The 288,358-nt window shown below is 45.3% G+C and overlaps 2 protein-coding genes across 4 annotated transcripts; both read left to right on the top strand.

Moving 5' to 3' along the window:
* The first annotated feature begins 18,146 nt into the window (after positions 1 to 18,146).
* Positions 18,147 to 25,437, top strand: LOC147706073 (uncharacterized). The gene is made up of 2 exons (XM_086932517.1): positions 18,147 to 18,365; positions 18,549 to 25,437. The coding sequence occupies exons 1-2, from the start codon at positions 18,152 to 18,154 to the stop codon at positions 23,495 to 23,497; spliced, it is 5,163 nt and encodes a 1,720-aa protein (XP_086788643.1). The 5' UTR covers positions 18,147 to 18,151; the 3' UTR covers positions 23,498 to 25,437.
* A 22,090-nt stretch (positions 25,438 to 47,527) lies between these two features.
* ZBP1 (Z-DNA binding protein 1) lies at positions 47,528 to 284,357 on the top strand. 3 transcript variants are annotated; one of them, XM_086932514.1, is made up of 8 exons: positions 47,528 to 47,605; positions 127,863 to 128,084; positions 151,834 to 151,926; positions 203,864 to 204,049; positions 245,025 to 245,213; positions 256,886 to 257,122; positions 280,625 to 280,843; positions 284,036 to 284,357. In XM_086932514.1, the coding sequence occupies exons 1-8, from the start codon at positions 47,584 to 47,586 to the stop codon at positions 284,233 to 284,235; spliced, it is 1,368 nt and encodes a 455-aa protein (XP_086788640.1). In that variant the 5' UTR covers positions 47,528 to 47,583; the 3' UTR covers positions 284,236 to 284,357. The 3 variants fall into 3 exon arrangements, with proteins under 3 accessions (XP_086788640.1, XP_086788642.1, XP_086788641.1); XM_086932516.1 differs by lacking the exon at positions 256,886 to 257,122; XM_086932515.1 differs by lacking the exons at positions 245,025 to 245,213; positions 256,886 to 257,122; positions 280,625 to 280,843; positions 284,036 to 284,357 and adding an exon at positions 226,790 to 227,806.
* Positions 284,358 to 288,358: the final 4,001 nt, after the last annotated feature.

Genomic DNA, 288,358 nt, shown 5'->3' with positions numbered 1-288,358 from the left:
CCCTTACCTCCACTTCGTCCTCTGGTTCTGCGCGTCCGTCATTTTGAGGGTCTTGGCGAGCGCCGCCCTCTCGGCCGAGGCCAGGTACTTCTGTCGGTGGAAGCGCTTCTCCAGCTCGCAGATCTGGAGCCGGGTGAAGGCTTCTTCTTCGGTGGGGTCCTGTTCTGATAGGGGTGACCTATACAGCGTGTTACAGTGAAAGGGGAGACAGACGGCAAAAGCAAGCAGGCGAGAGATCAGCAGGGTTCACAGAGCGGGCCAGAGACAGACAGTGCTCGGGGGCTGAGCTCAGGGGGCGAACAGCACAAAAGCAGCAGGCATTAGCAGACTGAACAGTCCGATAGGGTCTTTTGGGGGTACCCTGGCTGAACGTGATCTACTGGGGAGGCTGGTGTCGGCTAGAGTCGTTCACATGTCAGTCGCTACCCATGGGAAGAGCCTGACGTTCATGACGTGACCGGCTCTATTCCATCCTACCGGCCTTTCTACCTGCAGTCACCCCAATTTATGTAAGAGGGACCCCACCTCTCTCCCTAAAACGTACGCACACAAGTACATACACACACACAGAAGGTTCATGTCCTCCAGGTCTATTAAACCATGGTGCTGTCTCTCTTGTTGTGTACCCGGGAGTGCACCTCTCTCGCCGCCATTGCCGCCCCTCTCTGCCGTGAATGTGCTCTCTGTTTGGGGGATGTCTTTCTCTGTGCATTGCCCCTGTGCGAACGGTGTGATAACGTGTCGCCCTGCCTCGTGCTGGTGTGTGTCCAGCCTGTTCCCGGGTGTAAGTAGTCCCAGTGCTTGAAAACACATATTTTGATGAGTGATTCGTTTGGAAGTTTGTGGCCTGCCTGAGGTATGTATGCAGAGCGAGTGAGCACAATACCACGCTCAATGCAGAGAAGCGTCACTAACCATGAGACACTGCTGGTACCTGTAGCGGGGCTCTGTGTGCTGAGTGCGAGAGTGACAGTGAGTGCGAGAGTGACAGTGAGTGCAGAGTGAGTGCGAGAGTGACTGTGAGTGCAGAGTGAATGCAAGAGTGACTGTGAGTGCAGAGTGAGTGCAGAGTGACTGTGAGTGCAGAGTGAGTGCCAGAATGACTGAGTGCAGAGTAAGTTCAGAGTGAGTGCAGAGTGAGCACGAGAGTGACTGAGTGCAGAGTGAGTGCAGAATGAGTGTGAGAGTGACTGTGAGTGCAGAGTGAGTGCAGAGTGAGTGCGAGAGTGACTGTGAGTGCAGTGTGAGTGCAGAGTGAGTGCGAGAGTGACTGTGAGTGCAGAGTGAGTGCGAGAGTGACTGTGAGTGCGAGAGTGACTGTGAGTGCAGAGTGAGTGCAAGAGTGACTGTGAGTGCAGAGTGAGTGCAGAGTGAGTGCGAGAGTGACTGTGAGTGTAGTGTGAGTGCAGAGTGAGTGCGAGAGTGACTGTGAGTGCAGAGTGAGTGCGAGAGTGACTGTGAGTGCGAGAGTGACTGTGAGTGCAGAGTGAGTGCGAGAGTGACTGTGAGTGCAGAGTGAGTGCAGAGTGAGTGCCAGAGTGACTGTGAGTGCAGAGTGAGTGCAGAGTGAGAGTGAGTGCAGAGTGAGAGTGAGTGCGGAGAGCAGTGTATGCTTGTACGCTTACACGGTGCACTGACACACAGGAGCTAAAACAAAGAACAGCTGAACACATGTCTTGGGAGCTTCATGGAGGCAGCCGGCCCTCTGTGAGGGGAGCAGCAAGGAGGGGACGCCCCAACCAATCAAGCGCAACTACTCACAACCTACTGTACGATTACAACACAGGCCAAAAGGCAGAGCTAGGTCTTTTCGCATTACGTAGGGTGAGCAGTGTGTGAGCATGCAGGGTGAACAGTGTGTGAGTATGCAGGGTGAGCAGTGTGTGAGCGTGCAGGGTTAACAGCGTGTGAGTGTGTAGGGTGAGCATTGTGAGTGTGTAGGGTGAGCATTGTGAGTGTGTAGGGTGAGCAGTGTGTGAGTGTGTAGAGTGAGCAGTGTGTGAGTATGCAGGGTGAGCAGTGTTTGAGTGTGCATGGTGAGCAGTGTGTGCAGGGTGAGCAGTGTGAGAGTGTGCGGTGAACAGTGTGTGTGTGTGTAGGGTGAGCAGTGTGTGTGTGTGTGTAGGGTGAGCAGTGTGTGTGTGTAGGGTGAGCAGTGTGAGTGTGAGCGGTGAACAGTGTGTGTGTGTAGGGTGAGCAGCGTGTGTGTGTAGGGTGAGCAGTGTGTGTGTGTAGGGTGAGCAGTGTGTGTGTGTGTAGGGTGAGCAGTGTGTGTGTAGGGTGAGCAGTGTGTGTGTAGGGTGAGCAGTGTTTGTGTGTAGGGTGAACAGTGTGTGAGTGTGTAGGGTGAGCAGTGTGTGAGTGTGTAGAGTGAACAGTGTGTGAGTGTGCAGGGTGAACAGTGTGTGAGTGTGCAGGGTGAACATTGGGTGAGCGTGTAGGGTGAACAGTGTGTGAGTGTGCAGGGTATGAAAACTCGAACTAAGTCCACCACACACACACACACACACACACACACACATAAGACCCCACACATAAGACCCCACACACTCACCACCACACACTCAGTGCAAACTTACACACACTCACCACCACACACTCACCACCACACACAACCACACATGCAACCACACACGCAAGCACACACACACACACACAACCACACCGTCAGTTCAAACTTTCACCAGACACAGACACCATAAGTTGTCTGTGCAGGCTTCCACCAGGCACAGACCACCAGACGTCAGTGCACGCTTTCACCAGGCACACACACCACCAGCCGTCAGTGCACGCTTTCACCAGGCACACACTCCACCAGCAGTCAGTGCACGCTTCCACCAGGCACACACACCTCCAGCCGGCAGTGCACGCTTCCACCAGGCACACACACCACCAGCGATCAGTGCACACATCAATTGTTAACGCATCCACAATTAACTATTGTAGCAATCGCAGTATGGTGCACTTTACTTTTAAACATATTCATCTAAAGCGCAGCATGCAACTATTGCTACAATTCCAATCCAACCCACATAATTCCACTACACACCACATGCATACACTCAATAACACACGGCTAAAAGACATTGCCATTTACAATGCCATTAACTCTAACTCAAATAAATCCGAGACCTATTGCATTCCCAATGCTTGTTTTTCTTTATTCCCCTGCTGTATATGTATTGCATGCTGGTATGATTCGGATGCTTTGTGATTATTGTGCTTACTCTTCCCAAAAAAAAAAAAAAAAAAGAAATGCACATGTGCTTGTACTACAATGGCAAAGCTTTCATATCAATGCATTGTGTTTTCCTAATATGGCCAATCGTGAGCAGCATGACTCGTGGGTCGGGGGTGGGCGGCCTTAATTTTAAATAAAATTTAAAAATGTAACTTACGTTCGCAGCCTTGTCCGGTCCCGCGTACTCTTCTCCACACAGGAAGCAGGCAGCTTTCCTCCCGTCTCCTAAACCAATCAACACGCGGCAATGGCAGCGTTGTGATTGGCTGGGAAGCCGATGGTACAGGCGTCTATGGGTAGGCCATTTTCTCCATTTAGGCTGCATGCAGCCTACATGGAAAAAAGAGCGGACTGATTATGACTGGTTTGGTCGGCCCTGGGGCTGACCAAACAGTCAGCGCCCACAATAGTGGGCAAGCCACTTCTCCTCTGCCCTGGAGCAGTACCGCCCCCAACCAAACCCTTTTGCTTTAACAACCGAGAGCAAGCGTCCATCGTGGGTTTAAATAAATGTGACAAAATACTAGCTGCAGCGTCTTCTTTTGCTTGTAACAAAAATAAATGTGGATAAATACAGATAAAATAAGCATAAAATAGATATGGTAAATACAGAAATGATAAAAAAAAATACTATAAAACCGGGAGCTCTAGACATAATCTTACAGAATGAATTGTCCTCTTATACAGCCTGGGAGACCTTCGAGGGACGCTGCCACTTACTTTCCTGTTTCCCAAAACGACTGGCCGCACCCGCTTCGCGGGTGCCGCTGCGCGGTCAGAGACACCGCCTGGACAAAGTGCCCTGGGTCTTGGAGTGTGCGTGGGACGAGAGGAACTTTTACCAGCACGGGAGAGTAGCGCTGCAGGGACTCGCTTCCCCAGGAGTCCCTGCCTGACCTTTGACAGCAGGTCAGCGCCCCCTGTTAGCCCCGCCCCCCGGACGCCGTGATCTCAATATAATAAAGACAGACACTCGCTGCGCGAGAGCGCCGGGCTAAGCCCGGACAAAGGGCGGGCCCTCTGTGGCCCTCAGAGGCCAGAGGAGGACGGGACGGGCCGCCCCCCCTTGGCCCTTAAGGAGGAGGTAAAGCCATTGATTGTCTATTCCATCTGACTTCTACTTTCACCTAGAAACTGTTACATCCCTCTGGTTTGAACTTATGCTAAGACATAAGACGGGCACGCAATCGACATTTCGTCAATAACGAACGTATAGTCCAGTTGTTACAGCTCAGCTCATATAGACCCTTATTAGCATGGAACCCCCCTCAAAAACACCCAATACAGCGTCTAATCTCGCCTGGCTAGACGAATCAAATAGTATGTGAAACATTAGGTATACCCCTGTTACATCACCCCATTTGGCATCAAACACCAGTCCGCAAGCCTGCAGCGTTAGCATACAGGGGTGTCTACCTACACCCATAAAAGCTAATGCCCAAAGTATAACACCTGTTAAGGCTAAATCTGCTAAAAGGAAACATCACAGGATTGGGGAAAGTGGGCCACAAACCAAAATATCAAAATTACAGAATGCGTCCCAGGTATAAATCTGCCTGTTATTTCAGCTGTGTTAACTCCAGAGGTGGGTAAAAAACTAGATGATTCAGCATCCTCTTCCCAATTGGCTTTATTGGCCATGATCGAACAACTGATCCAAACTATTATCCATCCACTGATCGAAAAAATTAACACCCTGGGGGATAGACTGACGGGGGTTGAGGAGACCGTTAAACTCAACCTGGCACAATCTTCTTACACTGTAACATCTAATTGTCCGCCCCATGCTGGTCTTCTTAATCCGCCCAACCAAACTATCCAAAATATAGCTCCCCCAACACAAGTAACAGCCCCTACTACTGTGTGTCCGCTTGTTCCTAAGGCACCACCCACACGTGTTATGGATCGCAATGTCAAGTCCAGATTAAAATGTACTAAGACTCCTCGTATTAATCTTCCCCCAGAGGCCGCTCCATTTGTGTCCATCCTCTCGGGGGTCCCTCCACTGAAACATGGAAAACCTGAGAGAACCACCGACCTGCTAAACAAAGTCAAGTTTTGGCTATCGAAAAATAGACCCTTACCCCATAACCTTGATGGCAGGATAGTCAGTGTGAGGAGAGTGGGTTGGTTGAGTCCCCTTCGAAAAGATATCAGCTGTGATTTGGTCCTAATTAGATTTAGGTGCAGACAAGTTGTTCCCTTCCTCCAGTCTTGGCAGCCTCAAGAAGGTGATGGTCCCTAACAACTTGTGACCTACATGATTTTTATCCAAGTGAATCATATACCCCCTCTCGGAAACAAACTGTTGATAACAACACCGAGCTGGGTCATAGATTTTGCCCACCAAATGAGTACAGTATTGTTCCCTTTAATCAATATGTTTTACCGCAAAGCAGTTTTAACTATAGCAACTTTTCCCAATTCAACCCTTTCACGTTAGATCAGAACTGTCATTATTAGGCTGATGCATATTATGTAACCCATTTAGAAAATTATCATTTTAGGGTTAGCAAATCCTGCTTAATATATACATAATATGTTGCTTTTTAAAATGTATGTTGCTTGTACCAGGGCCTTCGTAAAAATGCTGTTTTCACTTTTATTATAACTTTGTATAACATTTGTTATTTACGAAAAGTTTGGTTCCCTTGATTTCTTTTGTAAAATCATAACATTTTTTATCCTATTTTAATCTATCTTAATGCATTCATTATATGTATTGTTGTATATTTTTATTTTTACTATGAATGCTTGTATGATATTCTTCGAAATATCGAATAAAGCTTATTTGACTATATAAAATTGAGAGATTAAAATTTAAAAATTTAAAATTTCATATACATAAAATACACATTTGTATAACTATTTTAACGTCCAGATTCATTAAGGAGTGTGTACGATGCGCCATTAAGTGAGTAGTTTTCTTCCATAAGGAAAACTCTGATTATCATATCATCGCAAGAGAGTTGCCAGGCCAGTTTTCTTAGCTTCCACTGAAATTTGTAACAAGTCTTTGTATACTTCTGTTCCAAAAATGTTACATAAGTCAATAAGGATCATTTGACACTCCTTGGCAGCAAGTAGCGGGCGCCCTCTAGCGGCCTTTCCAAGCTCTGCTATTGACGGGTCAAGAGCCTTTCGCCTCACATGCCCTTCATAGTAGATTTCATTTCAGAGGAAGTTTCTCTTATTTTTGACAGATGGTGTTCCTCTAACCTGACCTCAGGGTGCCTGTTCGTTCCACAAACTCATGTCAAATGATGTCCACAATATTTCTTGTACACGGCGTTGTCAGGTCTTCGGTCTTCACCATTTTTTGGTTGATTTAGTTAGATTGAAGACCTCATTTTCTGTTTTTTTTACAAGGTAACTATCTCCCTAATTGTTTCTGGAAACTGAAATATTTCCAGGCTTGGCCTTTCACCCTCATCCTGGATTATTCTGAGACAAATATAGTTCACCTTTTCTTGTTTTGTTTGATATCATCTGCATCTACGGAGCCATCCTCCTCGTGGGTAATCTAATCGTACAGAGTTTTTTTTTTTGTTTTTTTAAAAGTAGAAGCCCTGACAGGCGCAAATAGGCACGAATTACTCTTATACCAGCGTCTTGGCTGAACATCGTGTTAGTGGCTTGGTGCCCCCTGAATGCAGGGGCCCCAGGGCCGAGTCTGGTCACGTTAGGGCCTATCTTAGGTGCCCCTGAATGCTGGGGCCCCAAGATCGAGCCTGGTAACACTAGGGCCTACCTGTGAATGCTGAGGCCCCAGTGCCGAGTCTGGTCGCGTAAGGCCCTACGTTTGGTGCCCTTTGAATGCTGGGGCCCCAGGCCTATTAGGAACATTATTTTAGAACTTGCAGTTTTTTAAGGGGATATGTGGTATTGTTGCTTTCACTAATTGATGGATCTGCGTTACTATCGTGAAAGTGAAATGTTGGAATGTTTCCAAAATAATGAAAGGGGTCCAGGTGTGTCAAAGGAGGAACCACATTTCCCAAAATGCCTTTCACCATTTATAAGGCATGGCAGTAAGAATATGAAAAAAAGACTGAACCCACCTGGATGAAGATGGAGGCCGAAACGTGTCGTAGGATCTTTTTGAAATGCTGTATGCCTATTAAAGAATGTTGCTAAATTAAGCTTCTGGAGGTGCAGCGTTATCTCAAAATGTTGAATAATATATATATATATATATATATATATATATATATATATATATATATATATACTAGCAGCCCGTCCCGACGTTGTCCAGGTATGAATTGCTGCAGGCCAGTAGTATATTATTTTGTAGGATTTCGTTTTGATAGCATTTCATATCTGTGACAGGCCTATGAAACGCTCCAATTCACAGTGCACTGCTGATGCACTTAAGAGTGCGCGTTCAGTAGTGTGTGAACTCGAGTATCCCTACTTTATTTTTCCTTTCAATATTATATAGCGCAAACTCGACAACATGGCATGAGCACAATTTACATTACAGAGGAACACATTCATTTGTGGTAGGCACGGGGAGACAAAACGATTTGCCTGGAATCACAGGATGTTGAGCTGATACCGAGATTAGAACGTAGCTCCCCAGCTCTAAAGTTCGCAATTCTAGAACTTGTGGTGGGAGGTGTGTCTAAAAGTGTATGTCGGGGCTGGCCGTCAATGAGAGAGTCCTGTGCATTTTTCAAATGGGTGGTGAAAAAATATGACTATGTTGCTGGAGATGTGGGCCGCCGTGTCACCAATGTACTTACCGGGGGGGGGGGGGGGGGTAAACACCCATTATTCCGCAACTTTCTTTCCACATACCATCACTCCGCATACTTTCATTACGAAAGTACCATGACTCTGCAATGCCATTATAACGCATGGCATTACATTTTATGTGCTTTTACCACGCATACATTCACAATGAAATTTGTTGTAAATGCATGAATGGTAAAAGCATGTTTTTTTATGTTTGGATAAGGTAAGTATGGGTTTAGGTGTATATGTTTTGGGGTACTGAGGAATATGTTTTGGGGTGTTTGGGTATTTTAAGGGTTCAGATATAGTTTTGAGTTATAGGGTACAGGGGTAGTTTTAGGGTTTAGGAATAGGTATGGGTTTTGGGGTACAGGGGTATTTTTAGGGTTCAGGGCTAGGTTTGGGTTTTGGGGTATAGGGGTATTTTTAGGGTTCAGGGGTAGGTTTGGGTTTTGGGGTATATGGGTATTTTTAGGGTTTAGGGATAGGTTTGGGTTTTGGGGTACAGGGTATATTTATAGGGTTAAGATGGGTTAGTGTTTAAGGGTGTTTGGGTATTTTAAGGAGTAAGGGTGGGTTATGATTATGGGCTGCAGGGGTATTTAAAGGTAGCAGGGTGGGATTAGCACACGATATGAGACATGGCATGAAGGGCGGAACGTACCACACGCCCCCAGCGTTTGTCACGCTCCCAGCACACGCCCACAGCACAATGCAGACACACCCACAAGGGACTACTTTGCTGGCACAGTTCTTTTACCTTTAAAATGTATATGGTGGGCGTCTGCATAGCCTATGTCCTTCTGCTGCAACTGCCCTTTGCAACGCTGTATTGGGTGTTGTGATTGGTGCTGTGGTTCCTGAGATTACCTGCCTCAAAGGTTTGAGCTCTCTCTTTATTATATTAGTATGGATATATATATATATATATATATACACACACACACACGCACACATATCTATACTACTATTATAAAGAAAGAACTGGGAACCTTTGAGGCGGGTAAACTCGGCAACCACAACGCCAATCCAAACACCCAATACATCATTGGAATTGTCAGGGTCTGCAGAGTGACATAGGCTATATACGTTAAAAAAATATACGTTCTTTAAAAAATATATGTTAAAAAAAAAAGTAGTCCTTTGGAAGTAGCGCCGGCCGTGTGCGCTAACGATGTGCGTGCTGACATCATCACAATCGCAGGGAGGAGCGGCAGACAGGAGCGGTGAACTTTGGCAGACTGGAGCGGGCTGAGGTAGGTCAAGCGCGGGGAACTTTGGCGGACTGGAAACATGGCGACACGGAGCATTAGAGCCTTGCATGCATAAAACAAAATATTCGGGGTTAGCAATTAACTCCCAAAATGCTATGTGCAAAAGCGGCTGTGGACTTTAGCCATTTCGCAATAGCCCGCTGGGAGACTCCACGTGTCGAAAAGCCTCTGCACAAAGCTTTAAAATTATCGTGCGCAGGTCGGTTTCAGTTTTTCATCTTCTGGAGTAGGTTGGCAGCACAATTGGAAATAAGGAAAGTTGTAATGTGCTGCCAGACTGACCGAAGAAACCGGAAGTCGTACACTGACTTAACCTCCAATAAATGACATGCTCTCGCCATCGCCGACACTCATCACTATACCACTGCCCTGCTAGAAAGAAGCCTTGCCCGTAAAACAGAGACAGCGTGGGGGTATGTTTCAGTTCTGGGCCGTATCAAAACGGATTTTCGCAGCACAGCACCGACGTCTGTTTTATCAGCCTGCAGTTTGTAATCAGAATTCATTTAACCCGATATTTCTTCATGTTAGTGCTTTATTTTCAGACAGTACTAACAGCTCAGCCACAGAACGAGGGAAACCTTGCTCATTGCTTCCGAACTGCACAATCTGAAAATAGGCCACTAACTCAAAGTAATAGCAGACTAAATTAATTCACTTAATGCCCAGCAGACGCACGAGACAGGAGCTCCTATGTGCGCTGGGTGAGGAGGGGGCAGCAGCACCTGTGCAGCATCAGGGAAAGGGCTATCCTGGGCTGAAGGTTAAACACATGCTGTAAAGAGCTCCAGCAGGTAAAATGCGGAGCAGCTTGACTAGGCTGGGTTAGGGGGCAGCAGCAGCACCTGTGCAGCATTAGGGAAGGGGCTGCCACTGAGCTGAAGGTTACAAATTGCAGTACAGGTCTACAATAGCTAAAACGAGGAGCAGCATGACGAGACTGGGTGAGGGGGCGGATACATGCAGGGTGCAAAAGTTTCTAGGTCAGCCCTTTTATTTTGTCTAGCCCAGATTACTGCTTCCAAAAGCTGATGACAACCGGACGCCGAAACCTTACACTTAATTATGCCTGTGTTATAGATGTTTTTGCTTGGAGACAGATCAGTGCTATCTGCTACAAGAAAAGAGGAGAGTTTGCTGTGCCTTTACTAGAAAGGGAGGAGCGGTGTACACGAGCGCGAGGAGGAGCGGCGGACATCAGCGCAGGGAGGAGCGGTGAGGAGCAGCGGAGGACAGGCGGTGAGGAGCAGCGGACAGGCGGTGAGGAGCAGCGGACAGGCGGTGACGAGCGGCGGACAGGCGGTGAGGAGCGGCGGACAGGAGCGGTGAGGAGCGGCGGCCAGGAGCGGTGAGGAGCGGCGGACAGGAACGGTGAGGAGCGGCGGAGAAGAGGCGTTGTGGAGCGGAGGACAGGCAGTGAGGAGCAGCGGACAGGCGGTGAGGACAGGCGGGGAGAAGCGGTGAGAAGCAGCGGACAGGCGGAGAGGAGCAGCGGACAGGCGGAGAGGAGCGGCGGACAGGCGGAGAGGAGCGGCGGACAGGCGGGGAGGAGCGGCGGCAGAGGTAGGTGAAGCAGCGCGGTGGCGCTCACGGGGCGGGCGGGGGCCCTGAAGCCTGATTGCTCCCGGACAAGGTCGGGACGGGCTGCTAGTATATATATAATCATAAAAGTCACATACAATAGATAAAAACATAACACATAAAAAGTACGTACAATAGTTAGAATTGTCCTGCCACATCACAGAGTTGCGCTGAAGCACAATAGATTTTAAAAAGTAGCCTAAACAGATGATACAATTATTTGGAGAAGGTGAAACTGATATTGTTACTATCAGGTAGAACATGATATCTGAGAAGAAGAACATCAGAACATTCTGGTTTTGTTTCCCTGAGGTTATGAATGGCCTCATGCCTCATAATTCAAAAAGGCTAGATTAATTCTTGCGATTACAAAATCATATTGAATCAGGCATGTTGACCAGGCACATAGGTAATAATTAATTCATAAAAATCAAGAATAGCTCACTTCCATGTGGACTTCCCATTCCCAGCAACAGGCTGGTTAGTACCCATTCTCCCTGTGCACTTTTCCTCCCTTTGATTGTTGGCCCAGTAGGAGCACAGAGGGTCACTACTACCAAAGACACCTTTTATTTCCAGCTGTTCCTAAGTTTCTGCTGTCTAGTAGACCAGCTGCTACCACTGTCCTTCCTTGTGGACTAGGAGGACATTTAATAACGCAGACCGCAAGGCAGACCTTCACTTGAGGTCTTAGTGCACAGCATATATTTCAGAATATGTAATTGAAAGAACTTTCGGCCTACATCACATTTAATTTCAATATTTTCACACTGAAGCGCTTAGTTACGAAGGCTTTGAGTGCACTGCATGCCTTACAAAGTGCCAGGTCCTGTAAGCATGATGTATGGACCAGAAACAGGCAAGCACTGGCATTGGTCGAAAAGATCTGGACTTATCAATGAGTAAAATTGTGATTCTGGTTTGTGCAGAAGCACAAATATCCACAGCTTCCTTCGTTTTTTTTATTTGCGCTCTTGTGGTTTCTGCGATCTCTGGTACTAAAAAAAGGTACTAATGCCAATTGGTTATTATTTTTTATTTTTTCACATTGGCTACCAAAGTAAACCTTTTCCAGTTACTTTGGGTCTGATGTGTCATTATGCAGGCTGCAAACAGTGGCTCCATGTTGCACACCATCTTTTTGAGACCTGTGCAGAATTTTTCATTATGGCTGATGTATTAATCATATATAACAACAAAATGGTGGGGTGGGGTCCTAGGGAATTTAGTTTAAAGACCAACGAGCAGAACTTCCCATATACGTAAACCATAACACCATACTACCTCGGGTCTATATGTTAGCACGGGAGTTGTGTGTGAGGAATGTGCAAGTTCTCTCAAAAAGAATTGTGAAAGTGATATAACCAATAAGGGGGAATTATCACTTAAGGACTAGAACCCTCACTCACCCGCAGGTGACATGCTTCATCATATGGGTTCCTCCTTCCAGCAGGAAATCCTATTTCTGCTGAGGGCTACAACTCCCTCACTGTGAGGAAGGAGCTCAGGGATGTTTTTCAAATGATGTTACCTAGTGTAACTAGGATGCTAAAATCCCATATGTGAAGGTATGGTGTAGTGTAGGTGCAGCACAAAAAAGGACTACTAGTGATCTAAAACTGCCTAGGAAGATGCAAAAAATCTTGCTATTATTGGGTTGCTCCCACTGGCAGGATTAAAATGCAGTGTGATGTACAGTATAGATTTAAAACTGCTCACTAACTTAGGTCGACATGTTTCAGCCGAGGGATCTATGATTTGTATCAGTGGCTTTCTTCAGGACCAGAGAGATATTGATACCAACTGCTGCTAATGATTGTATTGGTGAAAAAAGTAAGAAAAATAATACAACACAAGTAATCCTGCGAAGCTGTATCAGGATTTACTGGGAATATCTGTGAAGGAAAGAGAGAGAAAACAAAACAAAGAACACAGACTGTAAGTTTATTGTGTTTTGCTTGTGACATATTGTAGTTAATCCTATTGTCAATAGCCATCCAGTGGATATTATCTGTAGTTGAACTTACCCTCAAATGTAGAATAAAACACCTCACCTCTACCTGGCTACAGCTCAGGGGAGGAGGCCCCGCTCTGTGGAAAAATAAAGTACTGAATCACACCTGTCCAACATTCTAGGTGGGATTTATTTTAAAAGCAATGCTCAAAATATGTTCCAAAATACAGTGGTGTGGCATCACTACTGGTGATCTCAGAACAAAAAAGTAAATGTATTCAAAATTGGGGGGTCAATAAGATTCAACAAGGTACTGATGTCAATATGCTCTATAGTACCTCTTGTTTAGTTGTGCTTATTTGCTAAGCTGGTGTTAATTATGTATTAATCAGTCATACCAGAAAATGTGAGTTTGCAGAATATCTGAAAACCCCTAAGCTAAAGAATATTCATTCAGCAAGACACATTTCTAAACCCTATGAGAATGTCTATAAATGCAGGGGACAGCAGACTTCAGACTTTTATCCCTGTATCCATGTTCCTGACAGCAATAACTTTTCCCCCCAAAAAGCGGCACTTGTCCCATCAAAATAAATGTGCTGCTATTAAAAGTTTTCCTTCCAGGAATGAACTCGGTGGCTGTGGGGCGGGGAATGTGAGGGGGGAATGACCACGGGCTAGCTCCACCAACCTTGGCAGTTGTCATTTGTAAAGTGGAAGCTATCCTTTTGCAAATCAGGTACCACCCTATGTTCTCCATCAGTATCTGATCAATGGTTACAGACTGCAACTGCATAGCATTGATACTTCTAACTGCAATTGAGACAAAACTGAAGTATTGTTCTTCGGGAAGAAAACTTCTGCATAGGACTACAGCTGGTGGCCTGCAGAACTCAGACCCAAACAGGCCGACCACGCACGCAACCTCGGCATCATCTTCGACAGCCAACTGACCAGGAAATGACAAGTCAACGCAGTCCCATTCTGCTTCCACACACTTCACATGCTCTGCAGAATCTTCAGGTAGATCCCAACTGACACCCGAAAGACCATCACTCAGGTCGTCATCAGCACCTGCCTCGACTATGGCAATGCCCTCTATGCCAGCATTTTCACCCTGCTCCTTAGAAGACTCCATACAATACAGAACTCTGCAGCCAGACTCATCCTCATCCTGAAACTCCCTAAACGAATCGACATCGCCCCCACCTGAGAGACCTCCACTGTCTCCCTATCCAGAAGAGATGCCAGGTCAAGATCCTCGCACATGCCTACAAAGTCCTCACATTTTGAAATGCCGTAACCGCATGCGATGCAGCTGGATAGGGATTCTGTATTCTCAATTCAAATTTTTTTAATTAATTAGTATTTATTTATAGTTGGGTGATAGGGCTTCTAGTTGGCCACAGCAAAAGTTCCATTGTGCCTCAGTGATAGGGGTCTCAAGCTACAAGTTCCAGCCCTCCATCGAGTTAACCTTCACTACTGGAGCTGATTTTTGCATGGAGTTGTATAAAAGAGTGATGAGTTTGCACGGAGACTCCTTTAGCAACATTTGTTCTAGTGGCTTCAAAGTGGGTGGGGGGGCTGGAAATGTGTTGTGGAGATTACAACATGTACTCCTTAGACTATAATAGAATAATAAGTCGGACCGTCTGGAGGTCCCATCAGTGCTGGGAGGTGGAGGTTCAAGGAAAGAGTCTCCTGGGTAGAGATCTGCAAACTTGGTTAATCCTAGATTAATAGCTCCTCCGATATTGGCTCTGACTTCAAACAAGGGTAACTGTAGATTTTGTGCAAGGGGAATGGAGGGGGCGTATAGAATTGAGAGTCTCGCTCTGATGCGCAATCTGTCCCATGCCCAGCGCACTGTTTCGTTTGTATTTATCTCTGTGTTGTTACGCCTGGGCGTTTAATAAACGGCCATCTTTAAGGGTCTCGGAGCGTCCCTGTCAGCTTCAAATATGCAAAATGATTTTTTATAAAAAGTGGCAAGGCTGTTTTCTTTGAATTAGCAGCCCCATCCGTTTGTGATGCCCACTGAAGACCTTGGCACAATCGCTTCACCCATTCCTCCCGCCCGTGCCAATATAAATTAAGGGGTTGCAATTCACACCCACCCGCTCTACTACTAAGAAGTGTCTGGGAAACAGACAGCTGCCATGTTCCCCTGGCACTGTGTGCCAAATTTCAAAGGTGGACCCAAAATGAGCTAGCACCTCGAGGCACTTCCAATGCTTTCAAGCTGGAGGGTGAACCAAAACACCAAGGACCCCGCGTTCTCACTTTCTTTCCACAAGCACCACCTGCTACTTGTGGAATAATGCAACAGCCCATATGTACCTGCTATAAATTAAAAGGGTGCAACTCACGATACCCTTGTGCCTTGCTTCCTTAGCATGCCACATACAAACTGAAACCCATACGTAAAAGGGGTGGAAAGCCAAGAGAAGTACAAGAAATGTGCATTGTCGCTTTATTTCCAGAGGTTCAGCCGCCAATTTCAATGCACTTTAAAATCCCAGGTCCCAAGCTGCCCCCTTTTGTGTCGCTCTAACCCAGCTCTAATGCTGGAGTTAATAATCATTTGGCAAAATTAAGGGGTGCAGATCACTGATCCAGTATGATTGGCAAACATTGAACAGGTTTTCAGCTCTCTTAATTTCATTAACAAACTAGAAGGAGCCTCAATGTCCTCAAAGGCTGTTGAAATGCACATGTGCTTGCACTACAATGGCAACGTTTTCATATCAATGTATTATGTTTACTTAATTTGGCCAGTCGCGGCAAGCATGACTCGTGACTGGGGGAGGCCTTAATTTTAAATAAAATTTAAAAATGTAACTTACCTTCGCGGCCTGGTCCGGTCCCGCGCCCTCTCCTCCACACAGGAAGCAGGCAGCTTCTTTCCCCTCTCCTAAGCCAGTCACAACGCTGCAATGGCAGCATTGTGATTGGCTGGGAAGCCAATCGTACAGGCGTCTCTGGGGAGGCCATTTTCTCCATGTAGGCCGCAAATTTGACAGGTCTGGCCGCAAACTCTGGCCTTAAATTTGACAGGTCTAGTCTTAAATTTGACAAGTCTGGCAGCAAACTCTGGCCTTAAATTTGACAGGTCTGGCAGCAACTTGCTGGCCGCAAACACTCTGGTTTTAAAATGGGTGACATGTATGGTTAGTCCCAAAACTGATAGGTTTGGCTGCAAAACATGGGGTAATTGTGTATGTGTTTAAAAGGTGCATAGAAAAAAAGTGTGTACATGTAGTAGGGAAATGCCTGGGCATGTTTAAAACTGGGGGTTGCAGACAGCTGTTGGCTGAACAGCTGCAGAGCAGTCCTGAGTCTCCCAGCCCAGGGCCTGGGAGGAAGACTGTGGCATGTAGGTGTCAAAGTGGTAAAGGGTCCTCACAAACCTGCCTGTGATAATTCTCTAAAAAAAAAAATAGGTTAATACAAACCCCTTATAAAATAATAAACCCCAGCAACCCCTGAGCTTTGAGATGCGAAAAAAAAGACAGGTGGCATGTTGAGCCAAAGCTTCCCATGAGACCCTGAAACAGGGTGCCAGCTGTTAGGATGTAATATACACATCGCAAAATCCCTGGTCCCAAATTTGACAGGCCTGGCAGGCCTTTGAAGAAAAATGCCCCCGAGCCCGCTTGCACAAGGTGCTGTTCAGGGATGCGGGGGTCCTGGTGTTCGTGGGGCTCCGGGCCCCGAGTGCCGAGTTTTGCCGCTTTTTTTTTTAAATGCCCCGAGCCCACTTGCACAAGGTGGTGCTTGGGGGTGCGAGGGTCCTGGTGTCCGTGGGGCTCCGGGCCCCGAGTGCCGAGTTTTGCAGTTTTTTTTTCTTTCTCTAAAATGCCCCCGAGCCCGCTTGCAGCTGGCGCTGCTCGGGGGTGTCTGGGGATGGGCTCCGGAGGTCGTTCCATGGCATTGCAGGGTCCTGGGGCATTTCCAAGCAGCCCACGTGGATCCCTTGGGCAGCGGAGGCATGGCGGCTGGGAAACTTCTTCAAAGCCCGCCCCTTCAGTGATGTCACCAGCTCATCACTGAAGGGGCGGGTTTTGCATAGCAGTCGTGTGTTTGTGTGAATAGTAATGATATATTAGGAGAAAATTACAGGTGAAAAAATTACAAAAGCAAACATTAAGTTACAGGAGGCAAAAATTACAAGGGGGGGCAAATTACAAAAGCAAACGTTAAGTTACATGAGGCAAAAGTGACAAATGTGAGCATGTAAAATACATGAGGTAGCAAACGGTGCATTATGGGAGGAAAAAAGGGGCAGATGCACAAATTACAAAAGCAAAGGTGGCAGGACCTGAGGCAAAAGTGACAATTGTGAGCAAACAAAATACATGCGGTAGCAAGCCTGTCAGTACATGAGGAAAAAGTGACATGTGTGCATGTTACAAAAGCAAACGTTAAGTTACTTGCAGAAAAAAGTGACGTGTGCAGGTTACAAGAGAAAACAAAGTACGGGTATAATACAACAATAAATGGCTGACACTCAAGCACAAGAACAGACGTTATTTAGGCAATGGTGACCCTTTGTGCAGGTATCAAAAGCATGCAAAAAGTGAGAGGTAGCAAGCAGTGTGTTACAAGAGATAAGTGACGTGTACCTGTTACAAAAGAATACCAGGTACATAGGGGCAGTGGTTACAGGCCAGAAGGGACATGTGTACCTAAAGTGATTTACCCAGAAGCATAGGATATGGCGCAGGTTATTTCTATGGATTTTTAAAATGTTTGCTAAGTCTAACGGGTTGTTGCACCCTCTTATCAGCCTTTAAATGTATACCTGAATTGTTTGAAGTTGTAATACTTTTGTTTAAGAAAGGCGTTTTAAAACCTTTGTTTTTTATTTAATACAGATGCAAGACCCTGTAAAAGCAGCCGTTACCAGTATACCCCCGGCGCTGGACACCACTGTAATAACTAGCAACGCCGGACAATTGTCAGCCCAGCAGCCAGGTATATATATATATATATATATATATATATATATAGAGTTGTGTAGTTCCGCTTAGTTTTGTACACCAAGCTCTCAGAAGTTTTGTTTTTTCTAATGGGGTTCTCATCTATGTATGCTTTTATAGCTCATGATCCCGACCTACAACAAGTCTTTGAAGATCCTGTGGTGTACATCGAGGCTCAAGGAGCTCTGAACAGTGTGCAAATCACTCCAGGTCCGACATGTAAATAAAAAAGGCCGCTATTATTAAAACTATCTAAGACGCTGGGTGTTGGGGGGTAGGCCAAACTCCTGACCCTGAGGGTGTATAGGGGGACCCCTCAGAAAAGATGGCTAATGTTGAGTATTATTTTTTCTTCACAGGGGCCCCTACATTATGCATGGCCGGCGTCAAGGTACAAGAGGCTGCGCAATGTTCAAAAGAAAGACCCTTGAAGGGGAAAGCTTTAACGTGCAAAGAGGGACCCGCGACAAAGAAAGGATCTGCGAAAAGTACTTCTAAAGAGGGACTGGCGCCAAAGAAAGGAGCGGGGAAAAGTACTTCTCTAGATGGGCCACCGTCAAAGAAAGGAGCTGCAAAAAGACCTCTATCAGGTGTGTTTTTTACAAAAGGATGTGAGAAGTACTAGAGGTGTTACAGACTCTCAAACAGAGGGGTCCAGTGGCTTGGAGGAATGCCTATATAAAAAGGTGGCAGTGTAGAGCTTAGGATGGTGGTGATTGTACCTGTTGTTCTATACTTTCTCTAATATATATATTTCTCTGTTTATATTCTAGAAGCGTCTCAGAAACATGATGCTGAAGAGAGGTCTGCGCAGCGATTAGGGGACATAACAGCAAACGCCCAGAATGACCGAAACGGCGCAAAAGTCGTGAGTAGGCGTGTACGCCAGGAGAAACTCTCTACGTACTACACACCAACCAACATGATGAACAATCCTCTAGAACATTCTTTTCTGCACAGGGGTGGGGTCAGCATTGGCGGAGTGTTTACAAACACAGATAACATAAGGCAGGGTCTGTGTAAAACCGGTACATCGGGTCTGAGCCCTCTCAGGGTATCAAAAGGGAAATGTGTTTCAAGCATTGCAACCTTCAAGAAGAAACATAGGGACTCAGAGAACCTACCATACCCTTTAAAACATACGAAGTCCAACAAGGTATTCACAGAACCCCAAACAGAACCCTTAAGCCTCAAGAAGACGGCTCCGGTGCTCCCTGAGGTCCAGGCACAGCCCTTAAGCCCTGAGAAGAAGAGCCAGAGGCCCCCTGAGCCCCAAGCTAACCCCTTAGACTTATCTGTAAAATGGGATGCCAAACCCTTTAATGAGGCCTATACACCCATGAGCCCCAATGAGGTGGTAGTTGTACCTCAGGGTGTAGAAGAGATGGTGCCCCCGCAACCCCCTAAAACAACGTGCCTCTCAAGAAAATATCTGAAGCTAAAACCGGGGGTCCCTAAGCTACAGATAGTAGAGCCCCTCAGCAGCCCTATTACAACACAGGATCCATTCTTACAACTGCTCAAACATCGTCCAGCTGTTTCCCTCCAACCCCTCAAACAAAACAACCCTGTTTCCCTACAACCCCTCAAACAAGACACCCCTGTTTCCCTAAACCCCTTCAAACACGGTACCATAGCTTCAAGACCAACGCCTGAAACATATAAACTATCACTACACCAACAACAATACATAGGGGCAGGAGCTAACATACCGAGGGTCGGCCATTTGAAGGGTGTTAGGCGTCATGCTTTAAAACTCCAAACCCCTGAACATTCAGAAGGACCTATGGGTGGTTCTGTCGCGATGGCCTCCATGAACAAGACGTACACCGACACAAACCCACCAGTTCAGATAGGCTGGGGCTTGGTGCCTAGAAAAACCTGGGCCCGTAATAAAAAACAAAAGTGGGGTCATAGTGCAAAACAGCGCCGGCTTTTAATACGCAAGCTGAAGAAGGCCAGGATATGCGCTACCCGAAGGTTTACAAGAGCCCCAGAGACAGTTCCCGAACAGAACCCTCAAAATACCAACCTAAAGAACACCGCAGCAAGTCACACTCCTGATGATGAGGGTCCAGAGCCCTTGTTTTTAGAGAGTGTTAGAAGTTACAGTCGTAATGTAGAGAGGTTTAGGGCCGTAGAACACTATGAGGAGTTTAGATTTGTTAACCTACACCATATAACATCATCCGATCATGGGATTCTAGCTATACATCAGGCTGTGCAGGAGCTCATAGATAGGTTGTTTCGTGCTGTGGGCCCTAATGACTTTTTCCAACTCCGCTTCCAGGGGCAGGGTTTTGACAGTCCATTGTTCACCAGGCGGAAGGCCCGTGATGTGTTTGACGCTGTGCAATTTTTAGAAAACCTCAGAAGTCTTTTACAGAGTAAGGCTGAACTAGTTGCCTATGGCACTTTTAGAGTCGTAGCCCTCATTGTACGGGGGCGTGAGGGGGGTGTTTCCAGACCTTTAAAGAGCATACTATACAGTCAATTAATTGGGAAGAAACAACGGTGGCTGCTCAACTTTAACAATGGAGCAGCCAATACATGTCTGGCGGCCAGCATCGTGGGGCTGTTGATGGATCGCAAGACCCCTGACGCTGTCATCATGTCTAGAGCGGCTGAAGCCCACGAGGTTCTTGAAATACCTCCTGACCGCATGGTCGGCTTTGGTGACATAGGTCTTTTTGAGAACTATTTCGCAGTGACGGTGAAAGTTCTTTATCACAATGGCTCCTGGCAGTACTTTACAACCGGGGAACGTGTGAGAAACAAGACCGTATATGTCCTTCACAACGAAAATCATTTTTACGGAATCTTGAACCTTAAAGGTTTTCCGGGGGTCAAGTATGTGTGCGCCCACTGTGACCATATATACAGCAATAAAACAAACCACCAGTGTGAAATGCATTGTCAGAGGTGTCAGAGGGACGGGTGCATAGAAGACGCTACCCTGAAGGTGCAGTGCGGCACGTGTAGGATGTTTTGTCGCTCGCAAGAGTGCTTGAACATACACGAGAAATCTTTTAACTGCATTCCTAAAAAGGATTGCAGCGAGTGTGGTCGGTATGTGGCAACGGATCACAACTGTAAAGGCATGATATGTCCCCGTTGCCATGTGTCTTTCACGGCCGGCACCAGCCACCAGTGTTATATGGTTAAAGGTCTCCCCCAGACCAAGACCGAAGACTATATTGTGTTTGATATAGAGTGCACACAAGAGACAGGGGTACATCAGCCTAACTATATTTACGCACACCATCTAACTTCCGACGATAGTTGGGAGTTTGAAGGACAAACGTGTGTTGGTGATTTCCTCAGCACTTTCATTCAAACCAAATTCCAAGGGTATACAATGCTTGCCCACAACTCGAAAGCCTACGACTCCTTCTTTATTCTGCAAAACATGATTTGTGAAAAGATACAGGTGGAACTCATAACCCAGGGTTCTAAACTGATGCTGATGATGGTACGCCCTTTGCAAATACGTTTCATAGACACCCTGAATTTCCTACCCATGAAATTGAGCAAGCTGCCAAAGGCCTTTGGGTTCCCAGGGTGTAAAGGTTATTTTCCACACTTTTTTAACACCTGGGCTAACCAGAATTATGTGGGACCCATGCCGCCTCCTGACAGCTACGGGGTTGAATACATGATGCCTGATGAGAAAGTGAGCTTTCTACAATGGTACTCTGAAAACCATGAAAAGGAGTTTCACTTTCAAACAGAGTTGAAAGCTTATTGTCAGGCTGATATAATGATCCTGCGGCAGGCTTGTAACCTCTTCAGAGATGTTGTAGGGTCTATGACTAAAGAAGTCACAGCCTTGAAATCCAAAACCCCTGAAATGCTAAAAGCGGTCGAATACATAGACCCTTTTCAAAGCGTCACTCTGGCCTCCATGTGTATGTCCATCTACAAGCACATGTTTTTGAGGCCAGAAACTATCGCTCTAGTACCGCCAGACCTCTATAACGGTAAGCAGAAACGTTATTCGACCCCATCTATCCAATGGCTCATGCACGTCTCTGAGAAGGAAGACGTACAGATTCAACATGCCTTACAGGGTGGTGAATACCGCCTTGGCCCCTACTACCTGGACGGGTACTCTGTAATTAAGGGCGTGCCGACGGCCTTTGAATTCAACGGCTGTTTTTACCATGGCTGTCCCAAGTGTTACAAACCCCACGAGTATAACAAAATGCTGGGGACCACATTTGAACACTTATACAGACGTACTCTGACAAAGACACAGTATGTTGAAAAGCAGGGCTTTGCTATGAGAGTTCTTTGGGAGCATGAGTGGCTAGACATGTTAAAAACCGACACCGGCCTCTGCTCTTTTCTTAAGACTCGTGATTTACCCACACCTCTGGAGCCCCGAGATGCCTTATTTGGGGGTCGTACAAATGCCATACAATTGTACAAGGCCGCTGCTGAGGGTGAGAAAATACACTACTATGATTTCACCAGTCTGTACCCTTATGTGAACAAAATGAAGTTGTACCCATTGGGTCACCCCACCATCATCTATAGAGATTTTAAGCCCCTATCCGAATACTTTGGGCTTGTCAAATGTGAAATCTATCCTCCTAAGCAGCTTTACTTTCCGGTGTTACCATGCAGAGTCGATGGTAAGCTGATGTTCCCCCTCTGTCGAACATGTGCAATGTTTAAAGAGGTTGACATTTGCAGACACACCGAAGACCAGAGGATGCTCACAGGGACCTGGTGTAGCATCGAGGTACAAGCTGCCTTAGAGAAAGGGTACAGGCTCGGTAGAGTACACGAAGTGTGGCATTTTAAGAACACTACAACACAACTCTTTGCCCCCTACATTAATTTGTTTCTCAGAGACAAACAGGAGGCCTCAGGGTATCCAGAATGGTGTACTAGTCAGGATGCAAAACAGAAATACATCGCTGACTACTACGCTCACGAGGGTATCCGTTTACGCCCCCATCTGATAGAGGTCAACCCTGCACGCCGCCAGTTAGCCAAACTCTGTCTCAACTCCTTATGGGGAAAATTTGCACAGCGCACAAACCTTCCAAATACTACCTTAATAACAGATCCTGATGAACTGTTCAGGTACCTGTTTGCCCCTTGCTACGAGGTGTCCAGCTGCGAGTTTATCGATGACGATACAGCGGCTTTGTGTTGGAAATACACCCAAGAGTACCCCACCACGAGTAACAACATAAACATTTTCATAGCTTGCTTCACGACAGCCCACGCTCGTCTAGAGCTTTACGGGGTTATGGATAAGCTCCAGGATCGTTGCTTGTATCATGATACAGATTCTGTGATTTTTCTGAGCAAACCAGGTGATGAATGCCCTCCTCTAGGGGATTATCTGGGTAATCTGACCAGCGAGCTAGATAAGGATGAGTATATATTAGAATATACCGCCTCAGGGCCTAAAACATACAGTTACCGTACAAACAAGAACAAGGTGTGTATGAAGGTCAAAGGGATAACATTAAATGTCAGCAACGCCCTAAAAATCAATTTTGACAGTTTGAAGAATCTGGTGCATGAATACGCTACAACAGACGATTTTGAGAATGCTAAAACCATAGTCGTGAACCAGCCCTGCATGGTCAGATCCAAAAAGAAGTGGGAAATCACAACTCAGCCCCTACATAAAACATTGCGAGTTGTTTTTGATAAAAGGGTCCTGACCGCTGACTATAAAACCCTGCCTTATGGTTATTAGGCCCATTAGGGAGACAGCCGCCCCATCATGGACACTAGGTTACAACATCTGTTCTCCTGCGTGCTAGCAGGTCCCTCAAACTGCGGTAAAAGCTACTTCATAAAAAAGCTCTTAGAAAATGCCGACTCTGCTTTATCAAAAACCCCTAACAACATTGAGTGACTTTATTCATGCTGACAGCCTCTTTATACAGACTTGGCCCGCAGGTTCCCCCATATCAATTTTATATAGGGTATACCGGATAACCTCAACGATGATGAGCTACTGCCCCCGACCCTTGTAAATATGATAATTGTTGATGACCTGATGCGTGAAGGTGGTGATCATCCTGAGTTAGCGAGAGCTTTTAAGCAATATTCCCATCATCGCAATCTAAGCATCTGCTACATTATGCAGAACTTGTTTTACAAGGGCAAGAACAGTCGGTCTATAGCTCTCAACGCTTCATACCTTGTTTTATTTAAAAACCTTCGTGACAAACAACAAATAGCTGTCATAGCTAAACAGATGTACCCCGGAAACACACACTTCTTCATGGAGGCCTTTAGCGACGCTACATCAAAACCCCATGGGTACCTGTTGGTAGACTTAAAAAATGAAACTCTAGAAGACTATAGACTGAGGGCTGATATTTTTCCACCAGAACTACCTGTAGTTTACACCCCAAAACTCAAGACCAGGACCTATAAAAAGCAGCGCTGATGTCTTTTAGAACCATTTACAGCACCACCCTTATAACTCACACTGGTGACCATGTCTGCCCCCCTACGCCGCAATTTAGCACTCCTGAAAATGCTTGTTACCGCCAGCTCCCAACACATAAAGGCCATCCTGGGCACAGCTTCTGACGATTTAGTGTCTGCCATTTCAGAAATAGCCCTAAACACCCTAAAAGGTAACGTCCCTATATCAAAGCGTCAGTTGCAGGTTCTGAAGAAGAAGAGGGGGCTTATCAAGAAGCTCAGTAATAAAAGGGCCACACTCATCACCAAGAAGAAACTGGTGAAACAGTCTGGGGGCTTTATAGGTAACTTGCTGCGGATAGCTATACCTGTAATTACAAGCCTCCTCGCGGGCCAGTGATAGATCATGCCACAAAAATGTATCTGGTTCCTAGGCAGCAAATGGAGCAGCTGGGGTCTTCCTCGGACAACGCCTGGGATATCCGTAGATATGAGACTCTACGTCTGGATACTGAAATGAAAGACATTTTGAGCAGGACTGATCTAAACCCCTACGACAAGGCTAACCTTTACACCAGCACTCTCAAAAAATTCTCAAGTTACTACACCCAGTGGAATACCGAGAAAAACAAGCTGACTCTTTATACCTCAGACTCTGAACAACCAGCAGCTCCGGCCAACGACCTTCAGCCCCTACAACCGCCTCCCGATCTTGCAACATCCTCAGATACCTTTATTGGAGATCTCATAAAAAATATAAGTCAAAGACATAGAGGGGCTGCACAGATGATAATGAGTAAACTCGCCGCTTCTAAAGACTTAGCCTCGTGGAATGAGCGAGGCAAATTTCTCTACAAGGGACAACCGGTTGCAGGGTCGCACATGTACGATCTAGTCAAAGGTCTCACACATCCCAAAATCCTAACGCCTCAAAATGGGGTTGGGAGCAGTTTCTGCGGTTGGGAGCAGTTTCTGCGAGCCGCTGCTGAACTAAATATACCATCCATGCTCGTTGGTAATAATGAACACATGCGATTGTTAGACAATTTGAAGGACCCCGTACTGCCATCGCCCACAGGTTCTGAGGGGCGTAGGCTATCCCCTAAATGGGCTACTCCTGCCCCGGCTGTGCCAGCTCGAAAAAAGACAGTGTCTAAATCACCCCTCGTGTGATTACTCCTTGATGTTTCTAAAGACTTTTTGAATAATTGTGTGTGGTTTTTATTCTAAGGTTTCTGCAATAAAGTTTTCTCAACTATTGACCACCCTACCTACCTGTTTGTAATAAACACCTGTTATAACTTTTCAAACCGTCTCAGTCATCTTTTAAAAAAAACATTTTATGGTGCATGTATATTGAAATACTGAGTCTGAATGAATGTTTTAAAAAAAATATAATGTCTTTATTTTACAAGTTCAACATTAAGCACACATCTGTTATAAACCCTTACAGTTTTGACAAGGTACATATTCTGTTTTTACAGGTCTGACCGATGCCCTTGTGTTTTCCTTTACATATTTCGCAACTATGCGGTCATTGTTAACAAGATCCCCCGAATATAGATTTAAGAAATTTCTTAACGAAACACCCTGTGACATTTTACTGATAAAATAAATACAATGTTCCCCGCATGTAATGGCCATGGAATCCTGCACCCTTAGCTTGTTATACTCCACCACAGCTGCAGCTTTTTTCACAAACTTGAATATAGGAGGTGTATAGAGTCTGTGCTCATGGAACTCTGCAGTGCTGTCAAACACTGTAACCTTGTCCCCAGCTATAAACAAGGCAGCCCAGTGTGTCCCACCCTGGTGGTGAGGGTCATTGTTAAAGACTAGGGTGCGAGGTCTATCCACCCCTATTTCGGTTGGTAACCCATCACTAGGGAAAACCCCCAAAAAGTATTTCCTAGCGTATTTATGTCTGCTTAAGAAGTCACGTATCTGCACAGTATCCATTTCACAAAATTTTTTAAAGATAGTCAAACAAAATCTGTCGTGCGTGGTTGATCTGAATGATGCTGCCGAATACAGAGAATACGACCATGTTCACATTAGCTACCAGTGGATCTGCGAATCATATTTCAGCTTTTAGATTCCCGTTTTTGACCAGGTTGTAGTGATCGCCATCTTCCATGTCTGGTGTCAGGTCGAATGCGATCAGCGTGTATCTGCGTCCATAGCCTTCTCTTGACACTGCTACCCCACAGTCCCTTTGATGCTTCCCTGTTATCGAAACCAGTCCCTGATATTCTCTGATGTAATGACCGGCTGTAAAACTAGGTGTGTAGGGTTTTGCAGGAATCACTTTGCCCTCGTGGACCAACGCTGCGTAGTTGATGTTGTAGTGCTTAAAATTGAAGGGGTTTGAGGCATAGGTGCTGCTGAAAGCTGTATTGTCCACAAAACCGATGATGATGAGCTTTGGTAGTTGCCCCAGAAATAAATTCTGCTGCTGTGTTAAGCGGGTCCCTGCAGGGATGCTGAATACCTTCAGAGCTACTCTTTCCACAGCGTACTTGGAGTTGGATATTTGCAAAGCTTCGGCGTGCACTAACCTGACGCTCGGGGACACTTTCACTCTCTTTACAAACAGGCTCGTGGACAGTATGTTCAGCTTGTACTGTTCCGCATCCCCGTTGATGAGGCAGAATGAGTCCTTGTTGCGATTGAGCTTGATCTTAAGATCAATTCCGTTGATGAGCAGTTTATCTTGGAAGAAGAGGTGCGAATGTATGCGCCCAGGGAGGTCAAAGGTTCGGCTGGCTGCAGCATGCCTCGCTCTTTTTATAAAACCCTTATTGTCGCCATCCAGAGCGGTGATTTCAAAATGCCCGTGTGTATCCCTGTGAAAGAGACCTGCTGAAAGTTGTGTGTCAAGGGCGTCACTACTGTAATTTAGAATACTCTCGATGTAGGCTCTGTAGGCGTACATGGTATCGTTCTGTGTGATGAGTCGGTCGCTCCAGGGTGATGTCCACTTGATTAACCATAGTAGCTAGAGGGTAAGCGATCGTTGCCACTTTAGCATCATCTTCAATGTCTGACCCATCCGCTTTTACGATTTTACACATAAGATGCAACAGAGTATTGTTGAGATCCAAATACATATCCGTGGAGCCTGACACAAAAAACTCTATAGGGGCCAACTGTGTCAATGCTGCTAAAGGGGACACCTCCATGAAGAAGCTCTTTTCAATGCTTGCCTGCGTGGGTTTTAGAGTAAACAAGTCCAACTCTGATTCGGCACACTCTCCAGATCCACAATGTACGAAGGCCATGGCGCTGTTTATGAGGCTTTTAAAAAATATTTACTTTAGAACTGCTTCGCTTCTTCGTAGCTCTCTTCCGTCTTAGAGCTCTTCTTTTCTGAGGGCGTTTTGAAGCAGTCCTCCTTTTTTTATCGGGGGCTGGGGGACCCCGGCGTCTAGAAACACGCCGTTTCCTTTTGACACTGGCGCGTGGCTTATACATCAAACCAGCTCCTTCTTGAGGCTGCTTGTCCATGCGCTCTGCAACTGCCGATGTAAAAGACCCCACCACCTCCTGGGCAATGTTCGTGGCAGCCGCCTTAACATGAGGTTTTGCAATTTCATAGCCTCTTCTCAGGAATTGCATTGCTCTTCTAAACAGACTCCTAAAGAATCCTCCTAAGCTAGCCCCGTACATAACAGGTGAACCTTGGAAGTATGATGGGCCTCCATAACCAGCTTGGCTTCTATAATAGTCCCTGTACATAGAAGGGTCTCCGTAGGTTTTCATAACCACCATGATGGCTGCTTAATACCCTCTGTCGTGTCTAGGCCTTAAATGAAGCTTAACAATAACTTTCCCGTATTTAAAGGCCACCGGCTCAGACTGATCATCGTAGATCATAATTGAAATAGTGTCAAAATGGTTTTTAGAAACTGCGACGTAGTCAGGTTTGTTAAATTGTATGTTGACCATCGCATTATTATCTCCCTGTACATGGACCCATCTTAACAACGGCGAATAACTATCACCGTTCCTCTGAGACTCTACAATATCACTATACACATAGAGTGTGTAGAACCTCTCATTAATATCGGGGCACGTGTGATCTTGTTCCCCAGGGCTTTTCACATGTTGTACTGTCCCTGAAACCCTTCTTAATTTACCGGAGCAGTTAAACAAGGTGTTGCGATTTATGGATTTAAGAAACACCTTCTTTCTTACGTTATCTAGCACCAGATGAATATTCGGATGTGGTTCTATGCCAGCTATGGATTTGTTGATGGCTTCGACAACTTTTGAAACGTTTGGGTAGTAGCCGTGAGGAAAGGATGCGTGTATGCCCATGGGGTCCTGTTCCCTCTTGATGTGAAACTTGGTTTCGGCCGGTGTAATGGTATTCCATGTTCTAGGGTATTGGATTTCTGTTAGGGCAACCTCCCAGTCTCCTTTCAGGTCCACAGGCTTAGCCAGTTTGACGGTGTAATTGGAAATCTGATTGCTGGGGAGCATGTCCTTAGAAGCGTTTGATGGTAAGGTTATATAAAAGGGCGTTGTCTTCATCTTATCAACTGTTTTAGCTCACACACCCTTCAGGGAGCTGTCCAACACCCAACTGTTAAATTTATCCGGCCATCCGCGCCATTTGACATAGGCCTGTCTCTTAGCACCGCTACCTTTCCTTTTCAGAACCTTTTCAACCCTATACACACGGTTCGGATCATTGGGCACCTTTTGTAACTCTTCCTTGTAAAAGGGCCCCGACACCGTTTCCCCATCGTAGTCCTTTAACCTGTAAATATACAGCCCTTCCTTAAGCTCCACACTTTCTACTATAAATATTTCATTACTGAAAGTCTGTTGATAACCCTTTGTGAAGACTCCTTTCAATTTTGAAATCCTTACGTGATCACCTTTTTTAAAAACTGGCTTCTTCACCTTTGTACCGAAATTACGGCCGTACACATTTCTCCAAACAGTTAACGAATTATTAGGTGTTACCTCTTCGGGTGCCATTTTGAGGGTCCTATGATAACTGGCATTATATACAGCTAAGAAAGCCTGTAGAACATCTATGTATATGTATGTGTTGTTGGCCGTAAAATACTGCCACATCTTAGACTTTAAAGTTCTGTTAAACCGTTCTACAACCGCTGCTTTTACCTCCGTGTGTGTTACAAAATGGTGAACATTGTGCTGCTTTAATAATTTCTGAAAAGACTTGTTTAAGAATTATTTTTCGGCATCTGTTTGTAGTTTTTGAGGAATACGCCCCTTAGCGAAGATGGCTTTAAAAGCGATCGTGACGCTAGCCCCACTTTTATCCCGTAGCGCCTCTGTGTAGGCGTACTTGGATAACACATCTATGACTGTTAATATATGACAGGCCCCGTCGTTATGTTTTGCTATATCTTGAAGGCTGATGATGTCCGCTTGCCACTGATAATCTATACAAGCATTAACGATTGTAGGACACCTCTTAAAGTGTCTTCTGGCAGGTTTATGTAGTGAAAGCGCCTCCTCTCCTGATAACCACGTCTTCACAGCTTCTCTGCTTACCGACTCGTTTTCATCCACAGCCCTTCTATACAGAGAGGCGACGCTTCCAAAGCTACCAACCCCTCTTGTATCATAATAAAGTTTTCTTAACAGGCCCACCGACATGTTAGCAGTCGTTACAGTACAGGAAATGAAAGATGCTTGTTTTGTGTAAGAACATTTTATTAAAAAATAATGAATATTACCAAATCACAGACAAAAGGGGTTTCATATCTTTTCACAGTATGCATAGTAAGTACGGTTTAACACATATACGGCTTTTAGGTTGTAACATTCTACTACTTTACTTTAAATACACGCTATCCCGTAACAATACATCAGGACTTATCTATGATAAAACAACCTTTGTGGTGCCATGGCCACTACTTTTCTGTTTTTTATCTACAGATTACACATGCGTCTTTCTATGAGTCTTTCTGCCATCTTTCTGTCACAACACCCACAGGAGCATGGTATACTTCTTAGTTTTGCGCAGGGATCGTCGGCATAGCGTATCTCCTTGAGTGTTGCCACCAAGATCTTCAGCATGTTCGGGTGGACAAAATTATTTTTAGCGCTCAGGCCGTGCACCACCCTTAGCAGCTTATACATCTTGTACGGATCAAGCAAACTACATATGTACCTGATTACTCGTTCTGTGTATGAGTTGCTCAGGCACTCGTGCGCCCCCTGTTGAGGGTCCCTAATACGATGGCCGAAACACAGGCTGTAATAGTCCCGTTTGACACATGTTCGTACAACCACCGCTGCAAAACCTTTAACACACATTATGACGCCTCTGGTGAACAAATGTGCATCTTTTTCAAAGTCGTTGTTCTTAGAACCATCTTCACATTCCATTGGAGCAGGTGCACTCGGACTTCTGGAACTTCCCGTCTGGTTTGCACAGCATATACAAGACAGATTCAAGCTGCGCCCTTTTGCAGTCTGGTTCTGAGTATCGGTTCTTTTTGGTGTTGCATCCTAAATTCAAAAGATAAATATTGACACCCCGTTAGCGGTAGAAAACAAAACAAACTTTCATGTAAAGGGCCTACTCCTAACATTTTTTTTATTATTATTTTTTTTAAAATAATTTTTTACTATCCCCGACATCTTCACCGCCCTCTGCGGCTGCTCTGAAATCTTGTGAGTAAGTTATATCCATCGCTTCCCCATCATCTTCAACGCTTGTATCAGGCTGCTGCACAACTACCTTCGTAGGACTCATAGCCATCTGAACATCCATGGTTTCATAGATGTGTGTATTAGGAGGGGGCATAGTTTGATTTTCTTTGTGCATTATGAAGTAAGTGCACCCCGCTGGGGCTGCTCTCTAGAGGGGTAAAAAAAAAGAAATATTAACGTTCGCTATTTGAAGAAATAAAATACATCCTTATGTAAATGGCTGCTCATAACATTTTTACTAACCTTCACATCTTCACAGCCCTCAGCTGAGGCTCTGACATCCTGAGAGTCGCTAATACCCAACGACGCCCCATCAGCGGCGGTTCTGACATCGTGAGAGTCGGTAATAACAGCCAAGGCCCCATCAGCTTTGATGCTTCCATCAGACTGTTGCACATGGGCCTTCTCAGGAACAGCCACCTTGTGAAAACCCAAGTCTTCATAGACGGGGGTATTAGGTGGAACAATGGTTTCTTCATCAGTCTCCAACTCCAAGAGCATGCTTTGCACAGACGCCCCACCATCACTCAAACCCTCGCTAGAGCTGCTGTCACGCTTAATCGGGGATACACGGCGCGGCCAATCCTTGGGACCGAGGGCATCCATGCGCTTACAAAGGCCCCCGCCAAAAGCAGTAACGTCACAGCCCGTATCCTTAGGTTCCTCTGGTTGAGCATTCTCGTCCATTACCAAGGGGCTTATGGTTCTGTAAAAGCTACTGGTGGGGGGCTGTGAACCACCAAACCAAGGTTTTCTGGCGAATGGGTTGTAGCTTTTCCTTTCTGCCATGGCGACCCTTCACGTAGTCCAGCGGCTGCTTGTTGCACCAGGCTCCTGACAAAGGCTTATATGTATTCTAAGAAACCACAACCCCTAGAAGAGGCGTATACCTCTACACCACAACAGGGACACAAGGCCTCAGGGCGGTTCCACCTCGCCTCTATCTCCAAAAAACAACTCACCCCCTGTGACTCATCCGCCCCTTCCAGGACAGCTGCTTTTAAACACTCTTGGCAGTACAAGTGTTGCATGTCACTTTGGGAACCCGGGGCAGCACACATTGACAGGTGTCACTTTTGAGGCCAGAGTTCTTTTAAAACCAGAGTGTTTGCGGCCAGCAAGTTCCTGCCAGACCTGTCAAATTTAAGACCAGCAAGTTGCTGCCAGACCAGTCAAATTTAAGTCCAGAGTTTGCTGCCAGATCTGTCAAATTTAAGACTAGACCTGTCAAATTTAAGTCCAGAGTTTGCAGCCAGACCTGTCAAATTTGCGGCCAGAGTTGATGAGAGGCATCCCACCCTTCTACTCTTCTCCCCCTCTGCACTGTGTCAGGCGCACACCTTCACACCGAGGAAGCTCGGCGAGGACACGTCTACATGGGTCTTCGTTGTGGCCATGCCTCCTTATAAATCTTTTTCTACTGCACTCATTCTCTGCCTCATTGAGGCCCTTAATACGCTTACACACAGTAGCCTGATGACCCCAGCAATGACCAAGGCCCAGATTTCATTGATCTTAAAACAAGGAAAAAACTCAAACCAATGTGCCTTACATGTCCATTGCTTTAATTAATCTAGATACAAAATCATACTTCAAAATTCTGACAACAAGATTGCAAACGCTCCTTCTGGGGTTAATTCATCCTGACCTATCAGGTTTTTTGAAGGGAGATAAATCCATGATAATACAAGTATCGATGTCCACCTGGTCGAAAAGGTGAACAAGAAGGCTACTCCAGTGATACTGATATCTCTTGATGCAGAGAATTCCATGGAGTGGAGAACTGGGGCTTCTTGGTTTTCACCATTGAGAAATTTGGCCGCCCACTCCCCATTCCTTTTTAGCTTAAGCATCAAAGTCTTTGCGGCTATATTAAGGATCAGATGAGGAGATACAGGACATTCCTTTCTCTAACTACAAACATAAGACTACATTATCTATGGATGACATTCTCCTGTCCAATACAAACCCCTCTGTTTCTGTGCCATAACTACTCTGACAACTTCAAGAATATGAAACAGTATCTGTATTCAAAATAATTACTTGTAAATCTGAACTCCTAAACCTCACTCTGCCCCAAACTGAACTGACCTTACCTTCAGCTAAGACCCTACTTTGCGAGGTCTGAACTGAAAGTTTTGTCAGTTCATTGCAGAGAACTTGCTGTGCTGTGTTGTGTGAAAGGTAGCGACCAGAAACGTGCCATATTTATTATGATATGGTGCATTGCTACTCTTGCTTTGCCATGGTGCACTTGTGGCAGCCTAACACGAAAGCAGGCACCCTTGCGCCATTAGTGAAAGGGTGCCTGCGTTGTGGTCAAGATTGTTTTTGTGCAAAACTAATCCTTAGAGGCTTTTCCTCTTTGTATGTGTGATGCAAAATGCAGCAACAGTGCACAGAGAAAGTAATGAAGAGAAATAAAGATATGTCTACTTGTTAAGCCAGCCTCGGGTAGGTGCACAATTTTGGTGCAGAACCAGGTTTTCTGACCTTAGTAAATCTGTGTTTGCATCAAAATGCATGGGAGGATTTATGGGATCAGTCATATTTCACCCATGTAATGCCTTCCCGAAGCAAGTTACATGCTGAGTGTCCAGCACACCAGCATTCTGTCTAATTGATGATTCAATGGCCAGCGTGAAAAATAATGGCGAGAGAGGGGGCAGCCATGCTGGGTGCTACGGGTCAGCTTAAAAGCACAGCAGAAGCGCCTATTGATTTTAAATCTAGCAGTAAGTGCGGAGTAATTAGCCAAGACAAATTTATAACCATCTGGGCAAAGCCACATTTTCAAAGGACTGAACAGAAATGCAACCCTTTGACATGATAAATGATTTTTCAGCATCCAGCAAGGGAAGGGAAGTTTGGCAAAAGGTTCCAGGCTCTTGTGATAAGTTGACAATCTCTATAGGCCCCCAGAGCAGTTCAGCATGCTGCCTGGAAGTTTGACAATATCACACTGATGCTGATCTCCCTAATGGGACTCCTGATCAAAGACGAACCCTGAAATTGTCTTGCATTGTTCAACAGCTGTGGCCCGTGCAGGTAAGACCAGTGGGCGGTGGGGCCGGGCGGGGTGGGATTTTGCCGGACGATGTCGAGGGAAAATGAAATAAATAATTCATTTTACGTTGTCATCATCTGTCGAAATACCCCTCCACCCGGCCCCATCGCCCCACCGCTCTTACCTGCACAGGCTGCTGCTGTTGTCCATAAAGCACTATTCACAGAGGCTTCTATTTCCCTAGTGATTAAATTGTTATGTTATGTTATGTTAATTTCGATTTATATAGCGCCAAATCACCAACAGGTCTCTTAGCGCTTGCTTTGGGAACCCGTCCTGGCTTTCCCTGCGAGATAACCCCTACTGGGCATCCCCAAGGTGAAGACCAGGCATCCCATCGCGGTGGGGCCGTAGTGGAGATTAAGCATGCTATTGCCCAGAGTTGCAGAGTGTGAACCCATGATTCGAGTAGGCACCGAGGCGAGAATTATCAAGTCCGTGGACATTTTGAGCTCAAGACCCTGCCGCGTCGGGAATTGAACCCTGGTCCAGGGTCTGACCTCTGCATCAGGGTCTGCCTCCTCTAACCAGTGAGCCACACTTCTCCAAATTGATCATATCAAGGCAAATATGTCAATGTATGAGCTCACACTCCCTTTTTCTTAAAGCCCAGTCTGAAGAAAGAAAAGGATCCTCGAACAATCCATCTCAGTAAATGTTGCTAAGCTGTGAAACTCCTTCCTGCTATCAGAAAGATTCCCCTCTCATGAAAGATTCAAGAGCAAAATGAAAAGCTACTTTCCCCTGACACTTGCAGACTGGATTGACAGTCTAGTTCTATGTCTGAACTCCCCTAGAAGAGTTCCCACGCACAATGATGGCCGCTCCTTTAGATGGTTCATGTCTCTCCCTTTAATTCCAGTACAGTTGGTATAGAGCTAGGATTGCATTGGAATGTGTGTATATTAGATATGTCACCAATATATGCTCTCTGTCCCCTCACTTTTCTCGTCCATAATTGCTCTACATTGTTCTGACACAGCAGTATCTGAATGTCATATCCTTGGAAATTTGGGGAGATATTTACAAAAAAATGATGAAGCGCGGTGTTACTCCAAAATTGCTAGCACCGCGCTCGGACATTTCTTAAACGCTGGAATGTGCTGTATTTACAAAAATACAGCACACCCCTGCATTCCCCCTAGCACTGGCACTAAAGGAGCTGCCTAGCGCCAGCATAGGCACCCTTGAGCCATGTTGCAGGGGTGCCTGCGCTGCATGGGTGATTGTTTATGTGCAGGAAGGGACACCTTCCTGCACATAAACAATCTTTACTGTTGATTTGCTGTTTCTATGTGTGCTGCACAATGCAGCACACATGGAAAGAGCAAAATACGAGGAAAAATAAAACATTTCTCCTCATATTGCCTGTTTAAGACCAGATATTTCCTGGTCTTATTTTGGGCGCTGCTTCATACCCTGTAAATATGGGGCAGCGTCACAAAGCAACGGGTGTTGCGGTAGACCTCCCACAGCAACACCCATTGCCAGCCCCTTTGCCGCAGCGGACATATTTACAAAGTGGCAGTAAGCAATGTTAAGTGGCTTAACGTCACCTTGTAAATATTGGGTTGAGAGCAATGCCACCGGAGCGTCAGAAAAAGTGACGCTTCTGTGGCATTAGGGGCTTGTAAATATGCCCCTAAGTTCTACCGCATTATACTGTAGGGCAGAAAGTCATCATTGTTTGCTATATTTGTTAAAACAATATTAATCAATGAAGAAGCAGGCGCTGGAGACTGGAAGGCGGGAAACGAGGATTTTATTCTCTCCGGAGGAGAACACATCAATTCAGACAGCAAGTATCGTCACGAGGTGCTCTAACCACATCTCTGAGGCCTGGCCTCTTATACTGGAGTTTACGACCTTTATTACACATAACACATTCTCGCAATACTTTAGTACTAGAAAGAACATCCTCGGAATCTCCTCTTCAGACCCGTTCCCACATACATTTACAGTCGGATTCCCCACCCCGGTCACAACAGGTGATAGTTGTCACACAGCAGGGCATTCCGCCGATTCACGGAATGCATGGGGTTGATCGGATCTCATGGGGTGGGGGCTTTGATCGGTTCGGGGGTCTTTTGATGGGGAGGGGAGGCTTCCTACTGTACGGGGTAATAAACAGTATCCGCAGAGCCAGGTGGCGGCCTGGGAACAGGGAAGACAAACGGGGATACAGGAAAAGGGGGTTTGCATCAAAAGGGTTTGAGGCCATGAAAGGAATGAGGGGAGGTGTCGCGCTGGGAACAGGATGAGATTCAGTGGTGAAACTGCGCTGGAGAGGGGTTTATGACCCAAGACATGAGAGAGCGGGGGTTGTCAGTGTGCGGGGGAATGCTTGTGAGGTTAAGAGAGAGAGAGAGACGCGCTGGCTATCAGCGAGGGGCAGGGAGGCCATGGCATTCAAAATGGCTGCCGCTTACGCGCACGACTGGGCTCGAAAAGGGGGCAAGATGGCGCAGATAATGTTCACCAAGATTGTATTCATTTTTCACAGTCCTCCCTTTAACATTTCCAAGACATCTTGCTGGCCTATTTCCTATCTACACCTATATGCGGCAATCACAAGTAAGGGAGAGGGGACTTAGGCAAAGGAACTGCGCATATACATCATTTTATAAACATCACATTGAAAAATCTCATCATCTAGTAAGCGGGTTCATTGTTAAGTTGGTTGCAGGAAAAATCATCATAATGCAATATCAGACTAGAATTACACAGTGAGGGCGTCGGATACAGATCATAGAATAAGAACTGGTGAGTTATCATATAAGTAAGTCCTTTGTATACGGCGGGTGCATAGTCAGTCCAATGGCGATTGGGAGAGAAAGGATATACAGTAAAAAGGTCAGAGTTCTCGTTGTCCTTTGTCGTCTTCTGTCAGCACTGTTGAGCATCTGGATTACCTATCAACAGAAATGTTCATGTGGATTGAGTCGTTGGAGGTCTGCGGGCAGGGGTACTTTTTGTTTTGTTTCGCCAGACCCCATAGGAGCAATGCGTTACGGTTTTGGAACAGGTGCACTTTCTTTTGTAGCGCAGAGCATTGATTTGCAATAAAAATGCGATTGTTCCAGAATTGTGAGATCTGTTCGTGTCTTGAGTCTCTGTGATGGGCATTTCCTGTTGCTTCCATCATCTTCAGGGTGTTTGGTAGCGGGCAGAACCACAGACTTTGTTTATCTTTTCTTCGGGGGCGACCCTTGGTGGAGTTCTAGGTCACCGTTCTGGGGTTTAACATAGTTCGTGGTCTATTTAGTCGGAGCTCCCTCCCTTCTGACGCAGGGAGTACTCTTCTCTGGGTAGCTCAGTAGGATTTGAAGGAACTTGGGAGTTCGGATGGAAGGGCGCGGGTGTGAACAGTCCTTATGGTAGGTCGGAGGAGGAGGGGATGGAGCAAGGCCAAGTCGGGAACAGATCAGGGGGAGGCGGAGAGTTTTCGACAGGCGAGTCCGTAACCATGTTCAGAGAGCGGGGGCTTTTGGCACACGTTGATCATACAGCAGGGGCTTCAGGTCAGCCCTTTCCTTAGCTTTGTCTGAAACCATGCCCCGTCCGGCGTCTCCTTACTGCTGTGGTCTCGCCTCGGCCTCCGTCGCTGATGTTCCACAATCCGCTGTCGGGCCGCGTGCTCCCACATCCGGTCTCTTTCTCCTCCGACAGTGATACCCTTAAATGAGTTTTGAAAAGACAGTCTTTAGAGATATTGCAGAAGAAGGTAATTACATAAGTCTAATTCTCTCCCAACACCAAGCAACTGGGGTAAGCACTCGCTACATTGGAGATTCTTGCGGCTAGCGTATAAGCAATTGATGATGGGTTTGCTGGATTCCTTACAACTTCCTTTTGTGGCTAATTCTTTGGCGCTATGATGGTTATTACGTTCATTTGTAATAGGTACGAGGTCTGGTACTCATTTATTGCATAAGTCTATTATAGTTGATGTCAGTTCTTCTGGTAGAGACCTATTTCCCTAGTACGAGTCTTGCAAGGCTAGGCTGGTCTTCAGGGCTTTGTATTTTACGAAAAAGTGTAACGTGCTAGTCACCGTAGTCTGATAGGCACCCTTCTGGGGGGTGAACATAGGCTAAACAAATCTGCATTTCCAAAAAAACATTTTATTATCAACCAGGCTTACTGCAACAAGTTCTTTCGATTTTTAATCTAATTTTCAACTTTGCACACATCCTTCTAACTTTCTATATAAATCCTCGCAACCTGGTCACTACAAAAAACTCGGGAGGAGTGGTTTGAAACAATAATTATTAAACTTATCCTCCGGGAAGGAGGGATCTTATGGAAAACGATGAGGAACACAGCGAATCGGAGCAAGGGGCATTCTTCAAGTCCTCGTTCAGGGTGGCTGATACCAAACTGGGGGCATTTTGGGTAGATGGGGGTGTCTCGGTCATTTCTTATAGCTTGGGGTACGGGGACAATTTGCAATGGGGATGGTCGCATTACTACAGACACATTTTATCATAGAAACCACTGACAAATAGGTCCCTGAGAGTGGGTCAAATTTAGAGAACCTTTGTCGTCTTACCTGTCCCTTTCCTATCGGCCAATTTAAATTTCATCCATATTTTAGTAGAAAAGGAGAGGTAGTAACGTGGTACCGATACAATTTTATTTAGGACAAATTTGTGCAAATACTTGTGGTATTTGGGGCCAATTAGGAGGTGCACCAGGTTCGCCAATTAGGTGCCAGTTGCTAGGAAGAGGGAAAGCGTGGAGGGGTGGAAGAGTGAGCGAGAGAGAGAGAGAGAGAGAGAGAGAGAGAGAGAGAGAGAGAGAGAGAGAGAGAGAGACAATAGGCCAAGCAGTACACGTGTGGCATGGGGAATGACCGTGTATTGTTTGGGCTATTTAGTGCGTTACCTAACGTTTTAGACGTTTCGGGTCTGAGTTAGGAGGTAGAAGGCATGCAGTTTTGGGACAGAAGAGAGTTAGGTCAGGTAAAAAGGCCGTGAAAGCGTCCTTGTTGCGCCATTTCGCAGCGCTAGTCCGTCTTCATGCATCGGGCGTGACGTGGTTCCAGGTCCCTTATGATACTCTGATCGGGATTCTAACATAATCTGCAGAGGGAAAAAGGGGAAAAAGGGAAGGTAGGGGGACAACATTCGAACACATCAAATGTATGGGCACGAAAGTCCTTTACTTACCACATACTCGTACTTATCTCTTCGGGATATAATCCCTTAGGGTTCTGGTTTCCTAAGGTCCTGGGGGCAGGCAATGTGATAGGTTGTTCATGGGAAGGTTCGAGGGTGGCATTAAGGATCGTGTGTAGGGAAACGTTTTAAAAAAGAATCAGAGGTGCCTAGCGTGAGGTACCCGGGTTTGTAGATGTATCCGGCCTTCGGGATCCCTAAATCATTCCCAAAGCTGTGATGTTCTAAGGCATATCAGTTCGTCGTTCAACCCTGTACCTTAGTACCTTCGATCACCATATCTTTATAACAATTTATCAATCACCCCGCTTTACTTTACCCATTCTCAGAAGTCGAGGTCCTTCTTCATACGTTAGTTCCTGGGCTTAGTCGCATATTTTGGAGGCAACGTATCACACCTTTGAGTCGATCATTAATCCAGGGCCGAACAACCATTTCTTCAGATAACCTTAAAAAGAGGAGCAGAACGGTTGCGCACAGAAAAACCCTCCCACCGATACCCACATTTACAAAAGTATGCGATGCTTATTCATAGTTGTTAAAACCTTTATTTGCAGAATTATTCAGTACGTGAAATGCGAGAGCGCAATTCATATTTTGGCCTGATATGTCGTCGATGGAAGCACATACAGTAGGGGGTTATTTTGTAGCACAAGAACATGTAAAAACCTTAATTTAATTATTTGCAAGTAACCAAAAATTATTTCATTGCGTGACGAGGGAATCAGGGGCATTTCAGTTCATAAATGGAAACACAGTCGAGCTCATCGTAATCACATTTCCTAGATATATATATATACCGTGGGTATGTATCATAAGCGACGTTATGTATCAGTTACAACAAATATCAAAAAAAATAGATTGTTCATTGAAATCAACATTTTACGGAACCCTTCTTAAATGTTCGCCAAGTGAACCCTCCTCCCTTTAACATCGAGTGCGCGATGGTTCGTACATATATATATATATATATATATCTTAGTACATCAAGTTTCATTAGCTAAGGAACACCACGAGGCATTCGTTAGTTTCCATTGATACCAGCGCCATTTTGGGCGAGGCCGGTTTAGTCCGGAAGTAGCATCAGGGGCAAAATATCCCCGACAATTGGCGGTTGGACCAGAGTCCCTTTCGGCAGTTCAAAAGAAAGCTGTGCTAACAGAGGGGCTGGTGGTGTGGACTGTCAATCAAGAGAGGGAGGGAGTAGAGTCTTTCTTACCGGGTCATGTTGATGTTCAGCCGGAACTTACTCAAGTTCGTTAGCCCATAATGTTCCTGGGTGGTTCAGACGGAAGCTGATGCAGACACGAGAGCACCGCCATCTTGTTGCTGTGCCGTGGTTATTTCATTTGAGATCAATGCAACTGTTCCTCACCGGAAGCCTGAAGGGGTCGAGGGCCCTTGGGACTTTGGTAGAATCTTCAAAGTCGAGGGGATGTTTGTCGATGGTGGGGGCTTGCGCCCAGGTGGGCAAGTGCCCGAGTTGCAACTTTGGACAAAAGTTATTCCAGCGGCCTAGACCCGCCTTTTCGAGGGCCCAGACGCCATTTTGAGATCCTTGTGGCAGCCACCTTTGCCGTATCCATCAGGAGTGGAAGGAACTTCTTGTGATGGCGGAGGACAGAGCATCATGCTGCTGGAGCTGGACATTTTTGGTTCGGGGCGTCAGGGTGCAGCAGTGGAGCCTTCATCTGGGGAGGTGAGGGAGGCTCACTCGTGCCGTCTCCTTCTCCCGGCGCATCCTACACCGTCCCTTGGAATCAGGGGCGCACATGATGACCACCCTACACCCCTGATTCCGACTCTTGGGGGACCACTGTACATCCGGTGCTCCGTAATTGTGCCCGTCGGACATTGTATGTCCTGTACTATGCAAGTATACCAGCCGGGTCTTGTATGTCCTGTGCTGAGAAAATATACCAGGCGGGCATTATATGTCCTGTGTTACGGAAATATACCAGCCGGCCATTGTATGTCCTGTGCAGCGCAGGTATATGGCTGTCGTCCGGCTGGAGGACATCGGCGCCGGACCAGGGCAGGGAAGCCTCCTACCTGTGGAGGTGGAAGAGGCTCGTCCGCGTCGCCTCTTCCTCCCTGCCCACCCTGCATCCGTTCGGTGGAGGAATTCGTGATGGCCGGACCAGAAGATACGAGGGAGGGGGTCATTTGCAGCCGCCCCCTCCCTACCTGCGGCCCGGGGGACGCCATCCCTGGAAGGGCAGTATGGGAAGACCATTTCATTGCCTGCTTTGTGGAGTCTCCGGTACCTCCTCGCCGGCAATCTCTTTTTGGCCCCTGGTTGCTGGCAGGCCCCGCCCCACACGTGCTAGGTGTTCCGGATGGGCGGGACCATCGAACTGTTACATTGGAGGACTTCCGGAGTGAGCATAACACGTTTTGTATTTTTCCTATCAGTAAAGTTTGTTTTAGTGAGAGTTCTACTAGTTATTCTATTTACCGTTGGTTGTGTGTTTTCTTTACCGTAATTAAATCCTAAGTTTATATAATAGACGCTTGGCTTCCTTGAGTCTTTTCTTTAACGGGGGGTTGTTTACACTGACCTGCAGTTGTGTTTGTTTTTCAGAGTGGGGGAGCAACAGAGAGCAATCAGTCCCAGAATTCTAACATGTCGTTAAAATTGGCCTGACGAAATCTGTGCCACCGGGCATAGTCAAACGGGGTGGTCCTGTCTATTCTGTCTGCACTAGTCTGATTGGTTTTTATCTCACGTCTTTTTCCTTTCTGTCGGTCCGTCCTTTCTGTCAACCCTCCATTCTTACCTATGCTTTGCAGAGTCGGGCATTGGGCTTTCCAGTGTCCAAGACATTTACAGAAAGCACATTGGTTTTGTTTTAAATCTGTCCGTCCTGTGCGTAATGTCGGGGGATTACCTTCGGGTCGTTGTGTTCCGGGGTTGGCTTGTCGGCACATCCCTTTACACCATTCGCTTTTCATGTTTACTCCTCGGGACTGTGCCATCGCTGGCCCTTCCCTTTGCCTACTAGACGTTTGGAGGGTTGTCCGTCGTGTCCCTTCATCCTGTCTTAATTCGTCACCTTCCCTTCGTCGTGTGGCTTCTTTGCGCCACATACCGAGACTATCGAGCATAATAGGTGTTGTTTCATTCCTACGAAGGGCTATTTCTACTGTTTCTATTTTGTCGAGATCAAAGGATCCTCTCAGTGGCCACTGTCTTTCTCGATCCCTTTTTGTATATTTATGCCACAGCTCACTATAGGCTATAGCAATTAATCCATGCTTCATGAACATGTCCTTATTAGGGGTGCCTTCCAGCGGAGCCGGATGGTTCATCTCTAATAAGCGGTCCGGGTTAAACAGGCTACTAACCAGTGGGGAGAAGACAGGCATGACGGATCACAATGGGATAATAGTCAGCACTACCTATCTTATCACTGCGCGCAAAGACTAGACAGAATATTTCTATTCTACGTTGTTTGCACGTAGTGAATACCTCATGAACCAATTCTGAGCAATCAATCAACGTTAGGTCAAAAATAAAAAATCAATATGGTCAATGGGGAGAATAAGTAGGCTCGCAAAAGTTCGCGTCACCTACCCTTTCACTATCTGCAAAGAGGGGACCTAATCTTCCCTGTTTTCAGACAGAGAATCTCCAGAAAACAATCTATAACAGTTAATCAGTGGGGGGGAAGGGGCAATTGTTCAGTGGGGGAGAAAGATAGGTCCGACGGGTGCGTACCTATCCTTCGCTGTTTATAAAGGGAGAGCCTGTTGTTTCTCCGTTTGTAGACAGAGAATCTCCAATAAATTAACAAAGAGTAATACTAGTATTTTCACAACAATTATCAATTTCTTTCAATTATCTATCACTTTCGCAATTCGTCGTGTTTACACGACCTTACCCGGACCGCATGGACAGTTTCTCGTCTTCCGAATCCAGCGCCCGATCGTCCTCTTCTCTCCGTACTTCTCGTGGCACTCCTGATGGTTCCCAGTCAGGACCGCAGATCACTCGAGAGAGGTCTGTTCGGAACCAGTGAAGTTCGGATGATCGGCTGTCAGACGAGGGTCTATCGGACAGGGTACCTTCCGATCGTTGCAGTCGTTCACTCTGTCGTCGGGACCTCTCCCACTGGATCCACGAGTCGCTGATGGGCCCCACGTTTGGGACGCCAATTGTTAAAAAGGGTTCCAAAGACAACCGGTAACCAAAGACCCTTTTATGTTGCCCGGCGGTATCGCCTCTATGACCCACCAATATTAATCAATGAAGAAGCAGGCGCTGGAGACTGGAAGGCGGGAAACGAGGATTTTATTCTCTCCGGAGGAGAACACATCAATTCAGACAGCAAGTATCGTCACGAGGTGCTCTAACCACATCTCTGAGGCCTGGCCTCTTATACTGGAGTTTACGACCTTTATTACACATAACACATTCTCGCAATACTTTAGTACTAGAAAGAACATCCTCGGAATCTCCCCTTCAGACCCGTTCCCACATACATTTACAGTCGGATTCCCCACCCCGGTCACAACAGGTGATAGTTGTCACACAGCAGGGCATTCCGCCGATTCACGGAATGCATGGGGTTGATCGGATCTCATGGGGTGGGGGCTTTGATCGGTTCGGGGGTCTTTTGATGGGGAGGGGAGGCTTCCTACTGTACGGGGTAATAAACAGTATCCGCAGAGCCAGGTGGCGGCCTGGGAACAGGGAAGACAAACGGGGATACAGGAAAAGGGGGTTTGCATCAAAAGGGTTTGAGGCCATGAAAGGAATGAGGGGAGGTGTCGCGCTGGGAACAGGATGAGATTCAGTGGTGAAACTGCGCTGGAGAGGGGTTTATGACCCAAGACATGAGAGAGCGGGGGTTGTCAGTGTGCGGGGGAATGCTTGTGAGGTTAAGAGAGAGAGAGAGACGCGCTGGCTATCAGCGAGGGGCAGGGAGGCCATGGCATTCAAAATGGCTGCCGCTTACGCGCACGACTGGGCTCGAAAAGGGGGCAAGATGGCGCAGATAATGTTCACCAAGATTGTATTCATTTTTCACATATTGTTCATGTTTAACATATGCAAAGCACTGCATCAGCATTTGCATCCAGCCTTCAGTCTACTAAATCACTTGTAAATAAATAAATAGCTCCAAAGGTTTGTCAATGTCTCTTGAACCTTATCAGCTCAATGCTCATTATATATGAACAATATACTCTATTCAGAGTTGTAACCCCCTTCTATTAAAAATGTTTTCAGCATGATTTAACAAGGCTATGAGCCTGTGGGATAAGTACTCCCATGGATCCAGGATGGGATCTGATTGATTTGATAAGAATTTGTAGAGCGCACAAAGGCCCATGGGCGTCAAGGCGCTGTAGTGTACCACAAAATGCAGAAGGCTAATAGGATCCAGAGGATATAGTGCCTATTATAAGGTAAACAACCAGGTTTTTAGTGCTTTCCAGAAATGAAGGTGCATGTTCAAGGATGTGAGATAGAGGGGGAGAGTAGTCCAGAGCCTTACCACTGGAGCTGAAAAGGCTCTGTCTCCCCATTTCTTCCTCCAAATTCAGGGCACAGTCACCTGATTTTGGCGTGCTGATCGGAGTGTTCTAGGGGGCACATACCATTTAAACATGACTTTAATATCAACTGGACTTACAGTGTAGAGAGCTTTATGTACTGTACATATAGCCTTAAACCATATGTTTCTCAACAGACTGACGCTTAGGGATGCTCAGCGTAAAATGAGTCTGTGCATTTTGTATAATTTGCAAATGCAAAAAGAACAATTGATGGACAGAATGCAGAACAATGTCATACATTCACCCCAGTACAGAAATCTGGCCTAAATCCATTGTTTTTTTGCTCACCATGCCATTCCAGTTTGGACCCAGCCATATGCAAAGCAGTCTTGACCCTGCACCCAATGGGAACAGTCCAGCCCGAACTGCCAGGCCAGGTCCTCCCTGGACTGGAAACAAGCATCCTAGGACCGGTTTCGGGGTTTCACCCCTCTTCAGCCAGGATAGCTTGACTCCAGTGGCCAGGAGAGCACAGGACCCACGTCTGGGCATACCCATGCCATTCTAGTTTGGACCCAGCCATATGCAAATCAGGCTTGACCATGCACACAATTTGCAGCTTTGCTAAGGTTAACTTGTTAGTAGTGCTGGTTGGAGCTGGCGGAGTTGCACTCTGTGCAATTCCGCTGAGTTACAGAAGAACTACGTCAAATTCAAAGGAGTTCAGCTGGCACTTACCAGGGCCCTGGGGTTCATTTGCTTGTGAAAGGCTGGGCCGCGGGCACGTTGCTGATAAAGCACTCTGGCGGGCTGCAGCAGCCTTCACCTGATCAGCCCTCACTCACCTGGTACTTCAACACTGCCCGATCCCCCCCCCCCCCCCCAAACATCGAGGGCACGAACCAATCGTGCAGCTGCTTCCCCGTACACTGCCTGTGCCCTGGTTGATGCCAAACGGACCCCCTTCCTGGACTTCCTGGCAGAGAGCCCCTCCCCCTGATCGCAGCACTGCTGGAAAGAGCTGCAATGGCTCCCGATGTTTTTTTCTACACTCATTGCGTGCAGCTCTGGAGGAACTGTAGAATTAATGATTCTAGTGGTTATTTTTTTTTCTCTTTGCAACTGCAGTATTGCATCTGAGTCTCTGTAATTCTGGGTGGTACACCTGGGGGGTAATCCTCACAGAGAGCCTATTTGGAGGCATCCCAGCTTAATTCATTACTATATTAGACTTTCTAAAATACCCACGAATATTCTCATATTGATCCTTCATAAGTGTCCTGTACCCTTTGCTCTTCCTTCTAAGACTTCCATGGTCAAGATGAGCGCAGCTATTTAATCCATTATGTAGACAAATAATTTTCGGTCTCAGGGACGGGATCTGCTAACCTCCGCAAGGGCAATTCCTACAAGGATTAAGTGACCATGGACGGTACTAATTTTGGTCTCAAAGAAGATTCTCCATTTGTTATATCCTGCTAGAACATCTGTGATCTTCACAGTTGAGGGCCTACCCATTGGCTTCATAGCTCCGGCAATTCATTTCTTTACTCCAGACCACATCTGTGTATTAGGTGGGCTGATTGCAAATAGCCTGTTTTCCTTTGTCGTGCATATTAATTTGTCTCGTCCTTTGTCATTATGATCCACTGTTTTATCGCGGGTATATGCCTGCTTTGCCCTTGCACGATTGATGCTTCAGCAGTTGTTCCGTTTGCTTTACGCAAGCTGCCTGTCACGCAGTCCTCAAAAAGTCCTCATTCTATGCTGATCCACTCTGGTACCAGTCACTGAGGTCAGATGAGCCTTACTTCTTCCTTTCTGTTTGTGTCAGGTCTGGAGCTAGCTGTCAATGGTCCAGCGGATGCCGCAGCCATGGTCCCAGGCTCGTGTATGGACCACTGCACTCAGTTATGGCTGACTTTTTCTAACCAATAAAGATGTATCCGGCCCACGTCCCCTGCTTGCATCAGAGGCCACCACAACCTTGGTATATCCCTTTGTCGGATACACTTTCATCCATCAAGCCCTGGGGGCACCTGGGAAGGCAGACTGCCGGCAGAAGGCAGTTGGTCACCTGATTAATAGGGTAGCCCTTCAGCTCAAGGGTCTAATTAATGACTGTCGCGCTGGCATTTTATAAGTTCAGGTTAGTTTCTATATGTATCCCAATTTGTTCATCAGCACATGAATGCATCCTTTTGTTAGTTTTGTCTGAAAGCACACTTTTTTTTTAGGAAGTAAAGGTTCAGGATGATAAAAAGTTGGTAAGAAGTTGGTACTCAGGGGTTAAAGGGACTCCACATACATTCTTTACTTATTTTTTATTTATTTTATTTAATGCGATTTTATATAGCGCAAACTTTACCCGAAGGTGTCAGAGCGCTTTACATAAGAACCAGTTGCAAAACATAAGGACTAAGGATTACATGCGTTACATAAAAGATACAAACAGAAAAAATTGCAAATGTACAAGATGTAAAGTCACACAAAGAAGAGACTAGTAATTAGAGTTCTCTAAATACATAGGGAAGGGATACGAATGGATATACTCTAAGAGTCACATAGGAATGGTAGATGGTACAAAGGTCTACTGCATATGCTAGTGATTAGAGTTATCTCTATATACATAGATATATATACAAATAGATTTTCTCAGGTCAAGACTTATGTATTTACATAAAATGAGAACTGTAAATAAAAGGGTGACTCAGCTCCTTTTTGCCAGCAAACCTCTTCCCACACTAGATACTAATTTGCTCACTCCTTTTCTGACGTATTGTGTGCAGCTCTGGACTCGTGTCACGTTTCAGGATCTCTGACAGAGGGAGTCTCCATTAGTCGAAAACAATTTTAGAGTTTCGGTTTCTATTACCGCGAGTGACGACTGCCCTGCATGTTCTCGCGCGCAGCGTCACTGGTGGAGACGGGCTGCGCTGCAGGGCGCTGATTAACATGGCAGCCGCCGCCGATACAGGTAAAATACTATTTCCTAGATAGTGCTTCATGATCGCCTGGCAGGGAGGGGGCTCACCATTCCCCCCGAACCCAGGCAGCTAAAAAATGTATCATTTTAAGGCGTCACAATTTTTGTTTCTCATATAAAAATATTTTCTGCCTGAAGTGTTTCAATGGGGAGCCGGAACATGGCACGAACTTGAGTGATTGTGCATTCAGGAAGCGTTTCTAGTTCAAGAGCCTTCTAGGCGCCTTTGCACCATTCGGCTTTTGTTCACTCTGGGTTTCCCATTCATGGATATTCATTTAGAGGTAGCTAGGGGTAGAACTGGCAATCCAAGTCCTGATGAACAAATGAGTTTTCTACACTCTAGGCTGTCTTAAGTCTTTCTTAAACTAGAAAACTTGTTTAAGTCTGTCTGAAGTCAGGAATGGCACTCGGAAGACGGTCTTGATCCAAAGCAAAAGCCTGCATAAATCAGACCCTCTTACATGGCTTAAGGAAGATTTGAGGTGGTTTTAAGACGTGCAACCTCTCTTGGGGTCTTACGTAGAATGCTTGCCATCCCTTGTTTCAGTTAACCTGAACACTTTTTTTTTTAGGTCTGGCTGTTTTGAGGCTGCTTTAGCCGTCTAGCCAGACTATTGTGTTCCCCAAAAATCATATATTATATGCAATAATGGAGGGACATTTGGTGAACAGGTTTCATCATTGGTTTGTTGAAATGCTATTCACATTTTGCTTCTGCCCACCTCAGCATAAAGCATAGGGCACCGGGTCAGCCCACTTTATATATTGGTTCCCTTGACTTGGAGTGACTGCGCAATGCTGGTGCACTTTGTTCATATCCACTTAAAGATAGATTTTTTAAATTCAGTGACAATGTCCTTTTCAACGTATTTTCTTTTACTTTTATTTTTGTATATTATCATATCATTAAGAAACTGTACTTTGAGTACCTAATTATTTGGTGATTTATGTCCCGCTTCGTTTTTAAAGTTGCTGGTATGGCTCTATTGCTGCCTGCAGTTTGAGTGCATGGTTGGAGGATGATTTCTACTTTCACTAAAAATAATTGTAAAATGCATGGCACAATTGAAAGTGTTGTTTCTTTAGTTTTTTATACTTGTAATTCATCCCATTAAGGAACTTTTTTAACTTCTTTTTTTCAATTCAAGTATGTAGTGCTCAGGGAGTACCTGGCTTGGCAGTTCAGGCTGGACTGTTCCCATGAGATGTAGGGTAAAGACTGATTTGCATATGGCTGGGTCCAAACTGGGCTGGCGTAGTAGGCAAAATAATGATGGATTGAACCCAGATCGCTTGACTAGGGCAGAATGTTTGAATCATTCAGCATTCCGTCCATCAGTTGTTGCAGTTTTACACTTTTTGCCCTAAGTGGGATGGGTATGCTCAGACCTGGATCCCTTGCTCACTCTGCCACTGGATTCAAGCTAGCCTGGCTGATGATGAGAGTGGCATACCCCAAAACTGGTCCCAGGATGCTTGTTTCCGGTCCAGGGAGGACCTGGCTTGGCAGTTCGGGCTGGACTGTTCTCATGAGGAATAGGGTCAAGATTGATTTGCCTCTTTGTCAACGGGGTAATCGCCCATCTCAATGCCACTGACTATACTGACGCCCCCAAACTAAATGGCAGCAGGGTGCCCGCAATTATGTTTGCAGACGACACCCTGTTGCTATCTAAAACCCCTATGGGTATACAAAGGATACTTGATTCCTTCGTGGCTTTCTGCCTTGATAGAGGGCTAGAAATCAATGCTGCAAAAACCAAATTCATGGTTTTGAACCCGAGCCAGAAACTGCGCCCGAATCCGCAATTGGGAGCCGTGCGGCTCAAGCGAGTAGCCACCTTCGAATATCTTGGTGTGACCCTCAACGAAACCATGACTTGGGGACCCCATCAGAGTAGGGCAAACCTCAAACTTATACAAACTACTGGGGGCATCTCCCGGATGATGACCGGCTCGTCATACCGCCCATTGGGAGCATTAATCCAGATATATAAGGCCCAGGCTAGGGGAGCGATTATGTACGGGGCTGAACTGTGGGGTCATACGCCCTGTCGGAGCCTGTCACTAACAGAAAATAAGTTCATAAGACAGATAGCCGCACTCCCCCCTAGTACCCCGCTCCTCCCCTTGAGGCTTGATTTAGGGCTACGCCCATTAGCTGACGAGATAAGCTTGAGACCCATAGCCTTCTGGCGTAGGCTATGGAGTAGCAATGATCTCGCAGACTATAGGGCGGAACTGGTCGAATTACTGAATCACCCCAAGGCGCTCAGTATCCCCTGGGTCAAAAACATTCAAGTTACCTGTATGGAATTAGGGCTCCCTGATTTATGGACTGAGCCGGCGATTGTAGCATCAAACATCTCCAAGAGGTCCCTGGCTAATTTGTACCACGAACACAAATGGGCAAGGGCCCAAGCTACCCAGCCAGACGGGTCCTTATCATCTGTGTTCTTGCAAAGCAAGGATCTTTACAGGTTTGAGAAGGCCCTGGATCCTATCTATCCTATACTTGCTAGAAAGCTGTTCCTCCAATGGAGATACGGCACATTGCCCTTTCGGTCCCTTACAAGCTCCTGGTCATCGGCTTCCTCCACAAAGCACTGTCCTGTCTGTGTTGATAAGGAGGAAAACGACTTGCACGTGGTTTTCTTCTGTCCAGCCTACAAGGCAGCAAGAAAATACTGGCTCCTCCCTTTGATAAGGAATATGGGTGGCAGGGAATATGCACCAATGTACAGGATTTTAAAATCTGATGTCTCCGGCCCAACTGTTTTCGCACTTTCAAAATTCCTTACTAATGTCTGGTATACGCGTAATCGCTTCCTAAAGATGTTGGGTTGTACTTAAAATTCTTCTCTTTTTTAAGATGTTTTAAGTCTGTACAGGATCCTTTTAACATATGTATTCAATGTTTTATCTGTTTATGAGAAAGTCACATGTGATTTTTTATCTGTACTGTGTATCTTTTATGGCCGAATGGTCGAAATAAAGATTGGAAATGAATGATTTGCATATGTGGCAACAATAGATTTAACCCAGATCTCTTGACTGGGGGGAGAATGTTTGAATCATTCAGCATTGCGTCGATCATTTTGTGCAGTTACACTTTTCACCCTAAGTGGGATCAGAATGCCCAGACGTGGGCCCCTTGCTCACTGTACTACTGGATTCAAGCTAGCCTGGCTGATGAGGGGTGACATACCCCGAAACCAGTCCCAGGATGCTTGGTTCCGGTCCATGGAGGACCTGGCTTGACAGTTCGGGCTGGACTGTTCCCATGAGAAATAGGGGCAAGACTGATTTGCATATGTCTGGGTTGAAACCGGGCTGGCGTAGTGGGCAAAAGAATGATGGATTTAACCCAGATCTCTTGACTGGGGGAGAATGTTTAAATCATTGAGCATTCCATCCATCATTTGTTGCAGTTACACATTTGTATAACACCAGGCTTTTTAAAAAATTTTTGGGCACATACTGGAATTTGTTTTTCTTAATTCAACCATTGCACCTACATGCCATTGCCAGGCGCCTTGGCTTTGCCACAGCTTGTTTTTTTAATAGGCTTACATTCAACTGTGCTTGATCTAGTTTTAGTGGCAAGTTGGTTATGTATTTTTTAAATCTCTCTTTATTAACCAGATTGCTGCAGCCTTTGGTTGTTCCAAAAATATCTAATGGGTTGGCAGCTGAGCAGAGAGGGATAACAGATAGGTACCCTTACCTCCTCATCACATTTTGTTTTCTTTTATCTGGTTTCAGCCAGAAATGATACACAGAATATTGTTGAAACCTGTATACATCAGGTTACACATTGATCACTGAAGAAGGTACTCAACCACTTGAGCCATCTCATTGAGTCTTTAACTGGTCACACTTTCGATGGCACGTCATCTCACCATTGTAATTATTGCCTGTTTCTTAGTCACTTTTTTCACAATACACAGATAACTCAATGCTTAGATATATTGAAAAGGCTTAAATCCTATAAATAAAACATAACACAGTCGACACCTGATGCTGCCTAGTAGGAAATGTGCCTAAATGAAGCCTTAGTCTACATGGGCAATCATAGTCTGCCCCCCAATAACCATAATGTTTGTGATTGTCATCTCTAAGCTTCAAACTGGAGGGCGGGCCACCCCGGGAGTCCTAATTCATCATAGGGGGGATTCCAGGCACTGATCAAGAAAATCATCAAGTTAATAACAGTGCCTTGTTTCCGCAGAAAAAAACAGAGGCGACAGAAGGCTACTTTGTAATGGGCCATTACTAACATCCTCAAACCCCACGACACAAGCACATGACCCAGCACCTACGAGACCTCCACTGGCTCCCCATCGAGAAGAGAGTGACATTCAAGCTTCTCACCCATGCCTACAAATCCCTCCACAACATCAGACCCAAAAACCTCCATGAAAGAGTCTCCTTCCATGTACCCAAGAGAAACCTCCGCTCCGCCGACCTCGCCCTGGCAGAGACCCCCTGGATCCGCAGAACCAGAGCAGGCGGAAGAGCTTTCTCCTACGTTACGGCAAAAACCTGGAACGAGCTCCCAGTCAACACCAGACGCTTCACCACCCTGCACACCTTCAGGTAGAGGCCTAAGACCTGGCTCTTCGACTGATCCATGCTGCACCCCACCCCACACCCCCAGCACCTTCAAACCCTCACGGGTGAGTAGAGTGCTTTATAAACCCCTGATTGACTGATTGATTGATTGATTGATTGATATCATCTTTTGTCATTCTAATGGTGGCTGGGAGTAGGTGTTAAAGGGGCAGGGCCACTGAATGATACTTTTTACCTTTAGTAAGACCAGAATCATGTATTTTATTGTATTTATAAAATGGATAACTGTAATGTTTAAGAGTGTTTATACATATATAAAGATTGCCAATGTTATAGACTAATTTGAAAAAAATCAATTTTCATTTGAGGGGGACAATGATTTCTTTTTTACACCAGAGGGGGCGCAGCATTAAAAAGTTTGAAGAGCACTGCCCTGCAGAGATGCTGTCCGTCTGCCTCTTGTCTCTCTAACTGACTCGCAAATGTCCCCTTGACATCAGGTTTCCTTCTTGGTTGCTGCTTTTCTCACTTTAGCTTAAGATGGATATCTGATTGGAGACCCTGCACACAACCACTTCATTGGGTGGATGAAGTGGATCAGTCCTATGGAATTACTACATTAAAAAATACCCTCAAACAAGCATTCAGCAGTCAGTGTAAGAAGTAGCACATTTCCGTAAGCCAACAACCCACGCCCTCTCCTCTAGCTGGAGACAGGGTATTTCGAGAGGCTGAGTGGAGATGACGGCACTTTGATACCTCCCGTGAGCAATCAGGATCTGTGGTTAAGATAAAAGTTGTTTGTGGTGCAGCATATTTAATCCCTTCATAGGATAAGAAGTTAGAAGAAGATTTGGTGTTATTATCTTGCAGCCTCCAATTTATTTGAATGTTTTATATAGCACTAGCGAAATCCCGGAGATATCAGAGCACTTTACAGGACAGAGAATAGTTAAGGATTAAAGGTTGAAAAATTATAATCAGTAGAAGAAAAAAACTGTGTAACATAACAAGTGTATCACGAAGAGTAACAAATAGTCCAACACTGTCCATCCGAGCCAAAAGTGATAGATTAAATGCAGAATTGGGTTTGGCTACCCTGTCGAGGGATCCTGTTGGTGTAGCAAACTCGGGGGTGTGAGTTGAAGTATTTGTTCAGTAGTAGACTTTTGAGATTCTGTTTGAAAGAAGTATAGGAAGGGATGCAGCGGAGGTGTTTGGGAAGTGAGTTCCTAAACGATGGAGCATTAACCGAGAAAGAGCATTTCTGGGATGCTTTTTTTATTCATTTTGGGAGAAATGAGCAGGTGCGAATCAGAGCTTCTTAGAGGCTGTGTTCTGTCTGCTCTCAGTAGTTTTTCTAAATAACTAGGATTTGCAGTGTGGTGGGCTTTGTGGGCGACACAAGCTGTCTTGAAAATGCATCATCCTTATATCGGGAGCCAGTTGAGACTCTTGAGAGCAGGTGAGTTGAATCTTTTGGTACCTGTGAGGAGTCTAGCAGCTGCATTAACGGTTGTTCTAAGAGGGGCAAGGTGATGTTTTGGGGTTCAGGTGATTATAGCATTGCCGTAGTCAATTTTGGAGAGGACAAGTGATTGCACTACAGTCATTAGGTCATCAAGTGAGGTAAAGAGTTTAATTGTCTTGAGATGTTTTAGGGTGTAGAATGGGCCTGTGGCTGAATTGTTGATGTTTTCTTTCATTGACATGTTTTTTCCTAAGGTAATTCCCAGGGACTTCATGGAGTTAGAGAGTGTAAGGGGACAGTTACGCGTGTCCATGCTCTTGAACCATTTTTGGCTTGGCAGTTGTTTGCCATTTAGGGAAAAGAGTAAAAGGTCAGTTTTATTTGAATTCAGTTTTAGATGAATGTCGCTAAGCCAGGTGTATATCTTGTTTAGATGGCAGATGTAACTGTGAGATGATAATCTGTAGTAAAGTTGTGTGTCATCGGCATATAAGTGGTATTTCACCCCTACTTGTTTCAGGATAATAGTGAGGGGGTCCTTGTAAATGTAAATGTAGTGTATTTTGTAAAGCAACACAGCTGCCCCAACGGGGCATCCCGGCGCTGTATAACGCTGTGGAACCCTTCCTGGCTCTCCCTGTGAGATGCCCATCCTGGGCACCCCCAAGGTGAAGCCAGGCATCCCAGTGTTGTAGGGGCCGTTGTGGAGATTAAGCAAGCTATTGTCCAGAGTTGCAGTGTAGGACCCATGATTAGATTAGGCGCCGAGGCGAGAATTATCGAGTCCGCAGACATTGAGCCCAAGACCCTGCCGCGTCCGGACTTGAACCCTGGTCCCGGGCCCGATCTCTGCTTCAGAGTCAGCCGCTCTAACCAGTGAGCCACACTGGGCTGGGGCAAGGACAGAGCCTTGTGGAACTCCTTGTGGAACTGATGGAGGTTGTGAGAGGCAGATGCTGATTTTTATTTGTTGCAAGCAATTTGCAGATAGGATGAAAACTATTTTAGGACCGATCCATTGATGCAAGTGCGATTTTTGAGGATTTCAAGTAGAGCTTGGAGGTTGACTGTGTCAAATGTCGCCGGTAGATCGAGTAGGATTAAGAGGCAAGAGTCGCCTTCATTTAAAGTTCTGAGAATGTAATTTGATGTATTGAGCATAGCAGTTTCAGTGCTGCAGCCTTTCTGAATCCTGATTGAAAGGTGTCTTGGAGGTTGAATTTCGATAAATGACATTGATCAACCTGTCCTCAGAGGAGGTTTCTTTTGGGGGGATGGGCGTGGGGATGGGTGTTGGTCAACATTGTTATTGTAGGGGAGGAGCCAAGCCGGCGTCCACGATGGCCGCCCAGTCCCTCGGCTCCGAGTACCATCTCCTCCCGAGGGTACCTTCTGCTTAATATCCTGACCCGTAATGGTACACACGGGTACATGAACAGTCCCGGCGATTGATGTCGCAATCCTGAGGTTCGTCCCTGCTTCCCACGGGGAGAAACAGCCAACGGCGTTTGCGGCCCGCAGCAGCCCAAAGACCGGGGACTCGACTGGATTGAAGGGCCGGTCACCGAGTGAACAACAGCGGCCACCAGTGGCAGGGAGGGGCCGGTCGGCTCCGGGTCGAAAAGAAACGGCAGATTCTTACAAAACTCACTCGGGTCGATTGGGGGCACGAGTCGGGGACGAGCCTGTCGCTGTGTCCCTGAGTGGATTCATTATTTGCTGGAACTTTGCTCGCTTGCCGCCGGGGAGTGTTCTGAGACCCGTCCCGCTAACGGCGGGAGAATCCCGAATTTGTGCCGAGCCGCGACCCAACAGTGTTGTCTCCATCGGTGGCTGCGATTTGGCTGCACTTTAACTGTTTCAGTGGCCCTGATGTTGGTACCATGACGCCTGATGCCCCACTGAGTGTGCCTCGGCCCCAATCCAGGATGGTGCTTACCCGGAACATAGCGAGGGGAGCAGAGTGCAGCTTCTGGGAGACCGAGTCCCGACCTAAGGTACACCATACGGAGAAAGGGAGCATGACAAAAGGGGGGCACGGAGCAGAACTACACCTTGGCGATCTTCTGGCTGCCTTAGCTGACCTTCGCGACACCCTGGAGCAGGATGCCCGATCACTGGGGGGTAAAATGGATGATGTGGTTTTTGTGGCGGAGCGAATGAGACCGGGTGGTCCGTGGACGCACAGCGAGAAGCCTTACTTTCTACCCAGATGCAACAATATGGCGTCGGTCACTGATACCGAAGAGTCCGAGACACAAACTCTCGAACCATCTCCAGTTAGTGATGTCGGTGACCTTGGACTATCTGTGGGCCTTAGCCTGGGACCGAGCGATGGAATTTCTCTCCACGCGATGCTGTTAGTATCTCTGTTTCTGCTCCAGCCGTGCTTGGACATTGTGACAATCTTCCCCTGCTCTGTTTTGCTGATCGAAGTGTGGCAGTCATGTTATTGCGCCAGGTTGGGTCCATCATACTGGCGGGAAACGGGCTTGGCTGAGGTCCGGTTGCATCGAAACACTGCAGACTTGCTGCTGTTTGGGTTTGCTTTGGTATTCCGATTCCCTATGATTATGGACTTGGAGTGCGATAATTTGGGGCGCCATCGCGGTGTGAGCAGGACTGGACAAGGATAAATGCTGTTTCCTCCGTGTTGATATTTTCTGATTATGGGTTCTTGAGGGATGTGCGACGTATTGTTTTACTTATTGACATATTGGGCTGATTCTGTGCCTAGTGACTTGTTCTACTGTGCTGACTTTAGCAGATGTGTTTTACATCCTGTGCAAACAAAATACTTGCATGAGGGAGAGGCCGGGGGACTGTTAGGGGGCTCCTCTCCGTTTCTCACTTCTTTCTTCGTAGTTGTAGACTTGAACCCCCCGTTCTTCCTTTTCTCTTCTTCTCTCCTTCATAGACTTCGGAGTTCATCCTTTCTTTCTTCCCTTTCTTGGGTTCTTCTTTTAGTATAGGTGGGTGGTAGTTCTCTTTCTCTCTCTTCTAAATTTCGGGTTCCATACAATGGGCGACAGGCACGCTGCTGAGGGGGAGGCCGTAGCCGGAGGCAGGGGTGCAGGGTGGGGGGTTAGGGGAGGGGTACTTTCTGTTTTCTTTCCCCTTTTTCCGTTTCTAGGGCCCCTTTCTCTTTCTTGTTCTGCCTGGCTTTCTCTTTCTCTTCTCTCTTTTTCTTATCTTCGGGATTCCGAGTGGTAGGTGGCTTGCTGTATGTTCTTATGTCTCAAACTGCAAAGGTGGATGTTATAACAAAGTTCTCAGCTACAGCGGGCATGTGCTGCATTGGGGGGCGTAATGTGCTAATTATTGTCTGTCCTGTTTAATGTACGTCAGTGCCAACGCCCTGCCCCCAGTGGTCCCGACTGTGAATATCCTGTTTAAAGATATCCCCTTGTTTTGGTATTATTGGATTGTATGACATCGGATCCTGTTCTTCCTTAAAAACTCTTAAAAGAAACCTCTCTTATCCTGGTACCGTTACGGTGCGGACAGTATCCTGGACTTCGATAGGGCATTGAAGAGGCGGAATGTTGCATATGTTTGGCTTTATTGATTTGCATTGACCGTCCCTGAAATAATGGCCGGCTGTGATTATTCTAGGCCTGATATTGTATTTGCCTTATGTGACAATAAAGGTTTACCAAAAACTTTAAAAAAAAAACAAAACATTGTTATTGTAGGCCCACATCAGGTGAGAGAAGCTCACCCTGTCCTTTGTGTTTGCATTCTAATATTTGCAATTTTGTTTTTTCTACGTAAATGAAGGTCTACTTGCTATGTGTGAAGTGGTTAATTGCAACCTTTATCTCTGAGGCCTATTCGGGAGCCTTCTCATGGGGTGTACTAGAATTTTTAAACCCCTCTTAAACCTATCCACACCTTATTCTGAAAAAACTATAAAAGCAACGCTCTCTAATTTCTTTCAAAATTGGGGAAAGATTGAGGACAAAGAGGTGGTACCTTAAAACAAAGTAATTGTACTTTTTGCTCTACAAAAGTAAACTCAGTTTGGCTCCCTGTTAACACAGAATGAAGCACTATACAAGCAACTCTATTGTGCATCATCCAGAGTTCCCTTGATCACAATCAATTTGCATATTTTTGTGATGCAGGTGGATTTGTTAAGGTTATCAAATGAAATTTCTTTAATTGAATGATCCAGAGTTTCTTTGGACTTCCCAGCCCTGGGTTCTGGCAGGGATCCCCCTCATCTAGGAAGTGGAGAGTTCATCTCTTGTATTTTCTTTTTTTCCGAAAAGTCCTTCCTCGTATTGGCATACCTTCTACCAAAGCCTTCACAGATAATTTCCACCACAACCGATCCGCAGAACAAACACCTGCCACTTCCCTCCTTCTGCTCTTCCGCTTGATGTAGTGTTATATTCTCCCACCTTTGTTGTATATACACCTAAGTGGTTTTTAGGTCTCGCTGATCCAGCACGCGGTGCGGAGCCGATCACTGACGCTGACGAGGAGCTGGTGCCTTCCTGAGCCCTCCACGTGGCGAGCCTCCCTCCGTGGTGCTGATTGCTGCCTGGGCGCACCCTCGAGGCCGCTGGCGCCGGGCTCCCCCCGGCTGAAGACGCTGCGACCACCCGGGCGCTGCGATTACGAGAGGCCCCGGCTTGGGCGGGAAAGAGAGGCCGGACCCGGAGAGGACGCCGGAGGCTCTCCCCACACGAGCCCCAGCTCCAGATCACACATCCTCCGCGGGACCCTCACGGTGAGCTGCAGCCTCCGCGCCGCCCCCTCCCCCTGTCTGTCCCTGGCGGGGTCTGGCGCTAGGAGGGCCCTGCTTCAGCCCTGACCGCCATCTTCACCCCCTGATCGGGTGCTAGTGGGGCTGCATCTGGAGGCGGGTGGCCGACTCGCACGCCCACGCGATCCCCTGCTACCGAACACCCTGCTGCCCTAGCGAGTCTTGACGGAGGACTGTGGGGCTGCCGGGGCGCTGCACTTGGGGAAGGCCCTGACTTAAACGGGAACGGGAGGCCGAGTCTTGCCACAGCCATCGGAGGTTCCCAGCCCGTGGGACCCGGACTCTGGCCACCACGGGGGGACTGATGATAAAGGACCTCCACCACTCCCCCTGCCTGCACGCCGCCTTGCCTCCCCGGCAGAGTCATCTCACTCGCCCACATAGCCCCCCTGCGCACCGGACCCCTGCTGCCCTGGCGCACCTTGCAGACTGACATCAGGCCAGCCCTGCCTCAGGTTTGCGGAGGCCCTATCGCACCCCGCCATCTCCTGCCTTGCGGTCTAGAGCCCCTGATCGTGGACCCTGGGTTGCTGGAACACCGGGGCACCTGTGAGACCTCCCTTGGACTCTTCTCCACCGCGGACCGGGGGCTACACGCAACAGCTTACCCTCCCCCCGCTATCCTTGGACGCCCTGAGCGGACCATGACCCGTGGCAAAGGGAACAAGCCGGACCCCCCAACGGCGGTGACCAGAGGTACGTCAGTGGCTTCCATGTGGGGCAAGGCGGGCTCGCCGCCATCTTCCGGGGGCCCCTCAACATCGGGGGGAAGCCTCTGCCGCCTGCTGACTCCCCCCCCAGTGACTCAGGCCTTCATGTCCTCCTTCATGGCTGACTTAAAGTCCGAAATCGGATCCCTCAGGACGGAGGTTCACTCGTGCGTCAAAGAGCTGCGTAAGGAAGTCACCGACCTCGGCGACCGGGTTGACGGCCTGGAGAAGACGGTTGACTCCCGTACCGAAGACCTGGAGCAGATCTGGCAGAGGGTGGCGACCCTAGAAGAGCAACATATCCAGCTCCAGATCAAGCAGGAGGACCTGGAAAACAGGGGGCGACGCAACAACCTTCGCATACGGGGTGTGCCACTCGGAGAAGAGGGGACTGATACCATGGCCTACGTAGCCCTACTCCTGCACGCGGTGTGGGGCGAGGAAGACGCCCCCCCACCGCGCCTCGATCGCGCACATCGAGTCTTTGGAGCGGGGGGCAAGGCGGGCCTCCTGCCCGACATTGTCACCAGGCTCCACTACTTCACGGAGAAGGAGGCCATACTAAAAGCGGCTAGAGACAACCCGGACCTGCGGTATGAAGGCCACAAGATCCAGATCTTCCAAGACTTGGCTCCCACCACGCTCCACAGGAGGAAGGTCTTCCGCCCGATCACGGAGAGACTCCGGGCCCTCAACGTTTCCTATCAGTGGGGACACCCTTTTGCCCCCATCTTTCGGTGGGAGGGCAAACGAAGGGCCCTCCGATCCTACCGAGAAGCGGCGCAATTGCTTGATATGCCGGGGTCCCCGGACCACAGCCCATCCCGCTCTCATCACCCGGAGAGGGCCCCTCCGCGCCCAGACTGGTCCACTGTGCGCAAACGTCACCAGTCCCCCCCAGTGGATAGCCTCTCCGCCTCACAGACCAAGCAAGACATTATCGCTCACATTCGCTCCCTCGAGGGCGACCGTGAGGAGCAGGCCTCCCAGCTTCTCGCCTCCGGCACTGAAGGAGGGGACCGCCCCTCAACTCCGGACGACCACTGAACTTGATTAAAGAGACCCATGCTGCCCTGGCCTGCACTCGCCCCCCTGGGCACCTGGACCTGTCCTACCAAGCCTCGGCGATCTGACCCTGCTGTTCTTGGGGTTGGGGTTCCCCTCCTCTCTAGAGGGCCGCCTCCGCGGCTTTCCCCCCCCTGTGGGGGTCAGGAGGAGCAGACAATGGGCCTCGCCCCTATCGGGCCCTGCATCACATCGTCGAGCTTCAGTGCCCTCTTGGCGCCTGGCCCGAATCTGAGGGCTCCCCGGCTCGAATCACCCCTGGACTTCCTTGCGACAGCGGGGTGGACGGGCTGCGAGACGACCGGACTTCATTTCACTCACCCAGATCTCCGATCCCTCCCTTTGTCCCGTAGGAAGTGACATTCCTGTGTTCATCCGAACCCTCGGGTAGAGGATGTCCGGTACCTGGGACAATGTACAATGGCCCTGTTGGCCTGTTCTGGTTGTATTTCTTCTCTATGCCCTTTATCTTCTTTCTCTCTCTTTTCTTCCTACTTTTCTCTCGCGCAGCTCTTTCTTCCTATTCTCTCCCCGCGCTTGCAGAGGGGTGGCACGGTGGGACCCACGGGGGTTGGCACGCTGGGGGCGAGGTGAGGCTGACACTGCCCTGTCTGCGGGAGGGGATGCTTCATTGGTACTTGCGCAGCTCCGCCCCCCCTTAATGCGATGACAGCGAGCATCCCCGCGCCCTTGAAGGTCCTATCACTCAATGTCAAAGGGCTCAACTCCCCCAACAAACGGAACCAGATATGGCGCTATCTCCTGCTTCACTCCCCTGACATTATCCTCCTCCAGGAGACGCACCTTCTCAAGGGGGACACTAAGCGCATGGCGCACCCTAGATACCCCACACAGTTCTGGGCCTCGTCTGACACTAAGACGGCGGGGGTGGCAATTCTCTGCAGGGCTGGCTTCAGACGGGGACCCACGAAACCCTTCAAGAGTGCTGACGGGCGCTTCCTCCGAGCCACGGTGCAGATGGGTTGTGCAAAGTTCACTCTGGGATGTGTATATAAGCCCAACCAGTCGCAGGACAAATACCTCCAGGCGCTCCTACGAGACCAGTTCCCACCAGGCGATCCTAGCGTGATCTTGGGCGGAGACTTCAATCTAGTGTGGGACCCTGAGTTGGATCGGGCGGGGGCCTCTTTTAATGGCACGGGGGCAATGTCCTCTACCCTTAGAACACAGCTTACAGACCTGGGGCTCGTGGATGTGTGGCGCTACCACAACCCGGGAACCCGGGACTACTCCTTTTATTCACATTCCCATAGGACATACTCCCGTATTGACTATCTTTTCACCTCCCTTGAATTGGCCCGAGACTCCTTGACTGCTGCTATATCCGACATCTCCCTATCGGACCACGCACACGTGGAACTTTTGCTACAAGATCCCCTGGCCCATGCCGCTCGTGAGCAGAGGTGGGTACTCCCGCCGAGTGTCCTACGGGACCCGGAGGATGTTGCCAGCATCCGTGACGCCATAGACTCGTACTTCGCTATTAATGATACCCCTGACTTGTCCTTCCATACGATCTGGGATGCCTTCAAGGCCACCATTAGGGGCCACATTACCTCCCTGGCGGTGGCGCGGAGGAAGGAGGCGTTTAAGCTAGAAACCGACCAGGCTAGTGAGATCAAACTAGCGGAGGCTCGGGACAGGGACTCCCCCTCTCAGGCGTCTAAGAGAACGCTCGCCAACCTCAGGGGGCAACTCCGCACGCTGCGCACCAACAAGGCAGAGCACTCCCTGCTGGCGCTCAAACAACGCTACTATGAGGGCGGGGACAAAGTTGGACGCCTGCTGGCAGGCAGGCTGCGTGCGCGTGCAGCCAGGGCCCACATCGCCAATGTCAAGCGGCAGGATGGCACCTGCGCCACCTCTGAAAAAGCCAAGCAGGAAGCCTTCGCCACCTACTACTCCTCCCTGTATGCTGAGGAGCCTACCTCTGCGGAGGCGCGGGAAGCCGTTCTTGCGGATTTTGAGGGGTCTCCGCTGTCCCCGGCATGTGCAGCTACACTAGAAGGTCCCCTGCAGGAGGAGGAAGTAACGGAGGCCGTCAAGGACCTCCCCATTGGGAAAACCCCGGGACCAGACGGTCTGCCATTGGCCTTCTACCGCCTATTTCTGACCCAGCTCCGCCCGCACCTGCTGCGGCTGTACGGTTCCTTCTCTGACACCACTGGCCCGTCCCCCGATATGGGCCTGGCGGAGATCGCCCTGATCCCCAAGCCTGGGAAAGACCCTGCTCTGTGCGCCTCCTACCGCCCCATCGCCCTCCTGAATACCGATCTTAAGATCTACACCAAGATCCTGGCCAAACGGTTAGACCCGTACATGCCGGGACTGGTCAACCCGGACCAGGTGGGGTTTATTCGGGATAGACAGGGGGCCGACAATGTGCGCAGGCTGGCACACTTAGTGGGGAAGGTACGGCATTGGGATATACCGGCCTGCCTCCTCTCGCTAGACGCAGAAAAGGCCTTCGACCGGGTCGACTGGACCTTCTTGCGAGCGGTCCTCCGGAAACTTGGTCTTGGCCCTAAAATGATCTCTAGGTGCATGGCCCCCTATCTCGGACCACAGGCCAGGATTCGGGTCAACGGCCAACTAACACCGCCGCTCTCGATTCACAGGGGCACGAGGCAGGGATGTCCGCTCTCGCCTCTCCTGTTCGCCCTAGCGGTGGAGCCGCTGGCGGAGCTGATTAGGCGCACTCCTGACATCCGCGGGGGACGTGCCAACAAAGTGGCGCTGTTCACAGATGATCTGATCCTTACTCTTACGCGCCCTCGAGACTCCCTCCCGGCGGTGCATGACGCCCTCTCCCTGTTTGAACGAGCCTCTGGCCTTAAGATTAACCACACCAAATCCTGGGCGCTTAATCTCACCATCCCTGAGGAGGAGGTCAACTTCCTGAAAGGGGTTACACCCTACCGTTGGGCGGAGAACCACATCAAATACTTGGGTCTGGACCTAACACCCCACTTGGACTCATGGTCCGCGCGGAACTGGGCATCTTGCCGCAAAGAAGTCCTGGCGGACCTGCGGAAATGGAAGCCCTTGATGATTTCCTGGCTAGGGCGGCTCAACGCGGTCAAGATGTCGGTCCTCCCCCGTATTCTATATGTTTTCCAGTGCTTACCCACCCCAATCCCGCTACACTGCATTAAGAGTCTCCAACGCGACCTCACGTCCTTCATCTGGGGTGGCAAGCGACCCCGGTTCTCACAGAAGGTCCTCATGGAACCGAGGGACAGGGGCGGCCTGGCCTGTCCAAATCTTCTCCACTACTACTGGGCGGCGCACCTTCGGTTCGTCATAGAATGGGGTGCACGCGAGAGCGACAAGCACTGGTTCCACATGGACCGGGTGGTCACGGGGCGCACCATATGGGACCTGCCTTGGCTACCGCACGTGGCGCGATCCAGGAGTGCATACATGGCGGTCCCGACAAAAACAGTTCTTGACGTCTGGGACAGGGTGGCGGTGTCCAAGGGCCTGACCACGTTCCCCTCTCCACACACCCCCATCGCTGGTAACCCGCACTTTCCCCCTGCAGCCCGGACCCGCGCTTTTGAGACTTGGACGCAAGGGGACTGCAGGGTTAAAGGAGACCTCTTTCTTGGAGGGGCACCGAAATCATGGCCCGACTGCAGGGAAGAATTCGGTCTCCCCTCGACCGCCGGCCTACAGTATGCACAACTGCGCCATTGGACTATGGGAGATGACATGTATCGGGCCGCCACCAGGGCCTACACGCCATTTGAGAAACTGGCACGCTCCCTCGGGGGGCTGAAAAGACTTATCTCCCAGATCTATAGCATCCTGCAGCACCCCACCGCTACACCTGCGCACCCCTACCAGAGGCAATGGCAGTCGGTGGCCGGCGCTGATATCACGCCTTCTCAGTGGGCCCGGCTGTGGACTGACATCCCTAAAACCTTTCGCAGCATTCCGCAGAGGGAAAACGCATACAAGATGCTAACGCAATGGTACTATACCCCCCTGAGACTCAGCAAAATGTTCCCTACTTCCTCGCCGCTATGCTGGAGGTGTGGCACTGCGACTGGCGACTTCGTACACATCTGGTGGTCATGCCCTACTCTAGCTGTCTTCTGGAAAGAGGTCCTCAGTCACATCAAGAGGGTGTTGGGTTTCCCCCTACCTGAAGAGGTTTGCACGCTCCTGCTGGGCATTCGACCCCCTGCACTTAGGGCCCTCACGCGCAGCGACTGGATCCTCACACTCCACATGTTAGGCGCTGCCAAGCAACTCATTGCTCTGTACTGGAAGCGGGCTGAGGCGCCGCCGATAGCCTCCTGGTTTGTACGCCTCTGGCAGGTCCTGACTATGGAGCTGCTCACGGCGCGGATACAATCGAGGGGCGTGCGTTTTAAGGCAGTGTGGGAACCCCTCGTGCGCCATCTGTGCTCCATCAGCTACGCCCGCCACATGCCCCCCAGGCTTCGTGCTCTGCAGTTATTTGAGGACGCCCTCATCCCTGCTGACCCGAGCAGACTAGGTCCTTAACTGCTCCCCCCAGCGTAGGCGCTGTTGCGCTCTAACACGCCGCGCACCCGCTAGCGTTTTTGCCCCCCATCCGGCGACTGATATCTTCCCCCTTGACCCCTCTCCCCCTCGCCACTGCTCAATCTTCTTCCGACTTTCTCTTCCTTCCTACTTGCCACTCTGGCTTCCGCCCCCCTATGGGGCAGTTTGGGCCCCGTTGGGCCTTTGAAAAACGTGACACTACAGCTCGCACTTCCATATGCGCCTCCCCCGCACAACGGTGCAACATCCGCACATGACCACCTCTTGCTATCACTACCCCTAAGCCACGCGGCCGGCCCCTTCTGGGGGTTGTAGGCAGGGCGCTGTGTTAACGCTCCAACCCCCCCCTGGTTGCTCACGCCTTCAAGTTCTTCTATGCGCGGCCGGACCCGATACGGGGTTGTAGGCTTATCGCTGTGTTCACAATAAAAACAGATTTGAACAAAAAAAAAAATAAATCCTGGTCCCATCTTAGAAGCTGTATTAAGAGCTGAGTGCAGTGCTTAATTTGAGCCGGTGGTTTCCGGTGCTTGGCACGGGCACTTAATTGTCAACACTGTTGTTTATGACTTCTGCCACATGGTGGCGCTGTCTGTCTGATTTACAGATGAGCACAACAGTTGTATATTAATTCAAAATACATTGGAGTAGGCTAATACCTGCCGCCCAACCATTCTTATAGCTTTGCTTTAGGGCTTGGAATTGTCTGAATTGTCGCACTTGTAGGAGTGTGATGTTTTGTAATTGTGCCAGTACTGCCATTGGCAGCGTTGACAGGGGCAAGGGGTAGTGTAAGGTGCAGGGGGCTGAGTTGATACCCATTATGGCACATCGACAGCTTGTTAGTATCAGTGGCGTAGCAAGACCTACTGCCACCCGGGGCGGCCCCGAAGTATGCTGCCCATTGCAGGTAAGAGCAGGATGGTGGCCAACAGGCTACTTGTTCTTGGGAGGCGGGGAATGGCGGTAGTCAACAGACACAACTTGCTCACCTATGCCATCTCAAAAAGAGTGCCGCCCAGGGCTGAACTCTTACCCTCGTCCCTCCCCCGTCAACCGCTAGCTACACCACTGGTTAGTATGGAGAGCTTAGGGCGTGTTTAGATCTGAGGCACTGTACGTAATAAGAGTTTCTCGGTTGACGTCAACGACACCCAAAGTCATTAAGACTGGAGTTTGGTTTAGCCAGGCAAAGACTGGAGGTTAAAATACGGTACCAAAGCTGTACAGACTATAGTACGACTTGGAACTCTTGATGTTTTGAAACTTTGTTCATTCTGGCGCCCAGGCTCCTCCTGTACTGCGAATGTCTGACATAATATCGACAGACAGAATATCGACATGCAAAAATATCGGAGCAAAAATATCGACAGCAAAAATATCGGAATCCTATCTTCATTAAGGTAAGTACAAAAATATCGAAAAAATAATATTGTAGTACAAAAATATCGGAATCAAAAATATCGTTTTTTTAAATGTATTAATAATAATGTAAAAATAATTTTAAAATACATATAATTTTACAACTATTAAATAAAAATATTAAAACAAAATTAAAACTAATACATATACATTTAAAATAAATAAAACACTTAATAATTTAAAGTAATTTTAATTTTTTTCATCTAATTTATTTGATTTAATGTAATATTTTTTTGTTTTTACCCTGTACGCCTGTACCCCAAAAACCCAAAACTGACCCTGAACCCTAAAAATATCCCTGTACCCCAAAAACCCAAAACTGACCCATAACCCTAAAAATACCCTTTTACCCAAAAACTGAAAACTGACCCTGAACCCTAAAAATACCCCTTTACCCAAAAACTGAAAACCGACCCAGAACCCTAAAAAAAACCCTTTACCCAAAAACTGAAAACTGACCCAGAACCCTAAAAATACCCCTTTACCCAAAAACTGAAAACTGACCCTGAACCCTAAAAATACCCCTTTACCCATGAACTGAAAACTGACCCTGAACCCTAAAAATATCCCTTTACCCAAAAACTGAAAACTGACCCAGAACCCTAAAAATACCCCTTTACCCAAAAACTGAAAACTGACCCTGAACCCTAAAAATACCCCTTTACCCAAAAACTGAAAACTGACCCTGAACCCTAAAAATACCCCTTTACCCATGAACTGAAAACTGACCCTGAACCCTAAAAATACCCCTTTACCCAAAATTAATTAATATAATTTAATTACCAATAATTATTAATTAACAATAACAATAACGTAAATATATTAGCACATTTGCTGTAATTAATTTAATTTAATAATTAATATTATTTTTCCCAATTAATTAATTAAGAATAACAATAAATTATATATAAAAAAATTACTATAATTAATGTAATTAAATAATTAATATTAATTAATTACCAACTAATTAATAATTATAAATATGTAAAAATTATATTAATTAATTAACTAATTATTAGAAATTAATTACCAATTAATTAATAATTAAAATATGTACAAACATATATCAATTAATTAATTATTATTAAATTACTTCCCACCCTATTCCCCTATAAACCCATAACCCGCTACAGAACATATTTATCAATGAATCAATTAATTAAAAATAATTAAAAATTATTTCTCAATTAATTAATTAATAATTCCTACTAATTAATAATTAATTTAACATAATTAAATTACTTCCCACCCTATTCCCCTATAAACCCACAACCCGCTACAGTAGTAAAATACAATATTTAATTAAATTACATTAAAAATAAATAATAAAACATAATAAATACAATATAATATACACAAAATTTATTTAAAAATTGATATTAGTAACATCAAAGTTATTAATTTCGATATTATTGACATCGATATTTACAACTTCGATATTACTGATATCATACCAATATCGATATTTAGACTGTCGATATTACTTACCTTCGATATTTTGTCCCATCGATATTTAAACTTCGATATTTTTGTATATCGATATTTAAAAATCGATATTTTGTCTGTGTACCCTGTACTGCATTTTAGGCGCATCTGTCGAAGCAATTGGAAATATTGTCAAAAGCATCTAGAGTTAGAAAAGACATAAGGGTAAGTTTTAGATTCATATTTGAACTCGCCTAAACAAGATTCTTGTAGTCCTGCAGTATCCAAAAGGGCTTGACACAAAGTAATCAGGTTATGCTTTTTACTGACTACCATCGAGGAATCTAGACTCACGTGGTCTTCATTTTGGAGAAAAACTGGGCCTGTGTGCTGTGCCCATACAGAAGCGAGTCCATTCAACATCTGTTATGTTCTCAGTTACGATGCGAGCGGTATTACTGGTATTATGTATCATATGGTATTAAAACTTCAATTGTATAATACTGTAAGAACATATGGATATCAGGCACAAACAATGCCTGAATCAACTGACTAAACTGCTTTACCTACTGCAATTTTCTTAAATGTAGATATCTTTTTGATATAATGTTTTGATGATTTTCATAAAAAAGTCCATGAATTGGTTGACCACTGAAGACATTTCCTAACACCTGCAAAGCTCAGGGCATCCTGCTTAGAATTCCAAGACCACAGAGTTGACCTGGAACTGCCCGAGATACAGGTCTCTTGATGACATAACTGGACAGTGCGTGGCAAGGTATTTTGGGCAAATCGGCAGAAGATGCATGGTGCCCATTCAGGCTGATCTGCTTCAGCTTCGTCTGACACTCCCACAAAAATATACAGAGGTTTTATGCTTATTTGACTGCTGTGAACTGTAGCTTTAAAGTCCACACAGAGGCGTAGCATGGGCGGGTTCGCAGTAGCGGTTGCCCCAGGCGCAAAATTCTTAGGGGCGCAAACTTCTAAAAGAAAAGTGGAAGGATACATGCCTTGTCCCAGGCGCTGGCTACCTACGCTATGCCTCTGCCTGTGTCATTGCATCTTCCAACAGGTTTTTAAATTTTTTTTATATATCTTTATTGACATTTTGCATTGCCATTACAAAACAATTTCTATGTTCTCTCAACACATATTGAAGCATCTTAACTGGATAAACATAACAGGTATAGTCTAAGTACGTCTTATATTATCTTCTTGACCAGACCTGTTCTAAAAGCACCCCACTGGCATACATGATCTTTTATCTCGTTTCAGCCCCCACAAATTGTCCCATGCTATCCACCATATTAAATTACCTGGACCTGTAAGTGTCTATATATATATATATATATATATATATATATATATATTCACAGAAAAAACCATAGGTTATAGACCATATATAGTTAGGAATTTGCATTTACAAAACCTTGAAAATTCACTGAAAAAACCATAGGTTATAGACCATATATAGTTAGGGATTAGCATTTAAAAAACCTTATTTTATTTGCACAAAACCATTGAAATTCCATATATAGTTAGTTGCACTAACTATATATCGCGGACCCGCAATCCACTGCTAATGATGTCACATATTACATCATTCATGACATGGTCAGTGACATCACTGATGACATCACTGATGACATCTCAAATGACATCACTGATGACATCACTGATGACATCTCAAATGACATCACTGATGACATCACTGACATCTCATTTGACATTACTGATTACATCACTGATGATATCATTTATGTGATAATACATCTTCAGACTCTAATATAACCTTTGATACACTCAGTGTAAACAGGCACTCACAGACTGTCACACATCCATGGAGTTACTCACACACCTATTCAGTCATGCAAAGAGTCAATCACATCTCCATTTCCTTAACTATACAGTTATACACACCTTACTTATTCAAACATATACTAACACATATTTACTCTCTTATACAATCCTTGATACAACTTCACAATGATTCATACAGCCACTCTCACATTCACTGACTCTTATGTTCAGTTATTTATATATGTCAACTCTCACATGGAGTGTGTTTTACATATGTACTTACTTTGACATGTAGAACTGAGATATCCATTCACTCACCAATATACTCATGCACACAGTCAACTGTCCATACAGCTGTTTCTACATGCACTTTTGAACCCATACACCTAGGGAATCAACCGCTCACACATCTATGCACAGAGTTATACACCTCCCAGCCACCCACACACACACTCAGTCTCCCATACAAATACTTGGGCAACCATTCAATAACCCATATAGTTACTGATATAGCTACTGATTTAAACATGCAGCAGTTTACAGAAGAACATAAATATTGATTGCCAAATTAAGACACTTTAATCACTAACCCATGCACTCAGTGAGACACATTTAATCATTCTCTCATACAGTCATTCATGCACCTACTAAATCCTTCATCCAGACACTTATACATCCACTCATTCTTCAATATGTAAGACATATTTTAACTTTACAGAAACGTACAGTCACTGGGTGTTGTCATCAGTGATGTCATCAGTGATGTCATTTGAGATGTCATCAGTGATGTCATCAGTGATGTCACTGACCATGTCATGAATGATGTAATATGTGACATCATTAGCAGTGGATTGCGGGTCCGCGATATATAGTTAGTGCAACTAACTATATATGGAATTTCAATGGTTTTGTGCAAATAAAATAAGGTTTTTTAAATGCTAATCCCTAACTATATATGGTCTATAACCTATGGTTTTTTCAGTGAATTTTCAAGGTTTTGTAAATGCAAATTCCTAACTATATATGGTCTATAACCTATGGTTTTTTCTGTGAATTTCATTGGTTTTTTAAAAGCTAATATCTATAGCTGTAAAATATATTCTTTATTAAGTGACGTATCACGTAGCCCGTGAGACGCCTCATGATGCATCGCATAACCGTGACGTATCGTCTCTGCAGCGCAAACCAAACCCAAAACGTAAGCGCGCCAGAACACGCTTAAAGATATATATATATTTTTTTAACCTTAATTAGACAAAATCCACACGTGCACATATCACAAACGTTCAAAAAACACAATATGTCGGACTACCGTTACGCTGCCGGTTAGCTGCCCGGTTAACGTACCAGGAAGCACCTTTACCGCGAAAATCGCAAATTTTTTTTTTTCACCCCCAGGGAACTTTAATAGCCCCCTCATCAATCCTAGGGGTTCAGGAGGGGTCTGCCTTACCCCTTTCATTCATTTACACCTTTTTTTTTTCCACCTCTTGTCTCTCGATCCCACAGAGAGACAAGATGGCGGCCGCTCCAGACTGTTTACAATGATAACAGCCAATCAGCTTCTCCTCAGACTCCCGTTACACTGCCGATTAGCTTCCCGGTAGCTGCCCGGTTAGCTGCCCAGTTCGCGTACCAAGACACGTCTCTACGGCGTTTGTTTTTTTTTGGCCCCACGTGGCTTTATAATATCCCCCTCATAAATCCTAGGGGGTCAGAAGGGGTCTACCTTGCCCTGTTTCCTTCATTTCCCCCTTTGTTTTGGCCTCCTCTTGTCTCTCGATCCTACCGAGAGACAAGATGGCGGCCGCTCCGGACTGTTTACAATATTGACAGCCAATCAGCTACTCCTCAGACTCCCGTTACACTGCCGGTTAGCTTCCCGGTTAGCTGCCCGGTTAGCTGCCCGGTTCGCGTACCAAGACGCGTCTCTACGGCGAAAAAATCTGATTTTTTTTTTTTTTTGGTTACACTGCCGGTTAGCTTCCCGGTTAGCTGCCCGGTTAGCTGCCCGGTTCGCGAACCAAGACGCGTCTCTACGGCGAAAAAATCGGATTTTTTTTTTTTTTTTTTTGGGCCCGGCGTGGCTCTATAATATCCCCCTCATCAATCCTAGGGGGTCAGGAGGGGTCTACCTTGCCCCCTTTCCTTCATTTCCCCCTTTGTTTTGGCCTCCTCTTGTCTCTCGATCCTACCGAGAGACAAGATGGCGGCCGCACCGGACTGTTTAGAATGTTGACAGACACCGGAGAGCCAATCAGCTTCGCTTTGCAAAGTTCCGATACGCGAAAAGTTCGCGAACCGGTTAGCTGCCCGGAGCGCTGTTACAGATATATATCTTGATTTAAACGTTAATTTCTCAAAATCCACTGAAGCACATATATTGAGACCTAGCAAAGGCACATCGGGGTACCAGTCCCTACAATTTTGCCAAGTTTCGTGGAAATCCATTCAGCCGTTCGGGCTAAAAGTGAGTCCAACCGCCCTATGGAAATTAACATGGGAAAAACGCGTTTTGGGACCCCCCTTTTTTCTCGGCCCCCCCTTGACGAACCCCCCCCAAATTTTCAGGAGCTGCTCAGAAACAAAATGTGCCATTTTCCTGAAAATTTCAGCCGATTCCGTCCACAAACGCCAAAGTTATTAGACATAGAATTTTCAAAAGTCCCATAGGAAAAAAATCCTAACTATATATACCTACTGGCTATCGCCAGTAGGTAATATATATATATATATATATATATATATATATATATATATATATATATATATATATATTCACTGAAAAAACCATAGGTTATAGACCATATATAGTTAGGGATTAGCATTTAAAAAACCTTATTTTATTTGCACAAAACCATTGAAATTCCATATATAGTTAGTTGCACTAACTATATATCGCGGACCCGCAATCCACTGCTAATGATGTCACATATTACATCATTCATGACATGGTCAGTGACATCACTGATGACATCACTGATGACATCTCAAATGACATCACTGATGACATCACTGATGACATCTCAAATGACATCACTGATGACATCACTGACATCTCATTTGACATTACTGATTACATCACTGATGATATCATTTATGTGATAATACATCTTCAGACTCTAATATAACCTTTGATACACTCAGTGTAAACAGGCACTCACAGACTGTCACACATCCATGGAGTTACTCACACACCTATTCAGTCATGCAAAGAATCAATCACATCTCCATTTCCTTAACTATACAGTTATACACACCTTACTTATTCAAACATATACTAACACATATTTACTCTCTTATACAATCCTTGATACAAGTTCACAATGATTCATACAGCCACTCTCACATTCACTGACTCTTATGTTCAGTTATTTATATATGTCAACTCTCACATGGAGTGTGTTTTACATATGTACTTACTTTGACATGTAGAACTGAGATATCCATTCACTCACCAATATACTCATGCACACAGTCAACTGTCCATACAGCTGTTTCTACATGCACTTTTGAACCCATACACCTAGGGAATCAACCGCTCACACATCTATGCACAGAGTTATACACCTCCCAGCCACCCACACACACACTCAGTCTCCCATACAAATACTTGGGCAACCATTCAATAACCCATATAGTTACTGATATAGCTACTGATTTAAACATGCAGCAGTTTACAGAAGAACATAAATATTGATTGCCAAATTAAGACACTTTAATCACTAACCCATGCACTCAGTGAGACACATTTAATCATTCTCTCATACAGTCAGTCATGCACCTACTAAATCCTTCATCCAGACACTTATACATCCACTCATTCTTCAATATGTAAGACATATTTTAACTTTACAGAAACATACAGTCACTGGGTGTTGTCATCAGTGATGTCATCAGTGATGTCATTTGAGATGTCATCAGTGATGTCATCAGTGATGTCACTGACCATGTCATGAATGATGTAATATGTGACATCATTAGCAGTGGATTGCGGGTCCGCGATATATAGTTAGTGCAACTAACTATATATGGAATTTCAATGGTTTTGTGCAAATAAAATAAGGTTTTTTAAATGCTAATCCCTAACTATATATGGTCTATAACCTATGGTTTTTTCAGTGAATTTTCAAGGTTTTGTAAATGCAAATTCCTAACTATATATGGTCTATAACCTATGGTTTTTTCTGTGAATTTCATTGGTTTTTTAAAAGCTAATATCTATAGCTGTAAAATATATTCTTTATTAAGTGACGTATCACGTAGCCCGTGAGACGCCTCATGATGCATCGCATAACCGTGACGTATCGTCTCTGCAGCGCAAACCAAACCCAAAACGTAAGCGCGCCAGAACATGCTTAAAGATATATATATATTTTTTTAACCTTAATTAGACAAAATCCACACGTGCACATATCACAAACGTTCAAAAAACACAATATGTCGGACTCCCGTTACGCTGCCGGTTAGCTGCCCGGTTAACGTACCAGGAAGCACCTTTACCGCGAAAAATCGCAAATTTTTTTTTTTCACCCCCCAGGGAACTTTAATAGCCCCCTCATCAATCCTAGGGGTTCAGGAGGGGTCTGCCTTACCCCTTTCATTCATTTACACCTTTTTTTTTTCCACCTCTTGTCTCTCGATCCCACAGAGAGACAAGATGGCGGCCGCTCCAGACTGTTTACAATGATAACAGCCAATCAGCTTCTCCTCAGACTCTCGTTACACTGCCGATTAGCTTCCCGGTAGCTGCCCGGTTAGCTGCCCAGTTCGCGTACCAAGACGCGTCTCTACGGCGAAAAAATCGGATTTTTTTGTTAGTTTTTTTTTTGGCCCCACGTGGCTTTATAATATCCCCCTCATCAATCCTAGGGGGTCAGAAGGGGTCTACCTTGCCCTCTTTCCTTCATTTCCCCCTTTGTTTTGGCCTCCTCTTGTCTCTCGATCCTACCGAGAGACAAGATGGCGGCCGCTCCGGACTGTTTACAATATTGACAGCCAATCAGCTACTCCTCAGACTCCCGTTACACTGCTGGTTAGCTTCCCGGTTAGCTGCCCGGTTAGCTGCCCGGTTCGCGTACCAAGACGCGTCTCTACGGCGAAAAAATCGTTTTTTTTTTTTTTTTTTTTGGGTTACACTGCCGGTTAGCTTCCCGGTTAGCTGCCCGGTTAGCTGCCCGGTTCGCGAACCAAGACGCGTCTCTACGGCGAAAAAATCGGAATTTTTTTTTTTTTTTTTGGGTTACACTGACGGTTAGCTTCCCGGTTAGCTGCCCGGTTAGCTGCCCGGTTCCCGAACCAAGACGCGCCTCTACGGCGAAAAAATCGGATTTTTTTTTTTTTTTTTTTGGGCCCGGCGTGGCTCTATAATATCCCCCTCATCAATCCTAGGGGGTCAGAAGGGGTCTACTTTGCCCCCTTTCCTTCATTTCCCCCTTTGTTTTGGCCTCCTCTTGTCTCTCGATCCTACCGAGAGACAAGATGGCGGCCGCTCCGGACTGTTTAGAATGTTGACAGACACCGGAGAGCCAATCAGCTTCGCTTCGCAAAGTTCCGATACGCGAAAAGTTCGCGAACCGGAGCGCTGCCCGGAGCGCTGTTACAGATATATATCTTGATTTAAACGTTAATTTCTCAAAATCCACTGAAGCACATATATTGAGACCTAGCAAAGGCACATCGGGCTAACAGTCCCTACAATTTTGCCAAGTTTCGTGGAAATCCATTCAGCCGTTCGGGCTAAAAGTGAGTCCAACCGCCCTATGGAAATTAACATGGGAAAAACGCGTTTTGGGACCCCCCTTTTTTCTCGGCCCCCCCTTGACGAACCCCCCCCAAATTTTCAGGAGCTGCTCAGAAACAAAATGTGCCATTTTCCTGAAAATTTCAGCCGATTCCGTCCACAAACGCCAAAGTTATTAGACATAGAATTTTCAAAAGTCCCATAGGAAAAAAATCCTAACTATATATACCTACTGGCTATCGCCAGTAGGTAATATATATATATATATATATATATATATATATATATATATATATATATATGTATGTATATATATATATATATATATATATATATATATATATATATACACATACACATATATATACATACATACACACATATATATATATATATATACACATATATATAATACATACATATATATATATATATATAAAACTCCCTCCCCAAAACCCTCCCACCCTCAACTCCAACACCCCTCCCTTACCATGTCTGGTCTACTCCCTGTTCAATGTGACTACCTATCCCGTTCAGTCCACATCCATACATTGTCTGGTAAATCCTTCAGGGCTGGTTCCCCTAACTCCTATGTATCCCCTGTCACGTGCCGTGCTTGTGCAATCCTGCTTCTTCAATCAGGTTACTGTACACGCACATGAGAAATTGCAAATATATTATAATCACATGGGTTAGGGGGCTTGAAGTCAGACATGTTTTGTAAAGTTTTAAATTTTATATGAACTTGAAGTTTAAAGACTATGGTCTAAATAAACAGATTTTTCTCACTCAGACATGTTTGTTTTCTTGTACAGGCATGAGATTGACAATAGCCGATTATACTGTATCCATAACAGTGTAGCTGTGTTCTTTATCTAGATTCTGTATAACAATACTGTGCACACACTTGTGTTACAGTTTAACAAATGAGTTACCATCAGGGCCACTAGAATTATGCAGCAAGAGAGGGACACATTTTGCGGCAGGATTGAGTAAATTATGCGGCAAGAAAAAGCAATTTATGCAGCATAATGCAGCACATTTTGTGATAGTGTTACTTCATTATTTCTTAATTTTTCAACTTAGTAACACTGTATGGGCATTGGTTGAACCCAAATATAGCAATAAGCAACAAAAGGGTGACCAGTCCAGCTTCGCAAAGGGCCTTCCACTGCACAACATCACGTGTCACTGCATTTATTGTAACTCTTGAACTGTTTGAGCAAAAAGCAATTTTTTGGGGGTTGAAACCTGCAGTTACTCAGCAGATGATGGATTATTTGGCAAATTCAGCAAATCTATTATTATGCAAAAATCGCAGAGCCAGCACAATCGCTTAATTCCAGTGGCCATGGTTACAGTATAAACCTTCGAGTCACTATAGCCACAGTCAGGTTACTGCAAACAAGATATTTATTTATTGGTGGTTTATTAAGCGCCACAGTCTTCATGTAAAAGTGCTTCAGGGGTGTAAAATATGGAGGTGTTATCTGTGGATTAGCCTTTTCCAGATAATTATGGATTGACCCAAAATGTCATATAATCCATCAGAGGCTGCATAGTTAGTTAATTTCAACAAAGAAATTGTTTGTCACTCAAAACTGATCTACAGCTCCTAAAAAGGTGTCGCACACAGGACCCTTCAGTGTTAGGCTCTTCTGACAGATTAACTTGTCACCTTTCCTGTTGTGATTGATGTATTCAGGCATTGAAATGGTACTAATGAGCTGAAACCTTTGCCCAGGTAGAGTTAATGCATGTTAAATTGACAACATTACAAAATAATACTGCTCGACAATGTGCTGTATTATGCTGCATAATTTACATATTTGCCTTACCAAAATCTCTAATTATTGACCTCCATTGCTGCATAATTCCAGGGCCCTGGCTATGGTAAAAACACTTGTGATACGGTACCCACTCTTTCACCATTGAATGCATAATTTAGTTGATTTGCTGTACACAAAGGTCTTTGTTACAGAATCCACAGTCATGGCACGGTCCACTCATTTGGGTTCCTGCACACAAATTTGCCTTGCAAAATAGAAACGAGAGCGCTGGTAAAATGCCTTTGTTACTGACACTCTCTTGTACTATGACACATGCGCATGTAGAGTGACATCAGCCATTTTGTTCATCCGTTTGTGCCATGTGTGACCTGTACCGTACCCATAATGTGTAGATCAACAGACAGAAGAAAAGTGTTTGAAAACTTATGTGGGGATAAGTGGAGAACCTTGTGGCCACCACAGAAACTCTATTTTTAAAAGATCTATTTATTTTGATTAATCTTATTTCACAATCTGAATTTTTTTAGGATTCAGGACACAAATTCATCTCACAAATAATGTGTTTTCTCATTCCCACCCATGGCCAGCTCTGATACATTATTTATGAAAGTAATGTATAAAGCACAGATCAATCCCGAGGTGCAACAGAGCACTGTGCATTTACATGAAGGCGGAATAATAACTGGCACCCAGAGCGGACTCAAAACGACATTTTAAGACAAAGATTTCGCCTCATGCCCATTGCTGGATGGAGGAGCTCCTTCTGGGTTCTAAAAGGCTTAGGGAGACTCAATATTTAACCAGCTAAGCCTTTGCTGAGTAAAACGGAATGCCTCAGCGGGACCGCTACCCTATGCATCCGACGGCGTAGCTTGATGACATTGGTTGGCAGTAGAGTTGGGACACTTGTTTATTTTTTCTGGCCAGAACTCCCCTGTAGCATGAATTTGGGAAACAGCTGCTTTTCGTTTCAAAGTCTTAACCCTCTAGTTCTCTAAAATAATTTAGGCCCGATAGACTTCCAAAATCTTTGGCGCATAGAGTGTTCAAAGTGATTTAGTCCTAAACTAATACAACTGTTCTCAATATTTAAGATGGGATATCAATTGACAGTTATTGTATCTGAACCCAGTGGGATGGGACGCCCTTACTAACATTCCATCAGACAATAATGCTGTCATCCCCGCACCTCCACCATCCCTACTGGCACACCATCACCTCACTCACCCTACAAGCCCGTACTAATATCCTCGTCTCACTCAAAACCACCACTTCCAATGACAACAAACTACCCACTGAGATCATTACATACCTTTCCGAAGCAGCACTCTGTGAACATAACTCCATAACTATCCTTCTCACCTCAGATGTGTCCCCCTTCTCAACAAATTCTCCGCAAATACTCCAAGCCCAGACAAACACGGCTAAGGCCCGGTGAACTACCCAACTACTGCTCATCCCCTCCGAATATTCCTTGGTAAAATATTTGAGAAGACCCTTGTCACTTCAGTTACAGACTTACAAGGATGAACATGTGCTGTACATCTACCAAAGAGGATTCTACGTCGTATAAAACAGATAAACTGCAGTCGTACAGGAAGTAGATGATGCTCTGTCTCACTGACAAAGGAGAAACCACCCACCACTTCTCCTTTGGGCTATGCAAACACCATTAGACACAATAAATATCAAGTTTCCTATCAAAACCCTATCATCTTAAAAGGAAAATGGACCCTCTCTCCTCCTGTGCTTTCCGTTGTTCTGGAAGTCCCATTGTCGAAATATAAATCACCAGACATGTCCCACTAATAGGAACACGCAATGTCCTGGTGGGGGAGGTGCACCCTCATCCTATGTTGGCTAACCTGCATATTAAACCTTTCCTGGTAATTATGAGCTAGCAGGACATCAAAATCATAAAACAAAAAAACTTAGGATGCTAAATTAAAATTCAATATAAATTATTGAACAAAGTTTTGATTAGGCAAAGTAATACATAGGAAACAATTGCACATTTCATGAAGGTAATTCAATGAGCTAAAAAAGAATCTGATTATTAGAGATGTTAAAATAGTGTTTCCGCAAGACCAGAAGTTCAATACTGATAATTCTCTTTTGAATAAGAATGCCAATCCTGATCAATAAAATCATCATACGCATGACGATTCGATCGATATCCTCAAGTAAACCCGAAAAATTCAGTTGTACTTCAAGTTGAAGTTCCTATCGGGAATGGCATCCACCATTTCAGGCCCTGTCTCAACCCAATCCACCCTCAGATGCCGGTGGTATTCCTAAAAATGGCTGTACTACTGAATATTGAGCCAAGAATATTGACAAGAATACTGTGGATGGAATATTGAGGGACAAAATACTTAAAAAGTAAGTGCATATACGGAAGTATAGATTTACTATTCCTAAATCAACATCCATGTACCTTGAGGCTATATATATCACTATGGTACATACATGTGGAGCTAGGTAAACAAATATATACTTACTTACTTTTCGATATGTTGGATTCGGTCAGTCAGTCAGAAATCTTTATTCTGCTATATTCCAAGCTATAAAAGAATACATCATAATAAAAAAGAAGTTTCTGATTAAAGACGCAATAAAATTAATAAAAGAACAGTTTACAAATGTCCAGATAACAATCTCTTAGGTCAAAGGTTACAAATATAGGCACAGCAATATTTGTACTAGGAATGATAAAAAGACAGAAAGGGAGGATCTACATGCCTAATGCTTAATGGCAACAATTTCAATCATCATCGTTAATAGATGTGGGAAACAATCCCACACTAAAAGATCTTCAATCCTGAGCACAAGTTATATTATAAACATAAATTAAGTTTCCAACAATATTCCGAAGTCAGACTGCGAAAGAAATATATTTATAAACCATTAAACAAATAAACTCATCCTTTAAAAGCTGAAGATATAATGCAAGGCAGCCTGACATTTTTTTATGTTTAGGAATTTTAAAAGTGGTATTAAAAAAGCACGTCTTGGATTGACATAAAGTTTACAGAAGAACATGAAGTGCAACGTGCTCTGTAAGGAGTTTGAATCACATGGGCATGCATCCAATCAGGCGACAGAAAATACATTTTGTGGATAAGATACCAGAAAATGAGAGGTTCAGAACCTAAACCTTATAAGATAGTATAGTTTTGCATGGCTAAAATGAAAAGAAAGGTAAGGCTCATTACCTAGAGAACAGACAAGAAGTGAGTTCTCAATAACCCTTTTTTCCCCATCTCCTGGATGTCTCTTTTCAAATAAGAGTACACCAGAAATTATTTCTTCAATTTAGCCCTTGTTATTTTAGCAATATTTCCTGGGTTGTTGAAACAATCCGATAATCCCAAATTCTTCAGCTGGGCTTTTACATAAGAGATCCAAGAGATTTTATTTGCCCACTCTAATTTGAAACAGTCTGTGATAACAGTACGGTTCAGGGCTGTTTCTTCTTTTACCCAGATATAATACCACAATAATAGAGGTGCTGATTGTATACGAAAGGACAGGGGAATCACGCCAAGTTCACTATGACAAATAATAGGGGGGTGCTTGTTGGAACAGTCAACGAGCGTTTCAAAAACCTATTTTCAACTCTCTGTAGGCCAAAATGATTACAAAATCCCAGACTCCAGCACCATACCAAGAAACAGCACACGTACGTGCCTTGTAGATTTCAATAATGACTTTAAATGGGCGTGAGCCTAGTTTTTTGGCAAATATAAAGATGGCCTCCAGATTTTGGTTAAATCCCCTAGTTCTTGCCTCCATTAAATGAAGCCAGGTACTTTTGGAATCAAAGAGAATTCCTAAATAAGAAAAGGTAGGCACATAAAGCAGTTTCTCACTGCCTATAAAACATGTCTTTACAGTTGTTGGATGTTTGCCCACCACCATGATGTGGGATTTGGCTACATTGGTCTTGAGGTCAAGGTCATTCATAAAATTGTAAAAACTAGTTAAAAGCTTTTGTAACCCCACCCCGGTTCTAGATATTAAAACACAGTCGTCTGCATATAGTAGCACCAGTAACGACCATCAGCTTATCTGGGGGGCATCCACGTTCCCATTTTTGATAAAAGTTTCTAAATCATTTATATACAGACAGAATAAAAATGGGGCAAGCACACAGCCCTGGCGGACTCCAGGGCTCATTTTAATTGGGGCAGCGAGTTCCCCACCTGTTCCATAGCGAACTCTCCCCGTGCATCCTGATGCATGGCTGCTATAAAGTGCACAATAGCCAATTGGCAGCATCTTCTCCCAAAGCTCTCCTCTCTGCACCCAGTCAAAGGCAGACGTCAGGTCCATAAACCCTAGATAAAGGGATCCCGGCTTTGCCAGGATATATTTGCCTATAACCAGGTGCCGATTGAGGCACTGCTCTACCGTGCCCAGGCCTCTTCTGAAGCTATATTGAATATCAGGAAACTTACTGTTCTCTGTTACCCAGTCCTCCAGCCTTTCTAAAATTACTCTGCCCATGATCTTACTAGTGATGTCAATCAAAGATATCAGCCGATAACATTTGAGATCCGCCCTATCAACTTTTTTAAAGATGGGGACTATTGTCACCGATCTCCAGGAGTCAGGGGGCCCTTGAGCTACGTAGCAACCTAAAATATTTGTAAGCAGCGGGAGGCCACAGGGATGTGTTAGCTAAAAGCAAATCCGCAGGAATACCATCTGGGACGGAGGCCTTATTCCTCATAGTCTGGGTTAAGGCCCTCTTTACCTCCTCTAGTGTCGGGGTGCCATAGTCATTGCCCCATAATTCATTTTAGTCCTAAAAACAGGTCTACTACAAATTTTATAGAGACCCGAAAAATGTTCGACCTAGGTCTCAGGCATAATTGCCACATCCATTTTGCCACTATTGGTCCTATTAAAGTAATCCTGGTTAACAGTCTGCCAAAAAAGTTTAGAGTCTCTGGCAGGCTACATGCAGTTGTTCCCAAGCTTCATGTCTAATTTCTTGCTTGCATTTCTTAAGTGCCTGCTTATAATCAAGCTGTGACTGTTTTAACTCTTTTGGATTTCGGGGTTTTATTTTCAGCGTCTTAATTAATTTGTTATGATAAAATGTTGCAGTCGTCATTAAACCACCTTTTGTTGCTCTGCAGCCTAGACCTAGGTTTCTTTATTAAAGAAGCATTTATAGTCTCTGTTATTGCCTCGAAAGATGTTACTGTGTCTGATGGATTTATACTATCTTCCAGGCAATCTAGGACTTGGGCCAAGTTAGTTGTTATAATTTGATATAAAACCCGATCTGGGTTTATAGTAGACCACTTCACCTATAGCCTTTTGTTTTTGTCATAGATTAATGGACCTGATCTAACAGATGCCGATTGATCGTCAGATTTGGCCGCCAACTCTAAAAAAATAGGGTAGTGATCACTATGATACATTTTGTGAATGGTAAAAGCCAGGGAGTGGGGTTTAAAATACTCAAAAAAAGCAAAAAAACCAATCAATAAGAATGCCCTGGCCTCTTCCAATGTATGTTACTAAATCTGTGTCTACTAAATTGATGAGATTCACAGTAAGGAAATGGGAACATTTTGACAATATTGAATTAAAAATAATCCCACAGGGATTATTATTAAAATGAGAACTACCATCCATATCCCCAGCTACTAGATGACACACTCCCTGTTTTGAAAGGGGACATAATTTGCAGTTGAAGTCACCTCCCCACAAGACTACAAAATCCACGTGTAACTCTTCTATGTGGGTTGATCATGCATATTCCAGCTCTTGGGCAATACTTGTATTTGTAGCATTAAAAGTTATTATGATAAAGGTTTACGGGGACCAATGTCAATTTTTTCCTGAAGGAAATGTTAATCTGGAAATGCGTTGAATCACACCTAATCTTTCCTAACCTGCTATTTATTCATTGTCGTCGAAAGAAGTGTCAGTAAGCCTCCTTTTGCATGTCCACCCAGGGAAACATTAGCTGGGGTATGGATCGAATAAAACCCGTTTATATGTGCAATATCTCGCAACCATGTTTACTGGAGGCATAATATGCTATAGTTTTTAATGAAGGCAACCCATTCTGTGATTGCTAGTTTGTGCGACAAACCTGCGATATTCCAGAAGAGACTTCCACAAGCGGTCCTGTTATTTGGGCAGATAGGCCCCTCCTCTATAGAGGACAGAGATGAAACAAAGCCCTCTTTGGGTCCTGTACCCCGAGATACCATGGGAAGTTCCAGCTCCCCGCACGACATAACATTCGATGGCGATCGAGTGCTCTTTAACAGGACATGTGAGGTAGAGCTAACTAAGTTAGACATCACAGAAAAAAACAAAATTATCCAAACCACATGCATAAACATTGGGCATATCTTCTTGAAAACTGACATTGGGAAATGCTGGGAAATTCCAACAGAGTTAACACTGTCTATTACGGTCATAAAGGGGGGTAATGACTTGACCATCCCTGACACCTGGCTATTATGCAGTTTGTATAATAAACCGCAATCAACCCGAGACAAGCTCCAGGCCAAAGAGTGCAGTCAATCTACGTAGTCTAATGGAGAAAAACGGTTGAAAGTTGGGATAGCAAAAGCAGATGACAAAATAGCAGTTGTGGATTCAGGGCCTGGGTCCCTATTTATTTCCGGCTTATAAAAGTACTCCAGTGGGACGGCTTCAATGGGGCTCCTCACGTAGCCACCCCGGAGGAGCCTATCCATGAGCCAATGGGCTAGGGACCTATCCCTGAAATTAACAACAATACAATCGCCTAGATCTGTTTTTTCTTGCGAACCCACCCATGACACCCGTTCAACATTATTTATGTTGTAAAACAGTTCGCTGCTACTTAACCAGTCCGAAGTTTTTGCCAACCAATGAACAGTTTTATTCTTGAGCTGCTTCCAATCCTCTTCTTTGTTGGCTGGCAAAGGTGGGGCATTTTTAAGAATGATAACATATGTGGTGGCATCTGGTGGGAGGTGAAGTGTTCTTTTGATGTCTTTCCGATTACCTCTTAAAAGTGTGTTATGTTGACCATCTACAGAATTACATCCTACAGTCTCCCTCTGCCTGGGTGTTATGCCTAGCTGACCATCATCCCCTGTTTGCACTTCGACTGTCTGTGGCATCACTGATTGCAGTGCAGTCTGAGAGATGTTAGTAGAACTCTTTGTCTAGGGGTACCAGCTGTCAAGGTATTTCTTTTGGTATGCCCTGGTTTGGATTAAAAATGTAGTTAGGCACAACGCCTGAGCCGGAGATTTGCTTGGAAACACTGGAAACACTGGTACCAATTAATATTTTTAGTGATGTGTCAATACTGTTCGGCACTCCCATCAGTGGTTCAAGGAGTGACTTGATGATGACCTCCAATGTGCTAGTAAGATGTGTCAGTGACACAGAATCCCCTGTGACCCGATGTATTTAGGGCCCAAGACAATATCTGAAACTGTCGCCCTTTCCGCTTTCCGTGTGAGGGACACCGAGGTTTTCTTTCGCGTAACAGGGGGCATTGCGTCTATTTTAGCCTTACAGCAAGCCTTGGGTTTTTTTGATGGCTGGGGAAATAAAGAGGTAGATGTAGGCGGCCCAATACCGGTCGGTAACAATGTAATTCGTTAAATTTCACAGTTACCGACCGTTATTTAGGCATTTGAGATGTAGGGAGGATTCGGTATTAAGGAATCAGTAAATACCGATTCCTTAATACCGATTCCTTATGGTCGTGCATTTAAGGAATCGGTAATACCGATTCCTTGAATGCAATGTAGGTAGCATTTAAAACAGTGCACCTCAGCCTTAACGAATCGCTATTTACCACCAACTCCAAGTTGGTGGTAAATAGCGATTTCCATTCAAAAAGCACTTTCTTGCTTTTTTTATGTGCCATGTGGCACACATCCAAGCCCATAGGAATGAATGGGTCGGTATTCGTTATTACTGAATCTCAATTACTGATTCGGTAATAACGAATATTAAGAATTACGTTTTTTTTACCGAATTCTTACCTTCATCTGGAATACCGATTCCTAAATACCGTATCAGTAAGATTCGGTATTTAGGAATCAGTATTTCCAAGTTACCTACATCTAGCCCAAAGTGTCTCAAAAACCCCCTTGATGTACGACACTTGTATAGGCTGCAGTCCTAAGTGTGTCGTGATCGGTTGGAGCTGTGGCCCTCGCGATTTGATCTGTACTCCTCGAAATTACGTAATCTCCGGTACACTCCAACACATGGACCTGCTCAGGGACTGGCTCAGACAGTGTTCCACCATGTAGTACTCTTTGTGTGGCCCCCAGTCTCTCCTCCACAGACTCTATTTCACTTGTTATCGCCCCCATAGCTGTGGTCAGAAACTAGTTATTGATGAAGTTAGTGGGCGATCCTTTGCAGAGGGCATGACAGTTATACGCTTCCCCATTTCTCCTTACCTTGAGGTTGACTGGCTTCACCAATGCGAGCTCTCTGACCTTCTTTTGTAAAGTCAACAGTCCTGGCCCAGCCTTGTCCAGTCGTGGACGGGTGCAGACGGGCCCACCCTTGGCCCGGGCTTTGCCTGGGCGTGGGTGTGGCACGCCCGCGCGCGTCCCTCGCTGCAGGAGCCCTCAGCCGCTTAAAAGCACCACCTGGCACGGGTGATACGTTTTGGCACCTCCTGGCGCAAGGAGTGCTGGGGAATGTGGTCCCGCTGGACCTCCCGGGACCGCAAAGTGACTTTGTGCGGTTAAATTGCTCTGTGCTTCCAAAACTGCTGCCACCGCTAGAAAAGGCTCCTGCACAGCGGGAGCCCTCAGCTGCTTAAAAACGCAGCCTGGCACAGGCGATACGCGTTGGCGCCTCCTGGTGCAAGGAGTGCTGGGGAATGTAGTCCCGCTAGACCTCCTGGTACCGCAAAGTGACTTTGTACTGTTAAAGTGCTCTGTGCTGCCAAAACTGCTACCACTGCTAGAAAACGCTCCCGTGCTGCGGGAGCCCTCAGCCGCTTAAAAGCGACACCTGGCGCGGGTGATAGGCGTTGGCGCCTCCTGGTGCAAGGAGTGCTGAGGAATGTAGTCCCGCTGGACCTCCTGGTACCGCAAAGTGACTTCATGCGGTTAAAGTGGTCTGTGCTGCCAAAACTGCTGCTACCACTAGAAAAGGCAATATTTTGACTTTGATATTTGCATGCCTCAATATTTTGAATTACATATTTAGGAGGAACACCCTAAAAGTTAATCTAATAAAAAATAGATGTATTTTTTGACATGGGAGCCACCTAGAAATGTACCTAGAATTTGGGCATCTTGCAGTCTCACTCACTCGATGATCCTGGACTCTTAGGGGCATATTTAAAAGAGCTTATCGCCACCAAAACATCACTTTTTTTGACGTTCTGGTGACGATAATCCTTCTTATTTACAAGGCAGAGTTACTCCACTTAACGTGGCTTAATGCCGCCTTGTAAATGATGCCCCATTCATGCAGCACTTAGCATAAAAGGGCCAGGCAATGGGTGTTGCAGTGGGAGGTCCGCCGCAACACCCATTGCTTTTTGACGCGGCCTCCTTTTTACAAGGGTGGCGTAAATAGGAGGCAGCGCCAAAATTAAGACTAGGGAAAACATGGTCTTAGACTGGCCCAACGAGGACAAATATTTAATTTCTCCTTGCTTTTGCTGTTGCTATGTATGCTGCTGCTGCATTCTGAAGCACACATAGAAAGAGCAAATCGCCATTAGTGATTGTTCATGTGCCGGAAGGAACAACTTCCTGCACATAAACAATCCTTAAATAATGACGAGTTGAACTTCTATATGTGCTGCATTGTGCAGCACACAAAGAAGTTACAAATCGCAATTAGTGATTGTTTCCGCACAGGAAGGGACACTTTTCTGCACATGAACAATAATTCCCTGCAACACGGGCACACTTTCACTGTGGTGCAATGGTGCCTGCGATGGTGCTAGGCAGCTTAATGTATTGGAAACACAGTAGTGCGCCGTATTATTGTAAATACAGCTCATCTCTGTGTTTTCAGAATTTCGAAGCACAGCGATGACAATTGTGGCGTAACACCATGCTCCGCCATTCTATTGTAAATATGCCCCTTAGTTTCTGTATTGACTCTGATCAAACTCTAGGACTATGTGAAGGAATAGGCACAGAGCCCAGACTCTTTTCAATTTTTGAACCAAGTAAAACTAATCCTTCTCTACATTTTAGGGGGCAGTGCACTACTAACGGTCTGGCCAACCAAAGTCTACCCTTTCTACACTGTGGGTCAGCTGCATTTGTAACAGGAGAGAATGAGACCACATCACCGCAGCAAGATACCCCAAGACTTGTTACACCCCCTACAGTTTAGTCCTCTCCTCCCAAAAAAATCAATCTTGCATTTAGCAGTCTATTTCTGGTTGCCAGAGTGGACCAAACAAGCCCTCTTCGGCACATCACACTTCGGCACATCTAGTGTGAGTTGTTTTATGGTACAACACATGCCTGAACAACGCATGGCTGTACCTCACGGTATTAACCACGACCGCGTCTTTACCATGCATGCCTTTACCATGCAATTTTGTGGTAAAGAAATGATGGGTAAAGAGACATGCGTGCTAAAGATCATAATCATACTGTTTCCCCCTTCCATGTAAACTCTCCCTTTTCACCCTGCCCTGCCCCACGCTCCAAAAATCGACCCCGCCCTGAGCCCTAAAAACTGTCCCCTACTTCCCTAAAGTCCCCCGATCAAGCCCCCACGCCCTGAGACCCAAAAGTGCCACCTCTCCCGATCCTTCCTCTTCCTGTCTTCCTGTGCCGGCCCATCCACTCTGGAACTAGACCCGCATTGCCGTAACCACGCATATGCGCGGATAAGGCATGCGTGGTTCGGCTTGCAGGGAAACCGCATGCGTGTCTGAGCCCGCGTTGTTAAGACCATTTCCTCTAGTGTGACTACCAGCTTTTGTAGTTCTGCTTCCTTTGCTGTGCTCAGGTTGCTCTTAGGGGTCTGGCCTAAGCTTCATCAACCCCCCAGACAAAATGATATAAGATTTATTGATATGGGCGCGGCCCACCAATATTAATAGCAACAACTTGTTTAATGCAGCACTTGCTGCAACATTACTGCTTCACAGCGCTGTAAAAGCAAGTGTTGCCAGTATCAACTAACCCAATGGTAGTCCTCAGGCACAACAAAGCCGATAGGTTGCACAAAGACATCTATCGTACTACTTATTAATTAAAAATATAAAAGCTGAAAAAAGGCATACAAAATATAATTAAAGGACTAAGCAAAATACCCAAATTAACCATTTATTTAAAATATGGGGGCAAAGGAAGACAAATAAAAATCTAAAGGTGATGGTGACATTTTTGGCTGTAAAATTTGCAATTGATTTTAGTTGGAAAAAAACAAAAGCGACACGACACACGCAGAAAGTGCGGTAGGGCAGCCCTCCACTGCGCTGATCAGCTGCTGAGCTCCGGCAGGAAAAGGCTGTGTAATAACAGGGCTTTTTTGCAGAACCAGAATTTGATTTTCATTGTAAACATTTGTACAGAAATTAATGTTTCTGAACTAATGTTTCGCCTCAACAAATGTGTCCAGAAACAATTTACTCTCACTAATTGATTGTGCAGTGTAGCTCGGGTGCACAAGCAGGCAATTATCGCTGCTTAATTGAAAATGCCCTCTTTCGAGCAGGTATTTGCTCAGCTTCGGGGCTCCCGCCTCGGTGGCTCTCAGCCCTGCCTCGGAGCAGGCTCTCTGCAGGCTCCATCTTAATTTATGCTGCGAGATTTGACGAGAATTTGAAGAGTGCGCGGAAAACATTGGTTCTTTCGGACTCATTTAAATAAACTGGAGAATCGAACCCCCAGAGCATGAATCGGCCGAGAGGATGAGTATCATGCAAAAGAGAACACTATTTAAAAAGAAAATTGTGGACCACAAAAATAATATGTAGCCCAAAGAAGGATTTTTTTAGTGCATTAAACGAAGAGATTAAAACATGGAATTAATTTGTTTTTGTGATCTTCAATTTTCTTTTTAAAAGTGTTCAGCTTTGTACTTATGACCCCTCTCGACCCCCTTGTATCCAGTGCGTAGCTTCCATTGGTGCATCTGGTGCAGTGGCACCGGGGCCAAGAGGCTTGAGGGGCCTACTGAACTCTGATTATTGCTGTATTTTATCATTCAAACACCAGCCAAGGGACTCACTCAGCCCCTTCCTTGCATAGAGCCAATGACACGCTGGCTACATCACTGCCTCCAGGGGCGGCTCTAGGTTTATGGTGGCCCTGGGCAGGGAGCGTAGGTAGGGGGCCCCAGAAGAGGGGGGTCTGGGCAGGGCGGAGCGCGGAGGCCATTGAAGAGGGGGGTCATGATGTTTGGAAGTGGTATAGAGCCAGAGGCCACCAAATCCCTGCCAGGGGCCCCCACAAAAATATGTATCCATCCTCAGAGTATTATTATATTAAGGATATATATTGATGTGGTGGCCCCTGGGATTTGGTGGCCCTGTGCAGGTGCACAGCTTGCACATGCCTAAGGCTGCCCCTGCTGCCTCGTACAGCATGTGGGGAGTGCAGCTTCCTAGCCTGCTCTGCTTCCAGCTGCTTCGCCACTCAAAAGACCCCACAGAGGGGTTGGTGGGGCAGGGGGATTAATGGTCATGTTTGAGTGAGGATGTTCACTTTCCTGAACAGAAAGTGCACAGTGCCTGATCTGTCGTTTGTCGGGAGAGGAGTATTGTCGGAATCTAGACATAAGAGAGGGTTGTTCAGGAGGGACAAGCGGTATAATAGAGCAACATTAACTAATGTTTACCTCAGCCATGTGAATAAACAGGGCCATTAAGTGGTTTGAGGCCACAACGTTTTCTACATAATTATGGATTTGCCACGCAATCCATCATCTGCTGCAAAGTTAACAGATTTTAAGTAGTGAAATGAGTTCTAGCTCAAACAGTTAAAATGTTACTAAAAGCACAGCAACAAATATTGCTGCGCAGTTGAAGGCCTGTTTCAATAAATGACAGCCCTCTACTATTCCTTATGCCTTTGTTTGGGTGTTAAACTGGTACTAATGAGGTTAAAGCCTTGCCCAGACAGTGTAAACTTGTAAAAATGACAAAATAATGAAGGACTAGTGTCACAAAATGTGCTGAACAATGTATCATTTTTTGTCGCATAAGTTTATTCTTTCCTGCCGCATAATTTTATCCCTTTAAGCCCTTCTCCTACCTGGCAGCCAATACATGGAACTCCCTTCCCATCCACCTTCGGCTAACCCAGGACCACCTTTCCTTCAGGAAGCATCTCAAGACCTGGCTCTTCGAGCAGTAGCGGACCCCCCCCACCCCCCCCCCCCCGCCCCCCCCAGCGCCTTGAGACCCTTCCGGGTGAGTAGCGCACTATACAAATGTCATGATTGATTGATTGATCCTCCCCCTATAGCATACCTCCAGTTGCCCTGCGTATATAGTAAGCAGGGTAGTGGTAAAGCTGGAGACAGTCTAGGCTTTGCTTGTCAAGACAAGGTAAGGAACATGTATTCATCACATCAAACACAGGGCATTCAGGCAGTGATCTGGATGAAGACAAGAAGAATCAAAAAAGGTGCTTCCTGAGTGGTAAAAAACCTGAAGGCAGAGACGTTGCAAGGCTATTGACACTATTGGCAGACCACTGAGGGAAAACCTAGCAACAATCCTTTTGGCCACTATGGGATACGACCTGGAGACAAGCGAGCACCTACCTGATAGACGCCGCCACCGCCAGGGGTCATTGTGAGGCAACGAGGAAGCCCTGCAGCACGCCGCCACCGCCAAGAGTCAAAGTCCAGCTGACTCCACGCGCCGCCGCTCCGGGACTACAATTCCCGGCAGCCTACGCGGCGGCGCGCGTTCTGACGACGCGAGGGCGCCAGGAGGCGCACTTAAGCGCCGCAGCTACCGGCGGAGCGGGGGAGACAAGCGAGCACCTACCTGATAGACGCCGCCACCGCCAGGAGTCATTGTGAGGCAACGAGGAAGCCCTGCAGCACGCCGCCACCGCCAAGAGTCAAAGTCCAGCTGACTCCACGCGCCGCCGCTCCGGGACTACAATTCCCGGCAGCCTACGCGGCGGCGCGCGTTCTGACGACGCGAGGGCGCCAGGAGGCGCACTTAAGCGCCGCAGTTACCGGCGGAGCGGGGGAGACAAGCGAGCACCTACCTGATAGACGCCGCCACCGCCAGGAGTCATTGTGAGGCAACGAGGAAGCCCTGCAGCACGCCGCCACCGCCAAGAGTCAAAGTCCAGCTGACTCCACGCGCCGCCGCTCCGGGACTACAATTCCCGGCAGCCTACGCGGCGGCACGCGTTCTGACGACGCGAGGGCGCCAGGAGGCGCACTTAAGCGCCGCAGCTACCCGCTTCGCAGGACGCGAGCGGGACGCCCGGAGCGAAGCCCGGGCAAAGGGCGGGGCCTCTACGGCCCTCATCGGCACGAAGAGGCAGGAGCAGGGCCAAGAACGCTGTCCATTTCTATCTAAGTAAGTGCTGTCACCCTTTTACTCCTGTATTCGTCTGGATCTTCACATTGTCTGTCATCCCAAGGACTACCTTTGCTGATACTAATATGTCTAAAGCCAAAGCATCTTCTGCTCCAATTAATACAATAGAAAACTACATGGTACAGAAAGTTGCCAAAATCAATCAGGATAGGAGGTCTTCTTTGGGTCTTAGCTATTCACCGGACATGCTCATTGATAACACACCTCCACCAATTTCAGTTCTTGACATTAGTAATGAGGTTTTTCAAATCCCTGATACTAACTCACTGACCCAATTACTAGTTGAAATTAATGAACCAGCCCCTGAGTGTACTATCGACGTTGAAAGTAACACCCTAGAGGAGGAAGCCCCCACACCGGTGCCAGCCCCTAGAGTAACGAAGAACAAGGGTAAAAATATACCGAAAAGGGGCGGACTTAGATCAGGTAAAAAGTGTCCTGAGGCTTCCTCAGAGGATAAAAATGGTGATGACATTGGGAATAATGGGGGAGGTGGAATCCATCTAGACGAAGATCAATTCAAAAAGCTACTGAATGCCATAGATAATAAAATTAAAACGATTACTAAACCACTCTTAAGTAAAATTGATTCGCTCACAGCAGAGGTCACTAGATTGGGATCGCTTCTGCAAAAAACTATAACAGAAACACCTAGGTCTGTCCAAACAAACTTGGCAATAGCATTCCCTAAAAATACTAAAACCATAATCTGCCCAGATAGTGCCGCAAGCACTTCTCAAAACATCACGCACCAATCTGGTCAAGGGGGAGAAGGGATGGGAACTATAAATCCAGTTCCGAGGGTTGAGGATCCAACAGGGCCTGTTACCAGAAATACCAACGAGTTAGAGAACTTGGACAGGGGTCCTGTAGAACTAATAGTGGAAGCTTCCCCACTAATACTGGTTCTAGCAAACGTTCCTCAATTAGAACCAGGACAAGAGGAGAATATCCCTTCTTTGATAAACAAATCACTCCATTGGCTATCAAAGAATATGGCTTTTAAACCAGGAGGCAGGGACCAGCTGGCACAGGAAGTAGTAAAAGCTAGAAGGGTCGAATGGATCGGGGGTGGCATTAAAAAGTTCAGGGGGGATTGCGTGGTGTTGCACCTCTCAGATCCCGAAGCCCTACCAAACATACTAGCTAATATATACCCCCCTCAGCGAAGATCTACAGAAATAGTGCCATTAACGCTGGATTTCTTTTATACAAAAAAGGGAAATGCCATAAATCCAACGTTGTTAAAAACTAAATGGAACCCCGTTATAAGAAAAGCCAAATACCCGCCAAACAAAAGTAACTGGGGAATTACGTTAGAAAATAGGTTTTCTGCCATATCAGGACTGAGCCAATGTGATTGACTGGATAACCAGATGAGTGTAGGGCAACCAAAGATTATAGAGGTTCAGCATGGGAACCCTAGTCCTACTATGATAGAAGTAATAGATCGTAGGATACTCGACCGTAGAGGCTGTACCACTAAACCAGTGGAGAACAGCTCATCAGCTACCCAAACAGGTATTAAATTGGTTGAAGTAAGGCCCCCACCTGGTGAGCCTTCCCCTAACCTGACTACTCCCTTAAATAAGAGGAGTATGGAAAGAGGAAGTCCCATCAAGATCATCTCTTGGAATATTGCAGGTATCCAACATAAAATTGAGACCCCGGAATGGTGTGACTTGATAGATTCTTATGACATTGTACTGTTACAAGAGACATGGTCAGTGTCACCAGTATTTCGCCTGGGATTCTTAAACTTTCATGTGCCCGCGAAGAAGAATGCAAAGGGACGCCCTTCAGTGGGTTTAATCATCTGGATACGGCAAGCTCTGCAATGCACCATTAAGCAGAACCTTATTTCCAATAGTGACCTACTTTCTATCCTGCTTACTTGTAACGATGGTTGCAAGCTGGCAATATACAATATCTATGCCAGAGGGACTCTAGGGGGTATACCCTCAGATATAGTAGTAGATCTAGATGCGGACCTAGAGAAGTTATCTACTCAGTATAACATCTTAGTAGGAGGAGACCTAAATACAACATTTGAACCTCTAGGTTGTGAGGATAATGATCTGACCTACGAAGAAGACACCAAATGGGGAATTCCTCAGTTAGACATTCCAGTGGTTAAAAAATGGTCACAAGTAGCTATACAGGTGAAAAGCTTATGCCTATCCAGAGGATTGAGGGCAGTAAATGGCCGTACTCCTTCTGATGCTCAGGGTAGGCATACCTTTGATAACCTAAGATCAAGTAGTAGAATTGATTATATTCTGATGGATGTTAGAGTCTGGAACAAAGTGATCGACATGCAGGTCATATCCAGGCTGGAGAGTGATCACAACCCTCTGTCTTTAACATTTAACCTAGAACAAAAAATAATGACAGAAAATTTAGCTAGGAACCTTATGACCTCAGATGTTGTTTCATCAAACAACGCTCGTCATGTCAGATGGACAACTTTAGTAGCCAATGCAGAGGATAGGCAGGTCCTTGAGGGGCTAGTTACGGATGAAGTTGCCAGACTGCAGGTTTTAATGAACGATGAAAATTTTAAAATGATAATTGAAGAGTCACAGCCAAAGTTCTTCGCTAACCTCCAGAAGCTATTCTTGAAAGCGGGCAAGAAGAAGAAGGGTAATGGACAACCTATAAAAAAGGGTTGGTACGACCAATCATGTAGAGTAGCAAGGCATAACCTTAGTAATGCTCTTAGATCTAAAACGGGAGTCTTGAAAGCCAGGGACGAATACAGAAAAACCCAGGCAAAGGCAAAAAAGCAATGGGATGAGAATCTCTGGTTAGATCTGAAGAAGGCATGTGCTGACAAACATCAGAAAGAGTTTTGGGCCATATTAAAATGGGGTTCAGGGGGTATAGCGGAATGCCCAAAAAACCATGTCCCGAAGGAGTCCTGGGTTGACTTCTTTAAACCCCAATATGCTGACAATATAGGCCCCCAGGCAGTCCCTCCTCCAGATAGGGTTTTCTTTGCCAATGGACCATTCACACTAAAAGATGTACATGAGGCAATGGATGGAGTGACCAGAAGCAGGGCACCAGGCATTGATGGTATACCGGCTGACGTTTTCTTACTAGACAGAGATAGCTGGTGTAAATATTTCGTATGGCTTGGGAATGCTATCGCACAGGGGGCAAAGATTCCCACAACGTGGAAAGGAGCAGAAATAATCCCATTTTACAAAAAAGGAGATAAGGCTCTAGCAAGCAACTACAGGCCAATCAGCCTCATCGACTGTGCCCAAACATTGATGGGTAGGCTGGTTCAAAACAAGTTGCAAGCCTGGATAGTTGACAAGGACATTCTTTCGCCTTATCAAGCCGGATTTCGCCCTTTAACCAGCTCTGTTGATCAAGTGTTCCACTTTTTAACTTTATATTGGAAGAACGTCACCCTGCTAAATGGTCCCCTGTTCGCTGTTTTTGTTGACCTAAAGGCCGCATTTGATTTAGTTCCCCGTCAAAAACTTTGGGATGTTTTAAGGGATTTAGGAATAAGCCCGGAATTATTAACTTTGCTTGTAAGACTCCACGAGAACAACTATGCCCGGATTAGGTGGGGAGCCCAGGGAGAGGTCACAGAAACCTTCCCTGTGGAGAGAGGAGTAAGACAGGGCTGTGCCCTGGCCCCCACGCTATTCTCCCTCTACATAAACGGCATTGTGGATTTTCTGAAGCAAGCTCCGACGGACGCTCCATTACTAGATGGGAAGCGAGTTCCAGTACTTATGTTCGCGGACGACACTCTGCTGGTCTCGCGGACCCCAAGCGGTCTGCAAAAGACATTAAACGCTTTTGGAGAATTCTGCCGGATCCGGGGCCTAGAAATAAACACATCCAAGACAAAATTTATGAATCTGAATCCCTCCAAGAAATACAAGGGGAAAATGGTTCACAACGGGGCTTTCTTGGAAGAAGTTGACGCCTTTACCTATCTAGGCATCTCTTTGAATGCTAGCATGAATTGGAGATCTCACATGGACTTTGTAATGTTAAAATACAATCAGTTGGCAGGGGCAATAGCCAAGAAGTATAAAACTTCATTTACAAAACCAATACAGCCAACATTGGAGATCTACGGCATGAAAGTGCTGGGTGCATGCCTTTATGGGTCAGAACTTTGGGGTTTCACCAATTTGAATGCTCTAACAGTGGCAGAAAATAAATTCCTGCGAGGCTTAATCGGGGTCCCACAGAGTACCCCCTCCACTCCTCTCCTTTATGATCTGGGGAGGAAAAGGATTGCGGACATGATTAGACTCCGCCCCCTCTTATACTGGAGGCGTATAAAAACTACCCCGGAGCTGAGTCACTATGCTGCTGCCTTATTGGATGTTGATAACTCTGATACCTTCCACAAAGTAGTTTGGTTAAAAGAAGTGAGGAAACTACTCCAAAAATTGCACCTTGAACACTTGTGGTCCGTAACTGACCCAGATGACTTTCCTTCAAAGAACACAATAAAAAAGCTATACTGGGAAATGATAAATAATGCCGCATTGGTCTCCAGCCAATCTCCCGCCTTGACATCCCAGTTTCTAGAGACAAAAACTTTCCCTATGTTTGAACAGTACTGGGATTTGATCTCCAAGCCTCTAGATAGGAAATTGTTTTTCCAGTTCAGAGTCGGCACCCTGACCCTAAATGCTTTTACTGTCAAATGGTCCCCTGATAATGTTAGCACATGCTCTTATTGTAAATCCCATGTAGAAGACATTTTGCATTTCTTATTCGTATGTCCATTATACGCTGTCCCAAGGAATAGGTGGCTGAAACCGGCATGTAAAAATCTGGGCACAAGGAGATGTGTCGAGGCTTTTAGGGTCCTGAAATCAAATTGTGCCCCTCAACTTGCAATTGCAGTGGCCAAATTCCTGGGATGGGCTTGGATAATACGCACGCGCACTTTAAAACCCCCATGAACTACATGAACTTCCTTTGGTCTGTGATGATACTTTTTAACGTGTAAATTTTAAAGATTCTTATTCGCCAGCAATGCACTAATGCATGTTATTTAATATGTTTTTTATTATTAGACTAGTATTTATTATGTTTAGATAGGGATGAAAGCTTTTATGACAATGTTGTCGAATAAAGTATTTAAACTTGATACGACCTGGAATGACCACTCTTTCCACCATCCTAGAAATGTCCTTCCAGGATGCTTTTTGTTGAGTATCTGTAAAACTGTAACTTGGAGAAAAGTTTACAACTCTGCCAGATGTCACAGATTTCTTGAAAACAGATTTTATTTGTGGAATATTTTCAGCAAAAAGGTTTAGTTTTACTTTTAATAAATGAGACTGTTCCTCATAGAACCTAGAATGGAGAGCTGAGCACGACACTTCATCAATGGTGCTGCTTTTCATGAACTATCAGACTGGGCTAGTGCTTCAAATGGAAATACAGAAGCGCTGGTACTCTCTATTCAGAGCACCTATTTGCTCCTCAGAAGTGCCGGTACTCTTCCATTAACTGTATTATAGCAGAACTGAAAAGTGCAGGTACTCTCCCTTTCAAATTAAAGAAGAGCCGGTACTCAGTACCAGACAGTGCCTGCCCATTTAAAGCACTGACTGGGCAATAGACCAGACCACACATCCAACAAGAAAGTTTCACAGTGTTCAGTTCTGCCCTTGATGGTGCTTGAGGTGGGAGTAGAATGAAAAAGTCAGGACTCTATTACCCAAGGTCCAACTTGATAAGTATCTGAACATCTAGAGTGCCTTTAAATATGTTTTTAACCATTAAAACACATGAAAGCTCAACGAGCCGAGTGGAAATCAGTAGAGGTAGACATGGATTGTAGTCTTAGACTAAGGGCCAAGAAAAGTGCCCTGCTGCATCTTGTTTACCCTTGAGATATTAAGATGTGATGGCGCGTTTTCTCTCATATTGAATTCACACATTTGCTTAAATCATCATAATGCAGAAAGGAAGTAGAAAAATAATAATTTCCTGACCAACAGCCCATTGTCCAGGTTGGGTATACCAAGAAATCAAATTAAAAAAAACACATATCTTTTCCCCTCTTCAAAATAATTGCTGGTCCTGTCAACACTGTTTAAACCTTTAAATATTGAAATCTGACAAGTCTTCAAGGGAAATGGTGGCAGAAATAACAGAAGTGTGTAAATCTGCGCCTTCTGTTTTTACGTAACCAAAAGAAGGCAGAATGATCTGGAAATACGTGTCTGTAATCAGAGGAAAACCTGCCATGCGAAAATAGTGATTTTACATCGGGGTTGCGCCACTTTTGTGATGCAGCCCCGAAGCAAAATCAATTTGGACATTTACAAGGCCGATTTGCATGGCTTCGCGACCGGCTATTAAAGGCCCTCTCCAGCGTTAAAGGCCCCGAGCCGAAGGCGAGGGCCTTTAATAAGGGAGAGGGACTTTAATAGCGGTATAGCCCATCTACGAAGGGCTATAAGGCTATTAGAACATTCTGTCACTAGAGGACAGAATGTTCCTCAAAAAAAACAAAGCCTTTTGGGAGCGTGAGGGGATTGGAACCCCCTCAGGCTCCCTGAAGCCTTTGTTCACAGCCAGAGCTGTGAACAAAGAAACATTGGAATGTTGGAGCTCCAGGCTTATACCAGCCATTATAAGCCCAGAGCACTCCATTGTTTTCAATGGAGCTCCCAACATTCCAATGTTCTAATATATATTAAGAGTAAAGCATTACAACTCATAGCCCTGTCTTGCGTTACTTTGCTTCGGGTAGGCGTTACATGGGTGAAGCATGGACATTCCTGAGCATCCACACATGTATTTTGACGCGAACCCAGATTTGTCCTAAAATGGCGCGCCTATCCGGCAGAGGCGTACTGAGGAGAAAAATCTTTATTTCTCCTCGTTACTACTTCTTTCTGTGCATGATGCATTCTGCAGCACCCTTAGAAAGAGGAAAATGCCTCATAGGATTGTTTTACTCAGGGAGGTGTCGATTCCTGCACAATAACAATCCTGTCCGTACCTCAGGCACCCTTGCAATATGGTGCCAGGGTGGCTGCGTTGGCACGAGGCAGCACACAGTGCCCCAGCGCTAGGAGAGAGCAGAATTGCACCATATATTAGTAGATATGATGCATGTCTGCTCTCTCCTTTTCACTCAACACAGTAAGTTGACTTGCTGTGGTGTGTGTGTGTTGCATGAAAGATTAGTAAATCTGGCCTTATGTTCACATAAGTGCTTAATTTGAGCGGGTGGTTTCCGGTGCTCAGCACTGGCACTTAATAGTCTACCACATAGGTACTTATGATACTCTGCACCATGGTGGCACTGACTGTCTAATTTAGAGATGAGCACAACAACAGATGTGTATTATTTCAAGATAAATTAAAAACTACTATTACCAGCTCTCAAGCTATTCTTATAGCGTTGAGGTCCTGGATCGGTCTGAATAGTCACACTTTTAGGCGTGTGATGGTCAATAGTTGCTTTGGTACTGTTGTAGGCAAAGCTGGCAGGAGCAATGTGTGGTGCAAGCTGCAGTGGCCCCTTGGGGAGGGCCCCAGCACTAGTTTTGTTTAGAAACTAAGCACGGGTTCACATTATTGAAAAAACTGAATAGACAACAAATTTAGACAGATACAAGTGGGACCATCAAGATAATTGATTTATTATTGATGACAACTGTGTGTTTCGTATATTTGCATTCCGGCAAAAAAGATACATGGTGGGTATTTGTGAAGTATGTCTTACATAGCAAGAGCCCATGCCCTATGTGTTTAACGATTCCTTGTCCTAGAGTTGGTCAAGTCTTAAGATGATATAGCATTGGAAAAGGTGACACACCTCTTCTGGACACCCAAGGGCTAGGGTATTTTCTTGTTGCAGAAGATTCCCTATTTGCTCTGTGGTAGTATGAGTAGCAAGTACATTGGTACACCAGTGGGAATGGTAAAGCTGGCGATAGCATGAGAACAGCCTTTAAACTTTCGATGCTCATGACGGAACGATTCCGTCATGAGCATCGGTTGAGCTGTGCTTATGACGGAACCGTTCCGTCATGACCACGCCCATTTGCATTGGGCACCGTGGGAAAATTGCCGCCGCATGGATGAGGTTAATGACATTGGTAGTGTGTCTGTCAGTTTGGGAACGATGTTACACACCCTTAAAAGGCACTTTTTGGCAGTTCTATATAGTCTGAACGTACCCTGAGGGTGTTACAGCGCTTTACGGGAGAACCAGACATTTTATTACTTAGGACCAAATTACAAATGGCGTCTTAAATTGTGACTCCTGTGCAAATGTCTATTTGTACAGGGTTTGTTATTCCAAGTTGTGTTGGCTTTATTGCACCGTATCCCATGATAGATTTCGGCCACATCAAAACTGGCCAAATTTAACAGGGGCGGAAGGCTCGCTATTTACTGCAATATGTATATTTTAGTGAATCATCTTTTTTTTTTTTTACTTTTCTTTATTGAGATTTTGCAATGCACAAAAATAAGTGCAACAGACATCAATAAACATGGTTACAAAATTCTCAAAGTGTGCATCAAGAGAAAATGAAATAAAGTAACCAAAACTAACAAAACATGATACAGAGTTCTTCCATTAATATCAATGATGATTATCTCAGCAAAAGTATCTCGTCTAAAAAGATTCATCGTTCATCCTCCTCATGTTTGATATCCCTCTCATGTATAGTTCTATATAGCAATTAACATGTCTTACATTGGATTAAGCAAGGTGTGTCTGAAATACACTTCAGAAATCGATAGCAGACCTTGTATTGTCATGCATGCACCCCCTACTTCTTCATCATCCGTTAACACCCAACAACTGCAACGGACAGGAAAAAAGGCACCGCAACTTATCCCCCTCCTTTGTATGTGAGCCCGTACTACAATAGCACAACACACTTAGGGTGAAAGTGCAACACACAAGATGATGGACGGAATGTTGCACATGGGCAAAACATTCACCCCTAGTCACAGATCTAGGTTTAATCCATCGTTATTTTGCTCACAACACACCCCCGAAAGCCTGAAACCGGTCCTATGATTCTTGATTCCGGTCCAGGGAAGACATGGCCTGGCAGTTCTGTCTGGACTGTTCCCATGAGGCACAGGGTCAAGACTGATTTGCATATGGCTATGTCTGAACTGGGGTAGTGTGGTGAACAAAATAATAATGGATTAAACCCAGATCTGTGACTGGGGGTGAATGTTTGACAATGTTCAACATTCCGTCCATCATCTTTTTGTGTTGCATTTTCACCCTAAGTGGGAAGGGTATGCCCCAACGTGGGTCCCGTGCTGACTATGCCACTGGAGTCAAGCTATCCTGCAGGGCTAGACTGACTACCGGGTGTTTTGGAATGCTGCCAATCTGGGGGCTGATGTCACTGCGGTGGGGGTGATTTCGTTGATGGAGACCTGCGTGTGCTTCGAAATAATTAAAGCTGAACAAATTTCGTTCAGTACACGCAGGTCCCCATCAACGAAATCGGGCCCCAGCTCAGCAGCATTCCACAACACCCGGTAGCCAGTCCGGCTCTGCTATCCCGAAACCGGTCCTAGGATGCTTGATTCCAATCCAGGGAAGACATGGCCTGGCATTTCGGTCTGGACTGTTCCCATGAGGCACAGGGTCAAGACTGATTTGCATATGGCTATGTCTGAACTGGGGTGGCGTGGTGAGCAAAATAACGATGTAATAAACCCAGATCTGTGACTGGGGATGAATGTTTGACAATGTTCAACATTCCGTCCATCATCTTTTTGTGTTGCCCGTACTACAATACCCATGTACAGATTTCAGTCGGTCTCTAGGGGATGTGCCTGCAAATAAGACTTCAGTGGTTGCAAGATGTCCTTTGGGCGTGAAGCCACTGGTTGTAGTGTGGCATATATTTTACTTGTGGTGTCACAATACACCAAATCTCGGAGCCAGGCCATCACAGTAGGGGTTTGAGCACTTCCCTAATGTAGGTAGACCTGTTGATTTGCAATAAGTAGGGCAGTTGCATTAAACTGCTGCACTCCCTTCTGCACGTGTTGGACATATCCCAACAACACCATAGGTGGCGCAGGACACAACGTGTGTTCAATCATCAGAGACATGTGTTGCCAGTATGGGCTTGCAATTCCCTTCCTGCGCCACCACAAATACGTTGCATTTACAATGCTGCGCACTGTGGCGCAAGGATAGGGCGATGCGTGTTGCATCCTGTGGTGTAAGGGCAGTGCATTACTGGAGTCGTGTCGCAAGTGCGACTCGGCTCCAACAATGCTCAGGGTCGCCCTATGCCTAACATGCTGCGTAACTCCTCACGCCTGCTTCAAGAAGGCGCAGAGTATTGACGCAGCATGGACCTAAAAGTGACTCAGTGAAATCTTATAGATTTCACTGCGTCACTTTTACGAGGCATTCCTACGACGGAGCGCCCACCCTGTGCTGGAAAGCGCACATGAAACTGAAAGCAGGTTTCATGTGGACGAAGGGGTTTGCAACGTGACGCATCTCCCTAGAAGCATCACGTTGTAAATAAGGCTCAACGTGGTGCATGGTTTACGCCGCCGCTGCGTCACAGAAGTGACGGAACAGCGGCGTAAATGTGGCGCATGGGGCTTTTAAATCTGCCCCTAAATGTAGCTATTTGTGACAGTGGTTGTTTGATACAAAGCGCGTTTGTTCACAACAGTAAGACCATACTTTGTCTGTCAATGGAAGGCCAATGTCTTGTTCCCAGGCCAGGTGCTCTTTCGCACCGACCGCGGGGCAGAGAGCAAGGGATGAATGATACAGTTGTGATACCAAATGTGCCCCATCAGAGGCAGTGATTATTATTGTAAGTGGGGAAAAGTCAGTTGGTTCTGTTGTTGCAGTCGGTAGCTCCTGCTTAAGGGAGCAGTGAATAGTTCATCATTTTTAAAATGACTTATAACATGCAGAATCAGTATTCATCACACGGAATTCTGCATGATGTGCCTTTTTTTATAGGACTTTTCCCCTGATAAATTTTGGCAGGACCGGCTGAAATTCATCAGGGGAAAACTGCAAGGTTTTGTTAGTAATCGCCCAACTCTTAATTACAATCCCTTTGCAAACATTTGTATGCACAGGGACCATCATTTATCACATAACTTGCAACGAGGACCTTGGCTCCTCATTGTATTTTAGGTGGACTAGGGTGAGGTATTTACCATACATGGTTAATACTATTATTCTAGAGTGAGGTTTTTATCACATGTGGTAATTAACTCCAATTCCAGGTTTTTAACTTGCACATGAGGCATAACATGCTGAATCGGTATTTAGCACACCGAATTCGAGATATTGACCATCCCGTATTTATCAGGAGAAAACTGAATGGATATGATATCACAAAACTCGCAATTACGATCCGCGGAGCCCATAGCTTGTAATGACTGCCTTAGGGCATCATACAAGTTAAGCAGAATATGGTGAGGAATTTACGACACATGTAAAACACTATTACCCCAGAGTGAGGTATTTACCATGTGTGAGAAATACCTCCAATTCTGCTTTTTAAAATTTGCTAATGAGGCATAGGGTGCTGAATTGGTATTGAAAACACCACATTCTATGTGTTTTGTCTTTTTTATGATCTTTTATCCCTGATAAATGTTGGGAGGTTTAACCTGCTGGATTCTGTCACAACCATACAACCTCCAGTTCCCATCGGGATTTTGTGCCAGATGAATTAATATCTGGTCACAAAATACTGGTCTCAAATTGTGAGCAGTGTTTTTGTGACTTTAAAGATTTTAGGAACCTTCCCATGTACTAATTGGAATTAGTACATAAAACAGAACATTTTAACAGATGCAAACGCTGAATTAGAGCATTTCCAATTGTTAAAATGCGTTGTATCTCACCCTTAGTCCTTCTAATGAGAGCCTTAGTTGTGAAAGAGAAAACCAGGGTTTTACTATTTTGCAGGATAAATGGTTTAACCCCCCAAAATGTTTTTTCAGAGATTTTTTATTAACACCACCATTGGTTTTCTTTTAATTTTTCCTAGATAAACATGTTTTTCAACAGGCCAGACTATATTTTTTGGTTGCTGGAAAAACAAGGGGAGAGCTAGGGATAGAAGAGGGGGTATGTCCTAGTCCCCAAAATAAAGCTAAACTTAAACAATGTGGACGGACCTACTATGTGTACGCATACAATCACTACGTGTAGTATGAACATGGACCCATTGGCTGTTCTTAAAAGACCCCTCACACACCTAGTTGGTGTCATGCTTTATCATTGGGGTCCCAACCGGGCAGCCGAGTGCCCCCTGGTTGTGCTACGACGCCTGATTAAAGCGGAGCTGGTGTTGGCCAGGTATGTGATGTGAGGTGAATTAATAAAGTAAAAAATATCTCTGAGATTCCTTGCCTTTAGACTTTAATATTGGCGGCTCAGGATATGGTTAAAAGCAATCTATGTGGTGCAACTATTAGGAGATTGTATTGTAATTGCATTTATATAGCGCTTACTACCCCTGACAAGGCGTCGAAGCGCTTTTTCGGCGAGTAGCACGCTACTCCGAGACCATTAGAGGATTAGTGTTGAATTAGTATAGTGAAACATGCAAGTACATTTTAAGTGGTGGATTGGTTAGTCAGGTATTTGGATTTGGAATGATAGCAGAAGGATAGAGGAGGACAAAGGTTTGTATTTATATAGCACTTGTTGACGCACGCTATTCAGGAAGCCTACAAAGGATTAGTGGTGAATTAATATGGTGAAATATGAAGTAATTTCAGTGGTGGATATTAGTCAGTTACTTGGAGTGAGAAGGATAGCGGAGGGATAAAAGGGGAAGAAATATTTGCATTCATATAGCACTTGTTACCCTTGATGGGTGTTAAAGCTCTTTTCTGGCGAGTAGCATGCCACTCTGGAACCCATAAAGGATTACTGTTGAAAATTAGTATAGTAAAAAAACATGAAGTAATTTGAGTAGTGGATATGTTATTCAGTTATTAGGGTATTATATTAGTATAGTTTAATATGGAATTTGAGAAGTGAACATGTTAGTCTGTTAATTTTGATTGAAAAGGATAGTGGAGGGATAAAAGAGTGAAGGATTTTTTTTAGGTCTTAGCAGTACGAAGAGGCTTTTGTATGAGTAAAAATTAGTTTTGGAAGGGAGGACTCAGAGGGAAGAGTTTAGAAAGGTTTGTTTTAGGGGATCGGTATAGTAAAAGAGGTGTCAGATGATGCAAGCAGGGGTAGAGTATGAGAGAGCCTAGAAAGGGTTATTTTGGCAATCATAGTAGTGGTATGGGGTTTGGGATAAATGACAGAGTGGATGTAGACGATATATTGATGGATGTATAGGATGAGAGATAGGGTAGTGCATTGGAAGGAGTAGTAGAATAAGTTTGAGATGAGTTAGAAGGTTGGGCTAGAAGAAATATTGAGCGAAGTATAGGCTGAGAAATAGGGTAGTGCATTGGAAATGCTAAATTAGAAGAAAGTGATAAATATATAGATCCATAATTACATTGAAAGTATATAGATACATAAAGGAGGTAAGTATATGTCGATTAAAGATATTGATAGAGACACAGGATGAGTAATAGGGTAGTGCATTGGATATGCTTTTTCAGGAGAAAAGTAACAGACACACAGATCCAAGTACATGGAAGGTACATAGATGCACAATGGAAGTATGTACATGTAGACCAAAGATGATTTTTATTTATTTATTATTATAATTTATTTTTTTCCTCTCAACAACATAATTATTTTACATGTTTATACAAAGTAATACACAAAGATAGGTACATATCTATAGTGAAAAAAATGCTTGTATACAGAGGGATATGCTGTAAATTTCTGTTTGCGTATGGTGCTTAAATGGGGAAGAGCCAAATCTTGAGTTGTTTTCTGAAGATAGGGTGGTTGTCGGTTGACCTTATGTTGGGGGGTAAATAGTTCCATAGTTTGGCTGCTTTGAACAGAGAAAGATGTGCCACCCATGTTTTTTTTCTTGTATGGTGGGATTTTGAGGCGAGATGCTCCTTTAGAGCGCAGGTTCCTTTGTTGAATGTGTTTGGTGATTTTATTCCTGATGAAGAGTGGTCCCATTCCATGTATTGCTTTGTGGGTGATACAAAGCAGCTTGAACGTGGATCTTCTGGCAACCGGTAACCAATGCAGGGATTTCAAGGCAGGGGAGATGTGGTCTCGCCGTTTGATATGCAAGAATAGTCTGGCAGTCGAGTTCTGAATCCGTTGTAGTCTTTTCATGGTCGTTAAAGGTGATCCATGGTAGAGGCTATTGGCGTAATTGAGTTTGGATAGAACAAGGGAGATGGTAGCTTGGACCTTGTGTGGAAATCCCAAATGAGAGAAAATTTGTCGCAGTGTTTTATAGTAACAAAGCTTGATCTTGCTAGTTTATCCACTTGGGCATTCATCGACAGCTTGGAGTCCATGGTCATTCCGAGGTTTCTTTCTTCCTTCGATACTTTAGGCACTGATACCAGGTCATCAGGCCATGCGGCAAGCAGGTTGTAATGTTTCCAATCACCACATGTGAGTATTTCAGTTTTGAAGCATTCAATTTGAGATGGCTCCAGGTCATTCACTGATCCACAGCTCTGAGACAGCTGAAAACTGGTGATTTTCCAATGTCTTTGGGGCATTCCAGTTGAAGGAGTTTTTGCGTTTCATATGCATAGTTATGGCACTTGAGGTGAATTTTATTGATCGGTACTGGTAATGACTTCATGTAGATGTTGAAAAGCATGGGCGAGATGATAGAACCTTGAGGGACCCCTGCTTTTGTGGAGTACGGTTTGGACGAGAAAGGTGGGGTATGGATGACATTAGTTCTGTTTCGAAGGTAGGACGCAATCCAGTCTAGAGCAGTTCCTTCTATGCCGGCTTTATAGAGTCTTTGTTTCAGAGTGTCATGGTCAACCATGTCCTAGGCAGCTGAGAGATCCAAGAGGAGTAGCGCAGCAACCCCGCTGCGGTCAACTGTATTCTTTAGGTCATCCCACATGGCAAGGAGGGCACATTCAGTGCCTCTTCCCGGACGGAATCCTGTTTGGAAGTCTGAAAGTTTGTCATTCTCTTGAATGAATTGTGACATCTGGGCGAATGATGCTCATTCTAACAGTTTGCCCAGGAACGGTCCATTTGTAAGGGGTCTGTAGTTGTCAGAGTTCAGCGGCTCCAAGTTTTTTTTTTTCAGTAAAGGGCGTATGTATGATTTTTTGAGTTCTTCTGGAAATATTCCAGTAGTTAAGGAATCGTTGATGATTCTTCTTTCTGGACTGGCAGCAGAGGTTGTTAAAATAATTGTCTTGAAAGTTTGTGGCGGACAGGGGTCAGAAGGGCTGCCGGAAGGCCTGCTTACTTTGACAAGGTCCATAAATTCATTGTGTGAGATGTGTTGGAAGGAACGGAGGGGCTTGATTGGAGCATTCTTGGATTGTTGTTTTGTACAAGGGTTAGTGCTGGTGCTTTGTTTCTGTTTTAAGTATGATTCCAACGTGTCTGCTTTGTCCGTGTAATGATTTGCCTCTTTGTCTGTGAAATCTTGAGTAACAGGATGAGTTCCTTCTAGGCAATTTGGTTTGCGAAATTCATTGAGTATTTTATAAAATTCTTTATTTGCACATTTAGCGTTTTGAATTCTGTCTGAATAGTACCTTTTCTTAGCTTTTTTGATAGCAGACTTGTATAATCTGTTAATTTTCTGTAGGTGAAGTTTGTCTTGTTTGGTGTTTGTTTAGAGACAGGTACGTTGCAGCTTTCTAATTTGTTGTTTTATGTCTTTTATTTCTGTTTCTCCAAGGCGCTTTTTTTCTTTTGTTCTGTTGTGTGGTTTTGAGTGGTATCAGGATGTCAAAAGCTTCCTGTAGCCACTCATATAGATTTTGAACAGAATTATGGTTTCCGGATTTGCACTGGATGTTAGTTGTGTTTCCAAGTGTTCCAAATTAAGGGGCATATTATCAAGGGGGTTTATCTCCGCTTTTTTGGCTTTAAAAGCCAAGAAAGCAGAGATAAAAATTATCTCCCTATTACCTAGCTGTCGCTAACACCAGTTACCGACAGCTAGTAAGAGATAGCGACCATCTTGGGCCCCACTTTGCATGTCAGTGATATTTATCACTAATGAAATGCAAAGTGGGCGTGCCAAGATGTTAGCGACTGGAAACAGTCGCTAACATCGCTATCTCCTATTACCAACTTTTGGAGATATTCGCGCTAAGCGCGAATATCTCCAAAAGCTAACACCTGCCCTGAGCAGTTCTTAGCCATGTTATCCAATGGGAGGTGGATAACATTGCTAAGAGCATTAGCTCGGTAATGCATGAATATCGCTGACTTTTCAGCGATATTCATGCATTGCGGACGATTTTTATCGCATTTGCGATAAACCTTGGTAATACCAAGGTTTATTTGCGATAAAAATCGCTGCAGCTTAGCGGTAAATTTTTGTCTCTAACCAAGCAATAAAGATAATTATCGCTATTACTTGGTGATATGCCCCTGAGTTTGTTCCACGGACGATAGATGGATGGATGTAAGGTAATTTTAGGTGAGTCGCTTAGCGTTGTGTAATGTTGAAAGGCAAGCAAGTGGTGGTCTGACCATGTGACTGGAGTTATAGTTTGAAAGGTAACTAGTTCCATATTAGCAAAAATTGCATCTAGGATATGTCCAGCGGTGTGTGTCGGATTGTGGACAATCTGATGCAGGCTCAATGCGTCTAGGCAAGTGGTTATAGTTTTTGGATGGGTCATATTGGGTTTATCAAACCAAATGTTAAGGTCACCCAGAACGCATAGGTTGAAGTGCATTGTTATCAGGTTTGAAACTGTGTCTAGAAGTGCGTCTGGGAATGTTGCCTTGCTAGGTGGAGGTCTGTAAAGGAGCAGGAAGTTACAAGAGGAAGATGGTGAAGGATTGCATCTTGTTAGAAGAGCCTCACAATTCTTTATGGAGATGTTGTCAATTTTAGTCATATATATTGTTTGCCTGAATTCAACAGCTAGACCACCTCCATTTTTGGCTATACGATTTTGGGTGATTATTTGATAGCCTAGAGGCATGGCTTCAAGCAGGACAGGAGCCATATCTTCTCCCAACCATGATTCGGTTGTGAACAGTATGTCTGGTTTTGCATCGGTGAGAAGGTCGTAGATGCGATGCTTGTTTTTAGAGAGGGCTCGAGTATTTATTAGTAGACAGTTTAGTGAGTGGCCTTTGGTGATAGTGGGACTTTGTTTGGTAGAAGAGTGATCAGTATTGTGTGGGTTCGTAGCAGGTGTGTTTTTAGTGCTGGTATTAGCTGTATTAGGATAGCAATCGTGTAACTGTTCTGTATCGTGTTCCTCATCCAGCATGCTAAGAAGGCATTTTGATGGATCTGCATGTGTATGTGTTGGAGATGGTGTTTGAGAGTGAGTTGGAGTGCTGTGTTGCTTTTGTGGTGTAACATTGTTGTGAAGTAGACATGGGGAAGCAAAGTTGTGGCGTGTGGCATGTTGCTTATATTTTTCGTGTGTGTTTAAGGCGGAAGGTGCATGAGTCAGGGGAGGTGGTGCTGCATGTGGGTCATGTAGTAATGTTCTAAATTGCCCAATGGATGAGAGGCGGTTAGAAGAGAGGTGCTGTATTGCTGTATCTGTGTTAGGTGTGGTGGAAGAGTGAAAGCTTGGCATTGGAGTTTATTCCATTGTGTGGTTTGAAAGGTGGGTATATGTTTGTATTTTGTGATGGTAAGTTTAATGAGGTGTTGCGCTGTGAAGATCTTGTTGTGCTGATGTGTGTGATATGTTTTGCTTTTGAGAAGTAGTGAAAAGGGGTGCTGATGTATATGTTTCATGCAATGGATTTGGTTGTGTAGTATTGTTTGTGAGAGGAGGTTGTGACGTAGAGGGGGTGGTGATGTGTTTATGAGTAGAGCGTATGTTGTGTGTAGGAGGGAATTAAGTAGAGGTGAGAGTGTTTATCTTAGACTGGTTTGTTGCAAGAGTTACAAAGTGTGGTGGTGTGCAGTGTGTGTGTTGTGCGTTAGTGTTATTATGGTAGAAGGAAGAGGAGGGTGTTTGTTGGACAACTGATGGAAGGATGAATATATGTTTGTTAGTGATAAAAGATGGTCTGTTAGGTGTAATTACAGCAGGGAAAGTGAGTCTGAATGGGATGTAGTTATGTATGGTGTTGATTGCATTGTGTTAGTGATGAGTATATTGGTCGGTGGTAAAGGATAGAGTTGTGTACTGTTTGTAGGTGATGGTGGATATGTGTGATAGTTGAGGTAGTAGGGTGTGTATATGTGGTTTGGGTGGGTTTGTAGTGCATGCTGGTACATTAATCTGTGAATAGTGTTGTGCATAGTGTACATTTGGTGTGAGTGTGTTGCTCTGTTTGTGGATGTGGATGGTGTAGACTGGGTATTGCTAAATGAGAAAAAGGACAGCATTTCTGGTCAACTCAACACCTGATCACACCACTACATTCCAAATATTGGCTTTAGCTCAAATTCATTTTTCAAATTTACAATTTTCCCACATTCCTAAAAGTATTGTTAGGGCCTTGGTTAAGTTCCTTTAGTATTTTTAAACTCACTGTAGTTAGGGGCAAAAAGTATTCTAGAAATGTGCTGACCTCTGGTAATAAGATCCCCACTATTAGTAAAATGACTGATGCACAGAATGTGGTTGAGGAGCTCGACCGCACCCCCTACCTCCATCTGGATATGAAAGAGTTAAGGTCTCTGTGCAAACTTAAAAATGTTTCTGTGGGGTTCCATCCTTCCAAGTCCAAGCTCATGGAGCTCTTGGCAGAGTATGGTAAGGATCTTTCTTCTGAGAGGGAAGATCCCACCTCAGAAATAGATGAAACCAGTGATCAGGAGGACATCACCCAACCTCGCCCACTAAGTAGGGAGAACAGGGCCCCTAGGCCCCTGACAAAGGGTAGACTCACAGCACCTAGAACTGACACAGGTGAGTCAGGACTTGGTGAGATCACCGAGGACAGCTTCAGTAAATAGGACAACCTTCTAAACAGGTTTACCAAAAGGTTGGACCTAGAGTCCACACTCCTGGCTCTTGAAAAAGAAAGATTGGAGATGGGCTTACCCTCCCTCCATCAATGGTGGCTGCAATATCAAACCTAGGGAGAAAGAAAACATTAAGAACCCTAAAATCCCCAAATGGAGTGTCACAAATATGAGGAAGGTGATGACATCACCAAATAGTTCACAACATTTGAGAGGGTTTGTGGAATGAGGCAAGTAAAGATGTCCCTCTTGGGGGCTTAACTTTGGGAACTGTTCTCTGGTAACTGCAGATACAAACTACTGACCCTCACTCGGCCAGATGCTGAGTCCTAGGACCTCATGAAGGGCACCTGATTGAGGGCTTTGGACTCACAACTGAGGAATATAGAATTAGATTCAGGGGGGCTCACAAAACCCCAAGCCAATCCTGAGTTGACTTCTCGGAGTACTCAGTAAAAACACTAGATGGTTGGTTGACTGGACGTGATGCACTGTTGATATTTACAAACTCCTGATGAAAGAACACATTATGTAATTGCACTAATGAAAAGTTGCATCAGTATCTGGTGGACCTCGGTATAATTTGTCCCCAAGAACTGGGAAGGAAGGCGGTCCATTGGGTCAAGACAAGGGTGACAAAACCAACCACTGGGGGTGACCAAAAGAAAGGGGTTACAAAACCTACCCAGGGGAAAGGGGGTGATCCCACCTAAATATAAAAACCAAGAGTCTTCTAAAGGTCCCCAAAAACCTGTTCGAGAGGCTGTACCGCAGAGGTCTTCCGAGTCCACTGGGGGATATAAGGGTAAGACTTTTGATCACCTAAAGGCCGGGTGTCAAAGCTGTAAGAAGGTTGGGCACACTACTGGAGATGGTGTCTGTCCCAACAAGAATGCCCCATGTCCCCCTCCAGCACTGGTGAGGATAATCTTGAGACAGGATCAACTGTGTGCCCAGAGCAAATCAGCGTTCACACTGAGGCTGTTCTAGTCTCTGAAGGAGAGGGAGGGTTAGCCCCTGAAATCACCCACAGCCTAAGGAAACTCATTTATACTGGTAGTAATGGATCATGTTTCAGCCTGTTTAAAAAGTGAAAGGGCTTTCCTCAGGACCAGGTGAGTGATTAGTGAGTGGCAAAGGTAAAGAATGCCACGTGAAACCTGTGCGGTGCCTACACATGCGCTAAGGTGTGTGGTATACGTGTCGGCGTGCTCACTGACACTTGAAAAATGTCACTATTTAGGGGTATTAGGCAGATTATCAAGGCTCGGGGGGCTCTTCCAAAGTCCCAATTTGGTCTCGGTGAGTGTCCCGATTCAAACTTGCATCAGTCCCCCATAGTCCCGGCTTTTTAAAAATATTTTTCGGTTATCTTCTGTTCACCCCTACTTGACATTATCACAGTATGATATCAGTCGTAGTATTTTCTGGGGCCAACTTTTTTTTTTTTTGGAAAACCTTTATTTGTAGAAAAAGTACACCGCTATTCAGCCTTATATCCCGGAGGCCAGGCAGCATTGAGGTAGCAGGTAAGATCGTGTACAATACTGTGCGCAGAAGCAATCAGGTTTAATTTTCAATAGTATCAAACTTAGTATAAATAAACCAAAGAGTAGGAAAGCCTCAAAAAGGCTAAGAGCCAAAGACGTGCGCTAGGCACGAAAGGGAGTCAAAGAGAAAAAGAAGTGGCTGAGGACAGTACAGAAGTAGTGGAATTGCGCAGCGGGAGGGGGTCGAGGGCCGCACACCCAAGACAGCATACAATATCAGTGACAACAATAAGATACGTGGGGGGTAACGCACCAGGGTAACCCATCTGGAACTGCGGGAAGGGGTTCTACGGGGAAGGTTGGACTTCAGAGTCAGTTTCTATTGGGGGGTCGCAAATGTCACCCCTATAGGAGTTCCAGGCTCCCCACACAGACCTCCACATTTTAGGCTTGCCCCTGGCCACATACACCGTCTTTTCACGCAGCATGCACCAGTCCATATTGGTTTCCCATAAGCTGAGGGAGGGAGGAGCAGGCGCACCCCATTTCTGGGCGATGTCCCTCTTGGCCACCATATTACCCAGGGTGACCCACCGGGTCTGGGCTACACTGTAATCATTCGGACACCAAACATTAAGGAGGCATCGCCGGGCCTCAGCCGGTAGGGCCACACCAGTCACTTCCTCCATCACCTCATGCACTTGCGTCCAATACCGGGCAACCCCGGGACACTCCCATATGATGTGCAGGAAAGTAGCAAGCATACCACAACCCCTCCGACACAGGCCATCCGTGGAAAGTCCCATATGTATAAGTCTAGGGCCAGTGACATACACCCTATGTAGTATTTTCAACTGAACAAGGCGGAGTCGTGCTGATATGGCAACCTCCCTGGGTGAGGAGACCGCTGATTGCCACTCCTCGTCATCCATCTCTATACCATCATTCACCCAGTGCAACCTCAATCGTTCAAGCAGATCCACTCGCACATTGATGAGTTTTTTGTACGTCAGGGAGATAGCGCTGTCCGGCATATGACCGTCCAGCACCCGATCCTCCAGGGGTGATGACTCAGGGATCGCGTCTCCATCAGACATGTGAGGGGAGAGGGCATGACTAAGCTGGGCGTGTCGGAAATATTCCGTCGACGCCAGCTTGTACTCAGACTGTAGCATGCCAAACGACTTGATCCTCCCCCTCGCCATCATGTCCCCAACCCTAGATATCCCGATGGTGTCCCACCGGTCAAAACCTTTAGTTTTCCACAGCTTTCCCAGTATGTCTGAGTCATATAGGGGTGTGGCCAGGGTAACCTTATCTTTCCAGCCTAGAGTGTCAGTGACCGCGCGCCATATATGTACCATCGTTTTGGTGGGGCCCGTCAGCTTCCGGTCCAAGGACCTGGAGTATAAGGCTCTATAGTAGTTCCCGTCGTTCACGAGCCACCTATCCATGGCGTAGCCCGGGCTAGCCGCTGGGCCATAAAGGCCGTGGTTGATGGCCGCAAGCTGGGACGCCCAGTAATAGCGTCGCATATCCGGTAGGGCGATACCCCCATCGTAACACGGTATAGTCAGCTTGAGCAACGAGATTCGTGGCCTCCCATCCCACAACAGTGCTCGCTGCAGGGATTCGATCTCTCCAAAGTATTTGGCCGGGACCGGATCTTGGGTGTTTTGCAAAGCGTAGAGGAAGCGAGGTAGCGCCATCATTTTGAATAAAGCGGCTCTGCCCATTAGGGAGATCGGTAGCTTCTTCCACCCCTCGACATCCCTGCGTAATCGCGCCAGCGGTGGTAGAAGATTATGTGAGTATCGGGCTCGGGGGTCGCGTGACACGTTAAATGCCCAGGTAACGAAAGCCCTGCTGGGCTATCTGTATGGAGCACCCACGGGGGAGGCGCGGAGTGTCACCACACAACGTTTATAGTGAGGATTTAGACCAGTTGATCACCAAGCCGGAGTGGGTCCCAAAGGTACCCAGTAGGTCAAAAACCACAATAAGTGAGCGGCAAGGAGAGGTGAGATACAAGAGGATGTCGTCCGCGTAAAGCGACACTCGGTCCTCGAGGCCAGGTGACCACGTAATCCCGGAGACATCAGGGTGCGTCCTGATCCAAGCCGCCAGGGGTTCTAGTGCCAGGGCGAACAGGAGTGGCGAGAACGGACAACCTTGTCTGGTGCCCCTGTGCAGCGCAAAGGAGGCCGACAGCCGACCATTGACGGCCACATTAGCCAACGGTGCGGTATACAGCAGTCGGACCCATCCGATGTAAGTGGGTCCAAACCCCAACTTGGCTAGGACAGCCCACAAATAATTCCACTCCAGCGAGTCGAAAGCCATAGTGGCATCAAGCGAGGCGAGAACTGCAGGCTCACGAAGCAGGTGAGCACGTGCCATGACCGCGTGAAGCCTCCTCAAGTTGAGCGCCGTGTTCCGGTGCGGTATGAAGCCGGACTGGTCCGGGTGAACCAAGTCCGTGATCACGCCCACCAGCCGGTTGGCCAGCAACTTGGCCAGGATCTTGGGTTCGGCGTTCAGTAGCGAGATGGGTCTATAGGACCGGCACAAATCACGTGGTTTTCCTTCTTTGTGGATCACCACTATGGTGGCGAGTCTCTGGTCGAGGGGGAGTTCTCCCGTCTCGCGGGCTTCACGGAACATGTTAAGCAATGGCGTGGCCAGCGCGTCGGCCTTGAGTTTATAAAGCTCGACCGGGATACCGTTGGGTCCCGGTGCTTTGCCGGAGCGCAGCGAGCGGATCGCCAGAGCCACCTCGTCCACAGACAGGTCTCGATCCATGTCTTCTCGGTCAAGATCCGAGAGGCAGGGAAGGTCAATGTCCTCCAGAAAGGAGGCCGAGACAGACTCTGGGAGAGGAGTTGCGGAGGTATATACCCCCTCAAAGTATTCAGCGAAGGACCCAACTATAGCTGCCGGGTCCGTCAGGGATAAACCATCCTCACCCACCAGTTCTGGGACCACCCGGGACGCCAGTTCCCGTCTATCCAGCCACGCCAAGAGCTTGCCCGCCTTATCACCCGAGTCATATATCCTGCCCTGCTGTTCCCTGCTCAAGGCCTTCGCTGCATCAGTGGTGGTCGCCCGGAGCTCGGACTGTTTAAGGGAGAGAGCGTGAATCAAGTCGGGAGACGGATCCAGCTCCAGTCGGGCGCTCAGGTCAGCGAGATCAGACTCCAGCCGCACCACATCCTCATCCCGGCGGCGGCGAGCCTCCGCAATCAGGGAGAAGGCCTCGCCGCGAAGCACAGTTTTAAAGGCCTCCCACAGGGAGACAGCGGAGTCAACGGAGCCAGTATTTTCGACAAAGTACCGGTCCATAGCTTTAGTCAGGAGAGCCCTGGTCTTCGGATCGCGAAAGTACCACGGGTTAATGGGAGCCATTCGCGAAGACGCGGGAATCTGGAAGTCAAAGGAGACCCAGACCGGGGAATGATCTGAAATGCCCCTAGCTAAGAGACGCGCGGTGGACACAGACTGCGCCTGGGCAGCCGGGGTGAGGACGTAGTCTATTCTAGAAAAGCTACCGTGGACACCTGAGAGGAAAGTGTACTGCCGCTGGGTAGGATGTAACAGTCGCCAGCAATCAACCATCCCCATGGAACTCAAAAAATCAGGCATCCAAGATTGGGAAGGGCGAAGATCCCGGGATGGAAAGCGGTCCAACTCCCCCGAGACTACAGAATTGAAGTCCCCACCCACCAGCAACAATCCCTCGGGGAGACCTAAAATGGCGCCTCCCAGATCCCTGAAAGTAGTCTCCTGCAGCCCCGGGGGAACATAAACCGAAACCAAAACTAGCGTGCGGCCCTCCCACTTGCCCACCAACGCCACGTATCTGCCTCTGTCATCAGCAAGTACAGACTCCACCTCCAGCGGGAGGGAAGTGCGCACCATGATGCCCACCCCTCTGGAACCCGAGGAGAACCCTGAATGTGCCACCATTTTGTATCCCCGTCTATTCAAGGCCTTACAGGCATGCCCCACCAAGTGGGTCTCTTGTAGAAAAACCACATCAGGCGAACAACGCTTGAGCATATGCAAAACAACACCCCTCTTAATACGGTCCCCCAACCCGTTAACATTCCAGCTCAACAAAGTAAGAGGTTTACCCCCCATCATCAAGGACGTTCCGCACCCCCTCCCCCACCCACAACAGTGCCCACAGCAATAACATTTCAGTCCAGTAGTTCCTCAGCCAGAACAAAGAGTAAGACAAAGAAAAAGTAAGAAAAACCACACCCCAACTACCCACCACCCTGCACCCCTGCATCAGATTATAATCCACCCCAACTAGCAGTGTGCCTGTCGCCCCTTAACTAACCTACAAGAAGCCCACAGAGGAGAAAGGAGACATCCCATCCCCCCCCGTCATCCCCCATATTAATTACAAAAAGAGTCAAAATAATAGCAGCAATGTCAAAAGCCGAAGCCCCTCACGGCAACCCAGCTCTCGGAAGGCAAGTAACCACACAATCATTCCCGTGCTTCCGCGCCTTCGGTGGTCTCCTCCGGCTGGTCGGTCGGCTCATGTCGTTCCTGGGGCAGGGTATCAAGCCAGTGTCCCACCTCATCCGGGAAGTCAAAGAAGAAGGTCCGGTGGTCACGCTCAATGCGAAGCTTGGCAGGATAGAGCATAGAGTAGCGTAGGCCCATCTCCCTCAGTCTCCGTTTCACCCCCGTAAAGCTCTGACGCTTTTTCTGAACAGCCTGGGTGAAATCCGGGAAGAAGTTCACCTCAGAGTTCTGGAAGCGGAGAGAGCCCGCGGTCCTCGATGCTTGCAGGATAGCGTCTCTGTCCCTGTAATTGAACAGCCTCGCGATGATGGGGCGAGGGGAGGCACCCGATTTCGGCGGCCCACCCGGGATCCTGTGGGCCCGTTCCACCGAAAAGAACTTGCTCAAGCCCCCCGGTGCCAAGTTCTTAACCACCAGTTCTTCCACAAAAAGCTCAGTCGAGTCCTCCTCGGCCTTTTCCGGTACACCGGTGATGCGGACATTTTGGCGCCGCGCGCGACCCTCGAACTCGTCCAGTCGACGCGCCAGCATTCCGTTAGCCATTTTCAGGTCGCGCACCTCCAACTGTATATCAGACACATCTGTGACCAGGCTGGAAGTCTTTAGGTCCAGCGATTTCACCCGGTCATTGGTTTTCCCGAGGTCGGTCCTGATGAGGTTTAACTCAATCTTCAGGGAGTCAACCTTGCTGGACAGTTCCTCGCGGAGAGTGTGCATCTCCGTCTTCACCCCCGATATCGCTCCCATGACGTCCCGAAGCGTTATCTCGGAGTCGTCCGGCGATTCATCTCTTCCTGAGTCCTTAGCACGAACCACCAGTACCGGTGATCCCTTAGACTGGGAGAATCGCTCCGGAATGGTGGACTGGGACTGGGACGGTTTCCTGTTGAGCCGCTGAGATTTGCCTGCGTCCGAGCCTCCCTTGCCCGCCATGTTGGCACTCTCGGGACGGGGGGACACCAGGGGCGAAAGAGTCCAGTGTAGTATGTCCAATGCACACGACGATATCTCCAAGGTCCAGTGTTTGAGGCCGCCCAGCAAGGCGCTCAAGGATCAGAAGCACCCATCGGGATGAGGAAGCGTAGGCAGGGAGGTACTATGTGGAGACACCGCTGTACCCCACGACGGTCGCCAGTGATGCGGGCGGAGCCTCCGGGATCCGTCGAGCTAACTGAGTCTAGGAATGTCCGATTTTCATTCCGAAAGCGGGTGCCGCCTCAGGACCGGCTTAGCAACCGATTCCCACAGTCGTGGGACAGGATGGATCACAGGATTATTGCGGAGGACCGGGAGGTCTTCGGAGCTCCGAGCTCACGCGGCCATCTTGGTTGGCAGCGAAGCTCCTCCCCCAACTTTTTGATTTTTAAGGTAAGTATCCTAAGCGTTCATTTTAAGACTGTCCTAACACATCATGTGCCTTCCTTTTTGAGACTTTTAAGGCAGCCTGTCATAAACTGTATGTACTGAAGTAAACAGTAGACTGTACCATTTACTTTACTGACCATTAAGTGGAAGAGTTGCTGGGGTCAGTTCTAGGCTGTAACAGATATGTTTGTGATCAACCATCCAGGGTACCGAAACCTATGTTAATAAATAGCCACTGAGTTATTACATACAGTGCCCTATGTGGTTTTATGTGATATTTGCATACCCTGCACATGCTCTTGGTATAGCATCCTTTCCCGAGCTTGCTGGTGTGGTGAGAAAGTAGATTTAATGGAGGGTGCAGTGGGACTTGGTATGGCACTCCTCTTGCCTCAATAGGCATTCATCACCTGTGACAGAAATTTTCTAAAGCATGATGGGAACTGCCCCTTGCCAGTGCTAGGCTATGTTGACAAGGTTGTATGTCTCAATGTAGAGCGAGAAAGAAATTGTCATGCAGGAACATCGAATGCAGAATATTGACTGTCGTATATAGTCAAGACAAGTATAAATAGGTAAATAAAGATGTAATATTCTGAACCCCACCTTAGCATACCATGTACTTTTGGTCCACTACATATATGTGGAGCTAAGAACAGTAAATCTAGACTTATCTATATATACTTGCCTTCACAGTATAATAGTAGTCGATTATTTGCACTCCATTCTTGTCAGATGGTATTATTTACTCAATATTGTGGCACCACAGGAATAGTCTTAATTTGGTGCTGGACTATTAAAAAGTTGTAAAATTGGGTTTTTTTGTGTGGTGACTAGGGATTTGTTCCAGTCATACAACAGCACACTTGGTGCTGTCTCCAGACTGTCATGGAGTAGAGTATTATATTGTTACAGGTTGTGTTCCTTCCAAAAGTGCACTGGTGATGTCTTCTGGACGGTTAACACAACATCAGTACTTAATTTGAGACGCTGATTGAAGGTGGAGCCCACCACACTTATTTTTGGGGACCAGCACTTATTTTTCCTTGTAAGAGTTTGACCCGACCCAGAGCAAGACAACATAGAAAGATGACAAAGGAGACATATGGAAAAACTGTGGCAAAGTTGGAAAGCAGAGATTAAAAAGAACTTGTAAGAGTTAGATAAAGGGGTTGAGAGTGCCTGATGGTGGATAAAAGAGGCATGAGCTGGAATCGATATCTGACAGCAAAACAGCCTATAGTGCTGGACGCTGATTCTGATTAAAACTTCAGTCTGACACTTATTCCCTTACAAATTAAGCACTGCATACCGTACATTGTAGAGTACAACGTTCCCCCACAGGGAGGTCTCCTGGCAGACAACATATGTTTATTGATACCCAACTTCATTGTACTCTTTTTATTGACCTCTGAAGGATCAGTGGAACTTAGGGGAAGGGCTCCTGTGACCAAGGGATCAAGCACTGATTCCTGGAGTGTTGCAGGTGTACGCCAGGTAACCTGGGCTCCTGTCTGGAGTAGAGGTAGATGTAGTGTTGAGGGAATAGATGTCATTTAGAAGTTAGCTTATCCCTTGCGACCCCTGGCTTCCAGTATCCCAATGCCAGTGTCAAAATGGAAGGACCCACAAATCGAAAGGTAGCACAGCACTGCACTTTGAAAATAGATAAAAAGATTTCATGCTGCTCGCTAGTTTGACATGGGACACATGCACATGCACTCTACAAAAGCCTCATTCTTCATTTTCTAACGGGGAAGGAGCAGCATGAGACGCTGTATCCCACACGTTGCCAATTCCCTCGGGTTCTAGGACGCTGACCTCAACATTCTGTTGATGGTTAATTTAAAAGCACGTATGTGCTGCTGGCAGAATCAGCCAGGTGCAAGTGCATCCTTCAAAGTTAATGTTTAGTGCTCAGACGAACATAGAAGAAGCATGGCTCACAATTCTCCGTAGTGGTACAACACTGACCCAGGGACAGCCTGTACCTCCTAATGCTGCTCATTGTACATTACAATACCAAAGGGGATGATGGACGGAGCGTTTGAGCAAATCAAAAACTGACCCCCACTCAACTGATCTGGGTTCAATCCATCATCATTGTTTAGCTCATTCCACCACCCCAGTTCAGACATGGCCATGTGCAAATCAGTCTGACCCTGTGCCTCATGGGAACAGTCCAGCCCGAACTGCCAAGTCACGTCTTCTCTGGACCGGAAAACAGCATCCTGGGACCTAAGTTGGCAGAGTATGGCCAGACGTGTGTCCCTTGCTCACTTTCCCACTGGATTCAAGATAGCCTGGCTGCTGAGGATTATGAACCCGAAATCGGTCCCAGGAGGCTTGTTTCCAGTCCAGGCAAGACATGGCTTGGCAGTTCGGGCAGGACTGTTTCCACGAGGCACAGGGGCAGACTGATTTGCATATGGCCATGTCTGAACTGGGGTGGTGGAGTGAGCTAAAGAATGATAATGGATTAAACCCAGATCAGTTGACTGGGGGTGAATGTTTGATTTGCTCAAACGCTCCGTCCATCATCCCCTTTGGTATCGCGTTGTTCCCCCTAAGTTGGCAGGGTATGCCCAGACGTGGGTCCCTTGCTCACTTTGCCACTGGGTTCAAGATAACATGGCTGATGAGGGTTATGAACCCGAAACCGGTCCCAGGATGCTTGTTTCCGGTCCAGGGAAGACATGGCTTGGCAGGTCTGGCTGGACTGTTCCGATGAGGCACAGGGTCAGACTGATTTGCATATGGCCATGTCTGAACTGGGGTAGTGGAGTGAGCTAAAGAATGGTGATGAATTAAACCCAGATCAGGTGACTGGGGTGAGTGTTTGATTTGCTCAACCGCTCCTTCCATCATCCCCTTTGGTATCGCTTTGTTTGTCCTAACTTGGAAGGGTATGCCCAGACGTGGGTCCCTTGCTCACTTTGCCACTTAAATCAAGATAGCCTGGCTGATGAGAGTTATGAACCCGAAACTGGTCCCAGGATGCTTGTTTCCGGTCCAGGGAAGACGTGGCTTGGCAGTTCGGGCTGGATTGTTCCCATGAGGCACAGGGTCAGACTGATTTGCATCTGGCCATGTCTTAACTGGGGTGGTGGAGTGAGCTAAAGAATGGTGATGGAATAAACCCAAATCAATTGACTAGGGGTGAGTGTTTAAATTGCTCAAACACTCCGTCCATCATCCCCTTTGGTATCGCTTTGTTCGCCCTAAGTTGGCTGGGTATGCCCAGACGTGGGTCCCTTGCTCACTTTGCCACTGGATTCAAGATAGCCTGACTGATGAGGGGTATGAACCTGAAACCAGTCCCAGGATGCTTGTTTCCGGTCCAGGGAAGACATGGCTTGGCAGTTCTGGCTGGACTGTTCCTATGAGGCACAGGGTCAGACTGATTTGCATATGGCCATGTCTGAACTAGGGTGGTGGAGTGAGCTAAAGAATGGTGATGGATTAAACCCAGATGAGTTGACTGGGGGTGAGTGTTTGATTTGCTCAAACGCTCCGTCCATCATCCCCTTTGGTATCGCATTGTACATTACGGCATTAAAAATGGCTGATAGTGGCCGACCAGGCGCACTCTACGGTGTCAACAAAGCAGGACCTCGCTGCTGATCATGCTGACTATGCCTGTGCAGCAATAACGAGGTGGGAAAAACATAGACTTTTAGTAGATCAATAATTGAGACTCAGGCCGATGGGGTCTAAACCTTCTGTGAGAGCTCCATTATCTTCTTGGAGACTCGAACTTTCGACTAGTAATCATAGCTTGCGGAGTGAAATTAAATGAAAAGCATCTGACTATGCACACTTTCTGCAATATGTGTGTGTCTCGAGACACTGAATGAAAATGTAGTTATGTTGTAGACCTGACTTTTCATTTCCCTTTCTATGCTGGTCAGGATATCAATATGTTACTCTCTAGTTCTGGATTCAGAAGGCCAGGTAGCGCGAAAGCATGTCGATGAGAGGCAGGCTCTGTACACATCAGTGGTGTGGCCTAAGAGCCTACCTGGTATTTTTTGTGGTGACCAATATAACAGCTCACATATTGCGCCCTTACCTTAGGAAGGAATGCTATAGAAACAAATGCTAACATATCTTCTGAGAGCACAGTGTAGCTAATAGTCAATCTTTAGCTTGCGACGCCTCCCTAAACACAAATGCCTGTTGCTCTTTTAGATGCCAGACAGGTAGAGTCAAAATGTGGGTGGTTAGGCTGTCACTTGAAGTAGAAGTGTGTGTGTTTTTCGATTTTACTTTTAGTCATTTTTAGGAAAATATAGGTAAATCCCCACTGACGTATAAATGCACAAGACATGTTTTTATTCAGAGAAGTCTAAGGTGTATATGTTAATTATCTTCCCACTGGAATTAAGATTTGCTTTTGAAAGCATTCTAAATTCCAAATCACAGAGAATCATGCGCCAGCAACAGGCCCAGCATAAGGGTCCTGACTAGAAACTAAGGTATTAGAAGTCAATAAAATCGTAGCAGGGCCAGGCATGTGCATTCAGCTGCAGAATCCAAACTGAACCATTAGCTGGATCCTGCAGCTCAATGGTGTAAGGAATGCTCTACAAGAAAAATTGTTTTACCCCCATGGTCACAGGTCTAAATCCAGACGGGTTCACTCAGCCTTTCATTCTTCCCACGGTGATACCGTGAATACTATTAACTTGGGGAAAAACACATTAACCTGTCCCTTGCACACTCCTTATGTCTTGTTTTATCAACAAATCATTTGGCAGATCCATTATTTCCTCTGTGTGAAACTGACAAGCCTGCCTATGAGTACAATCCAACATATACTCTTGAAAAGTATACGCTAGAGTAACTGCAGTTTACATTAATGGGCATATTAATGGCTCCTAAGAGTGCAGACTGATCAGGGATTTGATGAGCATAATAATAGAAACCCCATATGGGGCATTGTGCTCGTAATCACAATAATTGTCTTGTACATTGTACACATACCCGTTTACACAAATGGTGGTGTACACATACCTATGGGCTACGACCATCTGTTTGTTTGACAAATATTTACTTTTGTGGGTAGGGTCTAGATTATTACCAGTGTAGCAGTTTTTCTTCCTTAAAAATAATGGTCTCTAATTGCCATATGGAATTTCTAAGAGTTTGTGACGATAATCCAGTTTCCTTACTGTATGGAAACTGGATTATCGTCACAAACTCTTAGAAATTCCATATGGCAATTAGAGACCATTATTTTTAAGGAAGAAAAACTGCTACACTGGTAATAATCTAGACCCTACCCACAAAAGTAAATATTTGTCAAACAAACAGATGGTCGTAGCCCATAGGTATGTGTACACCACCATTTGTGTAAACGGGTATGTGTACAATGTACAAGACAATTATTGTGATTACGAGCACAATGCCCCATATGGGGTTTCTATTATTATGCTCATCAAATCCCTGATCAGTCTGCACTCTTAGGAGCCATTAATATGCCCATTAATGTAAACCGCAGTTACTCTAGCGTATACTTTAATAATATAAATATATATATATATATATATATATATATAAATATATAAATAAATAAAAAAAAAATATATATATATATATATATATATATATATATATATATATATATATATATATATAACTCTAAACATCCACGTAGGATCCACAGTGCGAAAAGTTTAGGAGTGGGTGGAATTTTCGTAGTCGCGCTACGCAAAGCTCAGCGAAACAGTAAAAAATCTCCGCAAGCACGCAAAAGTTCAGCGAACATGTGGAATTGCATGTTCTGCCCATTCGCGGTGCTTTTTTCCTGTTCGCTACCGCTGTTTGGGCACTCGGGGAGAAATAAACACAGATTTTGAAAGCACGAACAAGCAAAAAAAAATCCGCTTGGCTGCGGATCGCAGAATTTTTTTGCAATTCCGCACTCTGTGCGGAACGTGAAATTACCCAAATTCCGCAGGCAGAACGGAATTTACTGACCAGGCATACCAAAAACAAGCCCTCCAGTGGGACGTAGGTAAGTAATTTTATTCTCCAACAGACAAAGAATTACGCGTTTCTACCTGAACTGGGTCTTAACCATATGCTAAATGCGAGAATCAGTCACAGCAGGGTTTGAATACATTTGGGTCTTCAACAGTGAAAAGGGACTACATGTGTCATACACAGCATACATCTCTAGAAAGTGTTTTTTCACTTTTTTCTCTTTTTTTCCAATATCTAGGACCAGGTGAAGTTTTTACTTGTTTTGTACTCTTCACATTGTATGGCTAATGCCACCTATTTAGTATTGTTCGAGTTTAAGAGTCCTGGTTCAAAGTCCTGTCATTTTGTCATAATACAATATCCATCAGGCATTGCGGCTGTGCTCACAAGCCTTGTAATGTCCTTCCTCTTAAACCCTGCAAACACATGCCCTAATAAGCCTCAATTAAATCATAATGCCACACTCAAACCTCAAAAGGATCAGTTCCATGTCGGGCTACGTGGAAATTGATAATCATTGTACCTTTCAGGCGCTGCTCCTCGTGTGCTCATTGTCCAGATCTACAATGTAGCTGTCCCTGTAGTCATTAACTTCGTCTTGCTGTGCAGGAGTACGACAACTCCCGCAAACCCTGGCAGCCTCTCAAATGTAGAGAAATCTGCGGCCCGTTGGCCTACTCGAAAAACAGTGGCGGAGCCTCCAGTGTTTTGGAGTGGCCTACTGTTATTGTTATTAATGTGTAGCTGCAGAGGCTTATTTCCAGAAGCAGTTCTGGTGCCACAGGGCCAGATGGGCTTACTGTGCCACAGCCCTGAGGGTTGAGGTTTTTTTCCTGTGATGCCCTGGGATCTTTTCCACCGTGGCTCTGAGAACTGAGCCAAATGCAACCCCTTCAGCACGTGACTCTCAGAGGTAGCGATGGTGCCCATCTCTAAAATGAGAAGCCTAGAACTGTGTGCCCGATTCACAGAACTAACTTAAGACAAAGTCCTAAACTTACAACCATTTTGGTATTCACAAAAGGCACTTACTCATTTTGGTATTCACAGAAGGCACTTACTCATTTCGGTATTCACAGAAGTTAGGAGTGCTAACTTTAGGACTCCTAAATGCCTTCTGTGAATACCCAAAGTCTTAAAGTTAGGATTTGTCTCAGTTTAGGAGTAGTAAAGTTAGGACACCTAATTTATGTGAATACCGAAATGAGTAAGTGCCTTCTGGGAATACCAAAATGGTAGTAACTTTTGGATTTTGTCTTAACTTAGTTCTGTGATTCGGGCCCTGTGTTTGTGGGCTGGGCCCAGGGATAGACATGCTGGCCACCTCAGTGGCTGATGCACAAACCAGTTAACAGTATAAGACAATCTTTGCACCTCCACTTGCCTTCTGTGGCTCAGCCTGGGCTTGACATTCCTTATGAGGGCTGAATACACTTAGGAAGTGGAAGTAACAAAATGCTACAGAGGCTCCAGCTTCATTCCTTACTCCACTGGGTAGGAGATGTGAAGGGAACAGCCAGAGTAAAATAATCAGATAAAACTAGTACCAACATTCAGAAGGCCTTTTCATGTTGTCCGTTCATAAAGCACTACTGTTAAAAAGCCTTGTAACTGATTTCACTGTTATACTGACTGGCTGGTGGAATGATAGTTACAGTGATGCACTCCAGCTGAGTGTTTCTAAGCACCAGCATGTGGGCCTTGAGTTAATGTGCAATAAGAGCAGAAAGGGAGCTTCTGTAAGATAATATTTCATGGAAGACATCAATATGTGCACATACAGTATGGTTTTAGAAAAAAGGAATGTTGACAATATATGTTTTGTGGTCTCATACTTTAACCCTTTCCGTGCTGACGACGGAACCGCTCCGTCATCAGCCGTGGTGGCGCTGTGCTGATGACGGAGCGGTTCTGTCCTGGCCCGCCCGCCGCGCCTGCGCGGTGCGGATTCCGCGCCTGCGCTGGGCGTTCCATTGAGCGGGCGGGGCCTTGACGGAACCGCTCCGTCATGAGCACAGCTCAACCGCGGCTGGTGACGGAGCGGTTCCGTCAACAGCATGTGCGTGCTGCGCGCCCCCCCGCCCCCTTAGCGCTGCGGCGGAATAGCAACTTGTAAAGGTTTTACATATATGTAAAGTTTATCCCTTCCCAGTATGTATATGTATGTGTTATTTGTATAGCAAACACGTAGCCGAAGGGCAGTTTAGTGCTGTGCAGAGTCGAAGGCAGAGATTCTAGACAGTGTGTGCTGGATTCTGGGAGGGGTGTGTGGACTATCTACTGTATCATAGTGTAAATAGTCCACCAACTGTTATAAATGGGAGACAGTTTCAATGAACTAAGCACTATTTTGGACAGAGAAGTGTTGGTCATGTTTCTGTTTCATTTCCCATTATTTATATGGCAGCTCTGCCGAAAGGTGCTAGTAATATGCCATAAAAAGTGTATGAAGCGTACTGGGAAGATCTGTATTTGCCCATCACTAGTATACCATCTTTGCTAAGAAGTACCTGTGCTGGGTGCTGCTGGTACTGACCATTCCTAGAATTATAATCCTGCTAAGAATTGTTAATCTGGTCACTGTGCTTTAGTATAAACCAGAGCTGGTGGTTCAGAAGACTAAGGCTTGTACTACAGGGATCTGTGTTTCATCGCCATGCACATAAACTTGAATCCCAGCAAACCCTCTCTGTCATTTATCCTGCTGAAGTGAATTGCATAAATGCCGTTTAATTTGCCTAAATGGGAGACTTGATCACCTCAGGTAGAAAATCAAATTGCAGTACGCTCACCGACAAATATTTATTGGAAGCACTAGAGGCTGTAGCATTGCCCGGGGATATCAGATGTGGTGCCAGTGAGGTTGTGTGATCAGCCGCGGCTCGTGCAGCTAAGAGCGGTGCGGCCGGGTGGGGGGGATTCCGACAGACGAGGAGGAGGGAAAATTAAATAAAAAATTATTTGTCTCTCATCGTCGTCTGTCGCATTCCTCCAACCCCCCCCCCCACCCCAATAAATAATTATTTTTCCCTCGTCGTCGTCTGTTGCATTCCTCCAAACCCAACCCCCCCCAACCTGGGCACAACACTCTTACCTGCACGCGCCACGGCTGTGTGTGCTGAGGCTGAGCACTGGGGTTTGCACTGGCAAACATAAGATGGGACTGTTTCTGAGGATGTTGTTCTGGGTAATGGAAGCAGGGTGCTCACATTGCACCCTTCTGGTCTAGACATCATCAGCATTCATCATTCCGTCAGAGCAAGAAGAAGCTCTCTGTGATATGTGGTACTGTATAAGATCCTAATATTATAGTATTTTCATATTGTTTACTAAAGTATTTATTATATATAGCAAAGAGTTTATACTTCTTTCACTTTCAGATTATCAAAGAACATGGTTAAAAAAAATCCAACAATAGATGTGTTCTGAATTCTTTGTTTAAAATATTGTCATTCACTCATTGAGCCTGGGTATTTTAGGGTATGACTGTTTATGACTGTATTCGCATATGCAATTGCAACTGTTTCCAAATGGGTAGGAAGTGGGTGCACTCCGGTCATATTATGACTGTATATTAGTTAAAATATTTTTGATAACTAAATTAGACATGTATCTGCTTTAGCAACTGTTAAAGAATGTGTTTAATCTTGCAATTATTGTAGGGTTCTTAACTTTAGTGATGTAATGCAGGGGATGTCATCAGGGTCACATGTCATGGGACATCACCTGTTGCTTAGTCATCGGGTCCTGTGATGTCACTTCCTGTAAGGCCACTGGAATGAAAAGGGTTGTGATGTCACTTCCGCGATTCCTGTCATTTTGGTGAATTGACGTACATGCTCAAATCATACAATTATAAATAAAAGCTCACAGTTCACAAACATTGAATGCAATCTATTTTTTTCACCAAATTTATAATATGGTTCTTTCCTTCTAGAGACATATGTGAGAATTCTGGAATTTTTAAAGAATGGTTCCTCTCCCAAAAAAGCCCTGGACGTTGCTGAACACCTGTCTATTACAAAGAGTGAAGCGAACAAACATCTGTACACAATGGAAAAAAAGAAAAAGGTGAAAAAACGAGGTTCGAACCACTGGGAGGTGTGTTGTGAAAGTGCCAGCGAGAAAGAGTGCCAAGAAACCTCACCACTCAAAAATGGTAAACATCTCAAAACATGTACAGATTACAATTTAACACGTTTGATGCTCCACTTCAGTGAAATACACATATCACCTACACTAATACGGGAGTAAGAATATTGGAATATGCATTTTCTAGGAAGCCCGGTTCAAGTTGTCTGCAGAGTGGTATTTCTGTGGGAGATGCCACACCACATGATTTAAGGTTTTGCCAGTTGCATGTAAAACATGATGGCTTCCTACACACATTTCGGATCCGGCTAAAAGCAACAGGAAAATGTGCCTGGAAAGGGCCCAGAATCAGGAATCACATGCAGTAACTGATTTAGTAATTCCAAGACTAGAGTTGTTAGTCTCCATTCGGGTCTAGGACTCTTGAGATTGCCTGTATCTAGTTTGAAAATGCCAGAAGAAGTAACTCCATGCCCAGGATCACCCCTCCAGTGATTTGCCATCAGTTGTTAACCCCTTCGCTGCTGGCGGGATTCCCCCGCTGTGCTGGGGGGCGGGAGCGGGGGGCGCGTACAGCGCCCCCATGCTCATGACGAGGTCAGCTCGTCATGAGCCACGGCGCTCCGGTGCTCATGATGAGCTGAGCTCGTCATGACCGCGCCCGTTCCAATGGAACGTTCAGCACAGCAGGGGAATCAGCCCAGCGTGCGAGCGTTCCATCTAACAGGCGCGGTCATGACGAGCTCAGCTCGTCATGAGCACCGGAGCGCCGTGGCTCATGACGAGCTGAACTCGTCATGAGCGTCCAAGAGGTTAACATCTGTTCACGTAGTGATCTACACACCAGAACTACTGCCGGCCAATTCCCAGTAATAGTGTGGGTATCCTATAGCTTATGGTAAATACGGGTGCTGCTCATGGTAAATAAGGAGTGTTCATCAGCAAGGACTCCATCCTTTGATATTTGTATTCAAGAGCTGATTTCCCTAGCAGGCTAGGAGAAGGTTTCCTACAGAAAAGAAAAGAACAACTGCAAATGTGTTGATAATTGACTGAATTTAATTGAGTTATGGGGTTTCTCTTTGGAACTATATTAGCTCATTTGGGTAAAGGCATGTTTCCTCTCCACAGCTCTTATCCTATATTCCTTACTATTCTCTTTTTTTCACATTTTTTATACTTCTGTCACTTTTTTATTTGGTTGCAAGAAACTATATCTAAGGGATATATGAAATAATGTACCTCATTTGTATGTTATCAGGATATTGCAAACCACCTTGAAAGTTCCATGATCACATGGAGGCTCAATGCTTCGGGCCATGTACCTTTATAAGGTCAGGGAATTATGAGTTAGCTTGCAATATTTCCATTACATTTTTCGTGGGTATTTTATTCATTATAATACATAACTCCATGAATACTCAACGCATAGATGGAAAGAAATAGAAAAATGAAATATGCGGTTTCTCTTGCAAAACCTCTGATATATTTGAGCCGCTTCTGCACAGCATCAGGCAGAGCAAGGAAGGAAAGAGTTTTTTAATTATAAAATATTATATTGTAGAAGATTAGCAAACTTTGCTTTAAAACACCACTTAACATGGTGTAGCTAGCCACTTTGCCGTTGGTGGCGGTCCCTGCCTTTGCTGCCATATTGAAGAGCGGGGGGAGGGGGGAACCGCCCACTGGCGTAACGAAAAGTGAGGGAGCCTCCCTGCACGGTACTTAGAGGGGCCCCCTCCGGGCTCTATCAGGAGCTCTCCAGCCAGAGTGCAGTGGCGAGTGGGCCCATTTGAGCTAGAGGCCCCCCCGCCCTGCGGGGGATGCGGGGGCCTGTGTTACGCCCTTGGAACCGCCGCCCCAAAACTCATGCCGCTCGGGGCACACCGCCCCTCTCCCCCCTCCCCCTTGTTACTCCAGTACCACTTGATTGCCATTGAGAATCAGTGCAAGCATTTACCAACAAATTGCTGAATTTAGAATTGTATTTACAGCTGTTTGCAGTTAGGCTGCTAGGCATTTTCTGCTGGAACCAGTCTCCTGCTGAAAAAAATGTGCAAAATGATGCAAAATTTCATAGCTGTACATTTTACGGGAGTGATAAAAAATTCCACACACGCATGTTCAGCTCTGTAGCCAGTAGTTTCTTCAGCACTGACTTCCAAAAGGAAAAGCAAACTCTGCATATTGCCTTTCTTTTCCATGTTTCCTCTTCAGCCTTATGAGCAGTGGGCCTGTTTGACCAGTGTGCTCCAGCTTGACTTGCATAGGAGCAAACTGCATTTTAACTGCAGGGGTTCAATGCTAACGCTGGCTAGCATTTTGCTTTGTTTCTGTACAGGATGTTTTCAGCATCTGCAATTGAAAGCTCTGGGACCACTGGCACGACAGCCCCCTGTCTGTCATCTCTCAACTAGTGAAAGATTACAGGAGGGAGCTGTATGCTGCTGGTGCCTGCAGGGAGCAATGTGATGTACTGAAGTGTCACTAATAAATGTTATAGATGTTTTTATTCTTGTCAGAACTCACTGATAATAAGAAAATATCTGTTGAGAAAACGAGTTATAATTCCCTACGTGACAGCTGAATTGTAAGAAAACTTTATAATAAAGAGTTGTGATAGTTTCTTCTTAATGGAAAGACTTAGTGGCAGATTTACTAAATTGCAGCGCAAAGCAGCGCAGGAACCAAAGTTTCTGCGCTGTGTTGTGCTTAGGGGAGAGAGCAGCATAGCTCCATAATTATGAATATGACCTGCTGCTGCTTCATTTTCCTGCACTGGAGTATAAAAACCCTGGGCTTATTTATGAAGACTGGCGACACTTTTACGCCACCGTTGCGTCACTTTTTGTGATACAGCGGTGATGTAAATAATGCGCCATGTTGCGCCATATGGAGAAAGTGAAGTATCTAAGCAGATGTGTCACTTTATAAATGCCTACACCATACGTGCGTCAGGTATAATGTATGCAGAGTGGGCATTCCCACGTGAAAAAGCATTGTAGGAGTGGCATAGTGAAATCTATCAGATTGCACTGCGCCACTTCGAGGACGCTACTGCGTCACAACCTTATGCTTGCCTCACAGCAGGCATAAGGGTGATGCAGTGCAATGGGAATAGACCACTCCAATGCATTGCTGGAGTTGTGTCATGCTTACGACACAACTCCAGCTATGTCTGGGTTTTGCTCCGACAGATACGTCTGGATTTCTGACGTATCTTTCATTCCTTGTGACATGGTGCGCCGTACAATAAATACGCTGCATCCATCGTGTCGCAAGGAGGGCACACTGAAAAGTATTGTATAGCTGCTTTCACACAGCGATGCATCACTTTTCATGAATAAGGTCCACTGCCTTTCAACATACACACTCATGACTGTGCAAAGGTGTGTATGTGATGTCTAGCATTCCATTGGCCCTAGAAGGCAACTTTACAGTCCTGGATGAGGTATTGGTGTGATGTAACTTGAGGGGGCCCCTTCAAAGTAAAGGAGGGCCCCTCCCCACCCCCCTGACCCAGTCATGATCTCTCATGTTAGGGGCCCACCGCCCATGCACAATGCTGAAGGGGGCTCCCTGGAGCTCAGCGGCGCCCAAGCATTGTGAGGGATAATGCTACACCACTAGGATGAGTACCCTTCCAGTACAAACTCCTATGCTTAGGTAAACTTTAAAACAGTTCACAAAGTGGATGTGCATTGTACAGTGCAGTAAATGTAAATGTAAATGTATTTGAGCTTATATAGCGCACAGCTACCCGCAGTGGGTTTCCCGGCGCTTGCTTAGGGAACCCATCCTGGTATTCCCCTGCGCGATAACCCATTTCTGGGCATCCCCAAGGTGAAAGCCAGGTATCCCGCCGCGAGGGGCCCTTGTGGAGATTAAGCAAGCTATTGCCCAGAGTTACAGAGTGGGACTCCGTGATTGGAATAGGCACCAAGGCGAGAATTGTCAGGTCCGGGGAAATTTGAGCCCAAGACCCGCCGAGGCGGGGAATTGAACCCTGGTCCGGGCCAGACCTCTGCATCAGGGTCTGCCGCTCCAACCACTTGAGCCACACTATATATGCAATGTGTGAAATTTACACAAGAAATACAAATAATTCTCCAACTTTCTGCCTGCCTCATCGAGGCTTTTCTTTTTTGATTCAAAGCCCAGTCGAATAAAATTAGGAGGTAGGATTTTGCTTCAAAAACCAAGGGTGGCTGTGCTGGAAAAACCAAAGGGCCTGATTACGATGGCGGTGAACCCGCCACCTGCATGCTGCCGGTGGAAGGTTCACTGCCATCGTTAGGCCAATTTCTGCCCACCACATTGTAATGGTGAGCGGTGTGCGTTGCGGACGGAAAGCCCATCCGCCACGGGTCCGACAGTAGCAATCGTTAGGATTTTCTGTCGGACCGCCCTGAATCCACAAAATAGTGGCAGTGCCAGTAGGCACCATCCACCAGATTAGGATGCTGCATCCCCATAAGCCTTTCCATGGTGGTTCAACCGCCATGGAAATGCTGGCAGGATGTAATTTGGGGGCCCGTTGCGGGCCCCCCTTGTGCAGGGGCTGGTTGTTGGTGCCCCCTACATTTTTTGCCACGTAGTGCAGGGAAATGCAAACAGTGCATTTTTAACATTGCGGCGGGTGCTGCAGCCAGCAGCACCCGCCGCAATGTTAAACGTGCCATTTGCGGCTGCCGTGGAGGCGGCTGCATCGTAATATCATTTGCAAGACCACCACTTTATAGGTGGCCTGTCTCAATCCCCGGTACGATGGCGGACAAACTGAAGTCCGTCCGCCATCCTAATGAGCTCCAAAGTACTAGAACACTCCGTTGGCACAAAGTAGTGCAAAGCAGAGCAAATCACTATTTGCTCCTTAAAAAGGCTCAAAAACGGTTTGGACTGGGAAGTAGGTACCTGATCAAGACTTTACACCTCTTTGCATCACTTCGCCTGAGTTTGTTGTGGTGCAAAGTTTTGATAAGTCTGCCTGTTAGAAGCTCGATCTGAGTTGTTTGGTGCTGGTGGCATGGGAATACTGAGTTCAGAATTACAGTTCGCGGCTGGTATTCCTAGAATTATTCTGCCCAAATCTGCAAGTTTTTTCTGGAATTCTGGGTTTTTGGGTGTTAAATTTAGGAAGAATTAGTCCATGGAAAAGGAGGAGCACTTACTGGGTGCAAGTCCATAACCGATAAACTCTTAGTTATGTCACTCTGTACAACTAGTATTCGGTTCCTTCCTATCATCAGTCTCAAAATGTCTTCAATGGTAAGAATTTCTTAAAACCATGGAAACGAGCATTCTGAATGGATCTTGGTTTCAGAGATGTGTTTAGTGCATATGTTGAGCATTTTGAAGGCCACCTCTTACACAAGCTCTAACCTCTCCAAAAATGCAGAGGAGTGCTGAGCGACTTAGATGTCTCTGCAATTACCACAAGAACATCATACATCATATTCTTTATTGTGCAGAAACTTGTAATTTGGGGAAAGGCCAAGTGCTTTCTCACACAGTCGGTACGGGGAGAGTGCGAGGTAAGTGGGGACACTTCAACTAAAATACAGTTTTGTAAAAATGGCAATTTTGGAGAATATGACATGCATTATTGGAGTATGACTGAGGTTTAAGCGGTACCATACAGATGAAATATTGGGATCTTATAAGAATTATCGATGACCGTCTGTGGTTGCTTCCGTTAGTGTGTTAGATTTACAAAGTGGCGACAAGTGAATCCCTACAGGTTTCTGATGGTTCCTTTAGTTACTTAGTCACAGAGGTCTACAATATGCAACCAATATAATACAATATACAACCAGAGCCTACAGTACACCATCCCAAAGCATTGTATAACATGAGGTAGAGTAAGGCTTGATTTTTTGTCAAGACAAGAGGCTAGCATTATGCATTAACCTTTCATTTACCACCCCTAAGCAGCAAACTTTTTAAAGTTCCAAGAAAAGAACATTGTATAACTCATAAAACTAACAGAACACTTCAATCCATGTAATCCAAAAACATTCCTACTTCTCCCTCTTTTGTTTGTTCCTTCTGAGCAGAAAAGTACATGCTGTTTATTTAGGCTATTTAATTTTTTCTTTGAGAGTTGCTGAGTGATCTAGTTCAATCCAATTTATAGATTCGTATGAGCGACATTTTTCTAGGGGATAGGATGTGTGGTGCACAGTTATTATCTGTTTGAAATAATGGTTATGTTTTTTCCTGTTAATTAAGAAGGTTGGTAAACATCTATTTAAGACTAACAAATTGCATTTAATATGTATATTCAGACTAGGTAAGGTTGTAAGCTAAAAATATGAATATTTTAGTAAGATACAAGTTTAAAGGTAGTTTATAATGATCCTTGGCTTCGGAGCTGGCTTGGAAATGCATTTCGAGCTCTCTAGGCCGCACGTTCAGTAGAGGGCAAAGGTGCACTCACAAGCTTCAAACATATGTGTACAGCAGGTGGCTGTTTTGGGCTCGCACCTTGTAGCAAATCTTTCTAGAGGAATTTGGTAGCATATTATCAAGGGGGTTTGTCTCCGCTTTTTTGGCTTTAAAAGCCAAGAAAGCGGAGATAAAATTATCTCCCTATTACCTAGCTGTCGCTAACACCAGTTAGCGACAGCTAGTAGGAGATAGCGACCATCTTGGGCCCCACTTTGCATGTCAGTGATATTTATCACTAATGACATGCAAAGTGGGCGTGCCAAGATGTTAGCAACTGAAAACAGTCGCTAACATCGCTATCTCCTATTACCAACTTTTGGAGATATTCGCGCTAAGCGCGAATATCTCCAAAAGCTAACACCTGCCCTGAGCAGTTCTTAGCCATGTTATCCAATGGGAGGTGGATAACATGTCTAAGAGCATTAGCTCGCTAATGCATGAATATCGCTGACTTTTCTGCGATATTCATGCATTGCAGCGATTTTTATCGCATTTGCGATAAACCTTGGTAATACCAAGGTTTATTTGCGGTAAAAATAGCCACAGCGCAGCGGTAAATTTTTGTCTCTAACCAAGCAATAGCGATATTTATCGCTATTGCTTGGTAATATGCCCCTTGGTTTCTGCACTGACACGAGTTGAGCTCTCAAGTTCGCACGTTTGAGTAAGAGCAAAGTTGCCCTTGGCAGCTTCAGCCATTTGAAAACAGCGGGATGCTGTTGTTGTTTTGGGCATGTACCAGATTGCAGGTGTTTTTGTATAGGAATTTGGCCCGTTCTTATGACGTGTGCTGTGAAGTTAGAGGAAAGACCGTTGCAGATTATAAAACAAACATCCCTGACAGAATTTGAGCGTGATAGAAGCAGTGCCTTGAGAAGAAGTGGTCATCAAACATCATTAGCACAAGGTGCGTATGCAGACTATTTTTGGTTCTACCCTTGGAAACGTGAGAGGCAGGTTAAGACATTTCATTCAGAAATGGAAGGCAATAACTCAGGCTTTCTGGGTGTTAGTAGCAGTCAAAGGTTATGCAATAGAATTCGAAGAGGTACCATTTCAGGAGTCAAAGCCCCTGGAGCTGGTTTTCAATCACAAGCAGGGCAAATAGTATCAAAGGAGATTCAATAGCTGAAGGACAAAAAAGACATTGTAAACATTTCAGAGGTGGAGAAAAATATTGTGAGTACTTATATTTCTAGTAGAAAATAAGGACAAGGAATGGAGACCAGTGATAAGTCTAAGATCTTTGAATCGTTTTATATTCTATCACCATTTTATGGTGGAAGGGATACATATGTTGAGTGGTAATCTGCAGTAGTTAGATTGGATGGGAAAGTTAGATCTGAAGGATGCTTATTTTTCAGTTCCAATAGATAAGGAGAGTCAATAGCGTCTACTGTTCCAATGGGATGGTCAGTTGTACCAATTCAAATATCTTCCGTTTAGGCTGTCTTTGGATCCATGGTGTTCTATAGAGGTTTTCAAGCTGGTAGTAGGGTATTTGCAGAAGCAAGGTGTGAAAATGATAATATATTTGGACAACATCCTGATTTTGAATCAAGAGGAGGAAATGTTAGAGCGGTAACTGGTTTTGATGAAAGATTTTTTAGAAACTTTGGGTTTCATTGTCAATCAGAAGAAGTCCTTCTTTATTCCTTCACAGACATTGGAGTTTTGGGGATTTACAATAGATACTGTGTAGGGTTCATCTTCTATTGCTATACAGGGAAATAAAGCTTCCAAAGAAAGAGGTATGTCATTTGAGAGAGAAGAAGAAAACTACTTTGAGGGAGCTTGCTCAAGCTCTTGGTCTGCTTGGTTGTCCATTCAGGCTGTTTTTCCTGGTCCCTTACATTACAGAGTGTTACAACTATTGAAAACATCAAGTTTGTCAAGAGGTTTATGGTATGGATAAAAGGTAGCAGTGACAGAGAAAGTGAGGAAGGAATTAACCTGGTAGTTAAAGAATTTGTCGGCCTGGAATAGGTATGCAGTTTTTGGTACCATTCCAGATTTTGTGGTCAAGTTGGATGCAAGCACTTGATGGATGGGAAGCTGTGTGTTTGGGTCAGGAAACTGACGGGATATGGAGTTGAAAGGAGAATAATTAGCATATAAATTTGTTGGAATTGATTGCTGGTCTTTTTACTCTTCGCAGTTTTGAATCCCTTTTACAAGGGGTCTCAGTGTTTTTGAGGATGGACAAAATAACTCCAGTAAAATATTCAAACAGATTAGTGGGAAGCAGATCAAAGAAACTGTCATAAATTGTAAAAGAGTTTTCTGAATTTTGCCAAGAGTACAAGATACATGCAACTGCACAATATCTTCCAGGGAATGAGAATTTAGCGGCGGACTGGAATTCACCCAATTTAAGGGATTGCAACGACTGGAAGTTGAGAAGGGACATTTTTCAGGAGATAGACTTAAGGATGGGCCTGATAGAAGAGGATGTTTTTGCTTCCGTTTGACTTTTCAAAAGGAGAAATATTTCAGTTGGGTTCCAGATCCGAGAGCAAAGGGAGTGGATGCCTTCACTCAGAATTGGCAAAAACACAAAGGTTATGCTTTTCCTCCATTTGCAATTATACTGAAAGTTTAGGTTCAGGTGAGGAGGAAGAGGTGCAAAATTGTGTTGGTAAACCCCCTTTTGGGTAACACAAATTTGGTTACCATCAGTGATGGAGTTGGCGCTGGAAGTGCCCTTTTGATACAGTCTTGCAGCGGGATGTTGGAATGTTTACATGGAGAGGAACTTCCTCTGGTGGAGTCGGAAACCTTGGAAGATTTCAGGAATTTAGGAAGATTTCAGGAATTCAGGAAGTTTCAAAGGCCTCAGGGGAGAAGCTTCACAGCTTTTCAATGATTCCTGGGCACCAGGAAGTGGGAAGAGATACAGTGGTGCATGGAAGGCCTGGTTATGTTGGTGCATGGATCCTGTGTAGGCTGATGAAGTAGAGGTTGCACATTTTTTGGTTACATTATTTCCTAGGGGTTTCTCGTATCGAACAGTAAACTGTTATAGGTCAGCTATTGCAGCAGGACATTCTTTATTAAATGGTTTATCGATTGGGAAAGGGCCTTTATTTTGCTGGGTGATGAAGGGGATTGGTTTGAAGAGACCACATAGATAACGTTATAATAGTATATTGGACGTGAATTTGGCATTAAAGTTATTTGAGTCTTGGCCAGGTAATAGATATTTATCATTGAGACAGCTGTCTTGGAAATTGGAAAATTTGTTTTGTTTAGTTTCTTTTAAGAGTGAATCTAATGTTCAAGCTTTAGACATTACCATTGAATTTACCAGCCAGAAGGCATGTTGTTTGAGATATGGAGGAGAGCATTGACTCTTGTCAGATAAAAAACAAAATGGTATCCATTATTTAAGGATTATCCTAAGTTTTGAATGGTAAGATGCGTGAAGAACAATGATTCAAGAATGTTAGAGTTCAGAAGTGATGGGCTGAATGAGTTGTTGAATCTCATCTGCAAAGCCATATAGAGTTTTTTCAGTGGTTACTATTGCTAGCTGGGTGAAGACAGTTATGAAAGATTCTGGAGTGAATGTGGATAAATTAAAATTCCATTCCGTGAGAGGAATGAAGGTTTCAAAAGTCTTTACAGCAGGAACGTGATTGGATGAGGTGATGAAAGCAGCAGATTGGTTGAACGCTGGGGTATTCAGGCAGTTCTATTTTAAACCTGTGGAGCATGTTTCAAATACTGCTTTTAGTTGCTTTGAACATACATAATGCTAGCCTTCTGTCTTACTTTAAAGTGCTGATTCTAAAATGTTAAGTGTATAGAGAATTGTTTTTACTAAAGAATAGGAGACTAGCATTATCCTTCTCCTCCTCCTGTGTTTAAAAAAAACAGAAGGGAGAGAAGGAACATGTATTTTCTTCTAGTCGTTTATATTGATAGGGACTTTTTGAGATGATATAATGTAACATTTGTTTCTTTTTCTGAATGTTGGAGGAGTATTTTATTTTGATTATTATGAAAGTTTTGCTTTCATGTTTTAAACAATCAATGAGCAACATGCAGGGAAGATGGACGAGCTGGGTGAACAGAGAGCACCATCAAAAGAGGGAGAAGTTGGAATGCAGTTGGATTATAAGGACTGAAGTTTTCTCTTTGCTTTATGAGTCATAAAATGTTCCTTTTCTTGGAACTTTGAGATGTTTGTTGCTCAGAGGTGGTAAATAAAAGGTTAATGCATAGTGTTAGCCTCCTTGTCTTTAATGAAATCATGAATCTCTATACACTAAATCTTTGAGAATCTGCATTTTGTCATAACATTACGTGCCTGTTAAAGTGTGATAGTGTAAGGAATAATGGAACAAAATTTGTAGAGTCTATGATAGTTGGCAGCCGCAAAATAAAAAATACCCATCCCTTTTCATCCTTTGATCTGTTTAGTCTCATACATACTTTGCTCTGCCCACCACAGCATACAGCATAGGGAAATATGTCAGCCCATGCTTATCACTGGCTCTCTTCCACTGTGAGTGACACATAACCACATGTTCACATCCACCTAAAAAGAACTGCAGGTCATTGCCAAGGCTGGTGGGCCAGTGCTTTACTTTTAACAATTATTTTTTTCTTTCCTTTATCCTTATTTATGTTTTCCAGTCACCCTGGTGTGTTTAAACTATGTCTTCAGGTTACAGAAATTAATTAAAAGTCAATTGTACCTTTTGTTTGCACTAATATAAATCCTATTTTCCTTTTATGTGCATTAAAACTATTTAAAAACATGCTATACCTGTTCTCTGCCTAGGGGGAAGTTTCATGGCTGTTCTATTAATATTATAAATAGATGGTCATTATTTTTTTCTAGTTTAAAACAAATATTGCCACTATATTGTTGTGATGTTTAGGTGATGGCATATTTTCTTTTTAAAAATCTTTTTATGTTTTTGATAAATGCTGGCAACATAGAACTATTAACTTCCAAACCAGCTTGCCAAGGCCAGGCCTGTTGGCTTTGCCACTGCTTGTTTTAAAATTATAAGTTCAACAAGGGGAAAAATGGGGAAAAAACTTATAACAGCAAGCAAATCCTGGAAACTTTGGTGTAGTTTGTTCTCTCTAAATCAAATACCTACATAGTAGTCTATATATGGCATTGATAGTCTTCAATTACCAGTCTCATGGTCATTGTGAATCTGAAAATTAAGCTTTGTTCAGGTAGGAGGCTTCATTACTATAAATCATGGAGCTAGATTTAAAATCAATCTTGAAAATATAACCTTGTGGTTTTCTGCTTAGGTTTGGAGTTAATTTCTGTTTTTTTGCTTCTCAATAGATGAAAGTTTTCAGGAGCATGCCTTCAAAGCTGAACATGTGTCGGTTCCCACTGGTGCACTAGGAGAGGGGGGCACATGCATCAAGCTGGGCAGTTGCTACTCTTAATGGCGGTTATTAAGGAATCGCTATTAAGGAATCGCAATTGTCTATGCATGTAGGTTTCGCTAAAATATTAGCAATTCCTTCATATTGCTTAATTGCAAATCGCAAATTGCGATTCGCAATTAAGGAATGGCTTCCTATTCATTCCTATGGGTCTAGAGGCCCATAGGAGTGAATGGGATTGCATTCGCAATTTGCGAGTACCAAATAGGTACTCGCAAATTGCCCATGCAATTTCAAGGGTTCAAGGGTGCCAAAAGGCCACCCTGATGCACCCCCAAAAAAGGTAAGTATGCACTTGTGGTGCACACAAAATAGTGATGAGGAGTGGCTAAGTGAAATAGATTAGGATACTGGGTCATCACACCGCCTTGTGGTTCTTTCATGGAACATAAATGGTTTCAGTAAAATTTCAAAATCATATACTCTAAAACAAAATAATAGATATTCATGAGATTGTGTGCTTGCAAGAAACCTGGCTGTTCGCTGAAACCCCCTCAGTAGAAGGATTTGTGCCGGTCAATAAGCCTGCAACAACGGGGCAGCTAGGGCCACCAACAGGAGGAATCTCTATCCTAATAGCAACTAGAATAGCTAGAAAGGTAACACCCATATCAGTAACTTGTAAATGGTTAGTAGCATGCAAGGTGGAGCCCTGGGACCCATACCCTATGAAGGAAAATCTGATAATAGCTAATGTATATATACAGGGGGGGGCAGTCTGAGAAATATAGGCTAGAAATGAAAAGGATGAAAGAAGACATTGATTGGTTATGTGAAAGCTATCCGAAAGATATCCTCATATTGATGGGGGACATGAACCACAGATTGAACCCAAATAAAATGGATAAATGGTCCAAAGAAATGCTAAAATGATTCAATATAAAGGCGGCAACATTCCCATTAACTAAAGGATCTAAATGTGATATAGCACTGGGAAATTATCTGGGCTCGAAAGGCTTAGTTTGCTTTAATGGGCAGTAGGCGAGGATCGACCAGCACATCAGACCTTTCAGATCGGCCAACAAATTTGCCCAATTGATTATATTTATATGCACGCCTGGAATTTTGATAAATAAGGGATTTTAAAGTTGGCTCTGAGGAAGGAAGTGATCACCATCCTCTGAAGTTAAAACTAAAAAGAGGGAATGTAGTACAAAGGGAAAAGGTGATCCCAGTCCAGTTGGAATACCCGATAAAGACTGTCCACAAGACTAACAGAGGAGTATATGGAAAAATTGTCAACTTATCAGTAAAATCAGCCAATGGGTGATAGTGTAGAGCCCCACCTGAAAGGGTATGAGAAGATCATTGGGCAGGTTGTACAATGCTTAAGAGTAGCTTTAAATGGGAAAGGATAAAAAAATGTAGTAGCCTCTAACAACCAAAACAATAGAAACAATTGGTATACTAAGGAATGTAAGGCCCTCAAGGCGAAAATAAGGAAGGTGAAATTAAGGTACACTAGTGAAAGCCATAATGAACTGATGAGGCTAAGGCACAGGTAAAAAAACTTAATCAGAGACAAGAAAAGAGAGCTCAAAGAAAAGTGTTGGAGACTTATGATAGAGGCTATCGAAACTAAAAACACAAAAGACTTTTGGAAATTAGTACAAGAGGGGTCGGGAAAATCCCAGGGTCGGATGGTCTGTGTTGACCAAGGTTGACCAAGGTTGGTCCAAGGTTGGGTGGACCATCTGGAGGAGATATATGGTGAAGAAGGCGAGACGGTGGAGGAACAGGCAACACCTTGGGAGAGAGTAGGTGAGGATACCAGAGATATGTTTGCACTAACAAACATTAGAAATACAATCGCAAGACTAAGCCTTACCCATGCTGCTTGTCATGACGATATGCCCACGATAATAATAAAAAGTCGCCCAAATTGGTGGGCAGAGTTATTGCACAGGTTGTTTGATAGAATTCTGAGTACATGTATTATTCCAGAAAGCTGGAGAGGGCCAATTATCAGACGATCCATAAAAAGGGAGTGGGAGTGCTTTGCTTGGGGAAAACTAAAAGCAAATTTAACTGGCACTTAGGATCCGAGAGACTGGAAGTAGTGACTGAATACAAGTACCTTGGAATTTGGTTCGAGCGGTCTCTGAAAGGGAATATCCACCTAGAGGCCCTAAAGACTAGGGCTATTGCCTTGGTGAGCGGGCTGAAAAAGTTTAATAAATCCTTTAGAGATATGTCATGCAGACCGGTGCTAAAAACCTATGAAGCAATGATCTCCCCGCAACTCCTATATGGAGCTGAATTGCTATGTAGTAGCGGAAAAGGCAGGTGGGATGCTGAGGAGGGAAAATGTTGGACGTATTTACTGTCACTCCCCAGTTCTGCTATGATCCAAGCAACAAGATTGGAAACTGGCCTGATCTCAAGGACTATGCCGGCCGCAAAAGCCCTAATAAGATTCTGGGGGAAACTGAATGGGGAAGATGGACAAAAAAATTCTCAGTTGTGCAAGAATGAAATTGTGCGCAGTGAATTAAAATGGGCAAAAAGGACTAGGGCTAACCTGGCCACCGTCTGCATGGCTATGAAAGTTCAGCAGCTTCCGCAGTCCTTACATATTGATATTTCCAAGAGTGAGCTGAAAGCGTTAGGCAAAGAACTGTGAAATGACTACCACTATCTAAGAGAGAAAAAATCTGTAGATTTTATGTTAAATGAGTAGCGCTATATAGTGAGTTACCCATTACTGGACACTTTACCATGTCCGCTGTTAAGAAATGAAGTGCTGAGAGTAAGGATTGGTCTTAACCCCTTTAAGATGAGTAATACGGCAATAGCAAAAATGATTGGCATAGGAGGGAATTGTGTCTGTGGATTGAACACCAAAAGTGATAGGTTGCATATTTTGTTGGTTTGCTTAAAACTCAGACAACAGTGGAGACAATGGTTACGCCCAATATTTTTGAAATATGGAATTATGACTCAAGGGCATGCCACAGAATTTTTAACTGAGATGCGTTTCTTAGATGTAGCATGTGCTATTGGTAGATTTATGAAGGCAGTTAATGCAGTGTTTATTGAAAACAAGTAGAGGTTTGGTGTATTTTTAAGAATTGTATAACGATTTTATTGCAATATAGGTTTTATCTGAACTACTTATTTATGTTTTAATAGATGGAAATTACTATTATATGTATTTGTTATCATATTTTAATGTTGTACTGTTTAAAGGCCATTGGTCTAAATAAACACATCTTTGATTGAGATTGAGATAGTAACGTGTGCACCACAATGTACTTGGAAAAATGCATTTATTAGCATTTTTCAAACGAATTGCAAATTACCGTCAACTTGAAGTTGATGGTAATTTGCAATTCCAATTTGCGTAAGCGCAATTTGCGAATGCATAATGCATCTCATTTAGGGAATCGCAATTTGCGATTCCCTATATACATTCACAATTTAGGTGATCGAAAAAAATGCGATTACCTATTTTGCGAATGCATTTTGTTTGCTGCATCGCAAATTGCATTTTACCATTCGCAAATGGGCCGATTGCGACAGGTAAAATGCTTGATGCATGTGCCCCTAGAATTCCAATGCGCAACATTTGAAGACATTTCTGCATCCCTAATTGTATATAGTGTTCAATTTCCTATGCAATTTAAAACTTTTTTCCTCCATAAAATAAACCGTTCCTCATGAACTCCCATCAAATGTTTGAGTGTTCCGTTACACCCTGGACTCTGATTTATTCCTGACCTTTATATTAATCAACATAAGAGTGTCAAACAAAGGAAAAAAACATCAAGAAAGAGAGCGGGAAGCCAGATGTGCAGGTAGTCAGTATAGTGGTTTACGCCACCTATAGGTTCCCAGTTAGTAAAGGAATAGAGTGCACGTGCTTAGTGTGGAAAAACGATAACGATGTATCGGGCGGCGGACGTGGCTGAAACAGGTTCACAGGCGGGGAGTCGCTTAGCAGCAAATTGACTGAGCGTGAAGGTTTCCCCCTGCCGCCAGCCCATGATGTTCCAAACCGGACAATTTCAATTTTTTTGTCTCCCTTAATGAGGCGAGACCACTGGATATTATCCTCCATAGGAACTTTTACTATATCAGGTTGTATTAGTCAATTTTTTCCGTTTTCTACACCTTAGGTCAGGATACCTTAGTGAGTGTCCACCAAGGAGTAAGAATGAATGTTCTGGTCCTGATGAATGCTGAGCTGACTTTAGGCTCTTAAGCAGAAACATGTTGACCATCTTTGTTTATTTGTCACTACTGTGAGGACTTATTGGTTCAAACTAACTCAACCAATCCCCAGTCCTTTCTTTTTTTCACCATTTTTAATAGAGTTAGAGCTACCTTCTCAATAAAATTAATTGCTTGATGAATAGCCTACACTCTTTTTAAAGCACTTTTCCAATCACCAATTCATGTTCCTTTCAAACTATCAGGGGCCCAATGAAGACAACTGGCTACCAACTTTTAGTTGGGGCCTGAGGGTCCTTTTTCCACACTAAGCACGTGCACTCTATTCCTTTACTAACTGGGAACCTATAGGCGGCGTAAACCACTATACTGACTACCTGCACATCTGGCTTCCCGCTCTCTTTCTTGATGTTTTTTTCCTTTGTTTGACACTCTTATGTTGATTGATATAAATGTATCTGTAAGGGGTAAAAGAGTGGTCCTAGAAACCCTTTCTCTTCTGTTGTTTCAATTTATTCCTGACCTTGACAGGATTAAATATTTGACCATTTCTAATGATGGAATAAGTCCAGGAGCGTAGGTTGGTCAGTAATATGGGGGTGGGGGTGGAATGAGCTTCAGATTTTCTAACAATCACGCTGGTTACAATACATTATATAGAAAGGAGGGCATGAGGGGAGCTTCTGGAGCAGTAGCTTGGATATGGGCCACTCCTGGCATGGCCACAACGAGCACAGCGGTACAGGAAAGAAGCCCCTGGAGCTCAAGTAGCAGACTTGTTTCGCAGGTCCGATGGCTTCTCAGGAGAGAGTACAGCCACCACCAAGCCCTTCCCTCACTTGCCGTCCGCCGGCTGCCTTGGCTCAGACGGTCCTGGCTGGGAAGGGCATGGATCCTGAAACTCCAAACTTTGTCCTCTGCTTTCTAGGCTCAGTGGGAGACCTGAAGTGCTGTTGATAGCAAATGTGTGCATTCCACAGGATGTCTTCGGGATAGTTAAAGGTGAGGCCACAGCACTAAGAAATTGGCACCGCCAGGTTCGCTGGCTAAGCAACATCTCACTCGTTATTCACATTTTACCTGTGTATAATTTTATGATGTATAATGCCCCCCCCCAAACTGTCTGCCCATGCTTCCAACAAATATGCATGGGCAAATTAATAATCATGGAGCCACTTATAGCATGTAAAAAATGTTAAAAATACCCTGCCAGTCTGCCACCCATCCCCACCAACCTCAAGATGCCCTTAATCTCCACCAAATAAAAAAAATTATGTCTGACTTCCAACCCCACACCCACCCTCTGAGGAACCATTACCCTTTCAAATCCAACTATAAAAAATGTATGTTCCCTTGTAAAACATTGTGCAAAACACTCTCTGCCTCACACACAGCAAAGGAAAAAAGAAACCAGGCCTTCTGCCACACAGCCCACACCAGCCTCTGAAATAAACCCTGAAAAATAACTGCATGCCCTCCTGCCACCCACCTCCCTGTCTGGGCGCCTCGTATTTCTCCGGGCCCCGGTACAGGTAGATGGGCCCACCCGGCTTGCAACCTCCATGTCCCTTAGTCTCCTTTGGGCACTTGCAGGGCACCTGTGTCAGTCAATGCCAGTGCCCTCCTCCTTTTGTAGGTCTCATTCCTTTAGACCAGTCCACAGTCAATAGGCACCTCAACTCAATCATAGGGTGAAATCATGACTCCACCCCTGAGCTTGCCCTCCTCCACAGCATTTTGAGATGTTCCAAGATGACTCATTCAAGTTGTCTCTTGAAAGACCTTCCTTGAGCGCATAAGCCCGTACCTAATTGCCACAGTTGGCTTTCCTGTGACTGACTCCAAAGGTTTGGTTAGCATCCTATGTTTCTGTGAGGTTTAGCCGTCTCAGGCCAGGTGTAGTATCAAAAGTAACTAACACAAGCAGATTCTGTTACCAGCTTTTCTCTCCCAGGAACAGGTATAACCAAGGGCAAGTGGACCTATTGGATTGAGAAGCCTTTGATCCTCCTGCTGGCCAGCACATCAGTTAACTTGGCCCAGCAGTGTGATTCAAAGGCCAGAATCAAATTAGGAGCAGAGACAAATGATTTGTCGTCAAGTGCCAGAATAAGAGCAGATATGTGAACAAAGGAGGAGGCCACATCTTTGGAGCTAAACCAGGAGGGACTCATCTATGAAATTTGGTGGGAAGGAATCAGGCAACTGTGTCAGGTAGGGTAGGGCTGAGACTTTCAGGGGAGCTCTTTCTTCCGGCAATGTGTAATTGTTATATTGAATTATCCCAGGATGCTGTCCTTTGGGATTGTGAAAGGGTTTGAGTGATGATGCAGCCTCCTAGGATTGACCAGGGGTGCCTGACTTTTCTACAACTTTCCATCTGCACTTAAAAAAAAGCCTGCACAAGGGAGAGAAAGATGAGGAGACACTGGACGTGGGAGCAACAACAATGAATACATAGCTGGAAGGAAAAGCCACCTCATGCAGTGCAAGGATGGACTTTGGGATTTGACTCCAGATGACTCCCAGAACTTGGATGTGTCTCTCCATGGGCAATGGAACTGCCCCCCTTACGCCCCCAGAGTATCAGTTGGGGCAATAGATCAGCTAGGGGACCCTGAGTGGTTCCCTCGGACTCTCTGTGGACTGGCCCTTGACTCTGACACACAGTTGCCCTTCGAGTGGCCAGGTGGCTCTGAGACCTGGAGAGTGTGGCAGGGAGGGCTGTCTGCTGTGGGGCTGCACAATATGGTCCCACAAGCAAGAGAGAGCACCAAGAGGACACATCTGGCACAGAGGGTCAGAAAATCTAGCTCCATATGAAAAGCACCCCCTAGTGGCCAGAAGGCGTGAAGAAAATGATATTGTTGGATGCAGGGGAAACAAACAAGCCACAAACCATGAAAATCAACCCCAGGGGGCCTGAGAAACATGCCTGTTACATCTGTCCCCCCTTGGGGAAAGGAAATGAAGAAATTGAACGCAATGCACTTTGTAGTATTCTCTACAATAACTCCCTGTGCTCGGTGCATAGTTATTTATATAATTTCCCTGGGGAGGAGGTATGTGTGGATTCCCCTCCTTGAGCTAAATTTTGGCCAAGTGGACCACATTGTCCAGCGACAGAACAAGGCAGCCTGAGTTCAAAAGTGATCCCCAATCAGGCGGTATGCCTCCCCATCTCCCTGTGTCTGCGTCAAGCGGTGAGCGGGAGCACACTGTCGCTGTCTCAGTGTGGGAGACAAGAAAACAGGGTTGTCTCCCGTGAAGTGCACAAGAAGTGCAGGGCGTGCGATTAACCAGTTAGGCCATGGGAGCCTTGGGCCGCTCCGGCAGCCTTGAAAGATCCCTACCAGCTGTGCGTGTCCATGGTGGGACCAGAACACCTGAGAAAAACAAAAACGAAAAGAAACAAAAACACTGTTGCTCCCTGTCTTAGGCAAGCAGGAAGCCGTTCATGAAGTATGAATAAATCGGGCCAAGGAGTGCCCCATAATGCACCCCAAATTGATGCTTGTGGTAGCGGAGGAGGGGCTGTGGCACGGCCAACATTTTACCAATGTGTTGTGCGGGGGCTGCAGGAGGTGCAGCAGTCCCGAGCAATGTTTTTAAAACAGCAACCCCACCTCTCCCAGATGATTGAATCCCTGACCCTGGGTAAAGGTTGATCTGATGTTTTAAGCACTCCTGGAGTTGGAGCTTTTGCATTTGATCTCTGAAATGCTTAGAGGTGAGTCCTTGGTGGTTAGTTCTATGACTGCAGTACAATTCAATCAAGTCTCTTTGAGACGTGTTTTGAATTTAAATTGTTTTATTAAATTTGTTGATGTTGATAATGCACCATTTACCATTATATTGAATGCTTGTGACTATTGGTACTGTGGCAATTGATTGTAATAGTGGTTCAATGTGGAATGATGATATAACTGTTTTAACCAATGAGATGACAGCCTGACAAAGCCAGTAGGCCTGCCCTATTGATAGCATTTCTTTATATTGAGATGTTGCAACTGGTATAGGTGAGGGGTATTGAGGTTACAGAGTTCAGGACTACTAGGGTTGTGATGTGATATGGGGGTATCATCAAAGGCATTCCCATGACCTCATGTACATATTTGTAAATTAACAAACATTATTTATGGAGTGTGTGTGTGTGTGTGTGTGTGTGTGTGTGTGTGTGTGTGTGTGTGTGTGTGTGTGTGTGTGCGCGTGTGCGCGTGTGTGTGGGTGTTATAACCTGAGTTCTTACAACACCCCTTTGCTAGACGTTCTTGCAGACTCTCTTACCTGGTGGTTGGTCACAGCAGTGGCATCCATTTAGATTATCTGTCACTGGTTCAACTCTCATAAAAGTTGTCAGTCACCAATGGCCACAGTTCATCCAGCCTCTTCCAACTGATTGGTGCCCCTGATAGAACAAGGTTGCGACCTCGATCCAGTTTCAGTTTGTTATCTTTGTCAGAACATTTCAATTGAAGCGCCGTGACCAATAGCATCCTGACCACCATAGACACCACAGTACTATAGGGGAATGGAGAATTAACTAAACCAATTTATGGCTTTTAATGAGCTGAATAAAGGTGCTTTCAAAGGTAGGACATTAAAACTTAAATTGCGTCAGAGAATTCTCTAGGTTCTTTACTGAAGGTTGAGTGTGCACTCGCACAATGTAGTGAAATGTAGTGCTGTGCCCACGGATCTTTAAAATGGTTAGTAAATCAACACTGTGTTTTGTGTCGGGTTACATTGTGCGTCAACCTGTGCAAAATTTTAACAAATACGGGCTTAAGCTTCAGGAGCTCTTATTGTGAGTCAAACTTTTCTTTGTCAGGATCTCGTATTAGAGATTTTCTCTTGTGCCTTGCACAATTAGCGCAGTTAGACCCATATGCCAATAATCTACCTGCCATAGGTGCCGGGAAGCTGGAAATGGCTTTCCTTTGACTCATTTTGCTGCTCCTTGTTAACCACACAATGCTAACAAGGGAGCCATTGTAGACGTTGGCTGCATGGTCCCACTGTCACAATCAATCAAAGTTTTATTATGTGATTACCATGGCGATGCAGCGATGGCGATGCAGCGTGTGCAATGTAATTCGTTTTATTTATTTATGTACTTACCTCTGTTCGGCCGTATGCCGGACTTTACTACCCCCCACCCTGCCCCTTCCCTGCCTCACCGCCCCACAACACTCCCTCCAGGAGCCGCTACTGGTGATTACTTAAAATCATATAAGTAGCATAAATAACACGGACATTACAATAAAATCACTGTGTTAAAACAAGGCCCATTAGAATAATAACATTTCCTAGATCTAGAGATATCTCTCAGACATATTAAAATTAGTGCAGTCTTAAATACTGTGCGAGCTGACTTATTACTCTGTACAACATTCGGCTCAGGCTGTGCCAAGTTAAGATGTAAAGCGTTCTGATACCCGCAAGGATCTTGTTCGTGCTATATAAAACCTTCAAAATAAATCAATAAAAACCTCTGCGATACCGCTGGGCCCTTAGTTTAGTGTCCCTAGGGCTTTAGGGTGGGATGTGTAATTTATAAAATGTATAAAATAGGATTATGCGGAAAACATGAAAATTGCAAAGTGTAGTGCCTGGCGATGTATGGGTTGTTTGTTGCCAGTTGAGTAGTATGGGTTTGTGTGCCCTTACTTTTGCGCCCTGTTCCTACATATGTCAGGGTGTGATGTACTTTGACTTAGCCATGGGCAGTCTACCTTTCCCTGATAAACGCTGCCCCGATCATAAGTCCCGTCTCTTATCTTTGCTCTGCTGCTAGCTACTGTAATTATCATTTAGTCAACACTCGACCACATGTGGCTGCAGGTTAAGTTTGTGTGTGCTTGCACTTTTTCTATGCCACCTAATGCTTCAGGCTATAGGAAAATCATGGAACTAGAATTTTTTTTTCTGGACAATGTGTTGATTAAGTGTGGCCTAATGATTAGAGTGGCAGACCCTGATGCAGAGGTCTAGCCCGGGACCAGGGTTCAATTCCCTGCCTCGGCGGGTCTTGGGCTCAAAATTCCACGGACCTGATAATTCTTGCCTCGGTGCCTATTCCAATCATGGAGTCCAACTCTGCAACTCTGGGCAATAGCTTGCTTAATCTCCACAATGGCCCCCACAACGCTAAGGATGCCTGGCCTCCACCTTGGGGGTGCCCCAGGAGTGGAAGCCTCACAGGGAAAGCCAGGATGGGTTCCACAGCGGTATTCGTACAAGCGCCTTGAGACCCTTGCGGGTGAGTAGTGCGCTATACAAGTATCAATTTACATTTTATGTATGAAACTTACGTTTTGCGATTCTGAAATAGCAATTTTTAGAGAATCGCTATTTGAGAATCGCAAAATGCTATGTATGTAGGATTTGCAAATAATTTTGCGAATCCTACATATTCCTTAATTGCGAATTACAAATTGTAATTCACAATTAAGGAATACCTCACCGTTGCACCCTGAAATGTGCATGTGTGCCCATATGGCTCACATACATGCCCTAAGGGCATGTATGTGCGCCACATGGCACTTTGAAAAATTCAAAAAAGTGCATTTTTCAAAGTAATCGCAAATTACCACCAACTTGAAGTTGGTGGTAATTTGCAATTCCTTATGGCCAAATTGCCCTTTTTCTGGGCCTCATACATTGTATGGCGATTCCTTAAACGCAATTGCAAAATAGGGAATCGCAAATTTGCAATTCCTTATTTTCCAAGGCTGTTTTGATTTCATACGTACCACTTACCTATTTTGCGATCTCAAACCCCGTAATTCTGCGAATTTCGGTGTTTGCGATCGCAAAATTGCCTTCATACATATGACCCTAAGTTCTGCTGGCATCTGTGTACAACCACGCACTTGCTGTTTCAAATTGAATAAATAACGTTTTTTTTTTAAAAAAAAGAGAACATTCTTAACTTTTTCAACGGGAGTTCCAATTTTCTCACAACCCCTTAATTCTTGAGTCTGTCTTTGGATAATATTGTCCAGAAAGCCAGGCACCTTCTTTTAGCTCCAGCCACGCGATCTCGTGCCAATTTAAAAAGCGAGTTTGACTGAAGAAATGGCTTTTGTGCAAGCTTTTCTGAATCCTAAAATATGTGTTTAAAAAACGGTACTTGTTGAGGAATATTAGCATGAGCCTCACAGGTGTTCGTTTGGCACTCAGGTGTTTTACGCATCACTGATTAAATCTGCGTTCCCGTCTCCAAGACGCACAGACACTGCAGCCAAAATGCTTTTTTAAATTGTTTTCGTTCTTATGATGGCTGTAGACAGCTCTGCTGTCGTTGGGGGGCCGGCATGGCATCAGCAAACTGACAGCCAACACGCTCCGCTGCCAGGCGAGGCGCGAATCCGCAACCGGGGCCAGAACAAAAAACATCAAATTAAAGCAAACTGCCACCTTTTACGCGCGCTTATAGTTCATACATTTCAGAGGATTGGCTGGGTGAGAACATCGACTGTTCTCGCGCGCGCGTGGCGCGCGAGAACAAGACCCACTTATGGATTGAAACAGAAATGCTTTATTTTTATTCTGGCCACCTGCTGGAATTAACTCTTTGCCAGGTGTGTTGAATAATGCAGGTCGATCTCAGCAGCAAAAGCTCTTTGTAAATTCAGGCGCTCTCAAGCATGTGTTTCCTTTGAACGAGCGCCATTAACGATCGAAGACTTTGCTCTTGGCTTGCTTTTCCGTATAACAAAGGCACCTGACAGCGTTTTTTTTCCCTGTGTTTTTTTGTATTTCAGCCAACACTTCCCTAGTCCCTGTAAAATGCACAGCACTGATCGAAAAAAAAGTATCTTCTTTGATGACCCCGAATTTTCAACTCACTGGGCTTGGTAAGTATGGGAATTTACATAATCTTTAATTGGATTTATTTAGGCCCTTTCCAAGAGCTCACCTACAATATTACAGCCAGAATGTTTGTCATATTAATTTTGATTACGCATCTCGGTCCTTCCATTTCACATTAAGAGCCCTCCGCTTAGCAGGATTCTAGAAATAATGTTGAGAGGGAGATGGAGGGTTTTTGCCTATATGTATGTATTTTAAGCTTATAAAGCGCTCAGCTACCCCCAACTGAGGTGCCCCGGCGGTATCGGATACAGAGGAAGGTGGAGGCCAGCTAGAGTTGTCGAGTCACTGTGTGCTAAGGGAGGCTGAAGAGCCAAGTCTTCAAAACCTTCCGGAAGATAGATTCCGATTTGGCTTTTCTGATGTGGTCAGGCATGGAGTTCCACAAGGTTGCGGTTTTGACCGAAAAGGACCGTCCTCCTATTCTGGATGAGAAAAACGGGGGATGACAAGGCGCTCTAGGTGGTTAGATCTTAAGGTCCATGAGTGATGATATTTTCAGGCTCTCTTCTTTAGGTATTGTGGGCCTATATTGTTGAGTGCTCTGTAGGCCAGGGTCAGTGCCTTAAACTCGGTTCTCATCTTGACGGGCAGTCAGTGGAGACTGCGCAGATGAGGGGAGATGTGATGCCTTAGTGGGACGTTTCTAATAAGCCTGGCTGCCACGTTCTGTACCGTTTGCAGTTTCCTGAACAGGTATGCTGACAGACCCAGGTGCAGGCTGTTAGCGTAGTCAAGCTGTGACGTAATCACGGCATGGACTATTGTTTTTCTGCAGTTTATTGGTAGGAAGTGAAGGAATATCCGTAGGGCCTTCATCTTCCAGAAGCAGGATGAGGGAACAAGGTCTATCTGGGTCTTGCATGACAAGGTAGTATCCAGTTTCAAACCCAGATTCCTGGAAGATGGGACAGGGAGGGGAGGGGGGTTGAGTTCTGTGGGCCACCAGCCGTCGGGTAATGGGGGGTGGACTGGTTGAAGAATAGCACCTTTGTTTTATCTGTATTCAGCTTTAGGCAGTTAGATGTCATCCATATGGAGATGTCCGTAAGACACTGCCTAAAGTTTGAAAATGCGGCCTCTGAGTGATCTTGAAAGGAGAACACGAGCTGCGTGTCGTCAGCATATGAGACAACGTTGATACCGTGTTGCTTTACCTGCGGGGCGAGGGGGGGAGATAGACATTAAAAAGGATCGGGCTGAGGGCCAAACTCTGAGGTACTCCACAAATCAGAGGGCTATATATCGCATAACATGCTTTGCTATTTTTTGTTGTGAAACATTGGGCCTCATTATGATGTCGGTCAGAGAGCATTCTGACTGACTCCTTGCCGGAATGGTTTCCGACCGTCTCGGGCTCAGGGAGTCCGACTGACTGATTACGATGGTTCCGAACACCGTTTTGTCGGACTCCCATTGACTTTAATGGGAGCCTGTGTTCCGACCAACAACACAGGCTCCCATTGAAAGAAGGGGTTGGTGCGTAAAACCTTGCACCCTGTGGAGGGCACCCCCTGGTGCTTGTCACACTGTGCAGGGTTGGAAAGAGGGAACCCATGGGTACTCCCACAGGTCCCAACTGGAGGCGCCCAGGTGAAGGGGAGGCCTGCTACAGGCTCCCCAATGTCGGTTTCTGACAGCCGATTCTTGTCGGACAGACCGTGTCGGTACAACTGTCGGGATCCGACATCGTAATCGGTCGGTGGGAAGCATGGCCTGTAGAGCTCTACGATTTGGGTCCATCCGACTTGCACTCCCCGAATGCCGGTCAGAACCAATTTGGAATAACCGAACAACTACCTTGTATTGTAATAGATTGGTGGGAAATGTTTCTGAGTCAGTCGAAAACTTGGCTCCAGACATGGGTTCGGTCAAACCAAATGCAATTCGGAGCTTTTGCGACCGATATCGTAATGAGGCCCATAATTATTATCTCTGTATAAATATGTGGAGCTGGTTTCGGATCTTCAATACAAAAAATAGTTAAAACATGAAATGTACTAGTCATAGTGGTGGTATGTGAAAACGTAAACATAGAGCAAGATTTCAAAGTGTAGGCTACCAGAAAATCTACCTAACATTTATATATGCCTACTGAAAAAATGTATTTACAACTATATAGCACTTGCCCTCAAATATGCTATGAAGAGTTAGAATAGTAAATTAACTTAGCCTTAAAATATCTGGTACGACTTGTTGCCTCCACTGGCAAGATTACGTACTGATATTCAGCGCTGGAGGGCGTTGCCTCTGTCTCTCCTGGGCAGAGCGGTATTGTTTAAAATGTTGGCGCCTCCTCGGTTTTTATATGCTCTCCAAAACACTATGGACCCTGTTCCCGCTAAATATTTTAAGGAGATAGAGGCGCTTCAGAGACAACTTATATGGGATGGTAGACCCTGTATCGCTTATCCTAAACTCACCCTGGCCTGGTATGATGGTGGTATCGGGCTTCCTGATCTGAAGAAATATTATTGGGCCTCCCAGTTGGTGGCTATTAACCATATAGTTTATGGCTTGCCTGGAGACCCTGGATATTCTATGGATCGTAGTCAATCGCCCGGGGGAGATTTCCTTCGGGCTTTGTATAATCGTCCAGGATGGTTTTCGCTCGCGGGCCCCACCTCGCATGCGGTGAAGGTCGGGCATGCGGCTAACAGGAGTCTGGGATGGGAAGGGAGATTGTCTCTCGCTACCCCTCTCTTTAGCTCCGCCAAATTGGGCAATCTGTGGACCACCAAAGGATTTGACAAGTGGGAGTTGATAGGTATTGGTCAGATTAAGGATGTCTGGGGGAAATGGGAAATACTGTCTTTGGAAGCGCTCCAGCAGAGACATCACCTTCATAACAATGAGCGGTTTCGTTATCTGCAGGTCAGGCATGCCCTCCTCTCCCATGTGCTACCGGGAGAAACCCTCCCCGAGGCCTCCCCTCTTGAGGACCGAGTATTGGATGGGCATATACCAGAGAAAACCATTTCATTGATCTATCGAAAGTTGATTAATCACATGGAAGACCCATTGGGGTCTCTCAGGGTTGCGTGGGTTGCTGATAGTTTGGAGATAGACGATGAGGATTGGGTTGAAGCTGTGTCCTCCCCTAGAGTAGTGGCGATACAGATGAGGTTGCGTCTGGTGCAATTAAAGATCTTACATAGATCGTATGTCACGGGTCCGGGTCTGGTGAGGATGGGATGGAGTCCGAATGGCGAATGCAAGAGAGGCTGTGGAGAGGTTGCGACGTTTTTGAACATACTGTGGCACTGCGATAGTGTTCAGAATTATTGGCGCGCCACTCACGACACATTGAACGCGGTCCTAGGCTATGAGGTGCGGTTGGAAGCGCGCAGCTGTCTCTTGAATATCTGGGAACCCACGGACCTCAATCAATACCTAAAGCAATGGGTCACACTGGCCTGCATGATTGCGAAGCGTAATATAGCAGAGCTTTGGGGAGCAACTCAACCACCGCAGCACACTAAATGGGCCCAGGATCTGGACTGGTGTATGTTCCGGGAGCATGCCGTATATGTTGCGAGGGGCTGCCCTGAAAAGTGGATAGAGGTTTGGGGGCCGTGGAATGCTTACCGTGGCGACATTTGTGCTCCCCCAGCCGAGCGGTCTGATTCGGACACTCAGGGTTCCCCTTGATTCAATATTCTATACCATTCTTTGTATCATATTCTGTTTGCGAGACTTCCTCTGCTCCGAGCACTGCAGAAATAACGTCGATCTACCCTGATGCATTTGTTAATTTTGTTTCATTGTTTGTTATATATTAATAAAAAGAATTAAAAAAAATATATATATCTGGTACGAAGTTTGGCTGTATTTAGGAATTAAATGAGGGTTGAAATATATGTAGGAAAATCTTGATGTAATGTTTATGTTTGTGCAATGTTGGAATCGATGTTTTTGAAAAAGATGTAGCTGCAGTCTACTTTTTCACGTGGAGTCGTGTAGGGCAGTGCTCTGCTAAGGCGGAGGAGCATCGCCTCACTGTTTTTTTCAGCACTATAGGAAAATGATAATAACTCAGTTAATATCATTTTGTTTGTTCCTTTTTAGTGCATGGCAGCTAAGCATTGCGAGGCAGGGCGGGGCTGATAGAGCAGCCAAGGAGTGGTTTGCCCCCCCTCCTAAGTGCACATGACTGCTTGGCCGGCCCTCACGGGTCGACCATAACAGTCATGCGCACTTTCCCTCTTCGCCACCCATGCTGCCTTACAGCCTGGGTGGAGAACATGCCCTGGCCCCCATGTCCCGCCTGAGCCCCGAGCCTCAGAGCTCAGACTAGTCACAGTGCTGCATTGCAGCATTGTGATTGGCTCAGATGAGTCTAAAATGTAAATTGATACTTGTATAGCGCACTACTCACCCGCAAGGGTCTCAAGGCGCTTGTACGAATACTGCTGTGGAACCCATCCTGGCTTTCCCTGTGAGGCGTCCACTCCTGGGCACCCCCAAGGTGGAGGCCAGGCATCCTTAGCGTTGTGGGGGCCGTTGTGGAGATTAAGCAAGCTATTGCCCAGAGTTGCAGAGTGGGACTCCATGATTGGAATAGGCACCGAGGCAAGAATTATCAGGTCCATGGAATGTTTGAGCCCAAGACCCGCCGAGGCGGGGAATTGAACCCTGGTCCCGGGCTAGACCTCTGCATCAGGGTCTGCCGCTCTAATCATTGAGCCACACTTCTCCACAGTCTGGGTGCTTCCAGTCTGCTTCCTGTTCCTGCCGGCGGGAGGAGGAGAGACGCAACCAGGAGGGGCAGCAAGGAGGATGCGGAAAGCGAGTAGCTTGGATTTTTAAAATATTTAACCTCACCCCCAACCTCCCACCCCCAGCTGCCGCCCCTCCACCAGCGATCAGTGCTTGCCATGATGTTGTAGGGGGTTTGTAATGCTCCATGCCATACTCCGCTGCTCTAGACATTTTCACCTTGGGACTTACCCTTTCCCTCTGTAGTGCTTCTGTTCTGGACTCTCACATGTCCCTCGCCTAAGGTGGTAAGTCACCTCCAGGATCCAAGAACTTAAGCTATCTCTGGCCCTGTGTGTCTTGTTCACATAGTATGCCTTTTTAGGTCTCATCTCTTTGCCTTCTGGCTCTCGTTGGTTTACATTCCCCTTTAAAAAAGAGGCTCCACTGTTGATGGCAGCACTTTTAGTATGTATTTCTTTGCCCTTTGCCCAATCAAATATGGCATCTCTGCCAAAAGCTAGAGGCTGCAAAAACATGTAATTCCTCCTGGAGATGGTGCCCATGTCAGTGAAAGATGAGCAGAATGCATTCTAACCATATATTATGCCAAGCCCACGGCACCGCGTTATTTTCATTAAGTGCAATATGCATAATAATGAAAAATTATTAAATGTAGTAAATGCTCTGGTGGAGAACAATTAGAGATCAAACAACTTTTATGGAGTGAGCGGGTGCAAGAGACATGCCTGCCTTCAGCATAGGCTCCGACCGAACAAAATAGAAACCATGTTGCTTTACGATTTGGTAATATCATCAGGTTTGTATAAGAATGACCACATGTTGTATGGACTTTCATACTATGAAAAGCACCACATTTAAGGTCTTCCCTCAAGCAGTAAACACTATCAGGACCTCTGTAGGGTCCACACGTTTTTTTGCCTGGAGATCCCGATTCCAGGCTTGGAGGATCTGAGCCAGTTTGGACTCTAAATACTTTTATTCTTCAAAAACAGCAGGAGGAAACTCTTTGGACCATTAAACTGGGGACGCTTCTTAAGAGAGTCTTTGAGGAAAACCATATTTACGAATGGACCAAAGCTGGTGCGTGGAATTAAGGTGCAGGGTACAAAAAAATTCATTTTTATGGGGAACACCAGTGCCAATTAAAACTGAGGCCTGCGTAGGGGAACATGGCGGCCGCTAGCTGAGCTGCCGCTTGCACTCGGATAACCCGCCAGGCGCCTATGCCTTCCAGACGGTTCTGAGTAGTTTGTTGCTCTGCCCGCACCGGGGACCTTACTCCGTTCCTTTGGTGTTTCTTCCCACATCTCTGCTGCGGATGTGTCACGGAGTCTCGGCAGCCCCAGTTTCTCCCCGCATGTCACGGTGGGCGGCGGCAGCGCTGGAGCTCAGGAGGGGCCGCAGAGCAACGGCTCGCGTCTCCTCCGGGCAACTTGCGACAGAGGCAGCACTGGTCGCAGGGCTGGACTGGCCGTTGTGGGGACCGGGTAATCCCCTGGTCGGCCGTAAGGGTGGGGGCCGGTTTTGGGCCCCTTGGGGCCGTTTTTGTTACAGGGCCGTTTTAGCAGCCCTGTAACAAAATCGGCCAAAAACCTGCCCTGGCAAAGAGCTTGGCTGCACTCCCAACCCCCCAACCGGGGGGTGGGGGTGGTGGGCGGTCAACCACTTTGCCAGGCCCGGTTTTGGTTTCCAGTCCGGCCCTGGTCGCGTTCTTTCCATGCTGGGGTGTGCCGTTGGAGGTCTGGAGTCTGAAGTGGAGGAAACACCCGACTGTGCGTGGTCCGCTGGGGCACTGGTGCAGCTGAAGCAGTTACAGGGAGGCCAGGGGGTCTTGGCCGACTCCCAGTCCCAGGTGAGAAGTGCTTCTGTTACATCCATTGCTCCCACCATCATTAAGGCTACCAGGAAAGGTAAAAAACGTGGAGTGGGACCCAGGGTCCAGTAAAATCAAAATTACCGGGAAAAGCCCTAAACAACTCTCTGGGGGCATTTTAGGCACAAGTATAGGCAGCATCGGGAAGAGCCAGGGAATTAGAAGTGCCACAAGCACCTTTAGTGTTGCCCCACGGAACAGCAGCTCTACTTTTCTGTGCAGCAAAGTCAAGGGAAGGAGAGCAAAACCTGGTAGGGCCAAAAGCACTCCTTCAGACACTAAACTCAGGATTAGGCCCTCATTTACGTCCTATTTTAAAGTGCAACCAGAAGTTTTGAATCTTGCAAAGCAAGGTGAGGCTTTTTAGAAGAGGGTCAGTAGGGCCAGTCGACTCTAGATCGGATTCTGTTGTGATGAAGGTGGTACACAGACAAAATATCGAGTTTTAAATTTCGATATACAATTATATCGAAGTTTAAATATCGATGGGACATAATATAGAAGGTAAGTAATATCGACAGTCTTAATATCGATATTAGTATGATATTAGTAATATCGAAGTTTTAAATATCGATGTCAATAATATAAAAATAAATAATTTCGATGTTACTAATATCAATTTTTAAATAAATTTTGTGTATATTATATTGTATTTATTATGTTTTATTATTTATTTCTAATGTAATTTAATTAAATATTGTCTTTTAGTACTGTAGCGGATTGTGGGTTTATAGGGGAATAGGGTGGGAAGTAATTTAATTATGTTAAATTAATTATTAATTAGTAGGAATTATTAATTAATTAATTGAGAATTAATTTTTAATTAATTTTAATTAATTGATTAATTGATAAATATGTTCTGTAGCGGGTTATGGGTTTATAGGGGAATCGGGTGGGAAGTATTTTAATAATAATTAATTAATTAATATATGTTTGTAAATATTTTTAATGAATAATTAATTGGTAATTAATTATTATTAATTAGTTAATTAATTATTATTAATTAGTTAATTAATTATTATAATTTTGTACATATTTTTAATTATTAATTAGTTGATAATTAAATAATATTAATTAGTTAATTACATTAATTAGAGTAATTTTTTATATATAATTTTTTGTTATTCTTAATTAATTAATTGGGGAAAAATAATATTAATTATTAAATTAAATTAATTACAGCTAATGTGCTAATATATTTACTTTATTGTTATTGTTAATTAATATTTAATTGGTAATTAAATAATATTAATTAATTTTGGGTAAAGGAGTATTTTTAGGGTTCAGGGTCAGTTTTCAGTTCTTGGGTAAAGGGGTATTTTTAGGGTTCAGGGTCAGTTTTCAGTTTTTGGGTAAAGGGGTATTTTAGGGTTCAGGGTCAGTTTTCAGTTTTTGGGTAAAGGGGTATTTTTAGGGTTCAGGGTCAGTTTTCAGTTTTTGGGTAAAGGGGTATTTTTTGGGTTCAGGGTCAGTTTTCAGTTCTTGGGTAAAGGGGTATTTTTTGGGTTCAGGGTCAGTTTTCAGTTCTTGGGTAAAGGGGTATTTTTAGGGTTCAGGGTCAGTTTTGGGTTTTTGGGGTACAGGGATATTTTTAGGGTTCAGGGTCAGTTTTGGGTTTTTGGGGTACAGGCGTACAGGGTAAAAATAAAATAAATTTAAATTAAATCAATTAAATGAAATTAAAAAAAATAAAATTACATTAAATTATTAAGTGTTTAATTTATTTTAAATGTATATGTATTAGTTTTAATTTTTTAATTATGTTTTAATATTTTTATTTAATATTTGTAAAATTATATGTATTTTACAATTATTTTTACATTATTAATAATACATTTAAAAAAACAATATTTTTAATTTCGATATTTTTGTACTACGATATTAATTTTTCGATATTTTTGTACTTACCTTTATGAAGATATGACCCCGATATTTTTGATTTCGATATTTTTGTGCCGATATTTTTGTATGTAGATATTTTGTCTGTCGATATTATGTCAGACATTCGATGAAGGTATCTGGTGGCCCCCTGCTTTCAGGAGAAACCCTAACCTTAAGTATTGAGAGCCCTGCTACATTGCATATGGATAAAGGAAAGAGGGCTGAAGGGCAGGGGCTTCAAGTTGTATCTCAGGAAGTGTCCCAGGGGGCGGCAGGAGGCTTTGGAGCTGATTCTGATGTAGGTGCGATGGCCCATGGGGCAGTGGGACCCCAGGTGGCTTCCGTGGAGGCCCTCCTTGCTTCACTCTTGGTGGACATTAAAAGGGGGTTTGAGGCATCAGCAGCCAATCAAGGAGAGATTAGGAGTTTCTTTGATCCTTAGAGAGGAAAGTGGATCTCTTAAACGCTAGGACTGAGACTTTAGGGTGTACTGTGGGGAGTTAAAAGACCATCTCGGAGTAGTTAAAGCTGACATAGTCACTCTTAAAAGGGAGGAGGTGGCTCTTCGGGACAGGCTTGAAATGCTGGAGCGATTCAGAAAAGGGGGGTGGTGATGAACAGAGTGTCTGAATTGAGCAGACCACTCTTACCCAGTCCAAAGATCAGGGCTTGATCCATCACCGTTATTTATCTCACTGCCCCATCCCAGCTCAGAACCTGGCTATATGCAAATCAGTCTGTCCCTGGCCCAGTGCATCATGGGAACAGGGCAGACTAAACTACCAAGCCAATTCTTCACCAGAAAGGAGACAAGCTACCGGGGACCGGTTTCTGGCATTTCAGCCGTCTTCGGTCCGGCTTGCTTGAATCCTGATGGAGCAGTGAGAAAGGGACTCATGTCTGAGTATACCCTGCCACACCTATAGTGGCCAAAAACGATTCAGAAAAGGGGGTGGTGATGAACAGAGTGTCTGAATTGAGCAGACCACTCTTACCCAGTCCAAAGATCAGGGCTTGATCCATCACCGTTATTTATCTCACTGCCCCATCCCAGCTCAGAACCTGGCTATATGCAAATCAGTCTGTCCCTGGCCCAGTGCATCATGGGAACAGGGCAGACTAAACTACCAAGCCAATTCTTCACCAGAAAGGAGACAAGCTACCGGGGACCGGTTTCTGGCATTTCAGCCGTCTTCGGCCCGGCTTGCTTGAATCCTGATGGAGCAGTGAGAAAGGGACTCATGTCTGAGTATACCCTGCCACACCTATAGTGGCCAAAAACGATTCAGAAAAGGGGGTGGTGATGAACAGAGTGTCTGAATTGAGCAGACCACTCTTACCCAGTCCAAAGATCCGGGCTTGATCCATCACCGTTATTTATCTCACTGCCCCATCCCAGCTCAGAACCTGGCTATATGCAAATCAGTCTGTCCCTGGCCCAGTGCATCATGGGAACAGGGCAGACTAAACTACCAAGCCAATTCTTCACCAGAAAGGAGACAAGCTACCGGGGACCGGTTTCTGGCATTTCAGCCGTCTTCGGCCCGGCTTGCTTGAATCCTGATGGAGCAGTGAGAAAGGGACTCATGTCTGAGTATACCCTGCCACACCTATAGTGGCCAAAAACGATTCAGAAAAGGGGGTGGTGATGAACAGAGTGTCTGAATTGAGCAGACCACTCTTACCCAGTCCAAAGATCAGGGCTTGATCCATCACCGTTATTTATCTCACTGCCCCATCCCAGCTCAGAACCTGGCTATATGCAAATCAGTCTGTCCCTGGCCCAGTGCATCATGGGAACAGGGCAGACTAAACTACCAAGCCAATTCTTCACCAGAAAGGAGACAAGCTACCGGGGACCGGTTTCTGGCATTTCAGCCGTCTTCGGCCCGGCTTGCTTGAATCCTGATGGAGCAGTGAGAAAGGGACTCATGTCTGAGTATACCCTGCCACACCTATAGTGGCCAAAAACGATTCAGAAAAGGGGGTGGTGATGAACAGAGTGTCTGAATTGAGCAGACCACTCTTACCCAGTCCAAAGATCAGGGCTTGATCCATCACCGTTATTTATCTCACTGCCCCATCCCAGCTCAGAACCTGGCTATATGCAAATCAGTCTGTCCCTGGCCCAGTGCATCATGGGAACAGGGCAGACTAAACTACCAAGCCAATTCTTCACCAGAAAGGAGACAAGCTACCGGGGACCGGTTTCTGGCATTTCAGCCGTCTTCGGCCCGGCTTGCTTGAATCCTGATGGAGCAGTGAGAAAGGGACTCATGTCTGAGTATACCCTGCCACACATATAGTGGCCAAAAACGATTCAGAAAAGGGGGTGGTGATGAACAGAGTGTCTGAATTGAGCAGACCACTCTTACCCAGTCCAAAGATCAGGGCTTGATCCATCACCGTTATTTATCTCACTGCCCCATCCCAGCTCAGAACCTGGCTATATGCAAATCAGTCTGTCCCTGGCCCAGTGCATCATGGGAACAGGGCAGACTAAACTACCAAGCCAATTCTTCACCAGAAAGGAGACAAGCTACCGGGGACCGGTTTCTGGCATTTCAGCCGTCTTCGGCCCGGCTTGCTTGAATCCTGATGGAGCAGTGAGAAAGGGACTCATGTCTGAGTATACCCTGCCACACCTATAGTGGCCAAAAACGATTCAGAAAAGGGGGTGGTGATGAACAGAGTGTCTGAATTGAGCAGACCACTCTTACCCAGTCCAAAGATCAGGGCTTGATCCATCACCGTTATTTATCTCACTGCCCCATCCCAGCTCAGAACCTGGCTATATGCAAATCAGTCTGTCCCTGGCCCAGTGCATCATGGGAACAGGGCAGACTAAACTACCAAGCCAATTCTTCACCAGAAAGGAGACAAGCTACCGGGGACCGGTTTCTGGCATTTCAGCCGTCTTCGGCCCGGCTTGCTTGAATCCTGATGGAGCAGTGAGAAAGGGACTCATGTCTGAGTATACCCTGCCACACCTATAGTGGCCAAAAACGATTCAGAAAAGGGGGTGGTGATGAACAGAGTGTCTGAATTGAGCAGACCACTCTTACCCAGTCCAAAGATCAGGGCTTGATCCATCACCGTTATTTATCTCACTGCCCCATCCCAGCTCAGAACCTGGCTATATGCAAATCAGTCTGTCCCTGGCCCAGTGCATCATGGGAACAGGGCAGACTAAACTACCAAGCCAATTCTTCACCAGAAAGGAGACAAGCTACCGGGGACCGGTTTCTGGCATTTCAGCCGTCTTCGGCCCGGCTTGCTTGAATCCTGATGGAGCAGTGAGAAAGGGACTCATGTCTGAGTATACCCTGCCACACCTATAGTGGCCAAAAACGATTCAGAAAAGGGGGTGGTGATGAACAGAGTGTCTGAATTGAGCAGACCACTCTTACCCAGTCCAAAGATCCGGGCTTGATCCATCACCGTTATTTATCTCACTGCCCCATCCCAGCTCAGAACCTGGCTATATGCAAATCAGTCTGTCCCTGGCCCAGTGCATCATGGGAACAGGGCAGACTAAACTACCAAGCCAATTCTTCACCAGAAAGGAGACAAGCTACCGGGGACCGGTTTCTGGCATTTCAGCCGTCTTCGGCCCGGCTTGCTTGAATCCTGATGGAGCAGTGAGAAAGGGACTCATGTCTGAGTATACCCTGCCACACCTATAGTGGCCAAAAACGATTCAGAAAAGGGGGTGGTGATGAACAGAGTGTCTGAATTGAGCAGACCACTCTTACCCAGTCCAAAGATCAGGGCTTGATCCATCACCGTTATTTATCTCACTGCCCCATCCCAGCTCAGAACCTGGCTATATGCAAATCAGTCTGTCCCTGGCCCAGTGCATCATGGGAACAGGGCAGACTAAACTACCAAGCCAATTCTTCACCAGAAAGGAGACAAGCTACCGGGGACCGGTTTCTGGCATTTCAGCCGTCTTCGGCCCGGCTTGCTTGAATCCTGATGGAGCAGTGAGAAAGGGACTCATGTCTGAGTATACCCTGCCACACCTATAGTGGCCAAAAACGATTCAGAAAAGGGGGTGGTGATGAACAGAGTGTCTGAATTGAGCAGACCACTCTTACCCAGTCCAAAGATCAGGGCTTGATCCATCACCGTTATTTATCTCACTGCCCCATCCCAGCTCAGAACCTGGCTATATGCAAATCAGTCTGTCCCTGGCCCAGTGCATCATGGGAACAGGGCAGACTAAACTACCAAGCCAATTCTTCACCAGAAAGGAGACAAGCTACCGGGGACCGGTTTCTGGCATTTCAGCCGTCTTCGGCCCGGCTTGCTTGAATCCTGATGGAGCAGTGAGAAAGGGACTCATGTCTGAGTATACCCTGCCACACATATAGTGGCCAAAAACGATTCAGAAAAGGGGGTGGTGATGAACAGAGTGTCTGAATTGAGCAGACCACTCTTACCCAGTCCAAAGATCAGGGCTTGATCCATCACCGTTATTTATCTCACTGCCCCATCCCAGCTCAGAACCTGGCTATATGCAAATCAGTCTGTCCCTGGCCCAGTGCATCATGGGAACAGGGCAGACTAAACTACCAAGCCAATTCTTCACCAGAAAGGAGACAAGCTACCGGGGACCGGTTTCTGGCATTTCAGCCGTCTTCGGCCCGGCTTGCTTGAATCCTGATGGAGCAGTGAGAAAGGGACTCATGTCTGAGTATACCCTGCCACACCTATAGTGGCCAAAAACGATTCAGAAAAGGGGGTGGTGATGAACAGAGTGTCTGAATTGAGCAGACCACTCTTACCCAGTCCAAAGATCAGGGCTTGATCCATCACCGTTATTTATCTCACTGCCCCATCCCAGCTCAGAACCTGGCTATATGCAAATCAGTCTGTCCCTGGCCCAGTGCATCATGGGAACAGGGCAGACTAAACTACCAAGCCAATTCTTCACCAGAAAGGAGACAAGCTACCGGGGACCGGTTTCTGGCATTTCAGCCGTCTTCGGCCCGGCTTGCTTGAATCCTGATGGAGCAGTGAGAAAGGGACTCATGTCTGAGTATACTCTGCCACACCTATAGTGGCCAAAAACGATTCAGAAAAGGGGGTGGTGATGAACAGAGTGTCTGAATTGAGCAGACCACTCTTACCCAGTCCAAAGATCAGGGCTTGATCCATCACCGTTATTTATCTCACTGCCCCATCCCAGCTCAGAACCTGGCTATATGCAAATCAGTCTGTCCCTGGCCCAGTGCATCATGGGAACAGGGCAGACTAAACTACCAAGCCAATTCTTCACCAGAAAGGAGACAAGCTACCGGGGACCGGTTTCTGGCATTTCAGCCGTCTTCGGCCCGGCTTGCTTGAATCCTGATGGAGCAGTGAGAAAGGGACTCATGTCTGAGTATACCCTGCCACACCTATAGTGGCCAAAAACGATTCAGAAAAGGGGGTGGTGATGAACAGAGTGTCTGAATTGAGCAGACCACTCTTACCCAGTCCAAAGATCAGGGCTTGATCCATCACCGTTATTTATCTCACTGCCCCATCCCAGCTCAGAACCTGGCTATATGCAAATCAGTCTGTCCCTGGCCCAGTGCATCATGGGAACAGGGCAGACTAAACTACCAAGCCAATTCTTCACCAGAAAGGAGACAAGCTACCGGGGACCGGTTTCTGGCATTTCAGCCGTCTTCGGCCCGGCTTGCTTGAATCCTGATGGAGCAGTGAGAAAGGGACTCATGTCTGAGTATACCCTGCCACACCTATAGTGGCCAAAAACGATTCAGAAAAGGGGGTGGTGATGAACAGAGTGTCTGAATTGAGCAGACCACTCTTACCCAGTCCAAAGATCAGGGCTTGATCCATCACCGTTATTTATCTCACTGCCCATCCCAGCTCAGAACCTGGCTATATGCAAATCAGTCTGTCCCTGGCCCAGTGCATCATGGGAACAGGGCAGACTAAACTACCAAGCCAATTCTTCACCAGAAAGGAGACAAGCTACCGGGGACCGGTTTCTGGCATTTCAGCCGTCTTCGGCCCGGCTTGCTTGAATCCTGATGGAGCAGTGAGAAAGGGACTCATGTCTGAGTATACCCTGCCACACCTATAGTGGCCAAAAACGATTCAGAAAAGGGGGTGGTGATGAACAGAGTGTCTGAATTGAGCAGACCACTCTTACCCAGTCCAAAGATCAGGGCTTGATCCATCACCGTTATTTATCTCACTGCCCCATCCCAGCTCAGAACCTGGCTATATGCAAATCAGTCTGTCCCTGGCCCAGTGCATCATGGGAACAGGGCAGACTAAACTACCAAGCCAATTCTTCACCAGAAAGGAGACAAGCTACCGGGGACCGGTTTCTGGCATTTCAGCTGTCTTCGGCCCGGCTTGCTTGAATCCTGATGGAGCAGTGAGAAAGGGACTCATGTCTGAGTATACCCTGCCACACCTATAGTGGCCAAAAACGATTCAGAAAAGGGGGTGGTGATGAACAGAGTGTCTGAATTGAGCAGACCACTCTTACCCAGTCCAAAGATCAGGGCTTGATCCATCACCGTTATTTATCTCACTGCCCCATCCCAGCTCAGAACCTGGCTATATGCAAATCAGTCTGTCCCTGGCCCAGTGCATCATGGGAACAGGGCAGACTAAACTACCAAGCCAGTAGTTTGGTTTGCCCTGTTCCCATCATGCACTGGGACAGGAACAGACTAATTTGCATACAGCCAGGTTCTGAAACTGGGATGGTGCAGTGAGCTAAAAAACGGTGTTGGATCTAGCCCTGATCTTTTGACTGGGTGAGAGCTTTCTGCTTAATTCAGAGACTCTGTCCCTCACCACCCCTTGTTGTAAATATTTTTGTCCACCCTAAGCGTGGAAGGGTATTCTCAGATGTGAGACCCTTGCTCATTGCACCATCAGGATTCAAGCAAACCGGGCCGAAGACGGCTGTAATGCCAGAAACCGGTCCCCGGGAGCTTGTTTCCTTCCCAGTGTAAGAATTGGCTTTTGTAGTTTGGTTTGCCCTGTTCCCATCATGCACTGGGACAGGAACAGACTAATTTGCATACAGCCAGGTTCTAAAACTGGGATGGTGCAGTGAGCTAAAAAACGGTGTTGGATCTAGCCCTGATCTTTTGACTGGGTGAGAGCTTTCTGCTTAATTCAGAGACTCTGTCCCTCACCACCCCTTGTTGTAAATATTTTTGTCCACCCTAAGCGTGGAAGGGTATTCTCAGATGTGAGACCCTTGCTCATTGCACCATCAGGATTCAAGCAAACCGGGCCGAAGACGGCTGTAATGCCAGAAACCGGTCCCCGGGAGCTTGTTTCCTTCCCAGTGTAAGAATTGGCTTTTGTAGTTTGGTTTGCCCTGTTCCCATCATGCACTGGGACAGGAACAGACTAATTTGCATACAGCCAGGTTCTGAAACTGGGATGGTGCAGTGAGCTAAAAAACGGTGTTGGATCTAGCCCTGATCTTTTGACTGGGTGAGAGCTTTCTGCTTAATTCAGAGACTCTGTCCCTCACCACCCCTTGTTGTAAATATTTTTGTCCACCCTAAGCGTGGAAGGGTATTCTCAGATGTGAGACCCTTGCTCATTGCACCATCAGGATTCAAGCAAACCGGGCCGAAGACGGCTGTAATGCCAGAAACCGGTCCCCGGGAGCTTGTTTCCTTCCCAGTGTAAGAATTGGCTTTTGTAGTTTGGTTTGCCCTGTTCCCATCATGCACTGGGACAGGAACAGACTAATTTGCATACAGCCAGGTTCTGAAACTGGGATGGTGCAGTGAGCTAAAAAACGGTGTTGGATCTAGCCCTGATCTTTTGACTGGGTGAGAGCTTTCTGCTTAATTCAGAGACTCTGTCCCTCACCACCCCTTGTTGAAATGCTGGAGAACAATTTTCAAAGGAGTAACCTACGCATTTTGAATGGCCCCGAGGGGAGGGAGGGGAATGACCTCAAGTCCTTCATGATCGCACCCCTAAAGGAATCTCTTGAATTGGAACAATCGGAGGATGAGCTGAGGAATGACATTCAGAGAATTCATAGAAACCCCTTTAGGAGGAATCCCAATAGATGCAAGCCAAGGAAGATCCTTGTAAATTTTCATACCTACTCTCTGAAGGAGAAAATACTTAATTTGTCTCTCATGCACAAGTCACTGAAGGCCAAAGACTTCTCATTTGAAAATCGATCTGATTTGGCCTGAGCAACTCATGACAGGCAATGGGAGTTGGGCAGGAACCTGGATGACTTTAGGAGGCTTGGTGCTGTTGCCCAACTCAAGTTTCCAACTACCCTTAAAATTATGTATAAAAACAAAATGCACAATGTGAGGAGGCAGATGAGCTGCTCGCTATTATGGGGAAGGCTGAGGTCTAGTCGGGGATCCCCTTTTTCTACGGTATCTTCCTCATCTCATGTATCTCTCCCCCTACTTTGGTAACCTACACTTCTTTACTCACCCATGTTTATGTTTCCAAGTGTTAGGTAGAGATGGCATTGAATATGGGGTATTTTGCTCATAGCTTCCCAGTGGACATTAGGGTTGGGCTTCAACTCCTGTTGTCTCCTCTGGATTTATTTTTCCATTCTTCAACTCTTCTTATAATCTTTAATTTTTTTTTGGATGAGGCGGGTTGCTCTGGGGTGCAGCTTCTGGAATACTTTTGTCTAGTAAATGGGGGGTGGGTTCTCCGGGCATGAGCTGGTGTGGGGTGGGGTTCAGGTGGGGGCAAGGGGCTGTGGGGCACTTAGGGGTAAAAAACAGAATATTTCTTCATTCGCCTTAATGTTTGTTACGGCTGTCCTAGATGTGTTGCGGTTGGTCAGGTGTTGGCTCCTTTTGGGTCTTGGCCTTGGTCCGATCAGCTCCTCCAAGTTTCTGCCTCAATGAAGGTCATTCAGATTCTTTTATGGAATATTAATAGCCTGCGCGTGAAAGCTAGGAGGTCTAAAATTTTACAATACATTAAAGACTCTCCTGGGCAGGTCATTATTCTTCAGGAAATGCACCTTATTAAGGAGGAGATCATGGCAATATTAAAAAAACAAAAATGGGTGGATCATCTGATTTGTTCCAACCAGACCGCCAATATCAGGGCATTGCTATACTGATCAAGGAACAAGCAAATGCTAGTGTGTTAAATTCTTTGGTTGACCCATGTGGCAGGTGTGTCATGTCAAAGGTGACGGTCTCACACCCCTTGCTCACCTTGGTGGGATACTATGGCCCAAACCAAGACGATCCTTCTTCCCTCAAAACAATTTTTTCGAACATTTTGTATTATCCGGATCCTGTTATTATGGCAGGTGATTTTAATATCGTCTTGGCTCCTAAACTAGACAAGTCGTCAAGCAGCAGAGCGAGGGTTCCCTCTAAGTCCCAGGCGTAGCTCCAGCCTATAATGGTACAAACAGGACTCTCTGATATCTGGAGAGAAAGATCGGACTCTCAGCCAGGTGTCTTATACTACAATAATAAATATGGAATCGACTACATCCTGGTAAGTCAAAGCTTGAGGGGCAAGACCAAAGGTATCAGATATCTGACCCCTCATTTGTCTGATCACTCAGAGGTCTCCCTGGACCTGGTTCTGATGGGAAGTCAACCTTCCAGATTCTGGACGTTTGATTGAGCTCTTTTGCTCGATGAGGACCAGATGAGGTACCTAGCTCAGAAGACAGATAGTTTCTTGGAGTCCAATATAGGTTCGTACGGGACTGCTGTCGTCTGGGACTCTTTGAAAGCTTTCGTAAGAGGTGTGATCACGAGCAGGCCAAGGTTTAGAAATAAAAAATATAGAGAGGAGGTGACATACAAGGAGGTTGAGATGAAGGAAGTTGAGCTGGCCTTAACTAGGGCTGCCTGTCCAGAGGGACAGCAGGAAAACGTGGCTAAACAGGGTAAATTAAGAGAACAACTTCACACTATTCTCCAAGCCAGGGTAATTAGCAGATGGGAGGCAAGCAAGCTTGCTCACTTTGAGTATGGAGAAGGCGCAGGCAAACTGACATCTGAGAGGGGACCACCGTCCTGTCCAAGGAAGAGGAGATAAGTGGTGCCTTTTTCGACTTCTTGTGGGACTTGTACCAAAAAGACTGTGTTGTGGAAAAAAAAAAGCTAAGGCAATTAATTTGCTGAGTGGCTGTACGCTTATTCCCTTAGGTCCAACACAACAGGAAGGGCTGCTAGTCAGGATATATCGCAGTAAGAGGTAAAGAAAGCTATCCTTGCCTGCAAGGGAGGGAAAGCCACAGGACCAGATGGGCTGGCAATTGAACTGTATAGATCGTTGGATAAGGTGGTAATTCCCATTTTAACCCAGCTTTTCAATGAGATTCTATCTGGTGGCATTCAGCTTCCAGCTTCATGGGGTGAGGCCACAATTACCCTGATCTTGAAATCTGGGAAGAATCCGGTGAGTTGTGGGTTTACAGGCCCATTTAGCTGATGAATGTGGATTATTAAATCTTCGAAAGGATTTTGGCGGCCACGTTAGGCTTGGTGGCAGGTGACATTCTCAATCCTGATCAGAAGAGTTTTGTTAAGGGGAGGAATTTATCTGATCTCACCTATGATTTAATAGGCACAAACGATCTCGCCACCACCTATTCGCTCCCTCTTGCAGCTATGACACTCGATGCCACTAAGGCCTTCGACAGGGTCAATTGGGTTTATTTGTGTGCAGTTATGGAAAAATTCAATCTGGGTGACAAGTTCTGTCGAGCTATCCAACTGATTTATCATGATCTGTCAGCTATACTTCTGGTTAATGGTAATCTGACCAGACCCTTTAGTATCACTAGAGGTACGAGGCAGGGCTGCCCCCTCTCTCCCTTGCTTTTTGATCTCTATATCGAACCTTTTGCTCCGTGGTTGAGAGAGAAGCTCATTATTTTGCCATTTAAGTATAGGGCTTGGGAGAGGAAGGTGGCCCTGTACGCAGGCGACATTTTGATTCTTTCGGCTGACCTGGCTTCGACCTTTCCTGTTGTCATAAAGTTGGCAAAGGACTTTGGGCGGTTTTCCGGATATGAGGTTAATGCTGAGAAGACGAGATCATGCCCTGGAACCTGGTGGGGTGTCGGCATCAGCCCAAGTGTAGCATGAGGTATTTAAGGGTTAGATTCTTACAGGACTTCGCTGAGATCGCAGGGAACAACTTGGGGAAAACTCTAAGGGAGTGTAAGAAACGTATGACATCCTGGGCTCATCTTCCTTTAACTATTCTTGGGAGGATCAACCTGGTCAAGATGGAGGTGCTCCCAAAGATTACCTTACTTTTTCACACCATTCCCCTGCACTTCGATAAATCAGTTATAGATAAGCTCCAGAAGGTCATAAACTTGTTTGAATGGGCATATGGGGCCACAAGAATAGCTTGAAAAAGCTGAGGCGCAGGAGAGAGAAGGGAGGGCTTGCACTACCAGACTTGCAATATTACGCCTGGGCCTTCCAACTGTCACATTCCAGGATGCTCTTAAAAACCCCAGGAGGCTCAGGTGCGGGCGCCTTGTTCTCTGCAATGTTGAAGGTTGCAGGTCTCTCTGAGGGGAGTTTCATGTTCAAATTCGGTGACCCGAAATTGTTCGAAAAGATTAAGCTCAAAGTTTTGCAGGGAATGGCTAGAATATGGGCCAGTTTGAAGAGGCTTGTGGGTCTTAATTGTTTTTCAAGCTTGTCCCCCCTTTCGGACACTCCTGGCGCACCAGATTGTAAAAACGATAGCTTGGCATTACCGCTTAGAGCAGCCGGCTTGAACGTATGGGGGTTTTGGCCCAGGATGGCTCTCTCAAATCATGGTCAGTGCTATTTGAGATAGTGGCAGGGGGACTGTCCAGATTTAAATACATTCAGCTCCAGAGCTGGTCTCTAAACTTGAGCACACCATTGGTATTGGTAATATTTTGGAGGAGCAGTTGGAGGCAAGACCGGTTGGGGGAAGGAGGTCTCCTTTTGGTACTGGACCATCAAGGAGGCTGTTGATGGTGAATTCAAATTGCTGGAAGAACTATGGGGTGTCTCCTTACCAGACACACAGTGGGAGCATCTGTGGTTAACCTTGTTTAATATTTTATTTGCTACTGTAAAACCTGCTTGGCTTCGGAGGAACCATTTCTTTACTGTCCATAGGGCCTACCTATCCCCGTTGAGGTTGTCAAAAATTTCGAAAGGTCCTCCAGTTAGCTGTAAGAAATATGACCTGGTGAGTGCTTCAGATTTGCACCTGTTTTTGGAATGCCCATCAATTGCAGTTTTTTGGGAAAAAGTAGGGAACACTATAGGGGATATGTTGAGCCTTCCCATCCATATTAACCTGTAACTAATCATTTTTGGGATATCTAGTGAAATTACAGATCCCGCCAGGTCTTTTCTCTTTTATGCTATATGGCTGGCTAGAAGACAAATATGTAAAAGATGGGTGAACTCTTCTCCCACTCTGCATGCCCAGTCGTTTGCCTCATTGTTTGAGACTTCAAAGATGGATCTACTTAGAACTCAGAGCAGTAAGAACCAATCAGTGGCCCTTTGGAACTTCCTGTTGAGTTGGTCCGATGCTTAGTCCTGTAAATTCCATATTGTTTCCTCGATGTCCGTCCCAATTTAAGTAATCACCCATTTAATCACTTAACTTAAGCGGTCTTTTTTTTTTTTTTTTTGCTTTGGCGGGTCCAATGATTATGCTTCTTCTGTACTCTTCTGACTGTGTTGGGCATTCTCCAGCTTTTGACAGGCCAAAGTAAACATTTCACAGTTCAACAGGTTTCTTTCCCTGGTTGATCGGAAGAGAGGCGAGCGAACGAGGCAGAAGCGTAACCCTCCAAAGAAAACGAACATATCCAGTTCACTGAGGAAGTTGCACTTACTTATGCCCGTTCAAGAAATACTTTACTAATCTTAAAGATAAATATCCTGAAGACCCGAGAAGAAGCACCCTTATACAGTAAATAGGAGAAGGGAGAAGCATACCATTTCCATGTACTACACCCGCAGAAAGATTCCAAAGTAGCGGGCCCAAGAAAGGCTGATGTACCTCCACATACTAAATAATAAAAAGGAGAAAAAGAGTCCTTCGACCACCGACTGTATTCAGAGTATAAAGGAACCACTGTTACCTATATCAGAAGCTATAACGCACGTGCAGAGGTTCCCTGGCCCAAATCGGTATGAAGGGGTGTTAAGTAATAATTGGTGAAGCCGGTGACCCCAAAGAAACGGCAGTCCTGAGGAAGGTGCTACATTATCTTGTTCTTCCTGCACCGAAACGCGTTGACGCACTTTTTTGTCCAATGTAGAATCTGAAATAGGTCAAGTGAACAATTGATACACACGTATAAGTGGTACTATTGGTGTCACCTCTGTATTAACTTATGACCTTTGGATCTAGTAATCAATAGTGGTAATGATATCAGGAATACCACACTGTTCAGGGGGTTGTTGATGTTTTTTCTATCGTGACTTAGTATAATTCTTGCCTGTGATTTACTGTCTTATGAGTGTGATGTCTAATAATTTGTTACATTTTTACGTATTGTATTGAATTGTAATGAATTGCTATGATTAACTGTTTTTATTACATCTTTTCAAAGATTGTTCTTTGAAATTTTAATTTGTGGTTTTGTATAAACCTTTGTGTGTTTTTTATTAAAAAGATTGTGAACGTTCCTAATTTTAGTGTGGAAATTAAAATTCTTTGTTTATTTCCCAAAAATGTATTGTTGGTATGTTTAGATAGGTAGATATGGAGATATAGTAAGTCCATATACTAGTTTGTACCCAGGGATTCCTTCTGACTGGTTGATCGGAAGAGTGACCACCCCCTCCAGTTTGGGGTCAGTGTCATCCGAGCCTGTCTAGTTACCGGGAGGCTGGGCATTCCACCTCGGTCCATTATTGCCTACATCTCTTTCCCGAGTATCGATGTGTGGTATGGATGGCTTGTTTGTCTATAGTGGTCGGAGGCGAATGAGGACAAAACAAAAAAAAAGAATTGATTTCTATGAGGAACACCAGTGCCATTCACTACCAGAAAGACAGATGAGGTCTTCTATAATGAGGACTTAGACAACAAACCATTCAAATCAAAGACAAATTGACCCTATGGGTGCCAGACATACAAAAACAACTAAAAACAAACCAACCATTTACCTTAAGTTGACGCCCCAGCATATTCTCCATCCCAACTTCGAAACCCAGTTCCCGCTCTCTGACAGAGGACTCACCTCCAGCTGATAACAGGCTCCATTAAAAGCTATAATCTCACAGAAAGGAACATAAGAGAGAAAAAGAACCAGGACCCCGTCCACTGATAAATTTCAAACATAAAGGCCTGGTTACATGTGAACACATATCTATCTGATTTTAAAATTAGCATCACACCCTTCTTCTCTTGTGAGACAAGGCTGACTATCTAGCCATGCCCACCCATAGGTGTTTTTTAGGTTTATAAAATCAACCATTCCAGATCAGGTCGGAAGCCCACCGTTCTATAGTCCCTAGAAACGACTAACAAGGTCTCAAAAAGTGTGAGGTGGTTCAGAAAGTGCCTCACCTAAGCAACGCCCATGGAGCTACTGGTAGGTACTCACCAGTAGGCTCGCTCTGTCATCATTGCCACTTTCCTAACAGAAAAGAACTTGACCTAACTCTAAATTATGTGAAAAATGAAAGAGAAAGGTGTATCAATTAAAGTGATATCTATCTCAAAGCTAGACATACGCTTATAATGCCAGTGGGTCAGGCTATACCTAACATTAGTTCATATATAGATCCTGAAACAGCCCTCATTACTGTTGACCCATGTTTTGACAGCGGGAAGACAAAAGATGGCTTCCAGTTTCCAAATATATTACGTTTGAAGAGAATATTTCAACATCCTGCATCACAAAAAGACCACAGATACATCAGCAAGGAGGCCATAGGTGCTGTTGACACCTCTTGCTCATGGAGAGGAGCAAGGAGACACCACACGTACGCTTTCCTCTCTTCCACGTACAATTCATCCATGACCTATAGGCCTTCACACTTATCCTCCTGACACGGATCAAAATGGCCTGTTTGATGACAGTCAAGTTGCTGATCAGCAACATGTGATCAGTGGAAACATTATAATATTGATTCCCCTTACCAAGGATGATTAAATTACTAACCTATTAGATCATTTCAACCAAGCATTACATCTGATGCAAGGTGGGGCACGCCATCATGGTGCAGTAATGCAAGGGGACACTTTTTTCATCAAGGCACCTACAAGAAAAGAGCAAATCAGTTCCTACATATGGTGAAAACTAAGCTGAAGGCAAAGAATGTGTATTTTTCCTGGTAAAAAAAGACAGTAGAGATGGAAAGAATGCAGTTACAGAGACTCTACACAAAGTCTGCTATGCATGGTGTGCCATGGGTACCCTGAATGTGTTGTGGTTCACACAGTCCACACAGGCTCACTGAATTATGCTAGTGTAGAAGAGCCATCACTAGATAAAGAGAATAAAAAGTGTGAGAGCTTGGAGTAAGATCCTTAATGAATGGTGGTAAGGACAGGAGCTCAGTGGCATAGGGCCAGTCCTCAAGTTCCAATAACCTAATATGATGCATTTTTGTGGGGCTAGATGGTAGAGTTAATTCCACTTACTTCAGAAGCACCGTGAAACAAACATTGTTAAAGCCTATAGATCTTGTGTTGGCTACCAGCATTCTGGTAATTTTTGTTTTGTCATGGTTTTTCAATAATTGTATTGTTCAAGAAGCTGTCGGCCCTCGTCAGCCTTAAAAAAACATTGGCTAAAGGCAAAAATATTTTTTGTCTGAAAAAGCAGACATTGTTATTTTTACTTCTTGGCACTGGAGAGAACTACTTTGTGTGCTCCTTGAGAAAAAGCTTTACAACAAGGGGTGGTGAGGGACAGAGTCTCTGAATTAAACAGAATACTCTCACCCAGTCAAGAGATCAGGGCTAGATCCAACACCGTTTTTTAGCTCACTGCACCATCCCAGTTTCAGAACCTGGCTGAATGCAAATTAGTCTGTCCCTGTCCCAGTGCATGATGGGAACAGGGCAAACCAAACTACAAAAGCCAATTCTTACACTGGGAAGGAAACAAGCTACCGGGGACCGGTTTCTGGCATTTCAGCCTCTTCGGCCCGGCTTGCTTGAATCCTGATGGTGCAATGAGCAAGGGACTCACATCTGAGCATACCCTTCCACGCTTAGGGTGGACAAAAATATTTACAACAAGGGGTGGTGAGGGACAGAGTCTCTGAATTAAACAGAATACTCTCACCCAGTCAAGAGATCAGGGCTAGATCCAACACCGTTTTTTAGCTCACTGCACCATCCCAGTTTCAGAACCTGGCTGAATGCAAATTAGTCTGTCCCTGTCCCAGTGCATGATGGGAACAGGGCAAACCAAACTACAAAAGCCAATTCTTACACTGGGAAGGAAACAAGCTACCGGGGACCGGTTTCTGGCATTTCAGCCTCTTCGGCCCGGCTTGCTTGAATCCTGATGGTGCAATGAGCAAGGGACTCACATCTGAGCATACCCTTCCACGCTTAGGGTGGACAAAAATATTTACAACAAGGGGTGGTGAGGGACAGAGTCTCTGAATTAAACAGAATACTCTCACCCAGTCAAGAGATCAGGGCTAGATCCAACACCGTTTTTTAGCTCACTGCACCATCCCAGTTTCAGAACCTGGCTGAATGCAAATTAGTCTGTCCCTGTCCCAGTGCATGATGGGAACAGGGCAAACCAAACTACAAAAGCCAATTCTTACACTGGGAAGGAAACAAGCTACCGGGGACCGGTTTCTGGCATTTCAGCCTCTTCGGCCCGGCTTGCTTGAATCCTGATGGTGCAATGAGCAAGGGACTCACATCTGAGCATACCCTTCCACGCTTAGGGTGGACAAAAATATTTACAACAAGGGGTGGTGAGGGACAGAGTCTCTGAATTAAACAGAATACTCTCACCCAGTCAAGAGATCAGGGCTAGATCCAACACCGTTTTTTAGCTCACTGCACCATCCCAGTTTCAGAACCTGGCTGAATGCAAATTAGTCTGTCCCTGTCCCAGTGCATGATGGGAACAGGGCAAACCAAACTACAAAAGCCAATTCTTACACTAGGAAGGAAACAAGCTACCGGGGACCGGTTTCTGGCATTTCAGCCTCTTCGGCCCGGCTTGCTTGAATCCTGATGGTGCAATGAGCAAGGGACTCACATCTGAGCATACCCTTCCACGCTTAGGGTGGACAAAAATATTTACAACAAGGGGTGGTGAGGGACAGAGTCTCTGAATTAAACAGAATACTCTCACCCAGTCAAGAGATCAGGGCTAGATCCAACACCGTTTTTTAGCTCACTGCACCATCCAGAAACCGGTCCCCGGTAGCTTGGCTCCTTTCTGGTAAAGAATTGGCTTGGTAGTTTAGTCTGCCCTGTTCCCATGATGCACTGGGCCAGGGACAGACTGATTTGCATATAGCCAGGTTCTGAGCTGGGATGGGGCAGTGAGATAAATAACGGTGATGGATCAAGCCCTGATCTTTGGACTGGGTAAGAGTGGTCTGCTCAATTCAGACACTCTGTTCATCACCACCCCCTTTTGTAAATCGATTTTGGCCACTATAGGTGTGGCAGGGTATACTCAGACATGAGTCCCTTTCTCACTGCTCCATCAGGATTCAAGCAAGCCGGGCCGAAGAGGCTGAAATGCCAGAAACCGGTCCCCGGTAGCTTGGCTCCTTTCTGGTAAAGAATTGGCTTGGTAGTTTAGTCTGCCCTGTTCCCATGATGCACTGGGCCAGGGACAGACTGATTTGCATATAGCCAGGTTCTGAGCTGGGATGGGGCAGTGAGATAAATAACGGTGATGGATCAAGCCCTGATCTTTGGACTGGGTAAGAGTGGTCTGCTCAATTCAGACACTCTGTTCATCACCACCCCCTTTTGTAAATCGATTTTGGCCACTATAGGTGTGGCAGGGTATACTCAGACATGAGTCCCTTTCTCACTGCTCCATCAGGATTCAAGCAAGCCGGGCCGAAGAGGCTGAAATGCCAGAAACCGGTCCCCGGTAGCTTGGCTCCTTTCTGGTAAAGAATTGGCTTGGTAGTTTAGTCTGCCCTGTTCCCATGATGCACTGGGCCAGGGACAGACTGATTTGCATATAGCCAGGTTCTGAGCTGGGATGGGGCAGTGAGATAAATAACGGTGATGGATCAAGCCCTGATCTTTGGACTGGGTAAGAGTGGTCTGCTCAATTCAGACACTCTGTTCATCACCACCCCCTTTTGTAAATCGATTTTGGCCACTATAGGTGTGGCAGGGTATACTCAGACATGAGTCCCTTTCTCACTGCTCCATCAGGATTCAAGCAAGCCGGGCCGAAGAGGCTGAAATGCCAGAAACCGGTCCCCGGTAGCTTGGCTCCTTTCTGGTAAAGAATTGGCTTGGTAGTTTAGTCTGCCCTGTTCCCATGATGCACTGGGCCAGGGACAGACTGATTTGCATATAGCCAGGTTCTGAGCTGGGATGGGGCAGTGAGATAAATAACGGTGATGGATCAAGCCCTGATCTTTGGACTGGGTAAGAGTGGTCTGCTCAATTCAGACACTCTGTTCATCACCACCCCCTTTTGTAAATCGGCCTTGAGAAAAAGCAGCATGCCACAAGCATACTGGAGTTAGCCAAATACTGAAATGGAGTGATGAATTTCCACTTAATGCATGCTGGAGGTGGTGAAAGAAAAATGTGAAACAACAGACTAATGGATGAAACGTGTCTGAACAGCCCTACAAGTAATTATTTTATACACAGAACTTAAGTACAATCAAAAGGTCTTGGCCAACACAGACCTAAAAAAGTAATTGGTTTAGCATTGCCTGTGGGTTTCGCGCCATTGAGAAATAAGTCAAGATAGTAAGGAAAAAGGGAAAAAAGAAAGAAACAAATGAAGAAAATCAAAAAAGAAAGAAAAAAAGAAATACAAGGTTATAAAGATAGATGGAACACTCTGATTAATGTACATTCAGAGTTCATGTGAGTTGAAGGCAAGCAAGAAAGAAGGAAGGAAAGAAGGACATAGGGAAAGAAAGAATTGGAGAAAGAAAAAAGAAAAAGGAGGAAAGAATGAAAGAATGAAAGGAGAATAGAAAGAAAGAAAAAAAAGAAGGAAACAAAGGAAAGAAAGAAGGACAAAGAAGGAGAAAAAAATATAAAGGAATGTTTGCGAAAAGGAACGAATAAAAAAGAAGGAAAGAAAGAAGAAAGGAAGTAAAAGGAAGGAAAGGAGCAAGAGGAAAAATAAAGAAAGAATTAAACAATGGAAGAATAAAAAACGAAATTAGGAAAAATGAAGAAAAAAAAGCAGTATAAAGAAAACTGAAGGGAAATAAGAAAAAGAAAAGAAAGGGAAAAAAAAGAGAATGAAAGACTGAAAGAAAGAAAGAAAAAAAGAAGGCAGCAAAGAAGGAAGGCAAGAAAGTAAAAAAGTAAATAATTGACGAGAAAAGGAAAGTGGAAGGGGTAAGAAAGAAGAAAGAAGGAAGCAGGAAAGAAAAAGGAAAGACAGGGTTGCAAGGATAGATAGAGCACACTGATTAGCTTATATTCAGAGTTTATGTGAGCTGATGTGAAATAGCAGCAGTCAGAAAAACAAGGCCATTCTAAAGGAATTTGCAACAGCATAAGCAGCAAATGGGAGCTGACGAAGCTGGAATGTGCTCTGTGCCGCCTGCTATCGCATTAGGCTCTAAACACAAGGACAACACCAAACACCACATTTTCAGAGTTACAAGACTTTCGGCGATAGTAACAACAAAAGTAGGATTTTCAGTGTCAGCAATGTGACCCTTAGCCTACATAGAAACACAGACCCAATGCCTATCATCCCTGACCACGTGATACTTGTAGGGCGAAGACTGCTGTATTCCCTCCCCATTCAATGGAAATAACTGTAGGTAAATAAAGTTGACTATGATCACCAATAAGTTATTTCTTCCAGCTCAATCAACTGCCTGTCATCATCTGCCATACAATGCAAATATTAGAGGAGACCATTTGCCCCATTTCCTCAAGGAAAATCCGGTGTTACTTTGCCCACGGGAGAAAGAGATATTACGGGCCTAATTTATGAGGCCGTGCGTCACTTTTACGATGCCGGTGCGTCACTTTTTGTGACGCACCAGCAGCGTAAAAAATGTGCCTTGATGCACCATATTTACAAAGTAACGCATCTAGGTAGATGCGTCACTTTGTAAACCCCTGCGCTACATTATACCTGAGCCAGGTATAATGTATGCAGGGGGGCGTTCTGACGCAGGAAAAGGTCAATAAAGTGACGCAGTGAAATCTATAAGATTTCACTGCGCCACTTCTAGGACTCAAATGCGTCAATTTCTAACGCCTGCCTCACAGCAGGCGTAAGACTGACACAGGCCCTTTCACATGGGGCTTGCCCCATGTGAAAGGACACATTGCTGGAGTTGCGTCACTTTTGTGACACACTCCAGCAAGGTGTCACTTTTACACCATACAGATACGTCAGAAATACTGACGTATCTGTAACTCCTTGCGCAATGATGCGTCATATTGTAAATATGACGCATCATTTGTGTTGCAAGGACGGCGCAATGAAAAGTGACACATCGGTGTTTTCATGCAGCGATACCCCACTTTTCATAAATGAGGCCATACATGTTGTTAGAAGGCCATCCGACTGCTGCAGGAGGGAGACTTCAAGGGTACACGCCGCTTACTAACAATTACAGATACTTAAGAATTGTGGTGTGAGCAAAAACTGTCGGGTACCACTCAGCATGAAACCTGCTACAAGGCTGGTCTCCAAGAACCAGATTTATCATTGTATTTCATTGCCCTTGCGCCATGCATGGTGTTGCAAGGGCAACACAATGCTTTAGTCAGATTTGCACCTTGTGTGGCTCTGCATTGCTTGTTAAATCTATAGTAGCATGGCTGAGAAAGTTGCTGCCTTGTGTTCACCTTCCCTGTGACGGGATTCTATGGTGGAGCGGGGGTGTTCCCGTGCACCCACCCATGGATTTGGCCGCATTCCCAGATTTACCAAGACAGTCAAACCTGGGAATGCGCCAAAATGCTACGCCATCCCAGGGGAGGTGCAACGAGGAGAAATATCTTTATTTTTCCTTATTGTTTCCTTTTTCTACGTGTCCTGCATTCTGCAGCACACTTAGAAAGAGGGAAAAGCCTCTAAGGATTGTTTTTATCCATTTAAGTGCATTTTTCCTGCACAAAACCATCCTGCCAGCAGAGCAGGCGCCCTTGCACAATGGTGCAAGGGTGTCTGCGTTGGTGCTAAGCAGCAGAGTGTGCACCAGCATAGGCAGCGCTGGCTCCAGTGAAGAACCGAGTGCGGATGTATGACGTTACAACGCATGCTTTTACCACGCATGCTGTTACAACGCCAGTTTTACAACGCAAACCTTTACAACGTATAGTGCTTTCGGGTGCTGGATAGTGAATAGTTTAATTTACTATTCCAACTCCAGTCCCCGTGGACACTAGGGAAGGTGTTGGATAGTAATTTAAATCTATTCCCTATCCTAGAGCGCCCCCAGCGCAATACGTTGTAATGGTTTTCATGGTAAAACCTGCGTTGTAATAGCACTGCGATGTAAAAGTTTCGTTGTAAAGGATGTTTCCCACCGAGTGCGTTTTAAGTCTCTTTGTACTGTTTTAAAAGCACTCCAAGGAGGAGGACCCGACTACTTACAAAAACAGTTTAATTGGTACATACCGAAAATAAATGTACGTTCGCTAGGAGCCAAGCTGGCCACTGTCCCAGTTACAAAAAAAGCGACTTGGGGTGGCCGAGGAGTTGTCTTTGGGGCAGCCAAAGCTTGGAACCACCTCCGGTCCACCTTAGAAACGCCACAGACCTTCTTACTTTCAGGAAGGGTTTGAAAACATTTGACAAGTAACTCTGCTTTCCCCGGTAATGCCTAAAGGATAGGTAACTAGCGCCAGGACACCCTTTGGTATTCGTTGCGCTTAATAAATATCCATAACATAACATAACAGAGAGAAGGAATGCACCATATCTTGGTAAATATGACACATTGCTGCCCTCTCCCTTTCACTCAGTGCAGCGCGGCAAAACGTATTGTTGCGTTGCGTGAAATATTGATAAATCTGGCCCAAATGACCATGAGCTGTAGCTTGCTCCACTAGCCCCGCGATGTGTATCCAGATCTATGTGTCTGGCTGGTGAAGAGAAAGCCATTACAGGAATGCTAGCATCATATCAAGCAAGCTATTGATTTGCTGAACAAACAAGTATTCGGTTCCAAAGTCACATCTCTGACCAGGGCGTCGGGAAGCCCACTCTTTGGCAGCCACATCAGGGGGGTTGGGATTATGGAGTGTAGAATGGATGGGTAGGTGGGGGGATGATTGGGTGGATGGATAGATTAGTGAATGGCAGAGAAAATGGTGGATTGCAAAGTGGATGAATGGGTGGCAGAGTTTACTTACTAATGGTTGGCTGAGTGAATGGATTGATGGCAGAGTGGATGAACGGGTGGGTGAATGGCAGGGTAAATGGATGGATGGTAAAGTGGATGAATGGATGGCGTGTAGAATGGACAGATGAATAGCTGAGTGGATGTGTGAATAGATGGAAGAGTGGATGGATGGATGTAAGAGTTGATGAATCAATGGAAGGATGGATAGCAGAGTGGATGGATGAAAGGTGGATGGATGGATGAGCAGCTGGCAGAGGAAATGGATGTATGGTAGAGTGGATAGAAGGATTAGAGAGAGGGTGAGTGGATGGAGAAATGGCAGAGTGGATGGATGGGTGTGTGGATTGAAGTGTGTATGGATGAATGGCAGGGTAGATGAATGAGTAGCAGAGCTGAGGGATTGATGGATGAATGGCAGTGTTGATAGGTGGATGGCAGAGCGGATGGGTGGATGTATGGCAGAATGGATGGGTGGATGGCAGAGTGAATGGATAGATGAATTAATGGATTGCTGAATGGATGGATGGCAGAGTGTCTAGATGGATGGATCGTAGGGCGGATAGATGGATGACAGAGTGTATAAACAATGGGTGATAGAGTGAATGGATGGAAGGCAAATTGGATGGATGGATGGATTGTAGAGCAGATGGATGGATTGCAGAGTGGATGGATCAATGGGTGAAAGAGTGAATGGATGGGTGGCAGAATGTATGGATGGACGGATGGTAGATTTGATGGATGGATGGAGGGAATGGGGAAAGATTGAATGATAGATGAAACAATGAATGGGTGGCAAACTGTAAAGGTGGATGGAAGTGTGAAAGAATGAATGGCTAGATGGATGGAAAAGACAAGGAAGGTGTTCTAGCGAGAGTTCAACTTACTTGCTTCGCTTGCTTGGTGGTATCAAGGCTCTACTTCAAAGTGGGGTCTTTTTGAAATGTCTGGCTACTCCTTTGTATCAGACCTTAAATGATGTACAAATCATGAAAGTGGAGCCAGAGGCACAACACCGTAACTAGTGCCTGAGAATGAGAACAGATATCGCGTAGTAATATTACTTTTTCTTATAGTGGCACACAACAAATTTAGCACAAAGCAACCTTTCCCCGTCCAAAGCACCGGCAGTGCATGTTTTTTTAACCCACGCAGACGCACAACACAGGTGCAGCATCAACACAGCACTGGCACATTATCGGAAAAGCATTGCGAGCCTTGCTTCTGAGCAAAACAAGCATAGCACTAGCGGCAGCCGGCAGGGGCGGCTCTAGGCTCATGGCGGCCCAGGGCAGTGAGCGTAGGTAGGGGGCCCCGGAAGAGGGCGTCCGGGCGGGGCGGAGCGCGGAGGCCAGTGAAGAGAAGGGGGGGGGAGGTAGTCAGGGTGTTTGGAAGTGGAACAGAGCCGGAGGCCGCCAAATCCCTGCCAGGGGCCGCCATGCAAATATGTATCCATCCTCAGAGGATTATTATATTATGGATATATATTGACGTGGTGGCCCCTGGGGTTTGGTGGCCCTGTGCAGGTGCACAGCTTGCACATGCCTAAGGCCGCCCCTGCAGCCGGGCAGGCTGGTCCTGTAGACCATGTGCACACACACAAACATATCTTACTGGCCACACACACACTCACATACACACCACGAGCACGCACATACAGACCCACACACACTTGGACCAGATCTCCAAGTTGTAAGCCACTCCCCTGTTCCTGCGTCAGTTGTTTTGCGTGCTGTAGGCTTGAGCCTCTTTGGTCAGTCCCTAAGTGTGAGGGTGAGAGTTGTCCTATATTCTCACCTGTGAGAAGTGACCTTGTACTTAATTGTGGAGTGAGTGGGATGAAATTCTGTGTTGTTGCAGTTTTACATAGCACGAATTCGACCCCAAGGTATCAGAGCGCTTTACATGATCTCAAGTTACATTACAGACGGACATATTCATTTTAAGAATGGGGAGATGAAGTGATTTGCCCAGAATCACAGGATGTTTGCGCCTCCCGCCAGACTCGAACCTGGTTCCCCAGCTTCAAGGTCAGCTGCCCTAGCCGATAAGCCACACCCTCTCCGCAGACTTATTCCGTGGCAGGACTGCAGGCCAAAACACTGTGCACTCTCTGCCTCCCAGTTTTAATTCCTTGAAAACAGGCCCACTGTTGTTGGGCTCAGTGGAGAGAATAGTTCTAGCCACTCCAGCCTCTGTGGTCCATGTTCTGGCAAACGATGGGCCACCAGTGTGCGCGATTCATGAACAAATGTGGCTTGGGGCCACAATGTCATTGAACTTTCCTGCATCAGTGGGAACCGAGGCTAAGTTGGGAAAAGATCAGTCCATCACCCAGGAAGCAGTTTGCACTGATAGATGGGGTCAGCTGGATGCAGGAGCTGCCGCTAAGGGTCCTTTTATTAAAACAGGGCAAAATCAATCTGCTTACAAGAGGAGTATGATTCATGGTCAGAAATCTGACATGCATGCACTTGTTACTGAAGGGAGAGCCTGTAAAGCTCTAAGGGCCACATGTATCAACCAACTTTGCATTCGCAAATGGTCCGATTCACAGAATCAGCACGTTTGCAAACATATAAAAGGCTTTTTACATGTATCAAAGCCCATTGTGCGATTCGGCAACTTGTTACCAAATCATAAAATGGGTTTGCGATTCGGTATTTGAAAGGGGTGTGTTTAGGGCATCCGTTTCAAATAGCGAATCCAAATGGTATTTATGAATGTTTTGTGACCGTGAATGCAGACATAAAACATTTGCTTTTTACCAACTACTTCAAGTAGGTGGTAACCCATTCGCAAATGGGAAGGGGTCACCCCCTTCCCCTTTGGTAATGGCAGTAAAAATGTTTCTTAAGGGCAGGCAGAGTGGTCCCATGGACCACTGCCTTCTCTTAAAACATTAAAAGAAAACTTTTAATTTCTTTTTTTAAACACAACCCATTTTTTCTAACCCCTTAGGTGCTGCGCACGTTCGGTGGCCGACAGCACCACTACCTCGGGAGTGCTGCCGTTGAACATTCAAACCTCACCTGCGCAATGGAACGTCCAGCACTGGAGCTGGACGTTCCATAGCAGCTATGAGGTTAAGGAAAGCTAGCTGTATTTAAAAAAAAGGATTGCTTTATTTAAAAGCAATCATGGACATGGTGGTCTGCTGACCCCAGCAGCCCACCATCCCCGTGATTTTAGTGATTCCTAGGGGGTCGCAAATTGTGATCTGCCTCATTAATATGAATGAGGTGGGTCAATTTGCCACCCAATAGGAATCGGTATATGAAACTCATCAAATTTCATACAATGGAAATTGCGATGACCTAATTGCCTTTCTCAAAAAAAACACAATCAGGTAATCGCAATTTCCAAATTTGAAACATGTGGCCCTAAGTCACTGTAACAGCAGAGCCCAAATGTGTCCCGGGTAACCTGGTAGTCTTATTACACCACAGTAATGAAGGATATTGCAAGCCACCTTAAGATTCTCTGACATTGTAATGGAAAGTGGGACTGCCACAATCAGAGTTCCTTCTTGAACTCAGAAATCCATATGAAGTACCAAAGTGGGTACCACACCTTGGGGCATATTTACAAGCCCCTAACGCCACCGGAGCATCACTTTTTTAAAGTTTTACCACACTGTTTAAATTAGGAAATTATGTTACCCTACTATACATTGTGTTGCTTATGATATGTGCTTGCAAGAAGTAACGTCTTGCATATTGGTGTTTTTTTTTTCTCAAAACAGCTTCAGGGGTGGATTTACTTACATTTCACACAAAGCAGGGCAACAAGCAAAGTTACTGCACTGCATTGTGTGAAACTAAGACAACAGAAAAGCGGTGTATCTACTAAGATATGGTGCATTTCCGCTGTCTCCTAGTGTTGTCGTACGGTCTGCTGCTTAGCGCCAAATCAGGGACCCTGCACCATGGGGTATAGGTGCCTGGGTTACAGGCAGGATTGTTTTTGCCCAGAAAGGTGCCGTTGCACAGGAAGGGGCACCGTCCTGCACAAAAACAATCTTTAGAGGCATATTGGAAAGGGGCGACCCCTCGGTCCCCCCGAACGTATGGAAGGGTGCCCTGATCCCCCCCGAAAACCATTTTGGGCGGGAGGCGTGGCTCGGCTGGTATGCCCAAAGTGGCGTAGCCGGGGCGCGCCCTTTCCCGCCCAGGAGGGGTTGTCCTAGATACCCGCACGGAAGACCGCGCCCAGTGGGCGTACCTGAGGACGATCCCCGCCCTCCCGCAGACGGATAAATAGAGCGGGAATCCGAAGAAGCGTCCTCTTGTTCCTGTGCTCTGAAGGCTGCACCACTCGTCGCTCGTGAGCCCTCGACGGAACAAGCAGCAACTTTGACCCACCCACCAGCCCCTATCGCAATGTTTTTGAATAAAGTGATTTGTTGATGATTTCAGATTGTATTAAAGAGATGCAGTCAAGTTGTTTCAGCATTTAAGAGATGTGTATAGGCCTTTCTTCCTTTGTAGAAAAGTAAAGGAAGGTATCAAGTAAGGTAATTGGTTTGTGCTTTAGGACCTTTTTTCCCTTTGTAGAAAAGAGAAGTTGATGATTCATCAAGCTGTGTCACGCTAGGTGAATTTTCTTCCCTTAGTAGGTAAAACAACTGTCGTATTTATTTTTTGGTCGGGCGGTAAGGTCATGATCGGTGAGCAGTAATTTCAAGGTCCCTAGAGGGGGGCGCCACCCAGAATGGATGGGAGCGCCCGGGGGGAGGCGGCCATTGGCCCCTTCCACGGGGAGGCGGCACCCACTAAGGATGGGTCGCCTAGGGGGAGACGGCCATAGGCCCCTCCCAGGGGGGAGATGGCTAGATGCCCCTCCTACGAATTTCCCGGGGGCCGGATATCCGCTCGGGCGGAAGAGAGTGTGGGGATGGGGGGGAGTCCACGCTGTCCTTCCTACAGATACCTCACACGGGAACTCGGACGACCTTTAAGATGGCGTCGAGTGAAAGGGGGCCCCCACGACAAGGGAAGTTACAGTTGGCAACGAGGGTAAAGTCCTCTGCGCATGCGCCACTCACACCATGAGGGCGGGATTTTGGTAGTAGGGATCTGACACCGGTTAAGACCTTGCCGTTGGCCCTTAATGCTAGGATGTACAATTTTAATTTAAAATGTATGCATTTGCAGGATGCTAGACTCGGCTAGGAAACCTTTGTATTAGAGATCTGTTAAGGTTAGCCAAAGAACATGTCTTCATTAAAATGTAATGAAAGTAAAATTGTACATAATTTATGAAACGTTTTATTTAATGTTTTACATTTTGTTTCATATTTTAATAAATACGGCCGGGGGGGTAACTCCCCCCCGCTTTCCAAAAGTTCAAACCTGTGTCTGTCTTCTCCCTGGGGAATTGGTGTTGGGAGGGGGTGGCGGGCATCCTGGCCATATGGAAAGGGGTGACCACTCGGTCCCCCCGAATGTATGGAAGGGTGCCCCGATCCCCCCGGGAAACCATTTTGGGCGGGAGGCGTGGCTCGGCTGGTATGCCCAAAGTGGCGTAGCCGGGGCGCGCCCTTTCCCGCCCAGGAGGGGTTGTCCTAGACACCCGCACGGAAGACCGCGCCCAGTGGGCGTACCTGAGGACGATCCCCGCCCTCCCGCAGACGGATAAATAGAGCGGGAATCCAAAGAAGCGTCCTCTTGTTCCTGTGCTCTGAAGGCTGCACCACTCGTCGCTCGTGAGCCCTCGACGGAACAAGCGGCAATTTTGACCCACCCACCAGCCCCTATCGCAATGTTTTTGAATAAAGTGATTTGTTGATGATTTCAGATTGTATTAAAGAGATGCAGTCAAGTTGTTTCAGCATTTAAAAGATGTGTGTAGGCCTTTCTTCCTTTGTAGAAAAGTAAAGGAAGGTATCAAGTAAGACAATTGTTTTGGGCTTTAGGACCTTTTTAGGTCTCGGCATCGAGACCTATTGTTATGGAGTTCGCTCTGAAGGGACCTAGAGCTGTGAACACGCCGACCAGGGTCCGTGAACGCGCACACACACAGGCAGGCATGGCCGTGCACACACAGACACACACAGAAACAGACACACGCACACACGCACGCACACACACACACCCCATCCCTCTCTGCCCACTCCCTCTCTGCCGCCCCCCCTCTACCCACACTCACCGGGCTCTTTCCCTCTGCAGTTGGTCAGTCATGGCAGCAGGCAAACTCGTGTCTTCTCCGGCGATCCTTCAGCTGATGTGCACGCCCACGCTGCGTCACGTGCGCGCCCACCACGCTGTTTTCACGTTTGTTGATCCTCAGCTTGTTATATACTTTGGCTATGGACAATTAGACCACCGTTTTGCTCCGTCAATCATGTTTTCTTGGGCTGCGGTGTCTACAAGGCAAGGGGGCAGTGCACTGCACATGGATTTATCCTCGTCACGCCAATCGGTATTGTTTAATTTTATTTCTTTCGATCAGCATGTTTTTTTGTAATCTCTGGGAGAGCCGACGCTGGGACTTGAACCCCATTCCACAGTGTCAAAGTCTGGACACGGAGTGAAAGAACGTGGCTGTGCAAGCTACCACTGGACCCACTATACTCAGTTACCATGAGGTGGCGATATCTGCCACTCACTTTCCTCACTGCACCTTTGTGTTAGCCACGATGATGATAATCATTTCTATCCACTTTCATAATAGGCTTGTATTTTCAAAGATATCCTTTAATACTGAAAAAAAATGAGGGCAATAAATATCTATACAGCAGAGTACGTAAACACAAAATGTCATGACATTTTGCACACTGTTGCAGGTCTGCTGTAGTCAAGGAGATTGTCTTCTGAGAAGTGTTTACATCCTCAAAATGACTTTCCAGTGTAGAGGACCATTGGTGCACCTGCTTATCTGGCAATATGCATAAGGATTACTACCTATCTCACTAATATTTTATCTTCGTAAATAGTTTGTTCACAGTACATTGTAAATTGTTTTCACATCATGGGAGCTCTAAAAATTGAATTCTGTTCATCGCTTCTAAATGAGGCGCTTTTTGGCATTCTTCGACAATGCTTTCAAACTAATTTCTGCTACTGCGGTAGATGGATGGCACTCCGGAGAATATTGTGTTGATCGGTATAGCTCTATAAGCCGTGCGCGCCCCTGGTGACCCTCCCGCCCGACCCCAGGTCTGCCCAGTAGAACGGCGCTCACTTCATCCCTCTGTGAGGCAGAAGGTGAGTGTGAGTGCAGAGTGCGCAGAGTGCGAAGTAGTGAGTGCAGAGTGAGTGTGCAGAGTGAGTGTGCAGAGTGCAGAGTAGTGAGTGCAGAGTAGTGAGTGCAGAGTAGTGAGTGTGCAGAGTAGTGAGTGTGCAGAGTAGTGAGTGTGCAGAGTAGTGAGTGTGCAGAGTAGTGAGTGTGCAGAGTAGTGAGTGTGCAGAGTAGTGAGTGTGTAGAGTAGTGAGTGCAGGGTAGTGAGTGCAGGGTAGTGAGTGCAGAGTAGTGAGTGCAGAGTAGTGAGTGCAGAGTAGTGAGTGCAGAGTAGTGAGTGCAGAGTAGTGAGTGCAGAGTGCAGAGTAGTGAGTGCAGAGTGCAGAGTAGTGAGTGCAGAGTGCAGAGTAGTGAGTGCAGAGTGCAGAGTAGTGAGTGCAGAGTAGTGAGTGCAGAGTAGCGAGTGCAGAGTAGCGAGTGCAGAGTAGCGAGTGCAGAGTAGCGAGTGCAGAGTAGCGAGTGCAGAGTAGTGAGTGCAGAGTAGTGAGTGCAGAGTAGTGAGTGCAGAGTAGTGAGTAGTGAGTGCAGGGTGCAGAGTAGTGAGTGCAGAGTGCAGAGTAGTGAGTGCAGAGTGCAGAGTAGTGAGTGCAGGGTGCAGAGTAGTGAGTGCAGAGTAGTGAGTGCAGAGTGCAGAGTAGTGAGTGCAGAGTGCAGAGTAGTGAGTGCAGAGTGCAGAGTAGTGAGTGCAGAGTGCAGAGTAGTGAGTGCAGAGTGCAGAGTAGTGAGTGCAGAGTGCAGAGTAGTGAGTGCAGAGTGCAGAGTAGTGAGTGCAGAGTAGTGAGTGCAGAGTAGTGAGTGCAGAGTAGTGAGTGCAGAGTAGTGAGTGCAGAGTAGTGAGTGCAGAGTGCAGAGTAGTGAGTGCCTCCTAGTAGTGAGTGCCTAGTAGTGAGTGCAGAGTAGTGAGTGCAGAGTAGTGAGTGCAGAGTAGTGAGTGCCTCCTAGTAGTGAGTGCCTCCTAGTAGTGAGTGCCTAGTAGTGAGTGCAGAGTAGTGAGTGCAGAGTAGTGAGTGCAGAGTAGTGAGTGCAGAGTAGTGAGTAGTGAGTGCAGGGTGCAGAGTAGTGAGTGCAGAGTGCAGAGTAGTGAGTGCAGAGTGCAGAGTAGTGAGTGCAGGGTGCAGAGTAGTGAGTGCAGAGTAGTGAGTGCAGAGTGCAGAGTAGTGAGTGCAGAGTGCAGAGTAGTGAGTGCAGAGTAGTGAGTGCAGAGTGCAGAGTAGTGAGTGCAGAGTGCAGAGTAGTGAGTGCAGAGTGCAGAGTAGTGAGTGCAGAGTGCAGAGTAGTGAGTGCAGAGTGCAGAGTAGTGAGTGCAGGGTGCAGAGTAGTGAGTGCAGAGTAGTGAGTGCAGAGTGCAGAGTAGTGAGTGCAGAGTGCAGAGTAGTGAGTGCAGAGTGCAGAGTAGTGAGTGCAGAGTGCAGAGTAGTGAGTGCAGAGTGCAGAGTAGTGAGTGCAGGGTGCAGAGTAGTGAGTGCAGAGCAGTGAGTGCAGAGTGCAGAGTAGTGAGTGCAGAGTGCAGAGTAGTGAGTGCAGAGTGCAGAGTAGTGAGTGCAGAGTGCAGAGTAGTGAGTGCAGAGTGCAGAGTAGTGAGTGCAGAGTGCAGAGTAGTGAGTGCAGAGTGCAGAGTAGTGAGTGCAGAGTAGTGAGTGCAGAGTAGTGAGTGCAGAGTAGTGAGTGCAGAGTAGTGAGTGCAGAGTAGTGAGTGCAGAGTAGTGAGTGCAGAGTAGTGAGTGCAGAGTGCAGAGTAGTGAGTGCCTCCTAGTAGTGAGTGCCTCCTAGTAGTGAGTGCCTAGTAGTGAGTGCAGAGTAGTGAGTGCAGAGTAGTGAGTGCAGAGTAGTGAGTGCAGAGTAGTGAGTGCAGAGTAGTGAGTGCAGAGTGCAGAGTAGTGAGTGCAGAGTGCAGAGTAGTGAGTGCAGAGTAGTGAGTGCAGAGTAGTGAGTGCAGAGTAGTGAGTGCAGAGTGCAGAGTAGCGAGTGCAGAGTAGCGAGTGCAGAGTAGCGAGTGCAGAGTGCAGAGTAGCGAGTGCAGAGTAGCGAGTGCAGAGTAGCGAGTGCAGAGTGCAGAGTAGCGAGTGCAGAGTAGCGAGTGCAGAGTAGTGAGTGCAGAGTAGTGAGTGCAGAGTAGTGAGTGCAGAGTAGTGAGTGCCGAGTAGTGAGTGCCGAGTAGTGAGTGCCGAGTAGTGAGTGCCGAGTAGTGAGTGCAGAGTAGTGAGTGCAGAGTAGTGAGTGCAGAGTAGTGAGTGCAGAGTAGTGAGTGCAGAGTAGTGAGTGCAGAGTGCAGAGTAGTGAGTGCAGAGTGCAGAGTAGTGAGTGCAGAGTGCAGAGTAGTGAGTGCAGAGTAGTGAGTGCAGGGTGCAGAGTAGTGAGTGCAGAGTGCAGAGTAGTGAGTGCAGGGTGCAGAGTAGTGAGTGCAGGGTGCAGAGTAGTGAGTGCAGAGTGCAGAGTAGTGAGTGCAGGGTGCAGAGTAGTGAGTGCAGGGTGCAGAGTAGTGAGTGCAGAGTGCAGAGTAGTGAGTGCAGAGTAGTGAGTGCAGAGTAGTGAGTGCAGGGTGCATAGTAGTGAGTGCAGGGTGCAGAGTAGTGAGTGCAGGGTGCAGAGTAGTGAGTGCAGGGTGCAGAGTAGTGAGTGCAGAGTAGTGAGTGCAGGGTGCAGAGTAGTGAGTGCAGAGTGCAGAGTAGTGAGTGCAGAGTGCAGAGTAGTGAGTGCAGAGTAGTGAGTGCAGAGTAGTGAGTGCAGAGTAGTGAGTGCAGAGTAGTGAGTGCAGAGTGCAGAGTAGTGAGTGCAGAGTGCAGAGTAGTGAGTGCAGAGTGCAGAGTAGTGAGTGCAGAGTGCAGAGTAGTGAGTGCAGAGTAGCGAGTGCAGAGTAGCGAGTGCAGAGTGCAGAGTAGTGAGTGCAGAGTGCAGAGTAGTGAGTGCAGAGTAGTGAGTGCAGAGTAGTGAGTGCAGAGTAGTGAGTGCAGAGTAGTGAGTGCAGAGTGCAGAGTAGTGAGTGCAGAGTGCAGAGTAGTGAGTGCAGAGTGCAGAGTAGTGAGTGCAGAGTGCAGAGTAGTGAGTGCAGAGTGCAGAGTAGTGAGTGCAGAGTGCAGAGTAGTGAGTGCAGAGTGCAGAGTAGTGAGTGCAGAGTAGTGAGTGCAGAGTAGTGAGTGCAGAGTAGTGACTGCAGAGTAGTGAGTGCAGAGTAGTGAGTGCAGGGTGCAGAGTAGTGAGTGCAGGGTTCAGAGTAGTGAGTGCAGAGTGCAGAGTAGTGAGTGCAGAGTGCAGAGTAGTGAGTGCAGAGTGCAGAGTAGTGAGTGCAGAGTGCAGAGTAGTGAGTGCAGAGTGCAGAGTAGTGAGTGCAGAGTGCAGAGTAGTGAGTGCAGAGTGCAGAGTAGTGAGTGCAGAGTGCAGAGTAGTGAGTGCAGAGTGCAGAGTAGTGAGTGCAGAGTAGTGAGTGCAGAGTAGTGAGTGCAGGGTGCAGAGTAGTGAGTGCAGGGTGCAGAGTAGTGAGTGCAGGGTGCAGAGTAGTGAGTGCAGGGTGCAGAGTAGTGAGTGCAGGGTGCAGAGTAGTGAGTGCAGAGTGCAGAGTAGTGAGTGCAGAGTGCAGAGTAGTGAGTGCAGAGTGCAGAGTAGTGAGTGCAGAGTAGTGAGTGCAGAGTAGTGAGTGCAGAGTAGTGAGTGCAGAGTAGTGAGTTCAGGGTGCAGAGTAGTGAGTGCAGAGTGCAGAGTAGTGAGTGCAGAGTGCAGAGTAGTGAGTGCAGAGTGCAGAGTAGTGAGTGCAGAGTAGTGAGTGCAGAGTAGTGAGTGCAGAGTAGTGAGTGCAGAGTAGTGAGTGCAGAGTGCAGAGTAGTGAGTGCAGGGTGCAGAGTAGTGAGTGCAGGGTGCAGAGTAGTGAGTGCAGAGTGCAGAGTAGTGAGTGCAGAGTGCAGAGTAGTGAGTGCAGAGTGCAGAGTAGTGAGTGCAGAGTGCAGAGTAGTAGTGAGTGCAGAGTGCAGAGTAGTGAGTGCAGAGTGCAGAGTAGTGAGTGCAGAGTGCAGAGTAGTGAGTGCAGAGTGCAGAGTAGTGAGTGCAGAGTGCAGAGTAGTGAGTGCAGAGTGGTGAGTGCAGAGTGGTGAGTGCAGAGTGGTGAGTGCAGAGTAGTGAGTGCAGAGTAGTGAGTGCAGGGTGCAGAGTAGTGAGTGCAGAGTAGCGAGTGCAGAGTAGCGAGTGCAGAGTAGCGAGTGCAGAGTAGCGAGTGCAGAGTAGCGAGTGCAGAGTAGCGAGTGCAGAGTGCAGAGTAGTGAGTGCCTCCTAGTAGTGAGTGCCTAGTAGTGAGTGCCTAGTAGTGAGTGCAGAGTAGTGAGTGCAGAGTAGTGAGTGCAGAGTAGTGAGTGCAGGGTGCAGAGTAGTGAGTGCCTCCTAGTAGTGAGTGCCTAGTAGTGAGTGCCTAGTAGTGAGTGCAGAGTAGTGAGTGCAGAGTAGTGAGTGCAGAGTAGTGAGTGCAGAGTAGTGAGTGCAGAGTAGTGAGTGCAGAGTAGTGAGTGCAGAGTGCAGAGTAGTGAGTGCCTCCTAGTAGTGAGTGCCTAGTAGTGAGTGCCTAGTAGTGAGTGCAGAGTCGTGAGTGCAGAGTAGTGAGTGCAGAGTAGTGAGTGCAGAGTAGTGAGTGCAGAGTAGTGAGTGCAGAGTAGTGAGTGCAGAGTGCAGAGTAGTGAGTGCAGAGTGCAGAGTAGTGTAGTGAGTGCAGAGTGCAGAGTAGTGTAGTGAGTGCAGAGTGCAGAGTAGTGTAGTGAGTGCAGAGTGCAGAGTAGTGTAGTGAGTGCAGAGTGCAGAGTAGTGTAGTGAGTGCAGAGTGCAGAGTAGTGAGTGCAGAGTGCAGAGTAGTGAGTGCAGAGTGCAGAGTAGTGAGTGCAGAGTGCAGAGTAGTGATTGCAGAGTGCAGAGTAGTGAGTGCAGAGTGCAGAGTAGTGAGTGCAGAGTGCAGAGTAGTGAGTGCAGAGTGCAGAGTAGTGAGTGCAGAGTGCAGAGTAGTGAGTGCAGAGTGCAGAGTAGTGAGTGCAGAGTAGTGAGTGCAAAGTAGTGAGTGCAGAGTAGTGAGTGCAGGGTGCAGAGTAGAGAGTGCAGAGTGCAAAGTAGAGAGTGCAGAGTAGTGAGTGCAGAGTGCAGAGTAGTGATTGCAGAGTGCAGAGTAGTGAGTGCAGAGTGCAGAGTAGTGAGTGCAGAGTGCAGAGTAGTGAGTGCAGAGTGCAGAGTAGTGAGTGCAGAGTGCAGAGTAGTGAGTGCAGAGTAGTGAGTGCAGAGTGCAGAGTAGTGAGTGCAGAGTAGTGAGTGCAGAGTAGTGAGTGCAGAGTAGTGAGTGCAGAGTGCAGAGTAGTGAGTGCAGAGTGCAAAGTAGAGAGTGCAGAGTAGTGAGTGCAGAGTGCAGAGTAGTGAGTGCAGAGTGCAGAGTAGTGAGTGCAGAGTGCAGAGTAGTGAGTGCAGAGTGCAGAGTAGTGAGTGCAGAGTGCAGAGTAGTGAGTGCAGAGTAGTGAGTGCAGAGTGCAAAGTAGTGAGTGCAGAGTGCAGAGTAGTGAGTGCAGAGTGCAGAGTAGTGAGTGCAGAGTGCAGAGTAGTGAGTGCAGAGTGCAGAGTAGTGAGTGCAGAGTGCAGAGTAGTGAGTGCAGAGTAGTGAGTGCAGAGTAGTGAGTGCAGAGTAGTGAGTGCAGAGTGCAGAGTAGTGAGTGCAGAGTAGTGAGTGCAGAGTAGTGAGTGCAGAGTAGTGAGTGCAGAGTGGTGAGTGCAGAGTGGTGAGTGCAGAGTAGTGAGTGCAGAGTAGTGAGTGCAGAGTAGTGAGTGCAGAGTAGTGAGTGCAGAGTAGTGAGTGCAGAGTAGTGAGTGCAGAGTGCAGAGTAGTGAGTGCAGAGTGCAGAGTAGTGAGTGCAGAGTGCAGAGTAGTGAGTGCAGAGTGCAGAGTAGTGAGTGCAGAGTGCAGAGTAGTGAGTGCAGAGTGCAGAGTAGTGAGTGCAGAGTGCAGAGTAGTGAGTGCAGAGTGCAGAGTAGTGAGTGCAGAGTGCAGAGTAGTGAGTGCAGAGTGCAGAGTAGTGAGTGCAGAGTAGTGAGTGCAGAGTGCAGAGTAGTGAGTGCAGAGTGCAGAGTTGTGAGTGCAGAGTGCAGAGTTGTGAGTGCAGAGTGCAGAGTTGTGAGTGCAGAGTGCAGAGTAGTGAGTGCAGAGTTGTGAGTGCAGAGTGCAGAGTAGTGAGCGCAGAATGCAGAGTTGTGAGCGCAGAATGCAGAGTTGTGAGCGCAGAGTTGTGAGCGCAGAATGCAGAGTTGCGAGCGCAGAGTTGTGAGCGCAGAGTTGTGAGCGCAGAATGCAGAGTTGCGAGCGCAGAGTTGTGAGCGCAGAATGCAGAGTTGCGAGCGCAGAGTTGTGAGCGCAGAATGCAGAGTTGCGAGCGCAGAGTTGTGAGCGCAGAATGCAGAGTTGCGAGCGCAGAGTTGTGAGCGCAGAATGCAGAGTTGCGAGCGCAGAGTTGTGAGCGCAGAATGCAGAGTTGCGAGCGCAGAGTTGCGAGCGCAGAGTTACGAGCGCAGAGTTGCGAGCGCAGAGTTGCGAGCGCAGAATGCAGAGTTGCGAGCGCAGAATGCAGAGTTGCGAGCGCAGAGTTGCGAGCGCAGAGTTGCGAGCGCAGAATGCAGAGTTGCGAGCGCAGAGTTGTGAGCGCAGAATGCAGAGTTGCGAGCGCAGAGTTGTGAGCGCAGAATGCAGAGTTGCGAGCGCAGAGTTGCGAGAGCAGAGTTGTGAGCGCAGAATGCAGAGTTGCGAGCGCAGAGTTGCGAGAGCAGAGTTGTGAGCGCAGAATGCAGAGTTGCGAGCGCAGAGTTGCGAGCGCAGAGTTGCGAGCGCAGAGTTGCGAGCGCAGAGTTGCGAGCGCAGAGTTGTGAGCGCAGAATGCAGAGTTGCGAGCGCAGAGTTGCGAGCGCAGAGTTGCGAGCGCAGAGTTGCGAGCGCAGAGTTGCGAGCGCAGAGTTGCGAGCGCAGAGTTGCGAGCGCAGAATGCAGAGTTGCGAGCGCAGAGTTGCGAGCGCAGAGTTGCGAGCGCAGAGTTGCGAGCGCAGAGTTGCGAGCGCAGAATGCAGAGTTGCGAGCACGGAGTTGCGAGCGCAGAATGCAGAGTTGCGAGCGCAGAATGCAGAGTTGCGAGCGCAGAATGCAGAGTTGCGAGCGCAGAATGCAGAGTTGCGAGCGCAGAATGCAGAGTTGCGAGCGCAGAGTTGTGAGCGCAGAATGCAGAGTTGCGAGCGCAGAGTTGCGAGCGCAGAGTTGCGAGCGCAGAATGCAGAGTTGCGAGCGCAGAGTTGCGAGCGCAGAATGCAGAGTTGCGAGCGCAGAGGAGTGAGCGCAGAGTTGCGAGCGCAGAATGCAGAGTTGCGAGCGCAGAGGAGTGAGCGCAGAATGCAGAGTGAGTGTGCAGAGGAGTAAGCGCAGAATGCAGAGTGAGTGTGCAGAGGAGTGAGCGCAGAATGCAGAGTGAGTGTGCAGAGGAGTGAGCGCAGAATGCAGAGTGAGTGTGCAGAGGAGTGAGCGCAGAATGCAGAGTGAGTGTGCAGAGCAGTAAGTGCAGGTGCAGAGCGGTGTGTGCTGTTGAGTGCAGAGCGCTGTGTATTGGCAATGTAAATGACAATGTCATTTGTTTATGATTTAAAGAAAAAAAAAGAAATGTCATGAGCAATGCCAATAGCTCTTCCTTTAATGATGCCGAGACCATTGCATTGTAAATGCTTGTTTCCCTTTGTAGAAATGCAAAGTTGATGAAACATCAAGCTGTGTCACGCTAGGTGAATTTTCTTCCCTTAGTAGGTAAAACAACTGTCGTATTTATTTTTTGGTCGGGCGGTAAGGTCATGATCGTGAGCAGTAATTTCAAGGTCCCTAGAGGGGGCGCCACCCAGAATGGATGGGAGCGCCCGGGGGGAGGCGGCCATTTGCCCCTTCCACGGGGAGGCGGCACCCACTAGGGATGGGTCGCCTAGGGGGAGACGGCTATAGGCCCCTCCCAGGGGGGAGACGGCTGGATGCCCCTCCTACGAATTTCCCGGGGGCCGGATATCCGCTCGGGCGGAAGAGAGAGTGGGGATGGGGGGGGAGTCCACGCTGTCCTTCCTACAGATACCTCACACGGGAACTCGGACGACCTTTAAGATGGCGTCGAGTGAAAGGGGGCCCCCACGACAAGGGAAGTTACAGTTGGCAATGAGGGTAAAGTCCTCTGCGCATGCGCCACTCACACCGTGAGGGCGGGATTTTGGTAGTAGGGATCTGACACCGGTTAAGACCTTGCCGTTGACCCTTAATGCTAGGATGTACAATTTTAATTTAAAATGTATGCATTTGTAGGATGCTAGACTCGGCTAGGAAACCTTTGTATTAGAGATCTGTTAAGGTTAGCCAAAGAACATGTCTTCATCAAAATGTAATGAAAGTAAAATTGTACATAATTTATGAAACGTTTTATTTAATGTTTTAAATTTTGTTTTATATTTTAATAAATACGGCCGGGGGGGTAACTTCCCCCCGCCTTCCAAAAGTTCAAACCTGTGTCTGTCTTCTCCCATGGGGAATTGGTGTTGGGAGAGGGTGGCGGGCATCCCGGCCATATCCTCCTTCTTTGTTTTCTGCAGAATGCATCATACAAAGAAAGACAAAATAACTAGCAGAAGTAAAGACATTTCTCTTTGTTACTCCTAGTTTAAGAAGACATAGCATTTTGACGCATTTTCAGGTTTACTCACCTTAGTAAATGTGGGAAATGGTTAAAATCCATGGGTCGCTGCATAGGAACGCCGATGTTCCACCAACTGAACGCTGACCGACACAAAGTAACTCAAGTCAGTGCTATACCTATGCACTGCTTTGCGTTACTTTGTATTTTCTAAACCACACAAAGAGGCTTTGTGTGGCTTAGTAAATGGCAAAAAGGGTTTTGCGTTGGGGCTGCACAACAAAAGTGATGCAACGCAGACACAAAACATTAGTATATCTGCACCATAGTATTCATTTTGTATTATCTGCGACCACTGTATTTATTTCATCTGAAGAGTAAAAAGAACAATTATTGGAAGGGGTTGGAGTATGATGGTGTGACGTGAAATATCTGCTGCCATACTTAAAAGCAGTATTGAAAGTCACTTCCTAGCTTCGAGGCCTTTTAAAAGAGCTCTGCCTTCACTCGTATTCCTCTGATCTGTCACAAAACATTTCAGTAACGTGATATATTGGCTGAAGCACCTTTCACCTACATTACATGTCACTGAGGAGTTACTTGGCCATAGAGGTATGAGGCTGAAGGCAGAAATTACTTAATAAGGTTGTGGAATTTCAAGGTGACTTGCAATATCCTTTTAAAACATGGTGAAGGGCTATTTATTTTCTTATGATACATGGTTGCATTATTACCCTTTCTCCAAAAAGCCTAATTCCCTGGTCTGTTAGTCTTTGCGTGCAAGAGATACTATGGTTGCAGTTATGTAGAATAAATGTAGAAAACATGGAAACATAATATACAGTGTGAATTTAAAATTTGTTGTAAAAGTATGTATGCAGTTTAATGTAAGTAATTTTTAAAAACTTAGGGCCAGCACCCGGTATAATGTATGCAGGTTGGCGTTCCCCCGCAAAAAGCCTCGTAGAAGTGAGGCATTGAAATCTATGAGATTTCACTGCGTCACTTCTAGGACACAGTTGCGTCAAAATCTTGTGCCTGCCTCACATCAGGCGTAAGACTGACTCAGGCCCTTTCACATGGGGCTTGCCCCATGTGAAAGGACGCATTGCTGGAGTTGCGTCACTTTTGTGACACACTCCAGCAATGCGTCACTTTTGTGCTTACAGATGCGTCAGAAATACTGACGTATCTGTAACTCCTTGCGACATGATGCGTCATACATTAAATATGACGCATCAGGTATGTCGCAAGAAGTGCGCACTGAGAAGTGACGCATCGCTGCTTTCACGCAGCGATGCGTCATTTCTCATAAATGAGGCCCTTAGTTCATAATGTAATAAGGTGCAGAGATGTTCCTGCTTTCATAAAATAAACTAGCTGTGAAAAAAATAAAAGTAAACAAACTTCCAGGAATGTTTCCTTTCTGCTAATGCCTCTTTATTTTATGAAAACACAGCTGAGAAGAGCTGATTACCGGTAAAGCTAGCTACCACAGTTTAAGCAGCAGTTTCAGTTTTTTTTTATTTGGAATCAGGCATTGTGCATTCACAACTCAATTATAATAAAACTATTAGAGTAGAGTAGCTACTTCATTTTCTTCTTTTGGGAAAATGGTAGTTTGCAATAAGAAAATAAGAGACTGGTTTTTATATGAGATATGATACCTCTTGCTGTACATTATAAGTTTATTGTAAGTCACCAGGGAGTTCCATGGCCATATAGAGGAATGAGGCCAAAGGCCACATTCCCTTATAAGGTTATGGAACTCTGAGGTGACATGCAATATTCTTATCATGTATGGCAAGGGGTACTTTATCTCTTATAATACATGGTTAGACCATCACCTGTTCCATAAACCACTTAAATTCTTGGTGCATAGCTCTTTCATATAAAAGAAAAAGCATGTTTGCAAACATGAAGAATAAAAATAGAATCACAAGAGTAGTGCAAAATTAAACACAACAAAAAGAATTGTTAGCTAGTTGTTGAAAAACGATATTGGAAGCAATTGATTAGAAGTCACTTTAGAAAAAAGAGGAGCAGCAGAAACAGGAAGAAAGATTTGCGGGGCATATTATCAAGGGGCTTTAAAAGCCAAGAAAGCGGAGATAAAATTATCTCCCTATTACCTAGCTGTCGCTAACACCAGTTAGCGACAGCTAGTAGGAGATATTGACCATCCTGGGCACCACTTTGCATGTCAGTGATATTTATCACTAATGACATGCACAGTGGGCGTGCTAAGATGTTAGCGACTGAAAACAGTCGCTAACATCGCTATCTCCTATTACCAACTTTTGGAGATATTCTCGCTTAGCGCGAATATCTCCAAAAGCTAACACCTGCCCTGAGCAGTTCTTAGCCATGTTATCCAATGGGAGGTGGATAACATGGCTAATAGCATTAGCTCGGTAATGCATGAATATAGCTGACTTTTCAGCGATATTCATGCTTTGCGGCAATTTTTATCGCATTTGCGATAAACCTTGGTAATACCAAGGTTTATTTGCGGTAAAAATCGCCGCAGCTCAGCGGTAAATTTTTGTCTCTAACCAAGCAATAGTGATAATTATCGCTATTGCTTGGTAATATGCCCCCTAGCTTTTCTTTGATTTCCCAAGGAGTGCAAAAACATAAACATGTTGCTATAAGTATCTACTTTCTGCTTTGCACTGTGGAGTTTAAAAAAACGGAAGAAAAAAAAGCAATGTTTCATTTTTGTTGCTTTGAACAGTTACTACAGGATCTGACCTGCCTTTCACCTGGCTGCTAGCTCTGGCAGCATCATTGTAATGTCAGAACACAGTTCATTTCCGATGAAATCGGCCATTCTGACACAACAGTCGGTGACTGAGTGCTTCAGAAGTTGCCGATTATAAAGAAATTAGAGCCAGGTGTTTATACACGGCTTACAGAATCCTTTGTATTATAAATAGGGTTCCCAGTTTAGTGCTGTTTATTTTTTTTTAACATTTCAGCCTGTATTAATCCATATATTTATTTGGGTTACCTTATTGATATTTATCAATATTTATTTTGTGTTTTAGAATAAATGGAGTCGTAAAATGGTATATTTTCACATTAATGTAACTCTTAAATGTTCACTCTTACATGGATCACGTTTTAGCAAATTAAGCAGCCACAAATTACAAAACTCTATACCCTCGGGTGCATATTAATGTTATACTACAAATATTGCCTGTATTTAAGTAATCCTGATCCTGTTTTGTAACTCGCCATTCTGTTTATCTGCTCAGCTTTTGCCTATAATTCATGAGACCGCATGAAGTCTTTCACAAAAAGCACAATTCAAAGTATTTTTCTGTTTTTAAAATGAAATACAGACCGAAAACACACTTTTTCCTGTCTGTATTTATTTGTAAAAATCAGTAAAAATTGAAAATTGGAAGCCTTAATTAAAAATCCATTACAGGCATACATATGTTATATATTTTACTAGCTTACCCGTCGCACGTTGCTGCGATCTCAGAAGAAAGGAAATTTAAGGAAACTTGTTATGATAGCATTCAATTTACATTGTATCATTTTATTGAAACTTATTCATTTTAATATGGAAAACATTTTAAAGTGTTGTTTTAATTCTGTTTATTTATTTGAATGCTTGTGGATACACGTTATTTTTTGTTTTTCCGTCTAGTGCGTACACGAATAAATCAGAAGGTTTTCCGACACGTGAGCTGGCCACATACAGTTGTCCATGTGAGAAGCACGGATTCTCCAAATGTAGTGCACACACTTGCAGCGATTGTCCTTGTGCTTTGTTGAAGGTCATTGCAAAAGCGAGTCGAACCGTAAACTGTAAACGTTCAGTATTGGAAAGCTTATGAGGGCCCTGGGGGGCCGGGGGGGCCGATATTTAACACATTTTCCTTTTTTTTGCCAGAAAACTTCGCAAGAGTGTACTCAACAACTTTAAAAAAAAAAAATTTTGTTGCCAGAAACCTTTGCGGGAGTGTACTCAACAACTTCCCAAAGTTTCATGGCGATCGGATGAATGGTGTAGTAATGCATAAAGGACAAGCAGACAGACATACATTTGTTTTTATCTATATAGATTATTTTATGCAGTAAGGATACTCCCTTATGTAATATACTATATTGTGGTTGTAGGGCCCGATGTAGGTAATAGTGAAATACCGAATTCTAAATACCGAATTTTACCGATTCGGTATTTAGAAATCGGTATTTCAGATGTAGGTAAGAATTCGGTAAACAATACCGAATTCTTTATATTTGTTATTACCGAATTGGTAATTGAGATTCGGTAATAACGAATACCTACCATTCATTCCTGTTGGCTTGGAGGCCCATAGGAATGAATGTGAAGATATTCGGTGTTACAGATTCGGTAGTACCGAATCAGTAATACCGGGAGGTATTTCAAGGGTGCCAGGGTGTCCAAAGAACACCCTGTTGCACCCTTGAAATGTGCATGTGTGCACATGTGGCACACATGCATGCCCTAAGGGCATGGATGTGTGCCACATGGCACATACAAAAAGCAAGAAAGTGCTTTTGTAAAGGAATTCGATAATTACCACCAACTTGAAGTTGGTGGTAATTACCGATTCCTTAAGGTCCAAAAGCACACTTTTATGTGCTTTCTACATTGCATTTAAGGAATCGGTATTACCGATTCCTTAAATGCAAGGCCAATTAGGAATCGGTATTAAGGAATCAGTATTTACCAATTCCTCAATACCGAATCCTTCCCTACATCACGAATGCCTAAATACCAGTCGGTAACGGTGAAATTTACAGAATTTCACCCTTACCGACCGGTATTTGGGCCACCTACATCGGGCCCGCAGTTGAACTTATGCTCCTCTGCATTTGAAATTGCTTTAAAGTATGATTTGTTCATTAGAATTGCATTATGTTAAACGTAGCAGTATTTGATTTGGTAACGTGATTTTCACAACGTTATAGATAATTTACAGCACAATAAAATGTGCTTTCTTGATTTGTAGGCTAATAAGGCCTTTCACATATTTAAGTGGCAATAATCAGCTGTAATGTTGTTTTGCAGAGCTGCAGATTTGGAGCTACCTAAAAGAAAATGGAAAACGACGAAATCTCGAAATTGCAAAAGGTGTTGGGATGCAAACTAGAAGTGATGTGAACAGAAGTTTATATTCCCTGAAGGAGAAGGGATACCTTATCAAAGATAATGCAAGCTGGTTCATAGCAGGAGCAAAAGAAGCAACAGCTTCAGGTACATTGAATTTTGTAAACTTTTTTCTTCCACGGAAATTTGAATCAGGATACAGAGAACTGCTGCTCAGCAAATTCAGGGCCCGATTTGAGTTTGGAGGATTTTTACTCTGTCACAAAATTAAGGGTTATCCCAGTTTTTAGAAGCGCATTATATTTTAATCCACTCGCAACAAGGCAGACGGAATATCTGTCACATTTGTGATGGAGTACTCTACTTCCAGACTCTAAATCAGGAACTCAGTGTCAATTTTTAACAACAGGGCTCTGGAAAGGCAACACTACAGCATAACATAGCACTGCAATTGACTCAAAGGTGCATCCATGTAGACGCATTGCCATTGCCCTGAGGTGCTATCAGCCAATTTCAAAGGGGGCGGTCACTGCTGGAGAAACTTCAGGGTTTGTCTTCAATCACGTATTTCAGTCAAAATCATACCATACTATGGGCCATATGTATGAACACATTTTCCCATAGACACAGAATGGGTAAAACCCTTTGATACATCTGGCCCCTAATCATTAAAAATAAATCAAAAGAGCCTTATGTTTTTTACCTCTCTTTCTCCCACTATTGTTTCCATGAAGATGTTTGGTAGAGGACACAGGAGAGTACTTCAAAGAAAAGAAGAAATAAGGCCCACTTGGGGGTGCGGTGTAGCAAGGTTGTTGACTTCTTGTGATGGACATGCAGCCATAGAAATACACAAGCAATGGCTCGTCATACCTGTCGATGGGCTATGATGTAAGAAACCATTGCTCTTCGAACACTCGTTGATTTATGGAAGTTACATTCCGGCCATATGAAGATATAAACCATGCCATCTTAAATGGGAGATAGTTGATTGGCCTGAAGTTTAAACCAGTGTTCTGATTATCAACTCTGGTTTTCCTTTTTACGTAGTTTTTAAAATATTGTCCATTATTTTCAGTGAGTCGTCATCTTCTTTTAGAGTACTTCTTATGCACATATGAAAATCATAATGTCACCCATGCTTTGAATTGCAAAGCTATTACGTTATTTTACTATTTCTGCATGCTTTATTGGTTTGTTTGAAAGCTTCTGTAGTAGGGGATCTCTGTGTATAGTCATAATCTAGTGAATAGTCCCGCCCATGTGCGTGGACCCCGGCAATCAAAAATAATCTCTTAAGTTGTCAAAAAAATGCAGAACTGCAAGACACTTAAGAGAGAATTAAAGACAAATAATGCTGCCTATACACACAGGCTACACTGTCCAGTACTTCAACTAGAAATTCCACCAAACAAAACCACACACAACACTGCCTGCCCAGTTTCTTCCATAGAGAAACTTGCCTCACCAGTAAAAAGCCTCTGGAATGATAGAGATGAAGGCATGGACAGACAAGCCCCATACGCAGCCATTATGTGGCTTACAATAGGATACTGTGCCTTTAAGAAACTTTCCAGAACTTTCTCCCAGTATCCCAGAATGCACAGCAGGTCCCTTTTACTTTCAGTTCTTTTTTCCGGCTCCTGCTATCAGGACCCTGGCATTGAGCTCTCCCCTTTTTCAAGGGTTTATACGATTTTGTTTCACTTTTTGCTAAAAGGTGTTTGAGATTTATATTCCTTGGTGCCTTTCTTCTCTCCTGTGTGTTTGTTCAGGCTTTTAGGGCTCTAAAATGCCTGCTCTTTTTGACAAATGCCCTATCTGTGGGAGGAAGAAGGCCAAGAGTGATCCACATGAAGTCTGCATTATCTGTCTCCCTGAGGCACATGTCCCTGAAGACTGCGACATCTGCCAGCACCTTTCAGCAAGGACCCTGAGGGAAAGGCTGAAGATTAGGCTTTAAGGCCTTGAAGAGAGACGACTGCAGGCTGCAGGTGGGTCTGGGCAGGCTGGGAACGTTCCCTCTGCCTCTGCTGAGGCCTCTTGAGGGGCTCCCCAGAGGCAGGAAGACCAGCAACCGGTCCCAGTCTCCGCCGACGTCGATTGCCTCGACGACGGCGTCGAGAGGGATGACGACGGTGTGTTCCCCTTCTCCCCGGGGCTCCGGGTCGAGAAGGCGTGAGAGGTCGACGTCGAGGGGCCTGGTTCGGCCGCCGTCGAACCCACCGTCGACGGTGTCTTCATTGTCGACGTCAGCGTCGAGCCATCAACGTCGAGGGAGAACAGACAGGCGTCGGCGCTCGTCGTCGAGACGACACCGCCGTTCGCCGTCAAGAAAAAGGTCGCCGGCGAGAAGACAATTGCCGTCGAGAAGACGATCGCCGTCGAGACGACGATCGCCGTCGAGAAGACGTCGCCATCGAGAAGACGGTCGTCGTCAAGAAGACGATTGCCGTCAAGAAGACGATCGCTGTCGAGGGGATCTTCGGCGTCGAAGGCCTCGAGGAAGAGGACGGCGTCGAGGAAGAGTCGACGCTCGTCGTCGAGAAGAGATCGGTCGACGTCGCGGATGCGGCGTTCGACGTCGAGGAAGGATAGTTCGACGTCGCGGAGGCGACGTTCGACACCTGAGTCGCGGAAACGACATCCGACACCGGAACACCGTCGTTCTGAGTCGAGGAGAAAGAGGTCAGCGTCGAGGAGTCGTTCTCACTCCCCGAAGCGGCGCAGAAGAGACTCTGGCTCCAGAAGTCATGCTGGGTCTGATGGAGGACGCCGGAGGCGGCGATCACGTACTGGAGGGGCTGATTCGCAGTCCCCTCCTCCGAAGAGGTCACCGGGCTCGGTGTACTCGGTGGTATATACACCACCCCAGCCAAAGTCCCCGTCTCCTCCTCCTCCTATACCGAAGGAGAATCCTCCAGTCAACCCTCCTCTACCGTCCGGACAGCCACCTCCACCGCTTCCACCGCATGGGCCCACCCCTCGGTCGGTGATACCCCCGGTCCCTCCACCGAGATTGGCGTTGCTACCGCATCTTCCTACTCTGCCTAAGGGGACTCCAAAACCCCGTCTCCAGGACAAGCCACGGAAGACGCCCCCAAAGAGACCTGCAGAGCGCCCACGGACCGGGAGATCACGCTCTCTTTCCCGGAGAAGGGATCGATCGCGTAACAGGTCGTCCACGCGGTCGAGACATCGCCATAGGAGGCACAGGTCTCGCTCACGCACGAGGTCCTCAGGAATCAGGGACTTCTCCCCGACGTTGTCGGGATCACCGGATACAAGGGTGTCTCCGGTTGATGACTTGGTGGCGTTCCATGATGTCCTTCTGAGAGGCGCTGCCAAGTTGGGCATATCCTTGACGGTGCCCACGCCTAAGACGTCAGTCATCTTTGAGACACTGCACCAGAAACACCTGTCTCGTCCACTTCTACCTTTGGTACCGGGCCTGGAGGAACCGGCCAAGGACCTTTTCCTCACCTCTGCGGTGACTAAGGCGGCACCATCGAGATTGCAGAAAAAGTACCGGGCCCCCGATTCGGACCCGGCTTTTCTACGGGTGGATCCTCCTCCGGATTCGGTGATTGTAACGGAGAAAGAGCATGCCACCACCCCGTCGTCCACAGTCCCCCCGGACAAAGAATCTAAGCGGATAGAATCAGCGGGAAGGAAAATGTGTGGAACATCAGCGACCTCTATGAAGGCTGCGAGTGCCACAGCTCTGTTGGGTCGCTACGACCGCTCCCTATGGGAGTCTCTTCAGCAGTTTGCAGAACACTTACCTCGCGAGAAGAGGGAGGATTTCCAGGAAGTGCTGAATGAGGGGATGCTGGTAGCTAATCAAATTATCAGCGCTGCAGCAGATTCTTCCCTATTAGCGGCACATGGCTTTTGCCATGAAATTAACCAGAGACAACACGCCTGGCTCCGCCTTACGTCGCTGAAACCAGACGCGCAACAGAGGGTGGCCCACCTTCCATTCTCTGGCGAAACCCTCTTTGGGAAACATGCGGATGACGAAATGGCCCGCATGAAGGCGGAGGCTGAGACACTCAAGGCTGTGGGTCTGGAGAAGCCTAAAGAAACAAAGAAATCGTACCGCTCATTCCAACGGCGGTTCGGTGGACAGGGCAGAGGATGTGGGCAAGCTTCGGGACAGTCGCAACAACAACAACAGTTCCGTAAGCCATTCCAGAAGCGCCAGAAGGGCAGAGGAGGCCAACAGTCCGCTCCAGCGGCCAAGGGCCAGGCCGGCTCTAGGCCCTAGGAACCTACTTCCCCCGGATCTGTTACCCACTCCGGTAGGGGGAAGCATTAAATTTTTTCTGGCAGAGAGGAGAAAAATTACTCAGGACAAGTGGGTGCTGAATATTGTTTGCAATGGATACAGTCTTCGGTTCACCAGCCCGCCTCCATCAATCCCTCTGGTCAGTTCGCAGTACCAACTGCAGGAGCTCCAGGCGGAGGCAGATATCCTGCTAAGGAAAAGGGCGATAGAAGACGTACCTCTGTCTCAGAGAGGAAGAGGTCTGTACTCCCGGTTCTTCCTGGTTCGCATGAAGGACAGGAACAAGTTCAGGCCCATTCTGGACTTGCGACAGCCAAATAGATGGATTCGCAGGGAAAAGTTTCGCATGCTGCCATTGCATCAGATTTATCCTCAGTTGCAACAAGGGGACTGGCTGTGTGCCATAGACCTACAGGATGCGTACTTCCATGTGCCCATTGCACACAAACACAGGAAGTTCCTGCGGTTCCAAGTCAGCGCCAATCATTATCAATACACAGTACTCCCATTCGGACTAAAGTCGGCACCGAGAACATTCTCAAAGTGCATGGCGGTGGTAGCGGCACACCTGAGGAAGAACAAGGTGTTTGTCTACCCGTACCTGGACGATTGGTTGATCAAGGCATCCTCCTTCTCGGAAGCGCGAGCACACTTCCAGAAGACGTGCGCTCTCTTGAACAAGCTGGGGTTGCACATCAACATGTCCAAGTCTGTCCCGACTCCGGTCCAATGCATACAGTACTTGGGAGCCTCCATCAATACGCTGTCAGCAAGCGTGTCTCCTTCGGAGGAGCGACGGTTATCACTCCTTCGGAAGGCTCAGGCTCTTATGAACAATCCATCTACAAGAGTGAGGATGGTGTCTTCTCTACTGGGATCGACGGCCTCTTGTATCTTCCTGATTCCTCACGCGCGGCTGCACATGAGACCGCTGCAGGAGTGCTTGGAGGACCAGTGGGAGCAGAGGAAAGGATCTTGGGACGACAAGATACGACTGTCTCTGCATGCTCGTCAGTCTCCGAAGTGGTGGTGTTCGGCAGAGAATCTCCTCAGAGGGGTTCCCTTCCACAAGGATGTTCCCACGGAGACGGTTGTAACGGATGCGTCTCTCCAGGGGTGGGGAGTGCACTCCGGGACCATCCAGATTCAAGGAACGTGGTCCCCGATGGAGGCCACGTATCACATCAATTTCTTGGAACTCAGAGCTGTTCACTTGGCACTGAAGGCCTTTCTTCCGTCCTTCCAGTCCAACTCTCTGTTTGTACAGACGGACAATACCACCACGATGTATTACCTCAACAAGCAGGGGGGCTTGAGATCACGCACTCTGTCGCAGGAGGCGCAGGCGATCTGGCACTGGCTTCTGGCCAGAGGACTGACGTTGACGGCTACCCATCTACCAGGTGTGCAGAATGTTCAGGCAGACGCACTGAGCAGACTGATTCAGGAAAATCATGAATGGGTCATAAACGACGAAGTACTAGGAGAAGTCTTCGCAAGGTGGGGAACTCCAGACGTAGATCTGTTTGCCACCGCAGAAAACAGCAAATGTCGAGACTTTGCCTCCAGGTACTACCAGCAAGGGACGCTGGGGAATGCGCTATGGATCAACTGGTCGAACAGCTTTCTGTACGCTTTTCCACCCATTCCCCTGATTCTGGCGGTACTCATCAAGCTGGCCCGGCACCAGGCTCGGATGATACTCATCGCTCCAGAATGGCCCAGACAGTGGTGGTTCACGGACCTGCTTCACCGGTCACTCCTTCCTCACATTCGGTTGCCGTGCAGGCCGGACCTTCTCACGAAGTTCGGGGGGCAGATGTTGCACCCCAACCTCTCGTCTTTAAGTTTGGCGGCATGGCTCCTGAGATAGTGCAATATGGTCATCTCAATCTGCCAGAAGATTGCATGAACATACTGAAGGAGTCTAAAAGGCCTTCCACTCGGACTTCCTATGCTTACAAGTGGAAGAGGTGTTGTATCTGGTATATAATAAACAACAAAGGAGTGACTGTGATACCAAAAAATAAAAAATTTGATAATTTGAAAGTTTGTTGGAGCTAAGCTCCGCTGTGCGCCGCACGCGTAATCAATGCTCACACGCGTGTGGCGTACACAGCGGGGTAGTCTCGAAATCCCTAGTTATCCCCAAAAGACTATCCTCAGCTAGGGACGAGTCTAGGGGCTTGTTGGTCACCCAGCTATGGGTGGGAATGGAAAAATCCCTACTTTTTTGAAGGAGCCTCACTCACCACTAGTTGGTGACATGCTTCATCATCGGGTCCCCGCTGGGGTGACCGAGTGTCTCCCCAGCGTTGTATCTGGTGTCAGTCCAAGAACTACGACCCGACGACGTGCAAGGAAAATGTCATCCTTCCTTACCTTCTACATTTGGCGCAATCTGGCCTTAATGTTCATTCCATTAAGGTTCATCTTGCTGCATTGACTGCCTACAGGAAATGCCCTTCACAGACTTCCTTCTTCCAGGCCCCTGTGATCAAAGACTTTTTGGAAGGCTTGAAGAAAGTGTTCCCTCCTGTCAGGCTTCCTTTGCCTTCATGGGAATTGAATGTGGTGCTGTCCAGATTGATGAAGGAGCCTTTTGAACCTATTCATAAGGCTTTGTTGCAGCACCTGTCTTGGAAGGCGGCGTTCCTCGTGGCCATTACATCGGCCCGCAGGGTGAGTGAAATTCAGGCATTGTGTTGCCAAGAACCTTATACTGTATTTCATGCTGCTAAGGTTGTTATGCGTACTCACCCTAAATTTCTTCCCAAGGTTATTTCTGATTTTCATGTCAACCAGACTATAACTTTGCCTACGTTTTTTCAGAATCCTTCATCTCCAGTGGAAAGGTCTTTACATTCCCTGGATGTTAGGAGGGTGTTGAAATTTTATCTGGATAAAACCAAAGATATTCGTAGGTCTGAACAATTATTTGTCAATTATGGATCGGTAAGGACGGGTCTAGAGACCTCCAAGCAGTCCATCTCCAGGTAGATTGTGTCCTGCATACAGTTGGGTTACCAAAAAGCTAATAAGACCTTAGGAGGTAAACCTAAGGCTCATTCCACTAGGGGTAAAGCTGCCACGACAGCTTTACTCCGTAATGTTCCGATTGCAGAGATCTGCAAGGCGGCCACTTGGAAGTCGATTCATACCTTTGCTAAGCATTACTGCCTGGACACTGATGCCAGGGCGGATGCTCAGGTTGGGCAGGCTTCACTGCGAAACTTGTTCGCACAATAGTGGTGTTATTTTTTCCTCTCTCCACCGCTGCTTTGGTATGGGGATGGGCTTGCCATTCTATTCACTAGATTATGACTATACACAGAGATCCCCTACTACAGAAGGAGTAGTTTCTATCCTGTAACTCCAGTTCTGTAGTAGGGGTATCTCTGTTATAGTAATAAGCGCCCGCCCTCCTCCCCGGTGGAGATGGATGTTTATTTAAGGAATGCTACAGGTCTGGCGTACTACGCCTTCAAAAAGAACTGAAAGTAAAAGGGACCTGCTGTGCATTCTGGGATACTGGGAGAAAGTTCTGGAAAGTTTCTTAAAGGCACAGTATCCTATTGTAAGCCACATAATGGCAGCCTATGGGGCTTGTCTGTCCATGCCTTCATCTCTATCATTCCAGAGGCTTTTTACTGGTGAGGCAAGTTTCTCTATGGAAGAAACTAGGCAGGTAGTGTTGTGTGTGGTTTTGTTTGGTGGAATTTCTAGTTGAAGTACTGGACAGTGTAGCCTGTGTGTATAGGCTGCATTATTTGTCTTTAATTCTCTCTTAAGTGTCTTGCAGTTCTGCATTTTTTTGACAATTTAAGAGTTTATTTTTGATTGCCGGGGTCCACGCACATGGGCGGACTATTCACTAGATTATGACTATAACAGAGATACCCCTACTACAGGACTGGAGTTATAGGACAGAAACTACTCCTTCTGTTAAAAGTCAACTCTAAAAATGCAATTCAAGCAATGAAATCACATTTGACGTGAATCATAATTTTATGCGAATTTTGCATGTTTGATTCTCAGACATGCTAATCAACTTGAAAAATTCAAGTACTATCTAAATCAAATTTGTATTTATTAACAATGTCCATTTAGTAGCCAGAGATTGGTGGCCCACCAGCTGAAAAACATCCTGGGAAAGATTTACAAGCCCCTTGCGTCACTTTTGCGCTGCTGTTGATTCACTTTTGTGATGCAAAGGCATCGTAAAAAATGCGGCAAAATTTACAACGTGATGCATCTAGGGAGATGTGTCACGGTGTAAAGCCCTGCATGACATTATACCTGCATCGGGTATAATGTATGCAGGGTAGGCATTGCCCCGCAGGAAAGCCTAGTAAAAGTGACGCAGTGAAATCTACAAGATTTTACTGCGTGACTTTTAGGACGCCACTGCGTCAAAACCTTACGCCTGCTTGAAGCAGACATTAGGAGTGACGCAGTGTATTAGGAATAGGCTGCAATTCGCATTGCTGGAATTGCGTCGTGCTTGCGACACGACTCCAACAATGCATGACTTTTCCACCAACAGATGCGTCAGAAAGACGCATCTGTCGATCCTTGTGCCATAGTGCTCCATATTGTAAATACGGCGCATCTATAGTGGCACAAGGGTTTTTCACACATGCGCACGGAAACTTACGCATCTATACAGATGCACCAGTTTCTTGAAAATCTTCCCCCCTGAATGGTGGCAAATTTGCACTTACCAGCAGTCTCCCCGTTTGATCCAGGAACTGAAATGTCTTCAAGTAGGGTATCATGTATGTAAACATGATTAAGAGTGATTTTATTTCAATAGGTTAAGTTCCTAAAATGCAAATTTGTAGCGACAGACCTTAAAGGTCTTAGCCATGTAAAATCAAACAGGGAAAACATATTAAATAGTATACTGCAATTTCATTCTTAAAAAGTCTATGTCGTATGCTAAGGTTTCCCGCGGCTTACTATATTTTCTCTCACTAATGTACCAAATAGAAGTTTTTCAGTGAAAATTATTTGAATGAAGTACTTGTCAAGCCACTGACCTGCCTTCTCCCAATCCCATTAATAACTAAATCCTCCACTTTGTTGTCTGTGCTGGTCTAATAGAACTGCAAAAATTGACAATCAGTCTACTTTTCCATCTCTTTCTTTCCTACTCTAAATTGCTTTCTCCACGGAGTCCTCCCTTTTTATCCTTCATCAATTCTACATTCTTTTTTATATCATTACATATCTGTCTCATAGCTTTTTTAAATATATCGTTACATATCTGTCTCATATTTTTTACTTCGATAGTATATTTCACCATAATGGGTTGCGTTTTCTTTTGTCATTCTCTCCCTCTTTTTAGCGTTCAACATGTCACCATGGCACCATTTTTATTTCTCTTGCCTTACTGTCTTTCTCTCTCCGTAGCTCTTCCTGTGCAGTTTTCCTTCACTTTGTTTTTCTTTAAATCTCTCTTTTTTCTCAAAATGAGTTGTCTTTCTTATTTGTTTCTTATCTGCTTATACAGCATCTTGTTCTCCACGGAGACTTGTTCTTTTTGTGGCTTCCCACAAGCCATCTGCTTCCTACCTGGCACCAGTATTTGGACATTTTACAATAGGAAATGTTACTGATATAACTTTAAAAGTGCTACCATTCGTGATGAGTGTTCCCTGCAGTTAATATAAGTCCTTTAATACAATAACACAGCTGCCAAAGAATGCCTCAACCTTTGTTGAAATCATTGCACTCTCATATGAAATGTTTTTTTACATTTGAACATTTTATTGGACAATATTACTATTTTGGAGTGCTACGGTCAGAATATTTAAACGGATATTTTACTTTACCAACAATTACGACCGGACTCCTCAAATGAGTTCTAATTAAGAGATCGGATTGCAGCCCCACCTTTAACACTTTCCGTGCTCATGACGAACTCAGCTCATCATGAGGCACGGTTGAGCTGTGCTCATGACGAGCGGAGCTCGTCTTGACCGTTGGAACGTTCGCACGCAGGGATAATTTCAACGCTGTGCTGAACGTTCGAAAACGGATGTGGTCATGAGGACCTCCCCTCTTCATGAGCACAGCGCCGCCGTGCAGCCTGACGAGCCGAGCTCGTCACAAGCACGGCGGTGCCGTGCGCGTCCTCCCCCCCCCCCGCACAGCAGGTGAAAAAGCCCCGCAGCGAAGGGGTTAATCCCATTTCATCTCCTGCACTCACAGGTTAGACCAAGGCTATCCTGACCACACTCACCTCAGGAGTTCTCACTCTTCAGACACGGGTGAAAGTAATGCAACAATTATGTGAACTGACTAAAGTTTTAGTAAAAATAATTAACAATAATATGATCAAATTACAAATCTTCCATTCAATTTAAAAATACAGCACATCGTTTTCTGCGAATGTGTGCCCACATTTAAAAAGCACATCACTCAAAAGAGGCGCAGGTTCAAAACAAGATATCAGATGAAAGAAAAGACAAGGTTGCTACTTCCTCTTTCGAGCCCCTGCCACGGAATTGATCTTCGATACGACTTTCTCATAACTTTCCAGACTGGAGAGATGTAGCTGCAGCAAATTAAGCATCTGGGACAAAGATTGGGGGACTGGGGGCTTAATTATGAGAGCCCTTCATCATTTTTGCACCATAAAGTGGTATATGCGTTACACAGAGCTCTCATTTCAATTTCTGAACCCACGCAAAGCCACCTTGTGTGGCTTTGAGTGGCCTCATAAATCATGAGTGAAACGACGCAGCGCAGATCGCTGCTTCGCCTTCCTCTGCTCCTGTAAGGTGTTTTATTGGCATTGCCATGGGTTTTGCCACTCAGCACCCATGGAATTTGATTCTGCCCCAAAGTTACAAAGTGATGCAAACCTGGGTAATCCCCAAATCCTTGCGCCTTCGAGGTGAGGCGTATTGAGGAGAAATATGTTTATTTCTCCTCATTTTTTCCTCTTTATATGTGTGCTGCATTCTGCAGCACACATAGAAAGAGGAAAATGCCTCTTAGGATTGCTTTTGTGCAGGAATGTGCCCCTTCCTGCACAAAAACAATCCTGCATGCAAAGGAGGCACCCTTGCACCATGGTGCATGAATACCTACGTTGGCACTATCCTGCCGAAATTGCACTAGCACAGGGAGAAAGGACAGGAATGCACCATATTGCTTAAATACGGTGCATTCCTGCTCTTTCACTTTGGCGTAGGGCAGGGTAGCAAGGTTTCCCTGTGCCAAAATCCCATAAATAAGCCCTTGGGTACATTGGCAAATTGCACAGAATATGGGCAGATATTGTGGCTAGAACAAAGTTTAAGCCACTTTGATCTGTTTGATCTCTGTTTCCCTAGAAATGCTATTCCAAGAACTTGGGGCCAGATGTAGGTAATTCATATTTACCGACTCTTAAATACCGAATTTTACTGATTCGGTATTTAAGAGTCGGTAAATATGAAGGGGGAGATGTAGGTATTACAGATTCTGTAAATACCGAATCGTTAAGATTCGGTATTTACCGAATCTGTAAATTCTGAATGGGTATTGCCCATTGATTCCTATGGGCCTTAAAGCCCATAGGAATCAATGGGCAATACCGATTCTGTAATTACAGAATCAGTAAATACCGAATTTTGCAAGGGTGCAGGGGGTGTCACTTTGACACCCTCTGGCACCCCAAAAATAGGCATGTGCGCCATGTGGCACACAGACATGCCCTAAGGGCATGTCTGTCTGTCACATGGCTAGGTGTGCATGCACACATGTGCATGCACACCTGAATTCGGTATTTTAACACCCAATTGGATTGGGTGGTAAAATACCGAATTTGTAGGGCCTTTGGGACTCAGAAGAGTCCCACCTACATCTGGGAATTACCGAATCTGTAAAAATACTGATTCGGTATTTTACAGATTCTGTAAATTTACCGATTCGGTAAATTGACAGAATCTGTAAAATCTGGCCCCCTACATCTCAAGATGCCAAATACCGGTCGGAAACGGCCGAATTCGGCCGTTTCCGACCGGTATTTGCCACCTACATCTCGCCCATAGTCCATGTATATTTTCAGATCCTGCCCAATTATTTGATAAATACAAAAAAGCTCATGAAGGTACATTTGATTAATGTATTATTCTTATCCATCTCTGGCCGTGCCTTTTATGTAACAATAAGTCTCTGATTTGTTAATAAGTCTAATATGATCTATGAAGGACACACCTCTCATGTCTTTTTCTGCCACACCTGTAGCACCATTAGTGAGCCCATGTGGACTTTTCCAAATTTAATCAAAACCTAATGAAAATAGATCCCTTTATTGGGGAATGTTTGGTGCCCGCGGTTAGCAGTCAACACATTGAAACTCATTAAGAGTAAGTAGTTTGGTTTGTATTGCGATTAAGAGGATTGGAGTTGGCACCCACTCCTCATTGGATTAGTTCTTTCAGGTATCCACAGATCATTAACAAATAGACTGAAAAGAATAGGGGCGTTCACACCACTTTGCCTTACTCCTTTTAGAACATCAAAAGATGCTACGAGCTTTCCGGGGGCAGCGTTATGTAGTTCCTTTATTAAAACTAGGCAATTTTATGAACTTAGACGTGTTATGCTTTTTCAAAGCGAACCACAAACTCTCTCTATTTACAAGGTTCAAGGCTATTTTTAAGTCTATAAAAGTAGTGTAAATTGAAACTTTTTTAATTTAGAGAATGTTGCACAGATGAGATATAGTCGGAAATACTGTTCTTGTGTGAGTTTGCGGAACCTTACCTTTGCACTGCTCAGTATGCTCTTGCCATCCACTCATCCTGAGATCCTGTTTAAATTAAGAGTGTATCTACAGCATCTAAGAGTGTAGTTGGTTTATAATGATCAGTTTCTCTCTTATTGCCTGTGTTATTTATTGCCGTTACTATTTCCATTATTATGTATGGGGGAATGCTGCTATTGGTATCTTTTCTTCCTACTACCTCTTGTAGTCAACAAAAGCACAGTACTAATCCATGAGCCCAGGTTATCTCCGCAACTTGCCGTTTCAGTCTTCCCTCTCTTATCGTTCTTTTGTTTGTCATTTTTGTATTTATCTCCACTGTGGTGGTTCTCACTTTTTCTTCACTGCTATAATTGTCTGTCGTAAGGCATCATTTGTTTGTTTGTCCACTGTTTACTAATCTGACGAGCACCTTCTCTTGGAACCTTCTCTCAATTGCTCATCTTGTCTTTTGTATTCTTTCCACATTGCCCCTTAGAAGTATATGTTGGTTAGAAAATATTTAGTAATATAATATGAGTGTTGTATTATTTTCCTCGTTTAACTGTTCTCTCGATTGGAAAGTGCAATGTGGTGCTTCGGCCAGAGCGGTTGACTCCAGAGTGCCTAACCCGCATTTTTATCGCCGGCGGCAGCTCATCTCAGCATCAAGTGAAATAGCTCAACTAGGGCCAGATGTACGACCACTAAATATTGCGACTCGCAATTTGCAATAAATTGCAACTCGCAAATTGCGAGTCGCAAATTGGTACCTACGAACGGGAGAGAACACATGATTGCGAGTCGATAATGACTCGCAATGCGATTTCGGGTCCCGTCAATTTGCAGTTGCAAAAGAAAGGCTAATAGCGACCAATGCTAAAAATCACTTTTTTGCCTACGCAAACAGCGAGCGTGATAGAAACAGGCCAAAATTCCACTAGCAAATTGGGAGTTTGAAAAAACACATGGAAAACACTTCCTGCTTGAGCTGAAGGACCCCAAGGATATTCTCGAGCAAAATCCTAACCACATGTCCAGGTGCAGCAGGTCAGTGCAACACTGCTGTGTGAGCATGACTGACAGTATGAGCAGCAAGGCCAGCTAGAAGGATGCTAAGGAGAGGCTGACGAAGCTGAATCTTGCAGAAAAGGAGCTGGACATCCTAACTGAGGAATGCTGCAACCACCATGAGGAGCTATTTGGGAGTGCCTCACACCGTGTGCCACAGTCAGACAAACGCAAGATCTGGCGTTGTATGCAGCAGCGCATAAATGCCCTTGGACTGGCACACAGGTCCATTGACGACATTAGGAAGAGCTGGTACGATCTGCGCTCCAGGGCCAAGGAGAGGTTGGCAGCACATCTGCTAGAGGCACAAGGGACCAGAGGTGGGCCATCCACTGCATCGGCACCTTCAGCTGTGGAAGCCATGGTGGAAGGTTCCCTTGATAGGGCTGCTCTTATAGGCTTAGGGAGCTTTGACACATCACATCCAGAAACAAAATCCTGGTAAGTGAGAAATGTGTTTGTGATGTGTGAATTGCCACTAAAGTCTGTTCTGTGTATGCATACCAATCATCCACCACCAAACATCCCTTCCCAAAAAACAAGCAACGCCAATGTTGCATCATGGGAGATGTAGTCTGTAACATACAGTGTAGTAAGGACTGACTTGAGCTGATAAACATCGCAATACCACTGAAACAGTGACTCCCATATTTTATTTTCTTCTTTCATCTTTTGGCACATACACCCACCACTGAGAGGAGAGCAGAGTTCTGATGACACTGCAGGTAGCCCGTAGCTGTCCCAGATGGAGGAAGCGCAGGATGTGGGAGAGGCAAGTATGCCAAGTTCTTTAGAAGTCCCAGTAACTGATGCACCAACTACATCACAGGCCACAGCCAGTGTCACACCAGCCTCACAGCAGACACCAACATCCCGACACTCTCTGGCCACCAGGGTGCGTATGTCACAACCAACCCAGCAGTCCCTATGGTGGATGCAAAGTGTGTCCTCTGCTGAAGCAGCCAGTCAGCTCATGTCTGGAGCACTGGATCGGGCAATGTTGCAAATACAGCGCCTGCAACAGAAGTCACAGAGGCAAATAAATGAGAGGATGACACAGGGCTTCAGCATGATTTCTGACAAACTTACTGAAAAATCAGACCCGGCAAAACTGGATGCTCTCACAAACACAGTTGTGGACCAAGCCAAAGAATGGGCAGAGGAAAGGGCACAGCTTTGGAGCATAGAGCACAGCAGGGGGCACAAATTGGACACCCTGAGCAGGGCCATCTGCAGATTTGCTCATGCAACAAGCCAACACAGCAAGCGCACCCTGGGGCTCCAGGTGGAGATGGGCCACTACAGTGGGGATGTTGTTTGTGGCCTGGAGAAGATCACAGTGGAAACACTGCAGACAAATGTTATTGTTGGTGGAGGTCAAAACACACAAGATGATGGACGGAATGTTGCACATTGGCAAAACATTCACCTCCAGTCACAGATCTGGGTTTAATCCATTGTTATTTTGCTCACCACGGCACCCCAGTTCAGACATGGCCATATGCAAATCAGTCCTGACTCTGTGCCTCATGGGAACAGTCCAGCCCGAACTGCCAAGCCATGTCTTCCCTGGACTGGAATCAAGCATCCTAGGACCGGTTTCTGGCTATCAGCCGTCATCCGCCAGGATAGCTTGTCTCCAGTGGCGTAGTGAGCACGGGACCCACGTCTGGCCTCTCCCTTCCCACATAGGGCGAACAGCAAAAAACACAAGATGATGGATGGAATGTTGCACATTGGCAAAATATTCACCCCTAGTCACAGATCTGGGTTTAATCCATCGTTATTTTGCTCACCACGCCACCCCAGTTCAGACATGACCATAGGCAAATCAGTCTTGACCCTGTGCCTCATGAGAACAGTCCAGCCCGAACTGCGAAGCCATGTCTTCCCTGGACCGGAATCAAGCATCCTATTACTGGTTTCTGGCTATCAGCCGTCATCCGCCAGGATAGCTTGTCTCCAGTGGCGTAGTGAGCACGGGACCCACGTCTGGGCATACCCTTCCCACATAGGGCGAACAGCAAAACACACAAGATGATGGACGGAATGTTGCACATTGGCAAAACATTCACCCCCAGTCACAGATCTTGGTTTAAACCATCATTATTTTGCTCACCACGCCACCCCAGTTCAGACATGGCCATATGCAAATCAGTCTTGACCCTGTGCCTCATGGGAACAGCCCAGCCCAAGCTGCCAAGCCATGTCTTCCCTGGACCAGAATCAAGCACCCTAGGACCGGTTTCTGGCTATCAGCCATCATCAGCCAGGATAGCTTGACTCCAGTGGCGTAGTGAGCACGGTACCCACGTCTGGGCATACCCTTCCTACATAGGGCGAACAGAAAAACACACAAGATGATGGACGGAATGTTGCGCATTGGCAAAACATTCACCCCCAGGCACAGATCTGGGTTTAATCCATCGTTATTTTACTAACCATGCCACCCCAGTTCAGACGTAGCAATATGCAAATCCGTCTCGACCCTGTGCCTCATGGGAACAGTCCAGCCCCACTGCCAAGCCATGTCTTCCCTGGACTAGAATCAAGCATCCTAGGACCGGTTTCTGGCTATCAGCGGTCATCAGCCAGGATAGCTTGACTCCAGTGGCGCAGTGAGCATGGGACCCACGTCGGGGCTTACCCTTCCCACATAGGGCGAACAGCAAAACACACAAGATGATGGACGGAATGTTGTACATTGGCAAAACATTCACCCCCAGTCACAGATCTGGGTTTAATCCATCGTTATTTTGCTCACCACTCCTCTAAAGTTCAGACATGGCCATATGCAAATCATTCTTGACCCTGTGCCTCATGGCAACAGCCCAGCCCAAACTGCCAAGCCATGTCTTCCCTGGACCGGAATCAAGCATCCTAGGACCGGTTTCTGGCTATCAGCTGTCATCAGCCAGGATAGCTTGACTCCAGTGGCGTAGTGAGCACGGGACCCACGTCTGGGCATACCCTTCCCACATAGGGCGAACAGCAAAACTCACAAGATGATGGACGGAATGTTGCACATTGGCAAAACATTCACCCCCAGTCACAGATCTTGGTTTAAACCATCATTATTTTGCTCACCACGCCACCCCAGTTCAGACATGGCCATATGCAAATCAGTCTTGACCCTGTGCCTCATGGAAACAGTCCAGCCCGAACTGCCAAGCCATGTCTTCCCTGGACTGGAATCAAGCATCCTAGGACCGGTTTCTGGCTATCACCCATCATCAGCCAGGATAGCTTGACTCCAGTGGCGTAGTGAACACGGGACCCACGTCTGGGCATACCCTTCCCACATAGGGCGAACAGCAAAACTCACAAGATGATGGACGGAATGTTGCACATTGGCAAACCATTCACCCCCAGTCACAGATCTGGGTTCAATCCATCGTTATTTTGCTCACCACACCACCCCAGTTCAGACATGGCCATATGAAAATCAGTCTTGACCCTGTGCCTCATGGGAACAGCCCAGCCCAAGCTGCCAAGCCATGTCTTCCCTGGACCAGAATCAAGCACCCTAGGACCGGTTTCTGGCTATCAGCCATCATCAGCCAGGATAGCTTGACTCCAGTGGTGTAGTGAGCACGGTACCCACGTCTGGGCATACCCTTCCTACATAGGGCGAACAGCAAAACACACAAGATGATGGACGGAATGTTGCGCATTGGCAAAACATTCACCCCCAGGCACAGATCTGGGTTTAATCCATCGTTATTTTACTAACCATGCCACCCCAGTTCAGACGTAGCAATATGCAAATCCGTCTCGACCCTGTGCCTCATGGGAACAGTCCAGCCCCACTGCCAAGCCATGTCTTCCCTGGACTAGAATCAAGCATCCTAGGACCGGTTTCTGGCTATCAGCGGTCATCAGCCAGGATAGCTTGACTCCAGTGGCGCAGTGAGCATGGGACCCACGTCGGGGCTTACCCTTCCCACATAGGGCGAACAGCAAAACACACAAGATGATGGACGGAATGTTGTACATTGGCAAAACATTCACCCCCAGTCACAGATCTGGGTTTAATCCATCGTTATTTTGCTCACCACTCCTCTAAAGTTCAGACATGGCCATATGCAAATCATTCTTGACCCTGTGCCTCATGGCAACAGCCCAGCCCAAACTACCAAGCCATGTCTTCCCTGGACCGGAATCAAGCATCCTAGGACCGGTTTCTGGCTATCAGCTGTCATCAGCCAGGATAGCTTGACTCCAGTGGCGTAGTGAGCACGGGACCCACGTCTGGGCATACCCTTCCCACATAGGGCGAACAGCAAAACTCACAAGATGATGGACGGAATGTTGCACATTGGCAAACCATTCACCCCCAGTCACAGATCTGGGTTCAATCCATCGTTATTTTGCTCACCACACCACCCCAGTTCAGACATGGCCATATGCAAATCAGTCTTGACCCTGTGCCTTATTGGAACAGCCCAGCCCAAGCTGCCAAGCCATGTCTTCCCTGGACCAGAATCAAGCATCCTAGGACCGCTTTCTGGCTATCAGCCATCATCAGCCAGGATAGCTTGACTCCAGTGGCGTAGTGAGCACGGTACCCACGTCTGGGCATACCCTTCCTACATAAGGCGAACAGCAAAACACACAAGATGATGGACGGAATGTTGCGTATTGGCAAAACATTTACCCCCAGGCACAGATCTGGGTTTAATCCATCGTTATTTTGCTAACCATGCCACCCCAGTTCAGACATGGCAATATGCAAATCCGTCTTGACCCTGTGCCTCATGGGAACAGTCCAGCCCCACTGCCAAGCCATGTCTTCCCTGGACTAGAATCAAGCATCCTAGGACCGGTTTCTGGCTATCAGCCGTCATCAGCCAGGATAGCTTGACTCCAGTGGCGTAGTGAGCATGGGACCCACGTCGGGGCTTACCCTTCCCACATAGGGCGAACAGCAAAACACACAAGATGATGGACGGAATGTTGTACATTGGCAAAACATTCACCCCCAGTCACAGATCTGGGTTTAATCCATCGTTATTTTGCTCACCACTCCTCTAAAGTTCAGACATGGCCATATGCAAATCATTCTTGACCCTGTGCCTCATGGCAACAGCCCAGCCCAAACTGCCAAGCCATGTCTTCCCTGGACCGGAATCAAGCCTCCTAGGACCGGTTTCTGGCTATCAGCTGTCATCAGCCAGGATAGCTTGACTCCAGTGGCGTAGTGAGCACGGGACCCACGTCTGGGCATACCCTTCCCACATAGGGCGAACAGCAAAACACACAAGATGATGGACGGAATGTTGCACATTGGCAAAACATTCACCCCCAGTCACGGATCTGGGTTTAATCCATCGGTTTTTGCTCACCACGCCACCCCAGTTCAGACATGGCCATATTCAAATCCATCTTGACCCTGTGCCTCATGGGAACAGTCCAGCCCGAACTGCCAAGCCATGTCTTCCCTGGACCAGAATCAAGCATCCTAGGACCGGTTTCTTGCTATCAGCCATCATCAGCCAGGATAGCTTGACTTTAGTGGCGTAGTGAGCACGGGACCCACGTCTCGGCATACCCTTCCCACATAGGGTGAACAGCTAAACACACAAGATGATGGACGGACTGTTGCCCATGGGTGGCACAGATAGTGAGGTATGAAGCCACAGTAGCATCTCTGCTATGGAGACACCTGTGATGCAGCATAACAGCAGCTGGTACCTTGGATTGGGAAGTGGCAGCTCTGGCCAGGCTGGGCGGTGTGGCAAAAATTATCTGTGTAGGGTCCCTGCACAATATGTTTGCCACATATCCTTTCAATGTTGTGGTGACGTAACCGCAATGGAGTTACATTGTAGTTTAGGCCTGCATTTTCTAATGGGCAGGTTGTCCTTAGTGTGTTTGTGGGTGCTGGTACAATAAAGCACTCATTGATAGTCACACTTTGTTCTGTCTTATGTACAGGTGAGTGGGTAAATAATATGTACTTACCTTTAAAAATAGTTGCTGGCAATCTGGTCCCTGCACCTTCTCCCCTCTGCAGCAGCGCTGCCATTCCTTTGCTGTTGGGCAGGTGGTCCTGGGTCCTCATCCACAGAATCTGTGTCAGAAACATCCATGGGCCATCAGCTTGTGCAGGCCATGTTGTGCAGCATGGCACATATTGCCACAATTTTACAGACTGTCTCTGGTGCATACTGCAGAGCTCCGCCACTCTTGTGTAGGCACCTGCATAGCGATTTCAAGATCCCAAAAGTGCGCTCAATCACAGTCCTGGAGCATCTGTGTGCCCTGATGTCTTTCATGTATATTGTTGGGAGACAGGTACGGTGTGAGTATCCATGCCGCAGGGCATACGCACTGTCACCTGTTGTGAGATATATGATGGTGAGATTATATGCTTACAGACATACAAGTGGTAAATCATGTATCTGGGGGCAGGTAATATCATTACCTAGGAGGTATCCATCATTAAATGTACAGGTTTCTAACCTTTGGTGTATGCCACTGTGTCTGAAAATGTATGCATCATGTGTGCTTTCCGGGAATTTTGCTACCAGGTCTGTGATGATGTTTTTTGCATCACAGACAACTTGGATGTTGAGGGAATGAGTGATTTTCCTATTACAGAAGATGTATTCTATGTGGGAATGCACCCTATGACCTGTAATAATCTAGTTTTGTTTCATCTAGTTCCTGATCATTCCTTGGCATGTAAATGTGTTGATGGATGTGGTACAGAATGGTGTCTAGGAAATTACAGAAAAAAACACGAAAGTGTACTCTAAGACACACCACCAGCCACTGCAATGACATCCTGGCAGCTACCAGTGTCTAAAAGGTGGAGGGAGCACAAGACCTGCACGGGTGTGGGAATTGCATTGCTGCTCAAGGTTCTGTTCTCAAGTTGTGGCTTCAAGGTGTCTATGAGGTCTAGAATGACAGTGCTACTCAGCCTGTACTGGTCATAAATCTCCTCCTCTATCTTATCCAGCAATGTTAGCCTGACTCTGAATATCCACTCCTGTTTCCTCCTCAGCCAATATCCAGAACCTCCTCACTATCACGTACAGGGAAGCTATTGTAGAAAGGTTTCTGATGTATTCTGGGGCTGTTTTTATAGATTGGGCCTGGTTACCACCTGTTTTTGGTTAGTGGTAAATTGCATGCGCAAATGTGCCTATTTGCACATAGTTGCAATTTGCGACTGGTCCTTACATTTATTTTGCAAGTCACATTTTGAGATTCGCTATTTTGGGGACGCAAGTAGCTGGCACTTTTTTTAGTAGTCGCTATTCTATCACAGCGCAAATTTGACATTTGTGAGTGCATTTCGTACATTGCGTACAGCCATTTTTGCATGCGCAAATCATTTTGCCAGCGATTTTGCGATGCAAAATGGTTGTACATCTGGACCCTTAATCTCCCCAACGGCCCCCAGTACCATGAAACCCTTGAGGGATGATATGTTTGCGCTTTACAAATAAAAATTATTAAGTGGAGATGTTCTTGGGCAATATGCATGCTATGTTTTCACAACTAAGGACACAGAGGTGATATTATTGCCTTGTGGCCCGCCCGAGACACATTTATTGGCAGGTATGTCTGGAAAGGTTGCTTGCCTTCACACTGGTGTAACTCTTATTGGTCCTACTCATCTCTGCTCTCCTACTCTAACTTTAAGTACCTGCTTCCGAAGCTTCAATTAACATAGATGCACTATGTAGCAACCTAGGGCCTATTATATGCTGAGCATACAGCAGTTACTGGTGACAGGGCTTACGAAACATGCAAAACATTCAGATTAGCCAGCACTAGTCTGTGCCCCCTTCAATTGTATCTCTGCTCTCAGACCATGTTGGTGTGCCATGGGCATGCAGGGGTTAATGGGCCCCAGTTGTATCTATTGAGGTTTTTAACCATGGACGTTAAGGGGTCCTGTAATATTGTCATCCTAAATTGTAAACCAAGCACACCCCTTCTGCAGTTGACTCTAAAGATAGCAAGGGCAGAGCTGCCCAATGCTCCGTCAGGGAGGTGATGTGAGTTTGAGACTCAGAATGCAGTCATGCATATAATAACACACATCATTCTCCAGCTAGTGCTTTTTCTTTAAAAAAATAAAAACCTACTTTAACCCTTTCCATGCGGCCGCGATTCCCCTGGTGTGCTGTAAACAACACGAACAGGGGCGGGCGGTGACGAACCCCAGCCGTCATCAGCACACGAGCACCGTAGTGCATGATGGCTGGGGTTCGTCATCAGCATGGAAGGGGTTAATGGACATAAGGAAAATGCTAGGCACAAAATCACAAATATACATCCAGCGAACAGTTGGCACAATAGACCAAACAGTAACATAAATGAAGGTGGGAATAAAAATGTAAAAGCCCAGTTACAGGAGGCCTTGTGAATGCCCAATGAAAGTTAGGCCTACAGACAGAGTTCTTTCTGCTAAAAATCAGTAATAGAAGCCTACTGTTATGTTCTTAGAATCCTACAAAGTGCAGTTTTATTAAACATAGGTAACATTTACTATCCAATATCAAAATGTCAGACCTGTTACCTCAAACGGTTCCTATTTACCGTAAAATTATCATGCCTTCAGCCGTTGGAAATCACAATCAGATTACTAAAAAAACTCCTGCCTACTAGTAGAAAAAAACACATGTGTGATATTTACTATTCATAATAACCCAGTCAAAGCTTTACAGTGTAGTAAGGACTGGCTTGAGCTGATAAACATCTCAACACCACTGAAACAGTGACTCACATATTTTATTTTCTTCTTTCATCTTTTGGCACATAGACACACCACTGCGAGGAGAGCAGAGTTCTGATCACACTGCAGGTAGCCCGGAGCTGGCCCAGATGGAGGAAGGGCAGGATGTGGGAGAAACAAGTGGGCCCAGTTCTTCAGAGGTGCCAGCAACTGATGCACCAACTACATCACAGGCCACAGCCAGTGTCACACCAGCCTCACTGCAGGCACCAACCTCCCGACGCTCTATGGCCACCAGGGTCCGTATGTCACAACCAACCCAGAAGTCCCTACGGTGGATGCAAAGTGTGTCCTCTGCTGGAGCAGCCAGTCAGCTCATGTCTGGAGCACTGGATCGGGCAATATTGCAAATGCAGCGACTGCAAAAGAAGACACAGAGGCAGATGAATGAGAGGATGACACAGGGCTTCAGCATGATTTCTGACAAACTTACTGAAAATCAGACCCGGCTGGAAGCAAAACTAGATGCCCTCACAAACACAGTTGCTGATCTAGCCAAAGAATGGGCAGAGGAAAGGGCACAGCTTAGGCGCATGGAGCGCAGTAGGGGGCACAAATTGGACGCCCTCAGCCGGGCCATCTGCAGGCTTGCTCATGCAACAAGCCAACATAGCAAGCGCACCTTGGGGCTCCAGGTGGGGATTGGCCACTACAGTGGGGATGTTGCCCGTGGTCTGGAGAAGATCACTGCAGCAGTGGAAACACTGCAGGCAAATTCTATTGTTGGTGGAGGTGCCATGGGTGGCACAGATAGTGAGGCGTGATGCCACAGTAGCGTCTCTGCTACGGAGACACCTGTGATGCACCGTAGCAGCAGCCCGCACCTTGGATTGGGAAGTGGCAGCTCTGGCCAGGCTGGGCGGAGTGGCAAAAAAGTATCGGTGTAGGGTCACTGCACAATATTTTTGCCACATATTCTTTCAATGTTGTGGTGATGTAACCACAACGGAGTTACTTTGTAGTTTAGGCCTGCGGTTTCTGATGGGCAGGTTGTCCTTAGTTTGTTTGTGGATGCTTTCACAATAAAGCACTAATTGATAGTCACAATTTGTTCTGTCTTATGTACTGGTGAGTGGGTAAATAATGTGTACGTACCTTTTAAAATAGTTGTTGGCAATCTGGTCCTTGCGCCTTCTCCCCTCTGCAGCAGCACTGCCATCCCTTTGCTATTGGGCAGGCGGTCCTGGGTCCTCATCCACAGAATCTGTGTCAGAAACATCCATGGGCAATCCCCCCTACAGGCCATGTTGTGCAGCATGGCACATATTGCCACAATTTTACAGACTGTCTCTGGTGCATACTGCAGAGCTCTGCCACTCTTGTGTAGAGACCTGCAGAGCGATTTCAAGATCCCAAAAGTGCACTCAATCACAGTCCCGGAGCATCTGTGTACCCTGATGTCTTTCATGTATATTGTTGGGAGACAGGTACGGTGTGAGTATCCATGGCCACAGGGATAGCGCACAGTCTCCTGTTGTGAGATATATGATGGTGATATTATATGTTTACAGACATACAAGTGGTAAAACATTTATCTGGGGACTGGTAATATCATTACCTAAGAGGTAACCATCATCAAAGTTATAGGTTTCTAACAATTGGTAGATGCCACTGTGTCTGAAAATGTATGCATCTTGTGTGCTTTCCGGGAATTTTGCTGTGATGATGTTTTTTGCATCACAGACAACTTGGATTTTGAGGCAATGAGTGCTTTTCCTATTACGGCACATGTATTCTATGTGGGATGGGGGACATATTGGCACACCTAGGTTCCACCAATGCACCCTATGACCTGTGGGAACCTTGCTAAACTGTAAAAATCTAGTTTTGTTTCATCTAGTTCCTCATCATCCCTTAGCATGTAAATGTGTTGATGGATGTGGTACAGAATGGTGTCCAGGAAATTATGGAAAAAAACACGAAAGTTCACTCTGAGACGCACCACCAGCCACTGCAATGTCATCCTGGTAGCTACCAGTGGCCAAAAGGTGGAGGGAGCTCAAGACCTGTACAGGTGTGAGAATTGCATTGCTGCGCCAGGTTCTGCTCTCAAGTTGTGGCTTCAGGGAGTCTATGAGGTCTGGAATGACAGTGCTACTCAGCCTGCACTGGTCATAAATCTCCTCCTCTATCTTATCCAGCAATGTTAGCCTGACTCTGAATATCCACTCCTGTTTCCTCCTCAGCCAATATCCACCACCTCCTCGCTATCACGTACAGGGCAGCTGTTGTAGAAAGGTTTCTGATGCATTCTGGGGCTGTTTTTATAGGTTGGGCCTGGTTACTATCTGTTTCTGGTTAGTGGTAAATTGCATGCGCAAAGGTGCCTATTTGCACATAGTCGCAATTTGCGACTGGTCTTTACATTTATTTTGTGAGTCGCATTTTGCGAATCGCTAGTTTGGGGACGCAATTCGTACATTGTGTACAGCAATTTTTGCATACGCAAATCATTTTGCGAACGATTTTGCGCTTGCAAAATGGTTGTACATCTGGACCATTATTCTCCCAAACGGCCCCCAGTGCCATAAAACCCTTAAGGGATGATATGTTTGCGCTTTACAAATAAACATTATTAAGTGCAGATATTTTCGGGCAATATGCATGCTATGTTTTCACAACAAAGGACACAGAGGTGATACTATTGCCTTGTGGCCTGCCCAGAGACACATTTATTGGCAGGTATGTCTGGAAAGGTTGCTTGCCTTCACACTGGTTTAACTCTTCTTGGCCCTACTCATCTCTGCTCTCCTCCTCTAACTTTAAGTACCTGCTTCCGAAGCTTCAATGAACATAGATGCACTATGTAGCAACCTAGTGCCTATTATATGCTGAGCATACAGCAGTTACGGATGACATGGCTTACGAAACATGCAAAACATTCAGATTAGCCAGCACTAGTCTGTGCCCCCTTCAATTGTATCCCTGCTCTCAGGACATTTTGGGTTGCCAAGGGCATGCAGGGGTATTGGGCCCCAGTTGTATCTATTGAGGTTGTTAACCATGGACGTTAAGGGGTCCTGTAATATTGTTATCCTAAATTGAAAACCAAGCACACCCCTTCTGCAGTTGGCGCTCAAGATAGCAGGGGTAGAGCAGTCCAATGCTCCGTCAGGGCGGTGATGTGGGTTTGAGACTCAGAACTCAGTCATGCAAATAATAACACACATCATTCTCCAGCTAGTGCTTTTTCTTTAAAAAAATAAAAAAGTACTTGAGTGGAAGAAAGAAAAATGCTAGGCACAGAATCACAAAAATATACACCCAGCGAACAGTTGGCACAATAGACCAAACAGTAACCTCAATGAAGGTGGGAATAAAAATGTAAAAGCCCAGTTACAGAGTGCCTGGTAGATGTCCAATGAAAGTTAGGCCTACAGACAGAGGGGCATATTATCAACAAGTAGCGATATTTATCGCTAAATAAGCTTAGCGACATTTTTTTTATCGCCAAGCATCGCTGGATTTTATTGCAGAGATAGCGTGCTATTAGCAACATTTATCTCCAATGCGATAAAATAACCGGCGATAGCGGCGAAATGCATGAATATCGCTGGAAAACCAGTGATATTCACGCATCATCGCCAATAGATTCTTAGCCAGAATATCCACCACCCATTGGATATAATGGCTAACAACTGGTCTGAGCAGGCGTTAGTTTTTAGCGATATTCGCGCTTAGCGTGAATTTTTTTATTGCTACGCCTGCCTTGCTAATAGGCGATAGCGAAGTTAGCGACTGCTTTCAGTCGCTATCTGGTTGGGTACGCCCACTTTGCATGTCAATAGCGATAAATACCGCTGACATGCAAAGCGGGCCCCAAACCGCTCGCTATCACCTAAAAGCTGTTGCTAACTAATGTTAGCAACAGCTTGCTAATAGGGCGATAAAATTATTGCCGCTTTGCGGCCGAAAACGACCACAAAAGCGCCGGTAATTTCATTTTTCCTGCCCTGATAATATGCCCAGTATCCTTTCTGCTAAAAATCAGTAATGGAAGCCTACTGTTATGTTCTTAGAATCCTACAAAGTGCAGTATTATTAAACATAGGTACCATTTACTGTCCAATACCAAAATGTCAGACCTGTTACCTCAAACAGTGCCTATTTACCCTAAAATTATCATGCCTTCAGCCTTTGGAAATCACAATCAGATTACTAAAAAAACACCTGCCTACTAGTAGGAAAAACACGTGTGATATTTACTATTCATAATAACCCAGTCAGTCAAAGCTTTTGACTGAACACATATGCCATAATCATCACATCAAGTAATAAACAGTGCATAGTTCTATCTTTCATCAGGTTGCCGATCAACCTCTCGGGACAACTGACACCAAGATTCCCCACATCCCAGGCCTTCACAGAGCCAATGCCCTATGAATTCTGACCATACCTTCTCCTGGGGTTACTAATTTGTGACCCTGAGTGATGCAGTGCTCTGTTTTCACCCTACAAATTCAGAGGATTGTAGGGGAGAGGGGCGGCATTGGACCAGGTAGCTCCCACAGCAACAGAACTATCCTAGTGGTGCCCCTGTCCTTTTGATGCAACACCACAGCAAATATACTCATTAGAAAATGTGTATTTGCCTTATGGGGTGTTCCTTCTCCATAAGGGCTTTTGTTTGTTTCTGCCTTTGAGCTCTGTCAGCTTTATCTTTCTTTTAAAGAACGACCACCAGCTCTGGCTCTTAAAACTCTGGGGGTGCGTGCCAACCCATACTCAGCTGACCCCAGGAGACGGCTCGGGACGTACGGTGTTAACAAGTCTGCTAGTACTGGAGGAGCTTGTGAGTCAAGATTTTATGAGCAACGCATACTGTCTTAAACTGGATTCTTTTCCCTATCGGCAGCCAGTGTAGTTTAGGTAAAAACGTAGACACTGAGCAAGATTTTGGAAGTGCCAGTAGGGTACTGGCTGCTGCGTTTTGTATTCTCTGAAGGCGCGGAATACAGGATTTATTAGCACCTAAATATAGGGAATTGCCATAATCCAGTCTGGATAAAATTGTAGCCTGTAGTCTGCCAGACTGGTGGCTCAAAAAAAACAATAAGATGTTTTAATCCTCTCAGGAGCCCGACGCAGGTCCCTGCAACTAATTTGGATAGAGCGCCAAAGAGAGACCTCTATCGATCCAAAAGCCCAGGTTCTTGACCGCCTCCTTCGACAGAGGTGCTGTTTTTAATTGGTCTGGCCACCATTGCTCTGACAACAAATCGCTGTCTCTACCGAACAGCAGAATTTCCGACTTACTGGCATTTAGCTGCAAGCAGTTTATAGTCAGCCAATTGGCTATTACCAGCATATCCTCCTTAAATTTGATGAGATTATTTTTGAATTTCTTAGAAAAGGCGATGACTAATTGGGTGTCGTCGGCATGTTAAAGAGCATGGGGCTCAGTATCGATCCTTGCGGCACCCCATATCTGATCGCCAACTCCTGAGAGTGGTAGGGTGGCACTGTGACCTGGAAAGTTCTTCCCTCTAAGAAGGAGCGAAACCAGGCCAAGGCCAAGCCCTCAATCCCTATATCCTGTAACCTGCACAGTAATATTTCATACGAGACAGCGTCAAACGCGGCACTGTAATCCAAAAGAATTAAGGCCGCGGAATTTCCATCGTCTAAGCTACTATGAATCTCCTCAGTCACTGACAACAGAGCCAACTCAGTACTGTGACGGGCTCTGAAGCCATCTTGCGAAGAGTCCAGGATGGCATTTTACTCAATGAACTCTGTCAGAATAGTATTGATATGGGATTCAGCCACCTTGGCTAGAAAAGGGAGATGGGAGATGGGGCAATAGTTTCTTCAAGAGGGGTATCACTTTAGCGTGCTTCCAAGCTAATGGTATGTGTGCTGAGGTCAGGGATAGATGAATCAATTCCCTGGACACTGGTAAAATGAGATTGCGAAATTGGCAAGATTGGACCGGACTCAAAGAATCAGCTGGAGAGCCTGATTTGATTTTCAAACAGAGAGACTCAGTCTCAGTGAGGGATATTTGGGAAAAGGAATCCAGTGTTTTATCTATCATGGGTCACCTGTCTTTGTACCCTACTCTCAGAACAATATTGGTAGTGACAGGTGGAAAGCTTTTATACATTTTGTCCACCTTATGTACAAAATAGGGTTTCTGGTTTTTCCTTTTTTAGTATTGTATTCCTTTTTACTATGGTGTGACTTTTTTGTCCTTTATGTCCTTCAGTTTCCTAGTAGCTACTGTCCTTACTGGCTCTATTGCTGTGCTGTAAAGAAAGGAGTTGTGTTGCAGTGCTAAGAACTGCAAGAATGCTTGTCGATTTTGGGCATCTTTCGTGGAATATGTGTTCTGCTCCAAGCCATTATAAAATCGCTGGCTTCCTGGAGACACCACAAGCCCTTTTGTTTGAATAAAATATCTAGGGGCCTATTTATAAGCTCCTTGCACCGTTGGTGCGTCACTTTTTGTAATGCTCCGGTAGTGCAGGAGCCTGCTCCATATTTTCCAGGCAGCACTAAGCCACTTAATGCTGCCTTGTAAATATTGTTCCCTTTAATACAGTTTTCTGCTTTGAAGCGGCGTGCAATGGGAGTTGCTCAGGGCGTTCCCAGCAACATCCATGGCTTTTTGGCAATGCCCCAGATTTACGAGAAATTATAACTCTGAGGCAGCACCAAAAACTTACGACTCGTTTTTCCTTATTCTATATGTGCTGTATTCTGCAGAACACATAGAAAGAGGAAACAGCCTCCCTTCATTCACAAAAATAATCATATCCGCAACGCAGGTACCATTGCACCATGGTGGGAAGGTGCCTGCGCTGGTGTACAGCAGCCCATTGTGCACCAGCGCAGGGAAAGAGGACAGGAATGCACCTTATCTGATAGATATGGCACATTCCTGCCCTTTGCTTTTGCCGTAGGGCAGCTCTGCAGAACGGCCTCTGGCATTGCTTTATGGCAAAAACTCATAAATGAGGCCCCTAGAATTCAGCTGACCTACTTCCAGGAAATCATTACAACTGTATTCCTTGTTGCAGAGCACACTAATCTCTGCACCACAAAAGGTGACACACTCGAAGGGGTAGCAAAAATAGCAAAAGATTTCAGACATTTTCTGAACGTGGTAAGAGAGAAACAAGCATTGCAAGCCATCTCATTGTAGAGGGATGCTAGCATTATCTCCCTAAGGACCTCAAAGTTTGTTAACAATCTTTCTAACTGTCAGTGCACGGCAGAGAGCCATGGAATGTTGGTGTTTATAGGTATTGGTCGAATCAACAGAAGTATTGTGGTAACACTGAATGCATCATTGGTTGGAACATTGCGTAGGGCCAAACTTATAAAACAAAGTTTGTTTTATGCCTGGAAATTCAAGTGTAGCTCACAACTAGATCTGGAGTAAGACACAAGTACCTGTAGGAAAGGTCCTGTGTCAGAGAGTATTTTGGCCATTTCTGGAGGCTATGTCTCCAAACGGACACAGCTTAAAGAGAGTACAGAAAAGTTGCTAAAATGTTGAATGGTCTTCATCAAAATTCATGTGAGAATACAAAAGGCCTGATTTAAAGTTTATACAAAACAACCGTGGATTGAGGGTCCAAGGGAACAATTTTAGAGACCCACGAGGTGAAGATTCCCCAATTCAAAATTTCGCAAATACATAAGTCACCTCGAGTCTTATCCAGAGCATTATTATAACCATTGATGTACTGTAGTTTGTGTCCTCTCAAAAAAGCATAAAAAGTGTCAATCAGTAAGGGGAATGGGGTATCATCCCTTAAGGATTAGAACCCTCACTCACCCGAGGGTGACATGCTTCATCATATGGGTCTTCCTTACCAGTGAAGAATTCCTAGTCAACACTGGGAGCTACGAATTCGTGTTTTTTATGAAGGAGCTCAGAGATGTTTTTATTTTAGGGGGTAAGGATGGATACTAATTTCCATATGAGAGAATGATGGGTGTTGTGAGGTTGCAGCGCCGTGTGAAAAGATGGAGTGAAAAAGTGAAATTTAAAACTGTCTAGGATAGATGCACTAACATCCGTTTTATTTTTGTGCTCTACCTGGCAGGGTTAAAACGTAAAGCAACACAGTGGTATGGATTTATAACCACTGTCTCATTAGAGTCAACTTGTTTCAGCCCAATGATCAGATCCCTGTATAGTTGCAATTCTTCAGGACCAGTTGTTAGAGTTTTGCTGCTGCTACAATTTGTGAAATGATAATAAAGTATTTATACAAAACCAGTATTCCTGTGTCTTCTTTTCAGGTAATACACAAGGTATCTGTATTTTCAAAAGAAAGGAAAAAGAAAGAGAACTACCAAACCAAAATTACCATCAATGTCATGCTGGCTAATGATTTGTACATCATTCCAATATCAATAGCTTATAAGTGCTCTGATTAGTCACAAAGAACTAGGACTTACCCTCCAAATTAGGATAGCCCTGCCTCACCTCAACCTGCAGGCTGCTCAGGATGGAGGCCCCGCACTACGGGAAACAAAAAAACCCAAAAGTGTTTACCAAATCATTTGTGAAAGTCTAAAAACACAAATGTATTTTTTCGCAATGATTTATTCAGCACCATCACCATGTGTAGGTCATCGCAGAGGCACCCAAATACATCTGCAGGTACCAGGTCAGCCGCTTGTAATTGGTTAAATATTATACACTTATATGTTTAACAATCAGTAGGGTAAAAATGTATATGTTAAACATTTAAAGGGTACAAATATATATGTATGTAGTGAGAAGTCACGCTCTAATGCTAATCACTAAAAAGCAGTAATGCCCATTTGAGTTTTTTAAGTCAACATCCCTACTGGCTCTATACAACAGAAGACCTCTACACTGGTATTATAGAGGGAGTTGACTGAAAATGTCCTACTTAGCTTAAAGCAGAGTTAGAAATACTCTATGGCTTACCTGTCCATCGGTACCTCGGGTGAGTGAGGGTTCTAATCCTTAAAGGATGATTCCCCATTCCCCTTACTGATTGACACTTTTTATGCTTTTTTGAGAGGTCACAAACTACAGTACATCACTGATTTAAAGTTTGGCAGGCTGGTTACTCTGTCACAAACAAGACCGATATCCGTCCGCCATATTACAAGTGCAGTGTATTAATTGTTACTTGTAATACGGCAGATGGGATAGCTATCACGTTTGTGATAGAGTAACCTGTCCGCTGAACTTTAAATTAGGTCAATCATTGTGTAATTCATGTGAATGTAACAATCAGCCATGGCCTGTGCAGGTAAGAGCGGCGGGCTGGGTGGGGGAGGGGGATTTTGTCAGACGATGATGAGAGAAAATTAAATAATTAATTTTCCCTCATCATCATCTGTCCAAATACCATCCCCACCCATTCCCACCGCTCTTACCTGCACGGGCCGCAGCTGGAAAAAATTGTAGTAAAAACTTATAAAACAAGATAATATTAGTGCACAGGGTATCAGGTTATTCAAATTGGTACAGTTTTATTGTGGTTCTGAATTTATTGTCCAAATTGGGGTTACATTTCTTAGGGTTGTGTCTGTAGTTTATATTGGTTGTTTATTTGCATGAGAAATGTGCTGTGTGGAAATTCTGTAATCGCCTTGTCCCAAACTTTTATGATGTCATTGATCTAATGTTGGTGCTGAAGAGAGGATTACACTATTTGATGAGTAGTGGGAAATGGACCCCTGAAGAGGTAAAAGGCCAGTGTAGAGCAGCAGGGTCTAAGGCCAGAATGCCACAGTATTTTCCAGGTATCTCTGATAGAAGCCTTTGTATAGACAGACACTTGAGACTGAAGGAAGTGGCACTTAAGGGCTACCTGGGTTACTTTCAACCACCTGCTAAGCCTTCCCAAGTAATGAAAAGTCAGACAGACAGTAGAGAATACAAACACGTTTTTATTAGCAATACTCTGCAGAGGAGTCCAATCTGACCTGCACCCTAAGATGTCTTCCGAGGGACTAACCCCCAACAGTCTGCAACACGTAATGATTCCTCCCAAGAGCCTCCAACCACGCCCACAGTGGAAAGTTACCGGCATGGACCGAACATGAACAAAGGAGGCACAGGAGGATGGTCTACCACCTGCCATATGGGTACATGCTATGTGCAACTCAAGGTTACCCCGCTCAGCCTCTCCTAACATGGGAGCAGAACTACACACTCGAGTAGGTATGCGAGGGCAGAATGGCCTATTAATTAGTAAGTCGGGAAGCAGCCTTGAACAGAAGAGAAAATAATAACGAAATACAGTGTGTTGCTGAGGCAAGCAATGCGAATAATGAGGCCTAGTTCAGGCACAGTCTAAGCAGCCTAATAGGGATTACGAAATACAAAATGGAGTCACACTCGCTAACTAAAGCTTTGCACATTACGGGGATAACTCAGTGGGTTGCATAACGTAAATACACGTGAGATGTAATTTAGCAGCACACTGCTAACCTACTATGGCACGAAATATGTATATAATAACAATGGGGTTTCTCAAATCTAACAAGGCAACTGCTGTTTTAAAAGTTTCCCGGAACCTCCCAGGGGCTATCCTGAGAGGGGTCCATGGTTACAGATATCACCAATGCATTTTACTGAACCAACTTCCCTCTCTCGCAAAAGTTAGACATGGAAGAAAAGAGGACCATAAAATAGCTTACATTCCTGATGACCCACCAGGATTCACAACATTGCCAGGATGTAGCTTTGAGGTAAAAAAAAGATTGTCCTTGGATTGCCTAGACACATTACTGAAAATGTTGGATGTGACTGACATGTTGTTGCAGGAAGTGTTATACCTGATGGGAACATGGCAGGAAGAAAACCACTGACGTCTGTGCTCTTTGATGACCAGATCAATGCGCAGCTAACTATGAGTAGTATAACATTGGAATGTCAGTATCTGCCATTGATCACCATGCTCATTGGTCGAAAAACTAGCATCTAGATGTCAAAGACAGCCCATAGACAGAGAGTGTCACTCTCACTGCACACAGTCTTAAATCTGTATAGTCAGGAGGGGGATAGAGATGTCATGGAGCTAATTCAATTTTTTGTTGAATTAAATATAATAGAGCATATTTCAGCAGGTGGTTCCATAATAAAGGGAAAAGGTAGTGATGGACTAATAATCACACCTTGTATTTATGCACAAATTATAAAGGGAGTACTGTAATACATACAAAGCACAGGAAATAATGGGGGCGGGCAGCTTCTAAGGTCAACCCAAACCCTACTACCAAAGGTGTGAGTTACAGTAGGACCAAGGATTCAATGCAATACTTTAATGACAAGAAAGCCAAAGCACTCGATTGTGTATTAGCAAAAACGTATAGAGTCCAGACGGTCAGGACTTTTGTTTATCTCACCTCTAAATAAGTCTGGACTCTATAGGTGTTTCACTAATACGCAATCGAGTGCTTTTGGTGTTCTTGCTATAAAAATCCATAATAAAGGGAGACATATCCGCTGGAGTCTCAGGGTGAATGCACTGAAGGAAATCTGTTGGATGCAGTCTACCTCTTGAACCCCTATTTGCATATCATGGCGACATGGATCATCACACATAAACTTCACTTTAATCCAACATTTAGTTTATTTAATGGAAGGGCTATACCTCTGTTCATAGTGCAGTACCTTTCCTACATAGGCTTCCATCCATAAAATCATCAGCATTACGTTCTCACATATTCTAGATAAAACTTGATATCTTTGCCATAGGTATTTTTTCAAGAAAGTTGGATTTTGTGAGTTACAGTCCAAAGCCTCTTGGAAACACTATGGGCTAGATGTAGGTAAATTAGATTTACCGATTCTAAAATACCGAATTTTACCGATTCGGTATTTTAGAATCGGTAAATCTGATGTAGGTAATAATTCGGTAATTTTACTGAATCGTTAGGATTCGGTATTTACCGATTCGGTAAATACCGAATCGGTATTTGCTATTGAATCCTATGGGCCATGAAGCCCATAGGATTCAATAGCAAATACCGATTCGGTATTTACCGAATCGGTAAAAATACCGAATTGCCAAGGGGGACAGGGTGTCACTTTGACACCCTGTTACCCCCTTGTTTCTGGCTTGTGTGCCATGTGGCACACATACATGCCCTAAGGGCATGTATGTGTGTCACATGGCACAGGTGTACATGCACAGTGCATGTACACAAGAATTCGTTATTTACCATGCAATTGTATTACATGGTAAATAACGAATTCTAAAGGCCCTGTAGCACTGTTAGAAGTGCTACCTACATAGGAAAATACAGTTTCGGTAATTTTACCGATTCTGTAATTTTACAGAATCAGTAATTTTACTGATTCAGTAAAATTACCGATTCGGTAAAATTACCAAATCTGTACGATTTTCAATGCCCTACATACCAATGTCAAAATACCGGTCGGAAACGGCCGAAAATCGGTATTTTCGGCCGTTTCCGACCGGTATTTTGACACCTACATCGGGCGCTATATTTGGGCTTTAGCCACCTTCTGCTCAGCTGCACTGAGAGGGCGAGAGCAGAAGCATCATAGGAGTTTGATTCTCAAGCAAAGTTGGGTGCTTTTCATTTGTGTGGGCCATTTCAATATATCAGGAAATCTGTAAGAAATAAAGAAAACACTATGGGCCTCATTTACAAAAATATTGCGTAAGGGAGAGCCACAAGTCCTTTTGCTGTGTTGCCCTGTGCCAATATTAAGGGCAGGAATGCACCACATTTACGAGATACAGTGCCTTCCTGTCCTTTCAGCCAGTGCCAGCACACAATTTGGTGCCTAGCCCCAATGCAGGCACACTTGCACCATTGTGAAAGAGTGTCTGCATTGTTGGCAAGATTGTTTTTTGCAGGAATGGGCACCCTCCTTCACAAAAACAATCCAAAGAGGCCTTTTCCTCGTTCTATGTGTGCTGCAGATTGCAAGTAGGGTACGGTAATGCGTAAGATTTTGGCGCTGCCCCAAGTTTACGTGATTTTGTAAATCTGGGGCAGCAACAAAATCCATTGGTGTTGCCTAGCAACACTCACCACAACGCCATGGAACGCCCTCTTGACACAGAGCTGCCTTGTTTTACTCCATATCTATGAGGCCATCAAAGCCATGCAGGGTGGCTCTGCATCTCCTCAAAGATATGATTGAAAGTCTTGCACCACTGGAACATCAAAGAAAGTGATGCTGCAGCGCCGCAGGCCTTTTTTGTAAATAAGCCCCTATGAGTTTAGGCGACTAGTCTCACAAACTGCTTTACTGAGGCTCATCTACTTTTGCCTCTTAGACAGGTTTCTTATGCACTACCCTTTCGTTAAGCTCAGTCATGCTCAGTTGTGTCTGATTGGTGTTTTAAAGGGCAATCTACTTGGCATGTGATATCCGACATTGTACGCCCTGTAGCCTTAAAAGTGAATCCTATGTTATGAAGTCTAATGATGTCCATCAGATTCCTGACTTCTGAGGGTAGTCAGGAATAAGGAGTCAGGAATCAGGTAGTCAGGGCCTATCCTCTCCAGCTATTTTTCGAAAGGATTTTTTAATCATGTGGTCCAAACATGTCCATCAGCCAGATTAATCATCAGCATGTTTTGCGAGTCTGTAATAGCGAATAATAAGGAATCGCTATTACAGACTCGCAAAACGGGATTCATGTAGGAATCGCAATATTTATTGCGATTCCTACAGCTTCCTTATTTGCGATTAGCTAATTGCTAATCGCAAATAAGGAATAACTCCCCATTCATTCCTATGGGCCTAAAGGCCCATAGGAATGAATTGGAAGACATATCAATGTGCGAATCGCTATTAGCGAATCGCATTTTGATTTTGCGATTTCAAGGGTGCAGGGGTGTCCAATGGACACCCTGTTGCACCCCTGAAATGTAAATGTAGCCTGATGTTGCGCACACACATGTCCAAAGGACATGTGTGTGTGTAACATACCACTTAGAAAAATGCATTTTTCTAAGTTTTCACTATTTACCACGAAGTTACACTTCGTGGTAAATAGCGGTCGGAAATAGCGAATTCGCAAATAATAAATGGATAATGAATTGCATTTAAGGAATCTCAAATAGAGATTCCTTAAATGCAATTCCTCGCAAATATGCGATTTTGCAATTAGCGATTTTTGCATTTGGGATGATGAATCCCAAATGCAAAAATTGCGCTCGCAAAGGGCCAGATTCGCAGAATCCGGCCCTTTGCAAGACGATTTTTCTTTCATGAATCTAGCTGCATGTTTCCATTTCACCCAGATTTATGAGATAAACGATCTTCTATAGGTCCAATCATGTATAGTCCTGTGTTTAAAACAGGTTTCTGATGTGCTTTCAAAGCATGTGATGTGCCCTGTCTAACTTTCAGAAGTAACCCTTTGAAGCCATCCCATCATGTTGTGGTCTGTTTCCATCCCACAGTTAACAGCATACCCTCCTTTGTAGTGTTCATTCACATCTAGCTAAGTTCTCGAGGAAAACCTCCATGTCTGATTCAACTGTGTCCAAGCATGTGACCATCCAAAACATCAGAGAGACTTTCTTCATTGTGTACCTGTGCTGGGCAGACGTCTGAACATTATTTAGTTGTTTATTTATTGAGGGTTTTAATGTAGAGCCGCTTCGACCCCAAGGTGTGCCAGAGAGCTTTATAAAGTACAAAGTATAAGGAACAATCCATTAAATATAGTAAAGGCATATTGTGTCAGGTAGGTCAAAAACGTATGGCACACAACAATGTACAAGTTACATTAGCATAATCTAGACAGTTTATCACATTGGGTCATATTACCTAATATACAGAGGGGGTAGATTTGCAAGAAACTGACGCATCCCAACTTTAGAGCAGAGATGCGTCAGCTTCCCTGCGCCTGCGTGTGAAACTCTTGCGCCACCATAGATGCGTCGTATTTACACTATGGTGCACTTTGGCGCAAGGATTGACAGCTGCAGCAGAAACTCTGACGCATCTGTAGGAGCAAAAGTCACGCATTGCTGGAGTTGTGTCGCAAGCACAACACAACTCCAGCAATTCATGGGGAGGCCTTTACATTTTGTGCTGTGCCATTCCTTACACTGCTCCAAGCCGGTGTAAGGTTTTGACACAGTGCCGTCCTAGAAGTGGCGCAGTGAAATCTTGTAGATTTCACTGCGTCGCTTCTACGAGGCTTTCCTGCGTAGGAAAGCCCACCTTGCATACATTATACCCGGCGCAGGTATAATGTGGCGCAGGGCTTTACAACCTGAACCCTCTCCCTAAATGCATCACGTTGTAAATGGGCCGCAACGTAGCGCATTGTTTATCCCGCCTCAGCGTCACAAAAAATGACGCAGCGGCGGTGCAAAAGTAACATGGGGCTTGTAAATCTGCCCCAGAGTATTCCGAACAAAAGCATATAAGATAGATAATTCTATTTACTACATGATGGGTTGATAAAGTGGACTGAGTATACGTAAAAATAGGCTATTGTTGAATTCCGAGTATGGCAATTACATTAAAACCTGCACTGACATGTTTGATTAGTAGGTCTTTAGACAATAAAGAAATATAAATGGAGGCACCCAAAGGTGGGTTCCACAGATTCACTGGAAAAGGTTGAATATGATTGCATTCTTATCAAGTCCTCCCAGAGGATGGGTAGGCATTAATATATTCTCTTAAATCCGAAATATCTCTGTTTGCTGGCTAAAGGGTGAAGAAAGTGGTCCATTTAAGAAGTCTTCATTTCCGGTTTCGGCACCAAGGCAGGGCTTAGATCTGATTGGCCATGGAATGGTGTTCCACATCCTGGGAGCATATCCTGAGAAGGCTTGTTTGAGTGTTCTTTTTTTGGCAGGAGGGAGCTTCAAGTATTGGGTTATTGGAACTGCATAGGAGTTATTGACCTTTTGGAGATAACCTGCTTCTCAGAGAACTAGATTGGGGTCTTTGTGCGAAGAGCTTTATGAATAATATTTAAATAATTGACTGAAGCACACACACTTCAAAATCTTTCTGATCCTTGATAAGAAAGTCCAATTAGGTTGTGGATGATGAGGAATTCTGGGGCATATTACGAACTACTAGCGATAATTATCGCTATGTTGGCTTAGCGGCAATATTTTTATCGCCGAGCTGCGGCGATTTTTATCGCTTAGGAACCTTGCTATTATCAAAGTTTATCTCCTAAGCGATAAAAATCAGCCTAAATGCATGAATATCGCTGAAAAGTCAGCGATATTCATGCATTACCGAGCTAATGCTCTTAGCCATGTTATCCACCTCCCATAGGATAACATGGCTAAGAACTGCTCAGGGGAAGGTGTTAGCTTTTGGAGATAATCGCGCTTAGTGTGAATATCTCCAAAAGTTGGTAATAGGAGATAGCGATGTTAGCGACTGTTTCCAGTCGCTAACATCTTGGCACGCCCACTTTGCATGTCATCAGTGATACATTTCACTGACATGCAAAGTGGGGCCCAAGATGGTCGCTATCTCCTACTAGCTGTCGCTAACTGGTGTTAGCGACAGCTAGGTAATAGGGAGATCATTTTATCTCTGCTTTCTTGGCTTTTATCTTTTAATTCTCAGATGAGTTCTGTACACGTACAATTCCGACAAGCAGCAGCCGTACAATTCCAACAAGAAGAAGCCGACGTGTGTTTAGTCCACCCGGACTTTTTCAAGGCTGCAAAATCATATGTCCTAATTAATACATGGACAGTTTACACCTATTTGTTAAACCCATTTGTGTGCCCATGTGCCATCAAAAAAGAAAAAGAAGAGAAGGCTCCACTAGAGGGAAAAGTGTAGATGCGCCATCACCAATCATGTCGGAGGATAAAAAAAAAGTCAAACACTACATGCCGACTGTGACGATCTGTCAAATGAAACCAAGTTTGTCCACCCATGGGATCGTATAAAACACCAATCCGAGTTTCCCACAGCGTGACTTCATCCATTGTGCATAAAAAAGTATTATTGAAGAATGCTTGCCGGGTTGAAGATACTTCTAGCTTCAATTGGTAGCCAGTGTGTTGAAATCAAGATGGGAGCGATGTGATCATATTTGAGCCTGAAACTAGTCTAGCAGCAGGGTGGAGAGATTATGTATATGCATGATTGCATAAGACTTTTTGTAAATTATAGAGTGATATCATTAATTTTTTTACATATTTCCCCTTTCATATATTCCTTTTATGATACAAAGCAGATGTCAGAGGTACAGTTAAAAGCATCAGGAAGAACTATAATACGCGGAAAGAGTTTTTTGTTTTCCAGACTTGTGCTGTCTCTCTGTTTTGAAGTGTAACTTCCTGATTGTTGTTTCATTTCCAGGTTCTCATGCATGTAATAAGGGCACTTTGCATCCAAGTGAGAGTCAATTGATTTTGTCCTACCTGCCAGACATCTGTTAGGAGAACCATGCTTTAGGTTCACCAATCCTGAGCACCTCCATGAAATTTGCAGATTGATAAAAAAGTAGTCTCCATCTTGGGGCTTTTTTGGTATCTGACATACACTATTGCACCAATGTCAACGGGTTGATTCTAGAGATGCATTCCAACTGATGTCCAAGGCAAGAGAATATTCTAATGGTACATCAAGCAAAAAACAAATCTGGAGAATTTACATAGACCAGGTGGTGATAGCAGAATTTGATGTTGTGTATCATTAAAACATATTACATAGCTATTGTAAAAACATTGGTGATTTTCAGGGCTATGGCTATATATACACATTTACATTATGTAGTTTTATACCGAGTGAAAATGGAAACTGTTGTTGGTTTTGCATGAAAGTCAATCATGTTTTAAGTTTATTTTGAGTTCCTGTAAATAGGGCATGGCGGCATGTGGATGTGAGTTCAAATGAAGAAGTGTTAACAGGTGGAAGGGCCAGAATCAGGAACCCACACATGTGGTTGTGGCTAGTGTAAGGAGGTGCTCATAGGCAGATCTTGGGTTGCACATGTCATTTTAAAATATCCAGGAGGTAACTTGGGCATATGATGTAAATGTTTGAGGACAAAGGTTATGGACTCGGATAAGGCCTTATTTTTGGCAAAGATCCAGCATGGTGGTAATAATGAGAAGTGGGTGTGTGCTTGGTGATATTGAAGACCTATAGTTAAGGGGGGAAGAGAAGGCCAGCAAAATTCTTCAGATCACCAAACTTTGGCCTTCTCTGGAGGTCTGCTCTTAGTCTTTCAATTAGGCCATCATTATTACCAATGACCATGCACCATTGTTCTACATATGTCTCCCTTTACTGCGGCGGTATTTTCTGATCTATGTGATTCTTTTTCAGCCCCCACAATAATCAACAATATCTACATGCAGAAAAATCCCACAAACTACATCTGCCAGCAAGGGGCAAACAACACCATTAGTGTTTTGGAATCCCAACATACTCAGATCGTAAGCAGCAATACCATGAACACTTCTACAAGCTCTGATGTGAACGAAAGATGCTTACCATCACCGCTCGGTATCCATGGCAAGTATTGAGTATGAGCAAAGATGTGGTCATTTTTTGATAAACAGAGCCGAAGGAGGCAAGGATGACTTAGCACATATCCAAGACATCTCCCGAGCATGTGACACCTTTACATGATATTTTTATTGGTATATTAACCCTTGTATAGCTCATTTTCTTTCATTAATATTGCACTGTAGTGCCTTCTAGTAGTTCGATGGTGACCAGGGTATGATTTGGGGTCATATGTATCATCAACCTGATTTACGATTCCCAAATAGCGATTTTTAAGTAATCCCTATTTGAGAATCGCAAATAGGTATGTATGTACAAAATTACATTTTTTTTGCGATTTCTTAAAATTCCTTAATTGTGATTAGCAAATTTTGAATTGCAATTAAGGAATACTTTCCCATTCATTTATATGGGCCAGGAGGCCCATATGAATGAATGGGAAGTTATTCTCAATTTGCGATTTGCAATTTCCTAATCGCAAATTGAGAATAATTTCAAAGGTGCAGGGGTGTCCAAAGGACACCCTGTTGCACCCCTGAAATATGCATGGGTGCACATGTGGCGCACAAACATGCCCTAAGGGCATGTATGTGCGTCACATGGCATTTTGAAAAATGCAAAAATTTGCATTTTTCAAGGAATTCGCAACTTACCACCAACTAGAAGTTGGTGGTAATTTGCTATTCCTTAAGGACATTTTGCAAACTTTTTTGGCTTCTTACAGTGTATTTAAGGAATCACAAAATTTGCGATTCCTTAAATGCAATCGCAAAATAAGGAATCGCAAATTTTGAGATTCCTTATTTTGCATGCAGATTTGTGTGATACATACCATTTATCGAAAATACGTTCGCAAACGCCGAAATTCTGCAAATTTTGGCGTTTGCCAACGCATTTGGGCTTGATACATATGGCCCTTGGTGTTGTGGAGATTCTATCAGTAGAGTAAGCATGCCAGATTTAATGAGTTTTGGGCTTCTTGGTGTGTAAGAATAGAGGTGGTGTGGTATTGCTTGGTGGGCTGTGCGTTAGTGAGTATGGAGACACCTAATTTCATGACTGTGTTCTTATAAAGTGTTCTCTAGTGGACAACAGCAATGCCTAGGAAGCTTTGTACTGTTTAAATAGAGAAATGGAGAAAAATAGCAAACTGCATTATTGTCCCATTTTAAAGAGAGTAGAGATTTTCCTTTATTTTGGGAACAGTATGTCAAATCTAAGCGTACCAACTTACAGCAAGGCATCTTCACTACAATGATCATATTTTCATTTCACAATGTTCCCTGGGCAAATCACAAGGGTATTCTAACTGTGTTAATCGGGGGTAGAGGTCCATTCATGTGTATCGAGACACTGGCTGATGAAAGGGAATTCACCAAGCCAATGTCAGAAAGACATGATGAAGACTTTGTTGCATCTGCTGGGGATGACCTTTAGCATGGAAAACATCTTAAAATCGTGTAGGTCGACTGACTTCCAAGCACTGAGGCCTACACCACCTAAATACTTGCTTATGTTTCTCGAGAAAGATTTCACAGATGCCCAGTTAGCTGGAGTTACACGAGACAGGGTAATTATGCTCGTAGAGCCAGGATGGGAGGTTGTTCTTTCAGGCACCGGGCTCCTAGGCACTGGAATGAATTACCGCTCGACCTCCGAATGGAACCTTCAGAAACCAGATTTCGTGCTAAACTTAAAACTCACCTGTTTCCAGCCATCTAATTTCCTCTTTTCTCCCTGACATCGACCTCGTTCTCTCTTAACTTTGTGCCTCTTGAGATATAGCAACAATTCTAGCGCGGGGACACACTATCTTTAGTGCAGCCAGGCGCTTTAGAAATGGCTTTATTATTATTATTATTATTATTATTATTATTATTATTATTATTATTATTATTATTATTATTATTATTATTATTATTATTATGTGAGTATTCCTTGTACAGAGTTGCTGCCACTGGTCTTGTGCTATATACCTTTCTGAGCTTAACTACAGTTGCATGCATCAGCTTTTATATCTTGTTGCAATACTGCAGGAATAAAGTGTGTCCATTGTGGGAAGAGATATGCAGAAAGCTGAGAATGCTGAAGTTATCAGTCAGTCAAACAAGCTTTATTCGATTTAACATAAATCATAAAAGCACATCGTACAAGTATTCATCATAAGAACATATTTAAAATACATATAAAAAGAGAAATATCTAAATACACCACAGTAGATATTAACAAAATAGCAGCACACCCATTAGTTTAATTCAACTTTAAAATCAGAAATTAAACAGACTATTACAGAATACACCGACCCACTCTTATCCATATTTCTTTCTTATGGCAATCGCACCTCTGATAAAATTTAAAACTGCACAACAAATGTCCATAGAGTCCAAAGAGAGGAGAAACCTTTAACCTTCTATATAAGAACAGGGCAGTAAAGACTTCAGCATTGGGAGTAAGTATTTAAAGCTTATAAAAAGGGCAAAAGAGAGTAAAGTTCAAAGTGCTTTGTTTTGTCAAGTTATCACATGGGCTAAGATTATTAGACCAACTACATTGCTGTGAACAAGTCACCAAAATGTGCACAAGGGACAGACGAAATCTAGGGCCAGATGTAGGTAAATATCATTTACCGATTCTAAAATACCGAATTTTACCGATTCGGTATTTTAGACTCGGTAAATGATATGTAGCTAATGATTAGGTAAATTTTACCGAATCGGTAAAATTCGGTAAATACCGATTCGGTATTTACCGATTCAGTATTCCCCATTCATTCCTATGGGCCTGGAGGCCCATAGGAATGAATGAGAATTACCAATTCGGTAAATACTGAATCGGTAATAGGGGGTAGACTTACAAGGGTGGCAGGGTGTCACATTGGCAACCTTGTTGCACCCCTGTATAGTCCATGGGTGCACATGTGGCATGTATGTCTGCCACATGGCAAAGTTGAAAGAAGCACAAAATTGCTTTTGTTAAGGTTTTTGATATTTACCACCAACTATTAGTTGGTGGTAAATACCGATTCCTTAATATACATGAGCACTCTTAGATGTGCTTGCTACATATCATCTAGCGATTCGGTAAATATGGAATCGGTAACATCCGATTCAGTATTTACCGATTCGTATTTACCGAATCGGTATTTTTTGGGCTCCTACATTACAAATTCCCAATACCGGTCGGTAACGGCCGATATTCTGTGATTTCGGCCGTTACTGACTGGCATTGGGCGACCTACATCTAGTCAGATACAATCTATGTTGAGGATAAGATCAGATAAGCAAGGTAAAATGCGGTTGATTAGTCACAACAGTTAAAGCTAAATCACTCACTAATTTCTGCTTAATCAGTACCTGCAGGTGAAGTAAATTAGCCCTAGTTACAAAAGAGTTTATAATGACAGCTTTGGCTTCATGGGGCATATTTGTACGATTATTAAAAAATTCAATTAAATCTTAAGGTAATGAAAACATATGAAAGATTCAGCATTTGTCAACGAAAGTTGTCACCACAAGCATTGGGATGTGGGTTGTCATGGTTGTGTGTACAAAAGTGCTAGATGAATATGCTTGCACCTTGAAATACTAGCTTCTTTAAAATCTCCTATCTGGCCCTGCATGAATGGTTGACGTAGTGTTTGGATGATGCCGCAAAGATGGCACAGCAGGTAAAGGTGATGTAGTGGAGGATATGGTTGGAGGCTAGCGCATGCACTTCAGATGTACCCTTGTTGTACCACACAATTGCTGCAGTGATAGATCGGGGTTTTCACAGGTGATGCAAGAGCCATGTTTTTATTTGGAAAAAGAGATTATCTGTGAGTTTTTGATTCAGCCTAGGTGAATATGAGCTATCACCCATGTAGTGTTTAGACAACTTATGAATGTAACTAAAGGATCTCAGGGTGGGCATCATGTTCCTCCTTGGTCTGTAGGTTCGAATAGTTAGCTGAATCAAAAGAGAAATAATGCCAATGATTGATCGATGTGTCTTGCAAAATGCTTTAAAGTACATTTTTCTGGCCACTAGAAGCAGTGCAGCTCATATAGGATGTGTGATGAGCCCCCAAGAATGGAAATTGAGGAACATTTTAGCTACTGAGTGAGAAAGTGTTATGACTCGGTGTTATTTGATTGGCTGATCAATGCAGAACTAACAATGTCACACACAGCCTTTTGAACATAATATGAGGCATGTCCTGCTGAATATCCAAGACAAATCATCGATTTTAAGATGTACAAGTAAGATGTTTAACCAATAGAATCTTCATTATGGTATCACCTATTGTAGAGCAAAAGAAGAATTAGGAACTTAGAATATGCATAGATTTATGCAGTCTCAATAAATCCATCTGGATAGATGGATATCCTCTACCCAGAATTGATGATATGATTACAACTTTGAGTGTTGCAAAGTTTTTTTCACATCATTTGAGGGCTTTTGCTACATCAGATGGTGTTTTCCAATTCCGAAAGATGCCGTTTTGCCTAGTATCCACAGCAACTGATTTTCGAATATAAATGAGTCAAGTGTTGTGTGGTTTGAATAGTGTTTTGGCTTTCCAAGACAATGTTTATATATTTCGGAAGCAAAAAGAACATTTGGAATTACTGCAGGATGTGCTAGAGCCTTTAAACAGAAAGGAATAAGACTTAAGAGAGACAAATGTGTTTTTGGATTACACAGAGTAGAATATTTAGGCCTTTTGAATACAGGATGTGGAATTAATTCCAGACCTGGGTTGTTAGAAGCTATAGAAAAAGTACAGGCACAAGAGTGTTGTGACCAATTGTTGCCACTCACGGGGATGTGTGGGTTTTACATGCAATCTGTTGGAAATGTTGCAACTATTGCTGAACACATGTATAGTTTGTTGAAGAACAATGCAAAATTTGTATGTGGGCATGAGCAAGAACAATCTTTTTCATCTATTAAGTATATGCTAATGCTAGCACCATTATCAAGTCCATATGTTTCTGGGAAAAAGCGAAGCATTACTTTTAATGTCGGCTGTGTAGGTTTGGGAGCTGTATTATCAGAAGGGATTTATAGCAATGATCACACAATTGCTTATGCACACAGCATGTTAAAGACTCATGAACTTTAGTATTTGGTCATTGAGAAAGAAATGCTTACCTGCACTAGGGTTGTCAATAAGTTGGAAGCTTATATTTGGGGTTCTAAGTTTATGTTACATATAGGCCACACACCTTTGGTCTCCATTCTGAATGGTTATAATGTTAATCCTACAAAGGCATCTGCTAGACTGCTACGTAATACTTCCAAACTATGAGAGCATCATTTTGAAGTTGAACATATACCAGGGGGAAAATAAGACATTTCCTTTTTCAATTACGTATTTCTGATGATCTTACACATACGAAAACGGAGAATGATGGAGACAGTGATTTTTTGTATGCTAGTATATGTTGGTCTGGGAGAAAGAATATAATTGAGACAGAATGGAGAGATGAACTTACCAATGATTCAGAACTGATAAAGCAAGGGCATTTGTTTGTTAAAGGTTGGCCTCATGAGAATCCCTTTTCACCTGATATTCAACCATTTTCTTAAAGGTTTGTTTATATTAATTTTTAATACAAGGTCATGAAACAATGAGACAGAGTGTCCAGTGCAGCCAGTTCACAAGTATTACATATACAGTTTCACCCGCCTCTCCCCTTGTCCATCTCACCCTTTATTCAACCATTTACTCAGCTAATGCCTATATGCACTTATCCCCCCATGCCTCTTGCAGTGGCTTATCAACTGGAAGGTCCACTATTTTCAAAATAATTTCCTCCCAGGTAGCCAGATGCTCTATCACTCTTTCATCTTTGTGGGTAGTTTAAAGTGCTGCTTATATGCCAACGCCCACTCCTGCAGATCGAATCTCCAAGCCAAGACCTTTGTCTCTTGGGGCACTTGCCAGCCATTGGCAGTCTGGTGCCTCACTAAGACCTCCCCAAGTATCAACATTCAGGCTGGTATTTTCAGTATGTCACCTCCCTGTGGGAGCAGTCTCAGCAAGCACATTTTCGCTGTCTTCGCCAGGATGACTCCAAATGTATGTGACAATGCGCCAACCATCTCTGTCTAGAAATCCAACAGTCGTCCACAGGAGCATGTCATGTGTGTGAAGCCAACAGAAGACTGGTCACATCTGCCACATCTGGAAGGAAATTCAGAATATATCTTTGAGAGCTTCTTGTGGGTTATGTAAGTCTGGTGCAGAAAGTTACTCTGAGTTTGAAGTGGGCATTGAGGGACACTAACCAGTCCTGCTTGCAAGTGCTGTGACATTCATCATCTGACGGTGCATCCCCACCGTCCGTGCTCCACCTGTCCTTAGCGTGCACTGTGTCTTCCCTCTTATATGTGAGTAGGGATACATGCAGGTGTGTGATGAGTCATCTGAAGCCTGCCAGGTCCCCCATTTGTTGCAGTACTGGGGTACCTGGGTTCATTTGGTAACATGGTTTAGACTCTCCAGAGCAGTGTATGCCATTCCAGCATAATGCAAGAACGGCCCGGAGTGATCCCAAACGCCACTTGGGTCAGGTCAAAGGTGAATGAATGAATGAATGAAATTGGATTTATAGAGCGCAACTAAACTCATAGGCATCAAAGCGCTAAATCAAGGTAATAAATCACTTACTGAGATATATATTCCCTGCAAGTCCAGCAGTTGCTCTCCCGCCACCTCGCAAAGGACATGTTCTGTAAGAGAGCCTCAAACAGTCTTAGCACCCAGAGGGGCAGATCCCTCGCATATGGAGCCCTGCACAGGACCACTACACCACTCTGTGCCAATCTCGACCCATCTGCTGCATCAAATATGGTAGGGAGTCAGGGACTGTATTTTTCCATCATAAGGACCTCTGACTGTTTATATGGGTCATATGTTCCTGCTAGGTGGGCCCGAGGCCTCCATTCCACCAAGAGAGCTTGAGCATGTCAAGCTTGATTCCTGTCCGACACCCGCTAAAACCAGGTCTCCAAGTAGTTTATCGAACTGTACGAAGGCGGAGATTGGGCACTCTGCGTTCTGCAATATGCAGAGGCGTCGCAGCAGGTTTCCTTCTGAACTCCTGTCTGATAATAGGGTTCAGATTATATTAGGTTAAATGAGAGAGCTTCTTGAGGATGCAGGTAGCTAACATAAAATATGTAGTCTGTATCATCCCTTGAGCAACAGTACTGCAGAAAGGATGAACAGGTTTGTGAGTCTGGAATGATGAGCCTGGATCAAGTCAGATACAGTGGTTAGCAACTGGATGGGAGCTCTGTGTTCCTATTGCCTTTTTGCTCCTTTTTTTAACTAATAAAACATACAGTTCAAGCGAAGTGGCCAGGACAAGTCTTCCTCCAGATGTTTGAGAGAGTTGGCAAAAGTACAAAGACTGATGGAGCCATGCATTTATCTCTACCCAATGCGAGATTACTCATGGTGCCTCTTCTGTAGTAGTTAGACATCCAATGGATGCAAGCTCGATGAAAGTAGGAAGATCTACTTATTGTGTCACTAAACAGAATAAAGTCCTTCCTTTTTTCTAATAAATGCAGTTGATTTGAGCAAGGTATTCACAGAACCATTACAACAGATACATCCTTCATGATGTGGTGGAGGTCACTGTTTATTTTTTATTAAATTTATTTGCACAGGTGCAGCAGGACACTTTACAGAGAAACATTAAATACAGCATAACATCAGAAAACAGACAAATAACATAACTATATTTAGTTTAACCCCTTCACTGCGGCGGCTATTCCGCCGCACTGCTAAGGGGGCGGGGCGGAAGAGCGGCGGGCGCATGCTGGTGACGGAACTGCTCCGTCACCAGCGTCGGTTGCGCTGTGCTTATGACGGAGCGGTTCCGTCATGGCCCCGCCCGCTCAATAGAACGCTCAGCGCAGGCGCGGAATTTGCGCCACGCATGAGCGGCGGGCGGGCCATGACGGAACCGCTCCGTCATCAGCACAGCGCCACCGCAGCTGATGACGGAGCGATTCCGTCATCAGCATACAAGGGGTTAAACTCTTTTAAGCTCATATAGGCGAACCATGGAAGGTCAGTTTTGAACGGGAAAGATTTGAGATTTTTGTGGAATGTCAACAGGGGTTTTTCTTATGTCTTTGGGAATATGGTTACGCAGTTTAGGTGCCCAGCATGAAAAGTTCTGTTTGGCAGTTTTCTTTTCAATGATGAGGGAATTTGTAAGGTTGGCCTTACTTTCTCTCTTGTTATACTGTGCCCCCCCCCCCCCACCCCACCCACCTGCGATGCATAGTTTATATTCGCAGGTACTCTAACAGACCTGAGAGTATAGCTGGTTTTTGCATTCCGAGTGTTACTTTAAAGGTGTTTTGTGCTTCAACAAGAAGCCTATGGAGCTGCTTCAGGACTGGCGTTATGTGGTTTGATTTGCTGGCATTTTCAACCAGTCTAGCTGCAGCGTGCAAGATGGCTTTCATAGGAGAGATTGTTGATTTAGGGCCAACCAAGATGGCGCTGCCATTGTCTATGAGCAACAGTACCGGAGTTTGCACAAATGTCTTCAGGTCATCTTGGGTGATCGAAGCTTTGATTTTCTTCAGCAGGTGCAATCGATATGTTGTTGCCTTCAAGAAATGTATGATATGATCATTCAAGTTTAAGTAGGTGTCAACTGAGAGCCCAAGGAATTTAGCCGTGGACGCTAGATTAGGGGCGATCCCTAAGAGGGTTATTATTCAATAATTTTTTATTGGTGGTTGAGAATGTTTGGAATGTAGAAGAATGAATTTGATCTTGTTTGAATTGAGTGACACAGAGGAGACAGATGTCCACTTAACAATCTTTAGATGGAAGATTATCAGGATGCTTATTTCCAGTGGGTTGGAAACTCTGAAATATTGCTGCACATCATTACAATACTGGTGATGTGTAATGTTCTCATCTTGTAATATTACTGCCAAGGGCACCAGGTAAAGATAAATGTGGGGATAGTGATGATCCTTGTGGCACCCCTATAAAGTATAAGATAACAATTTGAATAAGTTTAGTTTAATGAAATGTGTTCTCCATGAAAGAAAGGACTGGAACCAACTGAGTACTGAGCCTTCTCTGCCCATTCTGGTTGAAAGAATGTTCAGCAGTACTGTGTGGTTTGTAGTATCAAATTCTGCTGATAGATCAAGTAAGACGAGCATTTTAGCCTCACTGTATTCTAAGATTGTGAGGCTGTTCCCTAACATCTGGAGAGTGGCTGAACTAGCACTGTGTTTTGTTTTAAATCATGATACAGTTTTGTTAAGGAGGTTAATATTGGATATGTGCTCAGTAATTTGGAGGACGACTACAGTTTTCAGTGATTGTTGCCAATGAAACATAATACAGTCACCAGTCTTAAATTTTTATAATTCGTCCAGATTTTACTAAAAAAAGGTTCCTCTACCTTATAAACCTTACCTTTGGAACTCGGAAATTTGGATTAGGTTGGAGAAGAAAATAATGGATTGAAAGAGGAGTCTTGGTCTGTTGATTGCTTTTTTTATTTTTTATTTTTTGTATTTTCTTCTTTCATCTTGAGAACTGAGACCCGATTTAAAGTTTAGTAGACAGCATGCAGTACTCTCTCCAACACAATGATGCTCCACCCACTCTATTTAGAATTAGGTTTCTGCCGGCGGTGCCCATGCTACTGCACATGCAAAAACCTCCCATTGAGTGCCCAACTTTTTTTCTCTCCGTACATCTTGAGAACTGAGACCCGATTTAAAGTTTGGTAGACAGCATGCAGTACTCTCTCCACCACAATGATGATCCACCCACTCTATTTAGAATTGGGTTTCTGCTGGCGGTGCCCATGCTACTGCGCCTGTGAAAACCTCCCATTGAGTGCCCAACGGACACGGCCCATTGGTGTAAGTACATCAGACCATTGACCCTATTTAGAGCTGAAGGTCTGATGTATTTTGTTTTCTTTTCGGCAACACCAGTAAAAGCCTAGCAGTCCTGATGCGAACCTTAAGAAATAAATTATTCCCCACACCCGGCCCCATCAGGGACATTAGTTTTTTGCTGTACAGATACAAGCTCCCACTTTGAATCATAGCAGCCGCTCAGCAGATGTATACTGCTTTCAGAGGAGCTGTTGAGGGGCAAAGGTAGTTGACCTTGAAGGGAGGGATCAGTGTGGGTGGATCCATATGAGATTGTCCTAATGGATCTAGGGTGCCATGGTTAGGTTCTGAAGTGTCTGTGTGGAGTATTTTAGTATGGGAATAGCATATGTATGATCTTTATGCAATCACATAGTGAAGGGTATAGGAGTGAAGGGTTAAAGAGCTTGAGGGGACTGAGCTGGCGTGGACCTGTGAATGGTTGGCTGAGAGAGTTGGAAGGAGGACCCAAGACCGAGACTTTATGCCCCTGTGAGGATACCATGTTTTCCCATTTTTTCCAGTATATCACATGAAAATACCATCATATCCACCAGATATGTTTACCACTACAATGTAAGGTAAGAAAATATATATGCTGTTCTTAACTCCACTTATATTTACCACCAAGGGTAGTTGAGTATGGAGTTAAGAATAGTAACTAGATACAGACCTTCCAATAAAGCAGTAGGTCGATGTGATGAAGGAAATGTTATTGCAGGTCAATATTAAGGACCTCAATATATGGTCATAGAACCGATGGAGCTCTCACATAACAGACATGACAGAACAAGACAGGTGGATCTTGGTAACAAAAAAAGATGAACAACTGCTTTAGAAAAGAATTTGGTATTTTTAACTGTGGGATCATTTTGCAGTGTTATACTCCATATTGTACTTTTCACAAATGCATTTCTGATAATATGTTTTTAACGTAAAGCGCATCATGGTTCTTGTTCAGGCTATTGAAAACAGTAGTTATAAAAAAACTAAACAGTTTCATCAGAGAAAGATGATGACATGCTTCATTCATCAATTCTTTATTTAACCTGGCCTTGAATGCTAATCAATGCCAATTTATAATGCCTCACTGTGCCAGCGAGCTCTCACTGTTCATGTCACAAAATTTGCAAGATATGCTCAGGGAAGTACTGTATAGCACTCCTTACACAGTAAACAGTTGTAGCTAAATCTGCATCTCACATTTTGCGCATGGTTACCATACCTGGAGCAGTGCTCCAGGCAACCATGGCTGATTAGTAGTATTCAATGGGTTTTGCACAATTGTCAAGGAACTATAAAGAAACCCCCAGGGATGACACAGATCAAGGGTATATTCATGTAAACAAATCCTAGTACTATCATATTTGGATATTAGAAAGGTGCCCTATGCTGGCAAATTAGTCTTCTGCTGGTAATGTGTAACTGCCTCCTTAATCTAGGGATCTGCAATCCAAGGTGGAATAAAATATCTAAAAATTATTCCGATTTTCCGAATGACCAAGAATTATGTAAATAATTTCCATTGAAATTAAATATATGCAAATTTCTGTCACACATACTCATTTTATGTTGGTATTAGTTTTGATATTAGGAGGTTGTTATATCAGCCCTATGTTAGGGAAACGAGCCCAAACGTTGGCCTAGTGTTAGTAGAAGCTCACTTTTTTTCTATATTTTTTTCTGTTCTGCTTAGAAGAGTTTGATGTGACAAAATGCAAGAACTGATAAACATTGCTTTCATTATTGATCAGGAGATGCTGCTCACAATGCCCCTGAGTATCAATCTTCATCAGTAGACGCGGAAGAAGCTTCGCCGGGGAAGATGACCTCCCGCACTCCATCACAGGAAGTGAATATAACCCAATCACAGCTTCAGAATTCCATGATTGGCAATAACAATATAATGGTAGTCAACTATAATATTGATGGTCCAAGGAGAAAAGAGCACAGCATGGAAAGTGTTGAGAATTTGACAAGGAATAACTCAGGTGAGAAACCGTTTGACAATTTGCATGTTTTCATGAACATTAGTGGGAAATCTTGGATGAGAAACTTCAGCAGATTTGTGTGAGTACCTTGTCTCCAAAGACTCCTTCAGCAAAATCTGCTTCTGTGTTTATGGTGGGTTTGCAAAACATGTCCAGCCACATTGTGGCATATTTTTCAGTAGGAATATAAAGGCCAATTTACAATAGAAATGCAAAAGTGTGTGTAAATTGTTCCCCCAGTATCTTGCTTTAGCATGGAATACACCAATCAGCAGGTGTGCAATTTGTACTTGATTCTAGTATTACAATTAGAAATGGGGGATAACAAGTAGTAAGTAGCACGTTATTTCCATTTCCAAAGCATGAAAATTGCACATGGTCACTATTTGCTCCCACGATCTGGGGCAGATTTTGCCATGAAACTCTATATATGTCCCTGTTAAAGGGATTGTTGATTCGTAAGTATCAAGACCGAGTTGAGAGTGAGACACCCTTAACTATTTCCTATTCATTCGATAAATTGCCTGGGGTTGTTTTGCTTTTTCGCTTGAATACATAGACAGTCTACATGCACGTTATGGAATTCAAAATTAAGTAAACTAACTTGCCCCATGCATCCAACATTTTATCTAATCCAAACACTAGTGAGCTACCTGGTTCCTTCAATAAAATTACCCATTTATAATTTCCCACTATTCCCTATTCAAGTCTAAGAAAGTACGCTATTGCTCTTCCTTCAGCGTATTGGAAAGTAGTTAATCCCTGCGTGTTCAACTTGGGAGCATCGTTATGCCATTTGGTCTCCCCACAAGGAGATAAGCAGTGTTGTTAAGATATAGTACTTGGGGCCAAAGAACAACCCAACATTACCTAGGTTATCACTAAAGTAGACAGTTCTCCCCCCCCCCCCCCATTATAGCTCTGTGGCGCAGTAGTATCTGCATATAAAGCCTCTATTAAAACATATATCGACCCATTGCAAACCTGGTCACATTCTGCCACAGCAGGCTCTATTTTGATGAATCAAAGGTTTATCCAAGGTTGACGAAAGGTATGGCGGACGGCTGTCCCACAACCTGACATAGTTCTAGATCAGCATCCTCAGTGCCAAACAGAGGTCAATGCTAGAGAACCTTTCAGAATTCAACCTAGTTAAAATCAGTAATCTCATTTTCTTCTGCCCATTCCTCAACCTTGCTCTATCTGATTACTACTGTACAGTTTGATGGGGTATCGAATTATGTGTTCTAAAGGACCTGTGTTCAGCCTTCCTAAAGAAGGGTAGACCATAAGAGCAATACACCTTCCCAGGTATCATTTCCTTGATTTGCTTTGCAAAATCTAACACAAAACGTACTGAAAGGAATTCATTCTCAAATGTAATTGGAGATTAAGAACCCCCATCAAAAACACCATGTAAAATGATCCCGCCATCAACTTTGTAGCATTTTGTCGGATTCAATATTAGTGCATGTTGGGGATACTTGATCCAGCAATTTGTTCATCGTTACTTTACACTACATCAGACATACCTTTCAGTCTTACATGTTCGAGGCATATGAGCTGCAGATTACACACTATGCATAGATGGCCACCTAGTGTTGGGCCCGGATGTTTGCAGTTTGTTTTGTTGTAGAAAAGTCTTTCGGAGTCACGGGATAGGTGACTCCTCCTTAGGATGATACTGCACATGGGCATCGGCTCCATCCCCAGATTGGTTTTTTCCGCCACCGGGCTCGAATGTGTTTCCAGTGCTCCGTGTTGGAACCGATTTCCTTCGGCGCGCAATCCTCACCAAACTACAAAACTAAGTTTCGAACGCTTTTCAGTCGACGCTAATCTTCAAACATCGAGGATCTCGATTCCGGTCGTCGGCGACGGCCTTCAGGCCTAACTAGGCCTCAACTCCAGCTCATGGAAAGGACGCCATTTAAGAAGTGTCCTCAATGTGGGTCGAAGTTTCCCCACACCGACCTGCATGAGGTGTGTAACCTCTGTCTCTCTCCGGAGCACGAGGAGTTCAGCTTGTGCCTATACGGGACCAAAGAGCGAGGAGAACAATGGCTCAAAGATCTTCAGCTCCGATTCCCGACGACATCTTCGAGGAAGGAGTCAACGTCCCTGAACAGCACAACGTAGACAGCAGCTCCGAAGTAGACAATTCCGAAGTCGAGGACATCACTCCAGCGCAGCGGGTCGTAAGTAAGACCGTCGACCCCGACCCCTCCTCGACACAGAAGGCCCCGGTCACACCCTCGCCCTCCAGCTCAGGTGCACACCGTCAAACTGCTTCTACTGCCCCACCTTCGGGCCCGGCTAAGAAGCTAGCCAAGCCTTCAGGCAACTCGAGCTCGAGTCGACCTTCACACGGTGCCGGCCCACACACACCGGCACCGAAAAAATCATCGGACTTGAAAAGGTCATCGGATCCAAAAACCGTACCGGAACCGAAAAAACACTCGGAACCGAAAAAAGCTTTGGAGCCGAAAAAGACGGCTGCCTCCCCAGTGAAAGACATTGCCAAGAAACCAAAACAGGCCATCTCGGTGCACAAGACTTCCTCTGCACCAAAAGGTCAATCCCCTGCAGTGGACTTATCCGACCCAGACCCTGCTCAAAAGACTCTGGCTAAGGACCCAGTCACTGGACACCTAGGGCCCGATTCACAGAACTAACTTAAGACAAAATCCTAAACTTACTACCATTTTGGTATTCACAGAAGGCGCTTACTCATTTTGGTATTCACAGAAGGCACTTACTCATTTTGGTATTCACAGAAGTTAGGAGTTCTAACTTTACTACTCCTAAACTGAGAAAAATCCTAACTTTAAGACTTTCGGTATTCACAGAAGGCATTTAGGAGTACGAAAATGTTAGTAAGTTTAGGATTTTGTCTTAAGTTAGTTCTGTGAATCGGGCCCCACGTTTTGGCTCCCAAAAAGCGACCACTGGACACACCAGCACCAGCTCCGCATTCAAAGAAGAAGGACATGGCTACCTCTCCCTTAAGACTGCCTTCCCCTTCTCTTTCGCCTGTACCATTACCACCACCACAGCATTCTCCAGCATCCCCTATCACACCACACAGGGATGACAGCTCTGATGATATGGGGGGTAACGCACCTGATCCAACAACGCCCACAGGATCCCCAGACCCGTGGGACAATTATACCACCCCAGATGTCCCAAATGTCCCTCAGGATGACATATACCCCTCAAGGCCTTCCCCACCAGAAGACACTATTGGGTTTCATGAATTAATTTACTGGGATGCACATTATCATGGTGTAGATATTTATACAGACCCTATTGAGGAAGACTTTCTGATTGATACTTTCGATAATGCACAAAGGTCTTCATCCATCTTGCCCATGCTCAAAGGAGTGATCAAGCATGCTCCTGAAGTCTTCAAGGACCCAGTCAGAACTCGGGTCATTAACCCTTGAATAGAGAAAAAATATAAAGCTGCCCCATGAGACCCAGCATATATTACCCAGTACCACTAGACTCACTTGTAGTTTCCAACGCACGCAAGAGAGCAAACTCACAAACATCCGGTGAGGCTGCACCACCAGATAAAGAGTCTAAGCTACTTGACGCATCAGGCAAAAGAACATTGTCTCAAGCAGTAAACATGTGGCGTATCGCCAATACACAGGCACTGCTAGCCAGATATGACAGGGCACATTACGATGAGCTAGAGTCACTAATGAGGCACCACTCTGACAAGTACAAGGATAGAGCAAACAAGCTCATCCAGGAGGGGAAAAATATCACAAACACCTCTATTAGGGGTGCCCTTGATGCAGCAGACACGTCCTCTAGGGCAGTTAACACCAGCGTCTTGCTACGCAGACACGCCTGGCTGCGCATATCAGGATTCAAACCTGAGGTACAAAGCACCATTCTTAACCAACCCTTTCACGAACAACACCTATTTGGACCCGAGGTAGATGTATCATTAGAGAAAATGAAAAAAGATACAGACACCGCCAAATCTATGGGAGCCCTGCAGTCGCAGGCTCCCAGACGTTCATTTTGTCGCTCAAACTATTGAGGTGCCAACAGGGGATATACTTCAGACACAGCTTCTACCTCGTACAAAGCCCCTACACAATCTACCTACAGTAAAGGCTACCAAAGGGGTGGGTACAGGGGTAACAATAACAAAGGCAGAGGCAAAAATAACAAATCACGCTCTGCCTCTACCGCGGCCCAATGACTCCCTTCCCCTTCCCCCTCCTCATTCTACTCCTGTCGGGGGAAGACTTCAACAGTACCTGCCAGCCTGGGAAAACATCACATCAGACAGGTGGGTGCTCCAAATAATTCAATCAGCTTATTGTCTGGAACTAACATCTACCCCCCCAAACATACCATCCAAGCAACGCCCAATGTCACAGGAACATTTAACATTGCTTAGACAGGAGGTATTATCCCTCATGCAGAAAAATGCAATAGAAATAGTTCCAGAGCATCAGAAAAACAAAGGAGTATATTCCCTATATTTCCTAATACCAAAGAAGGACGGATCTCTAAGACCCATCCTAGACCTCAGACCTCTAAACATTTACATACAGTAGGATCATTTTCATATGGTCACACTACAACAGGTCCTGTTACTGGTATGAAACGACTTCCTTGTCACTCTAGATCTCAAGGATGCCTACTTCCATATTCCCATCCACGCAGCACACAGAAAATATCTCAGATTTGTGCTAGACGGACAACACTACCAGTTCAAAGTGCTCCCATTCGGAGTCACAACAGCGCCAATGGTGTTTACCAAATGCCTAGCAGTAGTAGCAGCACACTTAAGAAGACAGCACATTCATGTCTTCCCATATCTGGGCGACTGGCTCATAAAAGCCAGCTCATACAAACAGTGTGTGCAAAACATTCAAGCTACTATTCAACTGCTTCACAACTTAGGATTCACAGTAAATCACGTCAAATTGCACCTGCACCCCTCGCACATACACCAATATCTCGGCACTACAATAAACACCCAATTAATACTAGCTTATCCCTCTCCAGCCAGGATAACAAGTGTACAAACTCTCCTAACAAAATTCAAACCACAACACTCGCTACCAGTTCAAGTATTCATGCGACTCATAGGAATGATGGCATCTTGCATATCTGTAGTACCTCATGCAAGATTGCAAATGCGTCCACTTCAAGAGTGCCTAGCACGCCAATGGAACCAGGTTCAAGGTCACTTAACAGACCTAGTGTTGGTAGACGGTCGGACTCATCGTTCTCTGCAATGGTGGAACACCAAAAACCTTTCCAAGGGACGACCGTTTCTAGAGCCAGTTCCCCAAGTAGTCATGACAGCAGACGCATCGCTCTCCGGCTGGGGAGCCCATCTACTGCATCATATCATGCAGGGCAGGTGGACACAGCAACAAAAGTTACTCCATATCAATCATTTGGAGTTGCTAGCCGTGTTTCTAGCTCTGAAAGCATTTCAAACTCAAGTGTCGGGCAAAGATGTCTTAGCCCGCACAGACAATATGACAGCTATGTACTACATAAACAAACAAGGGGGACACACTCTCTGCAGCTCTCTCAGTTAGCACAGCAGATATGGAGATGGGCTATACCACTAAAAATCTTCCTCTTAGCCCAACACGTCCTAGGAGTACAAAACACTATCGCAGATCTGCTAAGTCGACAAACACAACAGGTGATGGACCGAATGTGGATCAATGTCACACATTCTTCCCAGTCCAAAGATCTGGGCCCAAATCCATCGTTTTTTTGCACTCCACACCACCCTGGGTTAGACAATGGCGATATGCAAATCAGCTCTGACCCTGTGCCCCATGGGAACAGTCCAGTCCGAACTACAAAAGCCATGTCCTTCACAGAACGGAATCAAGCATCCGAGGACCGGACCGGTTTCGAGGTAACACCTCTCATCAGCCCGGCTAGCTTGACTCCAGTGGTGTGGAGTGCCTGGGACCCACGTCTGAGCATCCCCAGCGCACTTATGGCGGTATTTGCAAACAAAACAGGTGATGGACCGAATGTGGATCAATGTCACACATTCTTCCCAGTCTAAAGATCTGGGCCCAAATCCATCGTTTTTTGCACTCCACACCACCCTGGGTTAGACAACGGCGATATGCAAATCAGCTCTGACCCTGTGCCCCATGGGAACAGTCCAGTCCGAACTACAAAAGCCATGTCCTTCCCAGAACGGAATCAAGCATCCGAGGACCGGACTGGTTTCGAGGTAACACCTCTCATCAGCCCGGCTAGCTTGACTCCAGTGGTGTGGAGTGCCTGGGACCCACGTCTGAGCATCCCCAGCGCACTTATGGCGGTATTTGCAAACAAAACAGGTGATGGACCGAATGTGGATCAATGTCACACATTCATCCCAGTCCAAAGATCTGGGTCCAAATCCATCGTTTTTTTGCCCTCCACACCACCCTGGGTTAGACAATGGCGATATGCAAATCAGCTCTGACCCTGTGCCCCATGGGAACAGTCCAGTCCGAACTACACAGCCATGTCCTTCCCAGAACGGAATCAAGCATCCGAGGACCGGACCGGTTTCGAGGTAACACCTCTCATCAGCCCGGCTAGCTTGACTCCAGTGGTGTGGAGTGCCTGGGACCCACGTCTGAGCTACCCCAGTACACTCAGGGAGAAAATTACAAAAAACAATTTGATGGACAGAATGTAGATCAATGTCTTACATTCACCCCAGTACAATGATCTGGGCCTAAATCCATCGTTTTTTGCACTCCACACCACCCTGGGTTAGATAATGGCTTTATGCAAATCAGCTCTGACCCTGTGCCCCATGGGAACAGTCCAGTCCGAACTACACAGCCATATCTTTCCCAGACCGGAATCAAGCATCCGAGGACCGGACCGGTTTCGAGGTAACACCTCTAATCAGCCCGGCTAGCTTGACTCCAGTGTCGCCATTGTCTAACCCAGTGTGGTGCTACCCCTGCGAACGTAGGGGCATATTTACAAGGGCTTTATCTCCACTTTTTTGGCTTTCAAAGCCAAAAAAGCGGAGGTAAAACCAGCGCCCTATTTACAAGAGGGTGCTAACATGCATAATCGCATGTAGCACCCTTTTTTCCAACGCCTCCCTTTGCGTCTCCAATGAGATGCAAAGTGGGCATTACTGGGCGTTCCCCAGATGGGCTACCTTGCAAATATCGCTGATATTTACATCGCGATATTTACAAGGTACCCCAAATGATTTTAGCACAAATTAGATTTCGGCGAAAATGGCAGTTTTTGCCAAAGTCTAACATCTGCTAAAATCCTGACTTAGCCATCCCTAACATAGGGGGTGGATTATGCTGATACGACCCTGTGGGTCGCATCAGCAAGGTTATCGCCCTTTTGCAGGGAACATCGCTGGAAAACCAGCGATGTTCCCTGCAAAAGGGCGATAACCTCGCTATCTCTGGAATTTTTATCGCCCTGGAGTAACGCGTTGTTAATTACACACTACCAGGGCGATAAATACCAGAGATAGCCTGCGATAATATAATTATCGCTAAGCACGGCCAGCGATAATTTTCGCTGGCCATTGTTAATATGCCCTGCAGGCTTTAGGGCATAAAACTTGTGCTGATATTTTGAAGAACATTTTTAATTTGAACATGCACTAATAGATCTGCCAGGTGTAGTGAATTACAATAGCATAACTTCATTTCATACAGCTGGACTTTCCCCACCCCTTCTAAGCCCAACTTTCAATTCCTTCAACTTGGGTTGTACCAGATATTTTCCTCAAGTTTGAATGATTGCAAGAACATTGGAGAGCTTCATCACTGTCAGGATTCTGATTATTTTCCAGGCCTTTAAAAGTAAGATTCTTGTTTTTCTTCCTACATTAGTGTGATCAAGATCAATGCCTTTGTAGGTTACACTTATGACAACTTTTCTTGTCCGCAGCCCATACATCACGTTTAGAAAAAAACACAGTTGATGGACAGAATGTAGAACAATGTCATACATTCACCCCAGTACAAGGATCTGGACCTAAATCCATCGTTTTTGTGCACTCCACACCACCCTGGGTTAGACACTGGCTATATGCAAATCAGCTCTGACCCTGTGCCTCATGGGAACAGTCCAGTCCGAACTACCAAGCCATGTCTTTTCCCAGACCGGAATCAAGCATCCAAGGACCGGTTTCTGGCTATCAGCCTTCTTCAGCCTGGATAGCTTGACATCACATTTAGAGGCTTTGCGTAAAGCCCTCACTTTAAACTTCCTTCTTGGCACAATTGCCATTTAAGGGTGAAGCTCATTATTAATTTTCTGCTCCATAAATTATCAGTGAGCCAAGTCACTTGCTAAATGGCTGAGATGCAATACACACTTAAAAGATACTATACCAAAGACTGTTTTTAAGCTGTTCATATTTGATCCTGTGTACATATTAAAATTGCTACATTCATTTGAATAATTAATTTAGAACACATAGCCAGCGTACCTTTAGAGAATTGGAAACGTAGGATAATGTAGAGATAGCTAATGGGAACCGTATAATTGACCTCTGGAACCAGGAAAGAAAAATGGAAATAGTTGAGAAAAATGGTTGAGGAAATTGTAAAGGAAACTTGAGGAGAGTAAAAGATCCAAAATAGAAGGAGAATTATGGTAGTGTTAAAATCTATTGCTTTGTGTGTCGCATTAAATGCTTAGTCATTTAATGTTATCTAGACAAGTCTCCTTTAATGTTAACTTTGGACTTAACACATGCTTAAAATCAATAATATGTATCAACTTGTGCAACACACGCAAACATATCTTAGCAAATCATGGGATAATACATTTTTAACAGCATTAGATTGTGACATAAATACATTATAGATCAGAATACATTCCTCATACAAAGAAGTGGGCCTTTTTCAGAGTTTGCCAGATGGAATACTCCGTCACAGATGTGGAGATTTCCCTCCGCTGTATTTCAGTTGCAAGCCTCTGGCACTTTTAATATGGCAAACAGGATATCCGCCATGTTTGAAGGAATATTCTGCCCACTTAACTCTACATATGGCATTATAAGGCAGGCTTTAAAAATAAAAAGCTAACAGGGGAAACTACTGTAAAAGTAATGTTGTTTTCAGAATTTACATAAATAATCTATAATCTGGTAGTACAACATTGTTTTATGTAAATAAACCTTTATCAACCACTCCGGCCTTTATTGATGACATTGTGCATGAGTAGTGAGATGCTCGGCCACATACTGTGGTTTCATTCTGCACATTCCTACATGTACAGTTCTTTACACCCAAGCGATAGATGTCATAGCTGACAGTCAGAGGCTGACTGGCTAGCCTCTGGTGGGCTTGTGTGATGCTTCTGGCAGCCCAGCGGGATGTCCCTTATGCAAACATATACACTGTGAAAAATGGCCTGTAAATGGTTGGTGTTTGCTCACAGCATGTCTGAGAAGGAGACCTTACAGCACAGAAGTGCGCTTCCCAACACAACTTTTTTTTTTCAAAACAGTTTATTGATAGATCACTCAAAAATCGCAGAACCCTGTACCCCAGAGGTATCTACCAGGCATAGGTACATCTATAAAACAATGTAATCCATCATGATTTTAACATGTAGTATCATTGCAAATAATGAACCCACCTCCCTACCCCCCCCAACAACCCCCAACTCCCATCCCGCCCGGATCCCTCCCCCCCTGCACGGTCTCTGACAATTCCAACCATCCGAGTACACACTTCCAGTGGCACAGCTCGCTCATACATCCAAGTCCGGGTCTTGCTCTGGTGGAGGCTCTAGCCACAGGCCCCTGTAGTCGGCCCATCGCTTCCAAATTTTGTAATGCTTACGGGGGCAGCCTTGAGCAAGAAATATGGGTTTCTCCATCCCCATACAAAAATCTAGGCCCCTTTTCCATGCTACAAGTGACGGGGCCCGCGGGTCCTTCCACGCCCTCGCTATATCTCGTTTGGCCACCGTGAGTCCTAGAACAATAAATGTCTCTTATAAAGGTTGCCTCCCACTCCATCTAACACATGCAACAATTCCAATTGCGGTGTTCCCAACACAACTTTTAACATATGTTTTTACATTACGAGAAGGTAAAAAGGAGGGAGGTGAACACCTACAGTGATTTGATCCTAATGAAGCAGGGACCAACCCCAAAGCCTTTAGTGCAGTCGAACAGTTCAGCATTTGATCTAATGGTCAGTTTGCTCTTGCTGGTGGGTGCCCTGCTCTGTTTTAGGCAGTAGTTAAGGAATAGCGATGTGCAAACTTTGTATGTTACCTAATTGAGAGAGCTTTGATTGCTGCACACTAGCAGGGCAGAAACCCCCCCACCCATTTCCTACTGGCGGAGGCATTTCTGTCAAGCAAGGCAGTAGAAAAAGGTGTATCATCTGAAGGCAGAAAGTGCCAAGCAGAACTTCCTCCTTTGAGACATCATAAGATACTTTCCTGAGGACGAAGGTAGAAGCAGGGGAATAAATAGAGTTCTATTCCAAATTGAAATGCAGTTACTGAATTCTGGCAGTTGATTTAAGCATATGAGTATTGGACAGCGTTGCTGAATTTCAACCATTGATTCATAATTATACTTGTTGAAGTCATCCATTTTAGGGTCAGGATGTACATTGGATCTGTTTTCAAGAGATGATGTTTACATTGCTCGTAGAGTAGGAGTTGGGTCATCTACCTTCAATCACTGGGCTTTTCTGGATCAGTCTTTTTCAGCCTTTGGCATGCTGGATCAGCCCAGCAGAGTATTCTCTCCCTCAGTCATAATATTGGCTGCTTGAGTATATCCTTCCTCCTACAGGGTGCACACGTTGCAAAGCATGAGGAACTACTTTACATCTAAAAAGTATAGCTATCACACATTTTATCATATTAAAATGCATATCTCATAGATGTATTTGTTAAGTAGTGAACCTGAAGCAGTTCAATGGGTTATAATATTTATTAGGTTCTAGGAACAACACACCATAGACAGGAGTGAACAGTGTGAGAGGCGAGATGAAACTGACCAACCGTCAGCTGTAACAGAATACTCAACTGTCTCTGAGGAACTTCAAGCTGTCAACATTCCAGCTGGTGTCATCGCCATAACGCGCAAGGGAAGGGGCGCGCGAGGGAGAGGGTGAAAAGCAAAAAAAGGAAGCAATAGGAATAACTAATGAACACAACACATCTCCTTTCCTAAGGACATTTTAACCCCTTATGCGCTGATGACGGAACCGCTCCGTCATCAGCTGCGGTGGCGCTGTGCTGATGACGGAGCGGTTCCGTCATGGCCCGCCCGCCACTCATGCGCGGCACGAATTCCCCGCCTCCGCTGAGCGTTCTATTGAGCGGGCGGGGCCATGACGGAACCGCTCCGTCATAAGCAAAGCGCAACCGACGCTGGTGACGGAGCGGTTCCGTCACCAGCATGCGCCCGCCGCTCTTCCGCCCCGCCTCCTTAGCACTGCGGCGAAATAACCGCCGCAGTGAAGGGGTTAAAGGGGAAAGGATGACCAGGAGAAGCACTGTAAAGAAAAGATTAACTAGTCGCAAACAAAGTCTTTGTACTTGCTTGGTGTAACCAAGCTGTGTACATATCTACTGGTGCTTGCTTCTTCTTCTATAGTGTCTCTTTCTAAAACATGTTCATGTTCTGACAATTGACTACCTTCCAAACGTAAAGAGCCACCTGTATCTCATGTGATGAGATCGCTCTTCTCATCCATAATTTACCCTACATCCTGATCTTCTACAGATGTGGTAATGGTACTAGAGCAAGGTGATACCTCTGAGTCAAAAGAGCTATGGTCTCTGTATTCACCAGTAGACTCAATGAGTTCACTGTCATGTGCCTCAATGCTAGCATTGCTACCAGCTGGCGTAGATGTGCTATCTCCTTCTCCGTCCGAATCATAATTTACTTCTCGCAACCAACCATAGTTGTCTTCTTCAACCACAACGTCCCCTTCCTCCACGGGGTTTCCATCAGTGATGTCCTGTGTGATAACATCAGATCTAGTACAAACAGAAATGGAGGAGGCATACCAAACCTTACCATCACTGAGGAGTGCAGAGTTACAAAATACTTTTTCTACAATTAACGGATCTGTAAACCTATTCTGTCCCTTCCAATGTGTCCACTCTTTTCGACCCTCACTCTGTCTCCTTCTTTGATTTTGATTTCTTTGCACTTATGTTTACTGTCAAACTTCTCCTTACTCAGTATTTGTGCCTCTTGGATTCTTTTTCTGACTGTTTCCGCCGACCAGTCTGTCTTCCTAGATTTCTTGAGCCATCAAATATTGTCCTTGGGAATAGGAGTCCTTCCTCTCATAATTTCAAACGGGCTTACCAGAGTATTCTCCCCTGGTGTTATTCTGTACCTCCAAATCATTTTGTTAACTTCCTTCTTCCAACATTTATAATTGTTGTTAGATAATCGAATGGTGCCTTTTATTACTATATTAAATCTTTCCACGGCTCAATTGCCAGCCGGGTGATAAACAGAAGTTGTTTTGTGGCTAATACTGTACCTCTCAATCAATAAAAAAAAAATCTCTGACATGAGTTGACTTCCATTATCACTTACTATCGTTTTCAGTATGCTTTCATTCGTGAATATACCGTCCATGAAAGTGACAACGTCGGTTTCGTCCACCCTCCTGCAAACTTTTATTTCTGACCACTTGGAGAAGTGATCAACTAAGACCAGTATGTGTAGTTGTTCCTCATTGAATTTTATAGGTCCCATTATATCTATTCCTACTCTCCCCCATGGCATGCTTGGGCATTTCAACGGTTGTAGAGGGGGTCTGAGAGTTACCTACGTTTTATCTGAATTCTCACATGGTATGCAGTTCCTTACCGCTCTTATCAATTACGATAGCACAGCCTGGCCACTAATACCAATTCTTAATTCTCTGTTTAGTTTTATTAATGCCCAAGTGTCCTTCATGGCAAATGTTGACTATTCTTTCTCTTAATTTGACTGGTGGTATCACTTTGCCCTGTCTTAAGATGAGGTTCTCCTCCATGGACAACTCACTCCGCAGTTCCCAGAAAGGTCTCAATTCATTTTTCAGACATTTCTTCAAAGGCCATCCCTCTACAATCAGTTTACTAACTTCTTGTAATGTTTCATCCTTCAGATATTCCTTATTCCACTCTTCTTTCTGTATGCTTGGAAACTCCTCAATTATGCTTGCCACACAGGGGGGCATAATAACAAGGCGGACGATATGAAATTATCACCGCTTTTGCGGCCGTTTTCAGCCGAAAAGCAGCGATAATTTCATCGCCTTATTAGCAAGCTGTCGCTAACATCAGTTAGCGACAGCTTTTAGGCAATAGTGAGCGGTTTGGGGCCCGCTTTGCATGTCAGCGATATTTATCGCTAATGACATGCAAAGTGGGCGTACCCAACCGATTAGCGACTGAAAGCAGTCGCTAACATCCCTATCACCTATTATCAACGCATGCACATCGATAAAAAAATTCACGCTCAGCGTGAATATCACCAAAAACGAACGCCTGCTCAGACCACTTCTTGACCTGTATATCCAATAGGAGTTGGATATTCAGGTCAAGACCCTATTGGCGTTAATGCCTGAATACCGCTGGTTTTCCAGCAATATTCACGCATTTCGCCGCTATCGCCGAATATTTTATCGCATTTGAGATAAACATTGCTAATAGCACGTTGTCTCTGCAATAAAATCCGGCGATGTGCGGCGATAAAAAAAATTTCGCTGAGCTCATTTAGCGATAAATATCGCTAGTTGTTGATAATATGCCCCCAAGTTCCTCTTCCTTTGCTCCTTTTTCCTCATTTTGTAAGGGTAGCCTGCTTAGGAAATCTGGCACTACATTTTTGACTCCTCGCAAGTATTGTACATCATAATTGGAATCTAACAGTCTTATTGATAAACGTGCCAATCTTGGGGACACGTTGTACAATTCTTTGACTGTGAGTACTTTGACAGTGGTTGATGGTCGCAATGTAAAATTACCCTTTTACCCCAAATGTACTGATGGAAATGTTCCAGCCCCCACATGCAAGCTAAGGTTTCTTGCTCAATATCTGAGTATTTTTCCTCAGTGGAAGTTAATGAGCTAGATGCAAATGCGATGGTGACTTCCTTACGATTGCTTTCCATTTGTGTGAGGACTGCTCCTACACCCTTTCCGCTGGCATCAGTAGTTACCACGCAGTCCAGACTAGTATCAAACCCTTGCAGGGGTGGTGCTTCACAAATATTTTTTTTTTAGTCCTTTGAAACTTTCTTTGCAACATTGTGACCATTCAAGTTTGTTTTTATTTTTCAAAAGTGTTCTTATGTTGTAAGTTTTTGCAGAAAAGTTTCTTACAAATTTGGAGTAGTACTCCACTAGTCCTAAGAATGCTCTAAGTTCCTTCTTGTTCTGTGGAATTGGAGCATCTTTAATAGCTTTGAGTATTTGTTTTTTAGGTTTGATTCCTTCATGTGTTATTTCATGACCCGGGTAGGTGAGAGTTTTGTTACTGAACCTGCATTTCTTGTACTCTGCTGTCATTCCCCATTTTTCCAAGATTTTAAACACCTGTTCCAGTCTCTTGTCATGGTCATTCTGATCTCTTCCCATCACCAGAATGTCATCCTAGAAGATGAGTAATTTTTTAACTCCTTTAAAAATTTCTTGCATAAGTCTTTGGAATAACGCCAAGGCCGATGCTAAACCTAAAGGTACTCCTTTGAATCTGAAACACCCGAATGGTGAAATAAAGGTGGTGAGGTGTCTGATTTCAGGATGCAAAGGTACCTTGTGGTAGGCAGCGGCTAGGTCTATGGTAGAGAATACAGTAATTCCTTTAGTTAGCGATAGCATCTCATTTATTCTGGGCAGTGGGTATTGGTCAATAAGGATATTTTTATTGAGGTCGCGCAAGTCCATGGATAATCTCAATTTTCCATTAAGTTTCCTTGCGACCACCAGAGGTGCGACCCATTCAAAAGATTCTGTAGGCTCAATTATCTCAGCTTCTAGTAATTTGTTGATTTCTGTTCTTACCTCTTCCTTAAGTGTTAACAGAATGTATCTAACCTTGTGTAGGCAGGGAACTGCATCATCTTTAAGTTTAATTTTGTGTTGGAATCCCCTCAATTTACCTATTTCCCCATTAAATACTTTGGGGAACTTCTCAACTAAGTTATTACACTGTATTATGTCCTGTTGCATGAATAGTACAGGTTCTGAGCTGTTGGGGTTAAGAGTGATGCCAAGTTTTTCCTGGTCTTTCCATCCAAGCACTGAAGGCCCAGTGGCCGCTACTTACAACTTACTGCTTGTTTCTCTCTCCTTGGATGTAAAAGTAAGTTCCCTAAAACCTATAAGTTCAATAGGTTAACCCATGAATGTTTTGAGAGTTAAATCAGGTTTTTCCATATGCCCTCCTAACTTTTGTTGGAATTTATCTCAGTTGATTATGGTGCAGGGTGAACCAGAGTCTGCGACTGTTTCAATATTCACACCTCCAATCTCCACTATGCACATGGGTTTCTTCTTTTTGCATTTCCCTTTTTCCTAACCTTTTGTTTCTTCCGTTACATTTAGAACACATAAGTTGTAATCAGAGTCATCTAATGAGTTTTTTCATCCTCTTTCTCATCCTCTACATATTTTACATTTTCTATAATTTTTCTTATACAAGCTTTTTGAAAATGTCCTATTAGTCCACACTTTGTACATTTGTTTTTCCTTGACGGACATTTCCAGTCGTTGGCTAAATGCTTATTGCTATCACATCGGTAACATTTTAATTGATCAAACGTTTTCATTTTACCTTTGTATTTTTGTCCTTCTTTGTCTTTATTCCTATAATCCATAACCTTATTCTTCTTTCCGCTTATTTTGGCCACTACAGTTGCATCATCTGTTTTACTTTTATTTTCATTGATGACTTCCTTGGCGCAACGTCCAGTCAATTCTGCTTTCTTTACAATTTCAATAACTTGTTGAAGTGGTTTCTCACCATTTGCCCATAATGCGTCTTGTATGTTGGGATTAGCAGCACACATTACTATCTGATCCCTAATGAGATCAGCGTGCATGTTTTCAAATTTGCATGAGAGTGCTAAGTTCTTTAAGACAGAAACATAGCATTCTATACTTTCCTCCTTACCCTGTTTCCTTCTGTAAAATGTATATCTGTGTACGGCAACACAGACAGTTGGTTTATAATAACCATCTAAGTCCTCTATGGCATCATTAAATACATTTCTCTCTCCTCCTTCTGTACTTTTTTCGTGATATTGTTGTACACCTTTAAACCACCTGCTCCCAAACAGTGCAACAGTATTTTCTTTTTCTCCTCTGGTTTAAGCGGTTCGTTCGCCTTATCAAATGTCGAAATGTAGTTGCAAAAGTACTCCGTCCATTCCTCCCATTTTACCACTGGTACTCCTGCTCCCTTTAAAAATGCTTCTGGAGGCTGTAAATTGTAAATATTCACTTCGGTGCCGTTTTTTACTGCATTCGGGCCCGCACCCTTTAAAGTTCTCCTTACGTCTTCTCATCGTCTGCTCGCCACCACAGTCTGTCTTCATAGCCGCTGTGCCCTCCGTGACACCATAAATCATTCACTTCGAACTCCAAACTCGTCCGACTTTCCTTCGCTCACAACCTTCCCTATTAGTGATATGCTGCTGAATTGTTTTTCTTTCAAAGCCGGTGAGAACACATTTTTCTTTTCTCTTTTTCACATCTCTCCTGTCGTCATTTAAGGTAAGCGTCAGTCTATTTTGTTTTTTTTCATCATTCCTTCGCCTTCTGTAAATGTATCTTTTATTTTTCTTTCACATTCACATTCTTTCGACTTGCCTTAAGTAATGCTTGTCTCGTGGGTGGTGAGAAGATATTTTCTTCTTTTATATTTCCTTTTTGAAGTTCCGCTCAACTTTTCATTTATTTTCAGATTTCACTTCTTCTTTCTTTCATTTCTTCCGTGGGTTCTTCGGTGTGTTATCCAGGTACCTCGTCACCATAAATGTTAAGTAGAGAACCTGAAGCAGCTCAATGGGTTGTATTATTTATTAGGTTCTAAGAACAACACACCATAGACAGGAGTGAACAGTGTGAGAGGCGAGATGAAACTGACCAACCGTCAGCTTTAGCACAATACTCAACTGTCACTGTGGAACTTTCAGCTGTCAACATTCCATCTGGTGACATCACCATAACACGCAAGGGAAGGGGCGCGCGAGGGAGAGGGAGGAAAGCAAAAGGAGGAAGCAATAGGAATAACTAATGAACACAACAGTATTGTAAACAGAAAGCACTCCTTTTTAGGTCTCGGACTAGCGTCGCACTCCACAGCAGTGTGGGCAGAGCCCTTAGATTTAATGTTTTCTAGATGTTTTCTACAGTGGGGCTTGAACCCGCCCCTCTTCTCCATTGGCTGGCTTCCTAAACGAACGCCAGCCATTGGAGGAGAGGGGAGTCAGTCCCTTTAAGCCCCGTCTTTTTCAGATTCGGAGGCGTCTTTTTACCTTCTTTCTTGTTTTCTTTCTCTCCTCTTCCCATTGGCTGGAATTTTACCTTCCAGCCAATGGGAAGAGGAGAGAACGAAAACCACGCCCCCGAATCTGAGAAAGACGCTGGTTTCTCCGAGGCATTTCTGCCTCGCCTCGGAGAAACCTGGTGGTGTTCGACTGCCCTCCCGGCGGTTTTTGCAGCTAACTGTATTTTTTTCCACCCACTTCTAGAACTATTTGCTGTGAGCTCACCGGTGCCAGCCGTAAATGCGAATCAGATTGTTTTATTCTGCGCACAAGAGAGTAAACTGAACTGTCAGTAATACTTTGGTAAAATGAATCCGGCATTCTATTTTCATGGGAATATATAAAGCAGCACGTATACAGGACAGTATGGATTAGCCTGTTCAATGCCAGTCTCTGCCCCCGAGCCCAGCACCCATCCCTGCACCGCTCGCCTGACTTGCTCTCCAGCTGCCCGGTCTGAGCAGGACAGAGCGTGTCTCCCTCTGCCACTCCCCCCTTCAGGGCACAGCTGCCTGTGCCACCTGCAGTCCTCGCCCGCTCCCGGCTCGTAAACTCTAACCCCTGCTGGGCTCATCTGCGCACTCTGTTGTGGGGTTCTTGGGTGTGAAAACAAATGGGAAAAGTGTCCGTCATGGGGCCCAAGTGCACTCTGGGCGTCCAGCTGCCAGAGTCCCTCCAAATGTGCCCCTGCTTTTTGCCCATCACCCCGCCCCTGAAGCTTTCGCACCCGTCTCCAGCGTGTCCTGTGCGCCCCAGCCCCGCAGTGCCAACACCTTGGCGTGCCTCGCTGTGCTTTCTACGTGCCTGTGGACACCTGCCCTCCCCTGCACTCCAGTGCCCCTAACTACCCTTCAGACCTTGGTGCCAGGCTGCCCTCCACCCCCCGCGGGCCAGATCCCTTTCCCCGGGGTGCCTCGCTGTGCAAGCCCTCCCCGTGCGCCTCGATGCGCCCCTTCCTCGGGTGCCCGCCCGGCCGCCCCTCCCCCTGCAGTTCCTGCCTCGCCTGCCCTTGAGTCACCGCCCCTTCCCCCCGCCTGCGGGGATGGATCGGGGCGTGGATGGCAGGGGAGGTCGGGGTGGGGGAAGCTGCGCGCACCAACTGTCTTTTATAGACACAAAAGAGTCTGTTCGGCCTCTGGAGTCCCGGGCAGAGCAGGGGGTGCCACCCACAAGGACCCGGCAGAGCACCCACCAGGGTCACCCTGCACCCCACCCACCCCGTGCCAGTCCGAGTCACCCTGTGCCAGGCGCCCCACCCAATCCCGTGCCAGGCGGAACTCCCATGGGGTGACTGGACCCCACCCATCCCGCGTGCCCAGAGCAGCAGCACGCGAGGCACCTGCACAAAGAGACCCATCCCTGGGTGCACATATGTCTAGTGAACTGATCTGGCTACTAGCAAGGGACTAGTGGGCGGGTAAGATGTCTAGTGAACTGATGCTGAGGCAACTGACAAGACAACAGAACGCCAGGCTACTAAAAAGGGATCCTGTGGCGAATAAGTAACTCAGGGTCTGATTACCAGTCAGCTAGCCTGGAGGTTAAAATCTCTATAACTGTTTCCCGGGCTGCAAACGGAGTTACTAGTCAGACTACTAACCAGGGAATCTGGCGCCATCATCATGACAGGAGACTGATTACCAGGGGAATTAGGATGAGCAGTCTAGTAAGAAAGCTGACCTTCACACAATTAAGAAGGTATCAAAATATCAGAAACCTAACCAGGGAAGCCATGGTTAACTAATAGAATTGATCTCCTTCGAAGAGCCTCCTCTGTTCCCGGTGAGGTTTACAATGTGCTCCAAGAAGGCTTGGCATGGTGTTGTGTGTGTGTTGTTGTGTGTGTGGTGGTGTGTGTGTGGTCTTATGTGTGTGGTCTTATGTATGTAGTGTTATGTGTGCGTGTGGTGTGTGTGTGTGGTGTGTGTGTGTGGTGTGTGTCTGTGTGGTGTTGTGTGATCCTCTGTGAGACACCGGGGTCTGTCATCTGGAATGGAAGCTTTGGTCAGATGGGGAGCATGGAAATGTTGCGCTTCTGTGAAAGAGCTGGCAGGTGATTGGGGTTCCCCTTAGGAGCCAAAGACTCTAAAAGCAGTGCCCCTGTCTTTAACACCACTACACCAGTGTGCCTCAAGTAACATGTGCCAGGTCTTCTAGGTGCCTGGAACAACGTCCAGTGAAATCACTGGACTTCACTGGCACCAAAGCACGTCATTCTGCAGAAGAGTTTAGCATGCTCACAGCAGCGCGCTCCACCACGGCACACGACGAAATATCAAAAACACATACACATTAAGACAGAACAACAGAAGGCATTTCACCCATACCAAACATGCTGTTATTCGAGTTCTGGGGCTTCTAAGAGCATATGGCTCCGTCAACTGTCTTTTACACGTGTTCCTTTTCTAGGTATTGGGGCGTGCACTAGACTATAACACACAATTATATCTGTTTACTTTTCTGCTGAACGGAGCTCCACATCCCGTGACACCTGAGGGACAGAGCGGCTGAGAACGGCGTGCGCAAAACAGGGACACCTAAGAACTTCTTAGTAAGAAGAGGGAAAGGGAGGAGCAGGGCACAGGCTGAGAACTGCATGAAAACTGGACGTAAATACACTCAGAGTTGTAACGGGCACTAGGGTGGTACTCTCACGGTTGAGGTGAGTTTGCTACTGATAGCATTCCTTCTGATTTCCCCTTAATAAATGTGCAGCCGTCTCGGTCTGTGTTTTATATCTTTAGGATTGTGCTCTTGGTAAGCGCTGGTTGGATGTGTTGTTACCTGCTATTAATGTTACACTAACTTGTGCGTCTCAAACCAAACACCACCCACCTGAATAAGGCTCTATGTGTGTGTGTGGCTCTGTGTGTGTGTGTGTGTGCGTGTGTGTGTGGCTCTGTCTCTGTGTGTGTGGCTCTGTGTGTGTGTGGCTCTGTCTGTGTGTGTGTGTGTGTGTGTTGCTCTGTCTGTGTGTGTGGCTCCGTCTGTGTGTGTGGCTTTGTGTGTGTGTGTGTGTGGCTCTGTCTGTGTGTGTGTGGCTCTGTGTGTGTGTGGCTCTGTGTGTGTGTGGCTCTGTGTGTGTGGCTCTGTGTGTGTGTGGCTCTGTGTGAATGTGTGTGTGTGGCTCTGTCTGTGTGTGTGTGTGTGTGTGTGTGGCTCTGTCTTTGTGTGGCTCTGTCTGTGTGTGGCTCTGTCAGTGTTTGTGTGGCTCTGTCTGTGTGTGTGTGGCTCTGTGTGTGTGTGTGGCTCTGTGTGTGTGTGTGTGTGTGTGTTGGTCTCTGTGTGGGTATTTTTTTGTAGGTGGGTCTGTGTGAGGATGGCTCTGTGTGTGGGTAGGTGGGTCTGTGAGGGTGGCTCTGTGTGTGTGTGTAGGTGGGTGTGTGTGTGTCTGTGTTTGTGTGTGGCTCTGTGTGTGTGTGTGTGTGTGTGTGTGTGTGTGTGGCTGTCTGTGTGTGTGGCTCTGTGTCAGCTAATACTCTCTACTACTCTCTAATGCTCACCTATTGCCATTGTAAATGACAATACCATTTATTTATGTTTTAAAAAAACAAAAAATGAAAAAAATACCATTTGCAATGCCAATAGCTCTAACTTTAACAAAGCCGAGACCATTGCATTGTAAATGCTTGTTTGTATTGCAACAGGTGTATTTTTTTTAATGTTGACTCAATTCCAGCAATAACTGTCACCAAAACCACACCACTACCAGTACAATAATCACTAATACCTTAATACCTCACCACGCCACACCACACCAACAGCAATAATACTGTCAATGCCACCTACACCAATATCAATACCACCACTACCATCATCAATACCACCACAACAAAAGCCACCTCGCACAAGCACAACTCTTCTGATCCTAATCGCATCCCAGCCACATGGGTGAAACTAAATGCAGTTACCCTCGGGGAATGTACGGGAAGGTTGCTTTGACTGCTTTGGTTAGAACCATGCAGGCAGAGTTTGCGTTCAATCAAGCTTGTCTATGCACCCATTTTAGAGTCTAAAACATTCTGAACCAACAGTACCATGTATTAAAATCCCTGTCTCTCCATGTGAACCATTTCCAATCCTTCCATCAACCAGCATGAAGACATAAACTGACCTATTCCCGCCCTGGCTGCGGTTAGCTGCAAACATTCTTCCATGTCTTACAATGCAGGATCTTCATGGCAGCCAGCTGCATATCATGGACACCTGGGTCTGAAGGCATCCATGGCATAAAATAATAAAGAATCAGAAAATAATCTGTTCTGGCACAGACATGCTAGGCTTCTCCTGGGTGCGTCATTCGGGTTACAATCCTGCCTGTTTCTGCCAAAGTGAGTTACTATTTTTTCCTAGGATAGAGCTTACACAGGTTGTCGACTGCTCACTTCTGTTGCATTCATGGATAATTCATCGCCATCTGTTCTCTTGGTGTCCACGAGACACGGTGCTGAGATGCTGCTGCTTGGCAGAGCGTATTGTACATGACTCATGGAGACAAGGAGACACTTACTTGAGGATGTTCATGACAATCGCAGAGGCATATTTGAGAGAAACTAGAACACCAAGCAGAGGGCGGATGGGAACACCGCCTGTCCGTAAAACGCAGTCTATGGCAAACAAACGAGAAGATTTGATTGGTGTATATGCTCTAGAGAGTAGGAGTAGTAGTAGTAGTAGTAGTAGTAGTAGTAGTAGTTATTCTTATTATTATCCGCCGTCCTTCTACGTCTTCGTAGTAGCAGCCACTGCTATGGTCAGTACTATGGTCATCATTATGCTTATTACTTTTATGGACAAGATTTGTGCTAAAGATCCTGCACATTCTTCTGCCTGCACATTATTTCCTTCTTTAGTGCATTAAATGCCCTGCCAGCTAGCACTAGATGTTCTGTTTTTTTCTACTGTATTAACCCATTCCTCATATATAAGGCAATTGAGTTTGGCTGGATTTAGGAATTCAATTATTGCCACATTTATGTAGGGCAATAATTATGCATAGTGCATATTTAGGAGGTATGCCTTTGCAACAGATGTTTTTTTATTGTTTTGCACTTTATGTTTTCACATGGAACTCCCAGATTTATCTTTATGTCCAGTCTTGGGAATGATATTCTATCAGATGTTCCTCACACTCTCTGATCGTGGCTGCATTAAAATATGCAACCTTACTTGTCACCGCCTCAATGGCTTAATACCGCATTGATTTTCAGTGGCTTCTAACAATTGGTTGAATCAATTTCATGATACCGTGTGACTCATAGAGACACATTTGCCAGAAAAAAAAACCTCACTTAGCCATCTTACTCCACCACTGCTAGTGGTCTAAGATATTTCAAACATCCCTGCTGCTATAAAGACCCAAAGATTGAAAACCACATTGGTTGGCAACACGGTTTTTGCTGTTGGAGCAACTACTGATTGGGCCTCTGCCTGTAGTCTGCAGAACTCAACCCATCCTGGTCTCTTTTAGGAAACACCAAAACACTCACCTGTTTCACTTCTGGAATAAACGACACATTGCTCACTGTTATCTCCCCCTTTATGCTAACCGTTTTTCATATTTAATGTGTTATTTAACCTAGGTCTTTATAAGGCGCTAAAGAACCACTGTGATGCATGCACACTATATAAAACTCAAAGAAATAAAATAAATAAATACAAATCTGTGTCATCTAATACAAAATTGGCAATATTATTTTGGCAGCCTGGTCTGGCTACTAGTGTTGAACATATGTACCATTTTAAGATCGCCGCCTTCCTAGCCTAGCGCTACACTTATGAACATATTTCATGCCTCAACTCTTTCTAATCAGAACACTTCTTTAACCAGAGTGAGACTTATCATCTACTTAGGGTGGTCAGCCATTTTGCAGAGATTATCTGCCCTTGATAGCTAATATCCATGATTGACTCATAAGTGCAGCCTCGTCACCAAACTATAGCTAATTCAATATGTTTTATGTAGGTTTTGATGCGGATTCACTTTCAGACGACACTGTATCATCGTCAGAAAATGGCGATACAACTTACACAATAACAAGGGATCAGAGATCTGACCAGAACATCACCATAAGAGACTCTGCTGTCAAGAATACTGTGATTGCCAATGATACCCAAGTGATACTTGGTGATGGCATCGACGACCATCTGTCCCGACTGGCCTCGAGATTGAGACTCGATGAAGGTATGCTTCTATTATCTATGATGTACTTTTTCTTTGTAGTCTTCCTCTGAAAATGTTAACCTCTTCGATGCTTATGACGGAACGGTTCCGTCATCAGCGTCGGTTGGGCAGTGCTGATGACGGAACCGTTCCTTCATGACCACACCCGTTTTTCGAATCTTCAGCACAGCGCGAAAATTCGCGCCGCGCTGAAGAGGTTAAAGTGATGCTGAAACAATTGCTAAAAAAGTAAATTCATTAGGGGTGGGTGGAGCGTTTGGTTCTGCCTGTGGAATTGGTGGAATTCGGGTCACTCTGCGTTACTCTTTGATGCGGAGTTCGGGCGAAATTCTGCCGATTGCTGTGTGGCGGAATTTTTCTCCAGCGAGGTTCCAGAACATATGAGAGAGATTTGGCATCCCAAATGCTAGTAATTGTACTAGTAGCAACTTAAGTTACTACTAGTAACTTAACTTTGTGAATACAGAAAAGTACTTTTAATCTAGCTTTACCTTTGTAGATCAGGCCCTCAATGTGGGCAGCGTAGACCCAGGACTGCTGGAATTATGAGGCAGTGCCTGACCAGATTATGCACCAAGGCTGACTAAATTATGCAGCGAGAAGCCACACATTATATGGCAATTATGCCAGCCTCTTCTCGTTAAAAAAGATCTCTGAAGAACGGTAAATACATGTCACTAAGAGGATTTAAGACACCGGACCTTAAAAAGACAGCAACATATTTTGATTCTGTAAACTCTGAGTGCCCTGTGGAAATAACCGCAGCTTTGAGAACAGTGTCTGATGAGAACAAGAAAGGGTGTTTTTTTTAAATAAAAAATATCATGAGGTGTCCACGCGGAAATCCCCCAAAGAGTAATACTGTACAACTGTCATCTATTTCTATGGCTAATTACAACAATCAACTTTTGAACGTAATGACTTACGCTTGTGAAGTCTCTGCACAGCATTGAAAACAATGCCCATTTGTGCTAATTTTCCTTTATTAGAGAACAAATATATTTCTTGATCAAAATGCAAATTATGCAGCAAATGGTGGATTGTATGGTGAATGCGGCAAATTCATATTTCCATATAAAAACACAGCGGATGCATAGCCGCGTTTTCCCTGTGGCCCTGAATGAGAACTAATTTCCTTAGAAACACATTCACAGTTTTGACTCATCCTTATGAAACACAGAGGGTTCATGTGCCTGCTGAAAAGCACAACTTGTAACATGCAGATCCCAGATTTGTATTTTACGTAAATAGCTCAGTGAGTTTCTTGCTTGGCCACAGAGATAATTTTGTGCTAAGGTAGCACACTGAACTATGAACCAGTATCTAAGAGCTCCATCTAAGCAAACACTTAGGGGCATATTCACAAGCCCCTCTTGCCAACTCAACGTCACTTTCAGTGACGTTGTGGTGGAGATAGGGGCCTCACCTTATTCACAAGGCAGCGTTAACCCGCTTAACGCTGCTTTGTGAATAGGCCCCCTTTCACGCTGTGTTTAGCATGAAAGGGGGGTGCAGTGGGTGTTGTGGTGGGCGTTCCACTGCAACACCCATTGATATTTACGCTGCCCCCTACTCACAAGGGTAAATGTAAAAATGTAAATTGATACTTGTATAGGGTACTACTCACCCGCAAGGGTCTTAAGGCGCTTGTATGAATACCGCTGTGGAACCCATCCTGGCTTTCCCTGTGAGGCGTCCACTCCTGGGCACCCCCAAGGTGGAGGCTAGGCATCCTTAGCGTTGTGCAGTTGGCAGTGTAAATAGGAGCTAATGCCAATCTTAAGACCAGGAAAACCCTGGTCTTAAGTTGGCGATACAAGGAAAAATGCTCTATTTCTCCTCGTTTTTGCATTTTCCATGTGTGCTGCCTTGTGCAGCACACATGGAAAATGCAAAATGCCATGGTTTGTTTATGTACAGGAAGGTGTCCCTTGCCGTTTTGTAACTTACATGTGTGCTGTATGAAGTTGCAGACATGTAAGTTACAAACTGGCATTTTAGGTTTGTCCATGTGCAGGAAGGGACACCTTCCTGTACATAAACAAAACCTCCCTGCTTGCAGACACCCTTAAACTCTGGTGCAAGGGTGACTGCATTGGCGCTAAGATGTGAAACTTAGCGCCATCGCAGGGGGGAAAGCAAGGCTGCAACGTGAATATGGTGCAGCTTTGCTTTTCCGAAGTGGCTGAGAGCGGCGTTAAACCAAGAAGGCTGACGCCTCTCTCCACCACTTCCTTCTGAATATCCCCCTTAGAGCATATTTTTTTCTTAACCATTCATTACTCCAAGGTTGCTAAAAAGATTTCCTTATGGTGGTATACATTCTTACAGGTATAAACAAACCCAAAACAAACCTGTCTATATAATGCCTACCAGTATGGATGACATGCAATTCCTACACCTTATAGTCCACATTGACTTATTTAACATATACCATACTTTGATTTACAAACTGGTATGATTCATTGTCTTTGTATAATGTGTGTGTGTGTGTGTGTGTGATATAAAGCGCTGTGACACTCAACATTATTAGGAGTAGAGCTATAAAAGAAATTAAATAAGGGGCACCAAAGGAGATTAGTTGTAAAGAAATCCACAGAGAGGTGAAGGAGTGCGATGCCAATTAAGTTAGTCGCATTAGTCCACAAGGCACCACCAATATTTAAATAGCCACAGTGGACGGATCCAGGGAGGACCTGGCTTGTCTGAGCGTGCTGGGCTGTTCCCATGAAGAACAGGGTCAAGACTGATTTGCAAATGGCAAGGTCCAAAGTGCGGTGGCGTGGTGAGCAAAACAATGATGAATTAAACCCAGATCTTTGTGACTGAGGGTGAATGTTTGCATTGTTCAGGATTCCGTCCATCATTTATTCCTTTGCTGTCCCACAAATCAGCAGCCACAATCACGGTAGAACTTCTGCATTTTTGTTCCCCAAAAAATGTGCTGTAAGCTTTTAGGGTAATGTTTTTAAGAAAATAGAGTACTTTTGAACCTTTGCCAACTTTTTTTTAGCTTTTTTGGGTCTTCTATCAGTATTCGAACAATAATTTTTTAGTTTGCAAATAAATAGTATTTTAATAACAAATACCTTCCTGGATAATTCAATTTCATACTGATTGGTTGGAACAGTTGTCTTTTCCCTAATCATTGAGAACCACATTCTTTAACCTATGTCATGATTGTTCTTCCAGAAAGTCATTGCAGGTTGGACCCGACCTCACCCAGCATGTCAAGCTTGGTTTCTATTATTCACTCGCAAGTCAAGAATGCTAACCTTGGGAATGACAACTACATGACCATAGAGAACGAGAAGGCAAGTCCAGAGAACAGCGAGTCTGAGGAGGAAAAGGACGAAAAAGAAGAAAATGTGCCAAATGAATGCGGGCATTGATGCAGTCTATTTTTATTTAAAAACATTACTATTTTTATAATGTATTTTGCACAAAATGAGAAATATATTTTAATTTTTGAAATGTAAGCCACTTCAATAAAATGTGGTTTTGATTTTAGGAATCATGGTGAGCTTGCATCCTCTCCTTATGACTGCTATCTTTTTGGTCAGGACAGTAGGAAGAACAGTTCCATGTTCTTTTTTTGTTTATTAAACAATTTTTATTTCAGGATTACCATGACATTATTTTATAGCTTAAGCACAGGTTACTTAGTCAATTTTATATTACGACATACATTTGCGTTCCACTTGTGGCGATCATCGCTGTGCGCTATGAAGCTAGTTACAAGGCACATGATTACTAGGCTACATATCACTGTTTTTCCTGTTACAACCGAACTATATTTACAGTTTGCCTCTAGGCATATAAAACCACAAACATCACAAAAATATAAAGGCATAGCAAGACTAGTCAGAAGTTAATTTGGCAAGTTTTAGAATGTTATTGGGTATCGTGTGGAGTTGTGGCGCAGCAGATTGTTCCAAGACAATATGTCATCTTTTATATCAAGTATATGTCACGTTAGGTGACTGACTATGTGTTAGGCCTCCCTTCGTTGTGTGACCCTCTTATGGGGGCTGATATTTCAAAAGCTCCCCTTGTGAGTAAATGGTGTATGTCACTCAGTTCACCTAAATAGTTACCCCCCCCCCCGATCAGATGTGGCACGCCATATATTTGATGTTGGGATTGAGGTGGCATTGTTACCTCCAGGCCGGGCATTCTGGGAGCTGAGTGCGGGCAGGAGACCATTACCACCTCTACCCGGCCATGGGGTTGGAGCTCAGTTAGCAGTACCCCCCATGTTTCCAAATCTTCTTCAGCGTTCTCATCTAATCTGACTATCCGTAGTAGTCTCTCCTCCGCCACCCCCGATTCCCGCATGTCCGCCATCCACTTGCGTATTGTAGGCGCAGTGGCCCCCGTCCAATTTATCACAACATGCCGCCTAGCAAGTACAAGCCATAAGTGCGCAAACCTGTGTTGCATTTTATTAGTCATCTTAGGGGTCAGAAGGACACCCAACAGGGAGTGATTAATGGTGCTCCCAAATCGGAGACCTGACTCTTCCCTGAGTGTCTCCAGTACCCCACTTCAATATTGCTGAAGCTTAGGACAATCCCATGTCTTGTGTATAAAGGTAGTCAATTCCGTGCCACAGCGAGCGTGGCGTATTGATGCCCGCCAGTCTATGGGGTGCCATATATGTGCTGTGCACATAGTTCAATTGTATGAGCTTGAAACGGGCGTTGCTCAAACACCCTCTTCCACTTCCTATCTGTGAGCGACATTGGCAAGCCTGTTGACTGTCTATCCCTGACCTGCACTGCATCTGCTTTCCGATAAGCCTTGAGAGCCCTATATAGGATTGATATTAACTCCTGTGTGTACCTGGGTCTAGGATTGCCATCAGTGTGTGGGATTCTGCTGGTTCCTCTGGAAATGTGTTCCATACCCTATCTTGTGCGAGAGATCTTCGCATATTGCAGATATTGTCCATCCAGGAGGTCAAAAAAACCTTTGCCTCCCTAAATGTAAGGACTGTTTCTTCGCAGTAAAAGTCGTCTGCAGTTTTGCAGCCCCCCTCAGACCATTTTGCCAGGTCCATAACCTCTTGGAACTGGCAATAGCCAAACAACCATCACAGAGACAGCGCTCTATGTATAAGGTGCTTTATGCAGTACCAGCGTGACCACCCTTTCCCAGGCCCCTGCTACCTGTCTCACCACAAATGGGTAGTGCAACAGTATAATAAGGCCCTACGGTAGGTTATTTTGTCGCCCCCAATCTTCCAGGAGTTCTTTCTCTACGTTGGGCCCTCCACACACCAAAGTGCAGCAAGGAGAGATGCCATGTAGTACAGTTGTAGATCCAGTAGGCCCAACCCTCCCTGTTTGGTGTCTAACTTTAGAAACTCCAACTTCACTCTATTCTAATTTCCTGCCCAGACCAGCGATGGTAGAAGGCTGTTAAGGTTCTTAAAAGTAGGGTTTGGGTCAATACAAAATGAGTACTGTATGACATTTAGGCATCTCGATAGGAGCCCCATCCCAGCCAGTGCTGCCCATCCCATGACCGAGAGAGGAAGGCGATTCCAAAAGTCTATGGATGCTTTTAATCACCTGATCACCATGCCTACATTCAAGTCGTGCATTTTTCTTGGTCGAATAATTACACCATTCACGATCAGACGAAATCTGTTCATAAATATGTATTTCACATTTTTCCCAATCGTGTATTTTCCCCCAAATAGTAAGATGGATATGTTTTCAACCAGTATTTGGTTTACCTGTATTGAGTTTTCCAAACATTTCATATACGTTTATGTTGTTTTACATTGGCTCATTAAACTTACTACCGTATTACCCAGTCGCAGGCGGCACCGATCGGGGTGGCGGGGCGCTGATGTGGGGTAAGGAAAATGAAAATAATTTTAAAAATAATTTTTAAAAAAACACTTACCATACTGCTGCGTCTCTCCTCCTCGTTGCTCAGCACCACCAAAGGGTCAGGAAGCACACCCAGGCACCCTAAGCCAATCATAACGTTGTGATTGGTAAGCACCAAGGCTCCCCTAAGGCAATCAAAACACTGCAAAGCAGCTTTGTGATTGGTCTTAGTGCTGCGATTCGGTGTTTAGCCAGGGAATGGGAATCTGGGCATGTTCTCCACCCAGGCTTTAATGCAGCCTGAGTGGAAAACATGGTAAATGCGTATGAATGTTTGGCTGGCCCCAGATGGCCGGCCACACATTCATGCGCACTTGCAAAGTGTGTTCGCCACTCCCCCTGCTCCTGTGTCAGAGCAGACCTTTCCTGCCCTGCAGAGCTGCCACAGCAGGACAAAATACATTTATAATAACCTCGAGTCATTATCCTTTTATTTTATCTTTGTTTCGCTGCTGCACAGCAGTGGGGAAATTCTCCTCCGCCTTAGCGGAGGAGCCGCCACTGCAGTATGCAGTGTTTGTTTAGATTTGAGGTTTTTCAATACATTTGCAATAGCACTAACGTCAATTATTTAGTCATATTGATATTCATTAAAACGTGGAGTTTATCAATTATATATTTTCTTTTAACAACCACTGGCAAAGCACATAGGTGTGGCTTATAGCTAAAAGTGGCTCAATGGTTTGGTGACTCTGTGTGAGTGGTATTGTGTAGAAATTGAAGAAATTGATGTACATGAACAGCACTCATTTCCCTTCTTCTCCCACTCCTCTCCCTGTGAGCACCATGAATACCATAAACTATTGACCGTATCACTCTGCCAGTAAGAGCCCATACCTATATGCATATGCACAGCCATTCTAGGCACCATGGCCTTTTTACCCATTGGAATCCCCGGCTTCCCTCCTGCGCGTATCTTACACCCCCCCCCCTCTCATGCATAAACCATGAAACCCTCTCCCTCTGCGCGACCCTGCTGTGAAAGGCAACTCTCCTGCTTGACCCGCACAAAACCCCCCATTCCCTCTTGAAGAGGCATCCTTCGCCTTAGCTGACATAGCCCTCCCCAGCTGCACCTGACTGCCCCCGCTCTCCCTTGTACGGGTCATAAGATCTCTCTCTCTATGTGACTCTGCCCCCGTGTCCGCCCTGGCTCCCCCTCCCTTCTCCTCACATGAGCAGGCCGTAAACCTTCTTCTTCTGCAAGACCCTGTCCTTGAGAACCACGACCGCGCCTGACCAACACCTCCTTTCCTTCCATGAATGCCCCTCTGTTGACAAAGCCTTCCCTCCGCGCTCGATTGTCCACGCAGCATGAATGCCACTCCTTTGATGACCCCCTTTCCCCGAGCCCGGCTGACCACACATGTCCGAGGCCATCGCCTAAGCCAGGAGATACCATTTACTGCCCTTATTGTATGAAGTCACTCCTCTTCAAAGGACCCACTATTGATCCTGGCCACCCCACCCCCTGGCTATGATTAGGCGCCTACATCCTAAACTGTTGATGAAATACTCAGCTGCGTGATTGCCCTCCCCTCTTATCAGCAGGTCAAGGGTCCCTATTGTGAACACATGTGGGGTAGGATTGACACGAGGATTATAGGGATGT

This window comes from Lissotriton vulgaris, chromosome 7 (assembly GCF_964263255.1).
Source record: "Lissotriton vulgaris chromosome 7, aLisVul1.2, whole genome shotgun sequence".
NCBI lineage: Eukaryota > Metazoa > Chordata > Amphibia > Caudata > Salamandridae > Lissotriton > Lissotriton vulgaris.
Note: the sequence above shows the minus strand (reverse complement) of the source record. Positions and strands in the feature narration are given on the sequence as shown.

Coding starts and splice junctions, on each gene's coding strand:
- LOC147706073 (XM_086932517.1), top strand. CDS start 18,152: ATGGCCGGCGTCAAGGTACAAGAGGCTGCGCAATGTTCAAAAGAAAGA. Junction 18,366..18,548: donor TGCAAAAAGACCTCTATCAG/GTGTGTTTTTTA, acceptor TTTATATTCTAG/AAGCGTCTCAGAAACATGAT.
- ZBP1 (XM_086932514.1), top strand. CDS start 47,584: ATGGCAGCCGCCGCCGATACAG. Junction 204,050..245,024: donor AAAAGAAGCAACAGCTTCAG/GTACATTGAATT, acceptor ATTCTTTTTCAG/CCCCCACAATAATCAACAAT. Junction 257,123..280,624: donor TTTGACAAGGAATAACTCAG/GTGAGAAACCGT, acceptor TGTTTTATGTAG/GTTTTGATGCGGATTCACTT.